Source organism: Pogoniulus pusillus, chromosome 11, assembly GCF_015220805.1.
Source record: "Pogoniulus pusillus isolate bPogPus1 chromosome 11, bPogPus1.pri, whole genome shotgun sequence".
Lineage (NCBI taxonomy): Eukaryota > Metazoa > Chordata > Aves > Piciformes > Lybiidae > Pogoniulus > Pogoniulus pusillus.
Window position 1 is genome coordinate 4,035,791 of NC_087274.1, and position 213,960 is coordinate 4,249,750.

General features: G+C 52.3%; 5 protein-coding genes across 11 annotated transcripts; 2 read left to right on the top strand and 3 right to left on the bottom strand.

The window, feature by feature from the left end:
- Window positions 1-234: 234 nt before the first annotated feature.
- Window positions 235-48,477, bottom strand: RGS9 (regulator of G protein signaling 9). Of its 3 annotated transcripts, none has more exons than XM_064150639.1 (19): window positions 48,297-48,477; window positions 40,857-40,953; window positions 36,430-36,480; window positions 36,155-36,261; window positions 34,368-34,419; window positions 33,006-33,064; window positions 31,115-31,191; window positions 27,999-28,080; window positions 27,612-27,674; window positions 18,551-18,580; window positions 17,304-17,365; window positions 14,284-14,397; window positions 13,248-13,363; window positions 11,578-11,665; window positions 10,865-11,003; window positions 8,958-9,043; window positions 7,114-7,228; window positions 3,612-3,943; window positions 235-2,213 (listed from the first exon to the last, which is right to left on the bottom strand). In XM_064150639.1, the coding sequence occupies exons 1-19, from the start codon at window positions 48,357-48,359 to the stop codon at window positions 2,057-2,059; spliced, it is 1,890 nt and encodes a 629-aa protein (XP_064006709.1). In that variant the 5' UTR covers window positions 48,360-48,477; the 3' UTR covers window positions 235-2,056. The 3 variants fall into 3 exon arrangements, with proteins under 3 accessions (XP_064006709.1, XP_064006708.1, XP_064006710.1); XM_064150638.1 differs by having other exon boundaries at window positions 27,603-27,674; XM_064150640.1 differs by having other exon boundaries at window positions 2,121-2,350; window positions 27,603-27,674.
- Window positions 48,478-59,756: 11,279 nt separating this feature from the next.
- Window positions 59,757-98,446, top strand: GNA13 (G protein subunit alpha 13). 2 transcript variants are annotated; one of them, XR_010303938.1, is made up of 5 exons: window positions 59,757-60,076; window positions 62,305-62,531; window positions 83,710-83,760; window positions 93,064-96,294; window positions 96,352-98,446. XR_010303938.1 is itself a non-coding variant. In XM_064150652.1 (4 exons), exons 1-4 carry the CDS (start codon window positions 59,794-59,796, stop codon window positions 93,634-93,636), a joined length of 1,134 nt encoding a protein of 377 aa, XP_064006722.1. In that variant the 5' UTR covers window positions 59,757-59,793; the 3' UTR covers window positions 93,637-98,446. The 2 variants fall into 2 exon arrangements, 1 of the variants encoding a protein (XP_064006722.1); XM_064150652.1 differs by having other exon boundaries at window positions 93,064-98,446.
- A 24,856-nt stretch (window positions 98,447-123,302) lies between these two features.
- On the bottom strand, window positions 123,303-135,839 carry SLC16A6 (solute carrier family 16 member 6). The gene is made up of 6 exons (XM_064150641.1): window positions 135,640-135,839; window positions 133,239-133,480; window positions 131,208-131,351; window positions 129,623-129,751; window positions 126,780-127,601; window positions 123,303-126,190 (listed from the first exon to the last, which is right to left on the bottom strand). Exons 2-6 carry the CDS (start codon window positions 133,471-133,473, stop codon window positions 125,934-125,936), a joined length of 1,587 nt encoding a protein of 528 aa, XP_064006711.1. The 5' UTR covers window positions 133,474-133,480; window positions 135,640-135,839; the 3' UTR covers window positions 123,303-125,933.
- A 419-nt stretch (window positions 135,840-136,258) lies between these two features.
- Window positions 136,259-171,828, top strand: ARSG (arylsulfatase G). Of its 3 annotated transcripts, none has more exons than XM_064150642.1 (12): window positions 136,259-136,308; window positions 145,475-145,917; window positions 146,233-146,420; window positions 148,813-148,860; window positions 148,937-149,048; window positions 149,335-149,472; window positions 153,128-153,318; window positions 153,948-154,028; window positions 157,984-158,092; window positions 164,794-164,914; window positions 170,564-170,654; window positions 170,951-171,828. In XM_064150642.1, exons 2-12 carry the CDS (start codon window positions 145,709-145,711, stop codon window positions 171,283-171,285), a joined length of 1,623 nt encoding a protein of 540 aa, XP_064006712.1. In that variant the 5' UTR covers window positions 136,259-136,308; window positions 145,475-145,708; the 3' UTR covers window positions 171,286-171,828. The 3 variants fall into 3 exon arrangements, with proteins under 3 accessions (XP_064006712.1, XP_064006714.1, XP_064006713.1); XM_064150643.1 differs by lacking the exon at window positions 136,259-136,308 and adding an exon at window positions 142,885-142,948; XM_064150644.1 differs by lacking the exon at window positions 153,128-153,318 and having other exon boundaries at window positions 148,968-149,048.
- A 993-nt stretch (window positions 171,829-172,821) lies between these two features.
- Window positions 172,822-196,966, bottom strand: WIPI1 (WD repeat domain, phosphoinositide interacting 1). Of its 2 annotated transcripts, XR_010303937.1 has the most exons (14): window positions 196,848-196,966; window positions 194,990-195,072; window positions 193,383-193,552; window positions 188,696-188,792; window positions 183,876-183,973; window positions 182,760-182,852; window positions 182,402-182,472; window positions 181,396-181,503; window positions 180,831-180,995; window positions 180,543-180,650; window positions 179,225-179,346; window positions 178,400-178,500; window positions 176,491-176,696; window positions 173,358-173,382 (listed from the first exon to the last, which is right to left on the bottom strand). XR_010303937.1 is itself a non-coding variant. In XM_064150645.1 (13 exons), the coding sequence occupies exons 1-13, from the start codon at window positions 196,916-196,918 to the stop codon at window positions 173,335-173,337; spliced, it is 1,335 nt and encodes a 444-aa protein (XP_064006715.1). In that variant the 5' UTR covers window positions 196,919-196,966; the 3' UTR covers window positions 172,822-173,334. The 2 variants fall into 2 exon arrangements, 1 of the variants encoding a protein (XP_064006715.1); XM_064150645.1 differs by lacking the exon at window positions 176,491-176,696 and having other exon boundaries at window positions 172,822-173,382.
- Window positions 196,967-213,960: the final 16,994 nt, after the last annotated feature.

Sequence of the window (213,960 nt, forward strand, 5' to 3'; positions counted from 1 at the left end):
CACAGCAAGGACAGCAAGAGCAGGTGTGGCACTCGTAGCAGAGAAGCACCACGGGCAGCGTGGGGCAGCTCCTTCCTGCTTCAGCTTTGCTTTGGGGGACAGCAGCTTTCTGCTGCCCTGGGAAAGAGCCTTTGGAAACAGCATCAGCTTCTTGCTTTCCCCAGACTGCCCTGGCCTAGAAGTGTCACCCCAGAGACCTGGCAGAAACAGGGACCTCTGATGGCATGTGGGGAGTCTGAAATCACTATGGGGAACCACAGCAGCCACAAAGGCAAAGCTCTGCTTAGAAACACAAAAGAGTGACCCCAGAAGCCAAAGGCCAAACTACAGAGTAGGGACCCACAGCACACACATCAGGGAAACCTCTCCACGCCTGGACAAGAAAACCATCTTCAGACACTGACACAAAGTAAGGCAAGCAACATTCTGACACTCCTGGTAACAGCACAGCTAAAGGCCGTGGCAACATCAGTCTGAGCTTGGAGGGGACCAAAACATGGCTTTGGATCTCCTAAAGCAATGCAACATTCTGACACTCCTGGTAACAGCACAGCTAAAGGCTGTGGCAACATCAGTCTGAGCTTGGAGAGGACCAAAACATGGCTTTGGATCTCCTAAAGCAATGCAACCTTCTGACACTCCTGGTAACAGCACAGGTAAAGGCTGTGGCAACATCAGTCTGAGCTTGGAGAGGACCAAAACATGGCTTTGGATCTCCTAAAGCAATGCAACCTTCTGACACTCCTGGTAACAGCACAGGTAAAGGCTGTGGCAACATCAGCCTGAGCTTAGAGAGGACCAAAACATGGCTTTGGATCTCCTAAAGCAATGCAACATTCTGACACTCCTGGTAACAGCACAGCTAAAGGCTGTGGCAACATCAGCCTGAGCTTAGAGAGGACCAAAACATGGCTTTGGATCTCCTAAAGCAATGCAACATTCTGACACTCCTGGTAACAGCACAGCTAAAGGCTGTGGCACAGGTAAAGGCAGTGGCAACATCAGTCTGAGCTTGGAGAGGACCAAAACATGGCTCTGGATCTCCTAAAGCAATGCAACATTCTGACACTCATGGTAACAGCACAGCTAAAGGCTGTGGCACAGGTAAAGGCTGTGGCAACATCAGTCTGAGCTTGGAGAGGACCAAAACATGGCTTTGGATCTCCTAAAGCAATGCAACATTCTGACACTCGTGGTAACAGCACAGCTAAAGGCTGTGGCACAGGTAAAGGCTGTGGCAACATCAGTCTGAGCTTGGAGAGGACCAAAACCTGGCTTTGGATCTCCTAAAGCAATGCAACATTCTGACACTCCTGGTAACAGCACTGCTAAAGGCTGTGGCAACATCAGTCTGAGCTTGGAGAGGACCAAAACATGGCTTTGGTTTGGACCTCCTAAAGCAATGCAGGGACCTTGGTGCTGGCGCTGCCTTGCCCCGGAGCCTTTGCTCTCCCTCACTGCTTGCTCTTTGGGGTCACTGCTGGTTTGGCTCAAGGGCTGAAGCGATGTCATACAGCACACAGCTCCTCGGGAGGGGCTCACTTTCTTTTCCCCAAGCCATCAGCTGTCTCTTCACGAACTGGCTTTAAAACGAAACGATCATTACGAGTAACGAGAGGTGGAGCCAAGCTGAGGACACAAACACGCCTCAGTCTCGGTGCTGAAGCTGAAAAGCGCTTGGAAGCTCTGCTCCAGCTGTGCTGACACCTCATGGCCAAGCAAGCAACTGAGATAAGAGAGAACTTCCCAGGATGGAGCTCTGTACACAGCTCCTCTTGCTAAAAGGCAAGAAACCAGGCTCGTTTATCGAGAAGTTTGTAAGCAATGGATCAGAATCTGCCAAAGGGAGGAGAGAAAAATCAGTCCAGAAATCGTTGGGCTCTTGGATCACAAACGGATAGGAACCCCAGAGGCTGTTTAGTTGCAGCTGTGGTAGTCTGAGCTCCTCTATGCTGAAGGATCTGACACACTTCACCAACAGCAAGGCACTGACCCCCAGGTGGCCAGCGTTGTGGTCCCAAGCCTGGGAAGAGGTTGTCCATGCCCAGGCTGCTGCTCACCCAGCTCTCCCCTCTTCCACAGGGTCCTCCCAAGGGCAGATCACCTCCTTGGCAGAGTCCTTCTGAGCTGGGTGGTGGTTTTCCTCTCCCTCCTCAGAGTCCACAGGGCAGATGCTGCTCTCCACAGCAGCCTTGGGTTTTATTTGGAAGAAGCTGTGTTGTGAAACAAAAACTCATCATGCATACAGCACTTCTGGATGTGCTCTCCAAGACAGCCATCAGGCAGCACGGAGCTTGGCTTTGAGTTTTCCACTCTTCAAAACCCTAAAGCAAAACTCCTGGGCACAAGCCTGCAGAGAGGGAAAGTGAAGGGAATGTGCACTCCCACCCCTTTGAAGCCAAACTGCTGTGTGACACAGCCCCAGCACAGCCAGAGCTCAGAGCCAGGTGGAGAAGGAGCCCTCAAATTCATGCTTTTGAATTTAAAATGTGGACTCATCCACTTGGGCAGCAGCAGAGGGGGATTAAAAGAGGTTGAGGATGTGTCACTCTCAGCAAGGGCCAGGGCCAGGATTTGGTTTCAGCAGTGACAGCCCCTGCAGGCAAAACATCCCCACTTTAATGCAGCCTGCTTTGCAATGACAAAGGGTTTAGGACTCTTCCCTCAAGATTTCTCCTTCCTTGTTACTTGAAAGTGGAGACCCAGAAATCTTTAATACAAACCTGAATCAATGCTCAAGAACAAACACAAAGATAGGAGAGGCTTTCCAAATTCCAGGCTTAAAAGTAAAACCTGGGGGGCTTTACACAATGAACAGCAACAGAGAGGAGCTACCAGCATGGCCTCTTGCCCATTTGTCATCAGGAAACACCCACTACAGAGACCAAGAGCAGGGAGTCAAGGGAAGAGGCACTTAGAGAGGCTTGGCCACGATTTTGGGCAGGCAACACAAACACCAGTGGTGGGTTTGGGATACACCTGCAGGAGGGGACATGGATAGATGACTTTTAAAGGTTCCTTCCAACCCAAAGTATTCTATGAAAGGCCATGGTCAGCTGCACCTAAAGCTTTGTAGGGGGGGACTCTTGGAGACAGAGAAGGTCTCTGCTAGCTCACAGATCTCCAGCTTGTCTCCAAAGCCAACAAATGAATCAGACAGGACAAACTTCTCCTGCTAACACAGGGCAGCAAAGTTCCACGGCCCAGGAAGCTGCTTGGCCTGGAAGTAAATGCAAACCTATCTTTGGGCTGGGCCAGGGCTTGTCTTGCACAAGAGGGTGGGCACCTCCCTGAGGCTGCCCCAGCATCTGGGGGCTCAGGACATAGGGCAAGAGGCGTACAGCACAACTGCCTGGTATCCTCAAAGGGCCTCCTCTGGCCTCACTCCAGCAGGTCCCTATCTCTGCTGTGCTGAGGACTCCAGAGCTGCTCCCAGCACTGCAGGTGGGGTCTCAGCAGCGTGAAGCAGAGGGCACAGAATCCTACCCTCCCCCTCCAGCTGCTGCCCACAGGTGCTGGCTGAGCCCACAAAATTTCAGTCCCTGGCTAATTACAAACCCAAACAGCCCCAAAGATGAGCCCTTCAGGAGGGTGTGCAGCACGGTGCTTACCTGCTCACCACCTTGGTGTCCTGCTGCTGCAGCTGCTGCTGCTGCTGCTCACCCAGCGGCTGCACCTTCCCGTGGGGCATGGCTGGGCACTTGGGCGAGGTCCAGCAGCCCCTCTTGAGCAAGCGGCCGAAGGAGAGGGTGGCCCCGGGGGGCCTCCTGCTGCTGGAGGGCAGGGGACCAGGGCTGGGCCCCTCAGGCTCCTGCTCGGTGCCCACGGTGCTGTCTAGGGCCACAGAGATGGGCGAGGGGCAGGCAGTGCTGTGGGGCAGGGCTGGGGGACCAGTGCCAGCATGCACAGCAGGGCAAAGGGGCTGGGAGGCACGGTGGCATGGCTGTGGGGAGGAGAAGGAGAGAGGGTTGGTCAGGCCCAGGGGGATGACACGCTGGTGGCTACACCAGGGAAAGCCTTCTTCTTTGGAGGAGAAGGGCTGGGTGGTGCTGGTGCTGCCAGGAAAGACAGAGCTCAGCTGTCAGCAAGAGCCAAGCCTGGGCTGGTGCCCCTGTCTCCTGCAGCTCTCTGCCCTTCCCTGCTCTCCCCCAGCAGGAGAGATGAGGTGTTGCAATGTGCCCATGGAAAGCCACAGGCTCGTTGCTACCAGCCTCAGTGGGTGCTGACAGATCTGGCCTCACAGCCAGTGGGATGCTGCAGGAGACATCAGCTTTGTCTCATTCCTTACACTTAGCTGTGGGCATGAAGGAGGCTGCCAGCCCCAAACAGAGATCTTGGTTGGGAACAGCATAAGCATGTCACACCCGAAGCACCGATGTGCTGCCTGCTGCCATGGCCAAGAAACAGGAGACTGAGCTCCAAACCCTGATGGCTGATAATAGAAGCAGCCACAGCTTGTGCTGAAGTCCTCCCAGTCTCCCTGGCTGGTGCTGTGAAGTCTCCAGCTTGGCTAAGTCAGCCCTCAGGACATGCCCATGCACAGAGGACATGCTGCATGCCAGGGTCCCACCTCATTTCCCAATGCCAGCAGGGATGAAAGGCAGTTCCAGTGTCCAAGGGGAGGTGCTGAGAGCAGAGGCACGCAGAAGACACATGCAGAGAGGGCAGGGGGTGACAGGGTGGAGGATGGACACAGTGAGGCAAGACAGAGAACGATGAACTCAGCTTTCTTTCAGTTTCTACATTTCTCTTTATTAGACAGACAAAAGCATGGAAGCAGTGGCCAAGAAGTGACACCACACAGCACTGATTCCCAACTAACAAATTGGTGGCTGGCACAGAGTGGAGCTCAGCTGGCACTGCAGTCACACTTTGTACCAAGTGATCTTCCTCTTCAGGGACAGAGCAGCAGCACTCTGGGTCGTGCCAGCTTGTTGCTGCTGCTAGCAGAGCAGAGGCTAGAGGAGTAGGGCTGGTGCTCCACAAGCACAGTGATCCCAGAGCACCCAGCAGTAACCCCTGCCAGGGGGGCAGTGATGCAAAGCCGAGATGAAATACCAGAGACAAGAATGGATGGAGAGAACATAAACAGCAAAGCTGCAGACAAACTAGGAGCAGAGTCAGAGGGACTGACTGGAACACACAGGTTTGTTATGTATTATTTATAGCCTGGCTTGATCTTCCACATGTTACTACATCCTGGCAAACCCAACGTGCTCCGTGCTCCACATCACACAAGCTCTGAAGATGCAGAGCTCATCGCACTCGAGCAGCTTTGGACCAACCCTGCCAAGTTCTTGAGCACCTCTCAGTGCTCCTACGTCATGGTGGGCTGATAATGCTCAGCACCTGATGTAAAAAAGCTTTAGAGTTTTAAGCAGGAGTCGAAAAAGGACTATGGTCTGAGCCTGCTCATCCTTAGAGCCTTGCAAAAGTTGTCGCTGCTTCTCCTGGGAGTAAGAGCAGAGACTTAGCGAACAGACCCTGACATCAGAGCAGCCTGGTTTCAATTCCTCTAAGGAGGTTTAGCTCCATGAGGTTAGCAGAAGTCAGGAGACTCTGCCCAGCTCAGCTGCAAAGTGAAGGAGGTTGGTTCTGTGGGGATGCTGGATCAGGGCACAAGGGGCCCTGGTGCCAGCTCTGCTAACGGGAGGGCAAGAAGTGCTGCTCGAAGCCGTTCAGAGCCTGACTACCTCCCTGTTCACGAGGGGTTGGCCTGCAAGCACCCTGGTACCTGAGGGCTCCCACTCACATCCAGCTTTCCCCATCTCCCATTTCCTGTCCAATCCTGTCAGTGGTAAAAAGAGGCTGAAGAACACGAATGGGGCTGAGGAAACTTCCCCAGAACTCAGTGCTTCCCCCCCAGTCCCTCTGCTTCCCCTACACTGGAACAAACAAGGAAGCTTTTCCACCCCCTCAATTCCCTTCACTGGCTTTTCAGGAATCTTCCCACTTCTGGTAATCATTGGCCTGGTCCAGACAGGCTGGAGTTTCCCAGCAAAGCCTGGAATCTCCCTGTACTCTTTAGCTCTATTTCTGATTACCTCATTCTAAAGAGAAAAAAAGAGAAACCACCAAACCCAGAACTCACTACCTAAAGCTGAAGTCAGCTCTCGACAGCTCTACCCTGCTTCTCCCCTGCCTCTGGGCTACGAGCCAGGGACAACTGGCACTACCTCCTGCTGGGGGTTTGAACAACAGAAAACGGCAGAGCAGGAAAAAGACAAGACGAGAGGCAGGATGTGATGAAAGAAAGACAAAGCCATGGCTGCATCTCTCCAGCTCTCCTGCAGGCTCTCTGCACCTGCACGCCAAGGTCATTCTGCAGGGAAGTCATGGGGAAGGAGCAGAATTCCACTGAACACCTCCAGCTCACTAGGGGGGAGTTGGGAGCATCATTGAAATTCAAAGGGGCAACTTAAACCTTCCGAAACGCTCATCCTGCTCTTCTCCTAAGTCTGCCCCAATCTTCTGGCTGCTGCACTGCCTAGGAGGGGCAGGATACCTGGAGAGGCTGCAGTCCTCAGAGGGTACCCAGGGTGCACCTCCCCCTTGGCAAGGTCCACAGCCCTCTGAGAGGGTGGACACCAGCATGGGCACGCTCTGAGGTGGACCACCTCGCCCTGCTCCCTGCAGGTTCATTTATCTCTGCTCCTACCAGGAGGGCTGGTTTGAACCCAGAAGACTGGGATGGCAGAGCTTTATTCTGCCTTGTGCCATCCCACCTGTCAGAGGAGCAGGAGGCAGGGGGAGGTAGCTGGGCTGCCCACCCTCCTGCTCCTCCTCCTCCTCGGGGCAGCCAAAAGGCATCGCCCCTTTGAGATGTGAAAGGAGTGAGGTAGGAGCCCGTACCCCGAGCCCGGCACAGCCAGCAGCCTGGCTCCACCAGCGCCGACAAGCTTGGAAGTGACATCTGCTGCTCCAGAAGCCATGGCAACGTGCGGGAAGCAGGCTGGTGGCAGAGCCGGCCCGGGAAAGCTAAAGCAGCACTGACACCTTCAGGAAGGGGAGAAGCTCAGCACCAGCCTCGCCTTGTCTTTTCCCTGCGGGGCTCAGAGCCTACTTGGGAGGGTCCTGCTTGAGCTGGCTCCTGCGGTCTAGCTTGCTCATGACCTGAGTGATGTCCACGGTCGCGGCAGCTTCTTTAGCTTTGGCCTCTTCCTCCTGCTGCCTCAGGATGATGGGACTGGGGCTGGAGCGGAGGTGACGGCGTCCAAACAAACCGGAGCTGGGCAGAGAGTGAGAGAAAGCAGCAGGGGTTTACTGAAAAGCAGGAGGGCACCAAAACCTCCCCCCTGCCTGGTGAGCAAAGTGAGCAGGAGGACAGGCTCAGCCGGAGAGGGACATGCCACTGTCACTGCCCAGCAACAAGGAAGCACAAGTGCAGAGGAGGAGGTTTAAAGGAGGACTTGGTGACTCAGTGTCACACATCAGCTACAGAACTGCTGAAAGGGTGAAGTCAGACCCACTGCTGCTCCTCGGGAGGCACTCCAGGGCCAGCAGATGCTCAGTACATGACTCTCTAAGCATCTGCACATAACTAACACTCACTGTGAAGCCAAACAACTGCCATTAGTAGAATTTCTTTGTCCTCACTAAGACCAAGACAGTGACCAGTGTGGGTGTTTGTGATACCCCCACGACCCACTCACCACCTGCTTCAGCAAAGCCACTGCCAGCAGCAAAGGCAGCAAGGGTTAAAGCACCCCTGGATGAGGCACTGGCTCTTTAGCTCAGCCAGGATGCTGAGTATTGAGTGCCCAGAACAGGCACTGACAAACATGAAGGTAGCCACCAGCGGTCAACCAGTGATCTGCCAGTGACCCTGTGATGTGTGGCTGAGGGAAGAACTAACCAAACCCCAGGCAAGTCAGCAGGTGTTTTTTTCCCACTGACTTGAAAGAGGCTTTAGATGAAACAATGGTGTGAAAGTCTACAATTCCTCTTTCTTGCCTGCTAGCTGACAAGTGGAAGAGGAACAGAGAAAGCAGCACCACCACCCAGCCTGGCTCTGACATTGCACACTCAGCTTGAACAGCAACTGCAGTTCAAGTGGCCTGAATCTGCTACACGACCTTCATCTCAGTCTGGAAGAAGCCATTTCAAGCCTGCTCCTTCTGAAGTTGTCTACCATGTGCCAGCAGTCACTTGCAGGCAAGATGCTGTGTGGCATCCTATGTGGCTGCCTGTCACCTGCACCTCACACCTCTGTTCAGCCAGAGCCCAGCAGAACCCACGGAGGGCTCTGCAGTGGTTGTGTCTCCCCTCTGGCAGGCAATGTTTCATGGCTGGTAGCTTTCCCATGCCCAGTACACAGTGCTCTCTCCTTCCAGGAAAGGAGCTGTGAGGATGATGAGGGGACTGGAGGGTATGGCTTATGAGGCTGAGGGACCTGGGGCTGCTTAGTCGGGAGAAGACTGAGAGGGGATGTGATAAATGTTTGTAAGTATCTGAGGGCTGCCAGGAGTGGGGGACAGGCTCTGCTCACTGCTCCCTGGGACAGGACAAGCAGCAATGGATGTAAATGGCAGCAAAAGAGGTTCCAGCTCAACACAAGGGGGAAGTTCTTTCCTGTAAGGGTCCCAGAGCCCTGGCACAGGCTGCCCAGAGAGGCTGTGAAGTCTTCTTCTCTGGAGCCTTTCCAGGCCTGTCTGGATGTGTTCCTCTGTGATCTGTGTTAGATAGCATTGACCTGCTGTGGCAGGGGGGTTGGACTGGATGATCTCCTTGGGTCCCTTCCAACCCCTAACATCCTGTGAGCCTGTGCAATTCCACAGCCCCAGGCTCACAAATCAGCAGCATCATCAATCCTAAAGCCAGGCAGCTTTGCAGTGACAAACCTTTCTCTAATTAAGCTAACACCTAGATCAGAGTCATTTTGCTGCAGTTCAGGGTTTTTTTCTATCCCTGCTGCAACAAGAAAAGCAAATCCCACACTGCCACCCAGTTTCACTTGCCTTTTCTTGACAGTCTCTTGAGGCACAATAGCCTTGGCCAACATTTCCTTGTATATTGGAGACTTTAAATAGCGGCCATAGGAGTCCTACTAGGAGGGAAAAGAAGAGAGAAACTGGTAGTTATGGGTTGGAAACACCCTTATTAAAATCACCACCAAATCCAGCTGCTCAGGAGCCAGAAAGGCTGGGAACTGCACCATCTCCCCCAGCAGCCCAAGGGACTTTGTATCCTGCAGGCAAATGGAGCCCTCTAAGCCAATAGTCTTTCATCTTGCTGGAACGTTCCCAGAGTTCTCCATCTCACAGTAAGGCTTCCCAGGTTAAGATCCAGACCAAAAGGTCTGAACTAAGCTTAGCCCAGGTCAGTGGTGTCCCACAGTCATTGCAAGGTCATGTTTCAGGAGCCAAACTTTCCAATGGCTGGATGAAACGAGCACAGTTCTGCTGCTTTCATGGTCCACCAGCTGCTGCTCTGGTCCACAGTGCTCCCTCCTGCTCACTGCTCCCTGAGAAAGAGCAAGGAGCAATGGATGGAAGCTGCAGCACAGGAGGTTCCAGCTCAACACAAGGGGAACTTCTTTCTGGTAAGGGTCCCAGAGCACTGTGGAGTCTCCTTCTGTGGAGCCTTTCCAGGCCTGTCTGGATGTGTTCCTCTGTGATCTGTGTTAGATAGCATTGACCTGCTGTGGCAGGGAGGTTGGACTGGATGATCTCCTTGGGTGCCTTCCAACCCCTAGTATCCTGTGAGCCTGTAATGTAAACCTCAGGCAGAACTTCCCAGCTCTCTTTTGTCTTAGTGCAGCTCTCTTGCTCCTTGTTCCTGTGTGCTTACCAAAGGAGCTACAGGTCGTCTGTGGTCAGCATGATCTAACCAAAACCATCACACACTGCATGCTGACATCAGCCCACAGCCTGCTGCATCAGGCAGACCTAAAAAAGGATGTCCCTCAACACAGAATGTGTGAATGTGGGATTGAGGCTCCGTCCCTGGAGGCACTGAATCATAGAATCAAGCAGGTTGGAAGAGAGCTCCAAGCTCAGCCAGGCCAACCTAGCACCCAGCCCTGGCCAAGCAACCAGACCATGGCACTAAGTGCCCCAGCCAGGCTTGGCTTCAACACCTCCAGGCACAGTGACTCCACCACCTCCCTGGGCAGCCCATTCCAATGCCAATCACTCTCTCTGACAACAGCTTCCTCCTAACATCCAGCCTGGACCTCCCCTGGCACAACAAGAGACTGTGTTCCCTTGTTCTGTTGCTGCTTGCCTGGCAGAGGAGCCCAACCCCACCTGGCTACAGCCTCCCTTCAGGTAGTTGTAGACAGCAATGCTGGCTGAGGCTGTGTGCAGCCTGCTCTAGGGTAGGGTGTCCCTGCCCATGGCAGGGGGGTTGGAACTGGCTGATCCTTGTGGTGCCTTCCAACCCTGACTGATTCTATGATTCTAAGAGAAAAGTCAGTACAAGTTGAGATGGGTCACATCTGGTTATGCTCTTGGTTCCAAAAGCTCTTGCAGTTGTATCACAACTGCTGTTCCCTCTCCCATCAGCGCTGAAATCCATCTGGAGTCAAGCATCCCACCACAGGGATACCCAAAGGGGCACGCAGAGTAGTGGCACTGAGTGAACAGATTCATTCAGACTTTGAATGAATGGGTGACCAAGGTGGTATTAGAAATCAGGAGGACTTCCAGCAGCCCCCAGACCTTCACCACCTTGGGGAACGCTGCTTAGAAGGAAAAACAAGCAGCAAAACACAAAGACCTGAACCAGTGCTTGCTTCAGTCAGCAAATCCGAGGGACTCTCAAACAAAAAAGCCACTTGAAAGTGATAGCTGAGAGCACACAAAGGCAGGGGAAAGCCCAGAGAGCTGGAATCCCCCTAAGGCTTTGGAAACAAGTGACAAACCTTTTTCATCAGCATGTAAATGTGAGTCTGAGCAGCATCTAAAACATAACGATGAGGGTGCTTGAGGCCTTTGACAGTGATGCCCATTGTTGTGCCATCAATGTTAATCCAGCGCCTTGCCCCTGGAGCCAGGAAGAGCCTGAAAGGAGAAGGAACCAACACTGCCTTTAGCAACTGGAGAACTCCTGGATGTTCCTCTGGCTATGCTCGAAAGGAAAAGTCCCTTTGGCTCCTCACTACAACTTGCTGTCCTAATCTTGGGCAATCCATCTCCTCTTCAGCAGTGCCTCTTGCACTGGGTAACACAAAATATAACCCAGATTTTAGCCCAGGGCAAGCAAAAAGGGCCTCTTCCTCAGCAAAAAGGGCCTCTTCCTCAGCAAAAAGGGCCTCTTCCTCAGCAAAAAGGGCCTCTTCAGCCTCCTCTTGCCCCCAAGACCCTTGCTGCTGCACACCTCTATTTAAATGACATGCTAAGAGCTAAATGTGACAGTGGAGAACAGAGAGAAGTGACCACACACCAAAATAGTACTTAGGCTTTCATCTTTGGCTCTTTCCTTACATGGAGACACAGAACACCCACACTGGCTGACACCTTGCAAAGATAAAGACTCAGAATCAATCATGTGGGGAATGATGTGAGGAGGAAAGTGATGGGACTTGTGTACCAAGGGTTTTAAGCATGTAAAAAAGTCAAATCAAATCACACTCACTTGTAAATTTCTTCTGCTTTCTCTTTGACCTTGGATTGGTCTCCATACTTGAGGTCCTCACAGGCTTCCCAGAAACTCAGGTTCTCTCCTGCAGGCAGCAGAGTGAGGAAAACACAATCCCATTTATCAACTCCTAAGCTGAATCTGTTTGCCTCAACACTTACTGGTCCAAATTCAGTCTCCCCACTTCTTACAGCCACCTTGATAACCCCCCACGAGGTCAGAGGGATAAAACACTCTGCCCACTGCCACCTGTTTGAATGAGCAACTTCAACCAGTTCCACAGAGCCACAGAAGATTAGGGACTGCAAGGGACCTCTGGAGATGGAGTCAACACACACACACCACCAACCCAGCCAGGCAGGTTCACCTAGTGAAGGTCACACAGGAACAAGTGCAGAGAGGTTTTCAATGTCTCCAGAGATGGATGCTCCATCACCTCTCCGGGCACTCCTCTGGCAGTGGTTAGCCCACGCTGGGTGTCCTGGGCTGTATTTTGTGTCCTGTGCCACTAGATGGTATTGCATGCACTGCCTGCACGGCAGCCTGCAAAGGCATCTCCACTGCCTGGACAGAATCGCAGAGGCATTCGGGTTGGAAAAGACCCTCGGGATGATCGAGTGCAACCGATAAGCCTGCTCTGCAAAGCAGATCCCCAGGCACCACATCCCAACCACCTGCAAACACATGCAGGGTTGGCGACACCACCACCTCCCTGGGCAGCCTGTGCCAAAGTTTGACCACTCTTGCTGTGAAACAATTTCTTCCTGATGTCCAGTCTAAGCCTTCCCTGTTGCAGCCTGAGGGCATTCCCTCTTGTTCCATCACCTGTGAGAAGAGACCAGCACCAACCTCTCCAGGTAGAGCAAAGAGGTCTCCCCTCAGCCTCCTCTTTTTCCAAGCTAGGCAGCCCCAGACCCCACCTGCAGGCCTGGGTGCAGTTCTGCAGCCCCCAGCACAAGCAGGACATGGAACTGTTTGAGCCAGTCCAGAGGAGGCCACCAAGATGCTCAGAGGGCTGCAGCAGCTCTGCTGTGAGCACAGGCTGAGAGAGTTGGGGCTGTGCAGCCTGGAGAAGAGAAGGCTTTGAGGAGACCTTGAAGTGGCCTTCCAGTATCTGAAGGGGGCTACAGGAAGGCTGGGGAGGGACTATTGACAAGGTCTTGTAGTGACAGGATGAGGAGGAATGGGTTTAAAACTGGCAGAGGGGAGATTGAAAGTGGATGTTAGGAAGAAGTTGTTTGCAGTGAGGGTGGTGAGACACTGGCACAGGTTGAGGGTGGTGAGACACTGGCACAGGTTGCCCAGGGAGGTGTTCAAGGCCAGGCTGGATGAGGCTCTGAGTGACCTGTTCTAGAGGGAGGTGTCCCTGCCTATGGCAGGGGGTTGCAACTGGATGATCTTTGAGGTCCCTTCCAACCTAATCCATTCTCTATGATTCCTTCAGCCACTCTTCCTCAGATATATTCTCCAGGCCCTTACTCTCCTCTGCCCTGGCTCCAGTACCTCTTGTATTGAGGTGCCCAAACCCGGACACAACACTTGAGGTGTGGCCACACCAATGCCTTTGCGACTGTCACTATCTCAACTCGCAGCACCTACTGCAGAGGTGTAGCTTCATGGATTCCCACCACTGCCATAGCACAAAGACAGCCAGCCAGCAGACCCACCACTGAACTCCTTCTTCAGGAAGAGCTGGAAGTTCTGCCTGCCCTTTGGGTCCCGGATCAGCTCGCTGAAGTTGAAAGCCCAGCGCTCCACCCGCATCCTGGTGGGGATTTCCACCCTGCACAGGTTGAAAACAAGCAGCACTGCCAGCTTCGTGCAGCACATCTCATGGGCAGCTTAATTAAAACCAAAATGCCCTTGGCTGGAATGCCAGAAGGCTTCCCAGAAGGCTGTAAAGAGCTCCTAAAGCCAGCCCAGCAAGCAAGGGCAGCACCGAGCAACTCAGTATGCAGTGGGATGGGGATTTGTCTTGGGTTTACACTGCTCTCACAGCCCAGCTCTGCTGCTGGTTTGACTCAGTTCCCTTCTGGAGGAGCCCAAAGCTTTGCTTCTCATCAAGGCATTCTGTGAAGCTCCCCTTGGGGCAGCCTAACAGGTCTCGGATGAGAACCACTAACATGTTGTGTGCTTCCAGCCCAGAGGTGCCACTGGATAATTAGCAAATGTTATCTGAATGCAAACTCAAGGCAGGCCCCAGAGAAGGGCTGGACCACCAGTGTGTGCCTGCAACCCAAACTCTCAGCTCAGGAAGCAGCCTGAGGTCTGTGCAAAGGCCAGGGGCCAGCAGCTGAACCCTGAACTGCTGGCACCAAAATGTGTAAGGTTAACTAAACCAAGTGCTATACCTGGGGGTAACTGCTTGTACTCCATTCCTCTGGCAGGAAAAGTGGGCTTCACTCACCCTAGGGCAGGATTAGACCCACTCAGCAGGGCCTGAGTGCACACTCCCATCGTGGCAGGGATTTCTGCCACGTAAAGGAAGGCTTCACTTGAAGAAGATAATGCTGGGAGCTGAGCATGGAGTATCCCCAAGAGACAGTTTCTTTAGCATGGCCAAGTGATGTCAGCAAGGCAATGTTTCCCTGCTCATGAGCAGAGACCAGACACCATGACAAAATCAAGGGCTCCCTTTTCTGGGGTCTGTCAGTGCAAAGGTCAAGGCACACCACAGGCTGGCAGAGGAATACAAATACATACAGCTTTGCATTGAAATCCCAGAAGTCAGGGTCATCCGTGATCCAGGGGTTGCTGGGGAGACATCCAGACAGGATAGGATCACTGGAGAGGAACTGCTCAGAGTACTTGACAAGCCTGCAAGCAAACCCAGCAGAATCAGCCCTCTGATACCCAAGCAGAGCAGCAGCCACCCTGCTAGCACAGACTGTGGAGGTCTTCAGAGCTGCAGCCCTCCCAGCCCAGGGATCCAGAACGTGCCCTCTGCCTTCCTAGAGAAATGGATTCATTAGCTCACTTAATCTCTTCCATTTCCCAGCAGCAATCTCCTCCAAAGGTTGCCTTTCAAAGCAGTGCCTTTGCCAGCTCAAGGGCTGGCAGATGCAAGACTCTCTTCCATCGCCTCCACTGCAAGTGGGACTAAGCCCCTAAACTGCTTCTGTCTCCTTCTCAGGCCAGCTGGCAGAGGTCTGATTCTCTGTGCCACACATCAGAGAGAGGAAAGTGGCAGAGAAGAGGAAAGGCAGTGCTGCCTTCACTCAGGGTGGGTTCTTCACAGCCTTCCCATGGCTATGGGAGAACCCAGGGAGCTCCAGGAGAGCCGAGGGCACATCCTGGCTTCTCCTTCCCACCACTCACCTACCGCATGGCTCATTCCTCTGCAAATGGCTTTGAGGGCTTGGCACAAAGCAAAAATGTCTCTCTCCTAGTAGGAACCAGACAAACACTTTTACCTTCTAAGTTGGCCAGACTTGTAATTACAACCAATTTCACTAATGTCCTGGAATTTTAGCTTTCTCCTCCCTTTTTCATTCTTAAAGAACACAAATTAATTCATCTGGTTTCTGCATTTAAAATTCCTTCCAGGCCAAAAGTGCTTTCATGTGCTGGAAGCTGGGAGTGCACTGTCCAAGGGCCCATTGCTAACAGCTACCTTGGCATGGAGCCTGCAGTTCTACAACAGGGCTGCACAAAGCACAGCGCAGGTTTGGCAGGGAGTGCTCAATCCTGTCTTCCCCACTGGAAGTGCTAAGGCAGTCAGCACCTGCAGCATGCCCTCCAATCCATACATCTTCATCAAGCTGCAAATCTAAACCTGACAACTCAGGCAGCACTGCTCTGTCCTTTCAGTGATCAGCTTCTCCTAAACCAATGCAATCATAGAATCAAGCAGGTTGGAAGAGACCTCCAAGCTCAGACAGGCCAACCTAGCACCCAGCCCTGCCCAACCAACCAGACCATGGCACTAAGTGCCTCATCCAGGCTTGACTTCAACACCTCCAGGGGCAGTGACTCCACCACCTCCCTGGGCAGCCCATTCCAATGCCAATCACTCTCTCTGACAACAACTTCCTCCTAACATCCAGCCCAGACCTGCCCTGGCACAACTTGAGACTGTGTCCCCTTGTTCTGTTGCTGGGTGCCTGGCAGAAGAGCCCAACCCCACCTGGCTACAGCCTCCCTTCAGGGAGCTGCAGACAGCAATGAGCTCTGCCCTGAGCCTCCTCTGCTGCAGGCTGCACACCCCCAGCTCCCTCAGCCTCTCCTCACAGGGCTGTGCTCCAGGCCCCTCCCCAGCTTCGTCACCCTCCATCACCCCAGTGCTCTGCCTAGCTGCTGCTCATCAATTAACAATTCAAGCTGGACCCAATCCTGCAGCTGAGAGGGAGATCCAAACTCCCTGAGGAATTTTCTGGTCTGGGTGATAGGACATTGTCCCATCAGAAGCCTAGAACTAAGGAGAGAGAAGCTGCACTGCCAAAGAGCTAAGCAGCACAAAATTCCTGGGAGGCAGCCAGGTCTGCCCAGCTCACAGACAGGAAAAACAGAGGCAGGAGAGTTTCAAGCGACCTGGAAGTCAGTGACAGATGAGATGAGCAGAACCGCTGCTGCAAGCTGTGCTTCTCAGGAGACAGCTGCTTCCCAGACTCTTCCATTTCATTCATCCACGACTGCCTTCTGGCAGGAACAGGCCTGAGCAACCTGTTTATCTTAGATAGGAATCTCCGGGTGGCAATGACTATGGAAATCAGAGTGCTGGTATGGCCTGCAGCTCCGGGCAGCTGGCCAGCTCAGGAGCTCCCAGGGAAGAAACGCCTGTGGCAAGCACACAGACAGGCAAGGGTGGGACTGGGAGCTTCCCCTTCATTGGCTTCATCAAGAACCTGAGGAGGAGACATTCCCTCCGAGAAGAGGAACTGTCTCAAGCTGTGCCAGGGTAGGTCTAGGCTGGATGTTAGGAGGAAGTTGTTGTCAGAGAGAGTGATTGGCATTGGAATGGGCTGCCCAGGGAGGTGGTGGAGTCGCCATCCCTTGAGGTGTTGAAGCAAAGCCTGGCTGGGGCACTTAGTGCCATGGTCTGGTTGACTGGATAGGGCTGGGTGCTAGGGTGGCCTGGCTGAGCTTGGAGGTCTCTTCCAACCTGGTTGATTCTATGATTGATTCTATGAATTGCTTGGACGTTGAAGGACAGGCTGAGTTAGGAAGGAGCACACAGCCACCAGAGACCGCCCCAGCTCTGCTGTGTGTCACCTGCTGAGCATCACCACCGGCAAAAGCAGCCACTGGGGCTGAAGCCAGCCCAGCAGGCTGGGGACAAGGGACAGGCAGGTCAGCCTGTCTCTGCACAGGACAGACACACTGCTGCAGGCTCACAAGGCAGGCTCTGCACAGATGCCTTTGAGGCTGCGGAGCTGTGCTGGGCACTGAGCATCACAGCCCAGCCCTGCCCAGCCTGAACATCTCTTGATGTCAGAGGGATTTCAAGCAAGAGGTTAGTGCTGCTCTACAGACACCCACAGCAAAGCTCTCCTTAGCTCCAAAGGAGCCTCTTCGTCATGACCAGGACTCTGATCCCTCCTCTGCCTTCTATCTCCTGACCCAGGCAACGCAGCCCAGACAGCACAACCACCACCACTGTGTGTGGCCACCACATCCATTGCCCTGACTGAGTCACCAGCTCAGAGAAGAGAGCTTCACCATCTCATTAGGAGATAAGTGCTGAAGACTAATTAATGTGTGGACAGAAGGAAACCAGGACTTACCCTCCAAGAGAGACAGAAGACTTCACTCTGGACTTCATGATGGACTGCTGATAGTACATGATCTGAGAGGGATCAGAGGTGGCCATGGTCAGGAGCACGAAGATATGGAGGCATGGCTGTCTCTACCTGAACCTCAAACGTGCCCCCTCCCAGGCAGAGAGGCTAACTACAGCAGAGGCTGCTTCTCCCCTAATTATTGGATGCCCAAGGAATCAAAGCACCCCTAAACTGGCTGAGTGAAGCAGCTGAGCTTACTGCAGATGTCACAAGGCCACTTTGCAACGTGCAAGTGAGCAGAAAGCACTCCCCATGCTACACAACAACTGGGTACCAGCCACCACCAGTGGCACCTCCCAGTGCTGGGGATGATGGAGCATGCAATTACCACAGACCCTTGGCTGCCTCTGCACTGGCCCCACTGCCATCTGTCTCCTGTGATTGCCCCACCACTGATTTTAGCTCTGGAATCTGCCCTTGCTTGGGACTTCCCTACCACTAGGACAGCCAGTGCCTGCTTGCAGCCAGAGGTGAGGAGGCAGGAAATGTTTTGGAAGAACATCAACCAAAAGCTCCATGGGGCTGAGGCTCTGCCAGCCAGACCCAGGTGTTTCCAAAACTGCTCATGCCCTCAAAATGGGCTTTCAGCCCTCACAAAACACTGCTGTAAGCAACACAGGATGAACAGCCAGTTCCAGGAACTGCAAGGGGCCTACAAGAAAGCTGGGAAGGGACTTTTTATAAGGGCTTGTTATGACAGGCCAAGAGGGAATGGTTTGAAGCTTGAGGAGGGCAGATTCAGACTGGAAGTTAGGAAGAAATTCTTTCCAGTGAGGATGGTGAGACACTGCAACAGGCTGCACAGGGAGGTCACAGATGCCCCCTCCCTGGAGGTTTACCATAGAATGGTTCAGGTTGGAAGGGACCTTAGAGATCATCTGCTCCAGCCCCCGTGCCATGGGCAGGGACACCTCCCACTCGCCCAGGCTGCTCAAGGGCTCATCCAACCTGGCCTTGAACACCTTTAGGAAGGGCACATCCATGACCTCCCTGGGCAACCTGGCCCAGAGTCTCACCAACCTCGTACTGAAGAGCTTCTTCCTAAGATCCATGTGTCCAAGGCCTTGAGCAGCCTTCAGTGGAAGGTGTCTCCACCCATGGCAGGGGGGGCTGGAACTGGATGAGCTTTAATGTCCCTTCCAACCCAAAGAGTCCTGTGACTCCAAGAAGTCAAGGCAGGGACCTCTTACCTCTCTCCTGTAGACATCCATTGTTTTTTTCTGCAAAGCAAAGAAACAGAACCCATCAGCTGGGGGTGAATGCTTTCACTTGCCTCTTTTTGAGGCAGGAAAACCCTGGTGCAGGGCTGCTGCTGTGCAGCCCTCTCCAGTTCATTCTCATTGCAATTAAACAAGAGAAAGGAAGGAGGGAGGGAAAGAAGGAAGGGAGGGAGGGAAGGAAGGGAGGGAAGGGAGGGAGAGAGGGAAGGGAGGGAGGGAAGGAAGGGAGGGAGGGAAGGAAGGGAGGGAGGGAAGGAAGGGAGGGAAGGAAGGAAGGGAGGAAAGGGAGGAAGGAAGGGAGGAAGGGAGGGAAGGAAGGAAGGGAGGAAGGGAGGGAAGGAAGGAAGGGAGGAAGGAAAGAGGGAAGGAAGAAAGGCAGGCAGAAAGGCAGGAAGGCAGAAAGGCAGGAAGGCAGAAAGAAAGAAAGGCAGGCAGAAAGAAAGGCAGGCAGAAAGAAAGGCAGGCAGAAAGGCAGGCAGAAAGAAAGAAAGAAAGAAAGAAAGAAAGAAAGAAAGAAAGAAAGAAAGAAAGAAAGAAAGAAAGAAAGAAAGAAAGAAAGAAAGAAAGAAAGAAAGAAAGAAAGAAAGAAAGAAAGAAAGAAAGAAAGAAAGAAAGAAAGAAAGAAAGAAAGAAAGAAAGAAAGAAAGAAAGAAAGGCAGAAAGAAAGAAAGAAAGAAAGAAAGAAAGGCAGAAAGAAAGAAAGAAAGAAAGAAAGAAAGGCAGAAAGAAAGGCAGAAAGAAAGAAAGGCAGAAAGAAAGAAAGGCAGAAAGAAAGGCAGAAAGAAAGGCAGAAAGAAAGGCAGAAAGAAAGAAAGAAAGAAAGAAAGAAAGAAAGAAAGAAAGAAAGAAAGGCAGAAAGAAAGAAAGAAAGAAAGAAAGAAAGAAAGAAAGAAAGAAAGAAAGGCAGAAAGAAAGAAAGAAAGAAAGAAAGGCAGAAAGAAAGGCAGAAAGAAAGAAAGGCAGAAAGAAAGAAAGGCAGAAAGAAAGGCAGAAAGAAAGGCAGAAAGAAAGGCAGAAAGAAAGAAAGAAAGAAAGAAAGAAAGAAAGAAAGAAAGAAAGAAAGAAAGGCAGAAAGAAAGAAAGAAAGAAAGAAAGAAAGAAAGAAAGAAAGAAAGAAAGAAAGAAAGAAAGAAAGAAAGAAAGAAAGAAAGAAAGAAAGAAAGAAAGAAAGAAAGAAAGAAAGAAAGAAAGAAAGAAAATAAATCGAGCAGAGCAGCTCAGCTAATCAAGGTATCATCAAAGCTAAGAGCATCCACAGCCTGCAAATTGTTCCATTAGCTGCATTTACTGCTCAGCACTGCTCCTTCCATCACAGCCTGCCTGTGTGCCTTCAATTAAGGTGGGAGGAGGAGGGGGGGAGGTTGTTCTAATGGAGCTCAAATAGATTCGTTTAGGAGACACAGATTAGATCATTCAATATTAGCTGAAGGAGACAGGAACCAACACATTGCAAAACATAAACAGCACAATTAAAAGCCTCAAGAGCACAGGAGCTGCTGTGCAGAGGGTGCTTACGTGGTGATTTGAATAACTCAGGCTGTGTTACATGTCATCCACAAATGAGCAAGCAATTGAAGGCAAGGAATTAACTGCAGGGTGTTTATTTCAGGCAGCTTCCTTTGAAGCACTCTTATTTAGTGGGAAATAAACCCGAGGAGGGAAGAGGGAAAGACAGGGATACCCCAAGTCAGCCTTTAAAAAGCTTTCAGTTCTCCACCTCCCATTTCAGCCAACAAAAGCCACACCAACCTGCAGCCCAGAATGAGCCTAACCTCGGGGCAGATGTGGGGCTGCAGAGGGCCTGCAGAAATGCAGTTTGTGAGGCATCCTGTGTTGAATGCCACAGGCAGCCTGCTTCTCCCAGGAGTAAGACTCCCCCTGGACTCGAGAAGGATCTTTTTCCCCAGGAGAACACCTAAGAGGCTGGAATCATCTCCCAGGAGAAGTGGTGGATTCCCTGCATTGGGCAGTTTGAAGACAGGGTGCTAGGTCAGCTCACTTCAACTCCACTGTCACCTGGAAAGGTTGAACCAGGTGATCCTTGGGGTGCTTTTTCCAACCTGGCATTCTGTGATTCTCTAACCTGCACCCTGGGCTGCCCCCATTTGCATGGTCTCTCAGGGCGGCCTTGTGAGGGCCACTGCTGCAGATCTGCTTTTGCATTTTAACTATCATCACTAGGCCAGCTCGGGAGGGAGAAAAATGTTCTCTGTGCACAATAAAAATAAGCCTCTTTAGCTGAAGCTGGTTGGTTTGGAGAGGGCACACCCAGGAGCCAGCCAGGCAGCAGATCAGGCTGTACAGCACTACCCCGACAGCAGCCCAGCTGATCCTAACACAAACCTAGCCTGGCCAGTGGGGTGCTGACACAAATCCTCGCTGTGCCACTGCAAGCAGAGGGAGCTTTTTCTGCTGGAGACATCTTGGCCAGCCCTGAATGACCACACTGCACACCGTCCCAGCAGGGACGACTGGAAAGCAAACAGTAGCTGCACCAGAAGCGATGCTCTGCTGGCCACACACAAGGAACTGTGTGTGAGGAGCAAGGGCTGATACATCAAGGAGGGAGAACAAGCTCTTGGACAACAGGACCCTTGGTCACAGGGCTGTACAGCCTCCTCTGCTGATCCAAAGGCTTACAAATGATGGAAGGCACATGGACTGAGGCACAGCTTTTCACCCTTCTCTGCTTTTAGCTGCCAGCTCAGCTCCCACACAGACATCATTCCTTCCTCCATTTCTGCAGTGCCATCTTGCTTTCAGGTGGACTGCAGAAGTGGAAGGCAACAAAAACAATTACCTGCCTGCACAGAGAAATTCACTGCCTTTCCTGTTCTGTAAGTGTCCTCTTTAGAGAACTCTGTTTCAGGCCAGCTATTCCCTGCACAAGAGGAGCTCACTGTCTGCTTGGGGAGCCCAAGGTACAAACCAGGCTCCAGCAGATTTACAAGTGCCAGCTAAAGTGTTCCATCTGATGGAGCTTAGGTGTGACCAGGGTGTTTACTTTAAGATGATCAACATGTTAAAATCGTTAGACAGAGCTAAAAGGCCTCTGGTTGCTTCCTCTGTTTTGTCAAGTGGGTGCCCTGGATGGGCCTGGAGCAGCAGGGTGAGGAGAGCTGGTTGCTGGCAGAGTGGCTTGAAGGCAGCTCAGTTGTTAGGAGTTGGTGGTAGAAGGTAGTTAAGTTGTGTTATCTTCTACAGGGCTCTTAGAGGCAGAAGCACAGCACACACACAGGAGACAAACAGCTGGTGGGACAGAGGAAAAAAGAACACAGTAAGTGAAATGTTAGAGCAAGAAAGGCACGAACCAAAATGCCAGCACAACAGAACAGTTGTATGTGGGCAAGTGAAAAAGCAAAGCCAATGCCCTCCCTGCAAACAGGGGAAAGATTTCTCCCGTGGAAGTGCACCAAGGATCAACTCCTGCCACAGCCTCAGCCCTCCAGAGAGCTGGTCCTGGGGAAACCAAGGAGGTTTGCTGGGGTGCTGCAGGGTGGGGAGGGGAGTTGCCAAGGCTCATGCAGAAAAGGGGCTATGGTTCACACTTGGACTCAATAGAATCAAAGAGGAGCCCAGCACTGGACACTGCTGAGGGCTGCAGGAGCTGGCTGTGCTCAGCCCTTTCCAGTCCTCAGTTCTACAGTAACTGGGAAGGAGCTCAGCTGTTTCAGCTCAAAGCTGCACACCACTTCATTTCCCTTTCTCCCACAGTGCTCCCATCCTGGGGAAACCAAGGAGGTTTGCTGGGGTGCTGCAGGGTGGGGAGGGGAGTTGCCAAGGCTCATGCAGAAAAGGGGCTATGGTTCACACTTGGACTCCAGTAGAGTCAAAGAGGAGCCCAGCACTGGACACTGCTGAGGGCTGCAGGAGCTGGCTGTGCTCAGCCCTTTCCAGTCCTCAGTTCCACAGTAACTGGGAAGGAGCTCAGCTGTTTCAGCTCAAAGCTGCACACCACTTCATTTCCCTTTCTCCCACAGCGCTCCCATGACCAATTTGCAGCTTTGCTGCTGGTACAGGGACCTCGAATACTGTGTCCTGTTGTCCCCATCCTTACCTCCTGCCACTGGCAACAGCGGTACCCAAGTGCCTCGTACAGCCACCCACCCTCCCTCATTTGGAAGGCAATCAGTTTTGGAACAAAGGAGTCATTTCTTCTAATGAGATTAATTTTGCAATGCCCTTAACGAGTGACTTATCACAATTAGCAGGGCTCAGCTCCCCAGCCCTGCAGGCTTCACATCAAAGTGGCAATTAGTGAAAGACCTTGGTGCCGTCTCAGGCGAGTGCCCTGTGCTGTTTAACATCCTCCACCCCCGAGACATGCAGCAGCACTTGGACACCCTGCACGGCCCCCACCACAAAGCTCAGTTGGGAGCCAGCCAGGACCTGCCCAAGAGCTCTGTGGCTGGAGCTGATCCGCACAGCCTCAGCTCTGAGCTCCTACAAAAGCTTGGACCTCTGCTAACTCCCAGCTAACCACCCCCACCGACCTCCTCTGCTCTCCCTGGGGCTCTTCCTGACCATGCTGTGGAGATAACGGTCGTGGGCATCGTGTTTTCACCTCTCTGGCCACCATTCAGGGTTTAGAGAGGCCACAAACAGCTGGCCAACAGCTTTTGTGTGTGCCCAGATGGAGCTGGGAGGGAAGAGCAAGCAAGGCCACTGCTACCCAGAGCTCATTTTGGGCCAGAGACTCCCCCCTCTGCCCATGCCCACAGCTCAGCAAGCTGTGATGATGGCCACAGGAATCACCAGCTGCCAAGCACAGGGCAGTGCCAGCACAGCACAGCCTCTCTCCAGAGCCCACTTCTCTGCAGCCAGAGCACAAACCTGGCAGCATGGCCCCTCCACCTCAGCCATGGCAAACAGCACTGCAGCATGCACACGGTCCTGGTGCTGCACACACAGAGTCTCAGCATCTCAGCATGGTGGGAGCTGGAAGGGACCACTGGAGATCATCCAGTCCAACCCCCCTGCTAAAGCAGGGACACCCACAGCAGGTTGCCCAGGATCAGCAACCAGGTGGGTTTGGAATCTCCCCAGAGAAAGCAACTCCACAACCTCTCTGGGCAGCCTGCTCCAGGGCTCCAGCACCCTCACAACAGAAGCTGCTCCTCATGTTCACCCCTGCTCGTGCCCACTGGCCCTTGTCTTATCTCTGGGTACCACTGAGGAGTCTGGCCCCACCCCCCCTTTAGGGAGAGATAAGCATTGATTTGAGCCCCTCTGCCTTCTCCAGGCTAAACAGGCCCAGATCTCTCAGCCTTGCCTCATGAAAGACATGCTCCAGTCCCCTCAGCATCTTTGTAGTCCTCTACTGGACTCTCCAGTAACCAGAAAGATCTTTTCTCTGGTGCAGATGGGAACCTTTCCCTACACACAGCCAGCCCAGAGCCCTGCACGACAGAGGCACATTCAGATGTCCAGCAGAAGAGCAGCTCAGCATGCCTCTCTGGTGCTTCCAGCCCAACATCTGGAGATCAGAGCTGGACCATATGCCCAGCTCTGTGCAAATTGCTTGTTTCCTCCATCTTGCTTATTTGCTCCTGGCTCTGGTTTCAACTGATGTGAGGGCTGCAGCAGAAGGTATGCCTGTGCAGCAGGCAGCCAAACTGACAAATCAAATGACAAGGACGATCTGTGGCTGATTTGCTGCACAGAAGAAAGCAGGGCACTGCCCTCAGCAGGCCCTGAACCTAGGGGCAGTGATTTTTGGCTAAGCTAAAGCACCTTTCAGAACGACTCCGGTTGCAGAAGGCAGAAGCAGCTGAGTGTGTACTTGCAGGGCAGTCAGCAGGCTCTGACAGTTGCCTGGTAACTCTCTAAGCAGTGAGGCTCGATCGTGAGCCTGAGACCTGGGTAACAAAAGGCTAAAGCATTCCTTAATGAGCTGTTCAATGGATGGCTACTTCTGCCTTGCTCCTCCAGCCCAGCTACAACTCCTAACTCATTATAAGCTTGAGGGATGCCCATGTGTCAGCAGCAGAAGTTCCCTTCAAAGGAGTGGGAGCACCTGTTTGTCCCCAGAGGACTCGATCAATGAGGGAGGGAGCAGCCCACCAAAGGCCCTGCAGCAAGTGAAAGAGAGATGCTCATGCCAACACCGGCTTCCAAGAAGTCGTTCTGATGTCAGAGATTAATTATCATCAGGAATGATTTCCTTTCTCAGCTGTCAAGATAAAAAACCAGCTTAGCTGGCCAAGAAAAGGAAGCCAGGCTGAAGGGGAACAGAGACACGAATCAAAGAGAGGGGTGCTGCACTCATACACTCGTGTTCTGCTCTTCAGTGTTTCACCTGTGTCAGAGCCAGAAGCTGGGCCCACAGCAAACATCAGTAAAGCTCTGCATTGCCTTCAGCAGGGCTAAAGGTGCAGCCACCAAAGCACAGCCCAGCTCAGGGCTTACCAGCAGAGCTTGGACCATGCTGTCTGCTCATCAAAGGCTGCTGAGCTCCAGGGGTTTGCGAGAGCAGGCAGCAGAAAGCTGCGAGACCAAAGGTGGTCCTATGGGAGCTGCTGCCTGCCTTGTGTATGGCAAGAGCATGTCTTGCTCTTTATGAAGCAACAAGAGCAGCAAGAACCTTCCCTCTTCAGCTCAGCCTCCAGAGAGGGGGCACTGCTCAGAGACCAGCTTAAAGGAGAAAGGCAGTGAAGGCACCTTGAAGCTGATGTCTTTCAGCTCATGTCCTCCTCAGAGTCCCTGCCAACGAAAGGAACCAACCAATCCTCTCATGGCCAGGGTGGGAACTGAACAGAGAACCCTCAGCTCACTAATTCACAGAATCAAGCAGGTTGGAAGAGACCTCCAAGCTCAGCCAGCCCAACCTAGCACCCAGCCCTAGCCATTCTACCAGACCATGGCACTAAGTGCCCCAGCCAGGCTTGGCTTCAACACCTCCAGGCAGAGTGACTCCACCACCTCCCTGGGCAGCCCATTCCAATGCCAATCACTCTCTCTGACAACAACTTCCGAACAACATCCAGCCTAGACCTGCCCTGGCACAGCTTGAAGCTGTGTCCCCTTCTTCTGTTGCTGCTTGCCTGGCAGCAGAGCCCAACCCCACCTGGCTACAGCCTCCCTGCAGGTAGTTGTAGCCAGTAATGAGCTCTGCCCTGAGCCTCCTCTTCTGCAGGCTAAACAGTTCTGCCCTACCAAGCAGCTGGCTATGAGCTTCCAGAGCATCTGCAAACCTACAATCTCCTTCCACGACAGCTGTACAACCGTGGGTGAGAAGTTGGCTTTACTCCCCTGCTCTATCCTTCTCCTTTTCCACCACTCCTTTTCCCTTAAGTCAAAACAAAACATTAAAGAAAAGGTTTTCAGCAGCTGCTACTTCCAGCACAAAAAAAACCCTAAAATCCCCCCCCCCCCCCCCCTTACATTTTGCTCCTTTTCAGTCTCTATAGCAACAGAACGCAGTTGGCCAAAGCAATTATCCTGCCTCCGGCTGCTGAGATGTTTAAAGGCTGTTACAGAAAGGAGAAGGTGTGGGAATAAAGTGAGGGCGATCACAGCAACATTTGCATTTCATTGCTGAGAGACTTCGCTTCCAAAGGAGTACTTTTAAGTGATCTTGTGTTTGTGCAGTTAAAAGGAGGGATAGAGAAGGTGAAGAGCAGCTCCAGCTCCTCACCCACTCTGCATTCGTCTGGCAGTGGACTCTGAACCAGTCTCGCCCAGTTACAGCTTCCACGGTTGATTGCTTCTGTTTCTTTATGGTCTAGCTATAGAATGGGCATTTCTAGGCAATAGTTTATGTCTCCTGCCCACCACACAGTCCAACCTAGCACCCAGCCCCATCCAGTCAACCAGACCATGGCACTAAGTGCCCCAGCCAGGCTTGGCTTCAACACCTCCAGGCACAGTGACTCCACCACCTCCCTGGGCAGCCCATTCCAATGCCAATCACTCTCTCTGACAACAACTTCCTAACAACATCCAGCCTAGACCTCCCCTGGCACAGCTTGAAGCTGTGTCCCCTTGTTCTGTTGCTGCTTGCCTGGCAGCAGAGCCCAACCCCACCTGGCTACAGCCTCCCTTCAAGCAGCTGCAGGCAGCAATGAGCTCTGCCCTGAGCCTCCTCTGCTGCAGGCTGCACACCCCCAGCTCCCTCAGCCTCTCCTCACAGGGCTGTGCTCCAGGCCCCTCCCCAGCCTTGCTGCCCTTCTCTCAACACCTTCCAGCACCTCAACAGCTCTCTGCAATGGAGGAGCCCAGAACTGGACACAGCACTCAAGCTCTGGCCTGAGCAGTGCTGAGCACAGGGGCACAAGAACCTCCCTTGTCCTGCTGCCCACACTGCTCCTGAGCCAGCCCAGGATGCCATTGGCTCTCTTGCCCACCTGGGCACTGCTGCCTCAGCTTCAGCTACTATCTATCAGTACCCCCAGGTCCCTTTCCTCTTGGCTGCTTTCCAGCCACTCTGTCCCCAGCCTGTAGTGCTGCTTGGGGTTGTTGTGGCCAAAGTGCAGAACCCTGCACTTGGCCTTGTTCAGTCTCATCCCATTGGCCTCTGCCCCCCCATGCAGCCTGGCCAGGTCCCTCTGCAGGGCTCTCCTACCTTCCAACAGATCAACACCATCTTGCCACACATTACCCTCTGGGAGGTTTTCTGTCGTTTCATTTCAAACCTGGATCTTTCCTCTGCTCCTTTTACACCCCACAACCCCAAGCAGCTCATTCAGGGCCGGCCAAAAGGCAGCAAAAAGCACCTGGAGACAGAGGATTCCCTTCATTTGCTCTCCCTAGCAAAGAAAACACATCCTGTGGCTAAGCACTCACACTCACTGGCGTGGCAAGAAAGCTGACAAAGGACTTTCAAACCAGAAGAAGCTGCCAAAGCCTATTTTAAGTGCCCCACCCCTGGGACAATGAGACTGCTTCAACCTCTGGCCTGTTAGGATGTCACAGCTGAGCTGACTCAGCCTGTGGTGTCCAAAACTCCACAGTCCCAGGGATATTGGCTGGGTGCTCCCAAACAAATTGAGGTGGTGTGGAAGAAGAAGCCAAGCTGCCTCACCTGGTTTACCTTACTTTCGTTGGGGTCCGTTACGCGATCCACTCCGTACTCCAGGACGTCCAGCATGCCAGGCTGCCAGGGACAAGAACCACCAACAGCTTTGTGACTCCCCTGCTTGAAAGGCTGGGCACAAATGCAGCTCCCAAACAGCAGTGCCCTGCAGAAGCTCTGACCCCTAACCTGGGAATGCTCCCCTAAAAGCACGGAGGCTGCGGCTGGACCTCCCTCCTTTGCTCCTCTGAGAAAGGTGGTGTGGATCCAGGGCAAGCCTGGGCTGAGTCCTTCCCTGATGAAAGCTGACAGGGTGCAGAGCCCAGAGGCCAAGCCTTCAGCATGCAGGAGTTCGTCCCAGGTGCCTGCAGGCACTAAAGCCACCCACCACCAGCCCCTACTCACAGGAGTCCTGTTGACAAGCCAGTAGGCTCTCTCCTGGCAGTCCAGGGCATACCTGTCCGCTTTCTTCCGCTCCTTCCCTGCCCTGCAAAGCCAAGAACAGCTTTTGACTCTCTCAAGGGAATTCAGGAACGTTGCTCTCCTCAAACCAGTGGTGTGAGAGAGGGGACACAGAGGGGACACACCTCCCACCCACCCTGCCCTGTGGGTCCCAGCCTGCCTACACCATCACGCAGGCTCACAGGATGCTGGGGTTGGAAGGGACACAAAGAGGTCATCCAGTCCAACCCCCCTGCCACAGCAGGACCACACAATCCAGCTCAGGTCACACAGGAACACATCCAGACAGGCCTTGAAAGGCTCCAGGGAAGGAGACTCCACAACCTCTCTGGGCAGCCTGTGCCAGGGCTCTGGAACCCTCACAGCAAAGAAGTTCCCCCTTGTGTTGAGCTGGAACCTCCTGTGCTGCAGCTTCCATCCATTGCTGCTTGCTCTATCGCAGGGAGCAGTGAGCAGAGCCTGTGCCAGTGCTCTGGGATCCTCACAGGAAAGAAGTTCCCTCTTGTGTTGAGCTGGAACCTGCTGTGCTGCAGCTTCCACCCACTGCTCCTTGCCCTGTATCACAGGGATGGGATGCTCTGATGCTCACATCTTACCCAGGCTATTTCTGGCCTGCAGACCATGCTGTTCACATGGCCACACATGACTGCAGCCTTTGAGACATCACCACCTTCCTGAGCTCAGCTGGGAGCAGACACATCCTCCTTTAATTAGCCCTTTGGTAGCTTTATGCTAACAACCCACTGCCTGTGGTCAGTCCTGTTGCCTCACATCTTTCCAGCTCTGATGTGCCCAGGCAGGCAGTTATCTGAGCAGTGCCAGGCAGAGATACATCCTGGACACATCTCACAGCAAAGAGGGATATTTCTCACAGAAGGGATCTGGAAATGGTGTTCCCAGGCAATAAAACCCAAATCACCTCTGCTATTAAAAATAAGAAGCACCAGCATGGTTTGGGACTGGACCAACCAATTCTTTCCCAGACAAGTCCTGGGTAAAGCCTGGGACTTAACATGGACAAGGGAGCATTCCCAAAAGGCTGATTTTGCATGTGGCCACCCTGCTGTGGTTAAGAGGGTGGATGCAGGCTGCTCTGTACCAGTCTGCCCCAGCAGCAGCATCAAACAGCCTCAGACGTGTTTAATCTACTAGTTCAGACACAGCCTTGGTATCTAAAACTGCATTTGGCATCTCCTAGCCCAAGTCTGACCTCAATTTACAAGAACAACAGTCTGGTGTTTAATGAGACAGTTATCTGATGAGCTGGATTCTGCCTGCTGGCTGCCATCCCAGTGCAGGCAGGAAGGCTGCTGAGCAGCACAGGCAGTGCCTGCCATGCTGGGAGGTAAGGAGGAATCCACAGAAGCAGGGAAGCTCCTCTCTCCAAAGGTGGAATCCCAGCTCATGTTCACTAACTTCCCTGGCAATTTGAAGGATTCAATTCCTAAACACCAAGCCAGTTGGGCTGGGTGCCCAAGTATGCACTGCAGAGCTTTCTCCACAAGTCCCTGCTGAGAACATTGGCTGCTGCTTGATCCAGGCTGTTCAGTGCAGCTGTCAGACATGTGCAAGCAATCACTGAACCAGACCAAGGGCCAGTGGCTTGATCCACTAACGCCCATGGACACCCCTGGGCTAAAAGCAGCTTCCTCTAGTGGGGGTCTGCACACTCCAGGGAGTCCCACCAGGTACAGAAATCAAACCCAATGCCCATGGACACCCCTGGGCTAAAAGCAGCTTCCTCTAGGGAGGGTTTGCACACTCCAGGGAGTCCCACCAGGTACAGAAATCAAACCCAATGCCCATGGACACCCCTGGGCTAAAAGCAGCTTCCTCTAGGGAGGGTTTGCACACTCCAGGGAGTCCCACCAGGTACAAAAATCAAACCCAATGCCCATGGACACCTCTGGGCTAAAAGCAGCTTCCTCTAGTGGGGGTCTGCACACTCCAGGGAGTCCCACCAGGTACAGAAATCAAACCCAATGCCCATGGACACCCCTGGGCTAAAAGCAGCTTCCTCTAGGGAGGGTTTGCACACTCCAGGGAGTCCCACCAGGTACAGAAATCAAACCCAATGCCCATGGACACCTCTGGGCTAAAAGCAGCTTCCTCTAGGGAGGGTTTGCACACTCCAGGGAGTCCCACCAGGTACAAAAATCAAACCAATGCTCATGGACACCCCTGGGCTAAAAGCAGCTTCCTCTAGGGAGGGTTTGCACACTCCAGGGAGTCCCACCAGGTACAGAAATCAAACCAATGCTCATGGACACCCCTGGGCTAAAAGCAGCTTCCTCTAGGGAGGGTTTGCACACTCCAGGGAGTCCCACCAGGTACAGAAATCAAACCCAATGCTCATGGACACCCCTGGGCTAAAAGCAGCTTCCTCTAGGGAGGGTTTGCACACTCCAGGGAGTCCCACCAGGTACAGAAATCAAACCCAATGCTCATGGACACCACTGGGCTAAAAGCAGCTTCCTCTAGTGGGGGTCTGCACACTCCAGGCTCTTCAGGGAGTCCCACCAGGTACAGAAATCAACCCCCTTGCACACATGCAAAGATTGATTGCAAAGGTGGCAGGACTGGACGTGGCACTTGGTGCCATGGTCTAGCCTTGAGCTCTGTGGTAAAGGGTTGGACTTGATGATCTGTGAGGTCTCTTCCAACCCTGATGGTACTGTGATAGTGTGTGATACTGTGAAACACAACCACCCTCACCTGTGCACTCCCAAACCACAGCAAGCCCTCATCCTTGGTGGGCAGATGCCAGGCAGGGAGAAGGAGGCAGGTGTGGTGGGCAAGGATGAGTCTTTGCAAGCAGCTGTCCAGTCATTTGAAACCATCTGAAAGCCTTTGCTCAGCATGTGAGCAGCTTTACTTGTGAAGCAGAGGAACCCCAACCTGCCAGGAAAGGCAGCTTTGTCTCACAGGCCCGAGGGGCTCTGAGAAGTCATCCTAAGCTGCAGCTTCTGCTGTTAAACTGCAATGCACCCAGGCAGTGAAGCTCTACCTCCTCATTATCCCCACAATGAGGCAACCAAAGGCTTGCAAAGTCAACTCACTTATACTGCTCTTTGGCCTGCATAATGACAAAATCCCACTTGTAGTTTATTTTTTGATTGAGCATGTTGTAATGTTCCTGGAACAAAAAAAAAGGCAGCAGTTAGTGTGAAAAATCTGGACAAGGCCCTCCCATGCTAGGCTTTGCTTGATGCTTCACAGCTCAGCTACATCAGGTTGGCAAGCAAGCCAAGGAACAGGTGTTGATCTGTTGGAAGGTAGGAGAGTCCTGCAGAGGGACCTGGCCAGGCTGGATGGGTGGGCAGAGGCCAATGGGATGAGACTGAACAAGGCCAAGTGCAGGGTTCTGCACTTTGCCCACAACAACCCCAAGCAGCACTACAGGCTGGGGACAGAGTGGCTGAGAGCAGCCAGGCAGAGAGGGACCTGGGGGTGGTGGGAGAGAGTAGCTGAAGCTGAGGCAGCAGTGCCCAGGTGGGCAAGAGAGCCAATGGCATCCTGGGCTGGCTCAGGAGCAGTGTGGGCAGCAGGACAAGGGAGGTTCTTCTGCCCCTGTGCTCAGCACTGCTCAGGCCAGAGCTTGAGTGCTGTGTCCAGTTCTGGGCTCCTCCATTGCAGAGAGATGCTGAGGTGCTGGAAGGTGTTTGGAGAAGGGCAGCAAAGGCTGGGGAGGGGCCTGGAGCACAGCCCTGTGAAGAGAGGCTGAGGGAGCTGGGGGTGTGCAGCCTGCAGAAGAGGAGGCTCAGGGCAGAGCTCATTGCTGTCTGCAGCTCCCTGAAGGGAGGCTGTAGCCAGGTGGGGTTGGGCTCTGCTGCCAGGCAAACAGCAACAGAACAAGGGGACACAGTCTCAAGCTGTGCCAGGGGAGGTCTAGGCTGGATGTTAGGAGGAAGTTGTTGTCAGAGAGAGTGATTGGCATTGGAATGGGCTGCCCAGGGAGGTGGTGGAGTCTCTGTGCCCGGAGGTGTTGAAGCCAAGCCTGGCTGGGGCACTTAGTGCCATAGTCTGGTTGACTGGACAGGGCTGGGTGCTAGGTTGGAGTGGATGATCTTGGAGGTCTCTTCCAACCTGCCTGATTCTATGATTCTATGTTCTCAACCTAATCACATGAATTCCAAGAGCAAGAAAATCACAGGACTTTAGAGGTTGGAAGGGACCTCCAGAGGTCATCCAGCCCAAAGCAGGATCCCCCAGGGTAGTTCACACAGGAATGCATCCAGGCAAGTTTTGAAAGCCTCCAGAGGAGGAGACTCCACTCTGTGCAGCCTGTTCCTGTGCTCTGTTACCCTCACAGTAAAGAATTTTCTCCTCATGCTGAGGTGAAACTTTCTAAGTTCCAGCTTGTACAAGCACAGAATGTCAGGGACTGGAAGGGACCTCAAAAGATCATCTGGTCCAGCCCCCCTGCCAGAGCAGGATCACCCAGAGCAGATCACACAGGAACACATCCAGATGGTTCTTGAATATATCCAGAGAAGGAGACTCCACAACCCCCCTGGGCAGCCTGTTCCAGCACTCTGTCACCCTCACAGGGAAAAATTTCCTCCTCAGGTTCACATGGAACCTCCTATGTCTCAGCTTCCACCCAGTGCCCCTTGTCCTGGCACTGAGCAGAGCCTGGCTCCAGCCTCCTGGCACTCACCCCTTCCATACTGATAAACACTCAGGAGGTCACCCCTGAATCATCTCCTCTCCAAGCTAGCCATTGCTCCTTGTAAAACACCACTGCAAGGAGGGCAATCATGCCTGGTGGCTTCAGAGTATTGTCCTGTGCTTATTCCACCTTTTTCCCCTCACAGAGTTTTGGCTCTGGCCACTGCTGGACTAGAGGTGATGAATTTTCCTTTGCCCTGCTCCATTCATTTAGCAACAGAGGGATAAAGCTGCAGCAAACCAGGGGCTTGCAGTGGAAGAAGCACAACATCTCCTCACCTTCTCATATTCTTCCAAAATCCCTTTCCTCTTAATGTTCTTCTTTGCTAGGTAAATGGCTGTGGAGGCAGCAGCAGACAAAAGCAGGCAGTCAGACCAAGAAACCCAAGAGCAGTCACAATTTTTACCCCCTCATAGCAAACTGTGGTACAATAATCTGCCTGCTCCAAGCTCCCAAGAGCTCACTGAAGAAAGAAAACAACCCAACAAAACCCAGCTTGCTGCTTTCATTTTGTTGCTGATGCTCTGGGGGATGGTGCCCAGGCTGGGAGCAGCCACCCAGAACATGAAGTGTTGTATCTTGTGCCAGCAGTTCCTCTGGGAACTCAGCCAGGGCTTCACAGGTCAAGGGATGCTGGAGTAAACCTCTAAGATGTTGAGATCCTTCAGAGTTTGATCTTCAAGTTTTCTGAACAGAGGCCAATGCATTGTTCCAAGTTCAATCAAAACCTTTCCAGCCTAAAATGGGCTTTTATTTCCCTTGAAGATCTACAGCACCATGTAGAGAAAAGCCACAGAGGACAAGCTGGGTATAAACAAATCAGCCTGTGAACTGCACAGCCCACAGGAGCAAACCGAGCTGAGCAGCCCAAGCTTCACAACCAGGGCTAGAATGAAAGCAGCAGAAAGGCAACAAAGGACTGAGAAATGGCCATCAGAAGGCACTGTGCATGATTCAAGGCAAGAACCACCCCTGAATCATAGAATGGTTTGGTTGGAAGGGACCCAAGAGATGATCCAGTTCCAACCCCTCTGCTGCAGGCAAGGACATCTCCTAAACCAGGTTGCTCAAGGTCCTGTCCAAGCTGGCTTTGAACATTTCCAGTGTGGCAGCCTCCACATCTTCTCTGGGCAATCTGTTTCAGTGTCTCACCACCCTCAAGGTGAAGAATTCCTTCCTAATGTCTGATCTAAATTGAGCTTCTTCCAGCTTGAAGCCATTACTCATCACCCCATCCTTATATGCCTTTGTGAAAGCACAGGGCTTGAGCCAAACCTAAAGACAGGCTTGGGGTCAGCTCCAGGAACACACTTAAGTACTCAAGGAAATCTAACCTTGTGTTTAAAGTCTTCCCCACCCAGCAGAGTATTGCAGATATGCTCCAGTCTGAGGGGCCTTGGTGGAATGTATGAGAGGCTTAAACATTTCCTCTCATCAAGGCCACCAGGAGCAGGCCACATTCAGAGCCCTCTGCATTACTGAGGACTGTTCACAAGACAGCATGGAAGGAAAGGAAGGGCTGGACTCTGCATGTGGAAGGGACACACAGCACAAAGAGGTGACAGCAAGCAAGGTGTAGGACTGCATGCCCAAACAGGCTGGCACTGTGCCCCCTGCACAGGCACAGTGCTGTCACTTACCATAGTCTGTGTCATCAGCAGGCAAGCTCTGCACTGGCCAGAAATAGGGGGTCTGCAGGGAAAGAAGGCTTTTGTTAGTGCACAGAGCAGCCCTGAACTCAGGCCAAGAGGTGCACAGCACCATCCACAGTGGAGGGAGAGGAATATTCTCCGCTCAGGGCCTCAGCTCTTTGCTGGGTCAGCTTGCAGGGTGGTGCAGGACAGCACCGTGGGCAGCAGGCTGCCAACATCACAGCCACCCCTACTCAGCAGTCAGCTGACACTGAACCAAGCAGGTTGGAAGAGACCTCCAAGCTCAGCCAGCCCAACCTAGCACCCAGCCCTGCCCAAGCAACCAGACCATGGCATTGAGCACCTCATCCAGGCTTGGCTTCAACACCTCCAGGCACAGAGACTCCACCACCTCCCTGGGCAGCCCATTCCAATGCCAATCACTCTCTCTGACAACAACTTCCTCCTAACATCCAGCCTAGACCTCCCCCAACACAACTTGAGACTGTGTCTCCTTCTTCTGCTGCTGCTTGCCTGGCAGAAGAGCCCAACCCCACCTGCCTACAGCCTCCCTGCAGGTAGCTGTAGACAGCAATGAGGTCACCCCTGAGCCTCCTCTTCTCCAGACATGGCCAAGCTCTCTCTGCTGCCTGAGCATTCAGGCTGAGGGGCTGCAGCCTGATGTGGCACCACAGGGAAGCAGACTCCTCATTCAAAGTACCAGTGCAGATACCCTCCCTCCCCCATCCTGGTGAGAACAGCCCAGCCAGGATCCTGGACAACATCCTGCTGGCACTGTGCTTTCTGTGTAGTCATGATTCACTCTCCCTAGATCATGTCATTTTCAACCAGCAATTCCATTTGCTACTTTAAAGACCAGGAAGGGAACAGAGACGTGGAAGAAAGCACAGCTTGCAGCTAAATAGGCATGCTTGGTTTGGCTGGAGGAAGTATGACAGTTCCCCTGTACACTGTAATCTGGCAGAACAAGCCTGAGGCTTCTCTGTGGATCCCTTCCTCCCAGCAGGTCAACACACTACAGCTTCTGAGGAACTGTCCCAGCTGCCTGTCTACCAAACCAGTGTTGAATTCCCTCTCAATGGCTCTAGAACCAAAGAATGGTTTAGGTTGGAAGGGATCTCAAAGCTCAGCCAGTTCCAATTCCCTGCCATAGGCAGGGACACCTCCCACTAGAACAAGTCACTCAAGGCCTCATCCAGCCTGGCCTTGAACACCTCCAGGGAGGTTGGGGAGCACAGAAGCACCCAATGTGATCTTTGATCACATTGGGTGCTTCTGTGCTCCCCAACCTCCCTGGGCAACCTGTGCCAGTGTCTCACCACCCTCAACCTGTGCCAGTGTCTCACCACCCTCACTGCAAACAACTTCTTCCTAACATCCACTTTCAATCTCCCCTCTGCCAGTTTAAATCCATTCCTCCTCCTCCTCCTGTCATTACAAGGCCTTGTCAATAGTCCCTCCCCAGCCTTCCTGTAGCCTCCTTCAGATACTGGAAGGCCACTCCAAGGTCTCCACAAAGGTTTCTCTTCTCCAGGCTGCACAGCCCCAACTCTCTCAGCCTGTCCTCAGAGCAGAGCTGCTGAAGCCCTCTCAGCATCTTGGTGGCCTCCTCTGGACTGGCTCAAACAGTTCCATGTCCTTCTTGTGTTGGAGGCTCCAGAACTGCACACAGTTCTCCATGTGGGGTCTGAGGAGAGCAAAGCCAAGAGGCAGAATCCCCTCCCTAGCCCTGCTGGCCATGCTTCTCTTGCTGCAGCCCAGAAGATGCAACTCACTTGAAACCTGTAGAGGCTGCCATCTGGTTTAAGGGTGAGGTTCTTAGGCTCCTGGAGAGGGTAGATGTATCCATATTTGACAAACAGGTCTCCCAGGTGAAGTGCCTCTGAAAACAGACAAGGCAGAGTCACTGGATGCACAGAAACACTGCTGGAAATTAAGAGTGAGCTGCTACTCAGGGGAGGAGAATTCATCTAAGAGGTTTTGGCTGTGGAGACCTTAAAGCTGCATGATGCAAAGCTGAGAAAGCCTCCACTGTGACACTCCTCCCTACCTTCCTGAGTGACCTGCAGGCGCTGAAGGATCCACTGCAGTATATCATTACCTGTAAAACAGAGCAAATGTCAGCTGCTTGAAACTGGGAGCAGGCCAAAAACAGAACTCTCCAGCCCTTGCCCCTCAGCTCTGGGTCCCACCAACTGCACAGACCTCTTCTTGCAAACAGCATCATAGAATGGTCTGGGTTTGAAGTGACCTCCAAAGCTCATCCAGTCCAAGCCCCTCTGAAGTCAGCAGGGACATCCTCCACTAGATCAGGGTGCCCTGAGCCCTGTGAGCCTCACCTTGTATATCTCCAGGGATGGGGACCCAATCACCTCCCTGGGCAACCTGTTCCAGAGTTCCACCATCCTCATGGTGCAGAACTCGTTCCTAACATCCAATCTAAATCTGCTCTGCTCTGTTTTGAAGCCACTGCCTTCATCCTGTCACTACAGGCCTTTGCAAACAGTCTCTCTGCCTCCTTTTAGCTCCCCTTCAGCTACTGGGAGGTTGTTACTAGGTCTCCCTAGAGATTTCTCCTCTCCAGGCTTCCAAATGCAGCACACAGGAGAAGTGGAGGTCAAATGCACTGCTGGTCTCTCAGTGGCCATGCTGCTTCCTCCTCACCAAGCAGCTCCCTGCAAAAAGGGAGCCTAAGGCAGGCAGTGACCTCAGGATAGCACAGCATGAGTGTGCAGAAGCACATGTGTGGCCTAAGCAGCAATTAAACCCTCATCATTGGCTTAACAAGGACTTAAGCAAAGCAGCAGCTTCCATGCCTAGAGAAGGTGAAGTGCCTCTTGTTTTGCATCACTCACTGCAAAGTACCTCCAGGTTCACAGAGCATGGCCCTGTCTCAGCTTTGCTCACAGACCAGCAATTGGTCTTCTCAAGTCCTCTTAAGAGCCTCAACTTTCAGTGCAGAAAGGATGTCCAAGCCTCAGATCCAAACCAGCACATGCCAAAGGGAAACAAGGTTCCTGCACTCACAGGCCATTCAGCTCTCCCACTTCTCTTGCTGGGGTGGGACCTGTCCTACACACAGACCTCCAGCAGTTTTAGTTTGATGTCCTGGGGAGAAAATTCTGTGAACCTCCTTTATAGAATCAAGCAGGTTGGAAGATCAGCCAGGCCAACCTAGCACCCAGCCCTGGCCAAGCAACCAGACCATGGCACTAAGTGCCCCAGCCAGGCTTGGCTTCAACATCTCCAGGCACAGTGACTCCACCACCTCCCTGGGCAGCCCATTCCAATGCCAATCACTCTCTCTGACAACAACTTCCTAACAACATCCAGCCTAGACCTGCCCTGGCACAACTTGAGACTGTGTCCCCTTGTTCAGTTGCTGCTTGCCTGGCAGCAGAGCCCAACCCCACCTGGCTACAGCCTCCCTTCAGGGAGTTGTAGCCAGCAATGAGCTCTGCCCTGAGCCTCCTCTGCTGCAGGATGCACCCCCCCAGCTCCCTCAGCCTCTCCTCACAGGGCTGTGCTCCAGGCCCCTCCCCAGCCTTGCTGCCCTTCTCCAAACACCTTCCAGCATCTCAACATCTCTCTTGAATTGAGGAGCCCAGAACTGGACACAGCACTCAAGGTGTGGCCTGAGCAGTATTGAGCACAGGGGCAGAAGAACCTCCCTTGTCCTGCTGGCCACACTGCTCCTGAGCCAGCCCAGGATGCCACTGGCTCTGCTGCCCACCTGGGCACACTGCTGCCTCCTCTTCAGCTACTCTCTACCAGCACCCCCAGGTCCCTCTCTTCCTGGCTGCTCTCAGCCACTCTGGCCCCAGTCTGTAGTGCTGCTTGGGGTTGTTGTGGCCAAAGTGCAGAACCCTGCACTTGGCCTTGTTCAATCTCATCCCCTTGGCCTCTGCCCACCTATCCAGCAAAACTGCACTCTTGCCCTGTTCTGTTGCTGCTCTTTTCCTCCCAACAACTCCCCAAGACTGCAGATTGAGGTGCTGACCTTTTCTTGACATTGCAGTGCTGACTTAACTTTCTAATAGGGGCTCAGAGCTCTTATCCTACCACTTGCTTCCTGAAATAGATTAAATTAAAGGATTATCTCATCACTCACTTCTAGACAGCACTCTCTGTAAGCATTTTCCCCTCAAAGGTGAGCATTTAACAAGGAGGTTTCTTTGCTTTTTCTGTCCTGAGCCAGTTTACTGATGCTGAATTTAACCACTTAGCTTCCTGCAGAGTGAAAAGCCAAACTCTCTTCAGGGAGTCTGCATTCACTGCTCCAACAACCACACCATTCAATCACCAACCAGGAATCAGTCTCTTAGAAACACAGAATCAACCAGGCTGGAAGAGAGCTCCAAGCTCAGCCAGTCCAACCTAGCACCCAGCCCTGGCCAAGCAACCAGACCATGGCACTAAGTGCCTCAGCCAGGCTTGGCTTCAACACCTCCAGGCACAGTGACTCCACCACCTCCCTGGGCAGCCCATTCCAATGCCAATCACTCTCTCTGACAACAACTTCCTAACAACATCCAGCCTAGACCTCCCCTTCCACAGCTTGAGACTCTGTCCCCTTCTTCTCTTGCTGCTTGCCTGGCAGAAGAGCCCAACCCCACCTGGCTACAGCCTCCCTTCAGGCAGCTGCAGACAGCAATGAGCTCTGCCCTGAGCCTCCTCATCTCCAGGCTGCACACCTCCAGCTCCCTCAGCCTCTCCTCACAGGGCTCTGCTCCAGGCCCCTCCCCAGCCTTGCTGCCCTTCTCCAAACACCTTCCAGCACCTCAACAGCTCTCTTGAACAGAGGAGCCCAGAACTGGACACAGCACTCCAGGCGTGGCCTGAGCAGTGCTGAGCACAGGGACAGAAGAACCTCCCTTGTCCTGCTGCCCACACTGCTCCTGAGCCAGCCCAGGATCCCATTGGCTCTGCTGCCCACCTGGGCACACTGCTGCCTCAGCTTCATCTCCTCTCTCCCAGTACCCCCAGCTCCCTCTCTGCCTGGCTGCTCTCAGCCACTCTGTCCCCAGCCTTTTACAACACTCAGAAGCCAACCAGAATCTATGCACTAAAACTATCCTAACTTAAGAGTGATGACCACCATGCAAGGAGACCATGCAGAAGCTGACTAGAAGTTAGGAGCTATGCAAGAAGGAACCTGTAGCCATTCTGGTTCAGGAAGCAGAATAAAGCAGAGAGCACACAAAGAGGATGAGCCTCGGTGGGCATCTTCTCATCACATCATGGACTTTTAGGAAGTGTATTTCACACTGGTCAGAAGTGCTTGCTGCCCCTGCACTTAATCCAGTTGGCATGTCACCTTCAGGCCAGGAGGAATCTCTCCTGCTGCACTGCCTTAACTGCTCACTGCTTCCTTGCAGGTGCAAAGCTCTCCTCCAAAGTCAGCTGCACAACAGTCGTTGAAGACAGGAAAGGGTCTCTAGAGTAATGCAGGGAGGCTGCTGCTGAGAATCTGCTTCAGGTGCCATCCAAGTTCTCCTTACCCTTTCACTGCCTGTACCCCTGGGCAAGTGACTTTATCTCAGTGCTTCCTTATCTTTGAGAAGAAATGGAAAGTGGAAACTGTAACCAGCACAAAGGGCCTGCCAGGCTTGGCAAAGGCAGGGGGGAACAACTCATCTCTCTGCTTAAGTTGTCTCCTGAGTTGCCTGGAGCAAGCTCACTGCTTTCAGTGGGAGTTTTTGGTCTGAATTTCAAAGTGCTGCAAAAAGACCAAAGCAGAAGGAAGAGATTTGGGTAGAGTATGTGTGAATATTTATAGCAGAGGATCTCTCACAAGAGCTTGAGTGGAGGTTTGATGTGGAGGGAAGCAGAGGTACTGAGAGTGCCCTGTGACAGGAGCTGGCAGGCAGAGAGGAGACTGCTAAGAGCTGCCTGTAACACTGCAGGTGACACAGCAGAGTCTGCTGCCTCCCCAGCCTGCTTGGAGAAAGAAAGGCTGTCCCTAAGAGGCAGAGAAGGGGCTGAATATTTTGTTCATTTCCTATGTGATGAATAAAAATGATCATTATCAGGAAACACTAAAAGGAGACTCATTTTTTTCATTGCTCATTTCTGAGGTACCACCTCACAGGCTAACCCCAGGCTGCCTATTTTAATCAGGTTTGAATATTTATCTTTCCTTGTGATCCAGTCTCACTGAGAACACGACGAGGTCTGGAGGCTGAAGCAGCTGCTGGGCTCTCTGCTAGGAGAAAGCAAGGTCAGCAGAGCCAGACTCACAGCAGACAGCTAACAGGGTGTGATTATCAACTCTGTGTCTCTGATTCAAAGAGCTAGGAGTGCAATGAGACTCAAGTGAGACCCAGCAGGTTTGTCTCAAAGGACAGCAAATACTTATTGGGAGCACAGGCTCCAGCGTGCAGCCGGGCAGTGGTAGCGCTGAGGTGGTCATGGAGACCACAGGAGGCTTTGTCCCAACGAGCTTCCTTGGCCCACACCCCCTCACATAACTCTCACCTGTCACAGCATGGGGGATGTCTGTGATCATCACTGTCTGAGTCTGTGTCTTGATGCCCTTGTCTGGATTCTGCATCTCCATCATGAGTGCTTCGATCTGCAAAGCATGGGGAGGATCACAGAATCAGCCAGGTTGGAAGAGAGCTCCAGGCTCAGCCAGCCCAACCTAGCACCCAGCCCTGCCCAAGCAACCAGACCATGGCACTAAGTGCCCCAGCCAGGCTTGGCTTCAACACTTCCAGGCACAGAGACTCCACCACCTCCCTGGGCAGCCCATTCCAATGCCAATCACTCTCTCTGACAACAACTTCCTAACAACATCCAGCCTAGACCTCCCCTGGCACAACTTGAGACTGTATCCCCTTCTTCTGTTGCTGCTTGCCTGGCAGAAGAGCCCAACCCCACCTGGCTACAGCCTCCCTTCAGGCAGCTGCAGACAGCAATGAGCTCTGCCCTGAGCCTCCTCTGCTGCAGGCTGCACACCCCCAGCTCCCTCAGCCTCTCCTCACAGGGCTGTGCTCCAGGCCCCTCCCCAGCCTTGTTGCACTTCTCTGGACACCTTCCAGCACCTCAACATCTCTCTTGAATTGAGGAGCCCAGAACTGGACACAGCACTCAAGCTCTGGCCTGACCAGTGCTGAGTACAGGGGCAGAAGAACCTCCCTTGTCCTTCTGCCCACACTGCTCCTGAGCCAGCCCAGGATGCCATTGGCTCTGCTGCCCCCCTGGGCACACTGCTGGCTCAGGATGGGATGGATTACAGGAGAGCAGAGGAGGGAGCCCCAGGACCACCAATGCAGCCCAGAGGTGTGCCACAGGAATGGAGGTAAAGTTCTCTATAAACCTCCCCTTGCCACTAGAGATGCCACCTCCAGACCACAGCTGCTGACAGAGTGACTGAGTGTCACTCCCTCCTTCAGAAGACACAGGGACAGCCAGGGTTAGCCCCTGAAAGACAGGAGGTGACCCCTCCATGAGAGCTGAGCTACAAGACATCAATCTCTGCTACCCATCAATGCTCCTCTCTGGCTCTGTGGCTATTTGCTGGGGCACCTGGAGAGAGAGAGAGAAAAAAAACCCAACACCACAACTGAAAACCCCCAAAACAAAGGGGAGGAAATAAAAGCTGTGCTTGGACTGCACAAACACCCAAGCTGTGCAAGGACCTTGCAGATCTTGCACTATGAAAATAAGCAATATTTTGGCTGGAGACCAAGCAGCAAAGGTTCTTTCTGCTCTGCAGATAATGAGCAGGCAGGACTTTAGGGGAGCAACAGGAAAAACACAGGGCTGTGCTCCGGGGCTGAGCAAGAAGCTGCAGCCCGGGGGGAGCTGAGAACAGCCTGTCCTTTGAGCAAGCACAGCCACCAGCCCAGCCAAGGCTTTGAAAAGCTGGCCAAGGGCTGATTACAGCAGGGACCAGAATTTCCATGGGGCTGCAGACACAGAAACACAGCCCAAGCTTGTAGAAAGGAGGTGTACAAAGGCCCCTGAGGCCGTTCCTGTGGATGGCTGCACCCACCCAGGGGGGGCTTAGCCCTCTCTGTGGGCAGCCCAGCTCGGCCCCTCCAGGGACAGGGCAGAGACACCATCTGGAGCAAGTCATCATCCGGAGCAAGTCACTCCTCTGCTGGCAGCATCTCCTGCCTTTGATTCCTGAGGGATGCTGCTGACTTGTTGAGAACAGATCATGTTACAGAGGATGAGTCTTACCCTCGGGGCCACAATTCTTCTCTTTCTGGTTCCCTGCCATCTTTGATCTTTTTACAAGATGAAGATTCTCAAAGGTATTTTCCTTCTCTGTGTATCTGACTTCCTATTACAGAGCCACAGAATGGGTTGGAAGAATCATAGAATCCACCAGGTTGGAAGAGGCCTCCAAGCTCAGTCAGCCCAACCTAGCACCTAACACCATCTAATTAACTAACCCATGGCATTAAGTGCCTCATCCCAGCCTCTTCTTCAACACCTCCAGGGACAGAGACTCCACCACCTCCCTGGGCAGCCCATTCCAATGCCAATCACTCTCTCTGCCAACAACTTCCTAACAACATCCAGCCTAGACCTCCCCTGCCACAACCTGAGACTGTGTCCCCTTCTTCTGTTGCTGCTTGCCTGGCAGCAGAGCCCAACCCCACCTGGCTGCAACCTCCCTTCAGGTAGCTGCAGACAGCAATGAGCTCTGCCCTGAGCCTCCTCTGCTGCAGGCTGCACACCCCCAGCTCCCTCAGCCTCTCCTCACAGGGCTCTGCTCCAGGCCCCTCTCCAGCCTTGTTGCCCTTCTCTGGACACCTTCCAGCACCTCAGCATCTCTCTTGAATTGAGGAGCCCAGAACTGGACACAATAGAAGAGACCTTAAAGATCATCCAGGCAGGGACACCTCCCACTAGAACAGGTCACTCAAGACCTCATCCAAGCTGGCCTTGAACACGTCCAGGGAGGTTGTGGATGGCAGAAGCACAGAATGTGATCTTTGATCACATTCTGTGCTTCTGCCATCCACAACCTCCCTGGGCAACCTATGCCAGTGTCTCACCACCCTCACAGTAAAGAATTTCTTTCTAATCTAAACTCTGATTCTCTAAATTAGCACCATCCCAAGAGCCCAAGATACTCCTGCTTGGCCCTCTGCTCAGATGGGTGAAGTTGGAACATGCTCCTCACCTTATTTCAGAGTGCTATGAGAGCACAGGCTTTGTGGAAGATGTTCCTCCTCCTCCTCTCTTCTGCTCCCAGAGATAATAAATCACAACTGGTCCAACAGGACCAATTTGTTGTCTCTGCACATCAATTTTGGGCAAGGCAAGAGCTTTTTAACTAGGATTAGAGGATTTAATGAGTGTGACTTGATGACACTCATGTGTAGTGAAGGCTATTGTCTTTACAGGCACCACAGCAACTTTGGTCCCAAGCCTTGCCAAGTTCAGGGAGGATTTAAGCCTGTAGTGACAGGATGCACTCTGGGCTTGACAGTAAAAATGGATTTTCAGCTGTTTTTCAAGAGAGGTCAAATGAGTACTGACTCAGAGAAGCCTGGTAGAATTTCACACAAGTATTTGTACAAACACCTCTATAAAATGCATTGAAATAGCAAAATCAGACCCAAAAAGATGGATTCTGAGGACTTGGTGTAGAACTTTTAACAGAAGCTCCAATTTCAGCCTCAGCAAGCTCAAGGCTGGGCATGAAGAGCTGTCTGTGTAGCTGAGCAAGATGAGGTGAGACAGGATGGTCCAGCAGGCAGGGCACTAGTTTAGGAGGCTCAGATTCAGCTCCCTCTAAGCAAACACAGGTACCTTGGGTTAAGCCACTTGCTCTCCCCATAACTGCACAGCCACTCTGCAGACAGCACCTCCCCAGCACACAGGGACACTGGGAATAGAATCAAGCAGGTTGGAAGAGACCTCCAAGATCAGCCAGGCCAACCTAGCACCCAGCCCTAGCCAGTCAACCAGACCATGGCACTAAGTGCCCCAGCCATGCTTGGCTTCAACACCTCCAGGCACAGAGACTCCACCACCTCCCTGGGCAGCCCATTCCAATGCCAATCACTCTCTCTGACAACAACTTCCTAACAACATCCAGCCTAGACCTCCCCTGCCACAACTTGAGGCTGTGTCCCCTTGGTCTGCTGCTGCTTGCCTGGCAGAAGAGAACAACCCCACCTGGCTACAGCCTCCCTTCAGGTAGCTGCAGACAGCAATGAGCTCTGCCCTGAGCCTCCTCTTCTGCAGGCTGCACACCCCCAGCTCCCTCAGCCTCTCCTCATAGGGTTTGTGTTCCAGGCCCTTCCCTTCAATCAGCAAAGAGCTCCAGACTCTTGCTGTGCTCATACTCCACTGGCCTTCTTCTCTCATTAGAGAAATAACATCAACTAATAAGAAACAAGGGAGATGAGCCAGGGAGCTGCTGCTGGGGGGTGTCTGCTGCTCTGCCTGCAAACCATGCACTTTGCTGGGGAAAACTTTATCTCTTCCTCTTCTCCTCAGGGAGCACAGCTGATTAAGGGTTGCTGGTGATTAGGAGTTGCTATCAGCAGCAGCCTGGCATCAAGGCTTGGTGGAAACATCAGCTTGCTGTGCTGAGAGCTCTGGCACTTCTTGTCATGCTTTCAGCCAGGAAAGTGCTGTCTGGTTTGAGCCTTGTAGAGCCCAGAAGCCACTTCCTGACATCGGTTGATGGGTGGAGATGTATGCAGAGGTGAGCATGAGCTGGAGGACTGCTAGAGGAGTCAGGCTCTGAGGTGAGCTCACCCCAAGCAGAGAGCCACCACGAGGAACAAGCCTCACAGAGGTCTCCTTTCAGATCAGCTAAAATCTCTGCACGGAGGTGACCTCACCCTGAAAGCCACAGAGCAGGCAACAACACAACTGCCTGCCCCCATCTGATTGCAGGAAGTCACTGGGTTCACCAAATGCAAATCACAGAATCATTAAGGTTGGAAAAGACCTCTAAGATCAATCATCAAGTCCAGAGGTGTGCAAATATTCTTCCTAGTAAGTTTAGGAGGGGGGGAAATGTAAAAATAAGCCAACCTAAGCCTTAGTAGTGAGCAATTGTTGCAGGGCCTTGGGCTCCCCAGTCACCCCATGGTTCACCCTTGAGGATGCTCTGCATCCTCAGTCAAGCAGAGCAGCCTCACAGCAAGCACATGGCACTGCCCACCACCCCCAAAGCAGCCCCTTTTTCTCTCCCCCTGTCTCATAGCAGGACTGCTGGAGAATCAGTGCATGGAGATCCATCACAAGGCCAGCAGCCCATCAACAAGGTGGAAATCCCACCAAGCAAACCCATCTTAGAGCTTATGTGTCAGCTCTTGGCAAAGCTTGAGCACAGGCTTAAGTAATTGAGAAAGCTCCTCCCTGGGATTTTAGCTCATGGTAGATCCAAGCCTGCAAGGTGCTTGCAGGAGGTATGCTGAGCATCATCAACTCCCATCACAAGCAACCAGTAAAGATGTTTGATATCTGAGGGCAGCCCAGAGGATGTGGGTGCTAGGTTGGACTGGATGATCTTGGAGGTCTCTTCCAACCTGATTGATTCTATGATACAGACCACATTAGTATGGAACAGACAAAGCTCCATCCACAGCTTCCCCAGGTCTGTACAAACAGGGGAGAGAAGAAAGCAGAGATGAGAGACAAAGCCTTTATCTAGGAGCTTGCTTCCTGAGTGGCTGGAGAGCAGTCAGGAGGAAAGGGACCTGGGGGTACTGATAGACAGTAAGATGAAGATGAGCCAGCAGTGTGCCCAGGTGGCCAAGAGAGCCAACGGCATCCTGGCCTGCATCAGGAACAGTGTGGCCAGGAGGACAAGGGAGGTTATTCTTCCCCTGTACTCAGCACTGGTCAGGCCACACCTTGAGTACTGTGTCCAGTTCTGGGCCCCTCAATTCAAGAAAGATGTTGAGGTGCTGGAACATGTCCAGAGAAGGGCAACGAAGCTGGTGAGGGGCCTGGAGCACAAATCCTATGAGGAGAGGTTGAGGGAGCTGGGGGTGTTTAGCCTGGAGAAGAGGAGGCTCAGGGGTGATCTTATTACTGTCTGAAGGGACATTGTAGCCAGGTGGGGGGTGGCCTCTTCTCCCAGGCAACCAGCAATAGAACAAGGGGACAGAGTCTCAAGCTGTGCCAGGGTAGGTATAGGCTGGATGTTAGGAGGAAGTTCTTCACAGAGAGAGTGATTGGCATTGGAATGGGCTGCCCAGGGAGGTGGTGGAGGCACCGTCCCTGGGGGTCTTCAAGAAAAGACTGGCTGAGGCACTTAGTGCCATGGTCTAGTTGATTGGATAGGGCTGGGTGCTAGGTTGGACTGGATGATCTTGGAGGTCTCTTCCAACCTGGTTGATTCTATGATTCTATGATTCCCTAGGTCTAACAGGTCTTGGACTTGCAAAGCCCTGCAAGCACTCACAGCCTGTCGCTGCTGAGAGTGAGCGGTGCATGCTCTGCGACAGCCACTTGCTGCACTGTAATGAATCTGCCCACCTGAGGAACTGAGAGCACTCTGCAAAGCCTGCTGGGCTCCTCCAGAGCAGCTGAAACACAGCTGCTGGAAGCTGCCTTCGCCAAGCACGCAGTTCCTCCTCTGTACCCGTGAGTGCAACTCAGAGCAGAATCCGGCCCAGAGCATTTCCTTTGGCAGGGCTCCCCAGCCACATTTACCTTGACAGACAGACTAACAAAGGAAGTACCTGTTCCACTTCTCCTTGTGTAAAAGGGGAAGGAAGGAAGGGAGGAAGGGAGGAAGGAAGGAAGGAAGGAAGGGAGGGAGGGAGGGAGGGAGGGAGGGAGGGAGGGAGGAAGGAAGGAAGGAAGGAAGGAAGGAAGGAAGGAAGGAAGGAAGGAAGGAAGGAAGGAAGGAAGGAAGGAAGGAAGGAAGGAAGGAAGGAAGGAAGGAAGGAAGGAAGGAAGGAAGGAAGGAAGGAAGGAAGGAAGGAAGGAAGGAAGGAAGGAAGGAAGGAAGGAAGGAAGGAAGGAAGGAAGGAAGGAAGGAAGGAAGAGGGGGGATTTATGAGCTTTGCCTCCTCGACTCTGCATGTGGTGCACGTTTTGCCTCCCTGGAATCCTCCTTAGGCAGTGGGCGTTGCAGAAGAGCTAACTCCACCTCAAACAGCAACTGCCTGGCTGTGCTTGTCACTGGAAATTCAGCTAATGCCACTCAACAGGATAAGCCAGAGGCAGGAGAGGTGGGAGAAGCTAGCTTAACACCCTGCTGTCGAAAATCTGCAGATAGCAGTTTACTAAAACCAGCTACACTTCTGAATGAATGCTACCAAAAAAAACCCAACCCACCAGAGGCTTTACACATACACATCACAGCCAAAAAGTGTAGGTGTGCCTCTTCCCACGCTTTCAACTGTCTCTGGTCACAAATACACTCGTCTCAGCGGCTTCTGGTCACAAAGATGCTCATTTCAACTGTCTCTGGCCACAAACAGGCTCGTTTCTGAAACAGCTGGAAGAGGCTCAGGGCCGACACTTGGCCGCGACAGCTCCTGCGAAAGCAGACATCAGCTGGGAGCACACAGGCTGGACAGATTGTGAGCCTGGAGCAGCAGGTGATGGCTTTTTCCTTGGAAAATGATACACTTTCGATGGCATTTGGGGAAAACGATGAGAGAGGGAGACGATGTGTCAGGAGAATCATTCAAACGAGGCTAAACTACAAAAATCACAGCTTCATCTCCACTGCGTCCCTCAGCTTCCCACCCTGAGCCCTACAGCCAGCTGGGATCCAGAGGGCTCTGCAACAGGTTAGAGGCCCAAACCCCCGGGGACGGGGCTGCCAACCCACACACTCTCGGAGCTAGAAACGCGGCGCTTCCCGGTCAATGCTCCCCGGGCCACCGCATCACCCCTCCTGGACGCCGCCCCGACGGTCCCCCTTGCTGATGCCCATCACGGTGCGGCTGTCCCCCGGCGCTGCTCAGCCCTCACCTTTTTCAGGAAGGCCATCCGCGGGCGGTAGCGCTGCCCCTGGTCGAGCCGGGTGACGGTCATGGTGCCGGAGCGAACTGCGCGGCGGGCGGAACGGGCTGGAGAAGCGACGACCCCGACCGCACTCACCTGCCCGCCGCTGCCCTGCCGCCGCCTCCGCTCCCCGCCGGGGGCGGCGCCACCGCTGCGCGCCGCAGCCAATCAGCGCCCGCGGATCCACGCTCATTTACATGAAGCGCGGGGCCGCGCGGCTGCCGCCTCGGGGCGCTCGCGGGGGGTGCGCGCGGCAGGGGCGGGGCCAGGGCAGGCGGCGAGGGGGGGGGGTCGGGACGGGGAGCAGGAGATGGGAAGGGGCTCGGGGGTGGGGGGGGGGGGGGGTGACATCGCCCTGGAAGGTGCTAGAAGCAGGGCAGGAGACTGCTGGAGGTGTGACATCATTCTGCAAGGTGCTTTGTGCCTGCGGCTGCCCGTGCGATAGCAGTGTGGTAGTCCCTGGAAATGGGGCTTACAAGAGGTGGGCGTTGCACAGAGCAGGCAGCGTTGAGGAGGGGGAGGCAGGAGGTGGGCAGAACCTCCACGCAATGCTTTTTGTGTGGGAAGGGGAGAATACTTCCCCCAAACCCCCCTGGTGTGGAGCCAAGGTAAAAGCAGGGCACCCGAGCCCACGCCGTTGTGACAGCGCAGGAGGTAAGCGTTGCTCCACGCATCTGCTCCTCGGATGCCACCAGCGTTGGTCAGCTCAGCCGAGCTGTGGGCGCAGGAGCCAGCTGGGCGGTTTGGGGCGACTCGGTGGCTTTGCCGTGTGGGGAAGTTGTGACTAACGGTGACCAGAGGAAGCCCACGAGGTTGCAGAGTGCTTCCTCATGATGTTGGAGCTGTCTCAAGCCAGTGGGTGGGGGAACAGCACCTGACTGGCAGCAGTGGAAACCAAGAGCTCAATTTTTCTGGTTTCTTCAAGAAAACGGTGGGATTTCCTCCTGCCAGCACGGCTGGGCAGCAGGAGAGAGCTGACTTGCTCATGCAGAACCCAATTGTGCTGGGACTTGTATGAGGCATTCCCAGGAATTCCAGGCAGCCCTGTGGGCACGTTACCTTTTGCACAACACACACACACACACACGGTGTATGTCTGCTACCTGCCTACACCCCCCACACGCACCTGTGAGGCACTGTGTGTGTACTCACACCATGCTCTCCATGGCCAGATCCCACCCAACACTTCTGGCATCCCACAGACAGGCAGGCAGGCACAGGTATTGCAAGCACATTTATACCTCATCTTCATGCCACAGGGAGTCATGGAATGCTTTAGGTTGGAAAGGGCCTTTAAAGGTCACAGTATCACAGTATCACCAAGGTTGGAAGAGACCTCACAGATCATCAGGTCCAACCCTTTACCACAGAGCTCAAGGCTAGACCATGGCACTAAGTGCCACGTCCAATCCTGCCTTGAACAGCTCCAGGGACGGCGACTCCACCATCTCCCCGGGCAGCCCATTCCAGTGTCCAATGACTCTCTCAGTGAAGAACTTTCTCCTCACCTCCAGCCTAAATCTCCCCTGGCGCAGCCTGAGGCTGTGTCCTCTCATTCTGGTGCTGGCCACCTGAGAGAAGACAGCAACCTCCTCCTGGCCACAACCACCCCTCAGGTAGTTGTAGACAGCAATAAGGTCACCCCTGAGCCTCCTCTTCTCCAGGCTAACCAATCCCAGCTCCCTCAGCCTCTCCTCGTAGGGCTGTGCTCAAGGCCTCTCCCCAGCCTCGTCACCCTTCTCTGGACACGCTCAAGCATCTCAATGTCCCTCCTAAACTGGGGCCCCCAGAACTGGACACAGTACTCAAGGTGTGGTCTAACCAGGTCACCTAGTTCAATCTTCCTGCGGTGAGCAGGGACCTAGCATCACACCCTACAGGTCCATGTTTGCAAGTCACACACACGTGGAGCCGTCTCTTGGGGCAGTGCCTCCTCCACCGCAGCGTGTGTGAGTGCTGTGACACGCCTGAGGAAAGCACACTGCCTCTGAGCGCCGAGCACACAGCTGCTTCCATTCATAGTAATCCCCTGAGGGTTGCTTTGCTGCCCTCGGGGAGCTGTTTTAGTTCTCTGCTCTCTCTATCTCCGCACGCCTGTGCTTCAGGAGGCCTTTCTCCCGTGTCTGCTCAGAGTCGGTCCCATGTGAAATCCCCTTGTGAGTCACAACAGCTGTTGGATCAGACACTTATTTTCCAGGAGACTTTTCCACCCTCCTCCACACCATGCTGCTGGTAATTTAACAGTTCTGAGTAACCACTGTCATGCCACATGCTGGTATCCAAGTCACCATACCCCATGCTTCAAGGCGTCGGCTGATGGCCAGGGGGGTTCTTCACAGGGCTGCAGTATCTTGCAATTTGAGTGCTGAGGTGCTCATTGGTTCTTTGAAGCCATGTTCAGATCCTAGTGGCCCTCTGAAATGGCAAAAGTGACAGGAACTCTAGTATAGAATCAGAATTGGCAGGGTTGGAAGGGATGTCAAGCATCATTGAGTTCCAACGCCCCTGCCATGGGCAGGGACACTTTTCACTAGGTCAGGTTGCCCAGAGCCACATCCAGCCTGGCTTTAACAACTTTCAGGGATGAGGTTTCCACCACCTCCTCGGGCAACTTGTTCCAGTGTCTCACCACTCTCATGGTGAAGAACTTCTTCCTACCTCTATATCTCCTCTCCTCTAGCTTGGATCCATTCTCCCAAGTCCTATCACTACCTGACACCCTACAAAGCCTCTCAACAGCTTTCTTGTAGGCCCCCTTTAGATAATAGAAAGCTACAATAAAGTCTTCTTGGAGCCTTCTCTTCTCCAGATTGAACAACCTCAACTCTCCCAGTAGTATGGATGGCCCTGGAGGGAGACAAGGAATTCAGAGTGGAGTCAGAGCAAGCAAGGGAAGGGACAGTAAAGGCAGGTGGCAGTTTGACAAGGTAACAGAAGTGACTCCACCTCTGAGAGAAGCAGGTCCTGTGCATATGAAGTGGTTCTTTTGGATATCATGGCAGGGTAACTAGCACACAAAAAGACAGAGCTGAGTTTCTTGGCTCAGTAGGCAAACAGGGAAAAGTTGTTCTAAACTACAAACGATTCCTCTGAAGAGTTCTTTTCCATTCTACTCTGTGGTAGAAGGACTCAGAAGTATTCTAGGAGAGGTGCAAACACTGGCCTAAGGAAAGGCTCCACCAGCTGCATGTGTCCCACATTCTTAAGAGGAACAAAAATAGTTGTTTCATCCCAAAATACTGACTTTAGAAGTGCTACTGAGGAATACAACATGTCTTACAAGAAACAGCTGAAAACTGGGTCTGCAGTTGAATTCAGACCACTGCCTTGCAGGAGATCCAGGAGAGAAACAGCTCTGAAGAGCTTAAGCTAAGGTGTGAGCTCTTCAACCCTGCTGAGCTCCAAAGCTCCTGGTTAGCTTAAATCCTGCCAGTCCACCACAGACCCCCCCCTCATAGATCAGGTCTGGATTTTTTCCTCTTTCTAGTTTCCTTTGCAGAGGTGGATATTTCCTCTCTGTGTTCCAAAGCTGCATTGTGGCATTGCTCTAGAAGATGTCTAAGGTAAATTCAGCTTTGCTGGCATCTGTAAAGGACCCACACCACCAAAGACAAGCTCAGAGGTGACCTGCATGTCACCTGCTGCCCAGGTGAACTAGCCTAGCAGTTAATGCCTGTCTGCCACGTGAAGCACGAGGCATTTAAGTCAGATTATACAAGCTGGTAAAGGGCAGACACTCCTGGGCCTCTGACCAAGAAACCCACACTTGTGGAGAGCAGACAGTTCTACAGACTCTGACACACTCTGGCTTTTACTTGGGGATTTGTTAGTCAAGAAATCAAGGGGTTGAAATGGGGTGAGAGGGAAAAGAAGCAGACAGCACTTGCAGCAGCAGTGCAGGCTCCCTGCTGACTTCTGGCTCCCCAAGTCAGTCCTGGCCCTTTGTGCCCCAAATAAATCCCAGAATGGTTTGGGCTGGAAGGGACCTTAAAGGTGATTGAGTCCCAACACCTGTACCAAGGGCAGGGATACCTCCTGCTAGACCATGTTGATCAAGACTACACCCAACTTGGTTTTGAACACTTCCAAGGTTGGAACCTCCACAGCTTCTCTGGGCAACCTGTTCCAGTGCCTCACCACTCTCATGGGTGACCTTCTTGTGTCCTTTCAGTATCTGAAGGGGGGCTACAAAAAAGCTGGGGAGGTACTTTTGAGGCTGTCAGGGAGTGACAGGACTGGGGGGAAAGGAGCAAAGCTGGAGGTGGGGAGAGTCAGCCTGGAGGTGAGGAGGAAGTTGTTGAGCAGGAGAGTGGTGAGAGGCTGGAATGGGTTGCCCAGGGAGGTGGTTGAGGCCCCATGGCTGGAGGTGTTTCAGGGCAGGCTGGCTGAGGCTGTGGGCAGCCTGCTCTAGGGTGGGGTGTCCCTGTCCATGGCAGGGGGGTTGGAACTGTCTGCTCCTTGTGGTCCCTTCCAACCCTGCCTGATTTTATGATTCTATGATTCTAAATCTCTGCTGGGAGTTGAGTTTTGACACCTCTCAGCCTGCACCCAACACCAAGGAGTATTTCCCAGCTGGAGAAATCTCTGCTGGGAGTTTTGTCCCTCTCTTCCCTTTGTGATGGCTGTGATGTTTCTCAACGCTCACAACTCTCAAGCAGCTTCTCTTGTGGAAAGCACCGCAGAGGGAATCACCCCCACAGCCCTTTTCTTTGCTAAAGATCACATTTCCTACGTGGTTGCCCCTTCTTCACACATCAGAAGCTGAATCATGCAACACGAAAGGCATGTGGTAAGTAAACTACCTTTCTATCTAAGGAAACTGGGGACAGTCCTGAGGGGAAGGAAGGGGTAATGTGTGTGATGCAACCAGAATTGTTCTGTGAGTGTGGCAAGCAGAGGCTGGATTTCAGCCTGCACTTCCTTCCAGGGAGATTTCAAAGCAGTTTACCAGAAATAAAATTAGAAGAAAATATAAAAGTGCAAATTGTGGCTTAGAGAAATGTGACATAGAATCATAGAATCATAGAATCAACCAGGTTGGGAGAGACCTCCAAGCTCAGCCAGTCCAACTTAGCACCCAGCCCTGGCCAAGCAACCAGACCATGGCACTAAGTGCCTCATCCAGGCTTGGCTTCAACACCTCCAGGCACAGTGACTCCACCACCTCTCTGGGCAGCCCATTCCAATGCCAATCACTCTCTCTGACAACAACTTCCTCCTAACATCCAGCCTAGACCTCCCCCAGCACAACTGGAGACTGTGTCCCCTTGTTCTGTTGCTGCTTGCCTGGCAGCAGAGACCAACCCCACCTGGCTACAGCCTCCCTTCAGGGAGCTGCAGACAGCAATGAGCTCTGCCCTGAGCCTCCTCTGCTGCAGGCTGCACACCCCCAGCTCCCTCAGCCTCTCCTCACAGGGCTCTGCTCCAGGCCCCTCCCCAGCCTTGCTGCCCTTCTCCAAACACCTTCCAGCACCTCAACATCTCTCTTGAATTGAGGAGCCCAGAACTGGACACAGCACTCAAGGGGTGGCCTGAGCAGTGCTGAGCACAGGGACAGAAGAACCTCCCTTGTCCTGCTGCCCACACTGCTCCTGAGCCAGCCCAGGATGCCATTGGCTCTGCTGCCCACCTGGGCACACTGCTGCCTCATCTTCAGCTCCTCTCTACCAGCACCCCCAGGTCCCTCTCTGCCTGGCTGCTCTCAGCCACTCTGTCCCCATCCTGTAGTGCTGCTTGGGGTTGTTGTGGCCAAAGTGGAGAACCCTGCACTTGGCCTTGTTCAATCTCATCCCATTGGCCTCTTCATCTCAGGTGCCCCAGCAAGGGAACAGTTACAGTGATATCTCCAGAGTTTATAGTCCTGGCAGGTAGGGCACCAGCTCTTCCAGTAAGAAGCTTCCTTAGCAGCCACAAGGGGAAAAGCTGTGAGGAGCAATGGGCAGCATTTGCTTCCCATCACTCCTGGACTTTGTAGGGACAGGAAAGCTAAGGAAAGAGGTGGCAAAGAGGAAGGAAAAAAGCAAAACAGAGAAAGACCTTCTGCACCCTGCTTTAGAAATGAAGCCTGGCTGCAGGGGTGGGAGGATGCAGCTGAGTGAACACCTGACCTAAGACTGAGCTATTTGGCTTCCTCTGCTGGCTCCCAGTGTCCTCTCCAGGGAACATCATCATCCTCATTGAAGGAATAGCCCTTCCCACTCTGCAGCATGCTGAGGGTCATGGAACTGGGCTAAGTGATTTTGAAGGGCTGCCAGCTGTTTGGAACATGAATGGAAGTGGACATACAGCAGCACTGGAAAGAGGTCAAGTGCTACTCAAGACTTAGGTGACCTGGGCAGTGGGAAATGTGGGATGGCATTCCCTGAGCAGGAGGCGACAAATGTGAGAGAGCAGGGTGGCAGCAGGCAGGAGGAGCAGGGACCTGTGCTGAGTCAGTGGGAAGCAGAGGGTGGAGCACTGCAGCAGCTGGAGCTCCCTGCACGCCTGAGAAAAGGAAGACTTCAGCAAATCAGTGGGTTCATGGGAGAAAGCGAAGTGAAAGATGGAAAAAAGAGGAAGGAAAAGGGCAAAACTGAGACTACCAGCGAGACCAGAGAGAAATGGAAGCTGCCTTCAACAGAAGCACAGGTAGTTCTGGCATCTGGTGAGGGATGCCCTGGTTTGGGAAGATGCTAGTGCTGTTGGCAGGCACCAGAAATCAGCTTGTACTCTTCACTCATTCATCCTTTGCTATTGCAGTCCAGGTTTTAGGTGCATCTTGCTGCTGGCTTGGAAGGACTCATTATGCCTCCCTTGCACAAGCTTGGTTGTTGGTTACCTTCTCTGCTGTACGACTTGGATCTTCTTAACTTCTGCTTGTGGCACTTTTGTTGTTCTTATACTTTATTGGCAGGTGTTGATTAGCTTCTAAAAAGTCAACAGCTGATACCATGTCTAAGTTTTGTTCTTGAATTCCTTCTTTGTAATTCTCTCCTTCACTAAGAGGCAATAGATTTCACCCTCCCTTAGCATGAACATTGAACATCCTGAAGGACAGCATGAGTGCTGTTACCAGTTTCACCTTGCAGACATGTAGGGTTTTCATTCATTGAAAACTACTTAGCTCCAGGAGGAGTTGTAGAAACTCAGGAGCCCTCTACATTTCTGAAGGTGAGATGAGAGCTGCATCAAGCCAGCAAAGATCTCCTCATTTTAAACCCAGATTAGAGCTCAGGCATGATTGGCTTCCACACTGGTACCAAAGAAGTGCTTCTTGGATGGCTGTATGTGTTTTATACTGCATTCTGACAGCCAACCAGGTGCTGGGATGCAGCAAGAGCAGTGTGGGCAGCAGGGCAAGGGAGGGGATTCTACCCCTTGGCTCTGCTCTCCTCAGACCCTACCTGCAGTCCTGGGTGCAGTTCTGGAGCCCCCAACACAAGAAGGACATGGAACTGTTGGAGCCAGTCCAGAAGAGGCCATGAAGATGCTCAAAAGGGTGCATCAGCTCTGCTATGAGGACAAGTTACAAGAGTTGGTGATCTGCAGCCTGGAGAAGAGAAGGCTTTGAGGAGACCTTGGAGTGGCCTTCCAGTATCTGAAGGGGGCTACAAGAGGGCTGGGGAGAGACTATTGAGAAGGTCTTGTAATGACAGGACAAGGAGGAATGGATTTAAACTGGCAGAGGGGAGATTGAAAGTGGATGTTAGGAAGAAGTTGTTTGCAGTGAGGGTGGTGAGACACTGGCACAGGTTGAGGGTGGTGAGACACTAGCACAGGTTGCCCAGGGAGGCTGAGGAGCACAGAAGCACCCAATGTGATCAAAGATCACATTGGGTGCTTCTGTGCTCCCCAACCTCCCTGGAGGTGTCCAAGGCCAGATTGGATATGGCCTTGAGCAACCTGTTTTAGTGGGAGGTGTCCCTGCCTATGGCAGAGGGTTGGGACTTAGAGCTCCCTTCCAACCTAAACCATTCTATGATCACCTGCTCTTCTATCAGAAATGTTGGGGTTTTGTTTTTGTAAAGCCACATAGAGTAATTCATGTGGAATTTATCTCCATGTGAGGCCATCCCCTGTCTAAGGTGTGAATGCTTCTCAGATTTTGAGTTGAGGCCAAGTGGCATTTTCTTGTGCTAAGCTCATCTCAGTTTCCTCAGTCAGTTCTTCCTTTTTCTAAATTAAGACTATTGTTAGGGGAAAAAAAAAAACACCAGAAAAACACTAGGAGAAGAAGTCATCACATATCAAAGTCAAGGAAATATAAGGAGAGACAAATGTTTCATGTAATCTTTGAATATATCATTGAGTGTTTGTAATTTTTGCACTATAAATGGCCACGTCTGGTCAGGCTACACCTTGAGTGCTGTGTCCAGTTCTGGGCTCTTCAATTCAAGAGAGATGTTGAGGTGCTGGAAGGTGTCCAGAGAAGGGCAATGAAGCTGGTGAGGGGCCTGGAGCACAGCTCTGTAAGGAGAGGCTGAGGGAGCTGGGGGTGTGCAGCCTGCAGAAGAGGAGGCTCAGGGCAGAGCTCATTGCTGTCTGCAGCTCCCTGAATTAGCTCAGCTCTCATGGAGGGGTCACCTCCTGTCTTTCAGGGGCTAACCCTGGCTGTCCCTGTGTCTTCTGAAGGAGGGAGTGACACTCAGTCACTCTGTCAGCAGCTGTGGTCTGGAGGTGGCATCTCTAGTGGCAAGGGGAAGTTCATAGAGGACTTTGCCTCCATTCCTGTGGAACACCTCTGGGCTGCATTGGTAGTCCTGGGGCTCCCTCCTCTGCTCCCCTGTAATCCATCCCATCCTGAGCCAGCAGTGTGCCCAGGGGGGCAGCAGAGCCAATGGCATCCTGGGCTGGCTCAGGAGCAGTGTGGGCAGCAGGACAAGGGAGGTTCTTGTGCCCCTGTGCTCAGCACTGCTCAGGCCACACCTTGAGTGCTGCGTCCAGTTCTGGGCTCCTCCATTGCAGAGAGATGTTGAGGTGCTGGAAGGTGTTTGGAGAAGGGCAGCAAGGCTGGTGAGGGGCCTGGAGCAGAGCCCTGTGAGGAGAGGCTGAGGGAGCTGGGGGTGTGCAGCCTGCAGCAGAGGAGGCTCAAGGCAGAGCTCATTGCTGTCTGCAGCTCCCTGAAGGGAGGCTGTAGCCAGGTGGGGTTGGGCTCTTCTGCCAGGCAAGCAGCAATAGAACAAGGGGACACAGTCTCAAGTTGTGCTGGGGGAGGTCTAGGCTGGATGTTGTTAGGAAGTTGTTGTCAGAGAGAGTGATTGGCATTGGAATGGGCTGCCCAGAGAGGTGGTGGAGTCTCTGTGCCTGGAGGTGTTGAAGCCAAGCCTCGCTGGGGCACTTAGTGCCATGGTCTGGTTGATTGGACAGGGCTGGGTGCTAGGTTGGCCTGGATGATCTTAGAGGTCTCTTCCTACCTGCTTGCAACTGAGCTGCACTGCATGCATGGGTGCTTGCTTTCCAGTCACAGGTTTTTATTGCTATCCTTTTATTGCAAAACATAACCAGCATGTCAGAGAGCAGGTGTGGGAGAGCAGAGTTGCTGATCTAGGTGAAACTCCTCTGGGTACTTTGGACCAGCTGAAGTAATAGAAAAGGTTGCTGCATTGTTTTGCCTTTCACCTCATGGACAGCATTTTCAGCCAGTATAGCTCTGGGTAGGCAGTGGAGTTGTCACCTTGCACTGTGGTGGTGTAATCATAGAATCAGCCAGGGGTGGGAGACCACAAGGATCATCTAGTTCCAACCCCCCTGCTATGGGCAGGGACACTTCACACTGTATCAGGCTGCCCACAGCCTCATCCAGCCTGGCCTTAAACACATTCCAGCATCTCCACATCCCTCTTGTAATGGAGGCTCCAGAACTGGATGCAGTACTCCAGGTGGGGTCTCACCAGAGTGGAGTAGAGAAGGAGAATCACCTCCCTGGCCCTACTGGCCACACTTCTGCTGCTGCAGCCCAGGCTCTGCTTGGCTTTCTGGGCTGCAAGTGCACACTGCTGGCTCCTGCTGAGCTTCTCCCCCAGCAGCACCCCCAAGTCCCTCTCCTCAGGGCTGCTCTCCAGCCTCTCACTGCCCAGCCTGGATTGGTGCTTGGCATTGCCTCGACCCAGATGCAGGGGAGAGATGAGAAGTTATTTTTTTCCACAAATGATGAACTTTAAAATCATGCTCAGGGTTGGGTCCCACCAAGACTGGGATTTTCAGTCTTCCTTGTCCCTCAGCCTGTTCTGTTACCCCTCATGGGAAGAGTTGCCAATTTACAGGTGCTTTTACCATCAAGCACTTAAAAATACTTTGTTTCTCTGCACTTAGGAACGGATGAAACTTCCACTCTCTTTTCCCCCTCTGCCTGCACACAGCTGTGCTAGTTTGAAGCTAGCTGGAATGTTTTGGGGAGAACTAGATCACAGGCTGTGAAAGGGAAACAATGGCCATGTCTGCTCCCCTCAGAGTCTTGCTGAAGAAGAAAGGAACACATTAGGTAACACTCTGCCTCGGGCTTCTGACTGAGCTGCATCTCCCTAACCTCACCTTCCGCTCACCTTTGCTTCTTAACCTCTTGGCTGAACCTCTGTTCTTCTTTAGGACTGGGGTAAGGCCGAGAGGGGCAGGGGGAAGGTGCAGGGGTGGTTGAGAGCCCCTCCTGGGGACTCAGGTTTCTGGGAGGGGGAGTTGTGCTTCTGTATTACTTTTCCCTTGTCTATTTCTGTCTGTAAGTGTATATACTGTAACTATCTGCCTGTACACTGTGCTAGCTGCAAATAAATAGCTTCATTTATATTCCCAGCGCCGGCTGAGCCTCGTCTGGGTGATTTCTAAACTGTGGGGGCCGGGGAACACCCAAACCATCTCAACAGCCCACGCCTGAGGCCCAGCGCCGGTGTTTGCTCAGCCCGCGCCGTCTCCCGGCGGCAGTACCGGAGAGCTCTTGTGAAGAGCAGCAGAGGAAGCAGCTGCCAAACCGCTCGAAGCGTTTTAACGGAACGGCTTTCTTTCCGTGCGGAGAAAACCACCGCTTAGCTGGCAAGCTTCTTCCCGCCCTCCCTGACCGAGGGCTGACCTGCCCCCGGCCGCTCGGCTCTCAGCGGCGGCGAAGCGGCGGGGCATTAGTGCTGCCGGCGGGACTGGCTGAGCCCGAGCCTCGCTCTCTCGCTCCGTTACCGGGCGCAGCCCGCAGCGGCCGCCGCCGCCTCCCGCCATTTCCCGCCGGGCGCGGCAGGGCGCGAGCTGCCGTCACGTGACACGCCCGCGCGCGGGGCGGGGGGCGGGCGCTGGGCTCGCGTCACGTGACCCAGGCCGCGGCTCCGCCGTCACGTGCCGGAGCGGCGGCGGCGTCACCGGGCGGGGCGGGGCGGGGCGGGGCGGGGCGGGGCGGGGCGGGGCGGGGCGCGGCGCGCAGGCGCGGGCGGAGAGCGGGCTGGGGCTGGGGCTGGGGCTGGTGCGGGCCGCGCCGGGCGCCGCTCCCTCGCTGGCAGTGCTCGCTAAGATGGCGGACTTCCTGCCGTCGCGCTCCGTGCTGTCGGGCTGCTTCCCCGGCTGCCTGCTCACCAGCGGCGAGGCGGAGCAGCAGCGCAAGTCCAAGGAGATCGACAAGTGCCTCAACCGCGAGAAGACGTACGTGAAGCGCCTCGTCAAGATCCTGCTGCTGGGCGCGGGCGAGAGCGGCAAGTCCACCTTCCTCAAGCAGATGCGGATCATCCACGGGCAAGACTGGGACCGGGCGGCCCGCGAGGAGTTCCGAGCCACCATCTACAGCAACGTGATCAAGGGTGGGTGAGCGGTGGTGGTGGAGCCGGCGTGCCCCGCCCGGCACCGGGACGGCGGCCTGTGGAGACACGGCCCGGCCCGGCTGGGGAGGGCGGGGGTGCCGCCCTTAGGGCGGGAGCGGAGGGTCGCTAGGGTTGGGGTCGCCGCCTTCTCCCATACGGTTGGTACTTTCGTTTTGGGCACTTTACCTTCCCTCTCGCCGAGGATGAGCGGCCCCGCCGTACCGAACTTCAGCGGCCGGGGCCAGCCCACCTCCCCCGAGCCCGCGGGATGTCACCCTGACCCTGTCTGGGGTGCGCGGTGGGTGCTGTCCCGGGGAGGGCCCGCTGTGCCTCGGAGGACAGCTTCAGCTCTTGCCCTTGGAGCAGCGGTTCAGTCTGTGAGGTCCCGAGCTTTGCCATTTCCTGGAAACGCCAGCGCAGTAATGAGCGGTAATGGACGGGGGGGTGGGAAAGATGCACCTGAAAGTGCGTGAGGATGAGACGCGTCCTGTGCCCGAGGAGGAAACGCTCGCTGCAGTCGGCATGGGTGGAAGAAACGTTGCCATCGTGTTGGAAACTAGGGTGACACATCACTTAACAGACACCCGCACGCCGAGCCGCTTTTCATAGATGCCTTGCCAAAAGCTCTACACACAGTTGTAGGAGCGGGCTCTCGATTTCACTGCTGTCATCCTTAATGGGTCATCCGTACTTTTTTTCTCTCTCTTATCTGAATCACTTGTCAGATTTTTCCATTTGGACTGTGTAATGGTTGGACAAAATCTTGACTGAGTTTGTGTAACAGCAAAGCATTGTCAGAGCTCAGCCCTTTGAAGAGCAGGGCTGAGGTGCAGTGGTTATTGAAGAGAATTGTTTGATGAAACTTACATATCAAGCCTGGAAAAGCTCTGAGTAACAAGGCAGTGGAAATCCCTAGCATGTATGTTGAGCAGGTTGTAGTTTATTAACGAGGTAAAGTACTTCCAACTCTGAATGATCTTGGAGGTCTCTTCCAACCTGGTTGATGCTATGACTCTATGAAAGTACAGATGTAGGAACAGCAGATCATTTTTGGAGGCTGCTTTCCTGTAGTCATTGCTTTTGACAGGTGGAAAAGTAATGGGAAGAGAGTGGAACTTGAAAACAGACTTTGGCATTGAACAAGTATGTGATTATACAGTCATAGAATCATAGAATCAACCAGGTTGGAAGAGACCTCCAAGATCATCCAGTCCAACCTAGCACCCAGCCCTAGCCAGTCAACCAGACCATGGCACTAAGTGCCTCATCCAGGCTTTGCTTCAGCCCCTCCAGGGACGGTGCCTCCACCACCTCCCCAGGCAGCCCATTCCAGTTTCCTTATACCTCTCCTCATGCCTTTACCTTTGCTTATTCCTCCGGGGATTTTTTTTTCTTCTGCATTAGCTCTGGAATTAATTTCTCTGCATTTCCCTCATCAGTATGAGCACAGTGACTTAGTATTTTAAAGTCTTTTATAAGAGAAGTCTAAAATAGTAGAATATACAGAGTATTTATCAAAACAACCACAAAAGAAGGTGTGAGGAAGTCTTCAGGTGAGACAGCTCTTTCTGCATTTAAGCAGTCTAAGCATACTTTTAAATAAGTGTTATGATTTTGGTAGATATTTGCTTCATGTCTCTGAAAATGTTAAAGGCAGTGATAACTTGGTGCCATGGTCTAGTTGACTGGATGGGGCTGGGGGATAGGTTGGACTGAATGATCTTGGAGGTCTCTTCCAACCTGGTTGATTCTATGAACTCTCTGTAGCATCCTGTAACTAGATACCAAGTTTGTAAGAATACAAAGACTGGGAAACCTTAACATAAGCTGTCAGATGGTTTGATGTGTTCTGAAATAGGCTTTCAAACGTGCTTCATTTGTCTTGTATTCATGCCAGGTAGAAGAGATTTGCTTGGTAGCAGTGACTGGGGGACTTGCTGATTAAAATTTGCCCTTTTTCAAGAGTTAAGTTTGTGTTACAGATATTATACCATTGATCAGAGCTGTGTTTTTCTGATAGCAAGCACCCGAGCTCTGATATTACCTGGAAATGTAGTGCTCTGAGTCAATTCATCAGAAACTTGCTGGTTTCCCGCAGGGTTGGATAGTCCTATTGAGCTCTGACAGTACAAAGTAGGCGCTTTGTTTGAAACTTCACTGATTTGTAGGCTAGTGAAACAGTAGCCGCTGAGAAACTCTAATTGCAACGCTCTCTTGTGTTGTTAAAGGTGTCAGAGTCCTCGTCGATGCCAGAGAGAAACTTCATATCCCTTGGGGAGATCCTGCTAACCAAAGCAACGGAGACACGATGATGGCTTTTGATACTCGGTCGGTCACGGTGGTGCAAGGCATGGTGGAGACAGCAGTTTTTTTACAGTACCTCCCAGCCATAAGAGCTCTCTGGGCAGACAGCGGCATCCAGCACGCCTATGACAGGCGCAGAGAATTCCAGCTGGTAAGATTTGTCTTTTGGAGGTTTTGACTGCTTATGGTTCTTGTTCCTGTGTTTGTTGTGCTGTAAAGCACTGAGCCAGCTGCCTCCTTGTGGGTCTTAAGCGTTCTTTTAATGGTATAACATTCTGGTATTGCAAACAAATGCATTTAGCTCCTTCCCCCCCACCCCAGTTTGTGAAAAAAAGAGTGATAAAGAGCGTCTGACATAATTGTCCTCATTTCATATGTGAGAAAGTTGAGGTACAGAGGGCTTTTATGTTTTGTAGCACAGCTAGTACCTGTGCGGTGTTCTTACCATATGGTTGTTTCCAGCCTTTAACTGATGCATCAGCTTAAACAAGAAGCAAACCAAAACAACAAAAAGAATGGTTTGCAGGAAAGGCAGGCTGAAGAGTAATGTGATTTTTAAGCAAAGATATGCATGGGTTAATGAGAAGAATTTAAAAACCACTCCCTTCTCTATTCCAATTTGAGCAATCTACCAAACATTCCCTCTGTATACTTCCTGTTTAATTTTGAATGTCTGTGTTAGTACTTAAGTAATGAGGTTTTTGTTAGATCGAAGTTCTCAGCTGAAGATGGAGTTAACACAGTTTAATAGTGGGGTTGAGATAGGGTAAACAATTCAATAGTGGGCTTGGAAAGGAAAAAAGAAGCTTGTCATGGTCCTTGAGCTGCAGCTTTGGCTGTCTATGACAGCTGAAGTCTCTGCTTCGTTTCCATTTAAGTTAAATTTGCTGTTTAGTGGTTTATAAGCTTGTGTAGAAAATGCCAGTGGCATAGGGTTTTTGGGAGGGTGGGAGGGTTGAGGACCTTAAAATAGATTAAATCTGTTTTTGTAGGTCTCTTAAACCTAAGTGGCTTTGTGTTTTTATGTCTTAAAAATAAGCTTTGTGTTAGCGTGAATTTGAACAATAGCTGCTGATGTCTCCTGTTGAGCTGTTCTGAATGGTTGTGTAATCATAGGTTGTGTAAATACACTATAAATATGTATTGCCCTGATCATGGAATGTCTTCTGGAGTTTGTAGCATGGGCAGGTGCTCCAGCAGCCTATCACCTGCCCAGCCTGGTTCTGAGCTATGGCCATAAGTGTCTAACGAGACCTATCGCTCCTTGCATTTTGCCTTCTAAGTAGCGGTCGTAAAAAGGTAATTGCTGTGCTACAGTCAAGATCCTCTTATGGTGCAGATGTGACTTCTAGTGACGTAATTGCTGCTGTGTTGAAGTGATCTGTTTTAGAATCTGTTAAATAAAATGGTTTTGTCCTTGAGTGAGCCTGTTTGGGGACTTGAGGCTAAGTAGCAAAGGAACAGGGAGCTGTTAGTCTTCTGTCATCTCGAGCCTCTGAGAAGTAGGTTCTTTCCATAGCCAAAGCCTGTGCAGAGTTTCATTTTGAGTAGGATTTGAAGAGCCTGTTTTTCTTCATCTAACAGTAAAGAAAGACTCTTGCTTTCTTGTGGAAATCTCTAGATCTGAAGAATGTCCTCTGTAAAATACACATGGATCATGCTGTGTTTTAGGCAGAGCTCAAGAACATTTTAAGTGCTCTTAATGGCTGAGTCTTGTCCTAATACTGATTTTTGAGAGTACGGTAACTGCTTCATTTCCTAAACCCTTTCAAAATCTCATCCTGAGAGATTTATGCCAAGTTAAAAACACGACTGAAAAAAGGCTGAATGATGTCATTGTACTGAGTGCCGGCAGTGTGATCGGTGCTGGCCAAACATGCAGTCATGGTGTTACACCAGTCAGCTTCCAGTTTAGGTTCTGACAGAGCCCCACGTGGGCGGCAGAGAGCTCCTGAAAGCACTGCATGGCTCTGCTCTACCTGCTGATGACTTGGTAAAGAGTGTTCAGAGAGTTGTGACTTGTGCTGTAAGAGGGAAGGGAGGCACAAATGGTTAAAGAGGGAGTGACAGACACACCCAAGTCAGGAGGTAGAGCAAGGGGAAGTTGAAAGAGGGACAGACAGCTCAGTTGCGTTGAATAGGGATTCAAGAACGAAAATTGTTAGCAGTGCCGAATGAGGAGTAAGAGAGAAATACTGTTCTGCTTCCAGTTCAACTGCTTGTGGCAACTGGGAGCAGACTCTTTTCAGTGGTGCCTAGTAATAGGGTAAAGGCCAATAGGCACAAACCAGAACCCTGGAAGCTTCACTTAAACATAAAGAAGAACTTCATTATCTTGAAGGTGTTGCAGCAGTAGAACGAACTGCTCAGAGAGGTTGTGGAGTCTCCCTTTCTGGAAAGATTCCAAACTTGCTGCAACATTTTGATCTTGGGCAACCTGCTGTGGGTGACCTGGCTTTAGCCATGGTGGTTGATCTCCAGAGGTCACTTCCAGCTGTGATTCTGTGTGGCATAAAATGTGATGAAAGGAGAGACACCAACAATCATTAGATGAATCAGAGAGAGGGAAAAGTGGCACAAAAAACGTGTAAGATGCTGGGACTGAGCATGGTAGAGGAGTGTTATTTGACTCTATATACTCAAACTTCTTTTCAGACTGAGTGAGTTTAACTTTCTCTGCTGAGCTGAGTTTTACATTGCACTGAAAACACAGTTAAGAGAGCAGAGGAAGGAATGCTGGGAAAATAATGTTTGTCATGGGAATGAGATGCTGGAGCAGAGGTAGAAATGAGCAAATGAACAGAGCAGTGGTGGGTAAGGAGCGAAACATCAGATTTACACAGAAATTCTGAAGGAGAGGAAGAAAGATCATGCAGCTCTAGAAGGCATTTGTAACTTGGGCAGATAGGAAGCACAGAGAAAGAGCTCTAAGGTTCAGGTTTCAGCACGTTGATCTCTGTATGTTTGCGAGCGATCACTGAGCTGTTCTTGCCTTTTATTTCTGGTTTTCTCCATGGTCTTTCACTTGCAAAGCCAGACATGATGCTTAGAGCCTAAAGAAGCAATGTAGTCTTTTTATAGAAGCATGACAGGGGGTAAAAAAAACCCAGAACTTGGTTATATTTTAATAGAATTAGAAATCAGCGTTTCCATGATGAGTTCATTGGAGTGTCCTTCCTCATTTTGTTCAGTGGCCACGGGGATAGTCAATATGATTTATTTTCCTTGGTATAAAAATAGAGGCCTTCTGGTCACTAACAGTGTTTATGAAAACTCTTTAGTTCAGCTTTGTCTGGTGCTTTGAAACTGGTAAGAGCTCATTACAGCTTGGTGCTGTAATCAAAACGTCCCTTCAATGCTTCTGGAGGGGTTTAACATTGTAATCCCTTCAGTTTTATTACCAGCTCAAGTAATTTGGGTGATCGTTCCACTGCCATGGCTAACTAAAAGACTCTTTTGTCTCTGTAACTTACACTTAAGATTCTGGTCATCCTCAAGCTTTCTCTCCTTCATCTACTGATCTTATTCCTCCTACAGCCTCTAGTCAGGTGGATAACATGGATTAATTACAGAGTTAGTGGGAATCAGTTTAATGCTTTCTGACACCTCGCTAAAGTTTCACACTTCTCATTGCAAGTTGATTTCCGGTTCAGAGTCTCCTGAAATGGCTCGGATAAACAGAGCTATTATCTTAATTCTCTAACATGCAAACTAACTTAACTAGACATTTCCTACCCTTTGTAGTTATGCTTTTGAGCTATTCACTTCTGTGATTGTAAAGGTTTGCTGCTCTCATTGAGATTTGCTTTGAGGCTCTGACAGCTGAGGAGTGTCTGGTGCTGCATGTCTCATAAGGCAGAGGGAAGCACTTGTGAGGGAGAGTGCCTTTGTTCGTGCCCTGCCTCTGGGTGCCTTTTGTGCCCTGCCTCTCACTCACTGTACTTGCTGGAAAATCGAGTTTCTTGAATTTACTGTTAGAGTCATTAACAGTGAATCATTTTGAAGTAGTCTTCTAATTCTCTGAGAATGGATAAGTGGCATGAGTGGATCAGATGCTTGGTGAGGTTTGAGTGTTTCAAAGGTTTGTTCTGGTTAAAGATGACTTTTGGGTGGTTTTGGATGTTTGCTACCAGCATCGGTTGATCTTTCAGATAGAGACTTTTTGCCTTCCTTACAGATTGCACTGAATGTTGGGAGGGGTTTATGCCATGAACGTGCAATACACAGGGACAGTGAGGGCACTTTCTTCTGCCTGCTTTTTGCAGAGGACTACAGACACAGTAAGGATGGTAGGATATGCATTTACCTCTGGATCCTGTTTACTTCTGTGACATGTCTGCAAGTGCTAGATCAGATTATAGAAGACAGGAAAAGGCGTGCTCAGCTTGAAGTCCTACTGCTAGTTCTGCTGCAGCTTCTCTGTAGCATTTTGCTGTTGCAAAGCAATTTTTTTTGAGAGTGGTGTTTGTTTTACTGGAGGATTGTATTTTATCTTACTCTGGTTGGGCTTTCCTGGGTTCTGCCTCTGAATATTGGTGGGGCTGTTGTACACATAAGAACTTATTTCCAGAAGAGCTAATGTAATGGCTGCTGCAAAATACTAGCAAAATTGGCCATTGTTTTGGGTGCATAGGCAACAGGTCCTTGAAATCTGCTTGGTCATGGAGTACTGGTCCTGCCAGAGGTCAGTTGTGTTTGAAGCCATGCTAGGTTGTCAGATGTTGAGGTCGTCTTGTTTCTTCAATTCTCAGTTCCTATCTTATGAAACAGTTGTGACTTCAGAGACACACTGAAGCAGTGACCTTACAAGCACAGAATGTGGAAAAAGTGTGTCTTAACATGTTCATTCAAAGTGTCTACACCGTGTTAGCTACACTGAACTTCAGAAGCCTTCAACAGCTTGTGGGCTCTCTAACATGTTGATACCCTCAGTACTCATCCTTTGCAACCTCTCCACACCCCTGCATTGGGAGATGGAGCTGTCTTTCCCCTTTCCCAGCTCTCTTCTTGGTTCTGAGATTGGGTTGTCCTCTCTTTCTGCTTGAAGTGTGTAAGGTGATGCTTCTGTTAGGGCATGACATGCTTGAGTGGATAAACTGGTAGAAAGTTGGTCAGACCAGTAGGAGAATGTTCTTCTTTGTGAATATGGGATCCAACCATTCTTCCTTCCCTGCCTGCTGACTTTTCTTAGCAGTAACATATTGAAGTGTTTGGCCAGGTGATGTTGTAGTGCAGACTAGTCTGGCTTTACTGAAGAACTTCTTGGCCATAACTTTTGTTTCTGACTGCTACTATTTTCTGGTTTATCTTTTTAGTTTTTGTTACTACTTCTTTTAAGCATAGATGTGGCTCTGAATTGAGAGATCTTTCAGTGGAAGCCAAAATAGAATCCTCTGATTAAATGGCTTGTGCTGGAAGGGACCTTAAAGATCATCAGATTCCAAATCTCCAGTCATGTAGTAGATGAACACCTACCACTAGACCAGATTGCTCAATGCCCTGTCCAGCCTGGTCTTAACATGAGCATTTTGGTCTGTTCTCCCAAATAGCAGGTGACAGGGTGAGAGGAAATGTCTTCAAGTTGTGCCAGGAGAAGCTTAGGTAGAACATCAGAAGAAAAATTCTTTGCTGAAAAGTGTTGTTAAACCTTGGAACAGACTGCATAGGGAAGTGGTTGAATCATCATCCCTGGAGGGATTTAAGAGATGTGTGCTGAGGGACGTGGTTTAGTGGGGACTTGGCAGTGTTAGGTCAATGACTGGACTCAAAGGTCTTTTCCAGCCTATATGATTCTATGGCACACACATGCCAGCTAGAAGCATGATGTGTTGTCTTCCAACCAAGAGTGCTAGCAACTCTTCTGTGCTGCTCTTAGCTTGTACAAACTTTTCTGTGTGGTTTTGGTGCAACCTCTGAGGATGGAATTTCTAATTCAGACTTGATCCAGTTATCTGTTTATGTAGAACCACTGCTTTTAAAATGCAGACTTTCACAAGACAGTGTGGGAGCAGCTATGTGTTCTTACACATACTCTGGCTCAAACAAGCTCTGTCCTGCTGATAGTTGTGTGCCTGAAGAGCCCTAAACGTTTGATTACAGAAGACTAAAAGGTGACCTAATTCTTGCAAAAACTTGGATTTCTTGACTGAGCTTTGATTAAACAAAAGTAAAATACAAGTGCTCTTCTGAATGTGCTGTGCATGCCAACCACCTCTGAAGGCCTCACTGGAAGAGACTTTGTCAGCTGTTCTCATGGTTTGAATGTGTGAACCTCTTCTTTTGAATTGGAGCAAATGTTAGCTTGAGCTTTTGCTGCTTCAGTGGCCCCCAGCATAATGTGAGAGCTGGCTACAAACACTCATTCAGAGCCCATTTCCTTGCTGCAAAAGACTGCATGTTGGTACCTGTGAAACTGTCTCCTTGCATTACTTCACAGCAGTTTGATGTAGCAATGGACTCTCCTTTCTCTGTCCACTTAGAAATGACTTAGTAAATACCAGCCCAGTCTCCTCTACAAAGCCCCAGGATTCGTAGCTGTCAGCAAACCTCCGTGCTGGCAAAGCATGTGGTATGCACACAGCTCTCATCTTCCATCTATACAGGCAAAATTAATTGTGTACCTGAGGCAAAGAATATGGAGAGATCCTTTTCATATGTAAATGTGGGATCCTTCGGGATTAAGGTGTGATGCCAGGGGCAGTGGTGGTTTCTGCTGTCACTCCCTAATTTGAGCTTGCCGTAGCAAGACTTCAGCCTTAGAGGCTGGCTCAGTCTGCCCTTGCTGAACACACAGGATACTCAGGTTATATTTGGATGACTATTTTGCCTGTCTTTATTGAGCTAAACTTCAGTTAATGATAAATGGTATTTATAGGTTCTGATCTCATGCTGTTCCTCTTATGCAGAGCTAGCAGAGTGGTAGGAAACTGTAGCTTGTGGTAGCTGAGGAAGTTGCTCAAGAAAATGTGAGAAAACGTAAATGCAGCTGACCTTACTACGTAAGAAAATGAAGAGAACAGCTGTGCTGGTGTTTCACATACACAGTAAGGTGATCTCCATACCACACTATGTCTGCTGGCTGTTTTCTTTGGTAAATACCTAAACTGGCCACAAGTGAGGTGAGAAGTTCAGGAAGTTCAGAGTCTGCCCGTTTGCAGAACAGCAAACTATCGGTGGTGAAGCAGTTACCAGTTGATGTCTTCTGTTGCTATGGAGTGTGAAGCTTTTGCTTATATCTTAGAATCATAGAATCAACCAGGATGGAAGAGACCTCCACGATCATCCAGTCCAACCTATCTCCCAGCCCTAGCCAGTCAACTAGACTATGGCAGTAAGTGCCTCATCCAGTCTTTTCTTGAACACCTCCTCTTAAAGGTGAATAAATGGATTATTGAATATTAATATTAGTTAACTCCACAGCCTCAATCAGTAAATGTGTTTAATCCACACAAAGTCTGAATTATCCTGGACACCAAGCCTGACACCTCCCCTCTTTAGTAGTTTGAATTTAAATGATGAATAAAGAAAATGTTTTAGACTATGGCAGCAGCTGAAGAAGATCCTAAACTATTTCCAGTGTCTTCTTCTGCATTAGCAATAAACATTGGATAATACAGCTGGAAGTGTGAGAGATTTTGGATATAGAAAACACTCTGTATTCTTTATCATCACAACAACTTGAACTGTTTCACACAGAAGAAAATTTTTGGCCTGTAATAGGCAGTGAGCTGCCTCTTACAGCACTTAATTCACTCTGCCATGCTGCTCATTTCTCCACCACGGTCATTCATGCCTTAAATGTTTTCCCAGCACTTCACAGTCTCCTCAGTTTAAGTAGAAGATGGTGTTCCTCTTCAGTCACTTAAGCAAGGAACTGAAAAGACCCCAAATTCTTCTAATAGATGAGAGATACAAGAATGTGTTCTGTATCTCTTTCCTTTGTTTAATGATGCTGGAGGAATCACTTTAAGCAGACAGGAGTCTCGGCAGAGTGCCTGGAAGCTTCTCACTGGGCACATGATGGTGTTTGATCACCCACTGGTGACCAGATAAAGAGGATGCAGAATTTCCAGGCAAGGAAATGCATCACATTGACACTGTCTGGAGTTCAAAATGCTTACACAAAATAATGTGTACAAACACTTCTGTGCTGGGTGACCTATGGAAATGTTATGTGTGGATGGTATCAGGGCCATCAACTGGTTGCACAAGCAAACAGTTCTATAGTTGCTCAGTTAAGGTAGTGAAGGGTCTACAGTCTTGTGAGGAGCAGCTGAGGGAACTGGGGTTGTTTAGTTTGGAGAAAAAGAAGCTCAGGGAAGACCTTCTTGCTCTCTCCAGCTCCTTGAAAGGAGGTTGGAGTTAGGTGAGGGTCAGTCTCTTCTCCCAAACAAGTGATAGCATGAGAGGAAACAGCCTCAGGTTGCACCAGGGGAGGTTTAGGTTGGACATTAGTTAAAATATCTTCCCTGAAAGGGTTGTCAAGGCCTGGAACAGACTACCTAGGACAGTGGTGGACCCCCAGCCCTGAGCAGATCTAAAAACAGTGTGGATATAGCACTGAGAGACATGGCTTAGTGGTGACCTGGTAGTGCTGGGTTAGTGGTTGGACTCAATGATCCTAAAGGTCTCTTCTAACCTTTATGACTCTGTGATTCCATAATTAATCTCTAGTTTTTCTATTTGAAGCTAATTCCTGGTATGAAATTCTGCAAGCAAAGTGAAATACTTGCAGCCTCTCTAATGTTTCTGCTGGTTTGGAAGTCTTGTGTACATCACTCTTACTCTGAGTGCATTAGACACAACTTTTGCTGGTTTTTAAGCCCACTAGTATTTATTTAATGGTACCTGTAGGTCTTTCACAAGATCTAGTACATGAGTGCTGCATCTTGTCAGAGGGCTTGTAGGAAGAGCTGATGTATTCGTGTCACCATTTGCAAACAGAAATACCAGAACTTAATTGAAATGGATTTTGCTAATTGAGACAGAGGAAGGAACTAAAAAGCATTTGGTCATCTGGATTGCTCATGAGGCTGAAAGAGGAACTGAATGTACTTGAAAATGAAATCCTGAGGATACTTGAGTGTGTGCATCAGATCTAGGTTAGGGTTCTGCTTTTGAAACGTTGTGGATTTGGTTTACAGCCTATGCAATAATGGACTTGGCAAGCTGCTTGAAGTTCAACGTGGCCAGTTTTTAGTGGTGATATGTTTCTCTGGGCCAAATATTTGTGATGTTTTGGGGAGCTTTTGCCACTCTTGTACAACTTGGAGGCAAATAAAGCTCTAAATGATGGATGGCAGATTTGCAGACTCACCGCTTGCCTCAGTGTCAGATGAAATGCAGTTTGAGTTGCAAACGCATGAAGTCATGGAGCCAGTGGGTCAGTGCACTGAAAGAAGAGCAAATGTTTACAGTCTGGTTCCAGTCTGTTTTGTGTGCAAAACATCTGAAGTTTATATAGATGCTTCCCAGAGTGTAAATAGTAACTGGGAGGTGGCTGTTTCGCCTTGGTGAGTGCATGTTTTCCTAGGACTTCGAAGGCTGCATGTATGCCTTGACTTGGGAAGTTTCTTTCATCAATGAAAATTGAAAACCTTTTTACAAAGTATCCATGCCTTTCCTAAAGTAAACTTTCTGGAAGAGGGGGTTGGATTGTAAATGCTTACTGAGGAAGAGAGAAGAAAAGGTCTTGAAGACAGAAGTTGCACCTGATCTTGTGGAGATCGTACCCTAATTCGTTCTCATGGATTCGTTTCTGTTCATGTTCTGGTATCTTCGTTAGACAGAATCATAGAATCAGTCAGAGTTGGAAGGGACCACAAGGATCATCTCGTTCCAGCCCCCCTGCCATGGGCAGGGACACCTCACACTAGGTCAGGCTCTCTAGAGCCTCATCCAGCCTGGCCTTAAACATCTCCAGGGATGAGGCTTCCACCGTCTCCCTGGGCAACCTGTCCCAGGGTCTCACCACCCTTATGCTGAAGACCTTCCTAACATCCAGCCAGAATCTACCTATTTCTAGCTTTGTTCCATTCCCCCCAGTCCTTTCACTGCCTGACATCCTAAAATGTCCATCCCCAGCTTTCTTGTAGCCCCCTTAAGATACTGAAAGGTCACCTCAGAGCCTTCTCTCCAGACTGAAGAGCCCCAGCTCCCTCAGTCTTCCCTCATAGTAGAGGTGCTCCAGCCTCTCTGATGCTCTGGCCCTGGACATGTCGTGTCCCTTGTGCCATTTAATGCATTCCTTAACCTACCTCTAAGCTCTCTAGGGGGCTGCAGTAGCTTTGTGTTTCTCTGTGGAAGCATTGGTGATCCTAAAAAAAAAGGCCTGGATAAATGTTGCCTATTCCTAACGTTTCTGGTGGTGGGAAAAGAGCCTCATCAGAGTTTTGGGTTTTACTCTTGAGTTATACAAACAGAACATCCTTCTTACCACTCAAAGCTGTGCAGTGTCTTAACTTCTCAGCTGTTTATAGAATATAGCACATTCTGGTTTTCAAGCAGTCTCAGGACGAGTTAGAAATATGATAACAAATTGCTCAGTGTGGAATAAATTGTAGTTCTGTAAGATTTCATGGAATGCTGTTTCATGCCTAAAAGCTGGAGTGAGCTTTGACATTTTTAAGTCAGTTTTGTTTAGAATCTGGCAGTCACATCCCTTAGGAGAGGGGAGGAGTACCTAGTGAGGAAAAATGGAACTGGATTTCTTCCCTCATAGGAAAGTAATTCAAAGCTGGAAGTTTGCTCTGTGCTATATTAGTATGTGGATTAAGTTCTTAGTGCTTCATCCTGTCTTCCTTTGATTAATTGGGATAGCATTTTGTATCTGAAATTGTGGAAATGCTCTGCTGATTGGGGAGAATCCAAGTCTGAACTGTGGGGGTGAATGAGGGGCACTTTGCAGGGGTGGAGAAAAATCGGTGCAAAAGGGAGAAACAGGCAATACTGGAGCTTTAGTTCAGTACTTAGCTGTGGAGTGATGTGTGTATGGCCTGGCTCACCTCCTCTTGTCACATCTGTGGGTATGGCAGACGCAGCAGATCTGGGTACCCAGCAGCTCGTGGATGCTGCTGTGTGGGTGTAGTGCAGGAGCTCAGATTGGCTTGCTCTGTCTTTCCTCATTTGTTATCCACATTGTGAGAATTATGGATTAATTGGATTAGACTGTAAATAGAGGATAATAGATTAAAGGGATATTATTGGGTTAAAACCCTTCTTAAACCCCTTCACCTTTTTTAATGCCATTATGCAAGAGAAAAATGTCAGTCATGAAATAAACTTAAATGTGACTCCTCCTTTCTTGGTGCTGTTGAGCTCCCTCCACCCGATGTGATCCAGCTGTTCTGCCACCAAAGGATTTACAGAAGAGCTATTTCTATGAGTCAGGACATGAAACTTTTCTTTAGGACAGATGCTAAGTTTGCCTGACCAAACATAAGACAAGTTTCACTTCTACACCTTTTGATGCAGTTCTGACTGCTTTGGAAAAAGTCAAATACAAGTGGAGCTGCAGGTGGGAAGTGCTGAAAAAAGGAAGTGAGATAGAGCTCCCCGGGGTGGGATGAGCTGTGATGTGTTTTGATGGAGGACAGGATTATTTTGTACTCCTACAGCAAGTGTAGCCTGTGTCTGAAACTCTTTGGTCTTACAAAAAGAGCCAGCAATTAATCCCAAGGCATCCTGGCCTGCATCAGGAACAGCGTGGCCAGTAGGTCAAGGGAGGTTATTCTTCCCTTGTACTCAACACTGGTCAGACCACACCTTGAGTACTGTGTCCAGTTCTGGGCCCCTCAATTCAAGAAGGATGTTGAGGTGCTGGAACATGTCCAGAGAAGGGCAACAAAGCTGGTGAGGGGCCTGGAGCACAAATCCTATGAGGAGAGGTTGAGGGAGCTGGGCCTGTTTAGCCTGGAGAAGAGGAGGCTCAGGGGTGATCTTATTACTGTCTACAACTACCTGAAGGGACACTGTAGCCAGGTGGGGGGTGGCCTCTTCTCCCAGGTAACCAGCAATAGAACAAGGGGACACAGTCTGCAGTTGTGCCAGGGTAGGTATAGGCTGGATGTTAGGAAGAAGTTCTTCACAGAGAGAGTGATTTCCCATTGGAATGGGCTGCCCAGGGAGGTGGTGGAGGCACCATCCCTGGGGGTCTTTAAGAAAAGACTGGATGAGGCACTTAGTGCCATGGTCTAGTTGACTGGCCAGGGCTGGGTGCTAGGTTGGACTGGCTGATCTTGGAGGTCTCTTCCAACCTGATTGATTCTATGATTTAAATTTCACCTTGGAAAATAGGCAGATCAGATTTAAATGGTGGAGCTGGAGAGAAAGAAGGAAGGAGATCCTAAAATGTCTGAGCTTGATAGGTGGTTTCTGTGCTTCATCTCTTTTAAGGCTGGTCCAGCAGGGCTTCCACTGGCAGCCGTGCCCTTTTAAAGCTGTTTGTCCTTCCTTCAGAGGGGGAGGTTTTGGTTTAACACAGAACAGTTGGCTGGTCTGCAAGGCTGCAGAAATGCTGGTGTGGTCATGAATGGGGACTGCTTTGTTTTGGTGGGAGTGCCAGTTTGTGCTGGGTTTAGCATAGCCATGGCCGTAATTAACACTTAGAGAAAGGAAACATCTTTCTCTCCAGGAAATGTGTTTTGTGTTAGCAGCTTTCAAATGTTTTGACCCAGGCCTGCAGTTTGGTAAATAAATTTACTGTCGCTTACCTCAACACTTTTCCCTGAGTATGGTTAGCACCCTCATTAAAAACTAGTTATTGTGCCTGCTCATTGTAAACTCCCAAAGCACTGCTAATAAAACTGCTGCTGAGACAGGGAGCAGCATAGCGAATGTTAGAGCATAGGAGTGGCAGTTGGGAAGCAAATCGTTTCACCTTAAGAGATACAAAGCAAGTTGTTAAATTGCTGTTGTAAAAGATGGAAATCCATGTGGAAAGTATCTGAGGTTTTAAATTTTACTTCCTTGACTAAAGGAAGTGTGGAACTTTTGTCCTGTTTTGTTGACTGGGTCATGTTTGAAAGAGGAATCCTCAGGAGAAAGTAGTGGGAGGAGGGACTGATGAGAGAAATTAATCTGTAGAAACCTGAAAGCTTTGAAGGAGCCAGGATTATTTTATCTACCTCCAAGTCTGAGGGCAGCAAAAGAAAACAAACCAATTAAATGTTTCAAGACTCAGTTCAACTTATACTAGTCTAACAACTAAGAGAATTGTGGATTTGAGCTCAGGAATATAATTGCAGTTAGGTGCATTCACAACATAAAGCTGTCAGCTGCCTCTTCTGGTTAACTATGGGCATCCCTCATTTGGATGGAGAGGGAGGAGGTTGTAACACTCTCCAATACCTTTCCCAGTAGGAAATCTGCATTGATTTAACTAAAACATTTCTGCATTAATTATCTCCATGCTTATTACTGCCATTTCCAAAGACATCTGATGAAACTGTAGGAGCAGCAATATTGATTTGCAGTCAGACTTCATTTGAATCAGCTTGGCGTGAGGTGTCAAGAAAATAAAGATTAAAGATTCATTTCTCTGGATTCTTTGCCAAAATCCAAAGCTTTTCAGCTTGGAGAAGAAATGACTAAGGGATGACCTCATTCCTGTTTATAAATATGTAAAGGGTGAGTACCAGGAGGATGGAGTCAGGCTCGGCTGGGTGATGCCCAGTGACAGGACAAGGGGCACTGGGTAGAAGTTGAGGCGTAGGAGGCTCCATGTGAATCTGAGATGGAATTTTCTTCCTGTGAGGGTGACAGAGCACTGGAACAGGCTGCCCAGGGGGATTGTGGAGTCTCCCTCTCTGGAGATAATCAACAACCATGAGGATGTGTTCCAGTGTGATCTGCTCTAGGTGATCCTGCTCTGGCAGGGAGTTGGACTGAATGAGCTTTCAAGGTCCCTTCCAGCCGCTGACATTCTATGATTCATTCTATGATCCTCAGATATGGATTTACCTGGATTAAGCCTCTAAGAGAAAAAAAAAAACATCCCTCTACCTGAAGGGAGGCTGTTGCCAGGTGGGTTTGGTCTCTTCTCCCAGGCAACCAGCAATAGAACAAGGGGACACAGTCTCAAGTTATGGCAGGGGAGGTCTAGGATGGATGTTAGGAGGAAGTTGTTTCAGAGAGAGTGATTGGCATTGGAATGGGCTGCCCAGGGAGGTGGTGGAGACACTGTCCCTGGAGGTGTTGAAGCCAAGCCTGGCTGAGGCACTTAGTGCCATGGTCTGGTTGCTTGGCTAGGGCTGGGTGCTAGGTTGGGCTGGCTGAGCTTGGAGCTCTCTTCCAACCAGCTTGATTCTATGATTCTATGAAAGTGTATGCCATGGGATTACTAGGGGTTGTAAGATGCAGAATTCTAAGGGTCTGCTTATTCCTCTTTCCTTTATTATGGATGGTTTGATTTGTGTATCAAGTTAGGCATGGACATGCCAGCCTAAAAACTTTACAGTTACCTGTTCTTACTCAAAGCTTTTGCAAAAGCTTTTTTTTGTCTTTTTGGTTTTTTTTTGTTTTTTGTCCATTTGTGGGGTGGGGTTTTTTTGGTTGTTAACATAGGAAAAGTTGATTTCTTTTTTCCCAGAAATTCAAGTAAGGTCAGGAGGAGAAAACCTTTGGTGGTTCCTATAATTCTAATCTTGAGTTATTAAGTTATGTCTCCTTTTTTCTTTAAACATCTGATTTATTCTTTCAGATACTTAAGTCTTGTCAGTTCAGTATGTTCCCCTGAACTTGCAGCCAAACACAGATAGCTTGATGAATTGTGTTTCTTTCTTTAAACCTCGTGATGAGCAAATCTTCAGTTGATGCTCCTTCTGTCTTTATAAGTGATTGCTGTTGGTTAAAAAAAAACCCATAGCGGCTGCGTTCCCTTAGAACAGCTAAAAAGCCATTTTGGCTGTGCTGAGGACTCCACAAATCATCTTTAGATTGCTGACATTGTTTGCATGGAAACCAAGTAAATTGGTGCCACTTCCTGGGTTTAAAAGATGTGTTCATCTGCTGTATATTTCATGCAGTCTTTTTCTTTCTTCTTTTTTTTTCCTCCCCCAAAATACTTTTGTGGTTACTTTTGCTTTAGGCAGTAACTAGCAACATAGTAGACAGTAATCTTTTTTTCTGTGCCATGTGTTGTTTATAGAAGAGAACTGGCCTGGGTTAGTTCAGATGGCCACACCAGCAGCTACAGTACCCTGTTGTCATACAGGTGAATCACAGAATCAAGCAGGTTGGAAGAGACCTCCAAGATCATCCAGTCCAACCTAGCACCCAGTCCTAGCCAGTCAACCAGACCATTCCTTACCATCAGTGCTCCACCCATCCAGCCTCTGTTTTCTCAGTGTGGTGACCAGAATGTCCTGTGGGACAGTCAGATGCCCTACTCAGCTGCAGGCAGATGCTGTCAGTTGCCCTGCCCTCCACTGTTGCTGTGACTTCATCATAAAAAGCCACTAAATTTGGTGGCTTGGTGCAGTCACTGCTGGGTACCACCAACCCCCTCTGCTTTGTTTGCCATTTGCCATAGCAGAGCCTTCAGGAGGATCTGCTGCATGATCTTGCCAGGCACAGAGGTGAGACTGCCTGCTCTGTAGTTCCTGAGCTCATCCTTTTGTCCCTCCTCGAAGCTGGGCCTTATGTTTGCCCTTTTGCAGCCAGCACAACTTCACCAGCCTGCCAGGACCTTGCAAATGTGATGAAATAAGCAATTTGTGCTGTAATCAACTCTGTACCAAGAGTGCATGACCTAAACCTGGAGATGTTTCATTGTACAGGCATGAGCAAGGCTGGTTAAAATAAACTCAACATTTCTAAGAGAAGTTGATGTTGAAACATGAGGTATCTTGATAGGAACATGATCTAGTTGTGTTTTCTTGTGAAGCACTTCTGTGTTCATGATGAAGTGGCCTTGGCTTGGCTGCCTTCAGTGAGCATCACAAGACTCCAGGGGACACGCAAGCTGGTTTGAATCAAACCTTTCTGAAAATGGAATACTTGACAGTTGTGAATAAAGTCATTTAACAGTCAACTTCCTGTGGTTTACATGCATTTGTGAATCAGGAGGAGGCTGAAGGGCTGCAGCTGAGATGTATGTGGCCAACTGAATTAAAAAAGGACATCTACAAGCAAAGAGAGTGCACCGTCCCTGGGGGTCTTCAAGAAAAGACTGGATGAGGCACTTAGTGCCATGGTCTAGTTGATTGGTTAGGGCTGGGTGATAGGTTGGACTGGATGATCTTGGAGGTCTCTTCCAACCTGGTTGATTCTATGATTCTATGATCTGGTATTCTGATAGACTATTGAATACTGTATTAACAGAGCAAAACCACAGTCACCTGTCACTGGGACATCCTTGGAGCTCATGTGTAGGCCATTCATTCTGTTCACAGTATCACAGTATCATTAGGGTTGGAAGAGACCTCACAGATCATCAAGTCCAACCCTTTACCACAGAGCTCAAGGCTAGACCATGGCACCAAGTGCCACGTCCAACCTTGCCTTGAAGTGCCCCAGAGACGGCGACTCCACCACCTCCCCGGGCAGCCCATTCCAGTGTCCAATGACTCTCTCAGTAAAGAACTTTCTCCTCACCTCCAGCCTAAATTTCCCCTGGCACATCCTGAGGCTGTGTCCTCTTGTTCTGGTGCTGGCCACCTGAGAGAAGAGAGCAACCTCCTCCTGGCCACAACCACCCCTCAGGTAGTTGTAGACAGCATTGGTAGGTGTGTGTTGAGGAAGTTTGCTTTGTTGCAGTATGTCAACATGCACATCAGAAATGGGCTTAACCCTGCAGCTGTTACTTCCATGGAATCTTTGGGCCTGAGCTTTGACTAGGAGGAAGCAGGCAGTGAAAAAGGAAGGCTCAGCAGTATGGTTCCTGCAGCAACAGGTCATTGGTAACCTTCACACTTCACAAACTTGCAGCTCAGAACTGGTCAGCTGTAAAAATTACTTTAAGGGATTGACCTGCATTTAGAAATGCCCAGAAGTTCACCTGTGACTAACTGAAGACCTTCACATCTTAAGTTTCCATCCTATGTGCTCACAGAACACGGGTGTGAAACCAAGGGGAACGTAATGGAGAACTAGAGAGTTTCTGGAGAGGGCAGATCCTGCAGTTCCTCAGTCTCATATTGATTTTGTCCTTGGCATGGCTTCTCTGTGGCATGACAGCAGCAGATTGCTGCAGTGGCCACGTGGCAGGGGCTGGGTGTGGTGAGCCACACTGGAGTTAGTGGGGGCAGAGTGGGGAAGGCCAGTTTCTTTTTTTCTAGTCATTTTGGGTAAACCAGAGAGTTTACAGTTTGTCTTAAAGGCAATTCTAGGACATGAAAACAGTTGGATAGAGCTGCTTAAATACAGCCACTGTCATCGATTCAGAGTGAGATCTTGATCTAATAGCAAGAAAAGTTGCCTAGCACAGAAGCTGCCTCTGGAGCTGTTGCACAGTGTTGTGAATGGATCATTTCTTCCTCAGATTTAGTAACTGCTGGCATTAAGGCTTTGCTCACTTGTTGCATGGTAGCATTTTCAGGGAGTTTCTCTTCACCATTGCATAAAATACATAGATTCAGCCCTTTGGAAAAGGATGGGGAGTCCTGCTTGGGTGTTTTGTAGTGCCACCTTTGTGAAGCCTGCTTTGAGTCATAGAATGGTTTAGGTTGGAAGTGACCTCAAGGATCATCGAGTTCCAACCTCCTGCCATAGGCAGGGACACCTCCCACTAGAACAGGTTGCTCAAGGCCTCATCTAGCCTGGCCTTGAACACCCTAGAGAGGGAGCAGCCACAACCTCCCTGAGCAACCTGTGCCAGTGTCTCACCACCCTGACTGCAAAGAACCCTTTCCTAAGATCTAGTTTCAATCTCCCCTCTGCTAGTTTAAACCCATCACTCCTTGTCCTATCATTACCAGACCTTGTCAGTAGTCCCTCTCCAGCCTTCCTGTAGGTCCTCTTCAGATACTGGAAGGCCACTCCAAGGTCTCCTCCAAGCCTTTTCCTCTTCAGGCTGCAGAGCCACAATTCTTGTAGCCTGTCTTCATAGCAGAGCTGCTGCAGCCCTCTGAGCATCTTCATGGCCTCTTCTGGACTGGCCTATACAGTTCCATGTGCTCCTTGTCTGGGGGCTCCAGAACTGCACGCAGGACTCCAGGTGGGGTCTGAGGAGAACAGAGCCAAGGGGCAGGATCCACTCCCTTGCCCTGCTGCCCACACTGCTCTTGCTGCAGCCCAGCACAGGCTTGCTGTCTGGGCTGCACTCACACTGCAGGCTCCTTTTGAGCTTCTCATCACCCCAGACCCCCAGGGCCTTTTCCTCAGGGCTGCTCTCAGCCATTCCCCACTCAGCCTGAAATTGTGCTTGGGATTGCCCCCACCCAGGTGCAGGACCTTACATGAGTCAAAACTCTTCAGCTCTACAATAGTGCATTTTGATAACAATTTGTTAGCCATGCTAGCTATCTGTAGTTAGCAGAGCTTAATGCTATTAGATGGCTGGGTCAGCTAGAAGATTACCACTGGTGAAGACACTGGCTTTTGTAGCTGTATGGCTTAGAGCAGTGCCTGGAATGGGATGGAAGGAAAGAAGATGAATTTGCAGCTGCTCTAAGTTCTTGGTTCCACGTAAATTGATTAAAAGCCAATGATCAGACAACTTTTATCCCAAAATGGAGAGTTGAGTCACACTGATGGCATTTGCTCAGTGTGTCAGTAGTTATCTGTGTAGATTTTCATAAGGAAAGAACCTGGTGACTGAGCCAGAGATGTGGAGGAGGGAAACTGGAATGTCACTGCTTTATGAAGTGTGTTGTGCTTGTAACTGGTTGCTCTTGTAGTTTTATCTCTTGAGATTCAGGATGGCCACTTTGATGCCTCTCTGCCCTTGGCTTGGGTATGTGACAGCCCAGATAGCTGAGCAGTCTTCTTGGTAGGCTTCCTGCTGCTGGGTGCCTGTCTCTAGAGCATCCCTGTTGCTGCAGGCCAATGTGTTTTGCGTTGATGCTTTCAGGAAATCCCCTCTTCTGGGAAGATTCTGGGGATGTTTTGTGACCTTTCCAGGCTCTGGCTTGCTCTCTGCTCCAACTTCTCAATCCACTACAACAGCAGTAAGCCGTGGAACTTACAGGAGAAGTAACTCATGTTACTCTTTCCAGTACTGGGGAGTTAATGCTTCTTTAGGGAGTAAGCACTGCCATAAGTAGGATAAAAGAGCTGTCTAAGATTAAAATATATGTATGCATGCATACACACACATGCTTACACCCTCTGAGATCCAGGCAGAACAAATAGCTCCACTCAATGAGACTGAAATTTGGCTGATTGGGACATAATCATGTGGGGGAGGGAAGCTTATCAGCTCCTACTAGGACCTGAAAAAGAAATGAAGTCTAGCTTTAAACTTTATTTCATCTTAATATTCAGCTACAGACAGTGGTCTTAGTACTTGGAACACGTGAATTCTGATCCTGTTACACCTGCTTGGGAGGCATGATGGATCAAGAGGTTGTGTATTTTCATTTGTAGTGAAATAGCAATGCCCTTTTCCATGCACTTCCCTTAGGATTGTGGCTAGGATGGATTTCTGAAGTGCTGAAAAAGATGCAGGTGTAAAGTCCTGCTGCCACTGCAAGCAGCTCTGCTGTGTGCCACCAGGCCTCACGGTGGTTAATGTTACTGCTGCAGTTTGGCAGCTAAGAGAAAATCAATCATGTTAAACCAAAGAGAAGGTAAAATAAGGTAGTGGAACTGTGTTGGACTCCTTCCCTGCAGGTGTGTCAAGCACAAGGCATGTTTCAACCAGAGTCCCAGTCTTGCTCAATTAAAAGTTGATGTTCAAACTGTATGCTTAAAGGTGTGGTATCTACTTGTGTTACATAACTTTAGTAGCAAATGGCCCTGGCTTATGTGTCAGAACCCTTTTTGGGCTGTTCTTTACCCTACCCTACTTTTCTTCTGCTTAGATGGCACAGTTTAATAGTGAGGTTTGATATTCTTCCTAGATAACTTAGCAGAGTTCAAACTGAAGTGAGGGGAAATCATTATCAGGGTGTAACTCTTGTCCTCATTGGGTTGTCTGCTTTAGCTGTAGTCACCCCAGCCCTGGATGCTTCTCAAGTTCCTCAGCAAGAAAATCCATCAGAATTCTTGCTCTTCTGTAAAAACAGATGGTTTCTTTCTATATTTACTATAAAGCAATGCAGTTACAGCTTGATAGTCAAGAGCTTTCAAAAGGAAACATATTTGTGCTTCTGTGGTGATGCTGAGAATCCTAGAAAGGTACACGTCCCTTTGCTATAAATTCAATCAGTGCACTACCTATTGCAAGTGAACTCAGGTTCAGCAGCATGCTTGGAAGGATTCTTCCTTAATCCCAGCACCCTAATGGAGTTCAGGGGTGTTGGCAGTAGTTCAAGCTCACAGTAAGAGATCTTCAGTTCTGTGTTGCTGGAGGGATTAAAAACTGCAGCTCCTATTTGTGAGGACAGTGGTGGCACGAATCTGGAAGATAACCTGGTGATATCATGCAGCATGGCAGTGTGGAGCTCTGCTCCTTCCTCCCACAGCAAGGAGTTCTTGTCCAACTTGGTTTCTGATAGGAACCTTGAGTGAAATGCTTCATCTGTTGTGATTTCTCATCCTCCTTTCTGTGAGTCATTTGCTGTGCTTGGGAGAATCATAGAATCAAGCAGGTTGGAAGAGAGCTCCAAGCTCATCCAGTCCAACCTAGCACCCAGCCCTATCCAGTCAACCAGACCATGGCACTAAGTGCCTCAGCCAGGCTTTTCTTGAACACCTCCAGGGACTGTGACTCCACCACCTCCCTGGGCAGCCCATTCCAACGGCAAATCACTCTCTCTGTGAAGAACTTCCTCCTAACATCCAGCCTAAAGTGACCTCAAGGAAGTACCCTTGTGAGTGGGATCTGTGGCAACACACTTAAGAGATGAACTTGTCCTGGACTGCCTGGGTGTCCAGGCTCTTCAAAGCCTCAGAAGACTCTAATGTAGCTTTTTTTTTTCACAGTGAAGGTGTGGTTGCTTCCTTGATACTCCCTGTGGATCACACTGTAGGATTTACTCAGCAATTCCAAACCTGGAAAGAATGTCACTGTTTTAAATGTGCCTACCTCTGCTTTTAACCTTAAATATTAACTGGCCTAAAAACTAAAATTTCACTCCTGTTCTTGGGGTGGCTGCTTTAAAAAATGGCAATGATTAAAGCTTAAAACACTTCAAATCTAGATGGTGGTAAATTAGCTGGACTTCAGAATGTAAACTGTTAGGATCAAATGTGACATTGATTTAAATATCCATTTGCTTTGTTTTTAGGGGGAATCTGTAAAGTATTTCTTGGACAACTTGGATAAACTTGGAGAACAAGTAAGTTCTTTTTTTTTTCATTCTTGAGGTTTAAGTAGCCTTCTTGATCTCTGGGTTTTAAACAGATGAAATGCAGTTAGTGTCTATTCAAAGAGCTTTAGTTAAGTTTGCCTGTCCCATTATCTCAGCAGTTCATCACTGATATGTCAAAACCACAGGGCTATGCAAGGGCCAAAAAGACTTTCTGGAAATAAAACTTCAGTAGAAATTGAATTAAAAAAAGAAAAACAAATTCCAAATGCTTATGCAGTCAGAAGATTGTTTAAAGTAGCACTTCAACACTAATTGATATCCATGAATCACAGAATGCCAGCTTGGAAGGGACCCCAAGGATCATCTGATCCAACCTTTCTGGGTAATAGTGAAGATGAAATGAGTTGGCCTAGCACCCTGTCAAGCTGATCTTCAGACTGTCTAGTGCAGGGCAATCCACCACTTAGAATCACAGAATCAGTCAGGGTTGGAATGGATCATCCAGTTCCCAACTCCCCTGCCATGGGCATCTTACACTAGAACACAAAAATGTGTTCTTCATTTAAACACTCAGCCCCAAGGTTTCATTTTTAATGACAAGCTGAGGCAGAGCATGAGCCAGCCCAGAGCAGCAGCCCCTGCTTCCCCCACCAAACCAGCACAGCAGGCTGGAGAGGGATTCCACACAACCCCACTGGTGAAAAACACACACCCCACACAAGCCTGGATGGAGCCAGGCAGAGGGGACCACACCAAACACTCTGCAAGAGGCATCAGCTTCCCTGGAAAACAAACCCCTGCAAGAACATGAGGCAGTGCAATGACACAGCCTGAGGACCACCAGCACCTCAGAACCATAGAATGTTTAAATCATAGAGTTTGAAGGGACCACAAGGATCAGGCAGTTCCAACCTCCCTGCTATGGCCAGGGACACCCTACCCTAGAGCAGGCTGCCCACAGCTTAAGCCAGCCTGGCCTTAAACACCTCCAGGCATGGGGCCTCAACCACCTCCCTGGGCAACCCATTCCAGCCTCTCACCACCCTCCTGCTCAACAACTTCCTTCTCACAGCCACTCTGAATCTCCCCACCTCCAGCTTTGCTCCATTCCTCCCAGTCCTGGCACTCCCTGAGAGCCTCAAAAGTCCCTCCCCAGCTTTTTTGTAGGCCCCTTTCAGATCCTGAAGGCCACAAGAAGGTCACCTGGGAGCCTTCTCTTCTGCAGACTGAAGAGCCCCAACTTTCAGTCTGTGTTCACAGCAGAGCTGCTGCAGCCCTCTGAGCATCCTCCTGGCCCTGCTCTGGACACACTCCAGCATCTCCACATCCCTCTTTTCCCAGGGGCTCCAGAGCTGGATGCAGTACTCCAGGTGGGGTCTCAGCAGAGCACAGCAGAGGGGGAGAATCACCTCCCTGGCCCTGCTGGCCACACTTCTGCTGCTGCAGCCCAGGCTCTGCTTGGCTTTCTGGGCTGCAAGTGCACACTGCTGGCTCCTTTTGCAGCACCCCCAAGTCTCTCTCCTCAAGGCTGCTCCCCAGCCACTCACTGCCCAGCCTGGATTTGTGCTTAGCATTGCCTCGACCCAGCTGCAGGACCCTGCACTTGGTCTTGTTGAACCTCCTGAGCTTGGCTTGTGCCCACCTCTGCAGCCTGTCCAGGTGCCTCTGGCTGGATCCCTGACCTCCAGCCTGGCTGCTGCAGCACACAGCTTGGTGTGGGCAGCAAACTTGCTGAGAGTACACTCAGTGCCACTGTCCATGGCCCTTCCCTTCCAGGGCTTAACTGTTCTGGTAGTAAAAAAAGTTCAGAATGAGGCCTGAATGCTTTTGGTTTTAAACATCCAGCTGGGAACAGTGAATGACCTTTAAGGTCTCTTCCAACCCAAACCATTGCAGTTATGAGCACTAAGGTAAATCAGTGCACAGCTCAGTGGTGGTTTTCTGGAGTACCTACTTCAAAACAAACTGGGTACAGAATAAAATCTGCTTTCTCTGAGGGAAAAGCTGAACACTGTATAGAGTACCTTTTGACAGGGATGCTGGTTTCTGCTTGACTGACAAAATTGTGTGCCACACATCAGTGGTGTGTTGGTCTAGTTGACTGGATAGAGCTGGGGGATAGGTTGGACTGGATGATCTTGGAGGTCTCTTCCAACCTGGTTGATTCTATGATTGCAGAGCTGGCATGTGGAAAAACTGCCTTTGCAATAGGATGCTTCAGTTCTGTGGGGAGGTAGCTTCTCCATGGCCCTTTGCAGCTGATGGCTAACAAATGATGAAGGAAACCAAACCACTTCAATTGAGTCCTGTTACATCATGCTTAGTGTCATTTTACTTTTTCTCTTGAAGAGATAAAAATCTCATTTGAAGGCAGACTGTTCTTCTGCTTTGAACTTTAATTTTTCTAGCTAGAGTGCTGGTGATCATCTTGCAACTGCTGATGCTTCCCAGATACTGTGCTTGAGACCTCCAGCACTCACTCTCTCAGTTTCCATAGAGTCACAGAATGCTTTTGGTTGGAAAGGATCTTAAAGGTCATTTAGTTCCAGCCCCCTGCCATGACCAGGGACGCCTCCTAATAGACCAGACTGCTCAAAGCTCCATCCAGTCCAGCCTCGAACACTTGCAGAGTTTGAGCCTCCACAACTTCTCTGGGCAACTTGTTCCAATGCCTCCCCACCCTCACAGTGAAGAATTCCTTCCTAATGTTTAATCTCATTTTGATTTGGTTCTTGAGTTACAAGTCAGTAAAACTGCACTCACTTAGAATCATAGAATCATCCAGGTTGGAAGAGACCTCCAATCTCATCCAGTCCAACCTATCACCCAGCCCTATCCAATCAACCAGACCATGGCACTAAGTGCCTCATCCAGGCTTTTCTTGAAGACCCCTAGGGACGGTGCCTCCACCACCTCCCTGGGCAGCCCATTCCAATGCCAATCACTCTCTCTGTGAAGAACTTCTTCCTAACATCCAGCCTATACCTACCCTGGCACAACTTGAGACTGTGTCCCCTTGTTTTATTGCTGGTTACCTGGGAGAAGAGGCCAACCCCCACCTGGCTACAATGCCCCTTCAGGTAGTTGTAGACAATAATAAGATCACCCCTGAGCCTCCTCTTCTCCAGGCTAAACAGGCCCAGCTCCCTCAACTTCTCCTCATAGGATTTGTGCTCCAGGCCCCTCACCAGCTTTGTTGCCCTTCTCTGGACATGTTCCAGCACCTCAACATCCTTCTTGAATTGAGGGGCCCAGAACTGGACACAGTACTCAAGGTTCATGAGTTGTTAAACTTTTTGCTGATGATGAATTTCTCGTTGTCTTTGAATCCAGTGCCAGTTTAGTTTCAAAGGTTTAGGGGTTTTGTTTGGGTTTTGATTTTTTGCTGCTGTTGGTTTTGTTTGTTGTTGTTGTGTTTTTTTTTTCCTTTGGCTTTTGCAGCTTCCTTTCAAAGTTACTTATTCAGAAACCGTGGTCCATTCTTGATTGAAGCATGAAACTTGAAGTCACTAGGGTGTATGGTTTTTTATATACCACATTCATTGTAGGTCTGATGTTACTGTGGGAACATTGAGCTCTGAATTACAGCTTTTCTGGTTTAAAGTTAGACCAAAGGATGTTGAGATACAGAAGGACTCATTGACTTCTGCTGCACAGATGATGTTAGGTCCTTGTGGAAGGAGTGCTGCCTGAGTTCTGTTACTGAGTGAAAGATTTGATAGGTCCTACTGGTTTATTCTTATCTGTATGCAAGATTTGTCTAATGATTATTTCCCCAAACTTCATTAATGGAAGTATTTTACTGCTCTTATCTCTTATCTGATACAACCGGGCTGGTCTGCAACTATATTGCTTATAAGCCATTCATGTGCCTCTAGCTGAAAGGCAGCTGATGTGCCTGCTGCCAAAAGGGAGCTGATGATAACAGCAGACAGGGAAAAGAACTTTATGTTCAGATTTAATCAGATGAGCAAAATAAGAGTAGCTGGCTGCATATATATGCACGTGGGATCAGCTGGATTCCTTGCAACTGTTTGTTGCTATTTCCACTGCCAGTACTGACTATATGTATTCAAAATAGCTCAGGGAGAGACACAGCTTTCCATGTTGTGATTAGATATGATTTGTGCCTTAAATTCTGATTTTAAACTAGGCAAACAGTGATGTGACAGCTGAAAGAGCTACCTGAGAACCAAAAGAAGGCCTTTAGAAGAAAACAGGCTGTAGTGAGTTTGAGGAAGGAGGTAAAACACACATCTGAGTCGATATCAGAGGGAGAGATGCATGGAAAATAAAACATCAGCAAACCTCCCCTCCCAAAAAATAACCCACTCAAAAAAACTCCTCAAAACAACCAAGAAAATAGTCCTAACAAACTGAAAAAACCCAGACAACCGGCACAGAAATGGGAGAAGGAAAATAGTCAACGTGGAGAAGAGGATGAAGTATGGAAAAGGAGAGAGTCTGCTGGGGATGCCTGTAGGAAAGTAGTCAAACAAAGAAAGGACTTTGGAAATGATCCTCATTATGTCTGAGAGAAAGGTTCACCTAATGCAGCAGTCTCCTGCCATAGAGCATGGGGTCAACAGCAGCTCAAAACTGTTGTAGTGACAGAATCACAGAGGGGCTGGGAGGGACCTCCAGAGATCGAGTGCAGCCTCCCTGCCGAGAGCAGTTTCACCTAGGGTAGGTCACACAGGAACGCATCCAGGCAGCTTTTGAAAGCCTCCAGAGAAGGAAACTCCACATCCTCTCTGGGCAGCCTGTCCAGTGCTCCATCACCCAGGCATTAATAGCCCAAGATTCTGGGCTTGGGGGACAGAACATAATCATCCTTCAAAAAGATAGCAGAACCCTGGGACATTTGTTAGGAGTTGGTGCATTTGGTTGCCTGTTTCCCAAGCACTTGACTTCCTGTGCGCCCCTTTGCAGTGCCAATCAGAGTAGCCATTCTCTGTAACCCATGGTAGGCTTTCTGCACATGCAGAACTTGGAAGGATTTGGGTTGTGGTTGCAAGTATGGAAGGAATTTTAAATGAGTAATAGTCAAGAAGGAATTTGTCAGGAATTCTAGGGATATGCTCCTTGTTCTTGAGTGCTTTACTGGGTAAACACTACAGGCCAGCTCCCAGAAGGGTTTGCTTTGTCCTCTGCTTTTCAATGGTGAAAGTATCTATGGCTTTGCTTATTGTGCTGATTGGTTTTATTTATTTGCTTCAGTAATTTCACTCACTCATGATCTTCCCTAAGCCTTGCTGGTTATGTTCTGAAAATTTGAGGCTAACTCCCTAAGTAACAAGAGATTGTAAGCTCCTGTTTGAAAGATGGAGTTGAGCGTTGAACCTGTGACATTCTCTTGTCTAAATGTTAACAAGCAGCTTTACTCCAAATCCCTTTGCTTGTGCCTAGTGACAGTAGATCCACTCACTCCAGTCCTCTGCTTGTCCCTCCCTCTCTAACGATTTTGGACAGAAAGGATTCAAGATAAATGTCACAAAGAGAAAAATCTCTCAGCCCTTTAAATTTCCTTCCTTTAGTCAGACAAGGGAAGGGCAGCACAAGCCTGTTGCTCAGTTTGGAGACAGCACAGTGCTGCTTTAGCAGTTCAGCTCTGCTGCAGATTTAGGTGGTGTGGGTTTGAGATGTGTAACAGTACCCACAGCAGAAAGTGCAGGGTGGAGATTCTGTGCTCCGGAGAGCTGCTTTGTAATTCCTGCCACGATAAAAATCAGTGCATTAGTCATGGGCAGCTCAAATAGAGAAACCCAGGACTTCAAACAAAACTCCTTTCTCTCTCTAGCTGCTTCAACATTTTGAGCTCACAGAGTAAAGCAAAGTGGTCCTTGAGTTTCTTTTAGAGCATTCTTGAGTTCTTAGTGGCTGTGGATCAAACTTGCCCAGCTGCTTTCAACTTGGAATGCCAGCATTTGAATTGCTGTGTAGTTGTGTGTGTGTGTGTGTGTCCCACCCTAGATGATTAGTTGAATCAGACTTTCTGGACCATCACATCTCTATAAAAGCTCCAAGCCTTGTAACTGGCACTGTGGAGGAAAATCATAGATCATGCACTAAGAGGAGACAGAAATTCACAGAATTACAGAATGGCAGGGGTTGGAAGGAACCTCTGGAGATCATCTAGCCCAACCTCCCTGCTGACTTCTGAAACCTAAAGCGCTGCACTCAAGTGGTGAGAAACGCTGGACAAACGTTAGGAAGAGTTTCCATAACAATTGAACAGCAAAGCTTTGCACTTCAGTGTCAGCTCAGCTGGCTTTTCAAATAGCAGAGAGATTTGGACCATATGCAGAGTGCATGTTTAAGAATGAAGAAACCCCCAGTGCAAGTTTTGAATTTCAGGCTGTTGAAAGCTGACTAATAAGAATTCCTCTTCCTCTTAACATCTGCATCCGTTGGTGATGACTGTTCATGCAACAGCCCAAAGAAGTAGTGAGAAACCACCCATCCTGCCTCTTTAATTCTAAGAGGAAAGGCAGGCTGAAGATGCAGAAGAACATGGGAGAAGATGAGTGCCCCTAGTTTAAAAGGAGAGATTATCCTTCTGATAATGAGATACTATCCTTCTGATATGAGAAACCTTCTTTAGAGCCCATCTGCTGCACAACAGTCATGGCAGGCAATGTGCTTCCCAGCTTTGTGGGAAGAGGATGGATGAAGCAGAAGGTAATGAGGGCAGGTGGCATGAGAAATTGATGGTACACGTCTCAGGTGTTATGGATCCTTGTCATGAGGCACATGGAGAGCTTCAGTTCTCTGAGGTGCATGTTTTGATTTAGAACTGGGTGTGTTGCCCACTTGGGACTCTGGATCTCTCAAAAATGCTTCTGTTTCAGCTGGAACAGAGGCTACAAAGCTGCTGAGGGAGCTAGAGCATCTTTTTTCAAGGGAGAGGCTGAAAGACCTGGAGCTGTTTAGCCTGGAGACAAGCAACCTGAGAGGGCATCTTCTCAATGCTCAGCAAGAGCTAAAGTGTGGGGCAAAAGGATGGAACCAGACTCATTTCAGTGGTGCCCACTGACAGGACAAAGGGCAGCAGGCACAAACTTGAACCCAGCAGGTTCCTTCTGAACCTGAGGAAGAACTTCTTTGCAAAACCTCATGTTGTTCCTCTGCAAGCTTTCCTCTTGATTGCAAGTCAGCTGCAATCACCATGCCTGTGACTTGTATCCTAATCACAGATCCACAGATCGCATCTGGTTTGAAGGGACCCTCAAAGGTCATCTTAGAATCACAGAACCAATCAGGGTTGGAAAGGACCACAAGGATCATTTAGTTTCAACCCCCCTGCTATGGGCATCTTGTCCAACCCTTCTGCAATCAGCAGGGACACCTTCAACTAGATTGGGCTGCCCAGGGCCACGTCAAGTCTGGTCTTGACTGTGTCCAGAAACAGGCCCTGAACCACATCCCTGGGCAGCCTTTTCCAGTATTTCACCACCCTCATTGTGCAGAACTTCCTCCTGATGTCCGACTTAAATCTCCTCTGCTCCACTTTCAAACCATTGCCCAATGTCATAGAATCAGCCAGGATGGAAGAGACCTCCAAGCTCATCCAGTCCAACCTAGCACCCAGCCCTAGCCAGTCAACCAGACCATGGCACTAAGTGCCTCAGCCAGTCCTTTCTTGAACACCTTCAGGAATGGCAACTCCACCACCTCCCTGGGCAGCCCATTCCAATGCCAATCACTCTCTCTGCAAACAACTTCCTAACAACATCCAGCCTGGAAATGGAGACTGTGTCCCCTTCTTCTGTTGCTGGTTGCCTGGCAGAAGAGCCCAACCCCACCTGGCTACAGCCTCACTGCAGGTAGCTGCAGACAGCAATGAGCTCTGCCCTGAGCCTCCTCTTCTGCAGGCTGCACACCCCCAGCTCCCTCAGCCTCTCCTCACAGGGCTGTGCTCCAGGCCCCTCACCAGCTTCATTGCCCTTCCCTGGACACCTTCCAACACCTCAACATCTCTCTTGAATATCCACAAGCCCTTCCAAAATGTCCTTCAGATACTGAAATGTGGTTACAAAGTCCCTGTTTTGGTTTGAGTTTTGTTTTGGTTTTGTGGTTTTTGTTTGGCTGTTTGTTTTTTGGGGTTTTGTGGGGGTTTTTTGTGGATTTTTTTTGTTGTTTGGTTTTGCTTTGGTCTTTGTTTGGTTTTGCTTTGGTCTTTGTTTGGTTTTGCTTTGGTCTTTGTTTGGTTTTGCTTTGGTCTTTGTTTGGTTTTGCTTTGGTCTTTGTTTGGTTTTGCTTTGGTCTTTGTTTGGTTTTGCTTTGGTCTTTGTTTGGTTTTGCTTTGGTCTTTGTTTGGTTTTGCTTTGGTCTTTGTTTGGTTTTGCTTTGGTCTTTGTTTGGTTTTGCTTTGGTCTTTGTTTGGTTTTGCTTTGGTCTTTGTTTGGTTTTGCTTTGGTCTTTGTTTGGTTTTGCTTTGGTCTTTGTTTGGTTTTGCTTTGGTCTTTGTTTGGTTTTGCTTTGGTCTTTGTTTGGTTTTGCTTTGGTCTTTGTTTGGTTTTGCTTTGGTCTTTGTTTGGTTTTGCTTTGGTCTTTGTTTGGTTTTGCTTTGGTCTTTGTTTGGTTTTGCTTTGGTCTTTGTTTGGTTTTGCTTTGGTCTTTGTTTGGTTTTGCTTTGGTCTTGGGGTTTTTTTGTTTTTATTGTTGGTTTTTTTGTGGGGGGTTTTTGTTGGTTTGTTTTTTTGTTTTGGTTTTGTTTTGTGGTTTTTTTGTTGGGTTTTTTGTGTCTTTTTTTTTGTTGGTTTGGTATTGGTTTGGTTTTGGGTTTTGTGTTTTGCTTTGGTTTTTGCTTTGTTTTTTGTTGTGTGTTTTTGCTTTGGTTTTTTGTTGTGTGTTTTTGCTTTGGTTTTTTGCTTTGTTTTTTTGTTGTGTGTTTTTGCTTTGGTTTTTGCTTTGTTTTTTTGTTGTGTGTTTTTGCTTTGGTTTTTTGCTTTGGTTTTTTGCTTTGGTTTTTTGCTTTGGTTTTTTGCTTTGGTTTTTTGCTTTGGTTTTTTGCTTTGGTTTTTTGCTTTGGTTTTTTGCTTTGGTTTTTTGCTTTGGTTTTTTTCTTTGGTTTTTTGCTTTGGTTTTTTGCTTTGGTTTTTTGCTTTGGTTTTTTGCTTTGGTTTTTTGCTTTGGTTTTTTGCTTTGGTTTTTTGCTTTGGTTTTTTGCTTTGGTTTTTTGCTTTGGTTTTTTGCTTTGGTTTTTTGCTTTGGTTTTTGCTCTGTTTTTTTACCTTTTTCAAAGGTCTCCTTTTTAAATCTATTTATTTCCATTTCAAAAGGTCTCTCTTTTTTTTTTCTTGATCACATCTCCTTTATCTCCCTTAGGACTACCTTCCCTCCCAGCAAGACATCCTGCTGGCACGGCGACCCACCAAAGGCATTCACGAGTACGACTTCGAGATCAAAAATGTCCCTTTCAAAATGGTCGATGTAGGAGGCCAAAGGTCCGAGAGGAAACGTTGGTTCGAGTGCTTCGACAGTGTCACCTCCATACTTTTCCTGGTTTCCTCCAGTGAATTTGACCAGGTGCTGATGGAGGATCGGCAGACAAACCGCCTGACCGAGTCCCTGAACATTTTTGAGACGATAGTCAACAACCGCGTCTTCAGCAACGTCTCCATCATCCTCTTCCTAAACAAGACGGACTTGCTCGAGGAGAAAGTACAGAAAGTCAGCATCAAAGACTACTTCCCAGAGTTTGAAGGGAATCCCCACTGCTTAACAGATGTCCAGAAATTCCTGGTGGATTGTTTTCGTACTAAACGCCGGGACCAGCAGCAGAAGCCCCTCTACCACCACTTCACCACTGCTATTAACACAGAGAACATCCGGCTAGTGTTCCGCGACGTGAAGGATACCATCCTCCACGACAACCTCAAGCAGCTCATGTTACAGTGATGTGCCACCAAAACACCCAAACAAAACCCCACCACAGCAACAAAAGACATTTTGATTTCAGTAACTTTTGTGTGTGTTGGGTTGGTTTTTGGTTGGTGGTTTGTTGGTTGGTTGGTTTTTTTTTTCAGGGGGGTGGGGGTTGTGTTTTGTTTTGTTTTTCTAAACTAGAAGTTTACAGCAGGAGTAGAGAAATCCAGATCCTGTCAGACTTCTTGAGATGTGGCTGAAAGCTGCTGCTGAACACATTATTGCCAATTTCTGCAGGAATTCAGGCTTAAATCTCTTCCAGTGTAGCTTCAAGTTGACTCGAGTTGTAATTTTAGAGCAGGCCTATGTGTAAGTTACCTGTAAAGTGATAAATCCAAAGGTGTATCTTATCCTAGAAAATTCATTCCACCTGCAGAATTCCCAATTCTGTTGCAATTGTTAGACTGTGGCAGTAACTTAAGGGTGGGGGGTGGGGGGGGAAGAGAAACTTTTCACTTCTGACTTCATGCTGAAGACTGTGATACCGTAGCTGACTTATGATTTCTCAGGTCTGTTGCTGGTTAGAAATCCGATCAAATCCCTTGCTGGAATCATCTGTTTGAAGCTAGAATTCCTGGGTGTAACTAACGTACTTCCTGTTCCAGTAGGAATCTTTGCGTGGGGTTGGACTTGGGGAGAGGTTTTAAAGTGCTTTGAGTGGGAGCTTCGGATGTGCCTGGCAGGAAATCCCAAGGCAGGCAGAAGTCTAATGATGAGGAATTAGTGGCTGGTACAGCGCATGGGTTCGCTCCACTGCGTCGTTCGTACGTCTTAGAGCCGTGGCAAAGCACAGAGCACTATGAAATTGTGATGTGGGAAGGGGAAGCAACCTAACCTTGGATTTAGCTTCACTGAGCAGATGTTATCTGTTAGGTACCTTACTTGTTCTCAGAGCGCTTTAGTAGCACTGGTTAAGTTTGGACTTTTCTTCCAGCGTGCCTCAATCGGTTAAGCGTTTGCTTGAGGGGTCAGAAGTACCTGCAAACCTAAGTGCCTCTTTGTGTTCTGTCCTCCTCTGATATTTTCAGTGGCCTTATGTGATCCCAGCAGAGGCCTTGTGTAGCTGACACCCTGAAGATGAATGTTTTCTTCTGGAGCAAAAAAAACCATAAAGAAAAGAGAAAAGAAAAGAGAAAGAAAAGAAACCCCAAACTCACAGATGTGCTTCAGCTGATGAGGTTGTTTCTGAGACTTTCCACTTGGGTCTAAGTGTACTTGAGCCAAATAATGTTGCACAGCACACTCTGGGGGGGGTTGGGGGGGTGCTGCTTGTGACTGAAAAGATTTTAACCCAAAGTTTCATTGCGGTTTCATTTTGATTTCTTTTATGTTTTAGAAGGGGTTGTTACCATTGCCATGTAATTAAAACCAAGTCATAAAATAAAAGTACTTCTTGCCTAGAAATCCTCTGCTGCAGCAGGAGGGCAAGCTGGTGAGCTTGTGCTCTAAGAAGTTGTGCTGCTCCCCACGTTCCCCCAGGCTGTAGTGTTTGCCTTGCCACTTTGCCCCATGGAACCAGCCAATTCCTGTGGATCCTGATGCTGGCCAAGACTTCCTGAAATGAATTGTTCCTGAAATGAATTGTTCTGACCACAGCCAAATAGGTGGCAAAGCCAGGGGACAGAATAACCTCACTGCTTGGAGCAGTGGCCCTGCTAGCACATAGGAAAGCTGCCTGTCTTCTGAACTTAGCCTTTTACTTACTGTGATTGTAAGTTCTGTTAGCATCTCTGTGCTTCGTCCTCCTGTCAGTAGAAGGGGCAGAGTGTATTTTTAGTCAAGTGCTTTGAAAGACCTCTGTTTTCTCACATCATCCAATGAGTTCAGTCCTCAGTCTGCAGTTTCTGCAATAAAGCACTGTTTGGGGAGGGAAGAATTCTGGCAAGAGCTTGGGAAAAGTGACAGTGCACCCTCTCAAGATAACCATAAAGTCTAGGTGCAGCACTCCTATCAGAAGGATTTAGATCAGGAACTGAGTGAGATCCTGTCAGCAGCTCCAGATGGGGTTATTTGATGCAGGTTTTGCCTGCTTGGTGGCCGTGGATGTGATTGTATCTGGTGTGATGTGAGCCATTCAAGAAAGAGGGTAAGCTAGAGACCTCAGAAGAAGCTAAGTGAGGCTATTTAAAGGCCTGGCCAAGATGCCTGTCATGGGAGTTCCAGAAGTTCTCCATTTCCCTCTTTGGGAACGGATGGGTTGATTTGCTTGAGCTATAAATGCTACATGAGCAGAAAACAAACCTCTTGACCAGTAGCCACAAAGTCTAGGGTTGGAAAGCAGGAATTGAACAAATCCATGCCCTTGTTAGTCACCAGGAGGAGTAGCAGCTTTGGTTGGTTGTTTTTTCCCTTTGCTGACAGTTGTCTGAAGAAGCTTCTTGTCCAAAAAGAGACTTCCCCTCCTCTCTGATCTCAAATAATCAGTTTGGAGAGGGTCTGCAGTATGTGTTTTGCAGGATGGCAGACTAGATTGCAGGAAAGACTAAAGACTGGATGATGGGAAGGTTATCAGGAGTTTTGTCTAGAAAAGGAAAAGAAAAAGACCATGTACTGATGTAAAATATTGATGAGTTTTGCCTCAAGGGGGCTGTTGTTATACTACAGATCCTCAGAACTGGTGGCAGCCTAAGGGTCTGGTGGCAGCCTAAAGGTCTGATGGCAGCCTAAGGGTCTGATGGCAGCCTAAAGGTCTGGTGGCAGCCTAAGGGTCTAGTGACTATCACTAAGGCACTTCTGATGTTAGCTGAAGTGGGAAAAACATTCAGCAGGCTTCTCCCCTTGAAGCAAGAGAAAAATCTCCCTCTTCTCAATCCTTTCAAATCACTCTCCCCGTGAACCCCAAGGCCTGAAGGACAGCAAAGTGTGCCCCTACTTCTGACAAAGCAGGCCCTGGTAGCAAAGCACTATAAAAATCTCAGGCAGGAATGAATGATTTTAATGAAATGACTGAGTCAAATCACTTGCATTTCCCACTCCTACTTCTTCAGAGAGGGGATGAGGCAACTAACTCTTGATGTAACTGTTTACATGGTTCCTATGTTAACCTAGTGGCTAAACAAACCCCAATCAACCTTGGGCTGTTCCATCTTCAGACTTGACTCTTTGTGAGCTGCCTGAAAAGGAGCACAGTTGTGTGTACTGTTGTGTTTCTCATGAGTTTGGGGGGGTGTTTTTTGTACTATTATTATTCTAAATACTCTTTCTTTGTAGTGGGATATAACTTTGGTACAAGAGCTGAAGGGCTGATGTCTTGAACAGACTGGTAGGTGGTTTGTTTTTTAGCCTGAAGCCAACAGACGAGTCGCTGGTGGCGAGTAAGAGTGAAGCTTGTCCGAGTAAAGCAGTCTGTGGTACAAGGTCAGGATGTGGGAAAGCTGGTAGAAAATCAAGTTTCCCAAGACTTTCTTAGTTCTCTTTGATGGAATGAGCTCTTAAAAAGATCACTGACCCTATGGAGGTATACCACTGTCTTATACAGCCTTCCTGTACACTCGAAGGTGAAACTGAGGTTGGAGCAACTGTTCCCTGCTGCAGGGTGTCCAAGCCAGTTGATTGATACCTGAAAACTGTGGCTATTCATCAGGGCTTTCCAGGTTTTCCTGGGTTTTCTATGTTATATGTGGGAGCATAAGCCATCAGTTTGTGTCAAACTTAAGCTTTCTTCTCCACCCACAAAAGTCAGGTGGGTCCACTGATCATTTGGCTAATGAGCAGCTTTGAATCTTGCCCATCACAATTCATCCAGCTCGGCTCGGCTGAGCGTTTGAAGCTTCAAGCCACTTGGCTAATAATAGTATTTATGCTCAGCCCCAGATAGCTGGGTCAAACTCTACCCTACCCCATCTGGAAGCAGCTCAAAATTTGTGCACATTGAACCAAAAAAAAAAAACAAACCACTTTTCTCTGATCATTTCTAAAGCTGATTACAGAAGGTTTCATTTTCCCATTTCAGAAGGATCCGGAATATTCATGCCATAACCCAACTGGTCCCGAGTTGACTTTGCAGGTCGTTGTCTCTTTGATGGTACCATGAACTTAGCTGGTTTGAATTCCACAGCATTGCAATACAGTGCCACGAATTTGATTTTTGTTTTGGTTTTGTTGGTTTTGTTTTGCAATTTCTTTGTACTTGAAAACTGAGTCGAGTTGCAGACTATTTAAAAGCTGCTTTCCTGCGCTTCCAAGTAGCAGCGAGAGCTTACCTTAAGTGAAGCCTTTATGTATAAAAAAAAAAACCAAGACAGAGAAAAAAAAAAAGGGGGAAAAAAGGAAAAAAAAAAGGATTAAAAAAAAAAGAAATATATATTTTGTAACAACCTCATAGATCTTTAACAAAACCCAAGGTTTGTATTAGCTTTGTATAAATGTTTGTGGCTTACGATTTTTATATGGTTTAACTTTTTATAAGGAAAAAAAAAAAACCTACCCCCAAAACCTCTCCAGGGACTACTTATTATTGTAAATTTATGTTTCTGTCTTTTTTTTTTTGTTGTTGTTGTTAATTTTTTTCCCCTCTTCCTTGCTTTACTTTCAAATTGGCAATAAATTATTTCAAAGGGAGGTCCTAGAAGGAAGGAAGAAAAAACAAAATCACTTTTTTTGTTTGGTTGGTCTTTTTAAGTGGAAATGGTGAAATGGAACGGTTTTAAAACCTCTTTACACCTGCTTGTACATTGCTCTGTACATACTCTCCAAAAGTGTTGCCATTCTGCTATTAATATTTGCCTTGTGTACAAAAAAAAAAACCCTTACTGACGATGAATAAAAACAAAACAACAAAACATTTCCAGCCTCACCTTGGTCTTAGGGAATTGTTTTGGCAAAGGCTTCCTGGGATGCTCAGAATCTGCCTGGCAGCTTTTAGGTGAGCAAGTTTGCTTTGCTTTCATAAAGCCTGAAGATGAGGCAGCAGTGTGGCCAGATGGGCTGGAGAGCCAATGGCATCCTGGGCTGTCTCAGGAGCAGTGTGGGCAGCAGGACAAGGGAGGTTCTTCTGCCCCTGTGCTCAGTGCTGGTCAGGCCACACCTTGAGTGTTGTGTCCAGTTCTGGGCTCCTCAATTCAAGAGAGATGTTGAGGTGCTGGAAGGTGTCCAGAGAAGGACAATGAAGCTGATGAAAGGCCTGGAACACAAACCCTGTGAGGAGAGGCTGAGGGAGCTGGGGGTGTGCAGCCTGCAGAAGAGGAGGCTCAGGGCAGAGCTCATTGCTGTCTGCAGCTGCCTGAAGGGAGGCTGTAGCCAAGTGGGGTTGGGCTCTGCTGCCAGGCAAGCAGCAACAGAAGAAGGGGACACAGTCTCAAGTTGTGCCAGGGCAGGTCTAGGCTGGATGTTGTTAGGAACAGAGAGAGTGATTGACATTGGAATGCGCTGCCCAGGGAGGTGGTGGAGTCACTGTGCCTGGAGGTGTTGAAGCCAAGCCTGGATGGGGCACTTAGTGCCATGGTCTGGGTGCTAGGTTGGCCTGGCTGAGCTTGGAGGTCTCTTCCAGCCTGGCTGATTCTGTGGTTCTCTTGGTTTGCCAGAACAGCTCTGTGTGTGTGTGCCTGAGTGTAGGTTGGGGTTTCAAGCCCTTTCCTTCCTGTTGCAGTAACTGGGTGATTACACAATCGGCATCAGAATGACAACGCAGGGGAGCTCTGCTAAGACCTTCCCTTGCTGCCCTGCTGGCAGCAGGAGCCAGTTTCAGAGCTGACCATAGGAGCTCCATTCCTTCTGGGGAGCTGACCTAGCTGTTAATCCATAGAGCAGCTGGAGGAGCTGCCAAGGGAGCAGGGCCCTTTGGGCCAGTGCAGACTCTTGTCCTGTTTCCAACCTGTTCTCCAATCTCTGCTGTTTTTTTTCCTCTAAAATAGAAAATAAAAGGGAATGGGCATTAGGTTACTTCTGGCCAGCTCACCTAATGCACTGCTTGGCTGTGTTTTCCACACCAGCTGAAATGTTTTCAGTGTTAAATGTGAACTGCTGGAAAAAAAATGAAGGGTCTGCAGTTGTGTTTTATTTGTGCCTGGTCATAGAACCACAGAATGGTTTAGGTTGGAAGGGACTCCAAGGATCAGCCAGTTCCAACCCCTTGCCATGGGCAGGGACCCCTCTCACTAGAACAGGTCACTCAAGGCCTCATCCAGCCTGGCCTTGAACATCTCCAGGGAGGGAGCAGCCAAAACCTCCTTGGGCAACCTGTGCCAGTGTCTCACCACCCTCACTCTAAGGAACCCTTTCCTACCATCTAGTTTGAATCTCCCCTCTGCCAGTTTAAACCCATCACCCCTTGTCCTGTCGTTACAATGTGAGGCAGCATTGGATTTCTCCTCTCTGCTTCCCTCCCTTGTGTTTCTGTGCACTCTAAAATGAGATGCAAGATGTTTGTTCCTGCATGAGTGGAACTTGCAGAAGCAGCACCAACAGCTTTGGAGGAGACTCAGGAGTAATCTCATTGCTGTCTACAACTACTGAAGGGACGTTTTAGCCAGGTGGGGTTGGGCTCTTCTGCCAGGCAAGCAGCAACAGAACAAGGACACAGTCTCAAGCTGTGCCAGGGCAGGTCTAGGCTGGATGTTAGGATGAAGTTGTTGGCAGAGAGTGATTGGCATTGGAATGGGCTGCCCAGGGAGGTGGTGGAGGCACTGTCCCTGGAGATGTTGAAGCCAAGCCTGGCTGAGGCACTTAGTGCCATGGTCTGGTTGCTTGGCCAGGGCTGGGTGCTAGGTTGGACTGGCTGAGCTTGGAGGTCTTTTCCAACCTGGTCAATTCTATGATTCTATGAGATTCTTGTGCTCTGTTGCTCCTGAGAGAAGCTTCTGCAACATCAGAGCAATTTCTTCACAGAGAGAATGATTTGCCATTGGAATGGTCTGCCCAGGGAGGTGGTGGAGTTGCTGTCACTGGAGGTGTTCAAGCAAAGACCAAATGGGGCACTTAGTGCCATGGTCTGGTTGATTGGCCAGGTCTGGGTGCCCGGTTGGCCTGGATGAGCTTGGAGCTCTCTTCCAACCTGGTTGATTCTATGACTCTAAGTCCCACTCCAGCCTGTGAAGCACACCATGGCAGAGTCAGCCCTCAGCCCAAGTTGAGAGACAAGCTGCAGATGACTCCAAGCTAAAAGGCATCCAAACATGCAGCAGAAAGGAGCCGAGCACCGAGCTGGGAGCTGCCATCCCACCCACATCTGCAGCTGAGCTGCCGCCTCTGCGGAGGGAGCCAAGAGTTTGATTAATTGCTGAGCACCAGATCTGACAAACCTGAATTTGGGGCAAGCTGTTGTGAGCACAGGTCTGCTTCAGTGCCTGCAGCTTCAGGCAAAGGTAAATATTTAAAGCCTGTGGCCTCTCAAGCCCCAGCTGAAAGCAGCAGATTGTGTGTTCAGCGTTCCTCGGGCACTGGAGAAGGGAGCAGGAACATGTTTGTCAGCAGGTGCTGAAAGGGAACAAAGCTCACTTCTCTGCCTGGATGCTTTGGAACCTGGTGACTCAGTAAGATCATAGAATCAACCAGGTTGGAAGAGACCTCCAAGATCATCCAGTCCAACCTAGCACCCAGCCCTGGCCAATCAACCAGACCATGGCACTAAGTGCCTCATCCAGGCTTTTCTTGAAGACCCCCAGGGACAGTGCCTCCACCACCTCCCTGGGCAGCCCATTCCAATGCCAATCACTCTCTCTGTGAAGAACTTCTTCCTAACATCCAGCCTATACCTACCCTGGCACAGCTTGAGATTGTGTCCCCTTGTTCTATTGCTGGTTACCTGGGAGAAGAGGCCACCCCCCACCTGGCTACAATGCCCCTTCAGGTAGTTGTAGACAGTAATAAGATCACCCCTGAGCCTCCTCTTCTCCAGGCTAAACAGGCCCAGCTCCCTCAGCCTCTCCTCATAGGATTTGTGCTCCAGGCCCCTCACCAGCTTTGTTGCCCTTCTCTGGACATGTTCCAGCACCTCAACATCCTTCTTGAATTGAGGGGCCCAGAACTGGACACAGCACTCAAGGTGTGGCCTGAGCAGTGCTGAGTCCAGGGGCAGAATAACCTCCTTTGTCCTACTGGCCACACTGTTCCTGATGCAGGCCAGGATGCCATTGGCTCTCTTGGCCACCTGGGCACACTGCTGGCTCATCTTCAGCTTACTGTCTATCAGTACCCCCAGGTCCCTTTCCTCCTGGCTGCTCTCCAGCCACTCAGTCCCCAGCCTATAGCGCTGCTTGGGGTTGTTGTGGCCAAAGTGCAGAACCCCAGGTTGGAAGAGACCTGCAAGATCATCCAGTCCAACCTAGCACCCAGCCCTAGCCAGTCATCTTCCATGGCACTAAGTGCCTCATCCAGGCTTTGCTTCAGCACCTCCAGGGATGGTGACTCCACCACCTCCCTGGGCCTGGAGGTTGTACTCTGCTCTTTTTCTCTACGAGCTCCATTCTCTTCTGTTAAACCACAGCCTCACAGTGGGAGTAGCTGTGAGCTGATGCCTGTTTCCTGCTGCTGCCTCCTTTTTCCTTGAAGAAAAGAGCAAGCAAGGGAAAAAAAAAAAGAACAGAGAAAGCAGCATTTTCAAAGAGGTAAAGCCAGAAGCAAGTCCTCAGCAGCAGCCTTCTTACATCATGTCTGGCAGTCTAGAATTAAGGAGAAAACTTCCTCTTTCAGTCATGCAGATGACCCAGGCAGATTCACAGGGTCACAGAGGATCTTAGGGGTTGGAAGAGACCTCCATAAATCATAGAATCATAGAATCAACCAGGTTGGAAGAGACCTCCAAGATCATCCAGGCCAACCTATCACCCAGCCCTATCCAATCAACCAGACCATGGCACTAAGTGCCTCATCCAGGCTTTGCTTCAACACCTCCAGGCACAGTGACTCCACCACCTCCCTGGGCAGCCCATTCCAATGGCAATCACTCTCTCTGTGAAGAACTTCTTCCTAATATCCAGCCTATACCTACCCTGGCACAACTTGAGACTGTGTCCCCTTGTTCTGTTGCTGGTCCATCGTTGAGTCCAACCACCCTGCCAGAGCAGGACCATCAAATCTAGTGCAGGTTGTGCAGGAACACATCCAGATAGGGCTGGAAAGTCTCCAGAGAAGGATTTTCCTTCCTCTTCTCTCCCATGGCCACTTACAAAACATGAGGAGAAATGGGGATGTGACACAGCCTGCGGCCAGCAAAGTGCCAGTCATCAAGGCTGGTTCAGGGTGGGTGTGCTCAGCCTGGCACTGGCAGCCTGCAGGGCAAGGGTACCAACCCCTCAGGGAATTCCTGCTCTGTGTAAACCTGTGATCATAGAACCAGTCAGGGTTGGAAGGCACCACAAGGAGCAGCCAGTTCCAACCCCTCTGCCATGCCCAGGGACACCCTACCCTAGAGCAGGCTGCACACAGCCTCAGCCAGCCTGGCCTTAAACACCTCCAGCCATGGGGCCTCAACCACCTCCCTGGGCAACCCATTCCAGCCTCTCACCACTCTCATGCTCAGCAACTCCAGGCTGAATCTCCCCACCTCCAGCTTTGCTCCATTCCCCCCAGTCCTGGCACTCCATGACAGCCTAAAAAGTCCCTCCCCAGCTTTTTTGTAGTCCACTTCAGATCCTGGCAGGCCACAAGAAGGTCCCTTGGGAGCCTCCTCTTCTGCAGCCTGCACAGCCCCAACTCTTTCAGTCTGTGCTCACAGCAGAGCTGCTGCAGCTTCCACGCTTAGAAACGCCAGCAGCAAGTCCTGGTGGCTGTTTGCTGGCTGTGCCTCCTTTCTAGAAGGACAACCCCCAGCTGCCTGAACTGGTAGATTAGCTACATGGAGAGTCTTCAGACACTGAATATTCAAATTAATTGCCCAAAGTAGCTCCTCTCTGAGGCTGGCAAAGTAAAGTGTTTTGGTTTTCCCTCTTCTCAGAAGCAGAGATGGGATATGAAAGCTACTGGCTGCCAGCCAGGTGTTTTGCTGGAGCCAGCCTGCCCACTCTGTGTCTCCACATCCCATCTCATTTGCTTGCAGCAAGACAAATGTCTGTGATGATGCCAAAGTAAGGAGAGCAGAGGAGGAAAGCAGAGTCTGGCACTTCTGTTGCTGCTGTAGCATCCTGAGGAGGGGGAGGTCAGGGACTGCCAGGGCAAGCGAGGAGCCTGCTGTCTCTCAGGTGAGAGCCACATCCAGGGAGTGTTTCTCACAGATAGCTTCTTCAAGAGGTATCTCTACTCAGTAGGGAGGAAGAAAAGCACCTCCAGAGAGCAATTCTCAGTCTGAAATGGTGTCCCAGGCCAGTCAGGTGAGTCAGTCCCCACAAGTGACCGGCCCAGACTTGGTGACGGCACTTTCAGATGCCTCCAGTGGAATGAAACTGCCTCCACCCAGTGCCTTTGTGCTAGAATTCCCTGATAAAGGCAGGAGGTATGATGGGAGTGGGTCAGTGTGAGGTCCTTGGAGGAGAGCTCTGGACTGTCTTCTTGCTGAGGCTTATTTTTATCACAGTGTCCTCCAGTACCCTCTTCGTGGCAGGATTTCACCCATCCCATCTCTGGAACAGTCGCAAGTCAGTGCAGGTGAAGAGCTCCACATCTTGGCACTGGTGTAGGGAACAACTCCTTAAAAAGCAAAAGAATAACTGAATCCTCGTTTAAATTCCCATTTCCCTAGCTGGAGCACTTTGGAGCACCAATTTCCTCAGCACAGGCTGCTTTTTCCCCCCCCTCCAGCTTCCAGTCAGCTTGGAGTTCTGTTAGAGCAGACACAAATGTCACCCCAGCTTCATCTCTCACCCACTGTGGCTTAGCCCAGACTGCCTGGGGAGAGCTCCTGGGGTGCTGCTCCTGAAAAATGGGCCAGAGCTGAACATGTTAGTGAGAGCAACAGCAGATCTGCAACCCACAGCCACTTTCTTTGGCTTAAAGGGTGACATTATTCACTGCAGGTAGTTGTTGGAGCCCCATAACATCACACAGGGTGATGCCAGGGTTGTGCCATGTATGTACCCCCAAAAGTGTGGAAAAACAGGTGGTGAAGGGTCTGGAGACCAAATCTTATGAGGAGCAGCTAGGGGGAACTGAGGTTGTTTAGTCTGGAGAAGAGGAGGCTGAGGGGAGAGCTCATTGCTCTCTACAGGTCCCTGAGAGGAGGTTGGAGCCAGGTGGAGGTTGGTCTCTTCTCCCAGGTAACGAGTGAGAGGATGAGGGAATTGCCTCGAGTTGTGCCAGGGGAGGTTTAGGTTGGAGATTAAGAAGCATTGGAATTGTGATCAGGCATTGAGACAGGCTGCCCAGGGAGGTGATGGAGTCACCATCCCTGGAGGTGGTCAGGAAATGTGTGGATATGGCACTTGGGGGCAAGGCTGCCCATGGTGGTGTTAGACTGACAGTTGGACTTAGAATCCTAGATCAGTCAGGGTTGGGAGGGATCACAAGGATCAGCCAGTTCCAAACCCCCCTGCCATGGGCAGGGACATCTCACCCTAGATCAGGTTGCCCACAGCCTCATCCAGCCTGGCCTTAAACACCTTCAGGGATGAGGCTTCCACCACCTCCCTGGCAACACATTTCAGGGTCTCAGCACCCTCATGCTGAAGAACTTCTTCCTAGCATCCAGTCTGAATCTCCCCACCTCCAGCTTTGCTCCATTCCCCCCAGTCCTCTCACTACCTGACAGACTCAAATGCCCCTCCCCAGCTTTTTTGCAGCCCCCCTTAAGATCCTGAAAAGCCACAGTGAGGTCACCTGGGAGCCTTCTCCTCTCCAGACTGAACAGCCCCAACTCCCTCAGTCTCTCCTCACAGCAGAGCTGCTGCAGCCCTCTTAGCATCCTTGTGGCCCTTTTTTGGACACCTTCCAGCATCTCCACATCCCTCTTGTAAGAGTGGCTCCAGAACTGGATGCAGTACTCCAGGTGGGGTCTCAGCAGTGCAGAGCAGAGGGAGAGGATCCCTGCCCTCTCCCTGCTGCCCACACTGCTCTTGCTGCAGCCCAGGCTCTGCTTGGCTTTCTGGGCTGTCAGAGCACACTGCTGGCTCCTGTTGAGCTTCTTCTCCAGCAGCACTCCCAAATCCCTCTCCTCAGGGCTGCTCTCCAGCCAGTCCCTGCCCAACCTATATTGGTGCTTGGCATTGCCTCGACCCAGATCTTAGAGTCTTTTCCAGCTGAAACAATTCTATGGTTCTCTGAAACATCAGAGCTGCTCTGCTTGCTTCAGACCCAATCACAACAGAGGAGCTGCGAGGTCAAGGGAGAACTGCTGCCATCTGAGCACAGGCTTGGATTCCAGGAACATCAGAGCACCAAAAATAGCAGCTGTACTTCGGGTCCAGCAGATAACATCCTGCTCTGGGACAAGGCTGCAGGAGGAACCACACTGCCCTCCCCAAGGGGAGGTGTGAAATTCAGTCTCCATCAGCACATCAGCCCAGGGATCCCAGGATCATGCTCTTTTTTTTTGCTGGGCTATGTCTCTCTGAAATGCTTGGGAGAATAATGAAGTCATATGGGGGAGGAATAAAAACATTGCTCGAGGTTCCATGCTTGGACCCATGGGCTCAACTCTGCCTCTGTCTGAGCATAAATGTTTGTCAGACCTTCTGAAGACAAAAGAAAAAGCCATCACAGGAGTGTAAAACATCAGAGCTCCTCTTTGTTTGGGTTTGGATAAAGACACCAAAGAACTCCTGGGTGGGTGGGGGAAATGCTGCTTCTGGCAGGGGAGCAGAGAGGACACATCTCTGCAAATCAGTGAGCCCTGCAAGGCCTCCTGCTGTAATGCCTCATGGAGAAAATGAGTCCTGGTTGCAGTCAAAGAATCACAGAATCAACCAGCACCTCAGCATCTCTCTTGAGCTGAGGGGCCCAGAACTGGACACAGCACTCAAGGTGTGGCCTGAGCAGTGCTGAGCACAGGGGCAGAAGAACCTCCCTTGTCCTGCTGACCACACTGCTCCTGAGCCAGCCCAGGATGCCATTGGCTCTGCTGCCCACCTGGGCACACTGCTGCCTCATCTTCAGCTCCTCTCTACCAGCACCCCCAGGTCCCTCTCTGCCTAGCTGCTCTCAGCCACTCTGTCCCCAGCCTGTAGTGCTGCTTGGGGTTGTTGTGGCCAAAGTGCAGAACCCTGCACTTGGCCTTCTTCAATCTCATCCCCTTGGCCTCTGCCCACCCATCCAGCCTGGCCAGGTCCCTCTGCAGGGCTCTGCTACCCTCCAACAGCTCCACAGCTGCTCCTAGCTTGGTGTCATCTGCAAACTTACTGATGCTGGACTCAATCCCCTGCTCCAGATCATCAATAAACATATTGAAGAGGGCTGTGCCCAGCACTGATCCCTGGGGCACACCACTAGTGCCAGCTGCCAGCTGGCTGTGGCACCATTCACCACCACTCTCTGGGCCCAGCCCTCCAGCCAGTTCTTGACCCATTTCAGAGAGGAAGCATGGAGGCTGGCAGCTCCCTGATGGGTGTTGGTGCCCTGGTGAGAGCATGGTCATGCTGCCCCATCACTCACACTGCTTTTTTCTCTCTTTTTCCTCCTGTTTTCTTTTAGCAGAATCACACAGAATGGTCTGGGCTTGAAGGGACCTCCAGAGGTCCTCTGCAGTCAGCAGGGACATCCTCAACTAGATGAAGTTGCCCAGAGCCCTGTCAAGTCTCACCTTGAATATCTCCAGGCCTCAAGCATGTCCCTGGGCAACTTGATCTAGTTGAGGATGTCCCTGCTGACTGCAGAGGAGGTTGAGCTGGATGACCTTTGGAGGTCCCTTCCATGGGACCTCCTCATGGTGCAGAACTTCCTCCTAACATCCATTCTAAATCTGCTCTGCTCTAGTTTGAAGCCATTGCCCCTCCTCCTGTTACTCCAGGCCTTTGTAAAGAGTCCCCCAAGTTGCAGACAAATTCTCCTCCAGCCTGGACCATGCCCTAATTGCAACGATCACAAAGTTCTCCTTCACTTGCTGCTGCTTTCACCAGGTCTTTGAAAGCTTTTCAGTTAGCACCTGTTAAATTGGCTGCATTAATAAAACATCCTCCCTCTCACGCCTGCATCCTGCATCAGTAACTGCAGTCCTGCTCCAAACACAGCACTGGAGAAAACCAGCCCAGTCCACTGCATCCCACCAACCCCCTTTGCCCTGTGGCTGGAGAGATGCTTTGGGGATGGAGTGATCCTTTCATTGAACTGCTGGAGTGGGTCTTGAGGAGGACCATGAAGGTATCAGAGGGCTGGAGACAGGTGGAAGAGCTGAAGGGGGCTATAAGAAAGCAAGGAAAGGACTTTTTACAAGGGCTTTGAGCTGGAAGAAGGGAGATTCAGACTGGAGGTTAGGAAGAAGTTCTTTACAGCGAGGATGGTGAAACACCACAACAGGTCACCCAGGGAGGTCGTGGATGCTCCCTCCCTGGAGGTATTCAAGGCCAGCTTGGGTGAGGCCTTGAGCAACCTGGGCTAGTGGGAGGTGTCCCTGCCCGTGGACTAGATGACCTCTAAGGTCCCTTCCAACCCAGCTTATGCTACGATTCCATGCTTGTGCTAGAAAGAAGCAGCTAGAAGCAGCAGCACAGCACCACTGCAGGGGGGGCTGACGTTAGCATCTCGAGTGCCACAAATACTAAGGACTCTGAGGATTCCAGTGAGCTAAGAAAGCGCACCCGTGGCAGTCCAGAGTCCCGACCGGCCTCGTCCATCGCCACACCCGGTGACACGGAGTGGCCGGGGCGGCTGCGGCGCAGCGCCGCGGGAGTCCAGCAGGGGGAGCAAGAGGGCCGCGCAGCCGGGGCGGTGCCGCGGGGAGCGCTAGGAGTGGGGCGGGGGCGTGGGGGGCGTGGTCATCGGGCCTGGGCGGGGCCAGGGGCGGGGCAATGCTCAGGGGGCGGGGCTCGGCTGGAGCCCCCACGCGTAGGGTGGGAGCCCGCGAAGGAGGGTTCGGGGGTTTTGCCCGCCCCGGCAGCCTTCCGGCAGGACTCCACGGGACCTCTGGCTGTGCCAGGGGCTGGCGGGGCCGAGGCGGGGGCGGTGGGCACCTGTTGCTTCGGTGTGGGGGCTGCTGGGCACTGGGGGTCCTTAAACTGCCTGGTGTGCGAAGGAGTCCCGAAGCGGTCAGTGTGAGGAGTGGAGGAGGATGCAGGCAGCAGCAGTTTTCCCGACGCGGGCTGCTATCATCCCCTGACTCATGGAAGTGGGCATATTTCTGGGCTCCAGCCCTGCCCATGGCTGCAGGGCCTCAGGAATCAGAGTCCCCTGGCCCTCTGCCCAGTTGCTTTGCATAAGCTGCAGAGGCACAGGTCTGACATTACAGAAGAACGCAGCACGCAGGCTGGGCAGGCACACAAGCAGCACACGACCTTTTCTCTCCTCTCCGTCCTCAGCTGTGCTGCTGGCACCCACAGCAGGGTCCTGCTGCTGCCCACCTCTCTAAAGGACACCGGTGGCCACCTGGCTGCCTGGTATGGTTGGTTACAGTGGCACAGAGGACCTGAAAATGCCTGGGCCTGCAGCACATCTGGCACCACCTCCAGCCAGCTGCTTCCTGCAGAAAACAGTGCTCGCAAGTGTTAGCAGCACATCTGCAAAGCTGCAGCATCCTCAGGCCTGCTGGAGCCAAGGGTGTCCAGGAGCAGCGTGTGACCTCCAGCATGCTCTGGGCAGCTTTCTGCCCACCCTTCTGCCTGGGAAGCTCATGCCTGGCTGGATGTGCCTGTCCCATGGTGGGCCCTACAAGCAGGCACCTGGCCCCCCCTGGTGAGCTGTGCCTGGGAAGCAGCACTCAAGACTCGGTTACGACATCAGTGGTGTGCATCAGCCCCGTTTTTTAACTTCCTTGCAGGGTGAATTTCACAACCCCTACGTCAGTTTGTGTTTCAGCTGCTGCTGTAGGCACTGTACCTTCTGTCTGTGCCTCTTTTCTTGTTTTTCTCATATTTCTACAGTCTCAGGGACACAAAAACTGAAGGGGCACATAAGTTCAGGGCTTCCAAAGGAAACTGTGGTCTGAGAGATGCAAAGAAATGTCAGTGGTAGAGAGTTACACTTGTGGTTAGCAACTGCTTATTTGTTTTGCTAAGCAGAAGCAGGTGTTAGGGTGTTGGGGGAGAGAGGCAGAAGGGTTGCTGCTCACGCCAGTTGGTGGTTGAAACCCTTCTTGCATCAACCACGTTGGCGGGGGAGTCACCACCCATGCAGGTGGAACATGCAGCCATGGCACTTTGGGGCATGGTTTAGTGGCCATGGTGGTGTGGAGTTGATGGTTGGACTGGGTGGTCTTGGAGGTCTTTTCCAACCCAAATGGTTCTACAGGTTGTAAGCATAAGCAGAGTGCAGTGGAGAGGGAGAATGGTTTCACTTTAAGGGTGAAACTCTTCCAGCTTTCTTCCTCTGTTTTCATTTCATGTGTGACATCTTGAAGACCACAGAGTGCACAGAGATGATAACAAGAGAGTGGCAGGAACCCAAAGGTGTTCACCAAAAACTCCCAACAAGTGTTCAAGGAGAGCCCCAAGTGGTTATTGAAGTGCCTGGATGTGCTGCAAGGACTGAATCGTAGAATCATAGAATCAAGCAGGTTGGAAGAGACCTCCAAGATCATCCAGCCCAACCTAGCACCCAGCTCTGGCCAGCCAACCAGACCATGGCACTAAGTGCCCCACCCAGGCTTTGCTTCAACACCTCCAGGCATAGCAACTCCACCACCTCCCTGGGCAGCCCATTCCAATGCCAATCACTCTCTCTGACAACAACTTCCTAACAACATCCAGCCTAGACCTGCCCTGGCACAGCTTGAGACTGTGTCCCCTTCTTCTGTTGCTGCTTGCCTGGCAGCAGAGCCCAACCCCACCTGGCTACAGCCTCCCTTCAGGCGGCTGCAAACAGCAATGAGCTCTGCCCTGAGCCTCCTCTGCTGCAGGCTGCACACCCCCAGCTCCCTCAGCCTCTCCTCATAGGGTTTGTGTTCCAAGCCCTTCCCCAGCCTTGTTGCCCTTCTCTGGACGCAGCAGAGTGGATTCAGCGAGGCTCCTGTGTGGAAAGAGTTAACTTTGCATCACTCACCAAGGGCTATTTTAGAAGTGCCTGTCTGACAAGGAACTACCAGTGCACTAAAAATTCTTCACTGAAAAGCTCATGTTTGTATCATCCCTTGGCTGACACTGGTTGCTAATGTGATCCTACACTATTTGGGCTCTGCTGATGCCACGTGTAGCCAGGAATGTTTCTCTTCATCACTCTTGAACACTTCGTTTCCAGCCCAGGTCTGGGGTGTGCTGTGTCCCACGCAGCTGCAGGCAGCTTGTGCTGATTGATTCTCTCTGTCGGTTCTGCCTCACACAGAAGTAAAAAGGCTATCTGCAGGTGGAAGGGGCGGTATGGGACCAGCAAAGTGTGGGGACAGGCTGTGAGCACACAGTCTGTGCTGTCCCAAGAGTCCCCAAGCACCAGGATGTGTCCATGGCATGGGATGCAACGAGAGCAGTCAAGCATAGAGTTGGAAGTGACCCTGCAGGTCATTTTTTGGGAGGTATCCCTGCCTATGGAGTGGGGGTTGGAAATGGATAATCTTTGAGGTCACTTTAGGCTGGATGTAAGGAGAAGTTTTTGGCAGAGAGAGTGATTTGCATTGGAATGGGCTGCCCAGGGAGGTGGTGGAGTCTCTGTGCCTGGAGGTGTTGAAGCCAAGCCTGGCTGGGGCACTTAGTGCCATGGTCTGGTTGCTTGGGCAGGGCTGGGTGCTAGGTTGGACTGGCTGAGGTTGGAGGTCTCTTCCAACCTGCTTGATTCTATGATTCTATGGTTCTAAAGCTTTCTATGATTCCATGAGTCTATGTTCAACCCCCCTGCAGGCAGCAGGGACCTTTCTGACTAGATGAGGTCGCTCAGGATCCCATCAACCTGACCTTGAATGCCCCCAGGGATGGAGTCTCTACCATCTCTATGGGCATAGAATCATAGAGTCACAGAATGGTGTAGATTGGAAGAGACCTCAAGGATCAGCCAGTTCCAACCCTCACCATGGGCAGGGACACCTCCCACTTGAACAGGCTGCCCAAGGCCTCATCCAACCTGGCCTTAAACACTTCCAGGGAGGGAGCAGCCACAACCTCCCTGGGCAACCTGTGCCAGTGTCTCACCACTCTCACTCTAATGAACCCTTTCCTAACATCCAGTTTCAATCTCCCCTGTGCCAGTTTAAACCCATTCCTCCTCATCCTGTCATCCCCAGACCTTGTCAATAGTCCCTCCCCAGCCTTCCTGTAGCCCCCTTCAGATACTGCAAGGCCACTACAAGGTCTCCTCAAAGCCTTCTCTTCTCCAGGCTGCAGAGCCTGGTCCAGTATTTACCACTCTTGTTGTGAAGCCTCCAAGGCTCTGCATGGAGATGAAGAGAAGGTGCTTGAACTTTAATCCAGGTTTTTTTACATAGCCTCTTTTCAGTGGGTTTGGGCTTTTTTTTTTCACCCAGGCTCACAGATTTAATTGGTGCTCTGTGCCAGAGGTCTAATTTCCTGTGTCAGGATGTCATGACCAAGATTTGGTTGTGTTTCCATCTTCCTTTGCCTCTCCCAGGTAGGACACTTCCCCTTGCATGCTGCCAAATTGCCTCTCTCACCCCAAGGCCCCGCATCAGGAGGGGAGTTTCCCACTGGGCACAATTTTCAGGATTGATTTCTGCTCTCTGCTTCATGAATCCACTTCTGTGCTCCCTTCCTGGTCTGACACACTGCAAGCAATTACATTCTCTGCTGTGTGTGAATTAACAGCACCCACCCGAGTGCATCTCTACATAGCCTTAATTACTTTTCTGAGCTACAGTTGCAGTTATTTCCTTTACCCAGTGGCATAAATGTGTAGCTCAGGTCCAGTTATCACTTTACACCCTGTTAGCTGACCACTTTGGGTCCCCTCTGCTTTGCTGAAGGGGCCTTTTGGGGTTTTAACCAAGGAGAAACCCAGCAGGTAGGCTGTGGGGAGACCTTCTGGCTTCATTTCAATATCTCAAGGGGACCTCCAGGAAGGCTGGGGAGGGGCTGCTTACAAGGGCTTGGGGGGATAGGATTAGAGGCAATGGTTTGAAACTAGAGGGTAGATTTAGGATGGACATTATCATAGAATCAATCAAGCAGGTTGGAAGAGAGCTTCAAGATCATCCAGTCCAACCTAGCACCCAGCTCTGGCCAAGCAACCAGACCATGGCACTAAGTGCCCCAGCCAGGCTTGGCTTCAACACCTCCAGGCACAGTGACTCCACCACCTCCCTGGGCAGCCCATTCCAATGCCAATCACTCTCTCTGACAACAACTTCCTAACAACATCCAGCCTGAACCTGCCCTGGCACAACTTGAGACTGTGTCCCCTTCTTCTATTGCTGCTTGCCTGGCAGAAGAGACCAACCCCACCTGGCTACAGCCTCCCTGCAGGCAGCTGCAGACAGCAATGAGCTCTGCCCTGAGCCTCCTCTGCTGCAGGCTGCACACCCCCAGCTCCCTCAGCCCCTCCTCCCAGGGGCTGTGCTCCAGGCCACTCACCAGCTTTATTGCCCTTCTCTGGGCACCTTCCAGCACCTCAACATCTCTCTTGAATTGAGGAGCCCAGAACTGGACACATGGTTGATGCTTAGTCCCTGAATCCAACCCCTGAGTTTAATCCTGTCTCTACAATGAGATTGGATAAAGATCTTGGGGACGTGAAGATGTCAGTGTAGGTGTAGGAAGGACAGAGTTTGCCTTGGAAAACCAACCTGACAAACACCTGATGAGCCAAACCTGGAAGGTGGCTTAGTGTTTAAACATTTGGGTGGTCTGATTGCAGCAGGATTTGCTGTGGGTGCTGTGGAGGGAGCAGGTTTTCACCTCCCCTTTTCTGAGCGCTCTTGATTGTGATATTGGAAAAGGCTGTGAAGGGCTCTGAGCCCTCACTGGAGAGGGCAGGAGGAGAGCAGCCAGCAAAAGGGAGCAGAGCTGGACAAACTGCCTCTGTGCCTGCAGCCTCCTCCCCAGCTGCAGGTTATTGAAGGTCTTTTTCTTCTGGTGGAGCCTGGGGTGTTGCGTGAGGTACTGAGGTGAGAAAGCCTTGCGAGGCTGCTGAGGTTTCTGTAAGGTAAGCCTGGACCTGGGGGCTGCTGAAGCTGCAGGCTGGGAGGGTATGAGGGCAGGGATGCAGCCCCTCACTGGGTGCTGTGGCTGGTGTCAGAGCAGAGAAGGCTCTGTCTGGGGAGCAGCAAGGGAGTAACTGCAGGCTGGGAGGGTGTGAGGGCAGAGATGCAGCCCCTCACTGGGTGCTGTGGCTGGTGTCAGAGCAGAGAAGGCTCTGTCTGGGGAGCAGCAAGGGAATAGCTGCAGGTCTGTTGTGTGAGGGCAGGGATGCAGCCCCTCACTGGGTGCTGTGGCTGGTGTCAGAGCAGAGAAGGCTCTGTCTGGGGAGCAGCAAGGGAGTAACTGCAAGTCTGTTGTGTGAGGGCAGGGATGCAGCCCCTCACTGGGTGCTGTGGCTGGTGTCAGAGTAGAGAAGGCTCTGTCTGGGGAGCAGCAAGGGAATAGCTGCAGCAAGGGAGGGTGTGGGGGCAGGGATGCAGCCCCTCACTGGGTGCTGTGGCTGGTGTCAGAGCAGAAAAGGCTCTGTCTGGGGAGCAGCAAGGGAGTAACTGCAGGTCTGTTGTGTGAGGGCAGGGATGCAGCCCCTCACTGGGTGCTGTGGCTGGTGTCAGAGCAGAAAAGGCTCTGTCTGGGGAGCAGCAAGGGAGTAACTGCAGGTCTGTTGTGTGAGGGCAGGGATGCAGCCCCTCACTGGGTGCTGTGGCTGGTGTCAGAGCAGAAAAGGCTCTGTCTGGGGAGCAGCAAGGGAGTAACTGCAGGTCTGTCGTGTGAGGGCAGGGATGCAGCCCCTCACTGGGTGCTGTGGCTGGTGTCAGAGCAGAAAAGGCTCTGTCTGGGGAGCAGCAAGGGAAAAGCTGCAGGCTGGGAGGGTGTGAGGGCAGGGATGCAGCCCCTCACTGGGTGCTGTGGCTGGTGTCAGAGCAGAAAAGGCTCTGTCTGGGGAGCAGCAAGGGAGTAACTGCAGGTCTGTCATGTGAGGGCTTGCAGGAGGTCAGGGAGCAGGTTCCTCTGGGGGGACCAGGCTGGTCAGGTTGGAAGGGACCCTCAAAGGTTATCTTCTCCAACCTTCCCTGCAGTCAGCAGGGACATCTTCAACTTGATTAGGCTGCTCAGGGCCCCACCAAGTTTGACTCTGGATGTCTCCAGAGATGGGCTCTCCACCACCTCTCTGGGCAGCCTGTGGCAGTGTTTCACTGCCCTCTCTGTGAAGAGCTTCTTCCTTGTGCCCAGCATGCACCCCCCTCTCCCATGGAGGACTGGGGGGGCTTTGCTGCATGGCCAGCTCCCTGGACTCCCCCAGCCCAAACTCCTGCCCCTCCTGTGGAGCAGCAGGGGGGGAAACGTTTGTCTCCTGGAGGGTGGCAGAGCACTGAGAGAGGCTGCCCACAGAGCCTGTGTCACTGGAAGCATCCAGGACCCAGGTGATGTGTTCCTGAGTGACTGACTGTGGAGCCTGTGTCTCTGGAAGCACTCAGGACCCAGGTGATGTGTTCCTGAGTGGCTGACTGTGGAGCCTGTGTCTCTGGAAGCACTCAGGACCCAGGTGATGTGTTCCTGGGTGGCTGACTGTGGAGCCTGTGTCTCTGGAAGCACTCAGGACCCAGGTGGATGTGTTCCTGGGTGGCTGACTGTGGAGCCTGTGTTTCTGGAAGCACTCAGGACCCAGGTGGATGTGTTCCTGGGTGGCTGCCCATGGAGCCTGTGTCTCTGGAAGCACTCAGGACCCAGGTGGATGTGTTCCTGGGTAGCTGACTGTGGAGCCTGTGTCTCTGGAAGCACTCAGGACCCAGGTGGATGTGTTCCTGGGTGGCTGACTGTGGAGCCTCTGTCTGTGGAAGCACTCAGGACCCAGGTGATGTGTTCCTGGGTGGCTGCCCATGGAGCCTGTGTCTCTGGAAGCACTCAGGACCCAGGTGATGTGTTCCTGAGTGGCTGACTGTGGAGCCTGTGTCTGTGGAAGCACTCAGGACCCAGGTGATGTGTTCCTGGGTGGCTGACTGTGGAGTCTGTGTCTCTGGAAGCACTCAGGACCCAGGTGGATGTGTTCCTGGGTGGCTGCCCATAGAGCCTGTGTCTCTGGAAGCACTCAGGACCCAGGTGGATGTGTTCCTGGGTGATTGTCTCAAACAGTTCCTGCTCTAGGAGGGTTGGACTTGATCTCCAGAGGTCCCTTCCACCCCCCAGCACACGGTGACTGTGTCTGAGACACGGAAGGCAGCTCTGCACCCTGAGAGCAGAGGCTTTTGCTTTGGGATTTTCTGGGCACGGGGAGGTCCCAGCCTGTCGCTGGCTTTCCCCCAGCCTGCCTGGTGGGACCAGCTGGCAGGAGCCCATAGCAGGGTGCGGGAAGCCTGTGGCAGCTGATAGCAGGGCAGGGCTGTGCAGGGCTGGTGCTGATAAGCCCTTGCTGCTGCAGCCCGGGGGGGATGTGAGGAGACTCACTGATGGCTTGCTGCCTGCTTTAGGGTAGGGTGAGGGTGAAGCCGGAGCTTGCACCCCAGGCAGGAGGAGAGGAAGGGAGTGACTTCAGGGTGGGCAGGGAGCCCTGCGGTGTGGGGGGAGGGGCTGGCTTTTGGAGAAGCCCTTCAAGATCATCGTGTCCAGCCCCTTCTGGGGGTTCAGCTCCAAGCAGGGCACAGGCTGTTCCTCCACGCAGCGTGTTCCTGTTTCCAGTTTCTGGCCGTGCGTGTTGCAATGCTTGGCAGGGGTTGGCTTGTCCCCCAAGCGCTGCTTTGGAGCAGCAGCAGCGGCACGTCCTGTGCTGCATCCAGAGGGGTACAGCCCGGCCCCGGGCGAGGCTGCCCCCGGCCCCGGCGTGCACAGGACACCCTGTCCCGCTCTTCTCCTCCTCTCGCTGCGACCCAGAACCTGTTTTCACACCTGGGGAGTACGACGTAGGAGTATCAAGGGGTAGTAACTGCTGTGCCAGCTGCTGCCTGTGGATGCTGCGTCTCGACTAGAGGCGGCCACGTGTGTGGGGGCGTCCTCAGGGCACTGCTGCGCTCCAGCTGCTGGGGGTGGCTCAAGCTGGGGCACACAGCCACGGCGTGGGCACCGCTGGCAGAGGGATGCAGACCTGCAAGGGGAAGGGTGTGGCTTACTTTGGTCAAAGGCTGTGCCTGGGAGTGGGTAGAAGGCTTGAGTGGCTCATTTGTCTGGGTGGCAGTGTCAGAGGCAGACCTTGTCTCGTGTCCTCCTGCCTGCCAGGTGATTTGTGCACCCATCGCTGGGTTATTTGGCCCTTAATCTGGGGTTGGTTTGTAGCTGCTGTGGGAAACCTTCCTCCCATTGCACATGGTGTGGAGATGGATCATGTAAGGGCTGCTGAGCTGGGGGTTAGGGCGCTAAGGGGAGCTGACCCACAGGGGGGGTTAGGAGGGTGCTCAGCAAGGGTTCACGAGGGTGCTGAGGATGCTTGGCTTAGGAGGAAGCAGCAGTGGGAGTGGAAAGCTCCCCTGGCAGTGGTGGTGCTGGCTGCATTGTGCCCCCTTGCTCCCACGCATCTCTCCTGCCATCCTGGAGCCCCAGGTCTAACCTCCCGAGCAGCCTTCTCTCTTCATTGCTTGTTCTGGGTCTTTGTCTCATCTTGCAACATCTAAGGACAAACAAACTCATAACCCCAGCCACACTGACAGCAAAATGCAAAAACCTTCACGTGCTTGAAGTGCTCAAAGTGCCTAATTTTGGTGACTTTCCATAGCACAAGCTGGTGGAGGTCAAAGTGAATTCGTGGAGCAGGGCAGTGGGTACCAGCAGTGCTGGGAGACAGGAGGAGAGGTTGATGCTCAGGCTCTTTGGGGCTGGTTTGGGCCATTTCTCTGCCAGGCTGACTGCAGCAAGCAGCCAGCAGCAGATCAAGTAGCAAAAGAGGTTCATGACATTAATGAAAGCTCTGACAAAAAGGAAGTGAGGAAAACTATTGTCTGCTCAGCCTTGTTCTCATAACGCCTGCCTGTAATAAGTCTTTTGGTGATGCTTGTGGCTTCTGTGACAAAGCAGTGATTTAGGGGGCTGTCTTTACAGAGGCAGAGCCTGCTCTCACGGGCCAGAGGGCTGGTGAGTAATATTTTACCACAAATTGTTGTAACTGGAGCTTGACAACTGCAGTAGGAAGGAGGGTGGGGGACTGGGGTTGATTTATTGGGTGAGTTAACTGCAATTTGCAAGAGCGAGCTTCGCGCTAGCGCAGCCTCCGGTTTGCAAAGCCTGCAAGTAAAAGTCCATGGGAATGCAGCCAGGGAGGGGGGGAACTCCCTGTGTTTTGCTGCAGGGATCCCCTGTGAGGTCACCTGGAGGCTGCAAAGCAGCTTCTCCAACTGATGGCTGCTTGGGATACCCAGGAGCCTTTCCCACGTGTGACCGGTGCTGTATCCTGGTGGAAACCAGGGTCACAGAATGGGTTGAGTTGGAAGGGACCTTAAGGATCATAGAATAGAATCATAGAATCAAGAAGGTTGGAAGAGACCTCCAAGCTCAGCCAGTCCAACCTATCACCCAACCCTAACCAATCAACCAGACCATGGCACTAAGTGCCTCAGCCAGGCTTTTCTTAAAGACCCCCAGGCACGGTGCCTCCACCACCTCCCTGGGCAGCCCATTCCAATGCCAATCACTCTCTCTGTGAAGAACTTCTTCCTAACATCCAGCCTATACCTACCCTGGCACAACTTGAGACTGTGTCCCCTTGTTCTATTGCTGGTTGCCTGGGAGAAGAGGCCACCCCCCACCTGGCTACAATGCCCCTTCAGGTAGTTGTAGACAGTAATAAGATCACCCCTGAGCCTCCTCTTCTCCAGGCTAAACAGGCCCAGCTCTCTCAGCCTCTCCTCATAGGATTTGTGCTCCAGGCCCCTCACCAGCTTTGTTGCCCTTCTCTGGACATGTTCCAGCACCTCAACATCTTTCTTGAATTGAGGGGCCCAGAACTGGACACAGTACTCAAGGTGTGGATCATCCAAACCCTATTCCACAGGCAGGGACACCTCCCACTAGCCTATGTTGCTCAAAGCATCATCCAACCTGGGCTTAAAACACTTCCAAGGAGGGGACATCCACCACCTCCCTGGGCAACCTGTTGCAGTGTCTCACCACTCTCAGAGCAAAGAACTCCTTCCTAGCGTCCAATCTCAGTCTCCCCTGCTCTAGTTTCAAGCCATTGCCCCTTGTCCTGTAACCACATCCCCTTAGGGGTAGTCCCTCTCCAGCTCTTCTCTGGCCCCTTCAGGCACTTGGAAGGTCTTGTCCTTTGGTGTGGGCATCACACTAAAAGTGCCCTGGGCAGCAGTGCCTTCCCTCTGTGCCTTTACACCCAGCCGGGAGTTAAAGGGATCATTTCCTAAAGCCAACCTCTGAAGCATTCTTGAAGATGAGCGTTGGAGAGGGTGGGAGGAAGGCTGCTGCTTGAGCTTGCACCACTGTCAAAATTCAGGTCATGTTTACTACGGGCAGCTGGAAAATGATGATCTCAGATGCTAACAAGTAACATCTGAAGGGAAGCATTAAAACACTCGAGTTGTTTTGTAAGCACCTACTTGATTTTTCCCCAGCCCAGTTTAGCTATTTTTAAAGACTCATTTGTCCCCTTAAGTACCTGCTGTCAGCTTATCTAACAGGAGTGAAAAAGAACAGGAGCTTGCCCTTCCTTTTCATTTTGAAATGGAAAAAAATGCGAGGGGGGATGTTGGTGGTGTTGTTTTTAAACAGACACCAAAACAACCTGCTGGAGAGCTTCCTTTTTGCTGCAGAATCATAGAATCAACCAGCTTGGAAGAGAGCTCCAAGCTCAGCCAGCCCAACCTAGCACCCAGCCCTGGCCAACCAACCAGACCATGGCACTAAGTGCCTCAGCCAGGCTTTGCTTGGGCGACTCCACCACCTCCCTGGGCAGCCCATTCCAATGCCAATCACTCTCTCTGACAACAACTTCCTCCTAACATCCAGCCTAAACCTGCCCTGGCACAGCTTGAGACTGTGTCCCCTTCTTCTGTTGCTGCTTGCCTGGCAGAAGAGCCCAACCCCACCTGGCTACAGCCTCCCTTCAGGTAGCTGTAGACAGCAATGAGCTCTGCCCTGAGCCTCCTCTGCTGCAGGCTGCACACCCCCAGCTCCCTCAGCCTCTCCTCACAGGGCTCTGCTCCAGGCCCCTCCCCAGCCTTTGTTGCCCTTCTCTGGACACCTTCCAGCACCTCAACATCTCTCTTGAATCGAGGAACCCAGAACTGGACACAGCACTCACTGCACCTCATCCCCTCCACCAGAATATTCCCTGGCTTGCAAAATTCCATCTCTTAGATCTGCCCTCAGGCCAGCAGTGAGCTCTGCCCTGCCCTCCTCTTGTGCAGGCTGCACACCCCCAGCTCCCCCAGCCTCACAAGGGATAGATACCTACATTTTGAGAGCCTTTTGTCCTTCTGGGAGCTGACCTTGTGTAACTTCCTTTCTTTCCCTTTGGCTGGCACTGCCTCCAGTGACCACAAGAGTTTATCCAGCCGCTTGGGAGAGGGATAGCAAAGCTTGCAAGGGGGAGTCCTGCCCGAGGTTGGCCTTTTCTTTCCTGGCACAAAGCAGACAGCCCGTGCTACTGAATAAAAGCTGTAATCCTCTTTTCTTCTGGCCTTAATGCCTTTGGAGCAGGGTAACAAGAGGTCACAGGCAATTAATTTAAACCAGGTGGGAACAACTACTCCAAAGTCTTCCTGTGCAGGAAGACCTCTGAGAGTTGTTCCACTTCTTATGGGCTTTTTATTTACGTGACCAGTGTGCAGGCTTGGTTAAGGCTTTCATCCTTGGGGGGGGGGGGGTGGGGAAGGAGAGTGTTTTTGAGGAAGCTGTTGCACATGGTGTTTGTTCACTGCTGCAACTGAGCCAGAGTCAAAGCTGGATGCAGATTAACTTCCCAGGACTTTGCTATTTGCGTTAAGGCTGTGCCCACTTGCGTCTGTGATCACCTCTGATCGAGGACTTTTGCAACCTGAATGAAAACAAATTGTCCTTAGCCTGGAGAAGAGGAGGCTCAGTAGTGCTATGGTCTAGTTGATTGGACAGGGCTGGGTGCTAGGTTGGACTGGGTGAGCTTGGAGGTCTCTTCCAATCTGGTTGGGTCTATGATTGTCGTCTACAACTACCTGAGGGGAGGCTGCAGCCAGGTGGGGTTGGGCTCTTCTGCCAGGCAACCAGCAACAGAACAAGGAGACACAGTCTCAAGTTGTGCCAGGGCAGGTCTAGGCAGGATGTTAGGAGGAAGTTGTTGTCAGAGAGAGTGATTGGCATTGGAATGGGCTGCCCAGGGAGGTGGTGGAGTTGCCATCCCTGGAGGTGTTGAAGCAAAGCCTGGCTGGGGCACTTAGTGCCATGGTCTGGTTGACTGGCCAGGGCTGGGTGCTAGGTTGGCCTGGCTGAGCTTGGAGCTCTCTTCCAAGCTGGTTGATCTACTCCCTGCATTGGTGTTCAGAATTAAGTAGCATGGCAATGTTACTCCTTGCAGGGTTTGGTGAAGGGGGTAGAAATGGCCTCAAGTAGCACCAGGGGAGGTTTTAGTCTGGATATTAGGAAAAGTTTCTGTGCTGCAAGAGTGGTCAGGCATTGGAATGGGCTGCCCAGGGAGGTGGTGGAGTCAGCATCCCTGGAGGCAGCCAAGAAATGTGTGGCTGTGGCAGGTTGGGACATGGTGCAGTGGCTGTGGTGGTGTTGGGTGGACAGTTGGGCTTGATCTTAGAGGCCTTTTCCAACCTTAATGATATTTATGGTTCTAAGCAGGGGAGGGCTTCTCTCAGCTGGTGTAAAAAGAAGGAAGGTCTGAGGGAGAGAAAATTGCCTTGGAGTGTGCCTACCCTGCTATTTAGTAGCTTGATTTCTGATAGAGGAGCCGCCCAGCCTGGCCTGGGGAAAGCCTTCTGGAATTCAGAGATGATAAAATAATTACATGATTGCATGCTGCTGGAAGGCACGAGGACAATGTTCCCAAGTGCCACCAATTCAGGCACCAATCAGGGGAAGAAAAGGCTCCTTCTAATCAGGCCTCCCCGGGTAAGGGTTTGCAAGAGAACCCTCGAGGTCAGCATTAATCTAGCAGCTTCCAAGCAGCCCATTTAGAAGAACGTAGGATTGCCCAATTTGCAGGGTAAACACTGCTGCTTGGGGCTGAGGAAGCAGCATGTGACAGCCACGCTGAGACAGCCCTTCAGGGAGGGGAAGTGGTGGCCAGATCCTGAGATAAACCCAGCCTCGTCCTGGGGATGGAGAGTCAGGGCTAGGGGTTGGAAGGGACCTCCAGAGATCAGACTCCAACCCCTGGGAGTTGACCCCCTTGGGCAGGTCACACTGGAACACATCCTGGTGGGTTTTGAAAGCCTCCAAGGATGGAGACTCCAAAGTCCCTGGGCAGCCTGCTGCAGGTCTCTGTCAGCCTCTCTGTAAAGAAGTTCCTCCTAATGTTGAGGTGGAACCTGCTGTGTGCCAGCTTGTACCCATTCTTCCTTGTCCTCTCACTGCACACCACCAAACAGGGTCTGGCCTCTTCGTCTTGACACCCACCCCTCAGCTATTTATAGGTTAATAAGATCCCTCCTCAGCCTTCTCAAGACTGAACAGCCTCAGGTGTCTGTATTTCTCCAGAGGAGAGATACTCAGCTCCCTTCATCATCTTCATAACTCTGTGTTGAGGGGTCTGTCTTTCTCCACAGGAGAGACAGAATCATAGACTCAAGCAGCTTGGGAGACAGCTCCAAGCTCAGCCAGCCCAACCTAGCACCCAGCCCTGCCCAAGCAACCAGACCATGGCACTAAGTGCCCCAGCCAGGCTTGGCTTCAACACCTCCAGGCACAGCCACTCCACCACCTCCCTGGGCATCCCATTCCAATGCCAATCACTCTGACAACAACTTCCTCCTAACATCCAGGCTAGACCTCCCCTGGCACAACTTGAGACTGTGTCCCCTTCTTCTGTTGCTGCTTGCCTGGCAGAAGAGCCCAACCCCACCTGGCTACAGCCTCCCTTCAGGGAGCTGCAGACAGCAATGAGCTCTGACCTGAGCCTCCTCTTCTGCAGGCTGCACACCCCCAGCTCCCTCAGCCTCTCCTCACAGGGCTGTGCTCCAGGCCTCTCATCACCCTTCTCTGGACACCTTCCAGGTCCCTTCATCATCCTCATAGCTGTGTGTTGAGGGGTCTCTTTCTCCATAGCAGAGATACTCAGGTCCCTTCATCATCCTCATAGCTGTGTGTTGAGGGGTCTGTCTTTCTCCATAGCAGAGATACTCAGGTCCCTTCATCATCCTCATAGCTGTGTGTTGAGGGGTCTGTCTTTCTCCATAGCAGAGATACTCAGGTCCCTTCATCATCCTCATAGCTGTGTGTTGAGGGGTCTGTCTTTCTCCATAGGAGAGACATTCAGGTCACTCCATCATACCCATAGCTCTCTGTTGGACCTTCTCCAGCAGATCCCTGTCTCTCTTGAATTAGGGAGCCCCAAACTGGGCAGAGCCTGTGCTCTCAGTAAGGCAGAAGAGGAGATGTTGTGGGTTTGGATTTGAACCCCAACCAACTAACAGGGGGGAAATACCTTCACTTTCTTTCCTTTTAAATAAACAAGATGGGGAGGAAAGGAAAAAGTAGGAAAAAAAAAAAAGTTTATTGCAAAACTCAGTGGTTTAGAGGATTTCCAGAGTCCATTAGGTACATTACAAACAGATCAGTTAAGTCCTGCTTTGAACACGTTTTAAAGCCTGCTTCTGGGTCTTCTGCGCCCGCAACACACACACAACTCATTCGCTCCCCTGCTCCTGCTGCTACAGACAGGAACAGAAACGTCAGGGGTGAGGTCAGTGACAAACATTATTATTTGATCTGTATTGGAAATTGTTGCCAAAAAAACAAACCCCAACAAAAGAAAAGGTTAAAAGTTACAGTAGAACCTCGGGAACCTGCAGAACAGGGAAGCTTACACACACACACACACACACACATACACATGTAAAACCTGGAGGTCTTCAAATTCCACTTCCAAGCAAGAGTTGTAATAGCAAAGTGCTGTAGTGAGGTCTGGTAATCAACAAAAAAAAAAAAGACTTCAACTCATCCAACGACTCTACAGAACATTTACCAGAGAACAGAACAATGCTTGAAGGTATTCATAAATTAAACAATAAATTAAAAAAAAAAGGAGAAAAAAAAGCACATCTCAATGCAACATCATCATCATCATCATCAGTTTTGTTCATTTCACTCACTGGAGAGTCACCAAAACTCTCCTCCCTGTCTATAAGGGCTTCTTCCAGTCCTGGGTGCAACGCAGCGAGGTTCTGCTGGCTGTGATTAAAGTGCTGAGGCAGAGGAAGGACACAAGACCCGAGAGGTCTTGGGCAGTGAGGATGAATTGCTCTAGCCACTTGGTTGCAAGAGTGCCTGTTTCTTTCCTTTTTTTTTTATCTTCTTTTTATTCTTTTTCTTTTTTTTTTTTAAGTATTATTTTCTCTTTTTTTTGAACATCTAAAAGACAGACAAAACAAATCAAGCACCTTCCCCTCCCCCTTCCCTCTCCCCTGAAAAGAGGTTGTTTTCAGATTGTCCCACGTTTCTATGGCTGGTAAAAATACAGACAGGTCAGCGTAGCAGTTAATGCATGATGCCACTTCCACTTAAACACACAGAAATGTTGGTTTGGGATTTGGGGTTTCTTGCCTTTTTTTTTTAACCCCTTCCTCCCCTTCCCCAAACCATAACAGACTTGTTAGTTGTCCCCCTGAGTTGCCTAGAGGCGTTAAGATGCATATAGGTGGGGTAAGCAAGCTTGTGTCACCTATGAGGAAGGAATTGCTCCTGTTAGGACTAGATGAACAGCCAGTACCATGTCTTTTATTCCCTTCCTGCCTTCAACCCTGTGCCACAGGCTCCAAGTTCACCCAAGTCAGCAGCAAAAAAAAAGAAAGCAACAAAACCTTCCTGCTGACTTTGGAGGAGCAAGAAGAGCCAGGGAAGGGGCTACAGCTCTGAGCAGCCACCCTGAGCCCCCCAGAGCTGGCAGCTAGAGGGAGCAGAGTGCGAAGGGCTGGGTAACGTGGTGAGGTCCCACATTCACTTGGTGATGTGGCAAAGATTTCCTTGTGCACCTGGTTGAAGAAATAAAAGGGGTTGGGTACATTAAGACATACTGGGCCAAATCCTCCCTGTAGGGTGGGCTGGTTTTGACCAGAGCTAGATCTACTCTGGTGGCAGTAGAGTTAGATCTACTGACAGCAGCTGAGGCTTTATGCAGTTTATAGTTTGGGTTGGTGATGGGTTGGGGTGGGGATTTCCCCCCCCCCCCTTTTAAAACTAAAACAATTGGGGTTACCTAAGACCTACCTATTAAAAAACAGCTACACTCTATGCTGTAAGAGTTAAAGTTTCCCAACAATTTCACAAGCTAGCAATACAAGATAGGTGGTAGAGAGATTGATTGTGAAAAGTCAGCTTTCCCTTTAGGCCAAAGATGATTTTTCCTCTCCGGTTCTTTGAAGCTAACCTCCTTTACCAAGCTCAAGAATAAATTAATAAATACTAGTTAAATTAGGGAACAGTACATCAGATCTATTGAGAGAGAACCAGTTCTAAGCATTACCAAATCAGGAGAAGAAAAATGATCTTTCTAGAACACGTGCAGTTAATAACTGGCCATAAAAGACAGGTGGAGCCTCCAATTTCCCAGCACTTGTGACATTCAAGTTAAGTAGAAGAAAATGAGCAATGGTTTAAAAAGTCAGCTACTTAGCCTAGCCTCCTCCTCCAATCCAACACACAAGTCCATGTTCTTCCTGAAGAAAGGTTCAGTTGGCTACTGGTGGTGTAGGAAATGCTCATGTCCACTTTTTGTGTCATCAGTTTCTTGGCTGAGTGGAATTTGTGGTAGGGGATGGGTGAGGGCAGTCAGAGACTGAGCTGCCTCTGCTGTTGGTGCTGTCAGTTCTTCTTCTGGGATAGGTTGAACCTTTACCTATGGTCGTTATCAGCATAGCAGGAGTGTGCATCACATCTTCATGCTAGACAGATGTTATTCTTGTGGGGCTATCTGTATGTTCTATGGAGCTTTCCATTGTTGGTTTGCAAAAAGAGAAAGTTCTTTCTAGCATTAATAACCAAAAGGAAGAGAAGTTGTTGGTGGCAACTGTTCACATTTCAGCTTTCACATTCCCTTCGGAATGGTGGGTTTAAAACGTGGAGCAGAGCTGATGTATGTTAGGTGGTGGAGGAGGAGGGGCAGGCTTTTTATGGGGCACTGTCAGAGGCTTTTCCTGAATTTTCTCCTTTCCCAATATCCATGTCAATAAAGTCATCTGGTAAGTCTGGTACCGCCACAGCCGCCGCCGCCGCCGCGCTCTCCTCTGTGCTCTGCTGCTGCCGCCACTGGCACAGCCCAACCTTGCAGGGTCTCACCAGGGACAGGAACACAGCACCCAGGACCATGCCAGCAGCACAGGAGTAGAAGGCTGAGCTGTACTTCTGTGTTGTATCCACTAAGACACCTACAGAAAACACAGTCACGGCCGTTAGCCACAAAGGCTTCTCCCTCTCCCTTGTCTGTCCCTCCAGAGGATCTAATCTAGGTCCCACTGCATCACTTTATCTGCAATCCGAAGATGCTCAATGGCAAACAGATGTCGCCTTAAAGCATTCCAGGGGTACACAGTGCTGTCCCCAGGCAAGCCAGAAGCCTTTGGGCACTGCAGGGACACTAAGCCCAAGATGCATCAGGCTTCTGTCTGCTGTGAGAGACTTTGCCTCTCTGCAGTGCGTGGCAGAAACAGGCAGTGGGAAGCGATCTGCTCCTGCTGCTTGCTAGAGCCTGAAGTGATGCCAGTTTTGGGTTTCTAAGAGGATCAGGGCAGCACTGCAGCATTTGCCTGCGCTCCAAGGTTCCTCAGTGGAGACTGCCTCATCTGTGGGACACTGCAGAGCTGCAATGCAGCAGGCTTCTGGCTCTGAGAGCTTCCTAATAGTAGTTGCAGGGCTTTTGGGACACCGCTAGGGCTGCCAGAACACTTTCTAAGAGATCAGCACCAACAGCTGCCAAACACAGCCATTAAAAAAAACCCTTGAAAGAGGAAAGGTTACCTGCAAGGGGTGGTCCTGCCAAGCCAGCTAAGCTTTGAATGAAGACATAGACTCCAGCAGCAGAAGACATCTTCTCAATGCCAACCACATCATCTTCTGCCAGGAGGGGGATGTGTGTGCCCGCTACCGTCCCGAGCATGAACCCAAAAAATATGCTACATGTCATCAAGCCCCAGAACTCAGAGGCAAAAGGGAAGGCAACCAACGCTACAGAGAGCAGAATGACACAGATGAGCTCGATGTAGATCTTGCGGATGGGCTGCTTGTTGAGCACCCAACCGGCAGAAACCCTGCCGAAGACCTCCGCGATCGCCATGGCCGACAGGATGTAGGCAGAGTGGTCTTTGCTGATGCCGAGGCTGAGGCTCAAGGGAATGATGTAAAGGGAAGGAGCGAAGAAGCCCAGGGTAGCAAACAGGCCAAAGAATGCATAACAGATAAAACTACAGTCTTTCATCACAGAGAAGTCCAGGAGCTTGGTTTTTGGTTCCGCAGGGCTGCTGTCAGTTTCAACAAGCATCTGTACGTGTTCCTTTGGTTCTTCGCTTTTGGGCTCCGCTTTGGTTTTTCCAGGCACGTTGCTGGGTGAGGTAGTTATTTCTACTCCTGAGTCGATGGACTCGATTGAGGTGCGTGTTTGCTCGTTTTCAAGCATGTACTTGGTCTCCGTGGGCTCCTCCCGAGGCTGAGCTTTGGCTGCCTCTTCCTCTTTGATGACGATGGGCCGCAGCAGCGATCCGCAGACGACGATGCTTAGCTGTAACACCCCGACAGCAAGCAGGCTGTACCTCCAGCCAATCTGCTCCTTCAAAGCTGTAATTGCTGAGGGAAGAGGGCAGGAAAAGGGAGAAAGTGATTTAAAAAAAAGCCTTCAGCTACACCAAGGAGCTGTTTGAATTTACAGCCAGGGAAGAAACTGGAGCCTTGTCAATGGAAGGTCTCAAGCACCTTAAATCTTGCAGAGCCTGAGCAGAGGTCCCTTCTGGTCCACTCTACCCAGGTTTGGCACCCACATTCATCCCACCAGCTGCAGCAGACAAGTTAGAAGTTGCATTTCACATCTAGCTAGCAGAAGTTAACCTCTAGGCAGGCACTTCTAAGGGCCCAGCGAGTTTGGGATGCACAAGAACAAAACAGGGCATTACTTCTAATAAATAAGAACACACTGAAGTTTCCTCTCTCAGCTGACCCCACCCTGAAACCAGCTACTAGAGGAAGTCTCTTAGCTCTACTCAAAGGTGCATGTCACTGCTTATTGCAGATGGTTTGCCATTCAGTGCAGCTTTTGCTTTCAGCTGCTGCCTGTTGCAGTGTGCACAGCAGAAGACCACCTGAACTGCAGAGTACTGACAGGGTCACACAGCTTGGGGACGGGTCTGCAGGAGGCTGAAGCAGGCTGTGCTGAGCTTGAGCCCACTAACCTTTAGGAGCAGTTGTGTTTTAAATAGCTGAAGTTTCTCAGTCTTATTTTTAGCCTCCTAGATCTATATAGGGAACCCGTTGGGCTGTGTATCAGCAAGGCATGTCCTGCTCTGGCAGGAGATGCTGAGGAGATCAGGCAGCATTAGACCACTCTCTAGGACTATGTGAAACCCTGCCTGCAGGGCACGAGTGCCACAGGCACGTGAGCAGCCACCCATGGGCTTCAGCAGTTCATGTGAAGGAATCACAGAATCAGTCAGGGTTGGAAGGGACCACAAGGACCATCTAGTTCCAACCCCCCTGCCATGGGCAGGGACACCCTACCCTAGATCAGGCTGGCCAGGAAGTCCATGAGCACAGGATCACAGGATGTTAGGGGTTGGAGATCAGAGTCCAACCTTAATGCCAGAGCAGGACCACAGAATCTACCGCAGGTCACACAGAAATGCACCCAGATGGGTCTGGAAAGCTGCTAGTGGCGACTCTGCAACCTCTCTGGGCAGGCTCTGTGACCCTTATGGTAAAGAAGTTCTTCTTCGTGTTGAGTAGGAACTCCCTGTGCTGTATTTTCTGGAAAGCCTCTAGAGGAGGGTCTGGAAAGCCTCTAGAGGAGGGTCCACAACCTCTCTGGGCAGGCTCTGTGACCCTTACAGTAAAGAAGTAGTTCTTCGTGTTGAGGTGGAACTCCCTGTGCTGTATTTTCCATCCAGTGCCACTTGTCCTATCACAGTATTATTAGGACTGGAAGAGACCTCACAGATCATCAAGTCCAGCCCTTTACCACACAGCTCAAGGCCAGACCATGGCACCAAGTGCCACGTCCAGTCCTGCCTTGAACAGCTCCAGGGATGGCGACTCCACCACCTCCCCGGGCAGCCCATTCCAGTGTCCAATGACTCTCTCAGTGAAGAACTTTCTCCTCACCTCAAGCCTAAATCTCCCCTGGTGTAGCCTGAGGCTGTGTCCTCTCGTTCTGGTGCTGGCCACTTGAGAGAAGAGAGCAACCTCCTCCTGGCCACAACCTCCCCTCAGGTAGTTGTAGACAGCAATAAGGTCTGCCCTGAGCCTCCTCTTCTCCAGGCTAACCAATCCCAGCTCCCTCAGCCTCTCCTCAAGGCCTCTCCCCAGCCTCGTCGCCCTTCTCTGGACACGCTCAAGCATCTCAATGTCCCTCCTAAACTGGGGGGCCCAGAACTGAACACAGCACTCAAGGTGTGGTCTAACCAGTGCAGAGTACAGGGGCAGAATGACCTCCCTGCTCCTGCTGACCACAGGTGAGAAGTGCCTGTCCCTTCCTTCCTGACACCCAACCCAGCTGGCTGTTGATGGCCTTTACCTCCCATCTGCTTGGGAAAAGGGGCTGGAGCAGCACTGTGCTTTAGGCATGCAGGGACGAACTCGAGAAGGTTTGGGCACTGTACCTGGTGCAAAGGAGAAGACAGCAAAACATTCCCCTGTAGATGCCACTGCTGTGACCAGCGAACGTCTTTTGTCAAAATACTGTGACAGAATGGTGACAGTCGGGAGGAAAGAGAGGCAGTACCCAAGGCCTGTGAATAAATGCCAAAAATTGCCATAACAACAGGGAAAGGAGAGGGAAACACCGCTGCAAGAACACGTTAAGTCAGCTTTCCCCAGTGGTGAGACTACAGTAGCATTTCGGCCAACTCAGCAAGTCACCCTGGAAAAAAGAAACCATTGGGGAAACCAAAATGTTATTTTCTTTTAACTGGAAGGGGAAAAAAAACAAAACCACCAAACCCAACCCCTTCCACCCCCTAAAAAACACCACAACAAACCAAGAGACCCAACCTCCCAAACCTGCCTTCTGTTCCCCAACAGACAGCAGGGTCCTCTTTGAGGACCTCATCTGTTTAAAGGGTTTGAGCCTGCAGCAGTTGCTCTCCTAAGCAAAGCAAGCTCGCAGCCATGGATATGAGCAAGATACCCAGGCCAGACTGGAGAGAAGGAAAAGCATCAGGGGAAAAAAAAGTGGGTGAAGTTAGAAGATTCAACCCTGTGAACAGCTCTCCCTGCCCCAGCCATCCCAGACCCTGAGAACAGCTCTCCCTGCCCCAGCCATCCCAGACCCCGAGAACAGCTCTCCCTGCCCCAGCCATCCCAGACCCCGAGAACAGCTCTCCCTGCCCCAGCCATCCCAGACCCCGAGAACAGCTCTCCCTGCCCCAGCCATCCCAGACCCTGAGAACAGCTCTCCCTGCCCCAGCCATCCCAGACCCTGAGAACAGCTCTCCCTGCTCCAGCCATCCCAGACCCCGAGAACAGCTCTCCCTGCTCCAGCCATCCCAGACCCCGAGAACAGTTCTCCCTGCCCCAGCCATCCCAGACCCTGAGAACAGCTCTCCCTGCCCCAGCCATCTCACACCTGAGAACAGCTCTCCCTGCCCCAGCCATCCCAGACCCCGAGAACAGCTCTCCCTGCCCCAGCCATCCCAGACCCTGAGAACAGCTCTCCCTGCTCCAGCCATCCCAGACCCTGAGAACAGCTCTCCCTGCTCCAGCCATCCCAGACCCTGAGAACAGCTCTCCCTGCTCCAGCCATCTCACACCTGTGAACAGCTCTCCCTGCCCCAGCCATCCCAGACCCCGAGAACAGCTCTCCCTGCCCCAGCCATCCCAGACCCCGAGAACAGCTCTCCCTGCCCCAGCCATCCCAGACCCTGAGAACAGCTCTCCCTGCCCCAGCCATCCCAGACCCTGAGAACAGCTCTCCCTGCCCCACCGATCCCAGAAGCAATCAGTGCAGCTGCACTAGAGCAGTGGTCTGCAGGACCAAGTCTTGAGGTGGTGCTCAGGGTGAGAGAGGCCAGGAAGAGCCAAGCCTTGAGCCCAGGTCATCACCTCTGGCAGGAGGGCAAGGTCAGCTCAGAAGGAGCAGCAGCTTTTCTCAAGCACTGCCAGTGTCCCAGGGAGGGAACAAATGCCCTGGCCAGAGGCACGCTTGCAGGAGATGAAGTGCTGAGCAGGTACAGGAAGGGAACTCACCAGAGATGAGGCCGATGGTGACATACATGTCCACCACGCTGCGGGCAAAGGAGGCGATGACCATGCCGGTGCTGATCAGCACCCCTCCGGCCATCACCACCAAGCGGTGACCAAAGCGATTGCTGAGCACTGTTGACAGAGGAGCTGGATGGGCAGGAGAGGAAGAAACTTGAGGTCAGCACTCAAATCAGCAAATTCATCAGCTAACCATCTCCTTCAGAGGTTCTTCTCCCCCACCCTGCACCAGTGCCTGTGACATGCCACCCCCTCAGCCAGCCAGCCTCACAGAGTGGAGCACCACCACAGAGCTCTGCACAGCTCATAACATTCAGGATGCAATGAAAAAGTCAGAGGAGAGCAGGACAGGTGGGTGGCAGTTTGGGACAAACCTGCAGCAGCATCCATAGACCCCAGTGGAACTCAGTGAGGATCAAGCTCTTTCTAATCCCTTTTACTAGCTCTTGTTTTCACCCCTTGCTGATGTGAGCTGAACGGCCAGGAAAGGCTCAGTGGTACAGACCAGGTCCCTGGACCATACAGAAGGACACGAGCTGGGGCTCAAAGGCACTGCTGGGCAGAGCGAAGGTCGTTCTTGGCACTTCAGGAGCACACAGCTCATAAAGTTATGGCTGTCATTTTTAACAGAGCCATTAGAGACACCAAAGTCACAGGCCCTCACATGCTGAGTCAGCAGCACGACTTTTACACAGGCTTGCTGTGATAGGACAAGAGGCAATGGACTGAAGCTTCAGGAGGGCAGTGCTAGACTGGAGATTAGACAGAAATTGTTTACAGTGAGGGTGGGGAGACACTGGAAGAGGTTGCCTTGAGAGGCAGAGGAAAAGGAGGCTGAGGGGAGACCTCACTGCTGTCTGCAACTGCCTAGGGACAGCTTGTAGTGAGCTGGGTGTTGCTCTCACCTCCCAGGTATAAGGGACAGAACAAAGGGGAGACCTCACTGCTCTCTACAACTGCCTAGGGACAGGTTGTTGTGAGCTGGGTGTTGGTCTCACCTCCCAGGTATGAGAGACAGAACATAGGGGAGACCACACTGCTCTCTACAACTGCCTAGGGACAGGTTGTTGTGAGCTGGGTGTTGGTCTCACCTCCCAGGTATGAGGGACAGAACATAGGGGAGACCTCACTGCTCTCTACAACTGCCTAGGGACAGGTTGTTGTGAGCTGGGTGTTGGTCTCACCTCCCAGGTATAAGGGACAGAACATAGGGGAGACCTCACTGCTCTCTACGACTGCCTAGGGACAGGTTGTTGTGAGCTGGGTGTTGCTCTCACCTCCCAGGTATAAGGGACAGAACATAGGGGAGACCTCACTGCTCTCTACAACTGCCTAAAGACAGGTTGTTGTGAGCTGGGTGTTGCTCTCACCTCCCAGGTATAAGGGACAGAACATAGGGGAGACCTCGCTGCTCTCTACGACTGCCTAGGGACAGGTTGTTGTGAGCTGGGTGTTGCTCTCACCTCCCAAGTATGAGGGACAAAACAAGAGGCAGTGGCCTCAAGATGCACCAAGGGAGGTCTGAGCATTAGGATCATTTTTTTCACTGAAGGGGTTCTCAGACAGTGGAACAGGCTGCCCAAGGGGGTGGTTGAGTCGTCAACCCTAGAGGTATTTAAAAGCCAGGTAGCCTTCCAGTATCTGAAGGAGACCTACAGGAGGGCTGGGGAGGAACTATTTACAAGCTCTTGTAAAGGCAGGACAAAGAGCAATGGGTTTAAAATGGCAGAGGGGAGATTTAAACTGGATTTTAGGAAGAAATTCGTTAGAGTGAGGGTGGTGAGACTCTGGCACAGGTGATCACATGTGATCTTTGATCACATTCTGTGCTTCTGGGCTCCACAACCTCCTTGGAGATGCTCAAGGCCAGGTTAGACAGGGCACTGAGCAACCCGATCTACTGGGAGGTGTCCCTGCCCATGGCAGAAGGGTTGGAGTTAGATGATCTTTAAGGTCCCTTTCCAACCCCAAACCATTCTACCACTGCCCCTTGTGCTCATGCCCCACCGCTCTTACCTGTGAAGGTCTGCACAAACACACATATGGATATTATCCAGGAGATCCTGCTGTTGGTTTCATCAAAGCTTTCCATCAGGTCCTTGAAGAAGACCCCAAACGATTTTAAGATGCCATAGGTCAGAGCTTCCACAAAGAAGAAAGCAAAAGCAACTGTCCAACCCCATCCTCCATCAGGCACTTTAGTATAAACGTTGGGAGTGCTGCACGGCATCTTTCCAGCTTTGACAGTCATTTTTGATCTGCAACACAGCGGGGAGAAGGAGCCAGGCGTCAGTCGAGGCTGATCCTTGATGGAAGAGGCAGGGCCTGGCAGCTCTCACATCCACCAGGCACCACCAGCCCGGCCGTCCCTGTGCTGCCAAGGGATTGAAGGCAGGAGTGGAGCTGAAGTTTCTGCTTTTATCAGCCTGTGGGGCTGGGTTCTGCTGGTGCCCTTTGAGCCCTGGACCAGAATCTATCTGCTCAGCACCCAGGCAAACTGTTCCCATCAGCAAAACCCAGCACCCGGGAGCTGGCATCCGAATTTCGGCGAGTGGGGGTGGATGGATGCAGTTCATGAAAGATCCACTGTTGGCTGGTGGGGCTGCAGGAACCCCCAACCCAGGAGCACCCATTCTGGAGCAGCTAGTGCCACCTCAGTGCCACCCATCTGCTGCAGGCTTGGTCAGATCACAGAATCAAGCCGGTCGGGAGACCTCCAAGTCCAACCTAGCACCCAGCCCTGCCCTCAGCATCACATCTTGCAATGTCCTACACCCACCCAAAACTCAGGGTGAGGGCAACTCCTCGGGAACCTGCCTGTGCCCCACAATGGCTGCTCCAAGCCCCCAAATGCCACCACTGCAGCCTAGCAACAGGGCAAGGAGGGGGAAATCGCACCCCAGAAGCCACCAACTCCCTCTGCTGCTCCCACCCTGTCCTCAGGGTCACTGCCACCCGTCAGGGCAGAAGACGGCTGCCAGCGGGCTGGAGGGGGTGAGCCGGTAAGACAGCGGGAGTGAGCTGCGTGGCGTGACCTCAGCCCTGCTCCGTGTCACTCGCGGTGGGGCTGTGGACGTGCAGGGGCAGTTTTTGTCCCGTTCCTGGCCACACCTGCACAGGGTTGGAAGAAACAGCCCCGGGGTCTGTCCCCAACACCCACCCCAGGAGGGGACAGCGTGACGACCGTGGGCACCCCCCACGGTTGCTGCTGTCCCTCGGCTCGTGGATGCCCCACGCGTGGCGTGTCCCGGGCACAGCATGAACCTGCGGCGGTGGCAGGCGACGCGTTTCCTCCCCGGCAGCCAGCCGGCATTTCCCTCCTCCATTTTCTACTCCAGACCATCGGCTCCGACTTTCTCGGCAGAAGAACCCAGAACGACCCCGGCAAAGGCTTCCCCATCCCACCGCCGAACTTCTCGCCGAGGAGCAGGCGAGTCCACGGCGTTCCCGGTGCTACCGGCACCAGCGCCCACTCGGGGGCGGCCCCACGGGAGCCAGCGCGGCGTGGGTGCTGCAGGGGCCCACCCAAGAGGTGTCAGAAGCGGGGCAGGGGGGTTGGGGGTGTCTTAGCACCCCGCTGACCCCTTCCCCTCCCTGACGCTGAACGGTGGGGCAAGGCTGGTGCGTGGCTCCCTAGGGGGGGGGGCTCTACGGAGGGATGGAGCGAGGCGTGGGCTCCAGCATCGTCTCGGCAATGCCTGTGCTAGACGAGGGGCAGGGAGCAGGACCACCGGTGCGGGGGTGTCCAGTTTGAGGGGGTGAGGGGAGGCTGAGCCTTTGCCTAAAGTTTGTGTGAAGTGGCTGGAGAATCCCCCCCCGCCCTGGACCTCAAGGGAGAAGCGGAGGGGGCTGCACTGAATTCCTGTGTCACTGCACACGGCATGGAGAGGTGGGGGGGGGGGGGAGGGAAATTAGATGAGGAGGAAGCACGTTAGTTAGAAACTGAAATAACACCCCCCCCCGAAAAAACAACCTCCAAACCGCAACCCCTGGCGTAAATTCTATACCTTTTTTTAAAAAATAAATTAATTAAAAGAAATTACGATGGGGGAAGAGAGGGGAAAAAAAAATGAAGAATTACAATGTCAGAGCTGCGGGGCCCAGCGTGGGTGTCCCCCCCCTACCATCTCCCCCTTTCTGTGTTGTTTTTTCCCCCCCTCCCTGCATCACTTTCCCAACATTTCAGACCTGATTTCTGCATCGCCACCGCCGCACCGGCTCCGGGGCCGGCAGCTAAAAATAAAGGGATGCGGGGAAAAAAAAATATCATCTATATAAAAGGGTGGTGGTGGTGGACCAAAAAGCAAGGGGGGGAAAAAAAAACCCTGAAAATAATTAAAATCGTTAAAAATAATAAATAGGAAACAAAGCCTCCCACTTTCCCTCCCCCGGAGTCCCCGCTCCGGAGCCCACTCACCGGGCGGCGCTGAGTGCTGGTGGCTGCGGGACTTAAGGGCTGCCCATGGCCGGGGCAAAGCGGGTGGGCAACCGGGTCGGGTAACCCACCGAAGCGGGCGACCGACCCGGAGCGGCGAGAGGTAGGCGGCCCCCGCTGCCCGCCGGCCCCCGGCCGCTTGCTGCTCCCGCTGCCCGCGGCGGCGGCTGCTCTGCGCTCGCTCCCAGCCCTTTATATACCGGCTGCAGCCGGTCTCCGCCGGCGGCTCCGCAGCGCCATGTGCGCGCTCGGGCCCGGCTCGCCCCAGCGCCGGCGCCGGCACCGCGTGTGAGGGGAGGGGCGGTGCTGCCGCCGCTTACCCCCCGCATCAATCCACCCCAAGCCTCTCCTCTAACCGCCGGACCCCTCCCAACACCCCCCGGCCCCGGGCGGGCACCTGCTGCAGCGGGCTGGGCTGACGCTCCCTACCCTCCCCCCCACCTCTCCGCGGACCCCGAACTAACGCTGCCCCCCACTCTCCCAGCCCGAAAGCCCGCCGGGGGTGGGGGGGAGGCCGGGGCTGGAGCAGCGCCGGGAGAAACAGGTTCCCGCCGGTTCGGCCCAGCCCGAGCTCTGCGGGGAGGGCGCTGGGGGCTGGGGGTCGCCGGGCGGAGCAGCGGCAGAAGAAACTCAACCGGTGCAAAGAGGGGGGTAAGTGTCCCCGCCTCACCCCTTGAGGGCTTCATAGATTCGCAAGAGGGGCTTGGGTTGGAAGGGTCCTTAAAGACCATCTAGTTCCAAGCCCCCAGCCATGGGCAAGGACACCTCCCACTAGGTAAGGTCGCTCAAAACTAGATCAGGTTGCTCAAAACTAGACCAAGTTGCTCAAGGCTCCATCCAACCTGGTCTTAAATGCTTCCAGGTTTGGAGTCTCCCCTCAAAATTTGGGATCCTCTCATCACTTTCACTCCCTCGCATCACTTCTGTCTCCTTTGGTGCAGAGGGTTTGAGCCCTCGGTTTGCAGAAAGACCTCAATCACCTCATGGGAATGGGATGAGCTGATAGCAGGTTGGGATGTGAGGGAAAGGTCTCTCTCCCCACATGCTTGAGACCCTTTGGGCAGCGAAGCCAAGATCTGGCTGCCTGCCTCCCTCCCTGGTCCTGCAGCAGCAGGATGCAGCGCTGGGTTCAGGCTTGCAGCAGAGTAGGCAGCCAAGCATTCCATTTGGGACTGCAGCAGCTGGGATGGGGCTGAGCACACGTTGGAGACACTGGGATGGGGCTGAGCACACGTAGACACTGGGATGGGGCTGAGCACACGTTGGAGACACTGGGATGGGGCTGAGCACACGTAGACACTGGGATGGGGCTGAACACACGTTGTAGACACTGGAATGGGGCTGAGCGCACACCGGAGCGGTTGGAATGGGGCTGAGCACACGCCAAGGTCCCCGTGCTCCATTCCCGAGGATGCCATCATGTGCTGCTGTCCTCCCTGCTCCAGCCGTACGTGGCACGTATTGTGCATTTAGGGGAAAACAGCTGCTTTAGGTTAGGAATTTCAGAAGCAGCCATTTGTGAGTCAAACTGGACGGGACTCACCACCTGCATGGATGGAGGAGGGAGGGAGCCGAAGGGATCAGCTACCTGCCATGGAGAGCACAGGGTCCTCCCTAACAGTGCCCAGCCAAGGGGGGTGGAACTAAAGCAGATGGCTGCTTTAGGCTTCCCTCTAAAATTCCTTGAAATCAGTGAAAAAAGGGATAAACCGGACAGTGCTGCATTTATGCGGCTGCTTGTGCCCCAGCTGCCACCGCTGCTGTCTGGGCACAGACAGATGCTGGTGTAGAGGTTTCGGAGCCTCAGGCTGCCTCGCAGGACTTGTGATAGAGCAACTTTAGCCTGCAGAGGGCTCAGAGCGGGGCAGCGCTCAGACCCCTCCTCACCTGCCCTCCCGTGCTGGTCCAGCACAGTTTGGTGGGTTTAAGTTGGGACCTGAGCATTCTGGTTCCTACCCCCTGGAAAAAGTGCTTAGGTTGAAGTGTGCCTTCGGTGTGCCTCTGCTGTCGGCAAGGGCTGGAGGGCTGCTGCGTTTGCTTTGGCAGGAGGCCCTTCCCTGGTGCTCTGGCTTTTTTGTCACAATGGGAGGTGACCATACCAGGTAGCGGGGGCAAAATTCTGGAATCTTCTGAGAAATGAGGCAGATTATCCACTGCTTTCACTCAGTGATTTGGAGAAAGCTGCTGCTGAGCTCTCGTGGCTGGTCCAGCAGCCACTGCCTCCAGCAAGTCACCGAGGCTCTGCTCTCGGCAAGGAGGTTGCAGCAGCTTCACCCGTCACAGTCCCATCCTAAACAGGCTCAGCTCCGTGTGCCGAGCCATGGGGTGTGATGAGGACTGTGCTGTGTATGTCCTTGGGGGGCGTCACATCGCTCTGTCCTACAGGAAACCCTTTCCTCCGAGGGGTTCTGCCCTTCAGGGGTAGGGATCCTGGGCCAAGACCTTGTCTGGTCTCAGAGAGCCGATGTCCCGTTACACAAGCCCTTCCTTGAGCATGGATCACCCTCCCTGAGCTGTAATTCTCCCTGGCAGCGACAGTGCAAGTGGTTGTGGGACAACAAAAGAGGTTTGTGCCTCCAGGGGAGAAGGAAGAATGCAAATATCTTTGGCATGAAAAAAAAACGAAAACAAAGGCGATTTACTCCTTGGTATTTCTTGTCAGTACTTTGCATCTGTCTCCGCTTCACCTTCTCATTCTTTCCCTTCAGGCTTTCCAAGTGCAGTAAGGCTTTGGGGAACCGTGGGAGCTGAAGGGGCCCCATCAGAGGGACAGAGCAGCCTTCTGAGCCCAAGGCCTCCCAGCTCAGCCTTAAAGTCCTTTTTTCCTCCACGTCGTTTGCCCGCTTTGAGGGGATTTCCCCTGGTGCAGCCCAGCCTTGGCTGGAACTTGGCTGTGTCGTGCCAGGACGCTTTGCCCCAGCAGATCCATGTTGGGTCTGTCCGGTGCCTGGCAGCGGCTCGCCCCGAGCCGTGCAGCTCTCCGGCTTCGCGGGGAAGCGTGTGGCTGGTGTCTGAGCGCTCCCTGAAGCGCCGGCAAGGGAAGCAAGCATCCCATCTGTGGGCATAAATCAGCCCGGGGCTGGAAAAACAGGGCGGGCTGCAGAGCAGAGAGGGAGCTGGGGCCCCGCTCGCTGCTGCGGCTGCCGCCGGATGGGTCAGGGACTTGCAGATCGTTTATTGTGCCGGGGTTCGCCCAGCCCTGCTCGGCATGTGCAATGTTTCCCCTGAAAGACCCAGCAGTTAGGTGGGTGAAAAGCACTCTGCCGTCCCGGGAGCTGGCAGAGGTCACGGGCAACTGCAGAAGAGTGGTTTTTGTCGGTGCTGCTTACCCTGCTAAGGGAACGAGAATAAACCATCTCAGTAGAAAACCTCTTCCTGGAATAAAGTCTTGACTGTGTTCAGAGCGTTGTCAGGATGGTTGTACCGGGAATGCAGCTCGGCTGGTAAACATGTTGGGATCCAGGAGGCCTAACGGGGCAGGCACAGAGCTGGGGCAGCCTCTGCCCCGTGGGCAAACCCCACGCGAGGCACCTGCTGCCCTTGGCTGTGCTGGAGTCGAAAACAAAGTCTGCGTGTGGTTAGCCTGCAAACAAACCATGAGGCTTTTACTCACTCCTGCTGGGATGTGACACCATCCCTCCCCTCCAGGATGTGGCTGGGCATCCCTTGGCGGGCTCAGGATCAACACCGGGAGCCACACTGTGGGGATGAGAGGAAATGGCCTCGAGTTGCACCAGGGGAGGTTGAGGTTGGATGTTAAAGTTGTGCACTGGAAGAGTTCTTAAACGCGAGAGCAGGCTCCCCAGGGAGGTGGCTGAATCACAGCCTCGGGAGGTGGTTAAAAGCTGCGGAGATGTGGTGCTGACGGACGTGGGTTAGCACCAGGCTTGGCAGGGTTAGAGAGTGGTCGGGCTTGGTGATCTTAAAGGGCTTCTCCATCGGAGAGGGGGATTTAATACGTGTTTATCTGAGGGCTGGGGGGCAGGAGACGGGGGGCAGGCTCTGCTCACTTGCTCCCTGGGATAGGACAAGGAGCAGTGGGTGTAAGCTGCAGCACAGGAGGTGCCAGCTTAACACAAGGGGGAACTTCTTTCCTGTCAGGGTCCCAGAGCACTGGGACAGGCTCTGCTCACTGCTCCCTGGCATAGGACAAGCAGCAATGGGTGTAAGCTGCAGCGCAGGAGGTTCCAGCTCAACACAAGGAGGAACTCCTCTCCTGTAAGGGTCCCAGAGCACTGGCACAGGCTGCCCAGAGAGGTTGTGGAGTCTCCTTCTCTGAAGACTTTCAAGGCCTGTCTGGATGTGTTCCTGTGTGACCTGAGCTAGACTGTGTGGTCCTGCTGTGGCAGGGGGATTGGACTGGATGATCTCTTTGGGTCCCTTCCAGCCCCCGACACCCTGTGATCTGAAGTGATTCTCTGATTCTATGACCATCCTGTGTCACATGCTTAGCACCCAGCTTGAGCAGCAACCTCTGCTTGCCTGCCTCAGTTTCCCTGACCCTGACTGGCACGAGGAGTGATGCTGGGAGCCCCCAGAGCAGTCCTGGGGTAGCGCTGCAGACCCATTCCGGTTTGAATTTCCCATTCCTGACGTCTCCTTACCTCCTGGCTCCTCACAGCTGGAATGGGGATGCCTGCTGGACTTGCAGCAGGAGAGCAGTGTCGCCACCGCGGGTTCGGGCAGGAGATCAGAGCTGTGGCACTCTGGGCGCTGGCAGTGGGGGACAGCTCAGCGCAGCCGGGTGTGCTTCAAAGGGCAGCAGGTTTTGCTGGGCTCTGGCTGCTGCTTTGCTCTCCAGGCAGGCGTGAAAATGTGAAAGAATGTGAAAAATGTGAAAATGATCGTGCTGGCCCCAGGATCTGTAAACTCCTGGTTAATGTGTAATAAACGCAGGGCAGATACTCTCAGCTCTGGGTGGGCAACCATGGCTGCTTGCTGGTGGTACAGCCAGCGGGTGGCATCTCCAAACCCAGGTGGTATCTCCTTTGCTCTGAGGCCAACACTGAGCAGTGCTCGTCTGGGGCTGTTGTGAACTGGTTTATCTGGTTTTGACTTCTCCCTCCTCCTTCTGTGGAAACGCCTTGTCTGGCTGGCAGCGATGCACTTTGTTTGTTTGAGTCTTGCATGGTGCTAGGTGTGTGCTGCAAGGCCAGGTCTGACTGATGCCCAGCACCATGTGGCAAGGAGCATGGTAACTGGAAAGCCAGGCAGGGAGGGACGTGGGGGTACTGGTAGATAGTAGCTGAGCATGAGCCAGCAGTGTGCCCAGGTGGGCGGCAGAGCCAATGGCATCCTGGGCTGGCTCAGGAGCAGTGTGGGCAGCAGGACAAGGGAGGTTCTTCTGCCCCTGTGCTCAGCACTGCTCAGGCCACCCCTTGAGTGCTGTGTCCAGTTCTGGGCTCCTCAATTCAAGAGAGATGTTGAGGTGCTGGAAGGTGTCCAGAGAAGGGCAGCAAGGCTGGGGAGGGGCCTGGAGCACAGCCCTGTGAGGAGAGGCTGAGGGAGCTGGGGGTGTGCAGCCTGCAGAAGGGGAGGCTCAGGGCAGAGCTCATTGCTGTCTGCAGCTACCTGAAGAGAGGCTGTAGCCAGGTGGGGTTGGGCTTTGCTGCCAGGCAAGCAGCAACAGAAGAAGGGGACAGAGTCTCAAGCTGTGCCAGGGGAGATCTAGGATGGATGTTGTTAGGAAGTTGTTGTCAGAGAGAGTGATTTGCATTGGAATGGGCTGCCCAGGGAGGTGGTGGAGTGGCTGTGCCTGGAGGTGTTGAAGCCAAGCCTGGCTGGGGCACTTAGTGCCATGGTCTGGTTGCTTGGCTAGGGCTGGGTGCTAGGTTGGGCTGGCTGAGCTTGGAGGTCTCTTCCAACCTGGTTGATTCTATGATTCTGTGTTTCTATGGTTAGCTTGGAGGCATTGGTTCTTTGATTCTGCCCAGGCAGGCAGCTCATCAAGCTTTAACCACCAGTGCAGCATTTCCTGCTTGGCATGAAGCAAACTGCTGCAAGCAGCCCTGTGGAGAGGGACCTGGGAGTGCTGGTGGATAACGAATTACCCATGGGCCAGCAATGTGCCCTTGTGGCCAGGAAGGCCAATGAGATCTTGGGGTGGATTAGGAAGAGTGTGTCCAGCAGATCAAGAGAGATTCTTCTCCCCCCTACCCTGTCGTGATGAGACCTCATCTTGAGGACTGCCTTCAGTTTGGGGCTCCTCAGTTGAAGAGGGACAGGGATCTGCTGGAGAGGGTCCAGTGAAGGGCTATGAGGATGATGAGGGGACTGGAGCACTGCCTGAGGAGAAGAGGCTGAGGGACCTGGGGCTGTTTAGTTTGGAGAAGAGAAGACTGAGAGGGGATTTGATAAATGTTTATAAATCTTTGAGGACTGGGGGTCAGGAGAGGGGGACAGGCTCTGCTCACTGCTCCCTGGCATAGGACAAGGAGCAATGGGTGTAAGCTGCAGCACAGGAGGTTCCAGCTCAACACAAGGGGCAACTGTTTGACTGTAAGGGTCCCAGAGCCCTGGCACAGGCTGCCCGGGGAGGTTGTGGAGTCTCCTTCTCTGGAGCCTTTCCAGGCCTGTCTGGATGTGTTCCTGTGTGCCCTGAGCTAGATTGTGTGGTCCTGCTGTGGCAGGGGGGTTGGGCTGGATGATCTCTTTGGGTCCCTTCCAGCCCCTGACATCCTGTGATCCTGTGATCCTGGACCAGCCATGTGCCCACCATAGTCGCCTGGGGGAGCTCTTCTGAGTCGCTTACCCTTTGGGACAACAGCTGGAAGGTGTCCCTTCAGCAGCGTGATGCGGGAGCCGAGCTGCTGCTGAGCAGAGCGAGCGGGGCCCAGGGCTCATCCCAGCAAGGCTCCCCGTGGGCACCTTGGCGCTGCTGGAGGACATTCTCAGCGTGGCGCAGGGACAGAGCCGGCACAGCCCGCACTCGCCCAGGAATTCAAGATCAAAGGGTCAGAGAGGTGCCTCTGCCAAGGATCTTGGAGGAGAGCACTGGGGTTGATGCCAAAGGACAGCCTCATGCTCCGCTGGGGTTTGGACCTGCTGTGGATGCTGAGGATGGTTCTGCAGGAGCTTGGCAAGAGCATCTTCTGTGGACTCTCCTTCAAGTGGCCTCTCAGCGTCGGAGATCAAGAAGTTTTCTCTGACTCTAATGCATAAATTTCAGCCCTGGATGACACTGCCCTGTAATTGAGAGAGAAGAAAGTGTCCTTTGAAAATGCTTCTGATTGTTATTGTTAACTGTCATCTCGGTGTCCCTGCCCGAAGTCAATGGAAGCCACAGAGCTTTGTGGGTTCAGCTCCCTTGGGTGTTGCTCAGTTCTTCTGAGTGGCTGCAGGTGCTGATGAGGGTCCCCAGTGCAAGTGTCGTGGTGCAGAGCCACCACCCCCTGGGGACAGCGTGCTGTGTGGAGGATGCTCCAAGAGGCTGGGGGTTGGTGCAGGCACTGCATTCAGCCTGGGAAAGTGGCCCAGGATCTGCTGGTGAGAGCAGTTGGATGTTGGTGAAGGTGCCAGAGGACTAGGATTGCATCCTGGAAAGGGGGAGCATCACCCACCTTAGGCACAGCTCATCTGGGATGGTTACATGGTGCTCAGCTGGACTTTGTCCCTTCTTGTTTTGTCCCCAGACTGAATGCAGTGCAGGGTGGTCTCCTGTTCCACTCCTCTGCAGAGGGCTAACATAGGGCTGAGGTCACACTTAGCCATGCCCAGGTTAATCCAGGCTGTTCCTATGAAGATGGTAGCTCAAGTCCCTGCTTCCCTTGGTCCACCTGTGCCCAGCTCCTGCATGGGAGTGTTGGACTGGAGCAGAGCTCCTCATTCAAACCCCTTCCTTATAAAAAACCCCAAGGGCTTTCCAAACACTCTGTAAAGGGAATCTTTTCTGGGAAGATAAAGGTGATTTAGCCACCATCCAACTGCATGCCCAGGTGTGCAGTCTCAATTCTTGTTGCTGTTTGGCAGTTGAGGGCATGAGGAGTGAGTTGTGGGTTTGCAGTTCCGATGCAGAACAGGAGCTGCTGGGCTCCTGTGCTTTGATCGGGCAGGGCTGGGCAGTCTCTGCCATGGCTCAGCCCCCTCCTACAGCTCAGCCCACCAACCCACCACATCCCACCCCGTTAATTAATGTACCAAGAGCTTCCAGGCCCCGAGATGGAAGTCTCTAAGTGGCTGCCCTGGGCTATGAATTATGAAGAAGTCACATCCCCGCAGTGCTGCGCCAACAGTTCTGAAGCTGCTGCTCCGAGCGACAGCCCAAAGCTTTTAAAGATGTGAGCAGCAAAACCTGGCAGTGATTTGCTGTGCCAGCTGCAAACCTCTTGGCCTACAGATGGGACTCATCCTATTCCCTCTCCTGCCTCCTCCTGTCATCTCCTCCTTTCTTATTCTCCAGTATTCCTCTCTCTCTCCTCACCCTCTCGTTTTGTCTTTGTGGCTGTTGTCCTGCTCAGCCGTGTTGGCCATCCCAGGGGAGCTGTGTTCTCCATGGCACATTCCTCCCCCAAGGTTGCTGGTACCAACTGCAGAAATTTGCCACAGTACTGGTCCCAGCTGGGCCCCTGCTGGCCCCTGGCCATCCCCATCTAGGAGCAGGTCTTGTGCCATCTACACGGCCAGCGTGGAGCTCCTCATGCAGGGCTCAGCATGGTTTTGGCAGATCTCTGCAGCTTCATCTCCCTTTGGCCATAACTTTGCTCAAGATGTTGTATTTCACAACCCCATCTCCACCACTGATCTTTCAAGTCTTTGTCCTTCAACCTTTCCTTCCCTGGAGGCCAAATCCCTCCCTAAGGAACTGTACGTGCTTCATCCCAGGTGTTTCTGGGCTTTATTCCTTTCTGGCTTCACCTGAATTCCTGCATTCTTGCCTCTGGGACAAGCTGCCCTCAGTGGTTGGCAGCTGGGCTGCTGCTTGCTCTGGCCCACGGGCAGCAGTGGGGCAAGGTGAGCAGAAGTAGTTTAAAAGATGAGCTCTAGTAACATCTCAGTTGTTACAAATGAAGGCAAGACCCTGCACATTCCACCTCTCCCAAGGGCTGTGCACCAGGCAGGAGGGAGCAGTCCTGCTCCCCAAGGATGTCAGCACTGCAGGGACCATCCCAGCAGAAGCTGGAAATGCAGGAAAGGGATGTTCCCTGTTTCCAGGTCTTTTCCAGCTGAGCCATCGTGAGCCAGGCAACAAATAGTACAACTTGAGAGGCAAAGCCTTGGTGCCTGGATAAGCCATTCTGCCTCAGGCTGGGGTGCGGGAGAGCTCTGGCAGGTCCTGACTTTGTCTTGTTTCTCTTGCACAGGGGATGCTGTAGCCATGCAAGGTGAAGGATGCACCAAGAGCTGCCAGTAGAGCCACAGCAGCTCTTGGTCCACCTGAAAGGGTGGCCCAGGGAGGCAGTTGATGCCTCGTCCCTGGAGATGTTTAAGGTGACTCTGGATGGGGCTCTGGCCAGCCTGATGTAGGGTAGGGTGTCTCTGCCCATGGCAGGAGGGTTGGAACTGGATGATCCTTGTGGTGCCTTACAACCCTGCCTGATTCTATGACTCTATGAAAGGAGGCCAGGATTTTGGGCAGCTGAGGAGCAGGGTCTGCAGGGCAAGAGCTGTTTGTTGTGTGTGAACAACCCCTGGGCTGCAGTGAGGGGAGAGGAGCTGCTGCTGCAGATCGAACACACTTCTGGAGGGAAAAATACCACTTTGGTCTGGTGTCTAATTAGATTTTTAGCAGGAAGGAAGGGAGGTTAAAAATAGAGCAACGGTGACTTCAAAGGGTGTTTTTGACTTCCAAGAATAACACCTTTGCTGCTGCTGATTTCAGGAATCTCAGCTGTGCCTGGGTGTGAAGGATGCGGGAGGTGCTGCAGCTCCGCCCGTAGCCAAGAGAGCGAAGCTGGACCTGCTGGTCCCCGACCTGACCTGGAGGGAGCAGCGGAGGAGGGGACGTTTGCATCGCTGCGGGGGCCTGTGGAGAGCTCAACTGCACCCACGGGGACGCTCCAGAGGCAGCGTGGGGAAGACAAAGCCACCAGTGCCCCAGCGTGGGGGGAAGGGAATGTGTGGCATCACTGGGAACCCCTGGTCGTGGGCAGTGCCCATGCTCTCTGTGGTGCTGGTGGGTTTCTTAGCTCCATGTGTGGCACACAGGCAGCCCAACTTCATTGTCATCCTGGCAGATGATGTGGGCTGGGGAGATCTGGGGGCCAACTGGGCAGAGACCAAGGAGACCCCACATTTGGATGAGCTGGCTGCTGAAGGGACAAGGTAATGTCTGCTCCCCTTCCCTGGCCCTCTTCAAGCATCCCCAATTACTCCATCCAGCAAAGGGGAGTCCACTCCCGTGGGACTGGCAGGCAGAGGGATGTCACTGGTGTGATACTGGCTGCACTGGGAGGGTGGCCAGAGCCTGGCACCTCATGGTGCAGGTCTGTCTGTCCCCAGTGAGACCTGCAAGCTTCATCCTCCCCACCAGACCCTCCTCCCCGGGGTGGAATGGGATGCATGTAGGGGAGCAGGAAGGGACAGCACAGCTTTGGATCACTCAGGGGCTTGCTGGTGAAGGCTCCTTTCCTTTTCCAGGTTTGTGGACTTCCACTCAGCTGCATCCACTTGCTCCCCATCCCGTGCATCTCTGCTGACAGGACGTCTCGGGGCACGCAACGGAGTCACCCACAACTTTGCTGTCAGCTCTGTTGGTGGCCTGCCCCTGAACGAGAGCACCCTGGCCGAGGTCCTGCGGGAGGCTGGCTACAGCACGGGGGCTATAGGTAACAGCTGCCTTGCCAAGGAGGGGGAGATGGTGTAGGGGGCAGCAAAGATGCCCATCTCCATCCCCTGTTGAGGAGGCACCACAGGGAGTTAGGTGGAACGCTGGAAGGTCTAGAAAGGCTGTGAGAGCTCAGTTGGTTCAGCCTTGAGAAGAGAAGGCTTAGGGGAGACCTTTGCAACGTGAATCAGTACATAAAGGGTGGCTACTAGGAGGATGGAGACTCCCTTTTTGCAAGGAGTCCCATGACAAAGACAAGAGGTAGTGGGAACAAGTTACTGCTGGGGAGATTTCCATTGGGCTCCAGAAGAAAGTTTATCCCCATGAGAACAGTGAGAGATTGGAATCATAGAATCATAGAATCAACCAAGTTGGAAGAGACCTCCAAGCTCAGCCAGTCCAACTTAGCACCCAGCCCTATCCAGTCAACCAGACCATGGCACTAAGTGCCTCATCCAGGCTTTGCTTCAACACCTCCAGGCACAGTGACTCCACCACCTCCCTGGGCAGCCCATTCCAATGCCAATCACTCTCTCTGCCAACAACTTCCTCCTAACATCCAGACTAGACCTGCCCTGCCACAACTTGACACTCTGTCCCCTTCTTCTATTGCTGGTTGCCTGGGAGAAGAGGCCACCCCCCACCTGTCTACAACCTCCCTTCAGGTAGTTGTAGACTTCCCAAGAGAAGTGATGGATTCCTGTACATTGGACAGTCTGAAGACTCAGCTTGCCAGCGTGCTGGGCCAGCTCATTTCAGCTCCACTATTACACAGAAAAGTTGGACCAGATGCTCCTTGGGGTCCCTTCTAACCTGGCATTCTGTGATCCTGTGCTCACGTGGGGCAGATTTTGCACTTCCCCTTGGATTTTGCAGTCCCAAGTCTAAAAATCTTTGCTTTCAAACATGCTGCTTGAAATGCAGACCCACCTCAGTTCCCTACTGAAGCTCAAATTGTTTCAGCTCAAAAGGAACATGCTGGGATTGCCTTAGTAAACCTGACAGTGCACAGCAGCTCTGCCCTCCTGCATCCCACCACTTGGGACTGTGAGTGCCACTGGCCCTGTGGCTTTGGGCAGAGCTGTCACCACGGGTCCCTTCGTCTTCCCGAGCCCTAGCTGGCAGCCAGTCCTTTCTGCCTGCAGAAAATCTCTCAGTTTCTCCTTTCCCCCCTAGCTTTGGGAGTTCTCCCTCTTGGATCAATACTTTTGGTGGGAGCAAGCATGTGCTGGAGGTCAGAGGATGAGGCTGGTTGTGTGGGAGGGGTTGGAAAGTCAGCTTCTCTGAACACAAATGCATGGGAGAGCCTTTTAAGGCTGGAAGCAGCTCAGCACAGGCTGGAGACACCTGCATTTCTTCTGAGCCTCTGCAAAAGCAGAAGGCCTTCTGCTGCAGATGACAGCAAGCTAGGAGCAGGTGTGGAGCTGTTGGAGGGTAGGAGAGCCCTGCAGAGGGACCTGGCCAGTCTGGATGGGTGGGCAGAGGCCAATGGGATGATGCTGAACAAGGCCAAGTGCAGGGTTCTGCACTTTGGCCACAACAACCCCAAGCAGCACTACAGGCTGGGGACAGAGTGGCTGAGAGCAGCCAGGCAGAGAGGGACCTGGGGATGCTGAGAGAGAGGAGCTGAAGATGAGGCAGCAGTGCCCAGGTGGGAAGCAGAGCCAATGGCATCCTGGGCTGGCTCAGGAGCAGTGTGGGCAGCAGGACAAGGGAGGTTCTTGTGCCCCTGTACTCAGCACTGCTCAGGCCACTCCTTGAGTACTGTGCCCAGATCTGGGCTCCTCAATTCAAGAGAGATGTTGAGGTGCTGGAAGGTGTTTGGAGAAGGGCAGCAAGGCTGGGGAGGGGCCTGGAGCAGAGCCCTGTGAGGAGAGGCTGAGGGAGCTGGGGGTGTGCAGCCTGCAGCAGAGGAGGCTCAGGGCAGAGGTCATTGCTGTCTACAACTACCTGCAGGGAGGCTGTAGCCAGGTGGGGTTGGGCTCTTCTGGCAGGCACCCAGCAATAGGAGAAGGGGACAGAGTGTCAAGTTGTGGCAGAGGAGGTCTAGGCTGGATGTTGTTAGGAAGTTGTTGTCAGAGAGAGTGATTGGCATTGGAATGGGCTGCCCAGGATTGGCATTGGAATGGGCTGCTGTCCCTGGAGGTGTTGAAGCCAAGTCTGGCTGAGGCACTTAGTGCCATGGTCTGGTTGATTGGCCAGGGCTGAGTGTTAGGTTGGACTGGCTGAGCTTGGAGCTCTCTTCCAACCTGGTTGGTTGATTCTATTCTATTCTAGAGATGTATCTTTTGCTAGATTAAAGCCCCCAGCAGTGCAGGAGCCTTGTGGGTGCTGGCTGGTGGTGGCTGTAGCTGAGTTATCCTCTGAGATGATGTTCTGTGGCTTCCACGCAGGCAAGTGGCACCTGGGGCACCATGGCCACCATCACCCCAGCTTCCGTGGTAAGGGCTGTGCTGGTGGGGACAAGCTGAGCATCTCGTCACCTCATCCCTGCTGACACCCTCACTTGCCCCTCAGGCTTTGATTACTTCTTTGGGATCCCCTACAGCCACGACATGGGCTGCACGGACACCCCTGGCTACAACGTGCCACCCTGCCTGCCCTGCCCACAGCATGGCACGGCTGCCAGGTACAGGGACACGGCGGGGCACTGGGAGGTGGGTGTTGCACTGGTGTCCCCTACTCTTTGCTGTGGTCACCTCCCTTGATGCTACATGCAGCTGCTTTTCCCTCTGTGCACCCTGTAGCAGGAGGCAGGTCAGGGAAGTGGGTGCCTGGAGTGCCTTGTCATCGGGTCCCTGGCACCATCCCTTTCCTTCTGCCCTCCTCGGCTTTCTGCGAAGCCAGGAGAACAGCCAGGCTCTGGGTCTGCTGCCACACCAACTGACAAGTGTGGGGTGGCTTCTTCCCTGCAGGTTGGCAAGAAAGGGCTGTTACACAGATGTGGCCCTTCCTCTCTTTGAGAACATCACCATTGTCCAGCAGCCTGCCAACCTCAGCAGCCTGGCAGCGCGCTACGCCCAGGAGGCAGCGCGCTTCATCCATCGGGCAAGGTGAGATGCCACCCACTGTCCCCTGGCCCCCTCACCAGAGTTCTCAGGGCACTGCTCCCCTGTCCTCTTCACTGGGAGAGCTTGTGAGTCACTGCAAGCCTTCTGCATCCTGTTGGTGCAGTGCCATGGGGGATGGGTGCTGCCTTAGGAGGCAAATCTGGGGTCCCTATGGCTTGGCTTCCCAGACCACTGGAGAAGGGAGAAGCCACCAAGGTTGTCACCAGCGTGGAAGCCTTTGGGTGCATCTGCTCCTAAAGGACTGTGTGTGTTTAAAACCACCACCACAAGGGAGGTTGAATCCTTTGAGCTGGACTGTGCTTCCTTGCTGGTGTTAATATGCAGTGAGACACAAAGGGGAATGAAAGACATGCTGCCAACCTTCTGTCCTCCATCCCTCCATCACAAAGACATGGAGACACAGGCTGAGGTGGCAGCAGGCTGCTGGAGTTGCCTTTGTGGGTAGGAGGTGCTGGTGGGTTTGTGGGTGCTGAATGAATGCCCACAGAAGCTCTGGCAGTGGGAGCAGAGCATCACCCAGAGGCATTTAAACCTGTCCTGTATGTGAGGTTTGATCCATTTTGGGGACACAATGTTTTGGGATCCCTCAGTTCAGGGTCTGCTTTCCCCACCTGCACGGGGAGGTGAGGATCCAGGGCATGTCCTTCCCAAGGAGCAAAGTGTCTCCCCTGAGATGCTGCCCCCAAAGCCCTGCTGCTGGGTTGTGTGATGTTAATCCCCATTGCAGGTGGATCCTGAGCTGTGACTCTGCAGAATGCTCCCTGCAGCCGGGATGGAAGCGCTGCCAGGCAGCTCTGTCCTGTGCCAACATCCTGGCACAACACTGAGCCAGGAAAGGGCCAGAGTGGGGTGTGCTTGGGGAAAGGTTTGAGTAATGGGGGCAAATGGGGGACTGTAGGGAAATGTCTCCTTGTAAGCCTGGTTGCTGCTTCGAGCACACAATACCTGCTGTTTATCCCCTGTGGGTGCCAAGAACGGCAGCGTGGCACGGTCAAGGTGTCCCAGCTTGTCACAGAGTGGGAGGGTACCCAAGCAGTGGGCAGCAGTGAGTGGTCCCTCTTGCTGTGCAAACCCTCAGCCCTCTAGGCTGTGAGGTAGCTGTGAGGCTGTGAACCCAAGTGTGAAAGCTGTGGGTTAATAGGAAAAGCCTTTCAAGTCCCAGCAGTGTTTTGGGGTTATCTGCGTTCACAGAGAACAGGATTAAGCAGGTGCCTGCCTTTTCTCTCCTTCTCTTTGATGGCTTATTCCAGTTTTCCTCTGCCTGACTCATTCATTACAGGGCAACAAAAGAACACTGGATTTGTCATCTCAGTGTTTTTGTTAACCAGTCATGTCAAGGTTGAGCAATTCATGGTGGTGAGACTTGGCTCTGCCCTGGGATGCTTAGAGCACAGCAAATATGGGAGCAAAAGTCAGGGGCATTTGCCTTAAGTTATTGGTTAAAGGTTTGATTGATTCTCAAAGGGAATACTGACATAGAATCCTGGAATCATGGAATGGTTTCAGTTTGGAAGGGACCTTAAAGATCATCCAGTTCCAACTCCCCTGCCATGGGCAGGGATGCCTCCCACTAGCCCAGCTTGCTCAAGGCTTCAGCCAGCCTGGTCTTAAACTTCCAGAGAAGGAACATCCACAACTTCTCTGGGCAACCTGTTCCAGCTGGAACTACCTGAAAGGAGGCTGTAGCCAGATGAGGGCTGGTCTTGTCTGCCAGGCAGACACAAGCAGCAACAGAACAAGGGGACACAGTCTCAAGCTGTGCCAGGGCAGGTCTAGGCTGGATGTTAGGAGGAAGTTGTTGTCAGAGAGAGTGATTGGCATTGGAATGGGCTGCCCAGGGAGGTGTTAAAGCCAAGCCTGGCTGGGGCAATTAGTGCCATGGTCTGGTTGCTTGGCCAGGGCTGGGTGCTAGGTTGGACTGGCTGATCTTGGAGCTCTCTTCCAACCTGGTTGATTCTATAATTCTATGTTTCAGTGTCACCACCCTCAGAGTAAAGAACTGCTTCCTAATAAATCTCCCCTGCTCTAGTTTCAAACCACTGCCCCTTGTCCTGTCACCAGAGCCTCTTACAGATAGTCCCTCTCCAGCTTTCCTGTAGCCCCTTCAGATACTGACAGGCCACAAGGAAGTTTCCTCAGAGCTTTCTCCTCTTCAGGCTGAACTCTCTCAGCCTGTCCTCATGGGAGAGGTGCTCCAGCCCTCTCCTTTGGCCCTCTCGTGACCCTCTCTGGCCTCTGTGGCCTTTTCACACACTCTGAGTGCCGTGGTCATGAGTCCACCTGGATGCTGGGGTCCTGGGTGGGATGTGAGCTGAGAGCAGCATCTTGCCCACGCCAGGGTCTTTGGCATGCCAAGGGGAAAGATGCCACATAGCCTTTTGCAGCAGCAACTTGCAGGGGAAGCCTCAGCAGCCCCCCTCCAGCCCACGCTGTTTCGCAGGGGCTGGGCAGGGTGCTGGGGACACGCAGCCCTTTGCTGAGCTCCAGCACTGCCGGGGAAGGATGTGGCAGGTCCAGACAGGATGGGATTTACTCATTTTCCATCCCCAGGTGGGTGCTGGGTAAAGGAAGGAAGTGCCAAAGCGCACGTCAGAGGGGCCCCGAAAGCTCCTGGAGGCAGAGATGGGGTGGCCAGGCTCGGGCGCCTGCGCGGCATGGGGCACGTCCCTGGGATCCGGCCTCTCCTGGCTGCTCCCCAGCCCACCCTTCCCCTCAGAGGTCCCTGAGGAAGAGCAAGCCTGGTTGGAGGAGATAAATATAGTTGTAAACAAGAAAACAGGACGTGTCCTCTGCTGGGTTGAAGGCAAGCAGGCAGCGGGCAGCGCGGGCGGGCGAACGTGCTGCGCTCCCTGTCCAGGGCTGCTCGGGGTCAGGGGCTGCCTCCTCCTGCTGCTCACACACTGCTGAAATCACTGCTGGGGCCAGGAGTTTGTTGGAGAGGGAGAGAAGAGTGGATTTAGAATCATCATAGAATCATAGAATCAAGCAGGTTGGAAGAGACCTCCAAGATCATCCAGTCCAACCTAGCACCCAGCCCTAGCCAGTCAACTGGAAGTTCTTGACTCTCAGAGCACTGAGACACTGCAGTGGGTTGCCCAGAGAGGTTGTGGATGCCCTCTCCCTGGAGGTACTTAAGGCCAGGTTGGATGGAGCCTTGAGCAAGCTGGGCTAGTGGGAGGTGTCCCTGCCTATGGCAGGGAGGTTGGAACTGGATGAGCTTTAAGGTCCCTTCCAACCCAACCCATTCTATGATTCTATGAAGATGGACCCAGAAAGAGAGAGGAGGGAGGCAGGTGGTGCCAGGGGTGCACTGATGCAGGGGTGCCACTGGAGATGGAGAAAGGGGCAGGTTTGTCCCAAATGGAAGGACTATGGACAACAAGGAGAGGTTTAGCAAGAGAAGTGGCTCACACTGAACCAAGCAGCCCCCCCTGCAAGGAGAGGGGGTGACTGCAGAGGTGGCGACTGGCTGAGGCTGGTTTTTCACCCAGGAGCCGTGGCAGGGGCTGAAGTGGCTGCAGAGCTCCTGGGCAGAAGGACCTCTGGCCTCAGCAGTGCCATCACCCCAGTGACCTCCTGCTGCTCTTCCCCTGCCCGGGCGCAGCTGAAGGCTCTCCCTGTCTTCTTCCCTGCGCAGCGCCAGCGGCCGCCCCTTCTTCCTCTACCTGGCACTGGCCCACATGCACGTCCCGCTGGAGGTGCCCTCGCCGCCACCGCCTGCCTCGGGCATCTACGGAGCCGCCCTCAGCGAGATGGACAGCTTGGTGGGCTGGATAAAGCAGGTGGCCGACAGCCACGGCAAGGGCAGCACTCTGCTGTGGCTCACAGGTACAGCAGGCAGGACAGCCCTGCTGGTTGGAGGTGCCGCTGGTGGCTGCACCGGCATCAGCTCCGGGGGTGTGCAGGGCTGGTGGAGGTCAGGACCTCTGTTTGTCCCCTTCCCTCCATGCTCTCGGCTGTTCTGTGGCTGGGGAGTGATCAGCAGACACAGCCAAGCTACCTCATGGTGGGGACAGGGGTCCTGGGCTGCTGTGGCCGCTCAGCTGGGTCCCCACCCTGTCACCCACCCTTGGCTGAACCGGCAGGGCTGTGCCTAATTAGAGCACAAATCCTCACTCATTAAGAGGCCCAAATCCGCTCTCTGAGCTGCTCCTTAATGAGGATCTCTTGCTCCTGAGGACAGGAACCGCTCATTAAGGCCCAAAGCTGGTGGCAGCCGTGTCCCCCCCCACAACAGCCCAGCTCTGCTCCAGCCTCTCACCCAGCACCTGGGCAGCCCTGGCCCTTGGAAGGAAAGGGAAATAGAACCATAGAATCAGTCAGGGTACCCCCCAGCTCTTGCTGAGGTGGGAATGCAGCATGGCGATGACAAAGAGGGGTGGAGGGGTCGCTTGCCACCTTGTGGGGGTGTCTCCTGGCCCTGGTGTCACTCATGGGGCCATTTCTTTCTCTTGCAGGTGACAATGGCCCCTGGGCACAGAAGTGTGAGCTGGCTGGACGCCTGGGGCCATTCGTGGGGGCCTGGCAGAGGCAGCGAGGTAACCTGGCAGTGCTGGGGGAGGAGAGATCTGTGCTCCCTGGAGCGCAGGGGGCTGCTTCACAAACCTCCCTGGGGGGGGACACACATGGGGAACATTTCACCTCCCAGCCTTTCCACTGGCTGCTACCCTGGGCTTTGCTGCCCTGAGAACACCCCAGGATGATTTTGTAGTTTTGAGATGTCAAATTTTCCACTAAAACTGCTGCTGGGAAGCCCAAGTCCCTGCCACCCCAGAGCTCAGGGTGAGTAGCTGCTGGTTTTGGAGATGGAGTACTGCTGGGGTGGTGCTGGGGGGCCCCAGTCCCTGTCACCCCAGAGCTCAGGGTGAGTAGCTGCTGGTTTTGGAGATGGAGTACTGCTGGGGGTGGTGATGGGGGGGTCCAGTCTCTGTCACCCCAGAGCTCAGGGTGAGTAGCTGCTGGTTTTGGAGATGGAGTACTGCTGGGGGTGGTGATGGGGGGGTCCAGTCTCTGTCACCCCAGAGCTCAGGGTGAGTAGCTGCTGGTTTTGGAGATGGAGTACTGCTGGGGGTGGTGCTGGGGGGCCCCAGTCCCTGTCACCCCAGAGCTCAGGGTGAGCAGCTGCTGGTTTTGGAGATGGAGTACTGCTGGGGGTGGTGATGGGGGGGTCCAGTCTCTGTCACCCCAGAGCTCAGGGTGAGTAGCTGCTGGTTTTGGAGATGGAGTACTGCTGGGGGTGGTGCTGGGGGGGCCCAGTCCCTGTCACCCCAGAGCTCAGGGTGAGTAGCTGCTGGTTTTGGAGGTGGGATGCTCTCCCCACCCAAGCACCGTCAGCTCTGGGTGGGTCTCTGTGCCAGCTCTCCCAGCAGCTCCGGACTTTGCTTTTCTTTCTTTCCACCGTTTGCTGGGAGGGTTTTTTTGCTTGTTGTTGTTGCCTTTATTCCCTTTCCGGCCAAGCCATCTGCTCGGTGGGTTTCTTTCAGCCCCAGCAGCCAGAAGCATGCATGAGTCAGGCTCTTCCCACTCCTGTTACGCAGAGCAAAAGGCTCCCCGGGCTGGCTCCCCCTCTCCGCTCCCGGGTCAGCGGGGAGGGAGCGGTGGTGACGGAGGGGCCACGGCTCGGCTCCTCATTCCCTCTGTTCCTCCTCCGCTTCCTGACACCCAGCTTTCCCATTCCCAAAGCCCTTCCTTGGGCTGGCCTCGGGATGAAATTGTAACCTTAAGTTATTTCTCTTTTTTGTTTGTTTTGGGTAAGCAAACTCTGCTGCCGACCTGGGCAGCTCTTGAGCAACCGGCGGTCACAAAGCCGGAGCAGATGGGACAGGCAGTCCAGTGTTCAGGAACAAAGCTAGGAAAACACGGCTCCTTTCCAGCTTCTTGCTGCCCTGGGAAAGCACCTCCAGCCCTGGCAGTGGTGGCAGGCTGTGGAGGACAGCAGGCTGGCAGGGCAGCGGCATGCCCGGGCACGGCGCTTCGGGATGCTCTTTAATGGCCGTGGTGATGGTTGGACTGGGTCATCTCAGAGGTCTTTTCTATGTGACAGGGCAGGATGGCTCCTGAAGTCCCTCAGCTGGGTGCTGCAGGGATGTTTTGAGTGCCAGCTGGGCGTCAGGGTCTGCTGCCAGCTGTTCCAACACTGCAGACGCCTGCTGGTGTGGGTGCTGGGTGGGTGGGAAAGCCTGGCCCCATCCTATTCCAGGGATAGCATCCTCCGCGGGGAAACAAAGCCCTTTGAGGAGCAGGAGGGCAGGGGGAGGGTGGGATGACCACTTAGCTTGGAGTTTCCCCCTAGGGTCCAACCCAAATCCCATGGCTGTTTTCCATTGATTTCAAGTGGTGGCTAGAGTCAGTCCTCACTTGCAGAGAGCAGCACATCCACGTGTGCCACATCCCTGCTCCTGTGGGGGAGCTTCCCACAGCTCCCAGGATCCCATCTTGGGGCCAAAAGCCCTGCAAGAGGTGCTGTGGGATGGAGATGTGTTTTTTGGGGATGTGATGCTGGCTGTGTCCTGAAGCAGGTTTGGGAGCCTCCCAAATCCAGGGTTCCTTTGCTGAGGACCTGCTGTGCGTGGTGGGAGGGGGACCAGCGGTTTCATCCCGGTATGGGAATGCTCAGTTCAGCTTTCCTGGAAAACCACAACCTCCACAGCCCCCACAGCAGCAGGGCTTGAGAGAAAAGTCCCTGCTTGGCTTTGGGATGTCTCAGCCCCATTTACTGCCCAGAGTGTCAATGTGAGCTCATTCATGGGCAGCTCCAGTGTCCTGCCCAGCCAGAGGGAGTGGGGTGGCTGGAGGGAAATGCCCACCCCATGTTCTGCCAGAGCCCTCCTGACCTGGCCCAGAAACCCCTTAAAATGCAGTTTCCTTACTGGGAGGCTGAGTTATTTAGTGTGTGCAGAGAGGGGCAATGCTGTTAATTGCCATTAATTGCTTTCACTGCTGTCTGAAGGCAGGCTGGCACCTTGCCTAAGCTCTCTGGGCGATGCGTTCAAAGGGCTCTTACATTTCCAGCTGCCACCAGACACCTCAGGGCTGGTTATTTCCCACCACTTCAGGCCCCAGAGAGGGAAACATCAGAAGTTTGTATGGAAAGTGGCAGAGACTGAGGATGTGCCTGGCCCATGCCAGCAGGATGGGCAGCAGAGTCAGAAACCTTTTCCATGTCCCTCATGCCACTGGTGCCATGGCATCCATACATGCCATATGTGTCCTTCTCCACTCTGATAGCATCTCTTGGATCAGATGCCTGTAGCACCAGGAGGTGACTCCCAGAGAGGCCTGGCTGGGGTGGGGACCGCTGCAGGGACACAGAGGAGCTTGAGGTGGCTGTGCCACGGTGGGGACCTCGCCTTGCTCTTGGCTGTGCCCGGAGGAAATGGCTTTGGGCGAGCGCCGTTGCCATGCGCACGCTGAAAAGCAGCAGACAAAGGCTGCTCCTGGGAAGTTTGCTCCATGAATTGGGTTGGCATTTTCTGTTTGCCCCATTCCCAGCCCCTTCCCCTGCCAGCTGCCTGGGGGGTCCTTTGGGCTGTGCCCAGTGCAGAGCCTCTCTCAACACCCTTCCACCCATTTGGATCCTCAGCATCTCCATTTCTGTGCTCGGCTTTCCCGTTTCTGTGCTCAGCACCCTCATTTCATTGCTCAGCATGCCCATTTCTGTGCTCAGCACCCTCATTTCATTGCTCAGCACCCCCGTTTTTATGCTCAGCACCTCTGTTTTGGTGCTCAGCACCCCAGTTTCAGTGCTCAGTGTCCTAGGTGGAGGAGCAGATCTGTCAACTTCCCCGTGCCAGACATCTCAAAGCCAAGGGCAAAGCAGGGACGTTTTGGGTGCTGGCAGAGAAACATCTAACCAGGTTAATTAGCTGGCAGGAGGGTTCTCAGCAGGATGGGATGGTTAATGAAGCAGGTTGCCAGCAGGCTGGGGGAGTTGGTGGTGCTTTTCCATGCAGAGGGCAGCAGCCCACCTTCATGGGACCATTCACAGCCACTGCATTAGATTTCTATATTTCCACCAGCTCCATATTCTCACCCCAAATCTATAGTGGGTGGAAATGTGGCAGCTCTGGCAGTTGGCTTCTTTTCTCATCACTCACTGGAACAGAGGAGAAACACAGAAGTGGTGCCAAGCTGAGGCCTCTTCCTTCTCCCTTACCCTGTTTGTTTTTAAAAGTCCTGTAACTCTTCTCCATCCCCCGACCCAGGTCCCTTTCCAGTGCAGTCATCCTCCTGTTGGGTCGTTTACTCCCATCTTGGTCTCTGAGTAGCTCCCTTCCCAGGAAAGGAAGCTCCTCAAAAGGCTTTGTTTCCCCGTGGAGGATGCTATCCCTGGAATAGGATGGCCATTCTTTCCCACCCACCCAGCACCCACACCAGCAGGCGTTTGCAATGTTGGAACAGCTGGCAGCCCTGGGCCACCAGGGCAGGAGCTTTTGCCATCAGTGCCAATCTCCTGGGCTGTGGGATGCTGAGTCTTGCCTTTCTCTCTTGCAGGAGGGAGCTCTGCAAAGCAAACAACCTGGGAAGGAGGGCACCGGGTGCCAGCAGTGGTGTACTGGCCTGGGCACATCCCTGCCAACAGGACGAGCAGTGCCCTGCTTAGGTAAGAGCTGAGCCAGATAACACTGGGCAGCAGGGCAACCCTCTTGCCCTAGTTCCAAAACCCCCACAGTGCCCGCGCCGGGACCAAGGTAATGAGCTGGATTTTGGCAGCAGCAGCAGCAGCTACCCACACTGGTTATTGCCTGCCTTGTGCCAGACCCTGTGCTCTTGTCCTCTCCTAAGCCCCTAAGAGTTCATGCTTCAGCAAAGAGGAGCTGAAAGGGCTTTTTGTGAGGCTGGCATTGGCGGTAGCCGGCGCTGGGCTCCTTGTGCCTCCTGCCCGCGGTGGCCGAGTGCCTCCCGATAATTAAAAGCTGACGATGTTCTCTCTCTCCACCGAGGAGCAGGCTTAGGCTTTGTGGTTTGTGAATGGCTTTATGTGGAGCAGGGTGCGGTTGTGGGAAAGGCTGGACGGGGAATGGCCCTTTGCAATCAGCGCAGGATGCGGCCGGGCCGGGAGGTGGCAACTTTCCGCCGGCAGCCCAGGGGAAAAGCTGCTGCCTGCTGCTCCTCGCCGAGGCCTCTGCACCACGGAGGGTGGCATGGAGAGGTGCAACTGTGCTGCACCTCTGCATGCAGCAGCAGCACCTCTCTATGCAGCAGTTGCATCTCTCCTGTGGCTGCCCCTCTGCGTGTAGCAGCTGCCCCTCTCCATGCAGCAGCTGAACCTCTCCAAGCAGCACTTGCACTTCTGCATGCAGGAGCTGCACCTCTGGATGTGGCAGTTGCAGCTTTCCCTTGCATCAATTAAACCTCTCTAAGCAGCACTTGCACTTCTGCATGCAAGAGCTGCACCTCTGGATGTGGCAGTTGCAGCTTTCCCTTGCATCAGTTAAACCTCTCCATGCAGCACTTGCACTTCTGCATGCAGCAGTTGCACCTCTGGATGTGGCAGTTGCAGCTTTCCCTTGCAGCAATTAAACCTCTCCATGCAGCACCTGCACTTCTGCATGCAGCAGTTGCACCTCTGGGTGTGGCAGTTGCAGCTTTCCCTTGCATCAGTTAAACCTCTCCATGCAGCACTTGCCCCCTCTTTGCCCCTACCCCACCTGTGCATGGTGGTGTCACAGCCTGGGCTGGGGGCAGCAGCCTGGGATGCTTCATCCCCTTTCATCCCTTGAAACACCAAATGGTGAAGGTCAGGGTGGTGGGGCCTGGCAAACTGCTGAGTGTTGGGAGGGTCCCAGATGCTAGAAGTAGGTCCTGACTGTTGGGCTCTAGAGGCCTCGGGTGTTTCTGAGGCCCTGAGATAAGCTGGAGCCATTTAGTCCTTAAGAGGCCTGAGGACAGCTCTAAGAGCTGGAATTTTGCAAGCCAGGGAATGTTCTGGTGGAGGGGATGGGGTGCAGTGAGTGCTGTGTCCAGTTCTGGGCTCCTCAATTCAAGAGAGATGTTGAGGTGCTGGAAGGTGTCCAGAGAAGGGCAGCAAGGCTGGGGAGGGGCCTGGAGCAGAGCCCTGTGAGGAGAGGCTGAGGGAGCTGGGGGTGTGCAGCCTGCAGCAGAGGAGGCTCAGGGCAGAGCTCATTGCTGCCTGCAGCTGCCTGAAGGGAGGCTGTAGCCAGGTGGGGTTGGGCTCTGCTGCCAGGCAAGCAGCAACAGGACAAGGGGACACAGTCTCAAGCTGTGCCAGGGGAGGTCTAGGCTGGATGTTGTTAGGAAGTTGTTGTCAGAGAGAGTGATTGGCATTGGAATGGGCTGCCCAGGGAGGTGGTGGAGTGGCAGTGCCTAGAGGTGTTGAAGCCAAGCCTGGCTGGGGCACTTAGTGCCATGGTCTGGTTGCTTGGCTGGGTGCTAGGTTGGGCTGGCTGAGCTTGGAGGTCTCTTCCAACCTGCTTGATTCTATGATTCTTTACTTTGGGTTTCACCTCCAAACCTTCTCCTCCATGTCTGGGTGATGAACTTGACCACTGGGACGTGGGGCAGAGCTGCCAACCTGCTCAGGCAGTGAGGGCAGGGTGCTGGGCCCCATCCCCCAAGTCCCACCAAACCTTTTGACCCCACTGCACAGCTGTGGCCCTGCTCAGGCATCCCATAAGGTCTTTGAGGACAAAGACCTTATCTCCTGCATTTCTCAGCTCCAGTCCAGCAGGTTGGACAAGTGGAAATCTAGCAAGCCATCAGCAGCATGCGTTGTGCTGCTCCCCAGGCTCTTGGGAAGCAACTTCTTGGGAGTCAGAGCGTGCCTGATGTCCTCCCATCAGCCTGGCACTGCCACAGGGCCGTGCCTGGCCGGTGCAAGGTGATGCCCTGGCACAGGGAGAGGCCACTCCCCTGTTTGGGAAGCAGAACAGAGCCAGCCTGGGGGATGTGGGTGATGGCTCTTGTTCAGAAAGGTGTCACCACCGTGGTCTTAGCCATGCTCTGACCTTTTGGCCAGGGAATGCAGGGAGATTCAGAGGGGTGTGGAGGGCAGGGGCTGCTTGGTGCTTGCAGTGCCTTGGGGCAGGGGGCTTTGCTCTGCATACAGAGCCACCCGTGGGGACATAGCATCACAGAATCAGTCAGGGTTGGAAGGGAGCACAAGGAGCAGCCAGTTCCAAACCCCCTGCCATGCCCAGGGACACCCTACCCTAGAGCAGGCTGCCCACAGCCTCAGCCAGCCTGGCCTTAAACACCTCCAGCCATGGGGCCTCAACCACCTCCCTGGGCAACCCATTCCAGCCTCTCACCACTCTCACGGTGAAGAACTTCCTCCTCATTCCCACTCTGAACCTCCCCACCTCCAGCTTTGCTCCATTCCCCCCAGTCCTCTCACTACCTGAAGCTCAGCTGGTGGCTCCAGCAGTTAGGTGTGATTAAGAGAAGCCAAGAAGGCAGTTTCTGCAGAGCCCAGCACCCTTGAAGGACAAGCATGTGCTAGGCTGGCTTCTTGCTGCCCTCACAAAAGAGCATGGTTCAAGACTTGTCTCTCCAAGCTGAAGGGGAAGCCCAGGAAGCTGGGGAGGGACTGAAATCCGTGTGTGGGAATGAAAGCAGATGTGGCTGGGAGACTTCTGCAGCTGAGGAAGGACTCCTGTCCAGTGGGATCCCCCAGGAAGAGCAGGAGCTGGGCGAGGGCAGGCATTAACCACCTGGCATGAGCCTCCTTCTGCCCCTGAGGTTATGAAAACTCAGGCAGCCTTGGCCACACAGCTGAGGAGAACAGCCTGTGCCTTGCCTCTCCGCAGCTCCACGTTCTCCCCGGTGCAGGGTGTGGAGAGGTGAGTGAGGGTGAGTGTGCCCCGGGGCCGGGGAAGCCGAAGCCAGCAGAGAAGTGCTGAGACATCACCACGGACCTGCACCTGCACGCTGGGCTCTGCAGAAACTGCCTTGTTGGCTTTTCTTAATTAGCCTTAATTGTTGGAGCCACCAGCCCAGCTTCTGCCCTTCCCTGCCCCAACCCAAAGTAGGGCACAGAAGAAGTAGGTCAGTGGGGTGGTGAAGGAGCAGATTGCACCACTCTGGCTGTGCTGGCGGCGTGGGGCTGGGCAGGTTGGGCAAACTGGTTGGGGTGTGGGCAGAGCTGGTTTGGCTGCCTGCAGCTGCCTGCACCACGTCATCGTTGGCAGTGCTGGTCCTGCCTAGGATGCTTATGGCCAGCGCAGCATCCTAGGCAGCTCTGCCCTTCTGGCAGCAGGCAGGGAGCTGCCCCTCTCCAGGCACTGCCAGGCCCCTTGCTCACAGCCTTTTGGGTGGCAGCAGGACACTGGAGTGACTTGGTTAAATCTCTCTTGGCTGGGACTGGGGCTGGCAGCATGGCTGCTGAGGTCTGCCTGCCAGGGAGGCCTTTGCTTTGATGCCTTTTCTCCATGGGTTACACCTGTGCCCTGCATTTGACCACCTTTGTCCTCAGTCATGTTGTCCTCCCACCTTGGTGATGGCTTCAGCAATCCCATCCACTGGTTTGGGGCTGTTTGGAGGAGCAGTCATAGAGTGTCCACATGCAGTGTGATGGAGATTGGATCATAGAATGCATCAGGTTGGAAGGGACCCTCAAAGGTCATGTCAAAGCTCCCTGCAGTGAGCAGAGGACATCTCCAGCTAGACCAGGCTGCTCAGGGTACCATCAAGTTTGACCTCGAATGTCTTCAGGAATGGGGTCTCAATCACATCCCTGGGCAAGCTCTTTCAGCATTTCACTACCCTCACTGCGAAGAGCTTCCTCATGCATGGTCTCAAGTTGTGCCAGGGAAGGTCTAGGCTGGATGTTAGGAGGAAGTTGCTGGCAGAGAGTGTGATTGGCATTGGAATGGGCTGCCCAGGGAAGTGTTGGAGAGGCTGTGCCTGGAGGTGTTGCAGCCAAGCCTGGCTGAGGCACTTAGTGCCATGGTCTGATTGATTGGCCAGGGCTGGGTGCTAGGTTGGCCTGGCTGAGCTTGGAGGTCTCTTCCAACCTGCTTGATTGATTCTATGATAATGTCCAACCTAAATCTACCCTCTAGTTTCAAACCATTGCCTCTAATCCTATCACTGCAAGCCCTTCTAAGCAGCCCCTCCCCAGCCTTCCTGGAGGTCCCCTTTAGTTATTGAAATGAAGCCAGAAGGTCTCCTCGCAGCCTTCTCTGGGCTGAAGAGCCTCAGTTCTCTCAGCCTGCCTTTGTAGCAGAGGTGCTTCATCTCTGTGATCCTCTTCCTGGCTCTCCTCTGGACCTCCTCCAGCAGGTCCATGTCCTTGAAGGCCCCAGAGCTGGACACAGTACTCCAGATGAGGTGGAGCAGAGCAGAACGGCAGAATCACCTCTCTCGATCCTGAGGGTGCTGAGCACTGGTAGGACCAGGAGCACACAAAGCAGGGCCTGTCCTGGGTGGACCTGGGCTGAGCTCAGCGAGGTGGCTGCAGGGATGTCCCTGCCAGGATGTTTTTGGGAGCTTCCTGGCTGGGCTGGCAGCAGGGGCTGCCTCCATGAGCCCTGTCCCAGGGCTGTGCTCAGCAGTGTTTGTTCTTATTTGTTCTCTCTGTCTCTTAGCAGCTAAATCAAAACTGGTTCTGTGGGACATCTGGGGGCCCTGCAGCCCGAGGCTCTTTTCTCTCTCTCTCTCTGCTGCACCATCACACACCATGCAGTAGCAGCATGGTGGCAGGAGCAGGGTGATGGCACAGTGGCAGCATCCCAGGGACCCCTTGCCACCCCCAGCAATTTCTTTGCCCTAGTTAAGCCCAGAGGATTTCACCCCCGTGCTGCCAGCCCTGGGTTTTGCAGCCAGAAGGATGTGGGCTGAGTCCCTGTTGGCTCCCATGCCATGGCTGCATCTCCAGGGTGGGCAGTGCTGTGATGTGTCACTTTGTCACGCTGTCCCCTAGGGCTGTGGGACACCCTTGGTACAGGTGACTCTTTGTAGAGGTGTGGGGTCACCCCCTGACCACAGCTGTGAGAGAGAGGGATGCACTTGGGGGTGGTGGTGGGGATAAGACACTTGTGCCCTGCAGGAGTGGGACCTGGAGGGTGGAGGTCAGACGTGGTGGCTGTGAGTGGGCTGACCCTGTCCTGCTGCAGCTGAGTCCAGGCCCCACTGGGCAACAGTGGAGCTGTTGGAGAGGGAAGCCCCTGCCAAGACTATGTTAGGGGCTGGTGCCAGAACCAGGTGGTCCTCATCCCACCACAGCAAGGGGCACTTGACAGCACAGCAAGGACATTGCTTGACCCATGGCCCCTCTGACAGCACAGGGATCATAGAATCATAGAATCAGCCAAGTTGGAAGAAACTTCCAAGCTCAGCCAGTCCAACCTAGCATCCAGCCCTATACAAGCAACCAGACCATGGCACTAAGTGCCTCATCCAGGCTTTGCTTCAACACCTCCAAGGAAGGTGACTCCACCACCTCCCTGGGCAGCCCATTCCAATGCCAATCACTCTCTCTGCCAACAACTTCCTCCTAACATCCAGCCTAGACCTGCCCTGGCACAACTTGAGACTGTGCCCCCCTGTTCTGTTGCTGCTTGCCTGGCAGCAGAGACCAACCCCACCTGGCTCCAGCTTCCCTTCAGGTAGCTGCAGGCAGCAATGAGGTGAGGAATGGCCACGTCTGAACTTCGGCTGTGGGGCCGCAGGCAGCAGAACAGGGACCCTCCCTCTCTGCATCCCCACGGAGCTGGGGGCACAGGGAGTCACCCACTCCTTTCCTGCATCCAAGGGCGAGCCCCAAGCTGTTTTGTTGTGGCTGAGGCTGGGAGGGCTGAGCGCCGGCAGGGCTGGGGGTGTTGGTGGCAGTGCACACCCAGCACTGCTCTGCACACTGCCACTGCCAGGCTGCACTTCCCTGGGGCCACGGGATCTGCTGGCACTGCCCTGCAAAGCCCTCTGCCAGCACTTTCTCCTGCTGGCCTGCTCTCTGTGTCCCCTCGGGAGGGGAGGAGGACAGGAGGGGGCTGCCCTGCTCCCCATTGTGCCCCTGCCCTGCGGCTGCAGGATTTGCTGGGCAATGGGAGAGGCAGATCCTGGCTGCACCCAGAGCGCCTGGCATGGAGCCACGCCGGGGCTGGGAGGTGTGCAGAGCCAGGGCTTGCCAGGGCCAAGTCCTGCTGCAGGCTGAGTTTAACCTTTTCTGCAGAGCTCAGCTGTTGGGGTGGGTGATGTGAAGCAGCTGGTGCCCAATCTGTGGCTGTTCCCTGCTGTCGGTGCACTGAGTGCCCCCTAAGTGCCACCATGGGGTGCAGGTGGGCTTGGAGGGACCTTCAGGGGTGATTCACTTCATGTTCTGATGAAACCCACCTCTTTTCCCAGCACCCTGGACATCTTCCCTACGCTGGTGGCCCTGGCTGGGGCATCTCTTCCCCTGAACAGACGCTTTGATGGCTTGGATGTGTCCCCAGTTCTCTTTGGCTGGTCAGATGTGGGCCACAAGGTAAGGCAGAGCCACCCCTGCCAGTGGTGCTGGCAGCAGGTCCCACCACCCCTGAGCTAACCCAGGAAAGTGGGAGGCAGAAAGGCTCAGAACTGGTGATGGACAGCACCCATGGGAGCATCATCCTGCTGGCTTGGAGGAGTAGGAGAGCTGGAGGTGGCTGGGTGCTACACCAGGACTGGGCACAGGGTGCCATGATAGAAAGGCCTTTGGAGTCCTGTGTGCAGGTCTGGAGCCCCCAACACAAGAAGGACATGGAACTGTTAGAGCCAGTCCAGAGGAGACCACCAAGATGTGCAGAGGGCTGCAGCAGCTCTGTTGTGAGGACAGGCTGAGCGAGTTGGGGCTCTGCAGCCTGGAGAAGAGAAGGCTTCCATGACACCTTGGAGTGGCCTCCCAGTATCTGAAGTGGGCTACAGGAAGGCTGGGGAGGAGGAACTATTGAGGGACTTCTAATGACAGGACAAGGGGGAATGGGTTTAAACTGGCAGAAGGGAGATTCAAACTAGATGTTAGGAAGGGTTCTTTGCAGTGAGAGTGGTGAGACACTGGCACAGGTTGCCCAGGGAGGCTGTGGCTGCTCCCTCCCTGGAAGTTTTCAAGGCCAGGCTGGATGAGGCCTTGAGTGACCTGTTGTAGTGGGAGGTGTCCCTGCCTGTGGTGGGGGGTTGGAAGTGGCTGATCTTTGAGGTCCCTTCCAACCTAACCCATTCTGTGTTTAATGAGGAGTTGTATAGTCATAACTGTGGGGCTAGAGGTGAAATGCCTGTGCCTGTAGCTTGTGTGCCATCCTAGAATCATAGAATCATAAATCACTTAGGGTTGGAAGGGACCACAGGGATCATCTAGTTTCATCCCTCTGCCATGGGGTGTGCCCCACGGTGTGCCCCCAGGCTGTGCCCATTTTCCCAAGGGATGCTCAGGCTTGTCTATCCCCACAGCAATGCCCAGCAGCATGTGTGCCTCCTTCCCAATCACAACAGCTCCATCAGTGTGGGAAAGGAAAGATGCCAGGGGCTCACACCTAGTTGCAGCCACTTTATGCCCCTTGCCAGATCTAGACATAATGATGCCCTCCTCCTCCCAGCTCCTGGGCTGGGAAGCATGCCTGCTGCTGGTGCCCAAGCAGGGCAGCCCCACGCCCTGCAGCCCTCTGTCCATACAGTGAGAGCTGCCAGCTCCTGCCAGCCTACAGAACGTGGCTCACAGGAGCAGCAGTGTGGCCACGCACTCTGCTCAGACTTAGAATCATAGAATCAAGCAGGTTGGAAGAGACCTCCAAGCTCAGCCAGGCCAACCTAGCACCCAGCCCTAGCCAGTCAACCAGACCATGGCACTAAGTGCCTCGTCCAGGCTTTTCTTGAACACCTCCAGGGATGGTGCCTCCACCACCTCCCTGGGCAGCCCATTCCAATGCCAATCACTCTCTCTGACAACAACTTCCTAACAACATCCAGCCTAGACCTCCCCTGGCACAGCTTGAGACTGTGTCCCCTTGTTCTGTTGCTGCTTGCCTGGCAGAAGAGCCCAACCCCACCTGGCTCCAGCCTCCCTTCAGGCAGCTGTAGACAGCAATGAGCTCTGCCCTGAGCCTCCTCTTCTGCAGGCTGCACACCCCCAGCTCCCCCAGGCTCTCCTCACAGGGCTGTTCTCCAGTCCCCTCCCCAGCCTTGCTGCCCACACAAGTCTCAGACTGAGGAGCAAAGTCCTGAGCTGCCATGCCTCCCCAGCCTTCCCCACTGCCCCCAGTGCTTTTCTGGGGGGGTGTCTTAGTCCCTCTAGTTCTGGCAGCCAGGGTGGGCATAGCTGGGTTGTTCCTGCCCATCCTGGCAGCATGAGCTGGGCATTCCCAGAGGATGGGATCCAGCTGCCAGCACTGCTGTGGGACAGGGTGACCTTGGAGGGGGACAGGCAGCACAGAGCGACCAGGAGCGATCAGGAGCCTGTCCCCTGCTCCCTCCCCTCCTGGCTCTGCCTTTCATCTCCCGCTTGAGAGCAGCTCACAGCAGCCCCCACTTTTATCCTTCAGGGTTTTCCTTGACACCAATGCTGCTGAAAGCAGTTCCATTGCTTGCCTCACCACCCAGCCTGCACACAGCTTCCCCAGCTGGGGCTCCCTGCTGCCAGCTACCCAGGGTAACCTTGCTCCCTGTCCCAGCTCAGCACCAGCACAACCTGTGACGGGCCTGGGGCGATGCCAAGGTCCCGTTGGGAGCGAAGGCTATTTGCAGTGAAAATAAACACATCCTCCAGCATCTATCAAGGGTACAAGTGGCAGACACACCAGCTCTTTCCACGAGCTGAATGGCAAAGGTCCTGCCCACCCCCAGCAGCCCCTGAGCACCCAGTTCAGACAAAGAGTTTTCTGGGGTGAAAAGCTGCTCTTATTTGTTTTAGCTCTCCCCCTTTTAGAAAGAGAACATTGAAATAACAAAGTCACAGATTAATGGAGGAGCTGCAGACCTGGCAGTGCTTCTTGAAAGGGCTCAGTGGAAACAAGCTCCTGAATCCTACAGCAAACCAAAAGAGATTTCCTCAGTGTGGACTTTTAGGAGGCAGGTTTAGGAACCCATTTCTTGGTAGCAAAGGAGCCTCGAGTGCATTCACACTGTAGGAACTCAGTTGTTGGTAACAAAGGAGCCTCGAGTGCATTCACACTGTAGGAACTCAGTTGTTGGTAGCAAAGGAACCTTGAGTGCATTCACACTGTAGGAACTCAGTTGTTGGTAACAAAGGAGCCTCGAGTGCATTCACACTGTAGGAACTCAGTTGTTGGTAACAAAGGAGCCTCGAGTGCATTCACACTGTAGGAACTCAGTTGTTGGTAGCAAAGGAGCCTTGAGTGCATTCACACTGTAGGAACTCGGTAGCAAAGGAGCCCTGAGCACATTAACACTGAGATGGCAGTGTCCCAACCAGGCTGCTGAGGGTGGCTCTGACTGGCAGCAGGGTGTGGGCAAAGCTTTAAGGCTAGAAGCAGATGAACTGGTTCAGTTCCTGCTAACTTGGCTTTGTGGGCCCTTGAGTATTGTCTAGAGAAGGGCAGTGAAGCTGGGGAAGGGTCTAGAGAACAGGACTTGTGAGGAGAGGCTGAAGGAACTGGGGATGTTTAGTCTGAGGAAGAGGAGGCTGAGGAGAGACGTCATTGCTGTCTGCAAGTCCTGGCAAGGATGTTGGAGGGATGTTGGTCTCTTCTGCCTCTAATCAAGCTATAGAATGAGAGGAAATGGCCTGAAGTTGTGCCAGGGAAGGGTCAGGTTGGATGTGAGGATAAGTTTCTTTACTGCCAGAGTGTCAGGCACTGGAACTGGCTGCCCAGGGAGGTGAGGGAGGCATCAACACTGTGGGTGTTCAAGGAATGTGTAGAGATGGCACCTGGGACATGGTTCAGTGGCCATGGTGGTATGGGGTTGGTGGTTAGAGACCTTAGAGACATTTCCAACCCAAATCATTCTGTGGTTCTATGATTTCTGCTTTAGAGCTGTTTTATGCTAAGCAAGAAGTGTCAGCATGGGGGTGATTCCATAGCCTGAGTCTCCTCCTTGCAGCAGGCTCACACTGCACCACCTCTTCCACAGTACATCTGCAACTTTCCCCCCTAAAATTGAGATTTTAAAACCAAATTCCAGAAGGAATTTCCTTTTTTATTTACCTTCCATGTAAATTCCAGCAGAGCCAGTGGCATCCTGGCCTGGCTCAGGAGCAGTGTGACCAGCAGGACAAGGGAGGTTAATTCTGTCCCCGTACTCAGCACTGGTCAGGCCACCCCTTGAGTGCTGTGTCCAGTTCTGGGCTCCTCAATTCAAGAGAGATGTTGAGGTGCTGGAAGGTGTCCAGAGAAGAGCAGCAAGGCTGGGGAGGGGCCTGGAGCAGAGCCCTGTGAGGAGAGGCTGAGGGAGCTGGAGGTGTGCAGCCTGCAGAAGAGGAGGCTCAGGGTAGACCTCGTTGCTGCCTGCAGCTACCTGAAGGGAGGCTGTAGCCAGGTGGGGTTGGGCTCTGCTGCCAGGCAAGCAGCAACAGGACAAGGGGACACAGTCTCAAGCTGTGCTGGAGAGGTCTAGGCTGGATGTTAGGAGGAAGTTGTTGTCAGAGAGAGTGATTGGCATTGGAATGGGCTGCCCAGGCAGGTGGTGGAGTGGCCGTGCCTGGAGGTGTTGAAGCCAAGCCTGGCTGAGGCACTTAGTGCCATGGTCTGGTTGCTTGGCCAGGGCTGGGTGCTAGGTTGGCCTGGCTGAGCTTGGAGCTCTCTTCCAACCTGGCTGATTGTATGATTCTGAGGGCAGCAGAGTAACCCTAAAGAGCATTTGGGAATCACCTCCTAGCACATTTTTGGTGAGTCAGCCACGGGTCAGCTCAGGTAACAACCACATCCAGGCCTGGCAGTGTGGGACTGACCAAGGTGAGTGCCTGGTGGTGCTGCATGCCAGGGCAGGGCTCTGCGCCGGGCACCTGCTACAGCATCGCCGCTCTGATCAGCTGCGAACACTGTTACTAAACTTGGCTCTGCAGCTGCCTGCATTTCCAGCAGATGTTTCTCATTTTTAGCACTGTGGAAATTTCTTGAATCACTTTTCAACCAAATTCCCAGGGAGGAAATCTCGAGTGACTCATCCCCTCGATGAAGCCATTGGCTCCACGGCAGATATTATCTGCCCGCCGAGCCCGCTGACCCATCCAGCTCACTTGTCTTCTCGCTCCACTGTGCCAAAGCAGTCGTCCTGTTTGGATCAAGTGTCCTAAATACCAAAAAGGAGAAATTCGACCCACCCTTCCCTTCTTTCCCTTCCTTCTCACCCCCATTCCCTGTGCTGTTGTTAGGGAAGGGAATGATCGCACAGCAGGGTGAGTCAGCGACCGGAGCCGGACCGGCAGCGATGTTCCAGCACCTCACCTACCCGAGCAGCCTCTGCCTCGCATGAGCTCACCCTCAGCTTGTGGCTTGCTGCTGGCTCCAGGCAGCATTTTGGCTCTCTTCAATGTCCCTGCCACCAGCTGAGCTGTGAGCACTGAGGGAGACAGGAATCTGCTGGCATGGGGCAGTGGTGGGCGACACAGAGCACCTAGGAACATCTCGACTCCAAAATGTTCTGCCCTGCTCTGCTGCAAGCCTCCACACCTTCATGACCTGTTTTTCACAGTACAGTTGGTCTGGGGAGGTAAAGTCATAGAATCATAGAATCAACCAGGTTGGAAGAGACCTCCAAGATCATCCAGACCAACCTAGCACCCAGCCCTAGCCAGTCAACCAGACCATGGCACTAAGTGCTTCATCCAGGCTTATCTTGAACACCTCCAGGGTCGGGGACTCCACCACCTCCCTGGGCAGCCCATTCCAATGCCAATCACTCTCTCTGCCAACAACTTCCTCCTAACATCCAGCCTAGACCTCCCCTGCCACAGCTTGAGACTGTGTCTCCTTGTTCTGTTGCTGGTTGTCTGGGGGTCAAGAAGACACAAGGGAGATGCTGGTACCCTTCTGCTGTTGCTTCACTCTTCAGCGAGCAAACCTCAGTCAGGTGTTGAGAGTCAGAAGGGCCAAATGGTATCTCTAAGTGTGTGTGTCTCTCAAAATGTGTGTCTCTTCTGGGTCTCCCAGAGCAGTTTTCTCTGCCAAGGGGGGTGACAGCCCCATTTCTGTTCTTCCTTCAGGTTCTGCTCCACCCCAACAGTGGGGCAGCAGGGAGGTACGGCGAGATAGAGGCGCTACGGCTGGCTCAGTACAAGGCTTTTTACACCACAGGTACTGTGTCCCTTTCACAGGTCATAAAGCCTGGAGGAAAACCTTCTGGAATTCATGGGTCCATGCAGATACTGGCAAAACCCCAACCCAGGTTCATTTAAGCAAGAGCAAACCCAGCAAACAGTTAAGTCCATGCCCTGCTGTGACTGTGCGATGATGGCCTCAGCCTAGCAGCAGGACCTGGGCTCCCAAAGCTGGGCTGTGGTGGGATTGAGCCATCACAGATGGGTGAGGAGTACAGAAGGGATCCATGGGCAGCCTGGGACTCCAGTGTTTTGTTCTCCTTTCCTCCCTAGGGGGAGCAATGGCTTGTGATGGGAGCACTGGGCCAGCTGAGCACCACCAGCCACCCCTCATCTTCAATCTGGATCGCGACGCCCAGGAGCAGGAGCCTTTGGATGTGGCATCCAGTGAGTATCAGGCAGTGCTGCCTGCAATCAGCAGGGCTTATGCCCAAGCTCTGGAGGACATCATGACAGACAACATCACAGCTGCAGATTACTCCAAAGACCCAGCTGTGACCCCTTGCTGCAGCCCACAGCACGTGGCCTGCAGATGCCAGGTGCCAAGGGCTCGCCCAGCCATGCTGGACCATCGACAGGAACCAAGAGCAAGGTGGCTTTGTCTTTGAGCAAAGGACTCCTCAGGCTGCTCCCTTCCCAGGCCTGCTGTCTCTGAACAGCACTGCTGTGCACTCTGGCTCCAGGCTAGAGGTTGGACATGGAGAAGAGGGATGGAAGCTGTGGTCACAGAATCAGTATCCCAGCATGGTGGAGATGGGAAGGGACCTGTGGACATCATCCAGTCGAAGCCCCCTGCCAAAGCAAAGCAGCTTGCCCAGGATCAGTGTCCAGCTGGGTTTGGAATCTCTCCAGAGAAGGAGACTGCACAGCCCCTCTGGGTAGCCTGCTCCTTCCTGGGCTCCAGCACCTTCCTAGCAGAGGTTTTTCCCCACATTCAGTCTGCCCTTGCTCCATGCTAGGAAGCAAGGAGGCGAGATAGCTGCGGGTCTGTGTGAGTACACAGAGGGTGCCTTTGCTGCAAAGCAGGACTGTTGTCACCCTAGCAGAGCCAGGCACAGGTGGCTCTGGGCACAGGGAAGGAGACAAGCCTTCTGTAGGGCTCTTTAGCTAAGAAGGAGCCAAGTCTTGGATTAAAACTACCCTCTGTGAGAGCTGGCTCTGGCAGAGAAATCCTCTGGGAAATTGGCTTGGGTTTCATAGACTCACAGAAGATCAGGGGCTGGAAGGGACCTTGAAAGATCATCTAGTCCCTTACAGGGGAGGATGAGACCCATCCCCTCTGAGCAGATCCCTTCTGGTGCCAAGAGCCTGGAACTTTTGTGAATGCAGAGAAAAATCCTGGCCAGCGTGAGGTGAGTGCTCTGGGAAGTGGAGCACCTGCCCCACCAGCTGCCAGGTGAGGTTACTGACAAGCTTGCGTTAGATCCAGCTGCCTATCTAAGAAGGATGAGCCTGAGCTCTCCCTCCTCCTGAGCAGGGTGCCCTGGTGAAGGTCTGGGATTGCAAATCACCAAGTCCCAGTGTTTGGAAAAGGCTTTGTTTTGGGGGAAGGTGTTGGGGAGAGGTCTGCAGTACAGAACTGGGGTGGCTGCTCCCTGTCAGCTCTGCGTGGGCAGACCAAGGGTGTGACTGCAGGGAGAGGTCCCTGCCCTGAGGTCTGCCAACAGATCAGGGCTCCAGGCAGAGGAGCTGCTCCCACTGTGATACCAGAGGTGGGGTGCAGCTGCTCTTAGAGGGGCATTTCTGGGCAGATGCAAAGGGCTGGGGAGCTGCAGAGGCAAAACCCAAGGTGCAACTGAAACTTCAGAACCCACCAAGATCTCTCAGCAGCTGAGTGAGGCTTCTCTGAATCACAGAATGGATCTCAAAAGATCATCCCAGGCCAACCCCCTTGCCAGAGCAGGATCATCTGGAGCAGGCCACACAGGAACACATCCAGGCCCTTCTGGACTCCTGATTTCCACACCCAGACCTTTCTTTGGACAAGCCATACATGGATTTGTGTGGACTTGGCCAGGTGGGTGGTGTGAGAGCTGCCACCCTCCTCCCAGCCCCCTTCAAACCCACTCTCCCACTCCTAAAACTTAATCAAGACTGACATCTTTAGGGCCCCACAAAGAAGAGCAGGAAGACAGGCAGCCAGCTGCCAGGGACAGACTGTGTGACTTTTATTCTGCCTTTGAAACACAGCAAATGGCATCTCCTCTAGTCTCACTGGGGTGAAAGAGCAGGGCTGTATGGACTGTACAAAGACCTCAGCTGTGAATCTCTCTTCCTAGAAGTACATTTATACACAGAAACCAGCATTAAATTAGAAAAGGGACAGCTTGGGGGTATATAAAATTCTGGGTACATACAAATCTGATTAAATTAGCATTTACACTCTGGTTCTACCACCTAAAAACTCTTCCAACAGAGCAATGTGCATACAGTACACAGACACCAACTCAAACGAGAGGGGGAGTCAGGCCAGGGAGTCTCTTAAAGCTGTAGGAAAAAGCAGTGGCCCACCTTGGATGGATTGATTGATTATTCATTTCCCCTCCCCCTCTCTTTTGTCTTGGGGATTCCCAAATCCTGTTCTTCGAAATTCCAACTCCTGGTTTTTCCAAAGCACTTCCCAGCAGCTGTCCTATGCGTGGCTGTTTGGCTTCTCCTCATGACCTCTTCGCTTTGCCCGGCTGAGCTCCACGGCACAAGATTATCTACCAAAAGCAAAACAGAAGCAGGGCCTTACTTTTCCCAGCAACAGGCTCTGTGGCAACTTGGGTTTTACACACCTGGGAGTGGTTTGATTTTTCCATTCAAAGGCAGAGCTCTGAGTGCTTTTTTTCCCCTCTCTCATTTTATTTACTCTTCTCCCTCCCCAAATTGACGGTCCTGGGAACAGGAACCATCTGGCTTGGTGATAAGTGTGGCTTTGCCTCTAAGCTGGCATTGGGTTCAGCACTGCCAGGCTGGCAGGAGTTTTTGCTAAGTCCTCCCAAGCAAATTCACCTCCTGGTACAGTGGGAAATGAAAGCTGGCACTGGGTTCAGCACTGCCAGGCTTGCAGGAGTTTGAATCTCCTTGTTTTGCTAAGTCCTCCCAAGCAAATTCACCTCCTGGTACAGTGGGAAATGAAAGCTGGCAGTGGGTTCAGCACTGCCAGGCTTGCAGGAGTTTGAATCTCCTTGTTTTGCTAAGTCCTCCCAAGCAAATTCACCTCCTGGTACAGTGGGAAATGAAAGCTGGCACTGGGTTCTGCACTGCCAGGCTTGCAGAGTTTGAATCCCCTTGTTTTTCCTAGGTTCTCCCAAGAAAGTTTACCTCCTGGCTTGGTAGGAAGGCAAAAGTGTGTGCCATACATCACCAACCCCCTCTGGGGTCTCCAGATGCATCTGGAGTTAAATCTGGAGGCCAGAGTTAATCACTTACGTGTTAGACTGGATAGATGAGAGGAAGCCTTAGGCCAAGATTCAGCAAAAGCTTGGAGTGAAAGAGCAAAGCAGGAGCAAAGAACCAGCAGCAGTGAGGACCCTGACCCACTTCACAGTCTCAGGATGAAGCTGGAGACTCTGGGGTAAGATGTACACATGCTCCTGGATGAGGCTGTGGGGATGCTGCAGCTCCTGAAGCAGACACAAACCAAGGCACAGATCTCCCTGTATCAGCTCCAGCCTTGCCAGATGTGACCAGTGTCTCCCAGCAGTACAGATGTGATCCCCACAGCCACAGCTGCAGGAGGGTCTGTGCCAGCTCCTCCTCCCAGCATCCATCTCTCCACAGGCTTCAGGACCATCACTTGTCCAGTGTTGAAGCACAATCATTGGCACCAGCTTCCACGTTTCCCAAGGGACCTCAGATAATGCACTGATAAGCTGAGCTTAATCCTGTGAGTCCCAGCTGCCCAAAATGCCTGTCTGAGCTACCAGAGCAGGAGCTGCCATGAGGAAGAAGCAGCCAGTTGGGCTCTGCCAAACTTGCTCAACCCCTGTGAAACATGATCAGTGAAGAGCTTCCCTGCAACATCTCTGCTAACAGCAGCTGTTGAAGAAAAAAACCCATCAGGGTCACATTTTGGTGCAACAGAACAAGTGGAACACCTTCCAGCAAACAGCATGGAGGAGCCTGGGCAAATCCTGGTCCCATGGAGCCAAAAATTCATCTGCAACCTGGCTACTTCCACGAAGATCATGGCTTGGAGCAGTGGGGATGCAGCAGACCCCATGTCGAGGTCCTCTGCAGACAGCAGTGCAGCCAGGATGGGGATGCTGTGCTGTGAAGAGTGGCTGCTGGAGCTTGTCCTCATGTCTGTCCTTCCAGGGAGCAGGGCAGGAATGGGAGCGGCAGAGGAGCTGCTGGTGGCTGCTGCTGACATCTGGAGGGGTTTCCCTTCCAGCCTGTCACCAAGGCTGCAGGCAGGAGCCCTGGGCAGCAGCATCCTTTGATGCTCAGGCAGTTTTGGAGGAAGCCAAAACTGGCTGTGGAAGGGATGTTTCTGAAGACTGTCTTGTGTCCATGAGGGGAAGTCATCCCTGAGGAGCTGAGCTGCTGTATGCCATCCAGCCTGGCTTAATGAAATGGTTCTCCTGATAAAGCCTTCACAGCAACCCTGCTTTGAAGCTGACAAGTTTCAGTGTTTGGCCAAATGCAGAACGGATCACCTACACCTGGAAAAGCACTGAGCAGCCTGCTGGGAGCAATCACCTTTCCTGCTGAATCCCAGCACTTCTGACACCCTCTGGTTGTGCTCCTCAGGTCTGCACAGGCCACCTTGCTTGCTGAACCCTGTAAGGCTTCAGCAAACCTCACAGCACTACCCCACAACTCTTCTGACCATGGTGGCTCCCAAAAGTGGAGCTGGCTGAGTGGTGCCCTACCTGTCCCAAAGCACACACCAACAGCTGCTGACACCACTGGAAACCTGACTGACACTGACAAACCCACAGAGAAGTGGCAGGTGACCAGAAAACAGACATAGCCACCACAACCACCAGCAGCCAGAGCTGAGGTGGCTCTTCCCACCCCACAACACCTTCTGACCACACAGAGCAAAGGCCACAGAGCTTCTCCCAGCACTGAGGCTTTAGGCTCCTGTCCATCTCAATAATGTCTGAGTCCTTCCTGTGTGAGATCAACAGCAGACCTGACAGCACTTAATCCACCCCACCCCTGCAAGGAAAAGATGGAGCTGAACTTGCTTGACCTCTTGCCACGAAGATGCTCAGAGGGCTGCAGCAGCTCTGCTATGAGCACAGACTGAAAGAGTTGGGGCTGCTCAGTCTGCAGAAGAGGAGGCTCTGAGGTGACTTTCTTGTGGCCTTTCAGGATCTGAAGGGGGCCTCCAAAAGAGCTGGGGAGGGACTTTTTTAGGCTCTCAGGAAGTCAGAGGACTGGGGGGCATAAAGCAAAGCTGGAGGTGGGGAGATTCAGCCTGGAGATGAGGAGGAAGTTGTTGAGCATGAGAGTGGTGAGAGGCTGGAATGGGTTGCCCAGGGAGGTGGTTGAGGCCCCATCCCTGAGCCAGGCTGGCTTAGGCTGTGGCCAGACTAATCTAGGGTAGGGTGTCCCTGCCCATGACAGGGGAGTTGGAACTGGCTGCTCCTTGTGGTCCCAACCCTGACTGATTCTATAGTTCTTGCTGCAGGATCCTTCAGCAGGCCTGGCACAATCAGTAGCAACATCCACGTTTGCTCTCGTCGAGGCCTTTTTATGAGCCCTCCTTGGGCTTCTCATCTCTTCTCTGATCTGTCCCTTCTCTTGTTTAACCAAGAAGCAGTTTTCACCAATCTCAACAGATCCCATGTTAGACTGAAGCTGCTTTTCCTCACTCTTAGCAGCTGAGCCTCTGAAGTCTTGCTCGAGGTCAGGGGCAGGCGAGACGTTTCCAAACGGAGAAGAACTGCTGGGCTTGAGCGCTGCTGTTTCTGCAGAAGCATGTCTTAAGTTCAAAGCCATCCTCGTGGCATGGGCTGTGGGTGAATATTCCATTTTGTCACAAGTTTTGAGGTTTTTAAAACGTCTTTTTTGTTGCACACTGGAAAACAAACAAAACCCTTCCCATGTTTCCGCAAAGCAGAATGCTGTCAAAACATTTTTCTTGGATAAGGTCAGGTTTGCTCTCCTTCCTTCTCTGCACAGAAATGACTGATGCCTGAAACCCAACCCCCCATCCCCACTCTGAACACGTCACTGAAGCAGAAGATCTCAGCTCTGAGAAAACAGCAAAGTTCAGAGAAATTCAAGAGCATCAAAACATCCTCTCGACCCTCCGTACGCACTCGCCCAGCGGGAGCCTGTGCCGCTGGCAGGCCAGATGCTGAACACGTTAGCAACAGAGGGGCAAGCCCAAAACCCAGCTGAGAAGAGACTTTCTCTCAATTGCTAAGCCACCATAGCAGGGAGTATTTTAGGGAAGTGCCCTCCCTCCCACACCACCTCCTCCCTAAGGCTACACAGGTTAAGATGCTCTGTCAGGTTAATTACGGCTCAGGACTGTGACAGATAAAAGTTCGCTTATCAAGTTCCTGCTGTTGGACCACAGGTATCTGGGGCTGCTTTTATAGCACAGCCCCAGCAGGAAGGCTCATGCAGGAGCAGTGTGATCCCTGCTTGCTGCCATCTGCCACACCACGTGCTCCAGAGCAGGTTCATCAGAAGGAAGCAAAGGATTCCTCTCTGGCTTTGCTGCTGCTTCTTGAGTAACAGGATCAGGCCACTAGACAAGCCCAGTTCTTGGTTATGTTACAGGTACCAAAGAGCACTGATCTGAGGTTTATGCACTTTGAGCTGGGTCTAGGCAGTGTTGTTACAAAGGGATGATGACCATCATCAAGCCAATAATCTTTTATCTGAGTAACACCTTGTACCAGTTACAGCAAAGTGCCTCACAGAGGTCAGCCTTAGCATCTGGAACAACTCCTGGGATCCTAAGAAGAGTTCTGAACCTTCTCCTTTCGTAGGCAAAACTCCACCATCAGGACATGTGAAAATGGAGCAAGGGATTCAAGGGCTGCCAAGTCTACAACTGGAAATCCATTACAATATTCTGCTGTGTTAATGCATTGCTGCTATGAGGACATCTGCTTACAACCAGATCATAGCATGGTCCCAGCATCTGTCCCTTCAGGGCTGAGATACTTGACACAGTAACTGTGTGCATAGGAAAAGGAGGAGGGAGAGACACTGCCAGGCTTCAGTTAGATTTTAACCAGCCAGTAACTGAGAAAGTGCCACATCAAAGTCAGAAACTGGTTTCAATCTCTGCTTTGCTTTTCATCTTTCTACTTGGAAAAGGGAAGTTTCCTTTCCAGTTAGCTTGGAAATGAAGAGACTGGGAAGGTTCAGGTATATCCTAGCTGCATTCCACACACTAATGCAACTGTAAATGCAACAGGGAGCAGGAAGCTTTTATTTCTCCCAGATGGCATTGTTCAAATTAAAGCTGCATCCTGCTTACTACTAGAAACCTGTGCAAGGCACAAAGGTCAGATGAGGATCTGAACATCACTCTGCAGCTGCATTCCACTGCTCTGTTCAGATCCATCTCTAGTGATTAGGTTTGGTCACCTTTGCCCCATCCCTAGCTGCCATTTCTGGGCTACTGTTCCTGGCACTGTCCCTATAACTTCATTAGTTATTTCAAGCTTCACAGTGAGCAGGGACAAGCTGGGGACAGCAGTAACTCTTCTGCAAGAGGTTAATATTTTCTTCTCAGTGTTAGGGGTCCCGAATGCTCACAGGAGGAAACTCATTCTCGTCATCAAGACACACTGGTCCAGTTGCAAACTCGTGCTCTGGGATCACCTCTCCTCGCAGGGCACCACCGTCCTCTGAATAACCTGCCCAAGGGAAAACACAACTCATTGTGGATGGATGGATGGGTGGGTGGGTGGGTGGAAGGAGGCTGCATGCAAACAGTGCACACACTGCTCATCACCTTCTCAGCACGGAGCTGCCTTCCCTGGCTTTATGGCAGAGCTCCGGGGGACTGCGGAAGAGGAAGGGATCTCTGTGGACACCTGAACTGCACATGTCACCAGGGACTGCATGGCTGGCTCCTGTGGCAGAAGGCTTCATCCTCCCACCAAGAATGCAAGCAACAATTTCAGATTAAGATCCTTATTTGGATGTGGAGCTTTAGACTCAGGAAGAGAACATGACAGTCACCAGTCTTCTGCAGAATGCAGTGCTGGCTTTGGCAGGGTCAGGTGTAACGGGTTTTGGAGGCTCTGCAGGGATCTTGCCACAAAACCAGCAGGATCTGACTTCTACACCTGTGGTTTCAACTTCTGGAAACCAGCCTGGAGCAACTTCTGCCTGACAGACTCTGAAGCTCAGATGCAGCTGCCAACAGGCCTGTTTGTGGCATGGCTTTGCAGGAGCAGGGGCAGCACTGGCAAGAGGTCCCAGGAAGCAGAGGAGAAAATGCCTGGTCTAGTTTTGGGGAGTCCTGCATTGCACAAGTGCTGTTTCTGGTTCAACTTCTGGAAATGGGGAGGCTTTCCACTTTGCCCCAGGTGGCTTTCTGATCTCTCTCTGAGGGAGGGCAGAGGTGGTGCTTACCTGGCATGGTTGAAGTTGAAGGCACTGTACTTTGTCTGGCTACAGTTGCTGCGTAAGATTGAGGTAAAGGAGGCTGAAGGTTGTTTTCTTTGTTCTCCTCCATCTTTCCTGAGCCAAGCAAACTGCACAGGAGCAAAAGAGAGGAGAAGAGTTAGTTCTGATCCCCACTGCTCCTCCCCCAGCACTGGCTAAAACAAGCACATGCATCCACGTCTCCTTGAAGCGCATCACCGTGTCCAGGCATTGCCTGCAGCCCTAACAGCACTGCAGAGAGGGGCATTGTGCTCCACCAGTAAAGCATGGGGGGAAGCAGAAGATAGGGAAAGGACTACTTCAGCTAGAGGACAATGCTGGCATGAGAATAGAAGGGACCAGACTGACCACAAAAGCTTTAGGTTACAAAGGCAAACAGTGTTTCTAATCACAGAGGGGGCTCCAAAGGGCTCCCAACAGGAGCGGACTAGATGGGAAAAGCAGCCCTGGCTAGTTTAGGATGGAGTTTGAGCAGAGATAGAGTATGATGTAACATAACTCATGACCCAAGGGCCCTTTTCAGTCCTCTGCTGCTCAGAGGAGCCCACACGGAAAGCAGGAGGGCTGCTCGGGGCCGGGCGTCAGCGGTGTCTGAAGGCGGCGGGGCGGCCGGAGCACGCTGGACAGCGCAGCTTTGAAGTGCTTTTGTTTTGTGGCTTTTCCAAAAACTGCTGGCATTTTCCTGGCTGTCAGCCACCTCCCAGCTTACAGCACATGTTACATCACACCCCACCCCAAAGGCTTCACAACTGGAGCCAAGCAGCCCAGAAGTGTGCGTGGGGGTTATGCGTTGAATCCAATTTGCATACAAACTTGACCAGCAGCAGGCAGACTCCGCTCTGGCCCCACGTGCCTGCAGGCTTGCATTCTCTGTGGGGTTTTGTTTAGGCTAGCTCCCTGTCACTCCACACCAGCCTAGCCCCAAAGTCAGCTTTCTAGCACCCACTCATGCCCAGAGAAGCTGCTTTGCTCTCCCTGCCATGGAAGCAGTCAGCGTTCCGCTGCTGGAGGCACCTCCTAAGGCACAGCCTGCTCTCCCCTGCTGCCTAAGCTGAGCTGTCCCACAACTGCCTTCACAGCAGAGATTTCTCTGATGTCCTCTGCAAGGAGCTCCATGTCCCTGCCTGCTGACGTGGTTTCCACCCACATCTCTTAGATCAGGCAGCTAAAATCACTAAGTCACTTCTAATGTTCCTGCTCCAGTGTTTAGTGCTTTCAGGTGACATTTCCCTTAGTTTGCAAAGAGATCAACCTGTGTGTCAGATGTGTCTGGAGCTATAATCACCTGTGTTTCTTAATTAAGACACACTCTCCTCCATCTTGTGGGTCCAAGTTATAGATGTAGAGATGTCCATCTGATGTAGTCACCAGCAGTCGAGGCAGCTTCTGAATCCTAATGAGAAAAGCATGAGGAGAGTCCCAACACATCTGCACCCACACAGAGCTACTGCACACAGCATGCTGCATGCTCCAAGGGCACAAGATAAGCAGCCACTCTGGTGGTGTTCTGCAGAGATAGTGCTGCCTGCCCACAGGCTGGTGTGGCAGAGGGGACACAGGTGTCAGTACGCACGTGGAGAGGGCACAGATGTTCCTTTGTCCAGAGATGTTCAGGCGGACAGTGGCAAAGGCTCGATCCTGGCTCATCATGCCCGACACCTGAGCTGGGAGGTAGTTGGTAGCAGCCTGGAACATCTTCCCCATGTAACCACTCCAGGTTGGAGGCTCCTCTGGCCGGCTGAGAGGGTCAGAAAGCAGCATCAGTGGGGCTATCACAGTCAGCGTGACAAAATATACCAGGAACAGACAAAACAACCCTGATTTTGGAGGCACAAAGGCTTTGCAGGACCTGCACACATTGTGCACCAGTCTAGCTGGACACACAGGAAGGAGACAGGTGACAGTGGCAGCTAAATAAACCCAGAGCAGGCAGGGAGTGAAGCTGACAGCAGGGAAGAAGCTGACAGCAGGGATGTAGCGTGCAGCTCTTTCAAGGAGTGAGTCTCTCAGGACACAAAAGTCGAAGAGTTTGCAGCTGGTATTGCTCGTGGAGAGTATGTGGTGAGGAAATAGGAGGCCAGAGTGTAAAGGCAGAGACAGCCCCCGAGCAGGCAGGTTAGCTCAGGCCAAGCCCTCACCTGTCAGTGAGATGCTCCAGTTTAAAGACGTGCACAGTCTCGGTGTTGCTGGAAGCACAGAGGAACTGGGAATCCATGCTGAACACCAGGGAGCTGATGTTCACATACCTGGGGCCAAGCAAAGACAGGACGGGTCACTTCATGGCACAGCACTCAGGGCACTGCTTGGATTTGCTGACAGAGAAGAGGATGAGGAGGAAGGAAACCCACACATAGCAAGGAGCACCCTGCCTGGCTGCTGCAGAGCCTGTGGGCTGACTGAGAAGCACTAACCCCTTTGCTCAGTAGCGGTAGCCTCGAGCAAGTCACAAACAGCCAAAGAGGTGGAAATGTCCTTGCTCACAGAGCAGCCTGTGGAGTGAACATCTGTGCTGGCCTTGCTACAGCAGCTAAAGCTTCTGGTACTGCAGATGCCAGGGAGGATATCCAAAGTGCTGGAGAGTGGGATACATATGGCAGCTCCTCCTGTGGAGGTTCAGCAGGGGCAGAGCACCTCAGTCACAGCAGCACCTCTGTACTTGCAGAGGTGGGTGCAAAACCACAGGCAGACCAGAGCTGGGGAAGAAGGACAAGTCAGGAACGGAGCTTCTGTAGAGTTGAGGAAGCCTGCAGAAAGGCTGCAACAACCCATTGAGACCTGAGCTTTGCACAAATGACTTGGCTCCTTGCAGGCACCTCCTCTGAGAGGGCAAGAGTTGGGTTGATAACTTTGGGGACTTCATTATTTCAAGTAAGAAAGAGGAGAAGGACAGAGTGAGTGGACTCAGTCTAGCCCTGTTCTCTGCTCTGTGACACACTGCACTGAATCAGTGAACTTGCTGGAGGCAGCTGGGCACGGCGTGGCTCGCCTGGCACAGTGACATTTCTATCTGATACGTTCACTCTTGTTTTCTTTCTGCTAAAGATGCCAAAGTCACCAGGATCTGACGTTGTCCCTGTCCCTCTGTTTACATTAGTGCTCTGGGAGCCCTCTGTGTGCTTGTCACCCACAGAAGAAGGGACTGACCTTTTCATCCCTCGCCGGAACTCATAGAGCTTTTGCCCCCCAGGGATGGAAAAGACACGAATGACTGTGCCCTGCAAAACATGCAAATGGAAAGATCATGAAGGATCAGGAGCAGGACAGAGAGCCCTTCTCTGACACACCCAGGAAACTCTGGACATGAAAAGGCCCCTCCTGTTTGCCAGCCAGGGTCAATCTGAACACGATACACTGGCTTCTTGCAAGTCAGAGTGCCTCTCCTCTGTTGGCTGTGATTAGGAACGCCCAGCTCAGAGGTCCCACTCTCCATGCTCCAGACAGTTGATGCTCCCCAGCCAGCCATGGGCAGAGGACTCAGGCAGCAGGGAGGGTGCTCACTCACTTTTTCAGAAGCACTTGCCAGCTTGGAGCCAGTGGAGTTGAAGGTGAGGGCAGCCAGAGGTCCATCGTGGGCAGGAATGGTGCAGGCTGTTTTCTGCAGGGCAGAAGATGAGATGAGTTCAGGGACATGCTGTTCCCTGGGCTGTGTAAGGGCAGGGCACTGCCTGTCTCACACCCTATCCAGGCCTGCTGATATGGGTTCATGGGATCCTATCACACTTACGGTATCTCTTCAACACCCTTAGCACTCATTATCTTTGCCCTACCTTCAGCTCACTCCACACCTACTATGGCCACTGTGATTACAGAAGACTCATTGCAGGGGCAGAGGTCCTCAGCTCCTCACGTCTCCAGGTTGTGGGATCGCAGGTGTGCCCTCTCTGAGCAGAGACAGAGCTGGCAGCCCTGCCACCCCCTGGCCTGTGCCGCAAATCCTGCTGCAGCGACAGCGCCCTGGTGCCTGCAGGCAGCCCAGGCCCTCGCTGCTACCTCTGACAGCAGCAGCGAGTTTTCCCCTTGTGCTCTGCTCCTCCCCTGCTGCAGATCCTCAGCTCCCGCTGCACGTACAGAGCCACAGCCTTATGTAACCCAAAGCCCTGGCATAAACAGCAGATAATCATCACCCTGCTCCCAGCCAGGGACAGATTTCCTGAGGGGACTTTGGACACCTCGCCCTCTCTGTGACTTTGGGTCCAGCATCCCTTCCAGCCCCCAGCGTGGCAAAGCTGCTGCTGCAGGTCCTGTGCTGTGCCTGCAGCACCTCCAACCCTCCCTGAGCCACCTTGGTCACACCACTCCCATGGGATACGCTGCTGGAGCTCCTATAGGGACCTCCCTACAGGCACTCTGTGTCGGTGTGGCAGCATCCTGGGGGCTCTGGGGCAATGGCTCACGTTTCCCTGAGTATCCCCTACTGGCAGATGGATCTCCTGCTCTCCACGAGGCTGGCTGCTTCATGCGGCATCCAAACAAGGGGGCTGGGGCTGGTGCCTCCCCAGGCAATCCTCCTGCAGTCTAGCTTGGTGGAGTGCATTTGTTCACCCTCCCCAAGGGCCCCGCGGGCTGTGCTGCGGCTCTGTTTGTTTGCAGTCTCCAATGGGGCGAGCTGGGCGCTTACCAAAGTGTTTCCGTCGTAAAGCGAGATCTCGCCGCTGCTGGCGCTGCCGGGGTAAGCCAAGTAGGAGTTGGCGTGGTTGATGGAGAGAGCACACAGGCCTGGCAAGGAGAGCAGGACACGGCTGAGGTTGTTTGTTGGTGGAGGACTGAAAGCAGAAACGTGGCCGTGCACACGGCAGGGGGTTCAGGCTCTGTCTCATTTTGGGGCAGTCTGGCACTGGGTGCGGGCTGGAGGGGAGCTGGCGATGGCTCGGCCGTGGGGACACCTGCTGGTACGGGACAGTTACGGCTCCCGGCCGCCCCAAACGGAGCCCGGGTCCTGCTCCTGGGCATGCTCTTGGCTCCTCTGCCCAAATCATCTCCTTTGAGGAGGGAAGAAGTGCAGGAAACACAGCAAGGACTATCTCGGTGTCAGGGCTAAGACCGACTCGGGCACAGCTGGGCACCCCCAGATGTGTGCAGAGTGCAGGTGCTGGGTTAGAAGCTCAGATGAGCAGCACAGCCCAGATATGCCCTGGTGTGAAGCCTAGCATGTAAAGGCTGGCACAGCAAGGCAGTGGCTGTGGGGCTGGGCACCACCATTTCCTCCTCCTCTGAACAGAAAAGGGAAGCAGAGAATGACAAAGCAAATGCCACCGTTCTGGCTGACAGGGAACTTCAACCTAGCTGAATTTCAACCACAGGGAGAATTCTCCCCCATAAAAGCCATCTGGTTTCATGCTAACGTGAGCACAGAGGTTCCCAAGAAGCCCTTTCAAAGTGAGCAGGAACTCCAGGATGAGACAGGGATGGATGGATGGATGTGCGTGTGGGGATGTTCATCCGCCCGTCCCCCAGGTGACCTCGGAAAAGAGCATCGCTTCCTGCCACTCAGTTCTGCTGCTGGCTGAGGACCCATCCTGGTGAATCCTGTCATACAGAACAGGCTCGCACTCACTTCCTGCACCACGGCTGCGTGCTCACAGCCCTCCTAACTCTGACTTAAGGCTCCAGCACGACCTGAGCTTCCTGGCCCCATCACGTCCCACGTGCGGAAGAAGCCATGAGGTTAAAGGCAGCTGGGGATGCTGGCAGGACCCTTGGACAGAGGACATCTGCCTACGTGCCCAGGGACATTCAGAGTGTACACTCAGGGACGCTCGCAGCACACACTCAGGGATGCTCACAGCACACACTCAGAGGTACGCTCACAGTGCACACACACAGAGGGACAGTGTACACTCAGGGACACAGCACACACTCAGGGACACTCAGAGGTACACTCACAGTGCACACACACAGAGGGACAGCATACACAGCACACACAGGGACACTCAGAGCGCACAGACACAGCACACACAGAGGGACACTCAGCACACACATAGGGAGACAGCACACACACAGGGAGACTCAGAGCACACACACACAGAGGGACACAGTGTACACACAGGGAGGCACTCAGAGCACACACACACAGAGGGACACACTCAGTGTACACACAGGGAGGCACTCAGAGCACACACACACAGAGGGACACACTCAGTGTACACACAGGGACACTCAGAGCACACACACAGAGGGACACACTCAGTGTACACACAGGGAGGCACTCAGAGCACACACACACAGAGGGACACACTCAGTGTACACACAAGGACACTCAGAGCACACACACACAGAGGGACACACTCAGTGTACACACAGGGAGGCACTCAGAGCACACACACACAGAGGGACACACTCAGTGTACACACAGGGAGGCACTCAGAGCACACACACACAGAGGGACACACTCAGTGTACACACAGGGAAGCACTCAGAGCACACACACACAGAGGGACACACTCAGTGTACACACAGGGAGGCACTCAGAGCACACACACAGGGGGACACACTCAGCACACACGCACAGAGAGACACTCAGAGCACACACACACAGAGGGACACACTCAGTGTACACACAGGGAGGCACTCAGAGCACACACACACAGAGGGACACACTCAGCACACACGCACAGGGAGGCACTCAGAGCACACACACACAGAGGGACACACTCAGTGTACACACAGAGGGACACACTCAGAGCACACACACACAGGGAGGCACTCAGAGCACACACACACAGAGGGACACACTCAGCACACACGCACAGGGAGACACTCATAGGGAGACACAGCGTGCACACAGCGACACTGCACACACACATGGTGTGCAGCCCACTGGGGCAGGACACACTGGCCCTGGCCAGCAGCAGGGAAGGATCAGCTGAAGCTCCTCTTTTAGGTCACTGTTTATAACTAAACAAAGAGAGCACAGCAGAGGCAGGAGCTGCGGGATCAGCCAGGGGCTCCAGGATTCCACTCCCTATCAATCAGAGGCATTTACACCATGCCAGGGATCAGCAGGCACCGAGTGAAGCTGCAGCAAAGCATGAGCAACTAAAAGGCACCCAAGGAGGGAGGGCTGGGAGGGAGGCCCAGGGACTCTGCCCGTGCTGACCACCTCATCTTTTCAGGATGGTCTTGTCCAGGCCCAGGCAGCATGGTGGGGGGATGAGCAGAGCCCTTTCTGCAAGCAGAGGATGCAGAGCAGGCTGGAGCTAAACAAAGTGAGCTCTGAGCGGCTGGTGTGAGTCAGCTGCTCCCTCTGCTCTGCGCCTGGCTGGGAGAGGCGGCTGGGAAACCAGGCCAGGGGAAAACACAGCTGTGAGTGTACTGGGCTGACCTCAGGGACACAGAGAGCAAGGATCACAAGAGACTCGGGCAGCCTTTGAAGATGCTCCTCTGCTCTCAGCAAACCCACAGCCCTGATGAGAGCCCAGGCTTAGCACAGGCAGTGGCAGGCTTGGGAGGGAAGAGAGAAGATAGTGCTGCTCAGGATGGCACCCCTGGGAATGTCACATCACAGGTGGCTTTCTTGAGCAGTATGGAAAAGTGCTACTGTGTCTGAGCAGCCTGGCCTTGACCCCAGGCCAGCAGGTCCAGGCACATTTGGGGCTTGGGGAGAGCCACATAAGGTGGTTTCTGCAGCCATCCCCAAGATGTGCCCTCGTGCCACACAAATCACCACAAGCACTGTGACCTCCTCAGTGCCAACCCTGCCCCTGCCACAAGCTGTATGACAAACAAGATGCTACTGCAGCCTTGCCCACCATGGGCATTTTTCTGCTCTGCATAGAGGAGGCTGAATTAGGAGCCAGGCTCTGGCCAGGAACAGCCAGAGATATCACTGTGACTGGCTGGTGGCTCTCTAGCAAACCCTGGTCCTCACTGTGCTGGCATTACTTTGCCTGGGGTACACATTCTGAGGGTGGTGGCACACTTGCCATGTGCTCCTGCACTGCCCAGCACAGATCCTTGCTCCAAAAAGGGTTGTGCAGAGAGTGGTGAGGCTGGACTGCCCCTCAGCCTCCTGGACACACCATCCTCAGGGTCAAGCTTGGGATCAAAGCAGATGGTGCAAGGACAGAAGAGGCACGCGTGGCACAGCACTTGTCACTCCCCTCATTTCAGTGACAGCTGCTGCAGTAAAAGGGCTTAACAAAACTAAGCCTGTATGAAGTCCTGTGATCCCCAGCAGCCTGCTCGTGGGCTACTGAGCTCTGATTGCTGCTGCTCTTAAACCATGACCTGATCACTCGGCCCCCAGCGCAGAACAGCTTCAGTCCTGGCTACCCCTGGCCCTTCCTGCCGCCGCTGGGCTCGCTTGGCAAGGTTTTAAACTTTAATTATATTTGCAGTATTTAGTGTGTTTAATCCACATGGAGAGGCCATCTGTTGAGACCTGAAGTAGGTCAGGGGAGCCACCAGAAGAGTGTCCTTTGAAAGCCTCACAAGCCATGCGTGAGCATGGCAGCAGCAGCCACCCGTGAAGCGATGCCGCAGCCCGGCATGGGTATCGGAGCAGGGCACGGCAGCGCTGCCGCAGGCACCTGGCCAAGCCTCCCTCTCAGTGCCTATAAATAGCTGCTCTGCCACGAGCAGGAAAGCCAGATTCACCCTGGGCTGCACAGCCAGGATCTGCTCTGCAGCCACCTGCCTTGCCCCTGGGCTTTGCAACCTACATGGAATAGTATCAGGTGGCAGCCCAGGCTCCTGGGAACTCCCTGGCAGGGAATTGGTGCTGTGCCTGGTTGCTTTCTGTCCTGAGTGAGCTTCACAGGGCTGATCACTTTGGGAGCTGCCCACAAGCTCTGCAGAGGCAGCTAGACAGTCTGGGTCGATAGGCAAAGGTCAGTGGTATGAGGTTTAACAGGGTGAAATGTTGGCTCCTGCGTTCGGATCACAACAGCCCCAGGAACACTCCAGCCTTGGGGCACAGTGGCTGGAAATCTGCCTGGTGGAAAAGGACCTGGGGGTGCTGGTCAACAGCTGGCTGAAGATGAGCCAGAATGCACCCAAGTGGCTAAGAAGGCAAACAGCATCTGGCCTGTGCCAGCAATAGTGTGTCCATCAGGACCAGGGCAAGGACTGTCCCCCTGTACTAGGCACTGGTGAGGCTGCACCTCAAACCCTGCAGTCAGTTTTGGGCCTCTCACTACAAGGACATTCAGGTGCTGGAGCACGTCCAGAGAAGGGCAACAAAGATGGAGACTCCACCACCCCTCTGGGCAACCTATTCCAGTGCTCTGCCACCCACAAGTAAAGAAGTTTAGATGGAGTGTCCTATGTTCAAGTTTATGCCCATTCCCTCTTACAGGTCACTGGGGACCACTGGGAAGAGTTTGGCTGAGTTAGGACACACAAACCACAGCCTGGGTTAAATCCAATCATGAGCTTTGAGGCTCTACAGAGCTCCTGCAGAGCTGATCTCTCCCTGTTGCAGAGTTTTTCTGTACTTACCTGTTGTATTTGGAGGGGTGTCCAAAATAGTCTTCAAAAGCTTCATGTCCTTAATGTTGTGGATGTAAATTGACTCCTCCAGACATACAACCAGCCTCTGAAAGGACACAAGGGACATGCACAGAACCTCACCAGCATGGGCATGGTACCTCTGTCTGCTGCTCCCACAGCTCAGACACCCAAATCTTCAGTCAGAAGAACCCAAGAGGAATTTCTTGCACACCAAAACGTAACACAAATGTGACCTCTTCTGCTTCTCCATCCCTCCTCACTGGACAACTTTTGAGTTTTGTGTAACTCTGCTTTTGAGAGCTGTGCTTGAGAAAACAGCTCTAACATCATGACTTCTCTGTTCATCTTGAGAGCTGCTCTTCCACATCTGAAACCCCAGGAACAGGAGGACACAGGAGGGTTTTACCCTGCCATGAGGCCTTGCTTGCAGCTTGACTCTTCTTTGCAGCTCTTTCCATAGCAATTACTTTTTGATCACAAAGACCTGGCTGCCAATCCTGCCTGCCAGTATGCCCACAGATGGGACTTCGTGCTTCACATCTTGACTTTTTCCTGACTTGGAAGTGAACATTTAGGTGATGGTGCTCCCACTGCTGCTAAACCTCAGCCATCTGTTCAGCAAGCCAAAGTTTCTCTTCCCATTGGCCATCGGCAGGCAAGACTCTGCTCTGCGTGCCCTGCAGAGCTGCGTAAAACTGGGCTGGGAAGCATTTGTTCAGTCACACTTACACCACCTTGGTAGATGGGTTGGGTCTTTCCAAGTTCATGTGCTTGCACCTCTTCTACTGAACTTGTCAGGAACATCCACCCACCCACCCAGCCAAGACAGGAGCTGCTGAGCAATGGGAAGAAAAGGCAGAAAGGAAAAAGGAAGCTCAGCGCTGCAACCTTAGCATGGGGGCACCATCTCTGTGACCACTCAGCTTTGTGTCCCAGCTTGGTCCAGATCTCTGTGTGTCACCACAGAGGCATGTTTGCATAGGGTTTTTTTTGGGGGGGACACATCAGGCTTTGGATCTTCTGAAGGGCTGTGCTTTCTAAGCCCAGCCAAGTGCATGACTTCCACTTGGCACTAACGCAGATGGAGCCCTGCGCTTGCTGGACTTAGGAGTGCTGAAAACCTCCCAGTAAAAATCTAAGGCCAACCTCCATCCAGGCTCCTGAAGTTGGAGCACCCAAATCCATGTACAGGAAACCTCCACCTCTTTAGAATTGAGGCCACTTATTTAGGATCTAAATGTGGAGCTTAGTCACTGACTTCAAACACCCACATTAGAAAATCCTTGCCCTGCTCCACCATCGCTCTCGGATCAAACTCTTTCCCACTTCTATTCCTGCTAACCACAGCATCTGGGGCTGTGTCAGAGCCATTCTGCATTTCCAGGAAGACTTTGCCTTTTCTGCACCAACAACCATCAATTGCAGAGACCATCACAGTAATATTTATACAGCTGATTCTGGCAAAGCCACCACGTGGCTTTCCCAGAACTGCAGCTATTGATGTACAGGTGAAGGGAGGTTTCCAGATGATGGCAAAGCAGCAACAAGAGATGTTGGCACCAACAGAGGTAAAATCCAGCCAAGTGATGGGAGTTGGAGATCAATAGGCAAAGGGGGCCTGAACAAGCTCCCCACAGGTTGGGACAAGGCTGGTTCTCTGCCTCCTGCCCTCCACACAGCTCTGTAGCCCATGCTAATGGCAGTGCAAACCCTGCTGGGATGAGGAATGGGGTTTATCAGAGAATGGCTTAGGTTGGAAGGGACCTCAGAGATCATTTGCTCCAACCTCCCTGCCGTGGGCAGGGCTGCCTCTCAACTAGACTTGGATGCTCAAGGCCTCATTCAACCTGGCCTGAAACACCCCCAGAGAGGAGGCATCCACAATCTCCCCAGGCAACCTGTTCCAGTCTCACCACCCTCATACTGAAGAACTTCTTCCTAAGCTCCAGTCTGACTCTGCTGTCTCTCAGCTTCAAACCAGTCCCCCTTGTTCTATCTCTTGACATCCTTATGAAAAGTCCCTCTGCAGCCTTCTGTAGGATCCCTTTGGCTACTGAGGATCCCTCCAGGTACTGGAAAGCAGCTCTAAGGTCTTCCTGGAGTCTTCTCTAGGCTGAAAAGCATCAACACCCTCAGCCTGTCCTCATAGCAGAGGTTCTCCAGCCCTTGGATCATCTTTGTGGCCCTCCTCTGGACTCACTCCAACAGTTCTATGTCCTTCTTACGCTGGGGACACCAGACCTGGACTTGCTGTGCTCGCAGACTGAGCCTCAGAGAAGGTCCTGGTGCTGCAATTGCTGCACTGCACCTTCTACAAAATGTTCCTGCTCCCAAGTGCTTTCCTTGAGTACTTCAGAAGGAAGGTGCCAGGTTAGGTAACAGAGCTGAGTGCTGAGGCCTTCAATGTGCTGGGTACAGACACAGCTAGAGAAACGTTTCAAACCCCTCCAAAGGGCTCAGCAGGGTTGCAGCAGGGAAGGAAGACCCAGGGAGGTTATGGGAGAACCTGGAGACAAATCATCTGCCTGAACACATTTCAGAGCTACGATGGAGCTTGGAACACAGAATCTCCATGGATCAACAACAACAGAGGGCCCTGTTTGCACAGTGAGGACTGCTTCAAAGAGATCAAATCAAAACATTCAGCATTTGTTTGAGACCTGCTCCTGTTTTGTTTGCCACAATGGATGTGGCCTTCTGTGCACTTTCAGTCACATTTAACTTCCACACAGACAGCCAAGGAAGAAGTTCAGGTGTCACAGCACCTGACTGCCACCGGTTTAAACCCTGAATGAAGACTGAAACAGTGATTCCTCTTCTATCTACCCAAGTATCTGCAGCACCTCTCCAGGTGTGTTTGTGTTACAGGCAGAGGATGAGCTCAGCCCGGGAGCTCAACTCAAGGAACACAGGTGCCAGGCTAGGCATCAACTTCAGGCACTCTCCAGAACACCAAGTGGGGAAAAGCCTGAATTCATTTTATTCTCACACAACCCCAAGCAGCACTACAAGCTGGGGACAGAGTGGCTGAGAGCAGCCAGGAAGAAAGGGACCTGAGGGTACTGGTAGAGAGTAGCTGAAGATGAGGCATCAGTATGCCCAGGTGGGCAGCAGAGCCAGTGGCATCCTGGCCTGGCTCAGGAGCAGTGTGGGCAGCAGGACAAGGGAGGTTATTCTGCCCCTGTGCTCAGCACTGCTCAGGCCACACCTTGAGTGCTGTGTCCAGTTCTGGGCTCCTCAATTCAAGAGAGATGTTGAGGTGCTGGAAGGTGTCCAGAGAAGGGTGACAAAGCTGGGGAGGGGCCTGGAGCACAGCCCTGTGAGGAGAGGCTGAGGGAGCTGGAGGTGTGCAGCCTGCAGAAGAGGAGGCTCAGGGCAGAGCTCATTGCTGTCTGCAACTACCTGAAGGGAGGTTGTAGCCAGGTGGGGTTGGGCTCTTCTGCCAGGCAAGCAGCAACAGAAGAAGGGGACACAGTCTCAAGCTGTGCCAGAGCAGGTCTAGACTGGATGTTAGGAGGAAGTTGTTGTCAGAGAGAGTGATTGGCATTGGAATGGGCTGCCCAGGGAGGTGGTGGAGTCACCATCCCTGGAGGTGTTGAAGCCAAGCCTGGCTGAGGCACTTTTTGCCATGATCTGGTTGACTGGCCAGGGCTGGGTGCTAGGTTGGACTGGATGAGCTTGGAGCTCTCTTCCAACCTGGTTGATTCTATGATTCCAATCTGCTAAGCAGAACCTCCCACTTTATTTTTACACACACAACTCTATCTGCAGTTCAAAAGAAATCCTTATTTTGCCAGCTCCATTGTAAGTTTAAGTGAAAAAAAAAACAATTTTGGAGAGATTTAATTGTAGTAGAGGAACTTTTGGTCAAAGAGAGCTTTACTGGAAACTCAACCTAGAGTTTCCTTACGGGAGAGCCTTACTGCAGGACTTGCTAACTGAGGAGAGGCTGATTATATACAATTACACAGACTGCTCATTTCTTGATTGTAAAATGTCCTCTGCTCCTTATGGCATGCACTTGGAAAATAATTATGGACAAAAAGGACAACTTAAAATCCTCCAAAACAGCTGAGGGCAGCATCAGGCTGTGTCAGTTCAGAGAATAACACTCTAAAAGCTTTCTTCTAAGTGGCCTGAACGTTTTCCATAGCTTCAGAAATAAAATAAGGCTGCTAGCAGTACTTGAGAAGCAGCTTTTTGCCTCATCCACAGAGTTCAGATGACTCCTGGGGTTTGTTACCAACTTTGAAGGGCTCATTTGCAACCAAGATGGCAGAGGTGGGCCTGAAGTCAGGATGTGGAACCCAAGGGAGGGAGGAAGATGAAAAGGTGTTTTTTTGGCAGAGCTGCCTGCTGAATAGGCAAGAAGGCAGCCAACAAAAAGCCTTTGTGTAACTGCTACAAAAACAAGGACTCAGCTTCATTTTCCTGAAGTAAACAGCTGTGGCAGATGACATCCACAACCACCCTGCTCCTCTGCCAGAGGTCACCAAGCCTGACATGGAGCTGGTAGGACAGCACAGGTACTGACCCCTCCAGTCCCACTTCACAGTCTTTCTGCAAGCCCACCCAGGCTGCTGTTGCTTTGGCAGAGGGGGCCCAGCTGGAAAGGCACCACCAGCAAAGCGACAGAGAGGGCCAGCTCTGGCTAAGCCCTTCCCCAGCCTCTCACCTGACGGTTCAGCCGGATGGACAGAATGTTACTGGAATAGCTGTAGTTGCAGATCTCTGTCCCCTTCTTGAAGTGGTAGACATTCATTTGCTGTGGCTTGGCATGACTGACCACGACCACAAGGCTGCTGGAGAACAGACGCTCCACGATGTAAACATCTGGGATTTCATCTGGGTACAGAAAGGGAAGCAAGGCAGAGGCTTCAGCTTGGCTTAGGGCTGCTTCGATTGCAGCAACAAGACTCAACCAATCAGGTTGTAAGGCTCAGTGCTAAGATCTGCTTTTATCAAACACTTCTCAGACCCCACACGAAGCATTTAAGGCAGAGCAGAAAGGGGTTAATGGACCTTCCCCTGAAGGCAGAATTTAAAGCCGTTGTGCCTCTCCAGCTGAAGCTAATCCTTGGGAAGGGGCTATAAGGAGGAGCTCACCCAACTTGGTCAGGGACTTTCCTGGAGGGGGTGAACATGTATGAGTGAGTATGTAACTGTTTATCCAGCATGGTGTCTGGTTACTCCCAGCCTCCTTAGGGCAGGCTGGCCTGTTTAAACCTTCCCTGTCACCAGGGCTGTGGTCTCTAAAGAGCTTTAGTGTGGCTGTGGTGAACAGCAGCGTGGTGTGCTTGCTGAGATCGTGTTTGGGATGTCTGTAGAGTCTTTGGTTGTGTTGAGAAGGCACCATTCAAATGGTGCTGGTGGATCTCTACTTAAGTAATCAGAGACTATGACTTCTAGCATAGGTAGCCCTGAATGGTGCTCAATGCTTGGGCTGTGCTGCAGGTACAAGGATTGCTCATGTCTCAGCTCATCACCTTGAGTATGTGACCAGCAAGGAGCTGTTTTTCTGTGGCCTGACTCCAGGGGCAATCCAAACTAAGGCTATGGCTTGCTGCTGTATAGCAGCTCAGCTCCTCTGTAAGACAAAGAGGAAAGAAGCCTGGACTTTGTGCCAGATGATGCAGCTGTGTCTGACTCTAGAGGCTCCTTCTACAGCCAGTGGAGAGACACTAGCATATCACAGCTGTGAGGTGTACCTCAGCTGAAACACTACTGGCAGTGGCCTGAACCAGACTGGAGTATGTGCTCCACGAGGCCTGACTTGTTTTGGGCTGTTAAGCACATTGCATGCTGCTCTGAGCACAGCTAATAGCTGAGAGCCTGCTGTGAATGACCTTCTTACATGGAAAACCTGTTAAAAACATCTTGCTTGTAAATACCACATTGGACTAAAAGCTTGCAAGCACTCCAGCATCTGTGCTGGGAGTCTGCAGCCTTCTGCCTATCAGAAGCCTGCTCATGGCAAACTACCTTAATGCTGGTTTGCAGGACAAAGTGCTGCTGTCAGACTGAGAGCAGAGAAAAAGAAGTTGGCCTCCAAGCTTGTGGGAGCCCTTAACCTTTGTTAAAGTGCTGCTGACTGTTCAGAGGCTTCTCCAGGGCTGTAGCTCTCCCTAAAGGTTGCTATGCACAGGGCAACAACCAGAGCTGTTCCTCTCCTGCTGTGGGCACAGATGCCAGCAGAACCAGCCCCTAAAGGCAGACTGCAGGGCAGTACCACAGGTCAAGTCTGTTGGTCAATATTCTGCCACGGTCAAACAGGAGACTTACTGCTTTCATGGACCTGGTCCAGTTGCTCCACAGAACTTAAGGAGAAAAGCCTGTATCCAGTTGTAGTTCCAATTGCCAGGGAGCTGCAAAGAGGAGACAAGAAGCTGTGAAGTTCAGATCTTAAGATTCCTACAGACAGAGGAAATGAGTAGCTCTTGGTACAGTGACCTGTGAAGGGATAACTCAGTTTGTTCCCACTCTCAACCTAAACAAATGAGTAGCTCTTGGTACAGTGACCTGTGAAGGGATAACTCAGTTCGTTCCCACTCTCAACCTAAAGCAATGAGTAGCTCTTGGTACAGTGACCTGTGAAGGGATAACTCAGTTTGTTCCCACTCTCAACCTAAAGAAATGAGTAGCTCTTGGTACAGTGACCTATGAAGGGATAACTCAGTTTGTTCCCACTCTCAACCTAAAGAAATGAGTAGCTCTTGGTACAGTGACCTATGAAGGGATAACTCAGTTTGTTCCCACTCTCAACCTAAAGAAATGAGTAGCTCTTGGTACAGTGACCTGTGAAGGGATAACTCAGTTTGTTCCCACTCTCAACCTAAAGAAATGAGTAGCTCTTGGTACAGTGACCTATGAAGGGGTAATTCAGTTTGTTTCCATTCTCAACCTAAAGAATCCAGGTTTCCATTTGAGGCAATTGAAGCCTACAGAAGTCAAGGTTTCTTGTGAGATGGTAAACTCATCCATTAGTATGGTGTGTGGCTGCTGGAGGAATGAACAGACACATCTGAGAGCCAAGAGGCTGCAGGCAAGACCTCTGGGACACAAAAGGAGACTGTTTCCTAAGGCAGGAGCTGATCCATCTACGTTGGCACAGTGACTTGGTGTGAGCTGTGGAAGCTTTGCTCCCACTGCTAAAGGCAGCAGGCACAGTCATGCTAAGTACTGTCTCTGATCGGCTCCAGATATAGAAAGCAGCAACACCTAGGTCTTAACAGCTAGCCCAGAATGCCTACAGCCAGTGCTTGTGCTGGCTGTGGCCAGCAGGTTCGGGCAGCAGCACAGGGCCACCCATCAAAGCCGCTTGTGTTGAGAGGCAGCACATGCAAAGCAGCGCTGAAAAGGAAACGGTGTTCCAGGTGTGAGACCCGTATCTGCGAGGCTTATCTTGTTCCCCGTCAGCTGGGATAATCTTGGCTCCCCCCGAGCCAGACACTCTGTGGTTCACTGCTCCAGGATGTTTGTTTTCCCTCTTGGAAACGGTTCTTAAATGATTGGCTTTGAAGGTGGGAACCCGGGGGGGTGAGTGGCGCCGGGGAAACCTCGGTCTTGAGGTGCTGGTGGTGCTTCGAGCCAGGCTGCTCCCCGAGAGCCTGTGTGGGGCTCTTGGCAACTGTGCCACCTACAAGTGGTCAGTGGACAAAGCCCCCAGAGCAAGTCGCTTCTCCCAACGGCCAAAAACGCTTCCCCAGTTTTGCAGGAGGTGTTAAAACAGAGACGCGGGAGAAAAGGAAACGGATCTGCTGCCTCCTTTGGTCTCCCAGAGCCCAGATCTGGCAGCATCTGAAGATGTCTACCGAGAGCCAAGGGCCCCTTAACAGGGTAGGGCCCTGCGGGCTCAAGGGACCCGCCCGGGCCATCCTCGTTCGGGCTGCGGCAGAACGGCCCCGCCCAGGGCCCGCGAACCTGGACCCCTGTGTGCGTCTGAGGGTCTCACGGGGCTCGTCCTTGTAGGTCCAGCCCCTCTCTGAGCTGCCATGCCCCATGTGGGCTACGGGCCCGGTCCCGCTCCGGCCCGTGGGGCTCGGTGGACCCGGGCCAGCGCCGCCCGGCCCTGGCGGCGCGGCTGCTGCTGCTGCCGCCCCGCAGCCATCGCCCCCCTCCCCGCGGCGCCCGCCCCGCTTACGTGCAGTCCTGGTTGTAGGAGAAGCAGCTGAGGACCGCGGGGCCCCCCGAGGCCTCGGCCGCGGCCTCCATGGAGCGGGCGCGGCGGCTCGGCCCGCTCCGGCCCCCGCGGCGGCGGCGCCTCCCCCGCGCCGGGCCCGGCCCGCTCCGCGGCGCTGGCGGCAGCCGGGGCGGAACCGCTTCCCATTGGCCGCTGCCCCGCCGGAGAGCCCGCCCCGCGCCCAGATGGGCTCTCAGATTAGCCTATCGGCGTGGGCAAGGCGGGCGGGCCCCGCCCGCGGGCTGAGCGGAGCGGGCTGCGATTGGCTGGCGGCGGGCAGCAGCGGCGCGTGGCCACGTGGTGATGTTGTGGTTGCATCAGACGAGCCCGGGCAGATGTTGGCGGGGGGGGGGAGCACATCTGGGGGGGGATCGATGGCTACCCGCTGCGCTACGGCGGGAGGCGCTGCGACAAGCGTCTGGGAAGAGCCGGGCGAGGGGCAGGAACGGGGAGGTCTGAGGATGGCCCAGCTGCCTCCGTGGTGCTGGCGGGGGTCTGGTTTCCCCTCTTTGCCGAGTGTGCGCCTCAAGCTTGCCGCATCCGTGCGCAGAACAACTTCATTCATGGGATTATTGCCGCCGCTACTTCGTGGGGTCAAAGTTACTGGCGTGGGAGAGGTAAACAAAGTACACCTCGGAGCCAGCCACTAAAGGACAAATGTTCCGGAGGCAGCGCAGTTAACATCAACAGCGCACAGAAAGGCAGGGGCAGCGCCTGCGAACCCCCTCATTAGATGAGTAAGCCTCATGTGAGCGCTGAAGTCATTGGTCCTACATCACTTGATGTGCACCGCAGGACTCTTGGAAAAAAGAGCTACATGCAATACCATCTCCATGAGGCAGATTCCATGTGGACACGTCTATGTGGCTGGATTAATCCCCCTCTGCAGCGTGTGGGCCTTTGAGCATCTGTGATATTCCCCTGCTACCCAGTTTAAAACCTGCCACTGTGAAGATGATTGATTTTGGGGGAGGAAGGATGAAGGCACAGAGCTTCAAAAGAACACTAGCTTGGAGTGAGGTTGATGGCAGATCTTCCCTAGGACACAGAGCAGATGAGTGGCACTGCAAAGGCAGCAGGGGAATAATTTCAACTTCATCATGTTTTTTTGGGGGAGGGGGAGGAAAACATCTTCTATTCATAGTGGGAAGCTCTAATAAAACCCGAAAATGAAATGGAAAAGCTGGGTTTTAATGTCTTGAAACTGTCCCTGTGGGTCAGCACAGTTCAGTTGTGAAACAGGGATGTCAAATGGAAAATGGAGTGGTGGAGCAGGAAAATGTTTAAAAACAAACCCAAGACCCCCAACAAACAAAACCAGAGTCAGTGCCTTGCATTTCAAAAACCAGTTTCTGAGCAACTGCTACAGTTGGGTGGCTGTTGCTTGGGTAATCACCATGAGCCAGGTCTTAAAATGAAGCCTTGATAAAGCAGAGCCACAGAAGCATCTGTGACTTGGGCAACACAATTATTTTTGTAGCTTGACTGATGCAACCATGTTGGTCAATCTTCCTTTGCTTGCTGTCTGCAATGGCTATTTAATTAGCAGGGCTGGGGAAAGCAAACAGTTCTTGCCCTCTGCTACAGTGGCCTTTGGTGTCCTTTGGAGAAGATGTTGGTGCTGAGAACAGCCATGCCACAGTGATGGCCATGGCTGTAAGACCAGGGCTGGCATCAGCTCCCCAGGGTGGAATAGGTTCTGTGTGATGGTGATGCTCAGCCTCAGAAAAGCCCTTAAAGCTCTTGGGCTCTGTGTTCTGGCAAATTGAGGCACTTGGGTTTTGGAGGAGATGAGGAGATGTTGGTGCTGAGTACAGCCATGCCACAGTGATGGCTGTGGCTGTAAGACCAGGGCTAGCATCAGCTCCCCAGGCTGGAATAGCTTCTATGTGATGATGTTGCTCAGCCTCAGACAAGCCCTTAGAGCTCTTGGGCTCTGTGTTCTGGCAAATTCAGGCACTTGGGCTTTGGAGGAGATGAGGAGATGTTGGTGTTGAGTACAGCCATGCCACAGTGATGGCCATGGCTGTAAGACCAGGGCTAGCATCAGCTCCCCAGGCTGGAATAGCTTCTGTGTGATGGTGATGCTCAGCCTCAGAAAAGCCCTTAAAGCTCTTGGGCTCTGTGTTCTGGCAAATTGGGCCACTTGGGCTTTGGGCATGAAATAGAAGCTGAGGTGCTCTGTGTGGAACTTCAGGGTTTCCATGGTGTCTTACATGTGAAGGAATCATTTTGAGGAACACAGCTTTGGTCATAGTTAGGGGCTGAATTCCTTCTTGGGATCTGGGTATATGTCACACCTGGAGAAACTGGTCTGGCAGAGCCAGCAGAGAGCCATGCCAGACACCAGAGGGATGGTTCTTGCTCTGATGTGTGCATCTGCTGGGAAGAAGATACCAGGAGTTGGCTTCCCTTTCCTGACAACCCTGTGATTGCAGTAACTTTGTGTGCAGTAACCATTGACAGTAACCTCAACTTGGTCATTAACTCTAAAACCAGTCCAGAATGTGGCCATCTGATCCTGAATATTTTTCAAAGCAAAAAAAAAAAACCAACCTCTGTATGACAGATGTTGGTTTGTGTTCTCCACCCTGGGTGTATGTATTGAAGCCTTACAGAGGAAATGGAAGTGAAGGAGCTGGGAAACCAGCTGCTGTGCCTAGAAGGGACTCTCCCAATCATGGCATCCTGCATGTTGCCATTTGACCTAAGGCCAGAGGTACTTTTTATAGAACCATAGAATTCTTTTGGGTGGAAAATACCTCTAAGATCATCGAGTCCAACTGTCAACATAAGACCACTGTGGCCACTAAATCCTGTCCTGAAGTGCTATGTTCACACATTTCTTGAACACCTGCAGGGATGGTGACTCCACCACTTACCCTGGGCAGCCTGTTCAAGTGCCTGACCACTCTTTCCACAAAGAAACTTATGCTAATAGCCAACCTCCCCTGGCACACTTTAAGATCATTTCCTCTTGTTCTATAATCTGATACCAGGGAGAAGACACCAACCCCCACCTCAATCCAGCCTTCCTTTTGGGAAGTGCAAGGTCCTGCATCTGGGTCGAGGCAATGCCAAGGCAATGCCAAGCACCAATCCAGGCTGGGCAGTGAGTGGCTGGAGAGCAGCCCTGAGGAGAGGGACTTGGGGGTGCTGCTGGATGAGAAGCTCAACAGGAGCCAGCAGTGTGCACTTGCAGCCCAGAAAGCCAAGCAGAGCCTGGGCTGCAGCAGCAGAAGTGTGGCCAGCAGGACCAGGGAGGTGATTCTCCCCCTCTGCTGTGCTCTGCTGAGACCCCACCTGGAGTCCTGCATCCAGTTCTGGAGACCCTGGGACAAGAGGGATGTGGAGATGCTGGAGTGTGTCCAGAGCAGGGCCAGGAGGATGCTCAGAGGGCTGCAGCAGCTCTGCTTGAGCACAGACTAAAAGAGTTGGGGCTGTGCAGGCTGGAGAAGAGGAGGCTTCTTGTGGCCTCCCAGGATCTGAAGGGGGCTACAAAAAAGCTGGGGAGGGACTTTTCAGGCTCTCAGGGAGTGACAGGAGTGGGGGGAATGGAGCAAAGCTGGAGGTGGGGAGAGTCAGGCTGGAGGTGAGGAGGAAGTTGCTGAGCATGAGAGTGGTGAGAGGCTGGACTGGGTTGCCCAGGGAGGTGGTTGAGGCCCCATGGCTGGAGGTGTTTGAGGCCAGGCTGGCTGAGGCTGTGTGCAGCCTGCTCTAGGGTAGGGTGTCCCTGGGCATGGCAGGGGGGTTGGAAGTGGCTGCTCCTTGTGGTCCCTTCCAACCCTGACAGACTCTGATTCTGTGAAGTTGAGAGAGCAGTGAGGTCTCCCCTCGGCCTCTTCCTCTGCAGGCTAAACAATCTCAGTTGCCTTGGCTGCTCCTCACCAGCCCTGTTCTCCAGACCCTTCACCAGCTTTGTTGCCCATCTCTGGACACTCTCCAGCATCTCAGTGTTTTTCTTGCACTGAGAAGCCCAAAGCTGAACCCAGTCAAGGTACAGCCTCACCAGTGTCAAGCACAGGGGGACAATCACTTTCCTGCTCCTGCTGGTCACGCTATGGCTGATCCAAGACTGCTGCTGATCCAAGACTACTGCTGGTGGCCCTTATGGCCACCAGGGCACACTGCTGGCTGGCATTCAGCTGGCTGTCAACCAGCACCCCCAGATCCTTTTCTGCTGGACAGCTTTCCAGCTGCTCTGCCCTAAACCTGGAGCATTGTGTGGGGTTGTTGTGACTCAAGTGCTGGACTTGGCTTTGTTATACCTCTGGGTCAGTCTTTACATCCCAGTCAAGCTCTTCCTTCTCAGATGGAAGCCTGAGCTATTTGCTACTTGAATGGAATATGTTACAGGAAAAAAAACAACAACATTGTTTTGGCAGAGGGCAAATCTGATAAATATCTTTCATTTGTGTTCTTGATAACTTGGAGACTGTTGAGGGACTAGAACCTTCCAAGGGTAAAATAGGCAGGAGAGCTCAGGCAAAAAGGAGAGCAAGCATTTTTCACAGCAAGGAAACTGTCTCTGGCAGGGAAGAGGTGACACATATATAGAATCAGTCAGGGTTGGAAGGGACCACAGGGATCATCTAGTTCCAACCCCCCTGCCACCACCTCATTGCTGTCTACAACTCCCTGAAGGGAGGCTGTAGCCAGGTGGGGTTGGGCTCTTCTGCCAGGCAAGCAGCAACAGAAGAAGGGGACACAGTCTCAAGCTGTGGCAGGGAAGGTCTAGGCTGGATGTTAGGAGGAAGTTGTTGATAGAGAGAGTGATTGGCATTGGGATGGGCTGCCCAGGGAGGTGGTAGAGGTGTTGAAGCAAAGCCTGGATGAGGCACTTGGTGCCACAGTCTGGTTGATTGTACAGGGCTGGGTGCTAAATTGGCCTGCATGAGCTTGAGGTCTCTTTCAACCTGCTTGATTCTATGACTCCTCATACTAGATCAGGCTGTCTGGAGCCTCATCCAGCCTGGCCTTAAACACCTCCAGGGATGAGGCTTCCACCACCTCCCTGGGCAACCCATTCCAGGGTCTCAGCACCCTCATGCTGAAGGACTTCTTCCCAACATCCAGTCTGAATCTACCCATTTCCAGCTTTGTGCCATTCCCCCCAGTCCTATCACTACCTGACAGCCTAAAAAGTCCCTCCCCAGCTTTCCTGTAGGCCCTCTTAAGATACATGTTTGCTTTGCTCTTATCTATCAGCCTTAGTGTGATCACTGAGGTGGAGGAAGATAGGGCTGCAGCTCAACCTTGAGAGGCTTTAATAGCATGGACTGTGGAGCACTGAACTGCCAGTCCTGGCTGCTCCAGGATCTGCAGACAATAAATGCTGCCACCTGCTGCACTCAGTCTGGCTGCACACTTGGCTTCGTGATGGTCCAGCACCCCTGCACAGCCATGTATCACAGTATCACAGTATCATCAGGGTTGGAAGAGACCTCACAGATCATCAAGTCCAACCCTTTACCACAGAGCTCAAGGCTAGACCATGGCACCAAGTGCCACGTCCAACCTTGCCTTGAACTGCCCCAGGGACGGCGACTCCAAATGGAATCATAGAATCAGCCAGGCTGGAAGACACCTCCAAGCTCATCCAATCCAGCCTAGCTCCCAGCCCTATCCAATCAACCAGACCATGGCACTAAGTGCCCCATCCAGGCTCTTCTTGAACACCTCCAGAGATGGTGACTCCATCACCTCCCTGGGCAGCCCATTGATTCCTTGGATTATCCAGTGGGATTACCTGCACTCCCATGAGCTTTCAGCTGTGATGCAGGGAAAAAAAAAAACACTGGTTTTGGAAAGACTTGAATAGTTCTGCTGGTAAAATGCTGTAGGAAGCAATGGGGACATTATACCTTGCTTTGATGAGTTACTTCTTGCCTATGTCAGGACAGGTGAGGCTTTGTACTCTTGCACAGTGGAAAGGTATGTCAGAGCTCAGTGTCAGTTTGGAAGAGCCCTGATGATAAAATGTAGATGCCAGAGAAGTCAAAGCTTTTTTTTTGTGTGTGTGTTTTGCTATCCTGTATCCAATATAAAAACCAAGGGAAAGAAAAATCCACAGACAGAAGATGTTTGTGCCAGTCACCAGCAGACTGCCTTGTCCTGCTGAATGATCTGGCAGACACCAACCTGGTGAGGAATCATAGAATCATAGATTCAACAAGGTTGGAAGAGAGCTCCAAGCTCATCCAGGCCAACCTAGCACCCAGCCCTAGCCAAGCAACCAGACCATGGCACTAAGTGCCTCATCCAGTCTTCTCTTGAACACCTCCAGGGATGGTGACTCCACCACCTCCCTGGGCAGCCCATTCCAATGCCAATCACTTTCTGTAAAGAATCTCTCCCTACAACCCTTCCACTTCTACAGCCTCTACAGCTTGCACTGCCTGGTGTGAAGAGGCTGTGCAGCTGAGGAGACATTTAGCAACTCTGCAGTTTGCACTTCCAGACACTTCAAGGCTACAAAGATCTATTCCTACCTTCTTTCATTATCATCAAGGTGGGCAAACAGCACATTCAAACACCTGCAGGGATGAAGGGGAAGTGGCACACAAGAAGTCTGTGCCATGGGCATCCAAGGAGTCTCCTTGAGCTCTGTTTAAGGTACAGAAAGCAGCAAAGATGCATCAAGACCTTGAGAGCCATCTGCTGGCACTTCCAGCAGTCAGTGTGGTGGAAGGGTGAAGGGCACTCGTGTCTGAGGCTCTGCAGCCAGCCTGAACACCACCTACATTTCCAGAGCTCTGCTTGCAGAAGCTTTTCCTTTGCAGTTTCAGTTGCTGACCCTGCCCCAGACCCTGGCATGCAAGGAGCTGTGCCCCATGAGCAGCCTGCTCAGAAGCTCTTGCTGACGTCAGAGGAGAGCTTGTCACTTAATGCTGTGCTTCCTTGTAAGTTGGATTAGTGCTCCTTATCTTGTCCTCACGCTGGCTAACATCTCATTTCCCTAATGAGGCTTAGGACATCACACTTACCCTGGTAATGGATTATCTCCCTGGAGGCTTTCACGAGTTGCTTGAAGCTGAGCAGGGTTGATCTTTGCATCTCCTTGGGGTGCACGTTGGACTCTTCAAAGCCTTGGGGTCTGAAGAACCATAAGACATGCACCACAGGGAGCAAAGGGGTTAAAACTGGAAGGGAGAGCAGAGAAACTTTGCTCTTCCCTTTGGATGCAGCACTAACTAATTCCTCTGCAGTTATCTGAAGATCAGAGAATGTTCTGAGGTGGTGGAGTCCCCATTCCTGGAGGTGCTTAAAAGGAGGCTGGATGAGACACTTAGTGCCATGGGTTAGTTAATTAGAAGGGTTAGGTGATAGATTGGACTTGATCATAGAATCAACCATGTTGGAAGGACCTCCAAGCTCACCCAGCCCTAGCCAACCAACCAGCCCATGGCACTAAGTGCCTCACTCAGTTTTATCTTGAACACCTCCAGGGGTGGTGACTAGAGGTCCTAGAGGTCTGCTCCAACCTGGTTAATGCTATGATTCTGAGACATGGGAGATGGGAACAAGTAACATTGTGAGAGGGAGACTGGGAGCTCACAGAGGCCCCAGCAGAAAGGGAATGCCTGGTTCCTGCCCAGCTTGGTGTGACCAAACCAGAGCAGCAGCTCTGCTTATGGAAGATGCTGGGAGAGATGGGCTCCCTGCCCAAGCTTCTAGCACATAAATAAGTCTCATGACCTGGGTGACTTCCTCCCCTTTCATGCTAGAGGAGACAAGAAGGGGCTTTGAGGAGAAATGGCACAAAGCATTGCTAGGATAAATCCATACACAGCAGGAACAACTTGGTTCTTGTTCAAACAGTGAATGCAGGGAGGCATCTATGCTGTCCAAGGCACTGTGCTGTACCCAGAGCAAAGGTAGCAGCAGCCATTGCTGGTTATGGCCTGCAAGTTTGCGTGGGTGCAGCCTGGTGACTTCTTTTGCAAACCACACTGCATCAGTTCTTGTGTGAGTGCCTCAGAGCTTCTTCAAGTAATTCAGCTCCTGGAGCATGTAAAGGCCTCAGGAGCTTGGCTTCATCCACAGCACAGAAAGTGAATCATAGGATCAACCAGGTTGGAAGAGACCTCCAAGCTCAGCCAGTCCAACCTAGCACCCAGCCCTGGCCAAGCAACCAGACCATGGCACTAAGTGCCCCAGCCAGGCTTGGCTTCAACACCTCCAGGCACGGCCACTCCACCACCTCCCTGGGCAGCCCATTCCAATGCCAATCACTCTCTCTGCAAACAAGTTCCTCCTAACATCCAGCCTAGACCTCCCCTGGCACAACTTGAGACTGTGTCCCCTTCTTCTGTTGCTGCTTGCCTGGCAGAAGAGCCCAACCCCACCTGGCTCCAGACTCCCTTCAGGTAGCTGTAGCCAGCAATGAGCTCTGCCCTGAGCCTCCTCTTCTGCAGGCTGCACACCCCCAGCTTCCTCAGCCTCTCCTCATAGGGTTTTTGCTCCAGGCCCCTCCCCAGCTTTGTCACTCTTCTCTGGACACCTTCCAGCACCTCAACATCTCTCTTGAATTGAGGAGCCCAGAACTGGACACAGCACTCAAGGTGTGACCTGAGCAGTGCTGAGCACAGGGGCAGAAGAACCTCCCTTGTCCTGCTGCCCACACTGCTCCTGAGCCAGCCCAGGATGCCACTGGCTCTTTTGGCAGCAGACATGGTTGGGATGGCAGTCCAGACCAAGGCCAGTGGGTCTGCCCAAGCTGCACCAGCAGCCTTGCCCCCTGCTTTCAGAGACAAGCACAGCAGCCCCTGTCTGCTTTGCAGCCTCCCGTGAGCGCTTTTATCGCGCCAAGGAACCGTGCCGCAGACGATGCTTGGAGACGGAGCTCTCCCCAGCCTCCTCTACGTTAAGAGCATGGAAACTGTGGCTTCTTTTCCCTGTGGGGGTAGGGTATTTGCGTTCTCTCACAAACCAAACACGGGTGGTATGTCACATGGCTTCCTGGAAAGGAATCCCACAGGAGCTGCACGCTACCTCATTGCTCTGGCCCTCGGCTTGCGTCAGGGATCTGCGAGTCAGGAGTCACATCTGCAGATGTTTGGGCAGCTCCCGCACTGCTGGAGCTGCCCAGAGGCTGTGCAAAGCTAATGATGCAAAACAAAGATGGTTCACATCCAAACTGCGGGAGGCAAAGACCTGCTGCTCTGCCATCTCCTTCCTTCTCTCTGGAGGATGGAGCTTCACAGAGTCTTTTGGGTTTTTTTGCCCTGCTTCAGATGCTGCTTTTATCTCCCAGATCTTGTGGAGGTGGTGGGCAAAAGGTTGCACTTGATGGTCTTAGAAATCTTTATCAACCTTAACCATTCACAGTATCACAGTATCACAGTATTATTAGGGTTGGAAGAGACCTCACAGATCATCAAGTCCAACCCTTTACCACAGAGCTCAAGGCCAGACCATGGCACCAAGTGCCACGTCCAGTCCTGCCTTGAACAGCCCCAGGGACGGCGACTCCACCACCTCCCCAGGCAGCCCATTCCAGTGTCCAATGACTCTCTCAGTGAAGAACTTTCTCCTCACCTCCAGCCTAAATCTATGGCCAGAAGGAGAATCACACAACAGTCAGCTGCTCTGTGGCTGCAGTGTTCTTTGTGTCACTACAATGAACCCTTCTGTTCCTGCAGGGACAGGTGCTGTGGTATGAATGGCTTGAGAGGGCTTCACCAAAGAGCTGGGTTTGATGTGTGGTTGTATTGCAGTTTATCTTGTGGGACTGCAGCAGCTAACAGGAGGTTTGCTCTGAACACAGGGTTTGATCCCACTAAGAAAACTGACCTACCCAAAGGACAGATGGGCTGCCCAGGGAGGTGGTGGAGTCACTGTCCCTCGAGGTGTTCAAGCAAAGCCTGGATGAGGCACTTAGTGCCATGGTCTAGATGACTGGATAGGGCTGGGGGATAGGTTGGACTGGATGATCTTGGAGGTCTCTTCCAGCCTGGTTGATTCTGTGATTCTGTGAGGCAGCCTAGCATGCTGACCTGCATCTATTCCCCACTGTGAGCTGAGGACAGGGAGAGTCCCTGAAATCCTTCACACTTGCCCATAGGCACTTAAGCAAAGAGTTGCCAAGAGGGTGCTTAGAAACTTCTTGCCTTGCTGCTGAGGTGCAGGTTAAGTGCTGGCCTAGACACAGCTCGAGTCAGAATAAAGAGAGAATGCTGAGTGCTGCATGGCAGCAGAACACATTATCTGTGTCAGAAGTCAGTCAGGGTTCCATGGCTTTGCTCAAGGGCCACTGAGCCCATCCTGAAGCAAACACAGGAGCTGTGTGCCATATCTCAGATGATGGCACCCGGGCTGCCTGCTCAGCCACCCTCACCCTGCTGAGCTCTGTAACCCTGGCACAGGAGGTACAAACGTTCCAGCAGTTGCCCCTTGGCTTTTGGAAGGTTTCCAGCTGGGAGCCACCCAGAGTGTGTGAGGGCTGTGCTGGAACAGGCACGTCTTGCAGATGGAAATGACTTCCCCAACTGGTCTATCTTCAAGATCTGGGCACTCCAGGGCATTTTTTTCCTCTTGGCTTTTGGTTACTCTGCTTTGAGTCTTGCCACTCATTTTCTTCTTCAAAGTAACATATGGGAATGATTTCAGATCTGCTGCTCCAAGCAAACTCGTTCTGCACTGGAGACCATTTCACACAGCTGCCTGTCCAGTTGATGTGCAGCAAGACCAAAGCCAGCTTCCATCAGTCATCTTTTGGGGTCCAGAGTGGTTGCTGAGCTGGTGGCACAGGTCAGGCTGGGGCTGGAGCAGGAAGCTCAAGTGCTGTCCTCCAGACTGTATTTTGGGTTTGATTGCAGCAATTCCTTGCTTTGTTCCTTTATCACTTGTCAGGTGGCAAAACAGCAGCTGTAGATATCAGATTGATTTATGCTGCAACTCATCCAGAGGCAAAGATTGTGCTGGTGTGGCAAGGGCTCTTCTCTCCTTGCATCCAGGTGTATCCAGGTGTCACACTGGAAGCTGTCAGGTTCACACAGAGCCTGCCCTGGAACCCAGAAGCCCTCAAATGATCTATTTCCATCAGGAATACTGGGTTTTATCTCTCTTTTAGCTCCTAATCTCTGGGTCTTCCTATAAACCATGCTGTGTAGGCTCAGTGATACAGCAGCAGTAGCTGGTTAGTTTCTATGCCAGTTAAAGCTTAAACAGAAGACAAGAAGCCATGTCCAAAGGACACAGCATCAGCTCTGCCTCTGGCATCCTCATAGTCTGCAGAGAGCTCAGAAGGTTTGTTCCTGACTTTCTGCTTGCAGGTCCAAGTGGATTTGAGGGCTCCTGGGGATAAAAGCAGCTTCTGTTGGTAGAATAATCATAGAATCAACAATCATAGGCTCAGTAAGGGTTGGAAGGGACCACAAGGATCATCTAGTTCCAGCCCCACTGCCATGGGCAGGGACACCTCACACTAGATCAGGCTGGCCACAGCCTCATCCAGCCTGGCCTTAAACAGCAACTCAATGGCTAACAAGTTACCCATGGGCCAGCAATGTGCCATTGTGGCCAAAAAGGCCAATGGGATCCTGGGGTGTATTAGGAAGAGTGTGTCCAGCAGATCAAGGGAGGGTCTCTTCCCCCTCTACTCTGCCCTGGTGAGACCCCAGCTTGAGTACTGTGTTCAATTTTGGGCTCCCCAGTTGAAGAGGGACAGGGATCTGCTGGAGAAGGTCCAGCAGAGGACTATGAGGATGATGAGGGGACTGGAGCACTGCCTGAGGAGGAGAGGCTGAGGGACCTGGGGCTGCTTAGTCTGGAGAAGACTGAGAGGGGATTTAATCAGTGTTTATAAATATCTGGGGGTCAGGAGGGGGGGACAGGCTCTGCTCACTGCTCCCTGGGATAGGACAAGCAGCAATGGATGGAAGCTGCAGCACAGGAGGTTCCAGCTCAGCACAAGGGGGAACTTCTTTCCTGTAAGGGTCCCAGAGCACTGGCACAGGCTGCCCAGAGAGGTTGTGGAGTCTCCTTCTCTGAAGACTTTCCAGGCCTGTCTGGATGTGTTCCTGTGTGACCTGAGCTAGATTGTGTGGTCCTGCTGTGGCAGGGGGATTGGACTGGATGATCTCTTTGGGTCCCTTCCAACTCCTGATATCCTTTGAGCCCATAACATCCAGGGATGGAGCTCCCCCCACCTCCCTGGGCAACCCATTCCAGGCTCTCACCACCCACATGCTGAAGGACTTCCTCCTCACCTCCAGCCTGACTCTCCCCACCTCCAGCTTTGCTCCATTTCCCCCCAGTCCTGCCACTTCCTGACAGCCTAAAAAGTCCCTCCCCAGCTTTCCTGTAGACCCCCTTCAGATCCTGGCAGGCCACAATAAGGTCACCTTGGAGCCTTCTTTTCTCCAAAATGAACAGCCCCAACTCCCTCAGTCTCTCCTCAGACTCCTATGGACCTTTCTGCTTCTATGGATGTTTCTGCACCCCAAAAGCTTCTTCTTTCCCCATCACCCCCACCTCAAGGCAAGGCCCATGCAGCAGTCACCCCATCAGGTGCTGCAGGTTGGGCTGTGCCTTTCTGGAGCCATCAGGGGTGATGGATTTGCATGACTCAATGTGCACCACTTGGGGACAACAGAGAAACATTGGCTACTTCAGCTGAACACTTGGTCAGTTGGTTTGCTTTCAATGCCAGTGGCTTGTCTGAGGTGGTGGTACCTCGTGGGCAGGATATGCTGCTGAGCTGGGATGGCATCTTCAGTAGAATCCTGCTATGCTACCTCCTGAGTGGCACTCCAGCTGCCCACAGGCACTGTTCATTTGGCTGCCACTAAAGAACCTGTCAAAAAGGCTTTTTTGTTCTGAACACACAGCAGGAGAAGAGGATTTCTGTGCTCTCCTTTCACATCTTGAGAGAGTCCAGCGCAGAGCCACAAAGATGATGAAGGGAATGGAAGATTTTTCTTACAAGGAGAGCCTGAGGGGAGCTGGGGCTGTGCTGCTGGGAGAAAAGGAGACTGAGAGGTGATCTCATCAGTGGTTATTGATATGTAAAGGAGTGCCAGAAGGCTGGAGCCAGGCTCTGCTGTGTGATGCCCGATGACAGGACAAGGGGCACTGGGTGGAAGCTGAGGCATAGGAACTTCCATGTAAACATGAAGAGGATTCTTTACCCTGTGAGGGTGACAGAGCACTGGAACAGGCTGCCCAGGGGGGTTGTGGAGTCTCCCTCTCTGGAGATATTCAAAACCCACCTGGGCATGTTCCTGTGTGATCTGGTGTAGGTGATGCTGCTCTGGCAGGGGGGTTGGACTGGCTGAGCTTTGGAGGTCCCTTCCAGCCCCTGCCATTCTGTGATCTTGGCTCACATAACATTCTCTTCCCTGAGCTCCCCAGCCACTGTCCTGCTGTTGTTCCTGGCAGAGTCAGACTGCTCATGGAGGTATTTATTCTGGCCTAGTGATCTGTGATTTTCACTTTTGCTTCATTTTCCTTTCAGGTGGATCCAGCAAAATCCTCAGCCACTTGACCTTCAAGCAGCTCTTTGCATCCCTTTAACATTGCTCCCATTGCATCACAGAATCAACCAGGTCAGAAGAGACCTCCAAGCTCATCCAGTCCAAACTAGCCCCCAGCCCTGTCCAATCAACCAGGCCATGGCACTAAGTGCCTCATCCAGGCTTTTCTGTGCCATCCTCATGTCCCACACACAGCTCCCTTTCCCTGGATCTCCTTCCCTCAGCTGACCTGCTGTGCCAGTGGGCTCTGGTTTGCTTCCTCAGCGAGTGCTGCAACGCTTTGTGCTTCCAGGAGAATCCTGAGCCAGTATCTCTGTGGGGTTTTTCAGATTGCATGGTGGGAAGCAGAATAGAAAGCCTTAAATTCTTGCCTTCCCAGTGACCATTCTTAACTTCTATTGCTGTTGATCACCACATTGATAAATAGCACCATAAAATTTAAGAGCAATAAAGCCAGTCTTTGTAAGAGCTTCTGGGAAGCTTGGGTAAAAAGCAAACAAATTATCTTTCCACTTGGGATCCTCCAAATGCTTTTTTCCAGACCAATTTATTGGTCTTTTATGGGACCAGGAATATGTAACCTACATGGCTTAATGTGGAATGGAGATGAGCCAAATGCTTAAGCATGCTGAGGTGGCTTCATCACTCAGCTGATGAAGGAATTGCAATGATTTTGAAGGGGGCTGCTGGCTTTAATCGTGGAAATAGTGCTTCTTTTGAGGCTGAGGTGGCTAAATACAGAAACCTAACAGTAGAGGACTTCACAAAAGAGGAGACATGCTGGCCCAGGTTCTCCAAGGTAAGTAGGTAGGCAACTGCTTGGCTAGCATGGACCCAAAGAGCAGGGTTCTTCACTTTGGCAACAACAACCCCAAGCAGCACTACAGGCTGGGGACAGAGTGGCTGAGAGCAGCCAGGCAGAGAGGGACCTGGGGGTGCTGGTAGAGAGGAGCTGAGGATGAGGCAGCAGTGTGCCCAGGTGGGCAGCAGAGCTAATGGCATCCTGGGCTGGCTCAGGAGCAGTGTGGGCAGCAGGACAAGGGAGGTTCTTCTGCCCCTGTGCTCAGCACTGCTCAGGCCACACCTTGAGTGCTGTGTCCAGTTCTGGGCTCCTCAATTCAAGAGAGATGTTGAGGTGCTGGAAGGTGTCCAGAGAAGGGTGACAAAGCTGGGGAGGGGCCTGGAGCAAAAACCCTATGAGGAGAGGCTGAGGGAGCTGGGGGTGTGCAGCCTGCAGCAGAGGAGGCTCAGGGCAGAGCTCATTGCTGTCTGCAACTACCTGAAGGGAGGCTGTAGCCAGGTGGGGTTGGTTTCTGCTGCCAGGAAAGCAGCAACAGAAGAAGGGGACAGAGTCTCAAGCTGTGCCAGGGCAGGTCTAGGCTGGATGTTGTAAGGAAGTTGTTGTCAGAGAGAGTGATTGGCATTGGAATGGGCTGCCCAGGGAGGTGGTGGAGTCACTGTGCGTGGAGGTGTTGAAGCCAAGCCTGGCTGAGGCACTTAGTGCCATGGCCTGGTTGACTGGCTAGGGCTGGGTGCTAGGTTGGGACTGGCTGAGCTTGGAGGTCTCTTCCAAGCAAGTTGATTCTATTATTCTAGGATTTAGGAGCTTTAAAGGTCATTTCCCCTGCAAGAAGCAGAGTCATCTTCAACTAGATCAGGTTGCTCAGAGCCCTGTCCAACCTGTCCTGGAATGGCTCCAGGGATGGGGCATCTACCACCTCTCTGAGCAACCTGGGCCAGTGACTCACCACCCTCAGTGTGACAAAAAAATCTTTTTCTATCTATTCTGAATGGTTTAATGAATTTCTTACTAAATGTAAGCAGAAGCAGCCAGCAGAGTTCTCACCTTTCGCCTCCTGATTGTGGCTTCCTGACCACACTGCACTGTCCTCTGCACTTGCATTGGTACTTTCTGCTGGCAGACTGGGCAGGTATCCTGTGCCCTTCAGCAGCCACAGGCAGCAGGCTGCTTGCTGAGAAACTCTGATGCATAGAATCCTTTGAAATGAAAAGCTGTGGGAAAGATGCTGACAGCCATGCAAGTTCATAGAAAAAATATTCATAGAATCAAGCAGGTTGGAAGAGACCTCCAAGATTATGCAGTCCAACCTAGCACCCAGCCCTGGCCAAGCAACCAGACCATGGCACTAAGTGCCTCATCCAGGCTTTTCTTGAACATCTCCAGGGATGGCAACTCCACCACCTCCCTGGGCAGCCCATTCCAATGCCAATCACTCTCTCTGACAACAACTTCCTCTTAACATCCAGCCTAGACCTGCCCTGGCACAACTTGAGACTGTGTCCCCTTCTGTTGCTGGGTGCCTGGCAGCAGAGCCCAACCCCACCTGGCTACAACCTCCCTTCAGGTAGTTGTAGACAGCAATGAGCTCTGCCCTGAGCCTCCTCTGCTGCAGGCTGCACACCCCCAGCTCCCTCAGCCTCTCCTCACAGGGCTCTGCTTCAGGCCCCTTCCCAGCCTTGCTGCCCTTCTCTGGACACCTTCCAGCACCTCAACATCTCTCTTGAACTGAGGAGCCCAGAACAGAGCAGAGTTCTTCCCTTGTGAGTGTTTATCATTTAATTAGTTAAGACCAAAGCCTGACTGTTAAGGCAGAGCAGACTGAACAGAGCAGGGTTTTTCATTTCTGCTTTCAGCAGTGTGAGAATGAAGACATGAATATGTAAGAACATATGCTTATGAGACTGTGAGAAGCATGGTTTAACTTCCAAGGATCTATCAGTGCTGACTCATGGTGAAGGAGCTCTGCAGACTTAACACGAGGGAGCTCAGGGCATCACAAGGCTCCTTCTGAAAGCTTGCTGCGTGCCCTTGGTGACTCTCTTCTCATATGCAGTTGGTCTTGCTGTCAAGAACATTTCATCACAGGAACTGAGGCAAGAGTTTGAGCCTTTCTACTTTAAAAGCCACTGAATCATAGAATCAACCAAGCTGGAAGAGACCTCCAAGATCATCCAGTCCAACCTAGCACCCAGCCCTGTCCAGTCATTTAAACCATGGCACTAAATGCCAGCCCAGCTCTCTGGTTCCAGAGCTCAGGGAAGGATTGCATCAAGAGCACAGTGTACAACAGTACCCTTGTTTTCTTTAGGAGAATGTTGCAGGACAGGTTTTACTTATAGGTCTGATCTTTGTTCCATCCCCAAACACCAGCAGGGCTTGTCCAAACAAGGAGTAAGATGTGACAGTAGCAGACAGCTCGCAAAACCCAAAGGGAAGGTAAAAAGAAGAGTGTGGGGAGAACACACAAATACTTCTTTCTGGTGTTCAGAAACTTCTAGCAGTTTTCAGTGCCAGAAGGAAATGTTCTGTTGCCAGGAGAGCAAGCAGGTTTGATATTTCCAAGTGCTGTTCTCTCGTGGTGTTTCACAGATATTAACAATCCCTCATCATTCATATTGCTTGCAAAGCTCCTACCTTTTGGCTCACTGTCAGGGAATCCTGGAGCCTGGCTGCTAATTAACCTGTAGCAGACAGAAGCTATTAAACAGTTGAGGAATGTGAACTCAGGGGCTAGCCTGGGCCTGTCAAAGGTCTGCACCTGAGCTGTTATCCTTTAATATGAGAGCTACTGAAC

What these genes read in the sequence shown, in the direction of transcription:
- RGS9 (XM_064150638.1), bottom strand. Translation starts at nt 48,359, where the DNA reads ATGACCGTCACCCGGCTCGACCAGGGGCAGCGCTACCGCCCGCGGATG. An exon ending in GGCTTGTCAACAGGACTCCT is followed by an intron (nt 27,675 to 27,998) that starts GTGAGTAGGGGC and finishes TGTCCCTGGCAG; the next exon opens with CCTGGCATGCTGGACGTCCT. An exon ending in TCTTCTGTCTCTCTTGGAGG is followed by an intron (nt 14,398 to 17,303) that starts GTAAGTCCTGGT and finishes GTTTGCTTGCAG; the next exon opens with GCTTGTCAAGTACTCTGAGC.
- GNA13 (XM_064150652.1), top strand. Translation starts at nt 59,794, where the DNA reads ATGGCGGACTTCCTGCCGTCGCGCTCCGTGCTGTCGGGCTGCTTCCCC. An exon ending in GGCGCAGAGAATTCCAGCTG is followed by an intron (nt 62,532 to 83,709) that starts GTAAGATTTGTC and finishes CTTTGTTTTTAG; the next exon opens with GGGGAATCTGTAAAGTATTT. An exon ending in TGGATAAACTTGGAGAACAA is followed by an intron (nt 83,761 to 93,063) that starts GTAAGTTCTTTT and finishes TATCTCCCTTAG; the next exon opens with GACTACCTTCCCTCCCAGCA.
- ARSG (XM_064150642.1), top strand. Translation starts at nt 145,709, where the DNA reads ATGTGTGGCATCACTGGGAACCCCTGGTCGTGGGCAGTGCCCATGCTC. An exon ending in CTACAGCACGGGGGCTATAG is followed by an intron (nt 146,421 to 148,812) that starts GTAACAGCTGCC and finishes GCTTCCACGCAG; the next exon opens with GCAAGTGGCACCTGGGGCAC. An exon ending in CGCTTCATCCATCGGGCAAG is followed by an intron (nt 149,473 to 153,127) that starts GTGAGATGCCAC and finishes TTCCCTGCGCAG; the next exon opens with CGCCAGCGGCCGCCCCTTCT.
- WIPI1 (XM_064150645.1), bottom strand. Translation starts at nt 196,918, where the DNA reads ATGGAGGCCGCGGCCGAGGCCTCGGGGGGCCCCGCGGTCCTCAGCTGC. An exon ending in CTGGAGCATCTCACTGACAG is followed by an intron (nt 180,996 to 181,395) that starts GTGAGGGCTTGG and finishes TGACCCTCTCAG; the next exon opens with CCGGCCAGAGGAGCCTCCAA. An exon ending in GTCTTAATTAAGAAACACAG is followed by an intron (nt 179,347 to 180,542) that starts GTGATTATAGCT and finishes GCTCCTGTGCAG; the next exon opens with TTTGCTTGGCTCAGGAAAGA.
- SLC16A6 (XM_064150641.1), bottom strand. Translation starts at nt 133,473, where the DNA reads ATGACTGTCAAAGCTGGAAAGATGCCGTGCAGCACTCCCAACGTTTAT. An exon ending in GTTTGTGCAGACCTTCACAG is followed by an intron (nt 131,352 to 133,238) that starts GTAAGAGCGGTG and finishes CTGCCCATCCAG; the next exon opens with CTCCTCTGTCAACAGTGCTC. An exon ending in GGCAGGACCACCCCTTGCAG is followed by an intron (nt 126,191 to 126,779) that starts GTAACCTTTCCT and finishes TGTTTTCTGTAG; the next exon opens with GTGTCTTAGTGGATACAACA.